This window comes from Staurois parvus, unplaced genomic scaffold, assembly GCF_062004578.1.
Source record: "Staurois parvus isolate SC_StPar_1 unplaced genomic scaffold, SC_StPar_1.0 ptg000525l, whole genome shotgun sequence".
In the NCBI taxonomy this organism is placed as follows: Eukaryota; Metazoa; Chordata; class Amphibia; order Anura; family Ranidae; genus Staurois; species Staurois parvus.
In genome coordinates, this window is record NW_028318321.1 from 7,386,889 (window position 1) to 7,644,736 (window position 257,848).

Sequence of the window (257,848 nt, forward strand, 5' to 3'; positions counted from 1 at the left end):
TAACCTCCTTGGTGGTATGATTCTTTCCAATTTTTTTGTGCTGAAAGCGGTACCATTTTTTTGCATGGAAATATGTAGTTTTATATTGTAGGCTGTAATTTTTAGGAATAACTCACTGAAATCTGTCCGAACAAGAGTCTAGTAAACATTCCGGATATGATAAAATTTGAAACATGAAATCATAAATTATAATTTAATAAATAATCATAAAAAATAATAATATAATAATAATAAATTTAATTCAATAATATAATCAAACCAAAAACACTGAAATTTGAAATACAGAGGCAAATTCGCACATCGCTGAGCAAAGTCACAAAATCGTTTTCAGTGTCTGATGACGAATTTCCCCACGAATCATCACTCAATTCTGCAAGTAGTTCTGATTTACTATCGCTGTTCTAAAACCGCTTTTGACGTAAAGGGACGCTTTTTGGACGCCATGGACTTTTCTCAGTTTCCAGGCAGAAAGAACATTCAAAATGCAGGCAGGGCACAGGACAAAGCACTAGGGACAAAATATATGTGAAATGCATTGAAACAGCAATGACAGCAAAAATTAAATTTTTTAAAAATTTCAAATTTCCTGCCGGTTCCGGCGCCCGTACGTCCCGACGTCACAGAGACCGAAACACAGAAGCCGGATGCCGGCATCGGCCGGAGGAGATGGCCGGGGACGCTGCAGGGGACACATCGTGGGAGCGAAGGACAAGGTAAGTGCTGCAGGGACCCCCAGAGCAGCGCCGCATAGTAAGCCCGAGTGTAGCTCGGGGTTACCGCTCTTGGTATAGAAATTTTACCCCGAGCTACACTCGGGTAAACCGCTAAGGAGGTTAAACAGTTATTCTTAAAAATGTCCAACATATGTATAGGAAGTATAAATTGCTTGAGATCATGTCAATAAAAAGATTTTTCTCTGCTGTTCATCTGGTTCTAAGAGGTGAACTCATTTAGACGGTCTCTAAGTTTTGTGACCATTAGTACATTCCTATTGTGTCTATTTGTGGACTGAGTGCTTTAGTAAATCTCTTCTCTGCCTAAAAGCAGTCAGTCATGGAAGCAACTTCGACCATTTGCAGACAAGGTGCTTTAGTAAATCAATGTTATGGCCTGCAAATAGTTCGGACCTCAATCCAATTGAAAATCTATGGTGGAAGTGAAAGAAAACGGTCCATGACAAGGCTCCAACCTTCAAAGCTGATCTGATAACTGCAATAAGAGAAAATTGGAGCCAGATTAATGAAGAATACTGTTTGTTGATCATTAAATCTATGCCTCAGAGAATGCAAGCTGTAATAAAAGCCAGCGGCGGTGCAACAAAGTACTAGAGGTGTACTGTAGTGGCTTTTCTTTTTCATGATTCCATAATATTTTCCTCAGAATTGAGTGATTCCATATTTTTCCTCTGCTTGATCTGCAAAAACAGTTGCAACTGACTACAGTTTTCTTTTTTTTTTAAGTGTTTCTTAAAGCCAGAAGGTTGGAATGTTAAATGAATATAGTTTTGAGGCATGTCTGTGATTATTTTTCTACACAATTAACCACTTCAAGTCCGGACACTTTTACCCCTTTCCTGCCCAGGCCAATTTTCAGCTTTCAGTGCTATCACACTTTGAATGACAATTGCGCGGTCATGCAACACTGTACCCATATGAATTTATTAGCATTTTTTTGAGACAGATAAAGCTTTATTTTGGTCGTATTTATTCACCACTGGGATTTTTATTTTTTTTGCTATATAAATGAAAAAGTCCAAAAAGTTTGAAAAAAAGTATTTTTCTTATAAAATTTTGCAAATAAATAATCTTTCTTCATAAATCTTGGCCAAAATGTATTCAGTTATCTTTTTAGCAAAAAAAAAAACCCAAATTAGTTTATAACCAAAAATTATATTTTTTCTAAATGTTTTTTACATTTTTATTTTATTTATATTATTTGTTTTTTTGTTTTGTTTGTTTTTTTTACACACTGTCACCCTAGCAGTACAGTGTCACCATAGTGACACTACTACTTGTGGGGGGTTATTAAATTTTTTTTTTTTACACTGATTGCTTTTACACCCATAAAGGCTGTAAAAGCAATCATTTCTCCTTCTCTCTGGCTGCATTCTTGCAGCCATTGAGAAATACTGTGTGAGCTGTGATTGGTCACAGTTTGTCACATGGTACAAAGCTGTTGTGAATAGCCTTGTACCATGTGACCTCTATGATCATTCACAGATTTCACACGTAGTAAGCAATGATGTCAGAAGTGACATCTTGCTTACTGTTCTGCATGTGATCACTGATTGGCCAATCAGTGATCGCATGATTGGGACCTCACACAGAGGTCCCGTACAACGATCAGTGTTCTACTGTGTCCGGAAAACACAGCGGGCACCGGATCGCGGTGCTGCGTGCTTCCAGGGAGCGCGCACAAGCAGGGGGCTGGGAGGACGTTTATAAATGGCCACCCACCCCTGTACTGCTCCTGTCCGGCCGGTTATACACATGGGTTGGACGGGAAGTAGCTAAACAATTGAATGAACATTTTCCAAGAGTGGTGATTCCATACTTTTTACCAAGGGTTGTAGAACAGGATGAGGGTAGACTCAGTGACCACAGTTGCAGGCAGGACATTCAAGCATGCCCCTGTTTACCTCCCCAGTGGGCAGTATTCAGCAGAGGTGATGGTGGCTGGAACCTCAGGGGGGCATAATATACATATGAATGCCACCGCTATTTACATATGAATGCCAGTTATTTCCATGTGGATGCTGACATGGTTTGCATGTGAGTCATGGCAATAGGGCAGAGCTAGGCAGCATAAGTGACAGCACTTCACAGTGAGATATCGGGACACAGCACGGGACGAAGACTTCAAGGGACAGGGGAATGTAAACTGGGACAGTATGGGGCAGCTGCTTTGGGCCCCACAACAATGACAGGGCCCAGGGCAGCTGCCCCTTTTGCCACTTTTCTTAAAGTTGGCCCTGGTTGACACCATTGTCTGGATTTTATTGTTATGTGTGTCTCCATTATCTTTGGTCATCAGGATGGAAGGTGATGAGAAATCCCGCTGTCACCTGAACAGGGTTAGAAGGGAAGTGTTCCAATAGGGGTTTCTGTTCCAGTGACAGTTGTGTAAGAGGGGAGTTTCCCTCATATTTTAGAAATTTCCTCTCCCTGTTGTGTCTCCAGGACAATAGTAAAAGGAAATCGCATAATGGGACACAACAACAAAAATACTCTTGGGGTTGTCAGCTTTGTTGATGGCAGGGGCTACAGTTCAGGCCCCCATATATCTCCTAAGGGGAGCATGCGTAACTTTTTATATATACTATATTGCCAAAAGTATTGGGACACCCCTCCAAATCATTGGATTCAGGTGTTCCAATCACCTTCATGGCCACAGGTGTATAAAATCAAGCATCTAGGCATGCAGACTGCTTCTACAAACATTTGTGAAAGAATGGGTCGCCCTCAGGAGCTCAGTGAATCCAAGAATTCTACCATGATAGGTTGCCACCTCTGCAATAAGTCCATCCATGAAATTTCCTTGCTACTAAATATTCCATAGTCAACTGTGAACAGTAGCAACTCAGCCAGGAAGTGGTAGGCCATGTAAAATGACAGAGCGGGGTCAGCACATGCTGAAGCACACAGTGCACAGAAGTCGCTAACTATCTGCAGAGTCAGTAGCTAAAGACCTCCAAACTTCAATTGGCCTTCAAATGAACACAGTTAACAGTACATAGAGAGCTTCATGGAGTGGGTTTCCATGGCCGAGCAGCTGCATCCAATTATTTTAATCTACATTCGCCAGCTTTATAACCCCACAATAATATACTGTATATGGGAAAAGAGCTCTTGCTACTGTATATCACCTTTATTTTAATCTCTGGAAACATTTCCATATTTATACAGGAACAGAAGGTGCATTTGTTACAAAAGCCTACATACCGTCATGGTCTTTCCTGTAATTCAGCTGTTGAGAAGGTAAGATGGAGGGTAGCAGTGGTCATTTGAAAGCATAGCTGTATAACATTTTGTATTCCACTTGGCATAGACAAGTGGTCGGCAAGCCGCGGCTCGCGAGCCACATGCGGCTCTGTACACATTTTAATGCGGCTCTTCTGTGTGCCTGGCGCCCGCTCCCCTCCCTCCTCTCGGGCGGCCGCCCCAAAAGTCAGGACTCTGCAGCTAGCCCACCAATGGGCAAACTACGGCCCGGTGGACCTTTTAATCCGGCCCACGGAGCGTGGCAAACATTGGCTGTCAGGATGTAGGCAGGGCAGCGTGACGAACTCCTCTCCTCTCACAGTCCGCCCTGAAGACCGGAACGGCGCGGGAACACGGCGAGAGGAACGCGCGGAGCAAAGGTAAGTGAATTGACACAATATGGGGAATGAATTACTATAGGGGGGATGAATTACTATAGGGGGGATTAATTACTATGGGGGATGAATTACTATGGGGGATGAATTACTATAGGGGGGATGAATTACTATGGGGGATGAATTACTATATGGGGGATGAATTACTATGGGGGATGAATTACTATATGGGGGATGAATTACTATGGGGGATGAATTACTATGGGGGATGAAATACTAGATGGGGGATGAATTACTATATGGGGGATGAATTACTATGGGGGATGAATTACTATATGGGGGATGAATTACTATGGGGGATGAATTACTATATGGGGGATGTATTTTCAGTTTTAAAAATGTGGCTCTCAAAATAAATTTCAATCGTGGTTTTGGCGAGATTTGGCTCAGTTGAAAAAAAAGGTTGCCCACCACTGGCATAGACCATGTAGTCTAAGGAATTAGGCTCCCTGACCAAAGTCACACAGGGTCCAGAATTTAGGCCTTTAATAAGTCTGGTAAAGGTTATGTTGACCTTCAAAACCGTTTATTTTCAAGCAATGGCTGCATTAGCAAGATCTTTACTGGTGGCTGTACGTGTAGAGATTTATGATTGAAGAGTATGATCAATTGTTCCTTCACCAGAGATCCACCAAAGATTTACTTCATCCTTATTTTTAGCAACAATAAAAAAGTATTTTAATCCACAGAGATTGCCACTATGTCATTTGAGTGTTTCTACTAATGGATACTGTAATGGGCAATATATATTTAATATTTGTCCTGCGAGATAGGTTCTGTATAGAATGATTTATCAAACATGCTTCCTATTATTAAAGGCTCAAGTTGTTTTTTACCATCATGCATTCTATGCATGAAGGTAAAAAAACCTCCTCTGTGCAGCATCAACCCCCCTAATACTCAGCTAAGCCCCCTCTCGATCCAGCAATGTGCACTGGAGTTTCAGCTATCCCAGGACTCCCTCGCCTCATTGACTGAGACAGAAGCAGGAGCCATTGGCTTCCGCTGCTGTCACTCATAGCCAATGAGCTAATGAGAGAGGGGGTGGGGCCAAGCTGAGGCTCAATGTGTGAATGGATACATGTTGCTGTATTGTCTCCCGTTATATTGTAAAGCGCTGAGCAAACTGTTGGTGCAATATAAATACTGTATAATAATAATAATAGAGCAGCGGCTGCCCCCATGGCGAGCTGTTTGCTGTGGGGGCACCTGAAAGGAGGGAGGGGCCAGGAGTGCTGGCGGGGGGACCTGAGAAAAGTATATCCGGGCTGCTCTGTGAAAAACCACTGCACACAGCAGGTAAGTATAGACATTTGTTATTTAAAAAAAAAAAAGCCTTTAGAACCATTTTAAAGGAGAACTTTAGATACCGTTCTTTAGCCAGGAACATACAGTCTATTCCTCATTAATAAAAAAAAGAAAAAACAATAAGCAGTGCAAATCACCACCTTAACTCAATAAATGAATTAAATGTTCATAAAAACTCAGAAAATTAAACAATATATAAAAATTTAATTTTTTTTTTTTAAATTGTGAAACAATTATATATATTATATACTAATTGTGATATAAGTGTCCCCAAAAACGTATATTATTCCTTCTTAAAATATCCAAATAAATATAATTAAATCCAAGAAAAAGTCCTTTCTCCCAAGTGACCAAAATAATGCTTCCACCATCCACCAGTGAAAAAACAACATCAACCGCACTCACCAGATGATGGTGAGTATTGCACCTTTTAGGAATATTTTGGGCTCCTAAACCCCCTTTAAGACCTTCAGGACTCCTTTCCACCATAGGATTAAGGGAACTCCTCCACTCGCTCCTGCCTTCTCCTCTCACCAACTCCACAGCAGTGCAGGGGAAAGAATATGTAATAGTGTGATACTGCTAGTACTCTGTGTATTAGTAAATAAACGTTGCCAGACCACTCACATTTCTCATGATCTTTAACCACTTGCCTACAGGGCACTTATACCCCCTTCCTGCCCAGGCCAATTTCCAGCTTTCAGCGCTGTCACACTTTGAATGAAAATTGTGTGGTCATGCAACACTGTACCCATATGAAATTTTTATCATTTTTTTGAGACAGATAGAGCTTTCTTTTGGTGGTATTTGGTGGTATTTAATCACCTCCGGGATTTTTATTTTTTCTTAAACAAACCAAAAACCACTGAAAATTTTGAAAAAAAAAGTTTTTTCTTAGTTTTTGTTATACAGTTTTGTAAATAAGTGATTTTTCTCCTTCACTGATGTGCGCTAATGAGGCTGCAGTGATGGGCACTGATAGGCTGCACTGATGGACACTGATAGGTGGCAGTGATGGGCACTGATGAGGAGGCACTAGTAGGTTGCACTGATGGGCACTGAAAGGCAGCACTGATACATGACACTGATAGGCAGCACTGACTGGCACTGATAGGCGGCACTGATAGGTGGCACTGATGGGTGACAATGTAAGGCAGCTCAGATGGGCACTATGTGGCATTGTTGTGCACTGGTATGCACTGATATGTGGCATTGGCACGTGGCACTGATGAGCACTGACTGCTGGCACTGATGGACACTGACAGGTGGCACTTCTGGGGCCACACTGATCATCAGGGCACACTGATTATCAGTGCCCTGATGATCAGTGTACATGTCCCCTCCGCGGAAAGCCGATTACTGGTTCTCCTCTCGAGCTGTCAGCGTGACAGCTGGTGAGGAGAGAAATGCCGATAACTGGCATTTCCGTGTTTACATGTGATTGGACACAGCTGATCACATGACCGAGCCGACATCTTCGGCTCTTTCCGTGATCCGAGATCCGCTCTGTCCGAGGGACACAGCGCACCGGCGATTGCCGCGCTGCGAGCTCCCTGAGCCGCGCATGCGCGGTGAGAATGGAAGGACATCATATGACGTCCTATCAGAACAAGAGAACCACCTTGCGCCCATCATTGTACTATATGACGGGCGGAAGGTGGTTAAAAGCATCAGTTTAATTGCCTCCATAAGCTAACACAGGTTCCACAGCTTCCACATGTCTGTAACAGAGACCTCACTGCCTGGTCCAACGAAAGGATGACAGGATACACCTCCAACAATTATCAAGATGGCTGCTTGGAACGCACCGCTTGGCGTGTGTTCCACTTACCCCAAATGACGCGGAACATCAGGATGGCAGACCGGAAGTGCGTCAACGCGTTTTGCCCCACCCACAGGGCGTTCTCTTAATTTTGGTTTAACTGACCTATGCACAGCAGCAATCTACAACCTTGGTGTACTTCTTTAGGGGTGTTCCTGTGCGCTGGGGCTTGTTGTACATTCCTCATTAATAATTATGCTAACAAAATTAGTGTGTGCTGTAAATAGTTTCCATCATTGTCCTGTTTCTTCTTTCTGGAGGCTGCCATTTTGCTGAAGCCCACAACCCGAGCAGTAGTAAATCTTTAGGCTGGCAGCAGATTGGTCTCTATATTTTTGTCACAGTGCCGAAAACTAAAGAGCAACTGAGCATGTGCATAGCAGGGTGAGACAGTGTGTTACTGGATTTTAAACAGCATAGACACTTATTTTTAATGTTTTACATAGCTATACCTGCAAAAGGGGCCAGACTAAAATGATTTAGCAGGGCTACATTTTCACTTTAACTCCAGTGAATGTGATGACAGTATTTACTCAGAACTTCTGTAGGTGTTTTATTACTGTTTCTATCGTGACCATATGAATTTTTGTTTAGCTTCAAAAATCCAAACTTCAAAGGTTTTTCTTATTTTTATACTCTATAATAAGAATAGAGATATGAAGGCTGGCACTGCTGACTTTGACCATTCTGCTCTGGGCTCTAAAGGACCTTGTCCTGGCTTTGGTTACCTGTTTTTTAGGCATCAATTCAATCTGGTCTGGTGACATCAAAGGAACTCTTTACCCTCTTCATCCTCTGGAGGTGGGTAGATCCTAAATGCTGTAGAGAGTATCACCAAATAATGATGGATCTGCTGTATTTCTCTGTGAGTGCAGAGCAGGCACAGTGGAGCCTTGATGCCCTGGGCTCAGAAGACGTAATCTAAAGGCTGCTGGGTCTCATTGGACCTGGAAGAAGAGCAATGCTGGATCAGGGAGTTGGAGGCAGCACTGGAGAGGTGGTAAGTATAGCAGTTAAGGTTGCAATTTTCTAATTTTAGGAGCTACTGGCAGGTCTATTATTGCGTTTTTGCCCAAGCTGGAATTGAGCTTTAGGCAAAGCTAAGGATGATAGAATCAAAGCATGCCCTTCAAAACAAGTTAATCATGACTGCGCTGATATTCCTGTCCTCAGGAAGAAAGCGAAAAGCCAAAAATACTCTGGCCTCTAGGTAGGGGAGCCATGTCATTCTCCAAAGTAATATGTGTATCTGGATCTCCCTCTTAGATTGTAAGCTCCAAGGAGCAGGACCCTCCTGACTCTCTTGTCTTGACCTGTATTGTCTCCCATTATATTGTAAAGCGCTGAACAAACTGTTGGCACTATATAAATCCTGTATAATAGTAATAAGGATAGACATTCACATTCAATGTTACTTTGGAGACTAGGGGACCTCCAACACTTACAGAGTAGATTAATGGGGGTTGTGCTTTCATCCTCATATATCTGAATGGAAGACTTTTATCAGCCAGTGATCCAAATGACTTACTTGCATTCTCTGGAAACACAAGTTCTGGGTCAATATTTTTTTTTTGTCCACAGGTTGTACATACATATTACTAACCTGACAGGTTCCCTTAAAACTAGATTTAGTGTAAGTGCCTGAATATGTCTTAATATGTGTTTCTTGTCATTGTTTGCATAGCATCACCAAAAAAGTAGGAGTTCATCAAGCTCTGCGACATGCACAAGTGCTTACAGGGAACAGTGAGCAGATCAGACTTATTATTCAGTTGCTGCTCCATTATCCAATCAGCAGTCTTCAGATGGGGAAGAGATTCCTTCATTGGAAGTGTAACATGGCATTGATTTATTGTTGGCCAAACCAGCAAGCAGTCCATGCTCCCTCAATGGCCAGTGATTGGGTAATGCTGTAGTAGTGGGTGAGCTCACCCTTTGGCAGTCTTCTTTCTGGTAAGTACCTATCAATGAGCATGAGTAATATGACAAATGTGACATGTCCCCTTCTTGGGTGAGGTGCATCAGTCACACAAATAGATGTACAGAATTACAAATCTCTAGGCAGAAAAACATACATAAATGTAGTCATTTTCTTGGCTTATTTTGCAGAGTATTTTCAGAGTTGTTTTTTCAATAAAGTAAAATGAGACTCTTCTGCTAAATGTATTGTCACTTTATTGTAAACAGCTACCACTCAGTACTCACATTATGTACATTTCAACAACAGTCCCACGCATCATTACAAAGAAAAGAAAAAATATAGAAACAATTCTGACATTGAAGTGAATCTGTCACAATTTTACAGCAGTGTCCTCAGGACTGAGTGTGACTTTGACCATGTCCATTCAGGAAGAGGCTTAAAAACAGTGTGCCTCTGTGGACATCCAATGTCCTTTGTGTACATTTACCAACAGTATTCTAGATCAAGGTAAGAGAACACCCTCACCTCCATGGAACTAGAATAAACTAGTATTCAAGAAAGCCTTGTGTTTTTTTTTTCTTCATGAAGTGAAAGTGTTTTAAGCCTAATCCTGAACAGTGAGCTTTACCCCACTGGGCACTGTGTAAAAAGGAAACGGATAAAGAAAAACTCCATTTTTATGGAGGAATAAATGTTTCCAATTTCCCATGTGGTGGGACACTTTCCTGTAGCTCAAAGTACTAGCTGAGTACTGAGGCCCTGGGCTTGTATACAAATACACTATGGATAATGCTAGTTAGAAAGCCTTCAACAGTATGTAATGTCACTGACACCTGTGTATTGCACATTTCATTGCTGTGTACCCCCTTCCACGAGCTCTTTGATGTCCTATTCATATGTGCATTGTTTCTTGCCTTCTTACCATTTCTGTAGTCAAATGTTATTCTTTAAAAAAAAAAAAGTATGCATTACCATATATATAACACTAGCCACTTGGCAATTTAATATTGAAAATGACCTTTGTGTTTTAATTTGCAGGCACCTGCATTTTTAAAAGCTGGTAAAATGTATTTTCCTTGTAACCATGGTAAAATGTCTACAGAATTACTAGATATCTCATCCTCATGTGACCGACTCAGTGGTTTAATGAGAAGTCTGTGCATAGCTTGCATTCAAATTGAGGGATTCCTTGACAGTCATTTCCACTGTAGTGAGATACTCTCAAAGACATGTTTGTGTAAAAGGATGTTGTGGCTGTAGTTACAGTGATAGTGAAAAGCAGACTCGCTCCAATTCTTGGATGTGATGGCTTGCTTTCTTCTATTTTCAGTTGGTGATCCAGCCAGTACATCTGTTGTTTTATAAATGAATACTTTTTTTGCAGTTACAGGGATAAGATAAAACATTTAACACTGGCAGAGGTGCTTACAATGATCATATTTTATTTATGGAAAACCTTTATCCCAAAAGAAAAAAAATAGTTTGTTGTAACTGCTTATAACATGTTAGCAGGAGTTTGCCTTTGTTACTGTATTTAAATCTGCTAGCACATCTAACCTCTCCCAGGCGGACAATGCTGTTGTCCAAATGTGCCTCTTGTGCTCATTCATCCATACTGAGCACATTCTAAGACGTGTGTTACTGTTCAGATTACAAGGCAAAAATGGGAGGGGTGGGAAGCCAAAAAAAATAAAACTAATGCAGCAATCGCATCTGATGATTGGTAAGCTGCAGTATATTACATTGTTGGGTTTAGGTTTAATACCGCTTTAATATAGCTCAAGCATTCTGAAATCTGTGTTACACAGCCACCTGAAGAAGGATTGGACATTGGCGCAAAAAAACCTTGTAAGCCAGTCCTGGGTAGTGACCACACCTCATGGAGGTGGCAGTATATCTTGAAGATTTCAGACTTGCCCCGCAGCTGACTCCAAGAAATATGAATTTCACTTATGTATCCTAATATTCAGTCTTAAAGGAGAATGATACAGGTTTGCCCCCTTATTACTTTGTTCAAGTCTATTTTTTTAGAGAATATATGCGCCATTATACAACCCAAGACAAAGCAAATAGAAGGGGCAATGCCCATAAAATATGCTGGAAGTACAAATCCTACAGGCAACAACACTTTCAGGGCACTGCCACATTCTAACCTCCCTCTAATAACTGCATTGCACTAAACACAGGCACAGCACAGAAGACTGAGAGGAACAGTTAAAGGTTTGATAATGGAATTGCAAGAAACAAGCAGACTGATGACAGTACCACCCTCTGAAGATTCACTGCTTACACATCACATTTGCCTTAATGTTTATTGATGCCTATGTACTTCATCAGAGAATGAGGCTAGATAGGGGGAACACCTTTTACTGACATGGATAAAGTCTGAAATTGGCACAGAAAAGCTGCTTCATTTGGATGATCAGTATAGGCATGGCCTCATCATAGACCAGAACAAGTATCTACAAGTGGATCATGCCTTGTAAAGGGACAGACAAGGGCATATTCCCCTGGTTTAATGCAGGAACATGGAGGTTCAACAACCAGACCGTAAGTTCCTGCCCAATTTGTCTTGTGAATCATTGCTCTAGAGCCACCATTTCAAATGTTCACTGGAGCTGAAGGTCAGTAAGAAGACAAGAAACACTTTAAATGGGTAATAGAATAGATGTGAACAAAAGAAGATTCAGTTATTGCTACAAGAAGTGATAGCTGATGTGCAAAAAAAAAAAAAAAATCCCTCCTATCGTGCAGATATAGCTGTAGCCTACAACAGATAAACCCAAACGAAGGGACAATTGGTAGCATGTACAGTACCATGCACTGGAGGTTTTTATTCCAAATGGAGTTCTTCTTAAACAAAGTGACAGACTCACTTTAAAAGGAACCTGTCAGAACCGAAATAAGGGAGCCATCATTTCTAGTGCTTGGTGGAGGTCGTTCTAGTCCACACTTCAATACGTGGGGAACCATGGATTTGGAACCAGCCTGTAGGAAAAGTGTCAGAACAATTGATATGCACAAAATTCCAGGCTAATGATTCATAGATGAGGATGACAACCCACAGTGTACACCAATGACAGCTCCCATACTTCCACCTGACAGCACCCCTTGACATTCAGACTGAGCACAGTGTATATGGTTGCAATAACGTGCGATAGGTAGTCTGGTATTGCTTAGAAGTCTGCAGCAATCGGCTTCACCTATGAAATTCATAGATATGCCCGGCCTCTCTCAGTTCCAATAATAGAAACAAGAAAATTGCATATAAAACACAAGTTGTTCAAACTGCATAAAGGAAACATCGAACACAACACGTGTATAGTACATTTCTCATCACACACAAACCACAGACTGGAAATAAGGCCATATTGTTCATGCATTCAATTTTCTAAGTCTAGATTGCTATGATTTCATGTAACAAAACGGATATAGAACATGTATCCAAGGTAAGGCTTCATCTTTCTTGTGGCCCCCTCACTTTTACTTAATCCAGCTGAAACTCACCATAGACAGGCAATGGACAAACATTCTCTTAAAATACCCTTTCATTATGTGCATTCGGAACAGATTTAAATCTGTTTCTGTAAGGATTAAATCTTCCAGCATGTCAAAAAAGTATATGTTAACATGAAAAGTTGAGAATTTACAGGGGATAGGATACAGGCCAAATCAGTCCCACTAACGTCTAGTAATGCACCCAATTAAAGTGCCTTTGGGACTCCCAAGATGCTCAAGATTCTGATTCCCACCACCTTTAGCTGTCCCCAATTCTGTATTTGTAGTACAGAAAGTGAAGGGCAGCACTTTTTTTTTTTTTTTTTTTTTTTTTTAACTGTCACTGCAAACATTTCAACCAGAAAACTCCACAGATACCAAAAACTCAAAAGGCTTAGGTCAATATTTTCAGTCTGATTGGCTGAAAAACAAAGAAATATTGCTCTATGGCCATCTTTTATTGATATCAGCTACAGAAGGATCACATGCCTACATCTACCATTCTAAACCATCTTCAGTGGTCCCTTTGAACCACATGACCCACCTTGGAGTTGCAGTCTTATGTTTACCTGTATTCAGGATGTTGTAACCATCAGTATCTGGTGAAAAATGTTAGGGATGTCTCTACTACCAAGAGTGTTTCCTAAGAAGCATGTCTCTGGGACCATTTATTATAAAGCGCTTATAGTTACTAATGCACTATTAATGCTCACTCCTAAATCTTGTTACTGAACTATAGATATTTGTGGACTAGCCACTAGAATAACTTCGAATGTATTATATCAGCACTTGGCAAGTAGTTATCAGCCAGTTCATGGCTTACAATGAGTGGAGCAAATGATAAATGCATGTAGTGCTGCAAACCAGTTTGCCACCATGTAGATATACAATCACGGATTTTACATAGAAGCAAAAAAATTATATCCTTGCTCCTGCAATAGACACTGATATACCTACCTCCCTCTCCTGCAGGCTGGCTGAAATTCCAAACTCCGCTCGGTTGAGTGGTACAGTTTCCGGAAAGAACTTTAGCAATGAACACTTCCAGAGATGTAGAATGCAGGCAATCCCCCAAGTGTGTGCTGTGGTTCCTTCCAACAACCTTTATGACACTACAGTACTCAGCAGTGAGGAGAGGTTGGTGGAAGGAACCATCAAGTTCAGCAGGGAACACAGATATTTAACAGTATTGAATGTTTAATTCAGTGTCAAATACTGAAGGCTTTATTGGAGGCTGTAGTGATTGAATGCAGAGGAGTTCAAACTTGCTGGCTACTGGAGAAGTACTGTAAATAGTGATTCCTACTGCAAGAGAAATGCTATTGATTGTTCTTGGAAAGCTTTAAACACAGACTCATACTGAATAGGATTATTTACACTATGTTCATGTGTAGCAAAGAAATATACTGCTATACTTCAGCTTTAAAATTATAATTTAAAATGGACTTTAAAAAACAAAAAACCACTAATCCAAAGCACATAACAATCCGGCTGATTTATAAGAAAGGGTCCCATTCACATAGTCTTCCATAAAACAAAAAGTCACTAAAATAGATAAATATTATGGTTGTCCCTGCAATAGAAGATGATGGGAAATCTTTCATTGTGGATAGCTGTTCGTGTGATGACTGTGTCAAAGGAAATTCCCCCTCAATTTGAAGAGATCCTTGCACTGCCTGTTGGGTCTCTCAAGCAGGGAAATTTCATCAAAGGGGCACAGACAGAGAAAAAAAAAAAAAGGGGAGAGAATGTATTGTTTACATTCCGATCTCTCCCCCGGCAGTGATACTCTGCGATCGCTGGGTGTCAGCAAGGAATCACTGGCTGGGACCCAGTGATCAACAGCTGAGTCCGGCAATGGCGGCGTGGGTACGGGGCGCATTCCCCTACCCGGAAATGCAAAATCAAATAACGTATATGCAAGTGATCTTGCGCAGCCCTGCAGCAGTACTTCTGCTATAGCGGACAGCGGTTAAACTGTAGAAAATTAAAGTTACACCCAAGCATATAACCCCCCCTCCAAAAAATAAACTTTTGTGCCCACCCCCACATGCACGAATGTAAACATGTGCACCAGGGGTGCCTATGCATGAAAATGTCGATTGCGATACACGTTACATATCGCTGTGCATGCCGGAGTGATAACAATATTAATGTATTCTGCTATATGTCTATGCTAAAAAAAAAAAAATAATCCCAATACGTGTAAATTAATTGGTTTACTTGAAATTTATAGTGTTTACAAATGGCGGTATGTACATTGGAATTTTTAATTTATTTTTACTAGTAATGGTAGCAATCAGCATTTTATAGCAGGACTGCGGCCGGCGTCCTGACACTGGGGGGGAACTGACTTATTTTCACGGACATCCCCAGTGACACCAATGCAGGGATTAGTGCTAATAAAAGGCACTGACACTGTACTAATGGCACTGGGAAGGAAGGGGTTAACATCTGGGGCCATCAAAGGGTTAGCCGACAGGGAAGAGAACTGTATTGTTTACATACAGTTCTCTCCTCCGTCGGCAATACTCGGTGATCACCAGGTGCCGGCGAGTTATCACCGGCCGGGACCCGTTGATTGACAGCCGAGGCCGCAAGTGGCACGTGCCCCTACCTGGAAATGCAAAATCACATATATATACACATGTGATTTTGCGCAGCCCTGCCACCCTGTAGCAGTATTTCTGCTATAGGGTGGTGGGAAAGCGGTAAACTGTAGAAAATTAAAGTTACACCCAAGCATATACCCCCCCAGGGGTGCCTATGCATGAAAATGTAGATTGTGATACACATCTTACATATCGCCACGAATGCCGGAGTGAGAGCAATATTTCTACCACCTGACTTCTTCCATATTGCCAAATGGATGACCTATAGGGGGCTTTTGTGTTTCCTAGACGTTTGCAGTAATATTGTGTGACATAAAAAATTGCAACTACCACCATTTTATTCTCTAGGGGGTTTGCTTTCAGAAAATGTTTTGGGTATTTATAAAAATCATTTTAGACCTGAAGATTGCATAAACGTGCGCAAAAAATGGCTCTGGCAGCAATGGGCTAAAACGGTACTATGCTCACCTCCCTTTCAGCTATATGACATTCATGAGTTCCCTTTTCCAACATCTTCATTCATTTTGATAGGCCAGTCCGTGATTATGAAACTTCCTTGCATACACAGTTCAGTGTAACAAAAAAAAAAAATTGAAAGAAGGTAAGAAGCCTTGATTGTAGAAGAGACATTGGAGGAGGTAGGGAATTAATAAACCACATCTGAGACAAGTTCTATCTCAACGGATATCATTGCTCAAAACAACTACTCGGCTTCTTTCAATCTTTCCTATACAATTTATAAAATAAAAATGTAAAATCCAACGGGCTGCACTCCAGTTGAGTCAAAGCTTTTTTTTATTTTTGTTTCTGATTCCCCCATAGTATGGCTCTTCTGCAACAGAAACACCTTCTTGCTCAAAATGTTTTGGAGAACAGCCATAGTTCAACTTTATCTAGAAATTTTGGGTAGAGCAACATTAATGTCTTGACTATCCAAGTTCTAGACATTTTCTGAAAAAAAAAAAATAAAATAAAAAAATGTATAGTTGCTCTTTGTTAGCAGTTTTTGCTCAGTAACCTATAAGTCTAAATGGCAACATGTTTTATCAAAGTGGAACAATAAAACAACGTGTACGTGTGTGTGTGTGTGTGTGTGTGTGTGTGTGTGTGTGTGTGTGTGTGTGTGTGTGTGTGTGTGTGTGTGTGTGTGTGTGTGTGTGTGTGTGTGTGTGTGTGTGTAAAAACCCGATACCCCCTCTGCTGTTCCCAAAGAATGCTTAAACAGTGATTTAGTGAAAGCTTGATTTGCATAGAGCTCACATTCCTACCAACTTGATTTAAAATGTAATATATGTCATACCCTTTTTATGGTTTATTTTAAAAACAAAAAAGCCAGCACCAATATTTAGTAAGATAGTGATACTCTTTGAGATAACTTTCAATCCCCCGTATTAAAAAGAGAATAGGGAAAGGTCTTCAAAAGAAAGTCAACCAGCTGATCTGACATGACAACTCAGAGCAAAGGGGGCGATATGGAGTAACTCATTACATCCAATCAGAAACCAGCTTTCAGCACCTGAGTGGAGTAGTGAGGGACGATTTCTGATTGAGTGATTTTGCTCATGGGACATTCTGTTTGTTTCTCTGTTTTCATGATTGAAACCCACAATGCAATCTGATTAGAACGTTTTTTTTTTCCTGGGAAGGTCTGAAAATAAAAATCTGATTGGTTGCTGCAGGCACCAAAAGACATATCCTCATTTCAGACATTGCAATAAACAAGCCTAAAACCTTAAAGCGGCATTTATCCCAAAAACAAAACATTATTCTGCAGCTTACTAATAGGTGTGGTGGCTGCACTAGATTAGCTTTTTGGGCTTATTTAAATGTCATTTTCACCTGGTAATCTACCCAGCGTGTGTTATTGTTCAATTTCCTCTAAAAGACCAAACTGTCCAGATAAAGTGTAAGAGGATTGAGAAAAACCACTTACCACTGACAGGGGAGGTTACAATACTCAGTATTTTTGTAAAAAAAAAAAAAACTTTACCCCAAAAAGAAAACTGTTAAACCGGCTATAGATGGATTTAATCTTGGCCAGTGCAGAAGGAACTGGCTGAGATTGGATCCATCTACAGGCAGGCTGATTGCATGAAAAAATCTGACAGGCTGGTTGTACTGAAGTTAATAGATTGACTTTAGTGCAATCACTGCCCGCAGCTATAGCCGCCTGCAGTGATCGTTGTGTTCTGCCAGCAGGGAAGGCTCCCCATCAGCAGAACACAATAGGGCAGTGGGAGGGATTCCCCCCATCAACACTCAATTTTCTTTCCTCCACCCATAGTAAAAGGAAAGAAAACTGCATAATCTATGGGCTGCTTTACATTCTGTGCCTAAACAGTTTTATCTGGAGCACATCTTTAGTTTGTTAGTCAAAATTAGTCAAGTCCATCTAAGCCTGCCAGTACAACCAACACTACTTTATCCCTAGATAGACAACGCTGCTGTCCAAAAGGTGTCCTTGTTGTTCATCCATCCAGACTAGAGACCTAATAAAGGAAAAAGGGCTTCAAAAAGTAAAACTAATGCAGCTACCACACACATTTGGATGTAATATCCTGAATGAATGGCATAGCCCTAAATTTATTGCTACAAATATGTTTGCGCAAAGTAATAAAGTGGTATTAGTTTTTAATACTATACACCTCATCTAACCTCAAATTGGATCTAATACAAAGTTTCTCTAATTTAAGTCAATCCAACTGGAGATGTCAGAACTGTAATGTCATGGAAACACAAAATGGAGGTGTGACATGGGATTGATGGGGCAGGGCCTCAAAAGCGAGCTGAATGACAGTCTCTCTGGCTCACAGTAGCTTGGCCTCTCTGCGTAGCAGGAATAGACAAAGATGTACCATAACATTTTTTTCCATGTATTTCTTCTTAAAAGCCTTATTTCCAGTGGTACAGTAGCTAGTAGGTTGGGTTCCATTGGTCCTTTATCAATGATGAGACATTTCCTCACAATTCGCTGGTCCTGCTATCTGCTACAGTCACTGCAAAGTCAAATGACAGTGTCACACTGCCCCCATTTTTTGCTTTGTTGCGGGGAACAAGAGACACAATGAAACCCCAGCCACTGCAGTGTCTGAAGAGAAGAATCTATCAGGTGATAGAACTCAACAGTGTTTAACCAAAACTGAAAAATAGATTTTGGGCAGATCTGTCATATAAAGTACAATAGATAAAATGCACTGATAAAAAGGGGACACTGAAGGTGTATTATCCAGTAAGGTGTTCGCGTATGGGGATTCCCAGGCAAACAGGACACTTGGCCCTACAGAAGAGAGGGGATGTCATTCATGTTGTACTGGAAAGGGATGGGAGATATAGTCAGGAGAATTACTTATGCACCAGAATAATTTGCACATTTACGGATTGATGAGAACCATGCCAAGATTGTGCCCAGATTGCTCAGTACTACTACTTAATTTTCTCTGGATAGAGATCTGAAAAAACAAAGTAACATGTGGCACCACATGCTGGTGAAATTTGGTATAGAAACATGCTTTTTGCACTGGGCTTTTAGCTTCCCAAACATTTAAAAGACAAGTTCAGGTGTACCTAAACTACTGCCAACACCCCGACTCCTGCCCTAAGCTAAACTGGACTAATCCAAGAGCTCTTTTGTTTACTTTTGTTGCGCCAATGTTGCTCGGCCTTTACGCTTTCACTGATTAATTCAGTGCTCGGCACACCTGCATACCGTGCCCCTATAGGCTAGAACAGGGATGTAATCAGAGGATCTCTAGTCTCACGTATATAGCCCTACTGAAGTCATTTTATTGCCAAGAATGTATGCGGGTAGGCTGTTAATCCAGTTTGACTTAAGAGGTGTGTGACAATAATGAGGTACAATGACCCCAAACTGTGGTAAGAGAATGAGGAAGTCATATTGCGCACAGTGGCAACATGGTCACATTGGACAGGGACACGCTTCATAAACCCCCAGCACTGGAACACAGAGACAATGACACGCTTCATAAAACCCCACACTTGAATGCAGCTCAGCTTAAGATATGAAGTAGAGAAAGATAAATGGAGAGCAGAGACATCGTGAATCCCAATAAAACAGTCTAAGCTAGAGGCAGAGCATGTCATAGACCTCCAGTAGCCAGATTTATTAATTTTTTTTAATGTAACACTTTAGATTTTCTAAGCAATACATGCATCACATCTAGTCTCTAACAAATTGTAATATTCTGTGCAATAATATATTGCTTGTTTGATTACTGAATCTCATCATCTGTAAATATAGATTTACTTAGAATAACAGGCATTGAGGGAATGTCCGCTGGAGCATAATAAAACACTTCAAAAACACCCCTTCAGTACACTCTTCAGACATTTGGTTAATTGCTAAGATAAATATTCTGTCTCTTCAGGGACCAAAAAAAGATGGCTGCATTTACAGCTCAGCGGCTCTTGCCTACCAATGAAGGAATTCAAAATGGCAATTACCAGAGCCAGTGAGTCTGATATATCAGATTGGACTTATTTGCATGAAACCAATGATCAGGTAACATTTCCAATGTTGATTTCACTTTTAATCATATTTTACTGTTCTTGCACCAAATGTGTTTTCTTTTCATTAAAAGATATTTTCTAAAATCTTTGAATTGAATTTTTTGAATGCTTTAATCTGAAATTAAACAAATCTTTGCCTCTAAGGGTTACCGTGTTTTTGAAATGGTTACATTCCTGCCTGGGTGTGGCAGCAAGTATGTCAGACATTTCTTAAAAGTCAGAACTGCAACAGCAGATGCTGAGGATGGTGAAGTTTTTATAAAACACGTAAGTAACCGTTCCCAGTGATGATCACTCAGACTGTTGTTGCTTAAATTGTTGTTTCACCCAGAGTGTAATTCGTCACACCGTGGCTTAGCATTAGTTTAAGTAAACCAGAACATGTCCATTAAACAACAAAAAGGACATGGATTCTGCTTGTTAGGGGGCTGTGAGAGAAGAAGGATCCTGGTCACACAGGGTATTTCCTTTTGTTATAACAACAAACTATCCATTACGCTATATAAACCAAGCTGTTCTATTCCAAATCAGAGGAGTTTATGTTGGTAATACCACCACCACTATGACATCAAAATGCAATGAATTCTGGGAAATGACAAAGAAACAGGTATTTCTAATTAAATAAAACAGCTTTATTTATAAAGTCTAAGTGGGCAACAAACCAGAGAAACCCTGAGACAACAGATGCAAAGTATGTCAGATTTAAAAATAAAATTAAAAATATGGAAAAAAGGATAATAAATAAAAGTTGGCTCTGTATATAGATTCAGCATGTCATAGGTTGAATTATAAAACAGCAATCTGATCTTTAAGATTACTAAAAGCTTGTGCAGCGTGGTCAAATTTATTAATTTCTGGTTAGAATACTTATCGCTATAAAGCTACCCCTGCTTCCCATTTTATACTATGGGTTTTAACGCTTTACAAATCTGTTCTGAATGTATATGGCCAAGGGATACTGCCTGATGCAGCTCGAGTAAGCCTTCACAGAGGGTGTAGCACAACTAGATACTCTAGTGGACTTCAGGAGATTAAGACAGCAATGAGTGACAGATAATTTCTTTTAGAGTGAACTCTTTTAGTCATTACTTATAAAAAAGACAAATATTGATACCTGGTGGGTACTTTTATGAATTCCTGTACATTTTCTGTACTTTGTCTTAAATGATGAAGGTTTGTAATGGGTGATGAGAATGTATGGAACAGAGTATTCACAATGTCTTATTACAGTTTATACAATTTAGACCCAACTAGGCCAGGTTGCAGCACATCCGCCGTTAAAGTATCACAAGTCCCAGCATGCTTACAGCGATTTGTGGCTTCTGAACAAGCAGAATGGCCATATGCTGATGATGTCTGAAAGCTTTAGCAAAGATAACCCTGCAACCAATCAGATTATAAGGAACACTGTCCAAGTACAGTTTAAACAACAGCACCCTAGACCATACTAGCTGATCTTGCGTGCCACTATCCTGTTTTGCACGTGACACAAGGGATGTGCGAATTCTTAATATGGACGCAATAGGCCATACAATAGCTACAAAAAAGTGAAAAAAATGGTGGCAGTTTTAATATTCCAGCTATGATATATCTTGTACAACTCAGCCTATGTTTGGATGAGTCAGAAGCACCTTAAGTCTACATGACTTTTATAATCTGATAATGTCATTCAGGTTTTGATGGTAAACCATCCACCCACAGACAATGCAGACTTTCACAGGATAATGTAAAGCAATACAAAATGTCTGCAGGTGGCCATTCTCCTTTTCAACCCTATGGTGTCCTTATCATGCAATGGAAAACAGCAGTGTTGAAGTACAAAAATTAGACTTTCTCCGCAATGTAAAGGTTAAGTCCACCAAAGACTGCCAACTCCCATTTCAATGGCCGTTGGCAAGATCATTAACCCTTAGGCTTCTTACTGCTCTTGGTGACTCCAGTGGCTACATTTCTGCCAAAGTTCCCGTCTGAAGCCTCCTCCAGCCAGCCCTTATGAGATGTCAAGTCTACACTAGACTGGCTGCCAAGGGTAGAGAAGGAGGGATTTACCCTTTAAACCAAATCCAATGAAATAGCGACATCTGCATAAGAAAAACATATCTACACTATACCTTTATCACAGGGACACCAGATAAAGAGTTACATCTGGCATGCCTTAATGAGAAGACCCCTAGCCCTAGCCACTGCAAGTCAATAGTTTATATATGCACACATTTTAAAAAAATCACTACGTTTCTTAATAGAACAGATGCAAGTCAGATTCCCCGTTTTACATGCCACAATAAAAAAATTAAGAGATTTTGACTAGAGTTTGTATTTGTTTCTATTGAAGGTCTTTTAGCAAAACTCTAATATATTCATCACAATTTTCACTCATTTCTAACCCCACTGGGAAACAGATGTGTCAGTAGGTTTCTGAATCTTGCTGATCTTACAAGGATCATAATTTTGCAGCCATGAAGTTGACGTGAGGCTTAACGAGAGGGAACAGAGGTAGACTCCTCTTGAATTCTGGCATGTTACTGATGACTTCAGGCTGAATGCAAACACAGAATCGCATATTAGTTACAAGACAGTCATGCACACACCATATAAAACATTTCTGATCTCATCGATGATTAATTAGCATTCATGTAAGCAGATAAACACCATTTAATATTTATTGAGCATTGCATTAAGAATTGCATTCAAAAGGTCTTTTGCCAGTCATTTAATGGAAAATGTTAAGACAATGCAGTGGGTGTCCGATACTAGCATAGACATACTATGGAAACTTGAATGAATCCTACTTTATAATTAACTTTGTAATGTCATTTCAGACAAAGAGCTTCTATATTAGAGAGCATCTCTATAGACTGAAGAAATGCAGCATTAGGTACACAGCTATCAGGGTACACAGAGTTTGGCAGTCTTCAAAATGTTATTAGTTTTAATCAAGTAAAGTATGAACAGTAGAAAAACCTCAATATGCCTATAAAACAGTGAGGCAATTTTCCAAAAGGGATACAATACCAGTTACAAAACAAGAATCATAACGGATTGGGATATCTGTGGACAAGACATTAACCGCAGACTCCCACTTTTGCAAAGTGGTGCGCTAATGTGTGCATTACTACACATTGTGGCACCATTTTGAATGGCAGGTCAATGCACCCAGACAACTTAGCCACTCCATTTACAGGAGCACGGCTCAGAAGCGAGCCTGCTCGAGTGCCCCCATAGCAAAGAAGCTTATGGTTGGGGGCAATAGGCAGGGGGAAGGACCCAAAAAGATGAGAATTGGGGCTGCTCTTTGCAAAACCATTGCACAGAGCAGGTAAGTATAACATGTTTTTTACTACAACATTTAAAACTTTTAAGTGACTGTAAAGTAGAAAAAAAAAAAATGCTTTTGCACAAAGCGGACCTGAACCTCCTCTTGAGCCTGTGAAAGCTGCTACAGACTGGCATAGCGGAGGATCGAGTGAGGACTCAGGTAAGTCTAAGGAAGGGGGGGGGGGGGGGGGGAGGTTGAGGGGGTAATACAGTTACCTAAACATTTTTTATCTTACTTTTAAAAATGTAAAAAAAAATAAATAAATGGTTGCATGAAAACAGTAAGTGATGAATATCTTATATTTCTTTTTCCAAAGCTCACTCAGCTCAGGCAGAAGACTCCTATCCTGTCTGTAGGCTACAGCTAAAACCCCCACACAGAGGGTTACTGTGGTCTGACATGGCTTCCATCCATAACTTCACAATCGCACTACAGTCAGAAAAGTTTGCACTCCCTGCCGATAGCAATGTTTTTGGGCCAACAAGGCATGCTCTTACACAGAGAACATTACCCTTAAGTTGCAGCCTCAAGATGGGGATAGGAGTTTTCTGCTATTTTGAAGAAAATTATGAAAAAAAGAAAAAAAAAAAAAAAAAAAAAAAAAAAAAAAAAAAAAAAAGTACAACTGGGCTTTAAAGTAGACCTGTTGATTACCTGAGGGAGGGGTGGTGCAGGTGCAAGGTTGACATCATTTTGACTTGGAAACTCCCCAACAACAGGACCTGGGCATAATAAAATAAAAGCAAGTTGGCACTTTAATTTATATCACTATGAAATAAAATAACCCACCATCCACTGGCCCCTGAACACTTCTCACTGAAAACAATTTACCCAGGAGATTCCCCACACTTCCCAAAACATTTGCATTTGTAACGGTCAAGGCAGTTAGGCAGTAGGGGGATAGGGATTGATAGGAAATCCTCAGGAAGAAGGACGAAAGCCACTGAAGGACAAAAGCCGCTGGAGTCTTTAAGAAAATTAAACCAGCATATGATTTGGTACCCAATAACGCAATCGCTTTTCTGGATGGAAAGCAAACAAAAAGGTGAAAAACCCATTGCTAATTTATGTAGGTGTGTGCTGAAGGGCTGCCCTCTTGCTTCACTGCATGCTTTTTGCATGTCCATGTCCCACCAAGCAGTAATCAGGTGAAGGGGCATGCTTGCCTCAGGTCAGTGGCTCACTAAGAAATAGAACATGGATCTGTACATCAAACCTGGAACATGCATCACAAATAATTAAGTCAAGCATTAGCAGCTCCCATATTTAAAATCGAACCCATTCTAGACGTAAATATAATAAAATATTTATATACTCACAAAACTATCTTTACAGGCATAAATTAAGCATAAAACGGGGTCTACTGGCTCTTCCACAGCCTGGATAACCAACGCAGAAGCAAGTGACAAGTTTCAAAAGATAAACGCTCTTCACCAGAGCTACTAGCTCTTATGAAGTAGGCCTACCCCTTGAAACACGTCAGCTTACTTGCTTTGTGCAATAAAGTACTGCAAAGATCTTCTACATTGGTTATCCAGGCTTTGGAAGCATAGAGAGACCCCGTCTTATGTTGTTTATGTCTGTGATGACAAAGTTTTGCGAGTATATAAATTGATCTTTAATAATAAATGGTGTTTGAGGTAATGCAGAAGGCTGGTATGCCCTTCTTGCCATTTTTTTGTCTAGAATCAACAATTCCCCCATCTGAAGAGGGCTGCAAAGCTGTGAGTGGTACCTTGGCACTGTACAAATTGACCAATCAATTATCACCTTAGCCTAAAGGCTTTTTCAGCTTCCAGTTAAGCTTTTTTAGTATAGTCTATAACACTTCAGCAATGTTTTTGGGATTGTCTAACCCATTCTAGTTAAAAGCAACGGTCAGCCCCCAAAAATAATCCTGATAAAGTTCTCTGCAACACATACTCTATGCTGCTTGTGTCTTCTACATTTGCTTCATTCCAGCGTTACAGCCTCAGTCAGACTTTTCAGCAACATTTCACAGACTGTCATAAGTGTTCGCCATTGATAATATTCTATCCTCCAAACCCTATATCACAGCTGTGATTTGTAGTGAAAGAATGGTTGGAAGCCACAGAAAAAGGTTAAATATTGCAAAGTGAGGAAGACTTGAATAGAATAAGAAGGTAGAAGACATGGGCCACCAGAACAGCGAGTATATTAGCTCTTCCATCACAGGGGACTATCATCTTGAATACTTTAGGCAAATTACATGGTCACTTTAACAGTATCTTTCTTCCACAGAGAGGGGACACATGTAGATTTTGCAGCTCACCATTTAATTTGCATTTCTTAACACCCACACTAGCAGACTGTGGCTGGCGACAAAACAGACCTGTCATAATGTATGTGTAGCCCCATTATTGATTAATGAGGCAAGAACGTTTGTGGTTAGTTCGGGTAGTTACAATTCACGACAAGGAAATCTCCTTGTGCCCATCAGTCTCATTATTTGCCCATTTAAGGCCAAGCTCCGCCTTGCCACAGCATGTTTTAATAATGAAGCAAGTCTACAAGAAGGAACTTACATGAATCCATCTCTCTGGCAAGCACATGAACGGAGACTTTATGTCTTCTTGGCGCTTCCAGTGCTAGCAAGCCCTGCAAAACACCTTAAATCAGATTCTGCGTATAATAAAACATTGCCAGACAATGCACCCTTAGTTTAATTAAAGCACGTATTATCAGCACAACTTTAACTTTATTACCAAATTTTACATCCAGCAGTTCTAAAGCAACTTAACAGTTTACCCCCTTTCAACAATGTGACCTTGAACTTTTCTTTTGCAAGACGACGACACGTATTTTGCTGGTAGCTAAGATTAGTCACAAAATTAATTCCCCAGCGCAAGCCCAATGCAAATCAGGTTGCCAGGAAACAAATCTCACAGCAGTTTCAGAATGCTGCTAACCAGCATTTTAGGGACAAAGAATAGAGCGTAAATATAGAACATCCATTACTAGATTTAAGCTTTTTTCAAACTGTGACGCATGTCTTGGCTGTCAGTGACCTGTCTAGAAATAATAAGTCTACAAGGAAATGATCATGATATACAAAGCCTATGCTTTACCAGCAGAAATATGAATTTGGAAATACAATTATATGAAGAATAGTGTGGTAAGTGGAATCTAACAGTAAATTCCATTTTAACAGCATAGCTTAAATTGCCCCTTCATGTTTGGCAATGTATAAAAACAAGAAAGGTGTTGTTTGTCTAGGGTAAAGTGCATGATCCTCTATGTATGCTGCCAATTTCTGGTTGGCATTGATGGAAAGCCAGATTGAGACAGCCTAGTCTACTAATCTCATGATACTAGTTTGTATAGACTTCATTCATTGGTCCTAAGCTGCACACTGCATCTGAGGACATACAAGACTTCAGAGGCAATAAGGAAAACATAACAGCAAGCTTTCTCATCATCCGCCAATAAACACATATGCCATCTCCAGAATACAATGTACACAGGAAAGCAGGCAATGTGTGGGCACTAGAACTTGATTTTTAAATGTGATCTTATTTACAGTTTTTGCTTTTCAAATGTTTGTATTTCAAAGTCTTTTAAATAATTCATGTCCTGTGGTATTTTCTATATTCACATGTGGAGTGACACGTCAGGGTGGAAATAGAACAGGCAAAGTCATCTGACAGTCAAAAGGCAGTGGAAATTTTTTTTGCAGTACTTTCACACTGTCAGTATTTGGGAATGGATCTGTCTGGCACTAGGTTTGTTCATCTACGACCACAGAGAACCACAACAATGACTTACACTTTAGCTACTTTTGGGACCCTTATTTTTAGTTGTTGCCCTGATATGGTCTACAGTTCCTCATAAGCTTATATAATTTTGGTTGTTTCTAGTGATCTGCTGCATCCTCAGGAGTATCACCCTTTATCACTTTGAAACAACTGCTAGCATTGTATTTGAGGGAATATTTACAGCTGAACTCTGGGCACAAAATATTTTGATATAAATATATTTCTCAATAGCTACAAAGGATATACAGTTAGGTTCATATATATTTGGACACAGGCACAATTTTAGTTTTTTCAGGTATTTACCAAAATATATTCAAGCTATAGTTATATAATGAATATGGGCTGACAGTGCACATTCTCAGGTTTAATGTGAGGGTATGTACATCCAAATTGGAGGAAGGGTTTAGGAATTACAGCTCTTAAGAGTAGTCATCCCCCCTTTTTCAAGGGACCAAAAGTAATTGGACAATTGAATCAAAAGCTGTTTCATGGCCAGGTGTGGGCTACTCCTTTGTTATTTCTTCATCAATTAAGCAGGTAAAAGATCTGGAGTTGATTCTAAGTGTGGTATTTGCATTTGGAATCTATTGCTGTGAACCTACATCATGCGTTCAAAGGAGCTGTCCATGCAAGTGATACAGGCCATTGTAAGGCTTCAAAAACAAATCCAGAGAGCAGCAACATTAGGAGTGGCCAAATCAACAGTTTGGTACATTCTGAGGAAAAAATAACGCATTGGTGAGCTCAGCAATATAAAAAAGGCATTGACATCCACGGAAGACAGCGGTGGTGGATAATCGCAGTATCCTCTCTATGGTAAAGAAAAACCCATTCACAACATCCAGACAAGTGAAGGACACTCTCCAGGAGGTGGTCGTGTCATTATCAATGTCTTCAATCAAGAGAAGACTTCACGAGAGCAAATACAGAGGGTTCACCACAAGGTGCAACCATTCATAAGCCTGAAGAATAGAAAAGCCAGATTAGACTTTGACAAAAAACATCCAAAGTATGCTTTCCAGAACTGGTCTGACTTTTTTAGACTGATGAAACTAAGATTAGTCTGTACCAGAATGACAGGAAGAAAAAATTGTGGAGAAGGCTTGCAACAGCTCATGATCCAAAGCACACAAGCACACATCATCTGTAAAACATGGTGGAGGCAGTGTGATGGCATGGACATGCATGGCTTCCAGTGACACTGGGTCATTGGCGTTTACTGATGATGTGACAGAAGACAGAAGCAGCCGGTAGTGGAATATTCTGCAATGGGCGAGTCAATCACCTGATCTCAACCCAACTGAGCATGCATTTCACTTTGTGAAGGCAAAAAGGCAGAAAGACCCACAAACAAATAACTAAAGACAGCTTCAGTTAGAGCCTGGCAAAGCATCAAAAAGGAGGAAACAGTCTTTGGTAATGTCCATGGGTTCCACACTTCAGGCAGTCATTGCCAGTAGAGGATTCTCATCCATTTTATAACTATAGCTTGAATATGTTTTGGTAAATACCTGAAAAATCTAAAATTGTGCCTGTGTCCAAATATATATGGACTTAACCGTAAGTTAACTTTACGTGCACAACATACCTTTGTAAACCCAGATACTATTTTGTAAAAGTAGCAGTGACATCATATCTGTGCTGTACATAGCCTGTGCAGTGAGAACTGTGGGAAGGACCCAGCAGGATCCAACTATTACAGTCTGCCTGTAGAAAACTACAGGAGGGGGCGGAGACAAGACCAGTCATCTGCACAAGGAGAAAGCAGCAGTGACCAGGTCTTTGAAACTTCTCTCTACAAGAGTCTCCTGTAATAAAGTGGCTTACAGCACAGATCTGGAAGAAAAATACAAACCACAGAGATTCAAGGAAAAATACGCTTGACTCTTGTAATGAGACAATATTTGTTTTGGAGTTCAGCTTTAAACAGGACAGCTAATGCACAACTATCAGCCTGGGAAAAAATCTGCACAACACAGCCCCTTCCTGGCTGCTCTGCTTAACAAGTGACGAGACCTCAGAGATATTTTCATTAGAATCAATACACCAAGCACAAGAAGAGTTCACAATACCTTGTAAAAGTTTATGATGTCATCCTTAGTCAGGGTTTTCAGATATGCCACTTCAACATTGTCTGCAATGAAACATAACCAGTTAATTATGATAGAAACAGCTTTCTATAGGGCGAATGTAGAATACAAGCGATTTAAGATATCACTGGAACATAAAAGAGCTTCTGATCTTCCTACTTAAAAAAAATAAGAGTTCTAAAAAATAAATAAATAAAAAAAACCTATCAAATAGAACAAAGCCACGCGGAAAGACACAAGGTTTGCCTTTAGACTAGAAATAATGAGTTTCCAAAACCCACTTCATATCCCCCCCACCTCCATCACATTCTGCCTGACCATGTTTTCTCCAAGCATTGCATTCTAGAAAGCCTGGTGGGCAGATAAATTGCTTTTGGCAATGTTATTTCTCAGTGTAGGACTGAGTGGTTTCACAGCAGATTATTTGGTGTCAGATAAGACAAGTATGTACTTTTTAGGTGTTTACAGGTATTAAAAGTTAGGGAATATTTAATGCTTTGCGATAGGTCTAGTGCGGGTGTCGGCAACCCGCGGCTCCAGAGCCGCATGCGGCTCTTTTTCATCTTTGCTGCGGCTCCGGAGCACACTGCCCACCAGGTGACAGGCAATAAGGTTTCAGCGTGGCAAACATTGGCTGTCAGGATGTAGGCGGGGCAGCGTGACGAACTCCTCTCCTCTCACAGTCCGCCCTGAAGACCGGAACGGCGCGGGAACATGGCGAGAAGAACGCGCGGAGCAAAGGTAAGTGAATTGACACAATATGGGGAATGAATTACTATAGGGGGGATGAATTACTATATGGGGGATGAATTACTATATGGGGGATGAATTACTATGGGGGATGAATTACTATATGGGGGATGTATTTTCAGTTTTAAAAATGTGGCTCTCAAAATAAAAAGTATGCATTTGGAGTGCTGTCGATCTTCGGCTCCACATATGTATGTGAACAGGTCTTCTCCAACATGAACTATATTAAAAACAAACATCGATCACGCCTCACAGATGACAGCTTGCAAGCCTGTGTGAAAATGAAGGTGACGTCTTACAGCCCTGATGTGCAGACACTGTGCACTGAGGTTCAGGAGAAAAAATCCCATTAACCAGATAAATTAAATATTTTAATTAGCTATTAATGTGCAAAAATATATTTTACATTGTTAAGTGAAAAAGTTCTTTTTTTCTTCAGATTGACAGCTAACTGCACGATCCTGTATATAGCATTAAGGTAAGAAACAATATATGCAGTGTCGGATTTGTTTTAAACGTTGCAATGGTTTTGCGGCTCCCGGTCTTTTTTTTCCCTTCGGAAACGGGTCCAAGTGGCTCTTTATGTCTTAAAGGTTGCAGACCCCTGGTCTAGTGTAATGGTTCAGGTTAAGTGTTAATGTTAGAAATTAAGTAATTGAGTAAATTTCGGTTACTGTTAAGGTTTAGTACAACTCACAGGAACTCATTTCAGGAATATGTTAAAGTGGCTGCAAAGCCTGAACATCTTTTAAATTTTTTACATTATTGCATTACCTGCATTAAGGCGAAAAATGTTTCAGTATGAGTATCTGGGCTTAGGCAAGTATAAGGGGGGGTGAGGGTAAGGGACAATCTTGATCCAGTGCTGTGCATGTCTGCAACAGCTCGCTCCTCTTCTCTCTGCTCTCACAGGCTTTGCTGAGAGAAGCGGGAGCTATTGGTTCCCATTGCTTACAGTCAAATCCAGTGATGAGGGAGTGGGGCCAAGCCTCTATGTCGGTGTCTATAGACTCAGGCAGTGCAGCTCCGGATCAAGCCCACAGGTGTGCCACAATGGGAAGCGGTTTTCTATGGTTGCACACCAAGAAGAAGGAGCCAGGATCACCGGTGGTGGACCCAGGAAGAGGAGGATCAGAGCTGCTCTGTACAATATCATAGCACAGAGGTAGAATGTGTGTAGTGTCATTTTTGTCTTTTAAAATAACAAATGCTTTAAAAGCCGAGGGTTAGAGGTCTCATCAGCACACCAAAATGCATCTAACTCAGTCGAGTCACATTTACTATATCAGTTATTCCATAGATGCAACTTGATTAAAGTGTTTGAAAAGGCTAAAGGCTTTTTACCTTCATGCATTTTATGCAAGAAGGTAAAAAACCTTCTGTGTGCTGATCCCCCCCACAGCTCCTCCCTTATACTCACCCGAGCCCCATCTCAATTCTGCGATGTGCACGGGAGCCTTGGCTGTACTGAGTCTCTCGCTCCTCATTGGCTGAATTACAGCAGCGGGAGCCCTTGGCAACCACTGCTGCCAATCACATCCAGTGAGCCAATGAGAAAAGAGTGGGGATGGGGCCAAGCTGTGGCTCTATGTGTCTTATTGACACAGAGCGGGCTTGGGGAGTGACCACGCACTAGTGCCCCCAAAGCAAGTGGCTTGCTATTGGGAGCACTGATCAAGGGAGAGGGGAGAGGAGCCAGGAGCGCCAGCGGGGTACCTGGGAAGAAGAGGATAGAAGCTGCTTTGTGCAAACCATTACGTAGAGCACGTAAGTATGGCATGTTTGTGATTAAAAAAAAAAAAAATCTTCAGAATCCTTTTAAGCTACCAGTTGCTGTGCTTAGCACACGGTTAAGAGTGCACCATCAGCATTTTTCATGGCTTTTAATGCTCTGGATATGGAGAATGTAAGGATTCAGTGATTGTCTTGCTTTCTGTCCTCGATACAAAAAGCAGACGCACACCGTCCAGTGTTGCCTCACCTCTGTCAAAGTGATACTGCTGAGAGATGATTTCCCCCCAATACTTTGCGCACTCAGCTGACAGTTTCTTTGGCTTGTCCAGTCGTCGCAGGGCCAGAGCCTGGACATGTTTCTGGAAAGCCTCATCAGACATCTCCTCCAGAGATTTCTCCATTGTCTTCAGGAAGGCCTCCACTCGGCTTTCTAAGTAGTGAGGTGGCTTCTCAGACTGTATGATAAATCTCAGGCCTTGGATACCATTTGCCCTTCGAGGGCCACTGAACACAATGTAACCTTCAAAAAGGACAAAGTATTACTTTCAGTATATAAAACGGGTCACAAACGCAGTTATTATTCCACTTAGATAGGCAAATTATCACAGTCTAGATACATTACAAAGAAAATAAGGCTACACAACAAACAACATGCATTAGTGGCTATATAGGTGCATTTAATACACCAAAGAGACAGATGGCGCACTTTGAAATAACTAAAGAAGTGAAAAATGGATGGGACCTCGTGGTATTTGCTGTTGTGGGTGGATGGAATTAAGAAGGTGCAGATCTCACATCACATTTACCTAAAGATATAAAAACACTAGTAGGTGAAATCAGCCTATTGACATCTAAGGAGAACAGACCATGCTGGGTAGACTGGCCTGTTGGACAGCTTTATAGTAGCCATGTACAGTTCCAAAAAACATCTTTTTTGATCAAGTGTTGTGAGCACTGCAAGAAGCTGTGTTATGTTCTCCGTGTCTAACCATATTGTTAAAACCTAGAAGACACTTGCTCAATTGCCAGGCCTCCACTACATTCTCCTCACCTAGCTGTTCCTTGGTGCGCAATGTGTTAAAGAAGGGCTCTGAGATAATCTGACAGAACAGCTCAAGAAACATATTCTCTGATGTGCTCTGCATGTTGGTCTGGTAATAGATCTCAATACCGCAATTGTTGTGAACTTCGTTCCGTTGCTGATATACGAACCATCCCTCTGTAAAACACAGAAAACCCATGTATTATAAAGCAACAGCAGTGGCAGACAACAAGCTACAGATGTCTGGCAAATCTGAGTCTTACTATCAGGGAGCTGTACTTCTCTGTATCGGACTAGCTGGCTCGGGAGAAGAGGCTTCGTGTGAGCATGCTCAATCAACGTGTCCTCCACCATTTGCATAATAGATAGTGCTGTCTGGGGGAAAGAGAAAAACAAAACAAAATTTGATTCACTTACAGTAGTGTTAACATTACCAGTTTTCTCTTTATACACAGGTCTAACCAAGGCTGGCAATAAACTACTCAATCCTACACCACTTAGGCAGCCAAAGGTGAAATTTGGAAGAGGAAGGTTTTCATGGGTACTGGAGAAGATTATGATTGCCTCAGTTAAGAAGCGCTACTCATCACACATCAAACTTGTTGAAAAATCTCTGTGCAACTAGGTCAATTTTTCCTTTGTTTTATGGGAAAGAAGATAGTAACCTCTGTGTACCACTTCAGTCTGTCAAGACAGTTTACTAGAAACAGATCTGCCTCAGGGGCATTTTAAGGGAGATATACAGTCAGGTCCATAAATATTGGGACATCGACACAATTCTAACATTTTTGGCTCTATTCACCACCACAATGGATTTGAAATGAAATGAACAAGATGTGTTTTAACTGCAGACTGTCAGCTTTAATTTGAGGGTATTTACATCCAAATCAGGTGAACGGTGTAGGAATTACAACAGTTTGCATATGTGCCGCCCATTTATTCAGGGACCAAAAGTAATGGGACAGAATAATAATAAATCAAACGTTCACTTTTTAATACTTGGTTGCAAATCCTTTGCAGTCAATTACAGCCTGAAGTCTGGAACGCATAGACATCACCAAACGCTGGGTTTCATCCCTGGTGATGCTCTGCTAGGCCTTTACTGCAATTGTCTTCAGTTCCTGCTTGTTCTTGGGGCATTTTCCCTTCAGTTTTGTCTTCAGCAAGTGAAACGCATGCTCAATCGGATTCAGGTCAGGTGATTGACTTGGCCATTGCATAACATTCCACTTCTTTCCCTTAAAAAACTCTTTGGTTGCTTTTGCAGTATGCTTTGGGTCATTGTCCACCTGCACTGTGAAGCGGCGTCCAATGAGTTCTGAAGCATTTGGCTGAATATGAGCAGATAATATTGCCCGAAACACTTCAGAATTCATCCTGCTGCTTTTGTCAGCAGTCACATCATCAATAAATACAAGAGAACCAGTTCCATTGGCAGCCATACATGCCCACGCCATGACACTACCACCACCATGCTTCACTGATGAGGTGGTATGCTTAGGATCATGAGCAGTTCCTTTCCTTCTCCATACTCTTCTCTTCCCATCACTCTGGTACAAGTTGATCTTGGTCTCATCTGTCCATAGGATGTTGTTCCAGAACTGTGAAGGCTTTTTTAGATGTCGTTTGGCAAACTCTAATCTGGCCTTCCTGTTTTTGAGGCACACCAATGGTTTACATCTTGTGGTGAACCCTATGTATTCACTCTGGTGAAGTCTTCTCTTGATTGTTGACTTTGACACACATACACCTACCTCCTGGAGAGTGTTCTTGATCTGGCCAACTGTGGTGAAGGGTGTTTTCTTCACCAGGGAAATAATTCTTCGGTCATCCACCACAGTTGTTTTCCGTGGTCTTCCGGGTCTTTTGGTGTTGCTGAGCTCACCGATGCGTTCCTTCTTTTTAAGAATGTTCCAAACAGTTGTTTTGGCCATGCCTAATGTTTTTGCTATCTCTCTGATGGGTTTGTTTTGTTTTTTTCAGCCTAATGATGGCTTGCTTCACTGATAGTGACAGCTCTTTGGATCTCATCTTGAGAGTTGACAGCAACAGATTCCAAATGCAAATAGCACACTTGAAATGAACTCTGGACCTTTTATCTGCTCATTGTAATTGGGATAATGAGGTAAAAACACACACCTGGCCATGGAACAGCTGAGAAGCCAATTGTCCCATTACTTTTGGTCCCTTAACAAGTGGGAGGCACATATGCAAACTGTTGTAATTCCTACACTGTTCACCTGATTTGGATGTAAATACCCTCAAATTAAAGCTGACAGTCTGCAGTTAAAGCACATCTTATTCGTTTCATTTCAAATCCATTGTGGTGGTGTATAGAGCCAAAAATGTTAGAATTGTGTAGATGTCCCAATATTTATGGACCTGACTGTATGACTGTCTACAACTAACTCAACACCAGGTCACAAGAATGATGCTCTGATCCACATGAGGCAATACTCAATGAGCCTGCCAAGTGGGCCAAAGAGTTTTCTTCTTCAGCCAGCTACTATAGTAAGCATTAAAAAAAATATCCCTAAAGCATTTGTAAAGCCCAACATTGAACTTCTCTTATTTTCTCACTTTTGGTCTGTTAACTATAGCACTGAATGCCATTTGTAATATCTGTTTGATAAGTGCAAACAAATACCTGTTGATCCTGCCAGCAATCCAGTGGGGACCTGTTCAATCTGCAGTCTTATCTCAAAAAATAACATAGGCTCTGTTCAGTTTTGTTTGTGAACGATATAAAACGTGATCTTTTGTCAGAGGTGAGGAGGGGGGGGAGAGCAATATTCTGTAGTTCCAATACACTACCTGATTTAGGGAGACAATACTGCTCCTCCATGTAGTATAGTGAATGAGTACAATCACCCTAAGCCAACAAGTGTGTTCCTGACAGGATTACCATGTGAAAATAAGGTAGGGTAGTAAAGTATAGACATGAGTCTCAATGTAAAAAAAAAAAGAAACCACTTACAAACACTTTTACACGTGAAGCCTATAGAGGCATAGCTTTATAGAGATTTGTGGAGTAAACTCTATGATTGCTTAATACAGATAATATAAAAAACCTTTTTCAGGATATTTCCATGGAGAAGAGCTTCTACATGTAGCCGGGAAAGTAGTTGAGGAATGAAAGCCTTCAGCCGGGGTAGTGTAACATCTAAAAAGAGAGACCGGGAATGAGGTTATTGACGATTGTTCTTTTCTAATGATACATAGCTGGGACAATCAATGTAATGCTGCTGCATGGAGGCAATTATTCCCTAAACAAAAGGAAGAAGTTAATATGAATAAAACAATAGATCATGTATGGTTCGAACAGTTACTGCTTGTATTGAAGACTCATTGCTTATTGCTAAGCCACTGGGGGTAGGGGGGATAGTGTGTAAAAATTGGTATATACACAGTAGTTCTATCTAATCAACTTATTTATCATAAGATTTGTAGTTATGGGCTGGCTCTGGGCTATGAATAAGTATACTTTGGGCAGAAGACTAAACAAAGAAAAAAACAAAAACACATGAAATATGGCAATACATTAAAGCAGAATTTTATTTTTTAAAGAAACCTTCATACTCACCTCTATGCTGCGGCAAAGGTGTGATGCTGCAGCTGTCCCTAGTCAACTCTAAGACCAAAAACTGAGTGATCACATGAACCCTGATCATGCAGTTCTACTTCTTGGGGCAGACATTAGCAACTGCCAATTACCTCTGATTAATAATTCTGCGATATGCCCTTATAGTGCTCACTGGAGTGCCGGGCTGGGAGGGCACAGCTGGATTTGAAACAGAACCATCTGCTAATCAGACAGCTGGGTGTATCTCTACAATATGGTCAGGATCCTTCCAGAATCTGGAGCAACTCCTCCATGTCAGCTGTCAGCGGTCTATAGCCTGTGGTTAGTTGACTCTGGCTCACATGAGTACAAAAGTACACTTTTGATGGTTCTCATATATGGATGAAATTGCCTAAAATGAAGTGCATTGGTAGCACCGATTATGATTTAGCAGGTGTCAAGCATTTTAACAGTTGTATCTTTAATAAGTAGATTCTCTTACTCTGATAAAGAGATAAAATGTTATATGACGGATATGCAAGGGTGGAGGCACATAATTGAACTTAAGGGTAATGCCACTTATTTTTCTTTCCTATCATGCTAACTCTGGGCAAACTACTGCTCAAAGTAACCAGATTCATTAGATTTATCTAGTACAGAATAGGAAAGGATGAATAACAAAAATATGAAAGGATGGTTACTATAAGCAACAGAGAATTCTTCCCTCAGAAAGGCTGACAAATCTAGCCCAATGTTTCTACAAGATAGGTTATTATACAACGGTTCTCACAGCACAGTAGACTGTCACTCCCTACACTATTAGTTTTTGCTGACTATCTAAGGGAAATCTACCATTTATGTTATCCGGTGTTTCAGCATCAGAACATTCTGATTGCAATGTTCTTCACTGCTATTACAGGACAAAAGCAAAAAAAAAACAAACAAAAAACTCCAGACAGAACTTTTGGAAACTGCATCGCATTATGTCACTTTCTCAATTAGAGTTTTACTTTACTTGTAGATGTATCTAATCTCCTTTTAAATGCCTAATAATTGAAAGATATCTATCCTATGCCCTACAGTAGACAGCTTTTTATGATAAGACATTTACTCCTGCATGGTACTTAAGTCCAAGGCAGACAAGCTGCTGCTTTATTTGTGTAACTGCTGTGTTTAACGGCAGACACTTCACTGATTTTGATGTCCTCTAAAACATCAGCAATAAACAAAACTGTGGTCTGCGAGTGAAATAAAAGACCATGATTAGGGGAGCGGTGGATAGGTATGAGTCTGCAGGGAGAAAAAAAAAATTCCTGGTACATATTTAATCTAATTTGTGAGAAAGGGCCAAGGACCAGTAAAAAAATAAAAATAAAATGGAGGCGGGAGCTGAATGGACTTCAATAAAAATATTTTACAGCAGAAACAAACATTTTCTTTTGTTTCGTCCAGGAATTCAGACACAGTCAGGACATTCAAAAGCATTTCAAATGAGGGATGGGCTATTAGCCATAGACAGACCCATGAAAATTTTTGGAACCGTGTGAAACTATGGAGTTTTGGAAGGATAATGCTAAAATCTGAATCAGGCAAGGTAAAGCAGGGGAGATGCCCCAACCAAGAGGACCCCACATAACCTGGAGCTTCAGACCAGGAAAGAGATGCCTATGAAAAAAATGACATTACCAGAAAAACCCAGAACCTGAACGAGGCTAAGAGAATCAACCAGCAATCCACCAAAAACAGGTGAAATACCACATTTTCCTGAAAGGGGGGGGGGAGAAAAACAGCAAGCTGAAAAAAAAGAAAAGGAAAAAAACAAAAATTAAAACTGGGATAGGAGAACAAATGCAGAGAGGGAACCTTGGAGACTCAAAACAAGTTTATAAGAAAGGATCAGTCAATCAACATGAAATCACCTACGCCTTATATTTGTAACCTTTAGGATTCAGGTAAAAGGAGGTTTCATGATGAGAAAAGGAGGTTGTCTACTCAGGCAACCAACCTCACAGCGAGTCCTCAATGGGATGCAAAAACCCTCACAGCATATATATAAAAAAAAACAAAAAACCGACAGATAAATGCTCCTTGAGACTGGTAGAAAAATCCAAAATGTACCAATCTCAAAACCATACTGATTGAAGGAGGTAAGTAGGAAGAGAAATGAAAACATACAGGGATAGACAGAAATGAGGATACACTGCAACCCAAGCTCCTGGATGTGAACAGCAGAAGGATGAGCAGGTACCCATTCATCTAAACACCTGGATGTGTCCCAGAGGTCTGACAATAAAATCATGCAAAAATTGGATCCACCCCAGTCCAGTGAAGCATCCTCAAGGGAGAGATAGGAATCATAGTCACACTACTAAGAACATTAACCTGATTAGGGACACAGAGGAAGGAATCTGCAAGAACTTCCTCAAAATACTCAGCCACAGGACGACAACCTTTCCTCACATTATTAAGTCCTGTGAAAGCCTCCAGGTTTACTTTATCTTCTACAGGGGTTACTTACAGCAGAATCGCAGTGTGTTGTCAATACATGGTCTGTCTTTAGTGTGGAGACTAGTTGAAGAGATCCAGAAGGTGAAGCTTTGTCTTCAAAGACTACAGTGTGGTCAAGAGTAGCACACTCCAGGACATCTAGTGTAGGAACCAGGCTGCTTGACCTGTCACAGGGAAAACTTCCAAATGTTCCAGGAAGATATGGTTCCACAGCACTTAAGTGATGTCCAACAGAGACAAAGTCAGAACACTGACAGAAGGGTCCCAGACTAAACCAAAATTGAAAACCCAGGTATGGATATGCACCAAACTGTGGTCCCCCCAGAGAGAGAGACCATTCCCATTTACCACAAGAGACTGATGGGTTATTTCATGGATTTCTTGGTCCAAAGAGATCTGAATGTCTCTTCTCAAAATCTAGACTCCTAAACACAGAGAGGGAGGCTGAAAAGAACTGAAAGTCAGGAAAGGGAGGCTATGTTGAAAGGGTACCCTAACAGATAGGGAAGTGATCAATGCTCAACAGGAAATGGACTTCAAAGCTGGCAGATATTGGGCCCTTCAAAAGGGTTCAGACTGCAAGAGTCCAGAAAGCTCGCCTTCTTTAGAGAAGGTTGTTTGAACGTTCCACAATGGGAATGTCAGGAATTGGCACTAGGTTGTACACAAGGTCCAGTGCTTTCACAAACAGGTACCTCCAGAGGAGACCAATGGGTCAGGTCCTTACTAGGGAAGAGAACAGAGGGAACTGGTCCCTGCTGACCTTGTAGGTCAGGGTATCCCATGGTAAAGGGGTAAAGTGGAGAAGCACCAAGTACCCTGGGGGGTTTAAACAGTATACAAGGATATAAAACATTTGACAAAAAACCACAAGTCCAGGTGAGATACTACACCTGAAGTCAAGAAATAGGGGGTCGCAGAGGTGTGGGGAACCCAGACAGACCTAGGAAGATACAGTGCTAAGTACAGTAACACCAGAAAAAAGGAAAAAAAAAAAAAAGGATGAGTGGCAGCAGAAAGATGCCAGGTACAATGGTTTCGCCTGTCAGCTACAGAGGGTGATCTGAGCACCCAGTCGCTGAGGAAGTAAACTAACCACAAATCCATTTGGATTTACATACAGCACACACACACACACACACACACACACACACACACACACACACACACACTAGAAGTGGAGCCACATCTTCATGCAAAAAAAAAAAAAAAAAAAAAAAAACTTATCACAAGGGTTAGTGGACCACTGGCTTTGAGTCTTATGGCTTCAGGGGGGGTTAGGCTCTGAATGCCCACATTTACTTACTATTGAAGTAGATGAAACAGAAGGTGATATTACTCTGACCCCCTCCTTTGTTGTGGCAAGAGCACATGCTGTTCATCTGTGGCATTGCTAAAAATGTCATAAGCAGGTCCAAAGAGGATGTCCCTCAAAGTGTAACCAAGTCGAGTCAAGATGCTCCTTGGGTGCCTTATTAGCATCCTAAGCACTGGGATCCAAGAATGGAATGTAACGGTCCATCAATGAGATCCATAAAGATGAACACACCTTCAACCCATTTGACTGTATGCCTGTTATGGTAGACTACTGGCGTGCCTTATGTTGGGAATGAACCAATTTATAAAATTTCCTCTGAAAAATGTTCTGACACATTCATCTGTAGCCCAGGAACCTTCAAAGGTGTAGCCAGTTCTCATAGAAGAATGGCCCAAATAACATGTGTAGCAGAAGTTCTTTTTAAATCTAGTTTAAAACTACCCACTATAAATCAGAAGCAAATGCAGAAGATTGTGGAGCCTCAAAAGAGTCTCTTCAGAGATGGTAGTAAGCCACAGGCTTGGTTTGATTAAGGGGCTCTGCAGAGTCCAAAACAAACTATGGAGATAGTGCCAGAGTGTGCATAGAACCTCTGCAGGCGAAGTGCCCTAGTATGTGAGCACAGGTATAAACTGAACTTTAGGGTGGACAAGGAGATCATTGTGGACATGGGGAAATCACAGATTCCAGATTATGCTCATCAATTCCTTCTAGGGATACCAGGAAAACACCCCTAGAACCACTAGGACATAGGTTGAAGTCACCCATGGATAGCAGTTCCTCAGTGTGTCTTAGACAAAAGATATGCTGCGTCCACACAGAGGTAATGCAACTAGGCCAAAATGTAATATATGGCCCCAGGAACTCAAAAACCTAGACAGCTGGTACTGATGAGGGTTTCAGTTGGCCAAAGGTGATCAATCACTGAAGTGTAAACAGAATTGAGATCCACACAGGATCAGCAGCAGCAAGATAAAGTTTTCTTCAGGCTGAATGATGGGAAAGCACTCGATCCCGTAGCCTTTAAACGTTTACTGTAGGGAGAGCGGTGGTGACGAAGTTTAAAACAGTGCCAAACGGTGTATGTAGTGAGGTAGCACCAGATGCTTAGCCAGGCTGGCCTTATTCACAAATTGAGTCTTCAGAAACTGGGTTGTTCCACAGATCTGAGCCTAAAAAGCGTTTCATGGCTCGCAGTACACTACGGTCTTCAAAGTACCAAAATGCAGAGCCCAGTGTCCATGGATCGCATTCCAGGCTAGCCCCACACCTCCGGTCCAACAGTGTATGGCCCCCTAATCTAGTGCTGCAGTAACGCTGATCATCATAGGACAAAATACCACAAAGTGAGGTGGTTAGTAAAAAAAAAAGTTAGAATTTTGAAGAAAAGGTGTCCAACCACCTGGAACACTATCAAAAAACATACATGCTGGATAAAAGGGGTTATATGGGGGCTGGCTTACAAATTTTGTTTGGAAGTAACCCAACCTCCTGTAGGCAGCAGTATAACCCCATTGTTTCTGAATGTCTGTGTCCTTCAAGGAATGAGAAAGAAAATACATTTACATTTTTTTTGCTATAAAGAAACATCAGAGAATTTTATAGAGAAAGATGGAGCAGCAGCCCTAAAATATGGTTCAGTACTAGTACATAAAGCAGTGATACACAAATGAGCATAATATTTCTATTCTGCATCAAATGACATGAGCAGAGTGTATGCTTCTAATCCACTGGCTGTGTGACCCAGTTTCCACGCTAGCGCTTTGTAATTTTCCAACACATGTCTTCACGCTCCACAGCTAATAGCTGTGCTTGTTCGGGTGCTGTTCAGAGATAAAGCTAGGCTCTCTGCAGAGCACAAAATATGATTTATGGGGCTGCTGGGAAGGCAAATGAAGTATTCTAGAACTGGAAAATGCTCTATTAGAACAGCGGTTACCCATCACCCCCAGCACAAACAAGCCGAAGAAATACAAAGACAAACGTTTTAAGGGGGGTAAAAAGGACTAAACTGCATTTATCTGCATGTGAAAGGACAATACAGCACATGCAAGTCCCACACAAATCAACAAATAAAACAGTGACATCTATCCCCGAGATCAAATCCTGAAAGTCCTTCTACTGGTAGTATGACCAAACAATGGCTGAATGAGGCTAAAGCCTTTATAAGATGTAAGCTAGGAGGTACAGCAAAGCTATGCTTCCAATTTAGGAATGCACCAAAAATCTGACTGAATTACTGCATACCTCTGTGAACAGTTGTACTGCCACTATCATCGGTCTTCTCTCCTGAATTTGGGACACATTTTGTACCTCCAGCTCTTGATATGGCCTCAGGTGCATCTGAGTGACCTCAGTGTGAGATCTCTGTGACTCCCCCTTGTGGAGGATCTGGTTTGGACGCTGGTTGGTGGTGATGGTGGACACACAAAGAAAAGTTTTTAATTTTTTTGGTGGTTGTAAAGACAAAAAACAATTGGATGAGTTTTCTTCAGCCATCTTTCTCTTCTTTCCACCATTTGAAGAGGGTGGCTGCATCTCCACAAAAAGCTTGCTTTTTTTTATTCAGCTGCCTTATACATGTTGCTCTTAGCCATATGTGCTACTTGTGAATATCTAATGTTTTTTTAATCTATTGTAATAAAAATTATGTTATACTTTTATATTTGTGAATGTTGCCTTCCCACTACATACTTGGGGAAAAATCTGTATAGAAACTGCATACCTCAAAGCAAAATGGTTTTAGATTAAGTCGGTAAGGTTAGAATCTTGTTCAGGTTTTTCATGTGGTCTGTGACCACACTTGTGAAATTTACCTATCATCTCCAGTGGAGATGGGACACAGGCAATAATAAATATATTTCTTTAAGATGACCGAGGGAAGGATTAGAACCTCATTTGTCTTGACCCTGTGAGATTTCACTCAACTTCCAGTCCCAGAGACAACACTTTTACCGAGACAGAGGTAGGGGGAAAGCTCCTAAACAGAAATATACATACTGCAATAAAAATATGGTACAGATTCTAACATTTTCCCAAGCTATCCAAACTAAAATCACCATGCTGGAGCTATCTTTGATGCAACAGTCCTGTCAACAAATGTATTGGGCAGATAATGCTGAAAACACCGCTACTGCAATGATGTCAAAAGGTAATCTACTGCAACCAGACTGATCAGGATTGTCACAGAAATTGCGTGCAACCTTTTGTCATAAGATGCTGTGCAAACTCCTCTTATGCGCTAGTGCAGTGATGGCGAACCCGTGGCACGCGTGCCACAGCCGGCACGCCGAGCCTTATCTGTGGGCACGCCAGGAGAATACTGTATTTTTCGCTCCATAAGATGCACTTTTTTCCCCAAAAAAGGGGGGAAAATGTCAGTGCGTCTTATGGAGCGAATATAGAGCGGCCGGTCCGGTATTTCCACCGCCGCCGTGTCAGAATACCGGGCCGGCCGCTCAGCTTTGCAGTGGGACCGTACCTGTCCCTCTATCCAGCGGCGCGCTGTCTTCCCGGCTTCTGTAGTGTGCGTGACAGCCGGGTCCCAAGTGCGCATGCGCAAGAAGCAGTGCTCTTTGTGAATGGTAAGGCGGTACCTGGGACACATGACAGATCCCAGAAGCGCGCGGCTGGATAAAGGAACAGGTAACATAAAAAAAAAACTCTGCGGAAGTAAGAGCGGGTACCTGTCAAATTCAGGTACCCGCTCCCCCTCCCTCCCCAAAGGTCAGCAGTCATCTGTACTGTCCGCAGTCTCTGGTCATCCCTGTACTGTGTCCGCAGTCTCTGGTCATCCCTGTACTGTGTCCGCAGTCTCTGGTCATCCCTGTACTGTGTCCGCAGTCTCTGGTCATCCCTGTACTGTGTCCGCAGTCTCTGGTCATCCCTGTACTGTGTCCGCAGTCTCTGGTCATCCCTGTACTGTGTCCGCAGTCTCTGGTCATCCCTGTACTGTGTCCGCAGTCTCTGGTCATCCCTGTACTGTGTCCGCAGTCTCTGGTCATCCCTGTACTGTGTCCGCAGTCTCTGGTCATCCCTGTACTGTGTCCGCAGTCTCTGGTCATCCCTGTGCTGTCCGCAGTCTCTGGTCATCCCTGTGCTGTCCGCAGTCTCTGGTCATCCCTGTACTGTGTCTGCAGTCTCTGGTCATCCCTGTACTGTGTCTGCAGTCTCTGGTCATCCCTGTACTGTGTCTGCAGTCTCTGGTCATCCCTGTACTGTGTCTGCAGTCTCTGGTCATCCCTGTACTGTGTCTGCAGTCTCTGGTCATCCCTGTACTGTGTCTGCAGTCTCTGGTCATCCCTGTACTGTGTCTGCAGTCTCTGGTCATCCCTGTACTGTGTCTGCAGTCTCTGGTCATCCCTGTACTGTGTCCGCAGTCTCTGGTCATCCCTGTACTGTGTCCGCAGTCTCTGGTCATCCCTGTACTGTGTCCGCAGTCTCTGGTCATCCCTGTACTGTGTCCGCAGTCTCTGGTCATCCCTGTACTGTGTCCGCAGTCTCTGGTCATCCCTGTGCTCTCCGCAGTCTCTGGTCATCCCTGTACTGTGTCCGCAGTCTCTGGTCATCCCTGTGCTCTCCGCAGTCTCTGGTCATCCCTGTGCTCTCCGCAGTCTCTGGTCATCCCTGTGCTCTCCGCAGTCTCTGGTCATCCCTGTGCTCTCCGCAGTCTCTGGTCATCCCTGTGCTCTCCGCAGTCTCTGGTCATCCCTGTGCTCTCCGCAGTCTCTGGTCATCCCTGTGCTCTCCGCAGTCTCTGGTCATCCCTGTGCTCTCCGCAGTCTCTGGTCATCCCTGTGCTCTCCGCAGTCTCTGGTCATCCCTGTGCTCTCCGCAGTCTCTGGTCATCCCTGTGCTCTCCGCAGTCTCTGGTCATCCCTGTGCTCTCCGCAGTCTCTGGTCATCCCTGTGCTCTCCGCAGTCTCTGGTCATCCCTGTGCTCTCCGCAGTCTCTGGTCATCCCTGTGCTCTCCGCAGTCTCTGGTCATCCCTGTGCTCTCCGCAGTCTCTGGTCATCCCTGTGCTCTCCGCAGTCTCTGGTCATCCCTGTGCTCTCCGCAGTCTCTGGTCATCCCTGTGCTGTCCGCAGTCTCTGGTCATCCCTGTGCTGTCCGCAGTCTCTGGTCATCCCTGTACTGTGTCCGCAGTCTCTGGTCATCCCTGTACTGTGTCCGCAGTCTCTGGTCATCCCTGTACTGTGTCCGCAGTCTCTGGTCATCCCTGTACTGTGTCCGCAGTCTCTGGTCATCCCTGTACTGTGTCCGCAGTCTCTGGTCATCCCTGTACTGTTAATTAGTTTGCACTACTGTACGAGTTGTTTTTTCTAAACCAAAAGCTCGATATTCAGGTTTCATTGCAGTGTTGGCACTTTGAAAGAAATAAGTTGGTTTTGGGTTGCAGTTTGGGCACTCGGGCTCAAAAAGGTTCGCTATCACTGCGCTAGTGTGTCTCAGCAAAAGGGGCAGAGGGCAACGAGAAAAGTAGTGCTTGGAAACCGGAAACATGTTGGCGGCATGCTTTTTCAGGCTCATATTTGGGGCCATTTCAAGAAGAGAATATCAGCCTGGTTGAAAATTTGAGCCACTGAGTGGATATGCTGTTGCCTCAAAGTCTATTTAAATACAATATTTTTGTGTTTGGACTGGAGTTGAACTTAAATGCCTTATATTAAATTAATCTACACACTGGTTTTTAAAAAGTTTATTAGATACTAGATACAAACTTGAAATAAACAAATCAAATTTTTCTATATTTTATAAGTGAATAGGGGCTGTTTGGAAGAACATAAAATGAATATTCAGCCTGTGTCCATTACTATAGACTTAAGATAAGATACTCACAAGGAATGTACACACTAAAATACCTGTAATAAAATGACAAACCAGGAGTAGAGATGAGCTTAAGATTCGGTCCAAAACACACAAACTGAACCCAAACATAATTTATAATATCAGTAGCAACACTGCTATTATACATATCAGCTTCCAGCAGTCAATGGTTATTAACGGCGCCAAAGGGTGCAGGCACCACTGACATTAACCAGTAATGTCACATGCCCTATTCACTTATGGGCAAAGCGGCAGGGTGGTGACATGGCCATGTTTGGTCAGGGATTTCAGCACATCCATGCCCCCCATGCAAGTAAACCTAATGACAGCTCTGGAGAAGGAAACCCATTTCATTTTAATACATATTTCAGTGCTATGAGTTAACGTACTCAGACACAAAAGCCTGTATTTCTCCTGTAAATAACTATATAAACGGAGGCTTAAAAGTGATGGGTATCGCTTAAAATACACAAGGTTTGCCCAATAACCAAAAAAGCCTGTAGAAAAACTAATGTGAACAAGGAATTCACAAGAAAAAGAAAGAGAACAATGTGATACACAAATTATCAAAATATGCTTTTATTAGTAAAATTGCAATATAAGAAAATCGAGTAAAGACTGCTGGCAGCCATCACCTCAATGTAAGATAATACAAAGATCAACCTTAAAACGGCTACACGCACCCAGTCCCGGTGGGGACACGGAGCACTAGGTTATCTCTGGGTGCTCAATCTCCACGTGTACTCTCCAGGAAGCAGGACCTGTTTACTGGAGGTCGTAACATGGCGGCTGCCTCCGGGACCCCGAGCATGGAACCGAGCAACTAAGGGAAGGTCATACTATCTCCATCTGACGGAGTAGGTGGTGAGTGATACCTTTACCCACACCTGGCAGATAACTGGACATATATACAGGCAGAGCTCTGCCATCGGTAGGTAGTCCTCACGGACTTCCTACTTGTGAAATAAAGTCACTGTACCGTGATGAATAGTGACATCTAGTTGGCAGCAAACTGCAACTTTGCCCACATTCTGCTGTTATTATGTTCATCTTTAAGGAACTGTATGCAATATTCATTGCCCTGTGTGGGCTTATTGGTCACCACCGCACATGATATTTGGAGGCTCTGTCTTCTAGTCTCAGGATTTGACTTACATACTATATCATCTAGATTGCATCACGTGCCTTATTTACCATTAATTTGATACAGGCATTCATATGTGGAATGTATCCAGTTATATGGTCATGTTCATTCTTTATTGTATATCTTCCCTAGTTGGGTTTCTATTTCTATGCCAGTTGAGGTTACACCTTTATTACCTTGATGACTGATCTTCAGCAATATTGCATTTTCTTCATGATATAAATACATGTATCCCCACCATGGTGGTACACTCTGTGTCTTTGCTGTATGAGCAAAAGACCTTTGAGTTGTTGTCTCTGCAGCATAGTACAATTATGGTCTAACCATGTCTCTTTTTTATTTTTTGTTTTAAGGTTGACCTTTGTATTCTTATATTGAGGTGATGGCTACCAGCAGTCTTTACTGCTAGATTTCTCCTGCACAACACTATAAAAAAAAAAAAAAAAAAAAAAAAAAAAATTATTTCAGACTTCTGTAGAAATCTTACCCTCTAGTGCGTCTCTTAGCTCATCTTTGGTCCAGGCCACTTCGGTCATCAGCACTCTCAGGTAATACATGGCATGCTGATGAGGCTGCTCTGCCCGGAAGTTGTTTAGAGACCGCATGTACTGCAAAACAGAATCCAACCCCATATAATTTTAAAACTTAAATTTCTACACAATCTTTTTCCTATATATTATTCTGAATTAGGGGGACAGGATATGTTAACACTGCACTGTAATTACATTTAATTCTAACAGGTCATTTGAATGGTGTAAACGTTTCAAAGATGACCATACATCCATCAGTGACGATCCTGGCTGTGGTGGTTCCCAGCCCACAAGCAGTCACTCCTGTGAACATTCAGTGCGTGAAACGCCTGATCCTGGATTACGACACATAACTTGTCGCGAAATTGCACAAGAGAAATCTTTCTATGGGAATGGTGAACACAATGATGACAAAGTGAAGCAGGCGGTCCTAGGATGGTTCAAACGTACTGACAAAATTTTCTATGCCAAAGCTTTCCAGGCATTAGTAAAACACTGGGATGAGTGTATAGCTGTAGCAGGGGAGTATGTCAAGAAATACAGTCAGGTCCATAAATATTGGGACATTGACACAATTCTAACATTTTTGGCTCTATACACCACCACAATGGATTTGAAATCAAACGAACAAGATGTGCTTTAACTGCAGACTGTCAGCTTTAATTTGAGGGTATTTACATCCAAATCATGTGAACGGTGTAGGAATTACAACAGTTTGCATATGTGCCTCCCACTTCTTAAGGGACCAAAAGTAATGGGACAATTGGCTTCTCAGCTGTTCCATGGCCAGGTGTGTGTTATTCCCTCATTATCCCAATTACAATGAGCAGATAAAAGTTCCAGAGTTCATTTCAAGTGTGCTGTTTGCATTTGGAATCTGTTGCTGTCAACTCTCAAGATGTGATCCAAAGAGCTGTCACTATCAGTGAAGCAAGCCATCATTAGGCTGAAAAAACAAAACAAACCCATCAGAGAGATAGCAAAAACATTAGGCGTGGCCAAAACAACTGTTTGGAACATCCTTAAAAAGAAGGAACGCACCGGTGAGCTCAGCAACACCAAAAGACCCAGAAGACCACGGAAAACAACTATGGTGGATGACCGAAGAATTCTTTCCCTGGTGAAGAAAACACCCTTCACAACAGTTGGCCAGATCAAGAACACACTCCAGGAGGTAGGTGTATGTGTGTCAACTCCCTACTCCCTAGCTGCCGTTGTGCAATATGCTGGGTGTCAGGTGCGCTCCCATAACCTTTTTAATGAAGGGTGGGGCTCCCCTCATGTTTATCTGCCCTTGTTTCTATCCATTTAAATGCATGTGCCTCCACTGTGAGGACTCTTTAGACTTGTAGAGTTAGGACCACAGATACTCAGGGTGCCGTGACGCGGCTCTGTGGCTTACGTAATGTATTTGCAAATGTGTGCTAACTAAACCCCTGTTTTTAAACGCATGTTTCCAGACAGGTTAATTTGGTTTTTGATAGTTGGCTAACTGGCTGACAGTTTGAACTGGCTTTTCTTATCCCCCTTTGTTGATAAGATATACATATCCTTGTTCCTTGCCAATAAAAGCCGATATTAGATTGGGGTAGGCTGGCAAGTTGAACTGGATAGTTCTACTTTTTTGGAAATTTCTCACGTAGTGACAGCCCATGTTCACTGTTTAAAAAGCCATTTATAGACCTGGGCAGGTGATCAGTTTTTTCTTTGTATGTGTGTCAAAGTCAACAATCAAGAGAAGACTTCACCAGAGTGAATACAGAGGGTTCACCACAAGATGTAAACCATTGGTGAGCCTCAAAAATAGGAAGGCCAGATTAGAGTTTACCAAACGACATCTAAAAAAGCCTTCACAGTTCTGGAACAACATCCTATGGACAGATGAGACCAAGATCAACTTGTACCAGAGTGATGGGGAAGAGAAGAGTATGGAGAAGGAAAGGAACTGCTCATGATCCTAAGCATACCACCTCATCAGTGAAGCATGGTGGTGGTAGTGTCATGGCGTGGGCATGTATGGCTGCCAATGGAACTGGTTCTCTTGTATTTATTGATGATGTGATTGCTGACAAAAGCAGCAGGATTAATTCTGAAGTGTTTCGGGCAATATTATCTGCTCATATTCAGCCAAATGCTTCACAACTCATTGGACGTGGCTTCACACTGCAGATGGACAATGACCCAAAGCATACTGCAAAAGCAACCAAAGAGTTTAAGGGAAAGAAGTGGAATGTCATGCAATGGCCAAGTCAATCACCTGACCTGAATCCGATTGAGCATGCATTTCACTTGCTGAAGACAAAACTGAAGGGAAAATGCCCCAAGAACAAGCAGGAACTGAAGACAGTTGCAATAGAGGCCTGACAGAGCATCACCAGGGATGAAACCCAGCGTCTGGTGATGTCTATGCGTTCCAGACTTCAGGCTGTAATTGACTGCAAAGGATTTGCAACCAAGTATTAAAAAGTGAAAGTTTGATTTATGATTATTATTCTGTCCCATTACGTTTGGTCCCTTAACAAGTGGGAGGCACATATGCAAACTGTTGTAATTCCTACACCGTTCACCTGATTTGGATGTATATACCCTCAAATTAAAGCTGACAGTCTGCAGTTAAAGCACATCTTGTTCGTTTCATTTCAAATCCATTGTGGTGGTGTATAGAGCCAAAAATGTTAGAATTGTGTCGATGTCCCAATATTTATGGACCTGACTGTAAATGCAGTTTCCACTCCTTGAAATTTGTTCATTTACTATATAAACTAAAAAGTTTGATTTGAACGCCCCTCGTATTTCATTGCATGACACATGAGCCAGTGAAAGGAACCTCAAAGCACAGCGGGACCAGGACACACTCAAAAATATGCTGGATGATTAAGATCTTTCAGCAACATTATCTTCAATACAAAGGAGTTTGTTGGTGTGAGCACCAGGACAGGTAACTCCTTGCTTGAAGAGAAACCTCAGACAGGGACAATGAAAAAAATGTACAATAAAAAGGGAGAAAATCATTCGCCACTATAAACTAAAAGTTGGAAATAACTTACCGCTTCCTTTATAATCTCAAATCGCCTTTCATCTATTTCAAAAGTGGCCATTTTTTCAATGATCTTCTTTAGTAAGATGTGCTGCTTGTCATTATAACCTTTTACAGAGAGCTGGAAAGCAAACCATTTATGTCAGTATATCAACAATAACTTGTCTCTAGTGTCTGATCTGTACATTCTAACATAAGTATTTCACCAGACATAACTATGAGCAGTTGTCAGGCTGAAGAAAGATAACACACACTCAATCTTTTGTGTCATACAGTCTAAACATACAATTCAAGTGCTATGCATAGGAGGCAGAGATTTTTTAAAAATGTAATGGATCCAGGAAAAATTATTTACAGGTTCTCACAGAACCAAACATGACTATGAGCCTTATTTGTCAAGAATGCTGAAAAAGAAAAGTGCCTGTATTGCCCACAGCAAATAATCAGCAATTTATTTTATAACTGCTCACAGAAACAAAAGAAACTCACATTGTGCAATACAGACGTTTCCTTGCAAATTACTCGACAAATTATTACTCAATCAGCCCATAAAATGTCTGCCTCGAATACGTGTGGACAGAAAGTATACTTTTAAAGTGATCCTGTTAACGATTTCTAGCATTAAAAAGTAAAAGCTCTGCCTAGGGTACTTGTTTTCTTTAAATGCACAAAAAGCAATTTTATTCTGCACCCCTCAGATCCTGGCTTTATTTTATTGCTGAGGGTTAGATTTCTTCAATTTCAGGTATAAAACATGCCCCTGGAGTCAAGCCACTACAGCCCACCATTCTCATGTACACTGTATTGCCAAAAGTATTGGGACACCTTCCAAATCATTGGATTCAGGTGTTCCAAACACATCCATGGCCACAGATGTATAAAATCAAGCACCTAGGAATGCAGACTACTTCTACAAACATTTGTGAAAGAATGGGTCGCTATCAGGAGCTCAGTGAATTCAAGCGTGGTACCGTAATAAGTTGCCACCTGTGCAATAAGTCCATCTGTGAAATTTCCTTGCTACTAAATATTCCACGGTGAACTGTTAGTGGTATTATAACAAAGTGGAAGCAACTGGGAACAACAGAAACTCAGCCACAAAGTTACAGACCACATAAAATGACAGAGCGGGGTCAGTGCACGCTGAAGCGCACAGCGCAGCACAGAAGTCGCCAACTGCCTGCAGGGTCAATAACTAAAGACCTCCAAACTTCATGTGGCCTTCAGATTAACACAACAACAGTGCGTACAGAGCTTCATGGATTGGGTTTCCATGGCCGACCAGCTGCATCCAAGCCTTACATTACCAAGTGTAATGCAAAGCGTCAGATGCAGTGGTGTAAAGCACGCCGCCACTGGGCTCTAGAACAGTGAAGACATTTTCTCTCGAGTGACGAATCACGCTTCTCTGTCTGGCAATCCGATGGACATATCTGGGTTTGGCGGTTGCCAGGAGAACAGGAGTTGCCCGACTGCATTGTGCCAAGTGTAAAGTTTAGTGGAGGGGGGATTATGGTGTGGGGTTATTTCTCAGGGGTTGGCCTTGGCCCCTTCGTTTCAGTGAAGGGAATTCTTAAGGCGTCAGCATACCAAGACATTTTGAACAATTTCATGCTCCCAACTTCGTGGGAACAGTTTAGGGATGGCCCCTTTCTGTTCCAGCATGACTGCACACCAGTGCACAAAGCAAGGTCCATAAAGACATGGATGAGCAAATTTGTGGTGGAGGAACTTGACTGGCCTGCACAGAATCCTGACCTCAACCTGACAGAACACCTTTGGGATGAATTAGAGCAGAGTCTGCGATCCAGACCTTCTTGTCCGACATCAGTGCCTGACCTCACAAATGCGCTTCTGTAAGAATGGTCAAACATTCCCCTAGACACACTCCTAAACCTTGTGAACAGCCTTCCCAGAAGAGTTGAAGCAGTTATAGCTGCTAAGGGTGGGCCAACTCCATATTGAACCCTACGGACTAAAGACTGGGATGCCATTAAAGTTCATGTGTGTGAGAATGCAGCGTTTCCAAAACTTTTGGCAATATAGTGTATAATGTGGATTTCATTATAGATGACGGTGACTAACAGAGCTTAAACAGGAGGTTACCTCAACATTTCGCATTCCTGATATGTGCCAGTTACACCATACACTTGTGTTGCTTCCTTTATACAAAATACCTGGTGTTCCTGCTAGTCCCAGTTTTCCTGTTTCAAATTGACCACGATAGGTATGAAAGCACATCCTTCCCATAGTTGTCAGTTTTCTGGCTATGTTGGGAGAACAGCCTGCCTGTCCTCCAATGGTTACACTTGTGCTGACATCCAGACCCCTGCCTCACAGCTACTCACTGGAAAAATCAGTGTACTGCTAGTTCTCTACCCCAAGCTCTCCAAACTCTTTATGCAGCTGAGAACAGAGAATATGGTGATAAAACAATGTGTGTGTGTATATATATATATATATATATTAATTAATAAATATTTATACAGTTCGTTTATTGGGTTTTTTTTATATATCTTTACACAAATATTTTGCCTTGCATTTCTATTTTTAACTAAATGGGCTGTTTTATAAGGTGAGGGTTTACATAAACTTTAAGCTATAGTGTCTAACAAACTTTAGACTGAACTGCAGGTAAGTTGTCAAATACACATCAAAATACATATATGGGAACCTTTGTACCCTGTTTAAAGGATTTGCAATTTTTCGCAGTCCAGCTAGATTATGCTGGCCAGAACATCAATGCACACTGAAGCAGCAGCAACATCCTGTAGCTTGGTCAAAGCAGGACATTGAAAAAGATGCAACAGATTAATGTTATCCCTCTGCTCTTACCTCCTGTCACCAATTTTATTAACACCCCCGCCTGGCTTCCAAAGCTGACCCTCCCATCATCTAGTCTGGGAGCTTCTGTAAAGGGAATTCATTTTTTTTGTCTTATCACCCTGGAGATAAATGTCAAATCAGGTTCAGAGGAGGATACAGAAGCAACTTCTCTAAATAAGGTAAAAGCAGGCAGAACTTTTATTTTTAGAACACTAAAAACAGTCAAACAGGTTCAAACAAAGTACTATAACTACTACATACATTACACATCATCACGAGTGCATTCTCATCACATACATGCAGCCATTACAGAGGCTTTAGGGCTTGTGTACATGGGCCTTTGAGATCAATTAAGGTTAGTTTAAGAGGTTTACGCAATGCTTTTATGCCTCCACATCCATAAGTAATGGCACAACAAAAAGGTATGGCAAATGCATCTCAAGAGCCAAAGTACACTAATCCTTAGTCTATTAAATTGGGTGGTCATAGTTCATAGGTTTCTAGTCATAAAACACACACAAAGCTAGTTTGAGGAAGAAACCTGCACACCAATTAGGAATATAGCTCTTTATTTAATAAAGCCATGAGTGATTGCAGTAATCCACAGCAGTCATTGTGCCCACTTTACACCGAAAAGCAAGGTAAACCCCATTGGTTTCTAGGACTTACTGCACACCACTATTCTTATTAAACAAGAAGGAATGTAACAATAAAAATAATGGAAAATCCACAGCTTCAAAAACATCTTTTGTTAGTAAAAGGAACTTGCAGTTTTTAGTAGCAGAATGTCCATGCACTAGCAAAATACATTTTTCCTGAATGCCCTTATTCTTGAGCAGGTCATTTACATAGATGTTAACCGATCCTCATTAGTAACCATACATGAGGGCATCAAAACAATCAGACCCTCTAGTGTTCATTCATCCCACACCGCCATCCACTTGGTAGTGACCTTGACAGAAACCCCCCAAAAAAGGAACATGCATTGAGACAGTTAACATTGCTTTAATATACAGAAACTGTAAGAATTTTCCAACATGGTGGATAGACATCCCTACTGTTACTAGGTGAAATATGTGTAATTGCATGTTCTATGATGAAAACAGGAGCTTAAAAGTGAACCTGTGGCCAGGCTATGGACATTAATATTCACAACAAGCAGTAAAACTGTGGAGCACATTGTCCTCAAAAGTGCACAGTAGAAGCACTAAAGCTGTTGTATAAGCCAGCTCAGATAGTCCTGCTCCCACCTCCCAGCCTTCAACCTGCTAATGGAAACACAGACAAGATTGCACAGCTGCTCAGAGAATAACTTGAATTACCTCAGTGCTTCTATTCTGAACTTTAAGAATGGATGCTCCACAGTGCATGCAGCTACAGAGGCCAGTGAGGGCCTGTTTTAAAGCTCGCTTGGCACGTGCTAAGAGAATGGAAATACTGGAACGTCCATAGCTATTCCAGAAGATCATTTAAGGACCCATCATTGTATTGCCTTCCATTTCTGGCCTTTATCTGGTAAAAAGTAGAGCATCTCCAAATGTGTCCCCCATGTTTCTCCCTGGCAGCCCTTCCCCTCCATGCACTGACGTGAAGTCAGTCAAAAGTACATTAAAAAGGCAGCAAGATCATAGTCAGAAAGCATACAGATCATACGGTAAGCATCTAATAGCTAACCGCAGTCTCAGTGAATTAGTAAAGCAAACAGAACAGAATTTAGTGAAGAGTAGAAGCAACACATGGCCAAAGGGGCTTACTAAATGAACTTTTAGCAACCAGATGTTTGATTGGCTATTCAAGATTACAATAGATTTGGGCACTCTGGAGCTAAAAAAAAAAAAAAAAAACTGGGGAAAAGGCCACCTGGCCATTCTGGGACAATTGACATTTCTTTTTTTCAATTTCTATAAATGAGATCCTCTATGGGATTTACAAAAAAAATATAAGCCCCTAAAGACAGAAGCACACAAATAGAAGAAGCACAGAGTTTTTGCTCATAGAACAGGTACATGGAAAAGCCAGGTAGACACCCCACACTGTTCTGTATATAAATATGCCTTTCCATGCCTTAACTGGAAGTCTAAGCTTCCATGTTACTCTTACTTACAAGAATTGCATTCATAGCTGATGCAATGCCATAGTTGACACCTGCGAGACGCGCTGCATATGTATACTCTTTTAAATCATCCTTCAATAACCTTAGAAACAGGTATGTCATGTTGCAATGGAGGGGGTCAGCATAAAGGTAACGACTAACAAGAAGGAAAAAAAACACAACAGGGAAAAATAAAAATATAAAAACAGATGAGAGGAAATTAAGCTTGATACTGCAAGCAATGATATGATGTGGATGGAGGACCTTGACAAAAAGAGTATGGATATGCAGCATCAGGGTTTTGGTTGTCTCTGGGATCAGACTATCTGAATGGAGATCAGTCTCCATTACATTTTTACATGTAAAAGGCTTTGTTGAGGCTGAACAAATACTACTTCTATAAAAATATAGAGATGGGAAAGAACATATTGGGTTCAGCTCTTCCCTGAAGAGGCAGGCTGTGCAGGGAGGAGGCAGTCAAAAGGGTCCAGTATCAGCCTTGGATTTGGGTACTTACATACATCCCATAGACGGTATTTTGGAGGTCATAGTTCAGGCCGGCTAGCTCTGCTGCATATGCATACTCGTTGAGAGAATCTTTAAGCAGTTCAATGTACAAATAGGCCATGTTACAATGCAAAGGATCCACATAAGCAAATGGGCTGAAAGAGAACATTAAAATTAAGTCTGGCTTCATTCATTTCTTGTCCAATTTCCTTTTCATTTTTAAATTTTGCAAAATGCAACCTACAGAACTAATTCCATAAGGATATTACCACAAGCAGCCTTTATCCTACTCAAAGGCTTTTGGGGTATATGAAGATGGGCAAGGGGAGTGTTAGGTTTAAATTGCCACTGCCCCTCAAAACCTAAGCATACAGCCAGAGCTCTAGAACATCCACAGTCCAATAACGGAATTGGGGCAACCTAAAGAAGAGTATCAAAGAATAAAAGGACAAGTATTTTAAAACCTCTTTAATATATCCAGGTAAATAAAGCAAGTTTTATGTGACTTTTCAATGCCTGATGTCTCCTGAAAATTCTACTTCAGTTCAACTTCTGCAAATCTGCCTGATGCAGTTTGTAGACAATTTAAAATACGTACACACATTTAAAAGGCAATAAAATCCACAATGGCTCCCTGAAACAGTGGTGTGACAAATCTAGCTCATCAATACTTACTTGGAGAAACACAATGATACAAGTCATGTAAATGTCCAAAATGGAATATGAAATTGCCTTTCAATTGTAATTTCACATTTAAATTTTTATTGTACCCTGCCCAAACATATTCAGCAATACATAAATATATAGGGTTAGTATTTCAGGGCAAATCGTATTGCTGTGTCACTGTTGGGAAGACTTTCTTTATTTCCTGGAGACTCGATTCAGATGGGACGGAAAAGTTAGCAGAGACCTTCCAAGTGGAAAAAGACAACAAAACCTTACAAGCATTCTAACTATTGTAAACTTTGTTACGTGTTTATAATATTCAAGACCAATTACAAGTTTATTTCAGTGATAGAATAAAGGTGATTAGTGCTGCACGTTAAAAACAAATCCTTATGGATTGGACGTCATTACAGGGGCCAATGGAGCCTTTAAGTAATAAGCCCAGATCTCTACTGGCAGTCGCAGGTGATGTTCTCATTGACACAGATGCAGACTGTCAGTAACCGGCAAGGAACCATATGAACAGTTGCAGACTCAGCCACAGAAGCACGTTTCAAGCCTCCATTTGAGATCTTGAAGAGTATCATTTTGCACTTCTGTGAAGAACTGTATATGTTGCACTTTATTTATATTGTGTTATTTAAAGTGGTTTTAAAGGTTCAGTTATTTTTTACCTTCAAGCAATCAATGCATGAAGTAAAAAAAAAACTGTGTGCAGCATCCCCCTGAACCCCCCCAATACTCTAAGCCCCTTCTGGATCCAGCGATGTGCGCTGGAGTTTCGCTATCCCGGGACTCCTCCTCATCAGCTGAGACACAAGCGGGAACCATTGGCTCCCACTTCTGTCAATCACAGCCAGTAAGCCAGTGAGAAGAGTGGGGGCGGGGCCAAGACACAGCTCCATGTTTGAAAGGACACACACAGCAGCGGGTGCCCCCATAGCAAGCTGCTTGATGTCGGGGCACCCGCCAGGAGGGAGGGGGCAGGAGAGCCTGCAGGGGACCTGAGAAAAGGAGGATCCAGGCTGTTCTGTGCAAAACCACTTCACACAGCAGGTGTACAGGCATGTCTGTTTTTTCTTTAAAAAAAAAAAGGAAAAAAAAGCCTTTTAAAATCACAGGACTCATTTATTCTTATTTTTATTTATACGATACATTTAAGATATTTGGTTTGCACAGTTGTGAAGAATTATATACTTCATACATTATTTATTTTGAAAGTGCAGCACTGATCACTTACTTTGGTTTGAACATATAAACTTTAGTGCAGTCTTCCTCAAGTGGGGTATCTTGAGTTTTCTTTAGGGGTGCCTTGGCAAAATGTCTAAAAATTGCCAAAAATTTGTATACAAGCCAGCGGGTGAAAAAAGCTTGCCTTTTAGTTACACAAAGCCAGAGGTGTTCATTGTGCACCATTACGACCTTCTAGCCACCGGAGTCCTAACAACCAATGAGATCAGGTTCCCCGCACAGCTTGTTGGACCCTCCCTTTCACACTCTGTCAGTGCTTGGTCATATTAGCTGAGTGATAGAGAAAAACTGAGGGAGAAGAGAAACATAGCAATACTAGTCCGTACCACAGTGCAAAAATGTATTTGCTTTGGAAGAGTAAACCACCGCTAACATTTCATGTCCAACGTATGTGGGTGTTGTTACATTTAAAACTATTAGAATAGTTTTTTTACATTTTACAATGGGGTGCCTCGAGACTGTCCATAATTTTAGAGCGTGTCTCGCCTGAAAAAAGGTTGAGAAACACTGCATTAGTGCTAGCAGTGCATTTAATTGTGATGTGCAAACCTACTATACTTTTGTTCCAATGAGATTGTTTGAAAAGCAGTTTGGTGCAATTTCAAATTCATTTTTTCTCATCACAACCAAAGATGGTTGTGAAAGTACTTCCATGTGCAGAAGCTGCCATACCAATATTCATATTCTCTACATTTACACTATTGCCGCATTATTGAATGACAATATAAAAACCAAAAAAAAAAAAAATTCCAGCACCCCCTGTCAACACCTTCTCAAGCAAAACCCCCAGAAAAATAACTTCTAGGTAACTTAAGGGCTTCAAGGAATCTATTGGAGACTTGGTAAATACTCTGGAAATACAACTGTACTTGCTGAATTTGACGCTCTTCATACTAGCAGTTTACAATGCCAGCAAGGTTTAGGACTTGAATGCCATAACATTTCCTTATTACACTTAAAAAAAAAATAAAATTGCACAATGCCAAATATCTAACTAAGCAGTAAAACAAATTCACGTTATTAAAGCTATATGCAGACTATAGCATAAAATCGTCAAACATAAGGCTTAAAACGATTCAGAGAAAAGAAAAATGTTAATTAAAAATAGATCAACCTTTATTAAACCTTGAATTGTGTGGATTATAGACCATAACAAACATAGTCCAGGGGAGTAAAAATGCACCATCAGCACTACGTGTTACTTAAGCCCAGCCATTATACATTATATAGCCTGCGTCAATCACCAACAGCACACATGTTTTAATCAACCTGTCAAATACTAGACACAGACAATACTATCACCCTGCAGACATCAAACTATAATGTAAGGAGCAATAAGTCAAACAGATGGAGAATTATATTTAAAAAGTGTATGTATGTATGTATGTATGTATGTATGTATATATGTATATATATATATATATATATATATATCCTAGATTGTAAGCTTGAAAGAGCAGGGCCCTCAATCCCCTCATGTTTTGCATTGTATTGGTATTGTTCTGTCACATGTTCTGTCCCCCTCTGTAATGTACAGCGCTGAGCGAACTATTGGCACTTTATAAATACTGTATAATTTTATTTATATATATATATATATATATATATATATATATATATATATATATATATATATACACATACACACACATACACATATATACACACACATACACACACACACACACACACACATATATATATATTTTTTAAATATATTTATTTAATGAATATCTTGCCTACACTTTTCATTTCATAATTACACCAGCAGCCCAACACTATTCACTCTGGCCAAAGCATCAAAAATAAACCGTTGCCGACTCTGTAATCTCATTTCCCCTACAAGGACATTATATTAACACTGGCTAAACAAGACCTACAAACCCAATGAAAGTCCAGAGTCTACAGTAGTAAACTAAGTAAAGGAAAACATCAATGAACAAACTGTTTTAGAACTAAAACAGACCAATCTAAAGTGAATTAAAAATACACACATTATTCCCTGACTGTAATTAGAATAATATTGTGAAATTGTCCTAAGAACATGTAATAGCAACATTCTGATCATATTAACCACTTGCCCTCCTGAGGATTTACCCCCCTTCCTGACCAGGCCATTTTTTGCGTTACAGCACTGCATTACTTTGACACTTGTCAACTGTTAACTGTGTGCTGTGTGTTTTACTGTGGGGCTGTGTGCTTCTGCTATAGGGTGGACGGAAGGAAGTTAAGGTTAATGTACTGGGATTCTTTTTAGTTTTTATACAAAAGGAACATCTTAAGAAGATATGACTTGTGTTTACAGCCATTCTTTTTTTCACCTTATCCTATATACCTTTAGGGAAATTTTTTTTTTTTTTAATTAAAATAAACTTATGATATTCACCATTGCACAGAGCAGTCCCGAATGTCCCCTTCTTGTCCCATGCTGGCATTCTCTGCTGCTCTTCTCTTTCTAGTGCCCTCGTATCATAGATTTGATTGGCAGCAGCAGCCAATGACTCCTGCTGCTGTCTCTGAGCTTGTAAGGAGAGAGGAGTGCAGCACTGGATCGAGATCGCGCTTAGATAAGTATTTGGGTGAGCTGGGGTGGAGCAGCTTTTAAAAGGTTTTTTTTTTTAACTTAATGCAGAAATGCATTAAGGTAAACAAAAAAAACCCCAAAAAACTTTATCCTATAGAACCACTTCTCCTACTGTTCTAGGTCAGTTGATTACCTGCAAGAGCTTGCAACACACAAATCTCTCTCTCTACTCCTCAGTTCGAACTCTCGGTCTCCTTATGCATCACTAACTTACTAAAAATGGACAAAGCAGGGTACAGAGATCCCTTAGATTTACAGTTTTATGGGGTAGTTATGGTTTCTTTTTTACCAACTGATTATATTAGCCTTAATATTTTTGGAACACTGTTGACCCAATGTGCGTCCTAGGCGGCGCTGTCATGGTTATTACAGTATTGTAAGCTTTTCTTGTTGTACCCCTTGCAGTACTTGCAAATATTACTGTGTGATATGTTCTCTACACCAATGTGTTTTGGTAAATAAAGAATTGGAAAAAAACGGACATAACAGTATGGACATCACTCCACCTCTTCATGTTTTCAGAAATGGAGGTTATATTATCTTCTCCCACCCGGCTTTTCCATCAAAATCAAAAGCACAACTATTAATCCCTACACTCATACCAGGGTGCTAAGTGTTATCATGGACTCAGACCTCTCCTTTAGGTCCCTCATTAATCCGTCCTGGTCTTGTCACTATAACCTTTTTAACAATTGCAAAATGTTCTCTTGCTAAACACCACCACAAAGCTACTAATTCATCTAAAAAGTGCACTTCTACTTTCCCCACCTTTATCACCTTTTGTAGCATTTGCCCCCTTCCCCCTAGAGTTTAAGCTCATGAGCCAGACCCTTTTAATCTTCTTGTATTAAAATTGTATTGCAAGTCTACTGTCTCCCTTTACTTTGTAAAGTACTAGGCAAACTGCTGACTCTATAGATTTCCTGTATAATAATCATCATTGAGATTGGTCTATCCTTAAACAGGTTTTTAATTAACGTTTTAACATTCCTATTAAACATTAGACGCTATAAGAAACCCTTTAATATGCTGACACAGATGATTTCCACTATCCTGCAGCGCTGGGATCAGGAGATGCTACTGACTGAAGCTTCACTACCTAGAGAGTCCCTGATGTACAATAAGAACAGCCAATAGTCTGTACATACATCCTCTGTCCTCATTCCAGGTCACCAACTCAAAGCAAGAAGAAAGAGGAAAGATTGAGCTCTTTGGGGAGCCAAAGAAGATCTGGTAGTGTCAGTTTCCTACTTTGGGGAAGCAATTTTCAGCGATTAACAAGCACTCAGTGGCATGGGTGGCCGAAGAGGGAAGTATTTTTTTCTCTTCTTTACAAGCATGTGCTTTGCTAGTATGGACCAATTGTGTATATACCATATCTGGCCAATGAACCTGGAAGTCACTGCTACTCTACGGATCTCTATTTACTTCTGGGTCCCTCACCCAAGTGACTGCCCTGCTGCATTCTGAATGAATGCAAAGTTTTCTCCAATTGGATATGGTGGAGCGGTGAGGCAGAGATGTCACAGTTTCCACCTTGTCGATTCAAAGATATCTTTGCATTCATTCAGACAAATGCAAAGCATACTTTGAATGGCGTCTATGCCGAGCAGCCAACCTCCTGTGTTCAAAATGCAGCAGAGCAGCCATAGAAGCAGTGGAAATCACTGGAGTAGCAGCGTTTGCAGTGATTTCCAGCTTTCAGGGGTATCAGCTAGGTATGGTATTGCAGGGGCATCAGCCAAGCTGGGGCAATGCAAAAACATTCTATGCTTGGTATCCATCTTTAATAATGTGACAGGTCTCTTTTAAATGTACATCAACCGAAATCAGTGGTATTATCGAATACAAAATAGCAAAATACAATAAACAAAGGGAAACTGTCAAAAGCAACATTTAATCCACAGAGCAAAAAGCTACAAAATGAAAGATTTCCAGCAAGAACTGCTTAACGGGTAATATATGAGCATTAGCGACTGCCGGAATTTAATTACAATCATAAATACAAGATAAACGGTCTATAGTAATGGTCAGCACAGATTATAAACATTTTACTGCAGATCAAGCAATAAAAAAAAAATATAAAGATAAACTGCTTGGTGTCAGCACATTAGATGACTTTGCCGATTATAACCTGCCACATAAATATTTGTGATGATCATCCAGGCTTGGAAAATAGGTGCTGAAAATTAGTACACAAATGCTGACACAGGTGTTTGCTCACAATGTAAATAACTTGTAATTGTGGCTGCATAAAAACTAATGATACAATTGCCGCTACATACCTGAAAAACTCAAAGTTGAGGCAGGCTTTAGGGAGGAAGAATTTATCGTCCTGCTTGAACCATAATTTGCTCATTGCAGTGTCCTACAAAACCAGAAATAAATATAAGGCACATAACTTTTCAATCCAAACCCCTGTGAGATGTTTAGCTTTCGAAAGGGCCTGGAAGGACAAGGGCCGCTATCTTGTTTTTATTGTGACTTGTACCCACATGAGGGAGATTTCAATCACTTCCCGTCCCAGTGACATCTTTCTGAAATGGGAGAAGTGTGGAGAAATCTCCCTACTGGGAAAAATGAAAAAAGACAGACATACAACACATCTCAACTCTTAAGTTTTTTATTTTGGCTTCTTCCTCAAGTCCCATGAAGTGGGGCAATTTTTACTAACATAGCAATATAATCAGTGAGGTTCCCTCTCCATCAATAAAGAAAGGCAGGAGCTGGGCTTGAAAGTAAAACTTTACCCATCTGATATTTTTGCTACGTCTCAATATAGTCTTCTAAAGAACTGCAGTCTACTTAAAAACCTAGAATACAGTTTCTGTTTAAGTCACTAAATGCATCCAGTTTCCCCTCTTTTCAATGCAATGGAATTAAAGTTTAATATGCTGCCCAGTAACGGACACCCATCAAAATAATGTGCCCAACATGTCCAATCATGCCAACTGACAGCACAGCTTACAAACAACAAAGCACAAAAACTGGCCTTGTATCATGGGAATAAGTGCATTCATCATGGCAGGGACTTTAAATAGCCATGACTGTGATATGGGCAAATGCTTGTACAGAGATACAAAAATTAAACGTAGACTTATGGATCATTTTAAAACCTTGTCCAAAGCCGTAACTCTTAGCAGGGCCCAGACTTAGTCTTGTTTTCTTCAGGGCTTTATTTATCCTAAAGGCACTTGTGGACCATTGTCTAAAGTGGCAAGGATACAGGTAGCAGAACCAAGCAAGTTCTTTCCACTCCGAGATATCTGTGTCCAAATAAATGTAGGGGAAAGAGGATGCAGGGGATCGTAAAAGGAGTCCGAGGCCACATTCCACATGCAGTTTTAGTACATTATTCTGATTCTTGGTATGCTGCAGGGTGCCCTGCTTGCTTTTTTGGGTGCTGTTTTTTACGTATTTATTTCAGGTACTTACGTTGTACGTATATGTTTTGGCTTATATAAAACAAAAAGCATCTTATCAAATGGCACAATTGCTAAAAAGATATACATGAAAAATGTACAGGTTTAAAAGTGGTACAATGTGAGGCCATAGGGCTCAAGGGTGTCTTTGGAATCATGTCACCTCCATATTTTAAGAGAACACAAATTCAAAACCGGTGATCGATTATTACAAAACACCAAAGATAAACTGCTACACAACTGCCCTCTATTCAGCCATATCGAATATACAGTTTCCTATCCTGTTCTACTCTGCGCTGCCCATAAATTCTTAGTTTGATCAAATGTTGTGAAAGAAGTCTAAAAAAAATCTCTTCGCACAAACTGCTAGCAGCAGGATCGCTAAAAAAGATTGCATGTGTGAACCTATGGAATGGCTCTCTCTGTAGCTGAATACAGGGAGATGTCTCTGTTAAGAACACTGCCAAAATGCAATCACTATCAATGGGAGAAACATTTTGCTGCCTTAGCCACAAAAGTAAGCAATTCCATGGGGACAAACTGACAGTCTCTTAAGTAATTCTGCCACTGGCAATTTCAACAAATTGTCATCTCCAGGATAGGTGGTGGCCGGCTAACTTGTTTGCCATTCGCCTGTCAATGCAAATCCCTTACAATCGCAACATATTATTATGCTTTACTACAGAAGCTGGGACAACAATAAACTTCAAACAATACAAATAGTTTTCATATATAAATGCATCAATACAAAGCAACCATTTATTACTTGAATCCACCTACCTTGATGAGGGCTGGGAATGGGGTGGCATCCTTCTCCATAGGGAAGATCTCAAAATGTGTGGGAATAAATTCATTTTTCATAGGGAGGTGAAATTTTCCATTTATTTCTGCTTTTTGCCATTTCTAAAAAGGGAAAAAATAAGGATTAGTTAACAAGTCATAATTGCAAAAACACATCGGCTCTTTTTTGGACACAGATTGGACAATGAACAATAAAATGAACCTGGACTATTGTTTGCAACAACAAAGCAGCCTAGGGCCATTTTTTGCTTAGGCACTTTATAAATAAGGCCCCATGTGTTTCACAAGCTACAGTGGTGATGAACTGTGACTGAAGAAAAGTGGATGCGCCTCAGTGTCAAAATGCACTGTTTCTACTCCCAGTGCAAGCTACATAGACAAAAACCAAAACCTGGTTAGTTACTGCTACATGCAAACTATTTTATTTTGCTTGTGATATGATGTCTGTCAGATGCAGAAATGACACAACTAATAATTGTTAATGATTACAGTAAATAAATTATTTTCATGTGTGGCAGCCTAGGGGACAGACAGGCAATGTACATGTGAAGGCCACCATTGACTGAAGAATGAGAACAGTCGTAGGAAGAAAAAAAGAAAAAAAAAAACGAAGTTATCCTCCAATTGCAAGTTACATTTTCAATGCAGAGTTCATATAAAAATATGTGATACACCAGTCTTATTTTAGAACATGGCCAAGAAGCAACGATGTGCTACTAGTAGCCCATAGCAACCAATCAGAATTCAGATTAGAAAGTACTTGTCATTTACATCAATGTATCCAAACTTTATATACTGGCAAGCGTACCTTTGAATTTCTTGACAGCCCCAGATCCTGGGAACATGCTATGTACAGCACCTAGACTTTCCATTTTATAAATTTAAATTCCAACAGACAGAGAGAACCCCTACAATTGCAGCAACAGGGCTCCTTACCTGGGTACCCAATTACAGAAAATTCGCCATCAGATTTAAAAAATGTAAGGGGAGTTACAGTGGACCTGAACTCAAAAGTAAAGGTTTGCTGTTCTACAGGGAACATCTAGGAGGTATAAATTGTGCTTACTCATTACCCAGAAAAATCTACCTTGTGTCTTGAATTCCTTCCTGTATATCTGCTGCGTGAGGTTACCTAACGTACTGCTGCCTCCCATTGCTAGTTTCAAGAGATTTGAGTTTGTGTTGCACAGCAGTGACCTCACAAAATCAATGTTCTTCTTACTGGAGGGGAACTGCAGTGCCAGATCTCCCCAATTCTGGTGGTGGTGGTGGAAGGGGTAATCTCTGACATAAGGAAGCACAGACTACTCTCCAAACAAAATGCCTGTCTGGAACAAGACAAGTTAGGTCAATCCTGGGGAAACTGTCATATGCAGGGAGCATATAAACAATAATATTGCTTTTCTCTCTGCTTGCCATTTTATGCACAGTTTAGGTCCTTTAAAGAGTAACTCCGCTTTTGTTGAGAAAAAAAAAAAAACCTTCCCCTCTGGGTGATTTATGTACATTGCAAGGATTTTAGCAACCTTTGTTGTAGATTCCTACCTTTTGTTATTTTGAAAAAAGATGCTCGTCTGTATCCATGTGGAAAGTGAATCTAATGGGAGTGGTTTCATAATTGTCAATCGGCTGCTGCACCTGTAGGACTCTAATGAGGAAAACTGAAGGGACTGCATCCCTTTTGACACGATTTCCTATAGGGAGTAACTCACCAAAAATGACAATTTTGGTTGCAGGGGATGCCTGAAATCTCACTTGTATCTAAGTTGCTGCAACTTTTCAGAAAATCAGTAAGCCAATCACACAAGCAGGAAATTATGTTTGGGGGGGGGGGGGGGGGTTGGATGCCATATTGCATTTTACATAAAATTACAGCACTGCAGACTGAAAAGGAAAGGTAATTTCTAATAACATCCAATTACAACATGAATTGTGTCATAATTGTATATACTATATTATTTTTAGTAATACTGTATTTTTTTTTCTCCCTTGAAAGTGGAGTTACGCTCTAACTCTATTGCATCTACCAAAAACTAGAATATCGTGTGTGTGTGTACACATACATACACACACAGTAGAAACCTACACAACCACCTAGCAGTTTGTTGATTTCTGACTTCACAAATCCAAACTAGTTTTTACTTTGCATCAGCTAATATCCACAGCTTGCGTTTTTGTATGCAATTGAATTTTCTTACATCAATAACCTCTGCAGGGATGCCCTCCTCCTTGTACTGTGTACCGTACCACTCTTCCGTCTTGTCAGTCTGGCTTGCAAAAGACTTGGATACAACTGCCACCCTGCAGAGCACAACATTAGTAGAATTATAGGAGCATGAACTTGGTGTTGTACTATATGCAAAATGGTTCACTACGACAAACACCATCTCTTAATGGCTAGACTACAGATTTGTAACTGCTGAAAAGGATATGATGGAGGTCCATGGGGGAGGCAAAAACACGAAAAAAGGTGAACATATGAAAGATTAGGAACAAAGTATAGTAGAAACAAGTTAAATAGTTGTTTATTAAATGTAGTATGTATTATTCATTTGTTTTGTGTATCCACAGCACCTCTGGCGTATTTTCCTAAAACGGTTGCTCTATGTTACTGGAATACAAGCTGCCATAAAACCAACTTCTTCTAATGAGGCTCCTAAAACGCAGGCTTATGATTCAGAAAGGTCATATCATTAATTTTAACAAACACCGCAATTCACAGCGGCACTTTTATAGAAAAATAGTCATTAGCACAAAATGTCAAAACTTACAGAAACTAATAACTAAAGCTAATGTTAAAAAAAAAAGACCAGCTCTTATTTGTAATTTTTCACCTCTGTCCGAAGGAGGAAAAAATTATATAAAATACCCAAATTTATTTATTAGATATTAGCAAATATGCCTTTTGACTTAGATGGTTTAAAAGATTAAAATAAAATCTCTCACCTAAAATGGATTCCAGTTGTTGCAATTACCCACTTGTATATTCAATGTGTTTCTCTACTCAACCTGAATATAAGCAGTACCACATCCCAATAATTAGGGATGCACCGAAATTTCAGCAGCCGACACATATCGGCGGAAAACAGCCCTATCAGCATTTTGCCGATATGAAAAATTTAGCCAATACAGGTGCCGATAATTGTAGCCCGAGGGGGAATGACTATTTGGTTTGGGGGGACACTGTGTACTGCAGAAGGAGGCGGTGGGGGGCAATGGAGAAAGGCAGGAGGTGATAAGCAGTGTATACAGTGAGGGAGCAGTGTATACAGAGACAGGCTTCCACACTTGCCAGTTTTTAAATGCAATTGCCAGCTTATTATTTTTTTTCCTTTCTTCACTTTATAGCTCTGAGAAGTTGTCATTTGCCCCGCCGCTAAAGTAGACAAAGGGGCGAGGTCATCCAGTGATTTTACCCAGTGACCTCGCCCGTTTACTTTATAGCTCCGCTGTCATTCACCCAGCAGCTAAAGTGAAGAAATGTACATATACACGTATTGGGATTTCTTTTTTTTAGCAAAGACATGTCCCAGAATACATTTTGGCCTAAATGTATGACGAAATTTGATTTTTTTATTTTACTGGACATGTTTAATAGCAAAAAGACCAAAATATTGTTTTTTTTCTCAAACTTGTCGGTCTTTTTTTGCTTATAGCGCAAAAAATAAGCGCACAGGCGATCAAATACCACCAAATGAAAGCTCAATTCATGGGAAAAAAGGAAGCAAATTTAATTTGGGTGCAGCGTTGCATGACCGCGCAATTGTCAGTTAAAGTAACGCAGCACCGTAACGCAAGAAATGGCCTGGTCATGAAGGGGTGTAAATCCTCAGGAGGGCAAGTGGTTAAAGAAAGTAAGCCATTTACGAGCTGCGCAAACTGTTGGTGCTATATAAATCCTGCATAATAATTTATAATGAAAGCTTTGTCATGGGAGAATTTAAAATGCATCTATAGCAGTGGTCTCCAAACTGCAGCCTGGGAAATAGATGTGGCGCTTTGCTTGCATTTATTTGGCACTTGGGATACTATTCCTCCCCTTGACATCAACGATGGGGCACCGTGCCTCTCCCTGACACCAACGATGGGACACCATTCCTCACAATCAGATACAAATCAATGGTGTACTATTCCTCCCACTGACACCAACAGGACACTATTTCTCCCCCTGATACCAACAATGGGGCACTACGTGGGGCACTTGTTTATTCCCTCTGACATTAAGTTTTTTCCACTCTGACTGGCCAGTCTGTTCCCCCTAAAGCACAGTAAAGTGGTTGTTTGCATAAAAAGTTCTGATCTACAATTTTTTTTACCTTTGGATAAGTGTGGGACAGTTCTCTGAGGTTTTTTTTTTTTCTTTTTTTTTGCTGAGTCTTGGAGGAATTTTCCTTTCAAAGGAGGTCCTTTCCCTTTCTATTACTGGTCTGTAAAGTTTTGAAAATACCTTCACCACCCTTCAGTCCTTGTGGAAATGGTCATCAGGATAAGGGGGATGATGTCACATTTCAAAATAAGAACTCCACAATAAGAAATAACCCCTCATCACTCTTCTAAAATAAAAAGTTTTGACTTTAGAGATACTTAACCTCCTTAGCGGTAATCCCGAGTGTAGCTCGGGGTAAAATTTCTATACCAAAAGAGGTAACCCCGAGCTACACTCGGGCTTACCATGCGTCGCTGCTCTGGGGGTCCCTGCAGCACTTACCATGTCCTTCGCTCCCGCGATGTGTCCCCTGCAGCGTCCCCGGTCATCTCCTCCGGCTGCTGCCGGCATCCGGCTTCTGTGTTCCGGTCCCTGTGATGTTGGGACATTCGGGCGCCGGAACCGGCGGGAAATTTGAAATTTTTAAAAAATGTCATTTTTGCTGCCATTGCTGTTTCAATGCATTTCACATATATTTTGTCCCTAGTGCTTTGTCCTGCTCCCTGCCTGCATTTTGAATGTTCTTTCTGCCTGGAAACTTAGAAAAGTCCATGGCGTCCAAAAAGCGTCCCTGTACGTCAAAAGTGGTTTTAGAGCAGCGATAGTAAATCAGAACCACTTGCAGAATTGAGTGATGATTCGTGGGGAAATTCGGCAGACACTGAAAACGATTTTGCGACTTTGCTCAGCGATGTGCGAATTTGCCTCTGTATTTAAAATTTCAGTGTTTTTGGTTTGATTATATTATTTAATTAAATTTATTATTATATTATTTTTTATGATTATTTATTAAATTATAATTTATGATTTCGTGTTTCAAATTTTATCATATCCGGAATGTTTAATAGACTCTTGTTCATACAGATTTCAGTGAGTTATTCCTAAAAATTACAGCCTACAATAAAAAACTACATATTTCCATGCAAAAAAATGGTACTGCTTTAAGCACAAAAAAAAAAAAAAAAAAAAAAAAAAAAAAAAATCGGAAAGAATCATACCGCCAAGGAGGTTAAGTAAAACGTTTCTGACCATTGGCGTGAACAAAGCTGCATAGTGTGAACAATTTGTTTTTTTCAGGTGCATTCAGGCTTTACAATTTTTCTGTTTAAGTCAATGGAAAGTTAGTTATGAGAAGACTGTTGTTGAAGCTTGAAAAGAAAAAAAAAAAAAAAGTCATTTTCAGGAGCTCTCTCTGTCTAACTACTCTATGTCTGAGGCCAAAAATGGCTCATTCTTCTTTAAAAGTAGCTTATGCACCTTTTTAAGCATCAGGTGCTCAAACTCTTAAACAGGCACAATTTAAAAGCATGTAATTTTAGTTGTAGAACATTTTGGAGCTTGGAGCTACAAGCTACCAAAACACTCAGTTGTAAATCAAGGCTAAAAGAAAAAAAATGTTATCAGGCTTTGTGCAAAGGATTACCTAATGCATACACTGCTGGCAATGACAGAACTGCTAGTTCCATGATTTTGTGGTCTAGTATGACAAGAATGAGTTTATTTTTCTTTTTGCATACCTAACAATTACACCACAATAAAGCTTTCCAGTACATGGCACAGTAGCATGGCTAGTTATAACAAAATGCTCAGCCCCATCTACTAAACAGGAGAACCATGCAATATGTTGCAGCACAGCTATTCTGCTAGCAATCCTATTTATTGTCATCTTTGGCCAAACAAAAATTAGCTTGGTGTAAACAAGTCATTAACATTTCAGCATGTGTTACTAGAACGCAGAGTAGCCATTAGAATGGCGTCCCCAGAAGCAACTACGCCATTATCAGTAAAAACAGGGCACATTTCCCTCTTCTTTTTGTCAAATAGAAAAGCATCAAGGTTAAGAACGTCAGGGAAGATGAGGAACAGAGCGTCTGTGTGTAAATGAGACACTTCTCAGCACAATTCTGCAGTGTGTCTCATCAGCATGCGGCCTGTGCCTCTACAGATGGCAGGCAGAACCCAATCCAAAATGACTTTACAGATATTAGTGCTCCTTCTGTCTCTGGGGCTGTTTTTCTGCAATCGTAAACACGCTTCTGCTTGCAGCAAGCAGAGGGGAGAGAATAAAACTCCATTTTATGGTGCAGGATGGAAATAACACAGCATATGGGCACTTAGTGCTGTCTTTTCAGCTGATGTTCGCTGCTTACTAAACAAATCTACAGAAAGAAGCATACAAAGCTGCAAGAGTACAGCATGGAGATGTAATCTTTGCGCAAGCCTTCTGGTAGGTTTAAAAATACACTGAAGGCAAATGGGAATAGTTTAGGCTGATACATGAAGCATTTCATTTCTTTCATCAAGGTAATTTGTAAACTGATCATAACAATCCAAAAACCAAGGTGCACAATGTAGAAACCCACAGCAACAAAATAGGATTTTACAGCAAATACAAAAAAACAATTTTATTTTTTGTCCATTGAAAGGGGCATGAATTCAGACACTGTTGTGACATCCATAAGCAGCCAAGCTGAGGGGGAGCAACAACTGCCAGAAATCCAACAAGACACAACAGGAAGACCGCTAGCAGCCCAAGAGCCACCTAAACTGCTGGAATGGAAACCCGATGAGGCCGAGCCCCCAACTTGAAGGGAGCCGACAAAGACCAAATTAAGAAACCAGAGAATCAACCAGATGCTCAAAGCCAGGAAAAGGATCACTGTTAGAGGGTGATAACTCCACACTGGAGGAACAAATTTCATCCAGAAAACAGATGTTAGAAAGGGAGTGGGGGGGGGGGGCATTTTTACCTTAATGTTGTGAATGCATTAAGGTAAAATTGTTTAGTGTATGGTACAAACTTGAGGATCAAGGGATGAGAGTTCCATGTCTAGCAGAGTCTCTGATCAGACAACTAATTTTGAAATGCAAGGTTGATTGAGCAGAATCCTAAATTAGCTATAACACAAATAATGCAATGACTCCTGAGACTGCAAAAAAGCTCAGGAATTTTGTCCACAGAGCTCAACGACTTAGGGCATAGGGAGCCAGTAAGCACCTGCAGAAGATCCACAAGAAACTTTACTGAAGACTGCTCAGACTAAACATGGTCCTGCAGAAGAAGAACGTGGCATGCAGGAGGGCATTGGTGGCTGTCGCAGGGTGTGCAAGGAATCCAAAAGGTTGGACGTGGCCTGCACGTTGCATCCTTGTGGGCACTCCCTGGGTATGTGTTGGGGATGGGGAGCATGGGCTCCGATGATTCATGACAGACCAGCTGATTGTCAGCCAGGGTGGACAGTAATCTGCCATTGATTGATCTCCCCTCTGATGAGGGATGTAGTGCTGTATCTCTCTCACCCTTCGTTCTGTTGGCTCCATTGTAGATGGAGGGGAATGAGGCACCTTATTTAGTGTTGCTTAGGGCAGCACAAAACCAAAATACACCACTGATCTGGAGGATGACCAGAAGAGGGCTGTAGTTAGCTGGCAGAGTCTGCTGAATGCAGAGACTAAGGAAGGTGGAGGACGATTGGGTGCTGTGGCTGCACAGAGAGGAAGCAAGATCTTTGGGAGGAGTTCTGTGCTCCACACTGCTGAGATAGGGGAGGGGGAACAGAGACGAGCCTCTTCACAGCTGCATGGAGAAGTGCAGGATCTGGCAAAGGAGCTCTGTCCTCTTTGCTGCCAATCGCTGAGACAATGTAGTGGCGGAAACGAGTCGGTGCCAATGCTGTAGGAGAGATGCAAGAGCCACTTGGGCAAGAGCCTGTGGGTCTTGTGTCTGACACATGTTCATTAAGGATAGGATAGGATAGGATAGGATAGGATAGGATAGGATAGAAGACCAAAACCCTAGTTGCCATGGTCCTCAAAATTCAGTAATGCGTAATTTCCAACCATCCAAGGGGTCACAGGCTCCGACCAGAAGGCAGCTAACAGAAGAGAATTTCCTGGATACAGTGGGCAGAGTCCTTACCAGCTTCCTAAAGGTGAGGCACCTCTGTACAAAATGGATTGTGTTACACATGTTATGTATTGCGGCGCATGCCAGAGTGAGAGCTATAATTCTAGGGCCATTATTTATGGTTACAAACAAATGAACATAAAACAGCTCAGTGGCGCTGTGAAAATGCATGTAATAAACTTTACAAATAAAATGTGAGCTTCAAGTCCATATGGAAACGTAGATATCAGTTGCACTGTGATATTCTTCTAATGCTCCCAAAACCAAAGCCACCACATGCTCAAACACCGTAGTCCCTTTTGCGTATGCACTCACTAAACCTACATGCCTTCCACTCTCATGATTGGCATGTATCACTTTTAAATCTCCAAATAAGGCATCAATATATCAGCTCCAACATCTCCGCCAATCTCCTTATTCCTCTCCACCACTTGAACAACCATGTAAAAGATAAGAGACAAACTCCAATGGTGTAGTACTAATAACACCTTTAATTAAAATGAATAGACAGCCACTCACAAGATAACCTCATAAAAACGTCTGTTGTATAGACTATAGTGGGATGAGAGTATAATGCTCTCACCACCGTTGGATCCCAAACAATGGCGCTCCTGTGTCACTTCTGGTTCAGACGTCACTTCTGGTCGCCTACAGCCTCACCCTAATGAGTTTCGTAACTTCTGACTTAGTCATAGGGATGGCTGCATGGTGCGGTGACACTCCTTATGTATCCATCCCACCGCTATCATTGGTCAATTGCGAACACTGGGCAAGCACAGTCAAAACCCACCCATTTAAGAGGATAGTCCACCATATTACCGGTGATTGTATACACAACCTCAAAAAATGGGGGAATACTCATAATGACCCATATATCAGCAGTGAGGGGTTACTAATGACAAGACCTCCCAATCCATCATTCTTAATCCATACATTAACGCAATGAACCTATACATCTTTAAAATTACATATATATGGATAAGTGATTTCCATTAGAACATAAAACAAAATAAAATCCTCATAAAATAGCCACAATAATAAAATTAAACTACATAATACGATACAATATGATATCATTTCATCTAGATAATACTCAACATGAAATTCCCCCAAATTACATATTAAAAATTACTGATAAAACAATTGATGTCCAGTTCAATGTTAAGGCCACCTGGTGTCAATGGAGTAGGTAGATCCACTTCGTTTCCCTCCTGGAGAGATCCCTCACCCTATTTGACCCCCTCCAGGATGGTAATCAACCTGCCTCTCGATAATGAAATCTAGAAAATTAACAAAAGGATTACTCCACTGGTAATCCAATCTTATATGGTTGGTATTGTTAAATTCAACCATAAACAGATGTAAACTATCCTCAGACCCTCCCCATATAAACATAAGGTCATCAATGAACCTCTTCTACAATAGTAATTCTGATTTCTGCTGGTTAAATATCTACCTATCCTCCCATTCTGCCATAAAAATATTAGCAAGGGTGGGTGCAAATTTAGCACCCATCGCTACACCTCACCTTTGGTTATAAAATACATTCCTATACCAAAAATAATTGTGTTTGAGGCAAAAATCCAAGGATCTTCTCAAAAACACAGTCTGGGGAATGTCATCTCTCTTACTTAAAGCCCAATTTAGAGCTAATAATGCATCATCATGATGGATTACAGTGTACGGTGATGCTACATCAGCTGTTACTAGAAATACTTCTGCCTTCCCCTGTAATTTAACTTCACTCAATAATTGAAGTACATTTTTGGTGTCCTTAAGATAAGCCTTCGTGTGTAACACACTAGTCTGAAGGAATTTATCAAAGTACTCCCCTAATCTAGCAGTCACTGATCCTATCCCATTACAAAAAGGATGTCCAGGAGGACATTGAGAATCCTTATGGATCTTTGTGTGGTGATTTTTGGACTCCTTAAAGAAAATAATATTCTCCAAAAGAAAATTATAAAGCTGGCTGTTATACAGTCAGGTCCATAAATATTGGGACATGGACACAATTCTAACATTTTTGGCTCTATACACCACAATGGATTTGAAATGAAACGAACAAGATGCGCTTTAACTGCAGACTGTCAGCTTTAATTTGAGGGTATTTACATTCAAATCAGGTGAACGGTGTAGGAATTACAACATGGGTATATACTAACACACCGAGGTCCATTTAATAAAAGTTGGATACTGCATATCACTCAACTGAAGATCATTAAGTCATAAGGATATACGAGATGGTTTGTTATTTGGGTAAAATATATAACAAAATAAAGATGCAGCAACACATGTGTCTACATCAGCAATAGGCAAACTTTTAATCCGGCCCGCGGAGCGTGGCAAACATTGCCTGTCTGGATATGTGTAGGCGGGGCAGCGTGAGGAGCGGGGCAGCGTGAGGCGGGGCAGCAGGGGAGCTAGGCTCCTCTCACAGTCCGCCCTGAAGACCGGAACGGCGCAGAACACGGCGAGAGGAACGCGCGGAGCAAAGGTAAGTGAATTGACACAGGGGGGACTTGGGGACTTAATATGGGGAATGAATTACTATATGGGGGGATGAATTACTATATGGGGGATGAATTACTATGCTTACTATGGGGGAATATTACTATACTTACTATGGATGACACATACACATCATTCATCTACTCTTGGTCCGGCCCCCGGGTCCAATATATGAACCCATTGCGGCCCTCAAGTCAAAAAGTTTGCCCACCCCTGGTCTACATCAAGATGTAGAGAGAGGTGACATATCACGTGATGGACTGGAATTACGCGTACAAGATCTAACTTAATACCATAACAAATTATGGAATTATTATACAGAGATCTGCCATTTTCAGGACAAAGATCAGACATCAAAACACAGCTCTCATATAAGGAATATGAGCCGCTAAATCAACGAATATATATATGGACCTCATTCAAAAGAGATATTGGGAAAAGTCATTTTCATACCTCAACAGCACACAAATTTTATCTATAGGGACATACTTCAGATAAAAGATGAGTCATCATTAACCACCTCCCGCCCATCATATAGTCCAATGATGGCGCAAGGTGGTTCTCTCGTTCTGAGAGGACGTCATATGATGTCCTCCCATTCTCACCGTGCATGCGTGGCTCAGGGAGCATGCAGCGCGGCGATCGGCGGTGCGCTGTATCCCTCAGACACAGCGGATCACCGATCACAGAAAGAGCCGAAGATGTCGGCTCGGTCATGTGACCAGCTGTGTCCAATCACAGCTGATCACACGTAAACACGGACAATATATATATTTAAAACTTACTAGAGCTTTTATCATATTTCATTGTATTGGTTAGAGTAATATTGCGCATATCTATATAATTTGCATGGTGTACGGAGATTAACTGGGTAATAATTGATCTAACTTTTTGGGTACTGATATACTGTGTACTAACATATTGGAAGTGTTTTGCTGTGCATTTTATCAGATATCCTTTCCTATTGCTCTTTGGCCGCGGGAATCGGAAATTATATTTTGAGCACTAATCATTGAATACTAACCCATCTAAAATGGCTTTTATATTGTGGTGATAGACATATATTGTGTTTGTATACCATAGAGGGTATTGTGATATATTTTTGATTGTGTGTAAGGAAATACTCATCACCAATAGTTTTGTTTGTATTAACCACTTGCCGCCCTGCCACTGTAGAAATACGGCGGCAGGGCGGCACGGGCAGGCAAAACCACGTTTTAAAACGTGCGTTTTGTAAACAGGTAGGGGGTGCGCGCGAGGCGCGCCGCCGCCCTACCTGTCCCGCCGATCACAGCCGCGGATGTCAGTCGCCGGGTCACAGCCGGTCCTCACCAGCTATCTCCCGGCGATCGGCGGCAATCAGTGACAGAGAGCACAGCTGCAGTAGCTGAGCTTTCTGTCACTTCCCTGACAGCTCGAGGACAAGCTGATCGGGACAGAAGAGTTTCGCTCTCCCGATCAGCCGTGTCCCTTGCAGTAGACACCCCCGCCCACTAGTAAAACACTCCCCCTCACAAAGATAACCCTTCCCTGCAAAATAAACTTAACCCCTTCCTCCCCAGTGCCATTAGTACAGTGTCAGTGTTTTTTTTTTTTTTGCACTGATCACTATTGGTGTCACTGGGGATGTCAGTGACCCCAAGTCAGTACCCCCCCAGTGTCAGAATGTCCGCCGCAGTCCCGCCATATTAGTATAAAAAAAACCCAAAAAAAACCAAAAACGAAATATCCCAGTATCTTTCCCGCCATTTGTAAACGCTATAACTTTCACGTAAACCAATTAATTTACACGTATTGGGTTTTTTTTTTAGCAAAGACATGTCGCAGAATGCATTTTGGCAGAAATTTATGACAATGTGAATTTTACGTTTTTTTTTTTTACTGGACATGATTTATAGCAAAAAGTCCAAAATATTGTTTTTTTTCCTCAAAATTGTCAGCCTATTTTTTTTTTTATAGTGCAAAAAATAAAAACCGCACAGGCAAACAAATACCACCGAAAGAAAGCTCAATTTGTGGGAAAAAAAGGATATAAATTTCATTTATGTACCGTATTGCATGACCGTGCACTTGTTCGTTAAACTAGCGCAGCGCTGTATAGCAAATAAATGGTGTAAATTGCAGTATCTATACCATAGTTTGTAGATGCTATAACTTCCACACAAAGCAATCAATATACACTTATTGGGATTTTGTTTACCAAAAACATGTAGCAGAATACATTTTGGCCTAAATTTATAACAAACTTTGAGTTTACTATATATTTTTTATAGCTGAAAGTAAAAAAATATTGTTTTTCTTCAAAATTTTTGGCCTTTTTTTGTTTATAGCGTGAAAAATAAAAAGCGCACAGGTGATCAAATACCACCGAAAGAAAGCTCTATTTGTGTGAAAAAAAGGACGTAAATTTCGTTTGGGTGCAGCATTGCATGACCGCGCAATTATCAGTTGAATTAGTGCAGCGCCGAGTAGCAAAAAGAGGCCTGGTCATTAAGGGGGGTAAATCCTCTGGAGGTCAAGTGGTTAATATATAAATATTTGTACATAAATTTACCAAAAATCGGCAAAATTTCTGTATATGGTAAGAAATCACATTGGTGAAAAGAACTCAAGGAAAATTATAGCGTGGTGACGAAATTAAGGTGTCCATATTATTGGATTATTAATTATTTGCCCTATTTAATGGCTAGAGGCTCTGCAATATATTGTTTAAAGGAACCGGACACCGCCAAATTTATTTAGAATTAATTATCTCTTAAACCACCACATTTGGCAGAGTTTAAATAACTGGTATTCTACACACACTTGGTATAAGATACTTCCTCTCCTTTTTTAGTAAGAACATAAGTCCTATACCCAAAATCAGCCAAAGACTTAAGTTCTTCCCTATACCCATGCCTAGGTATAGGGGAAAAGACCTCTGTGTTCCATTAGATGTATTGCAATACAAACTGCTGCGAGGTCACCGGAAATGGGAGCAACAGGGCTGCCTGACTGCTTTCACGTGACAGGCAGGAGCCTGCCTGTCAGTTTTATACACAATCCCGGTGGCTGCACTGGATTATGTATAAAACCCCCTGCTGTCAGGTCCATATGGTGTACGGACCTGGCAGCGAAAGGGTTAAAGGAGTAATTTACAACAGTGTGCCTTCTGGGTTCTCCAAGGGTGCCTTAGCAAAATGCCTAAAAAGTGTCCCAAATAGCCCAAAAATTGTCAACAAGCCAGTGAGTAGATCAAGCCTGCCTTTTTGATACATAACACCACAGGTTTTTATTGCGCAGTATTACGACCTCGAGCACTGTATGAACCCACCCACTAGCATTCTAACAACCGGTGTGGTCACTGGTGGATAAGGAGGACATTGGGCGCCTGCATTCTTGTTTGCTCTCCTCTGCCTATCTCCTCTGTTAGCACTGGTGTCACTTTAGCTGAGTAAGGGAGAGAAACTGAGGGAGAAGAGAAAAGCTGGATTACTAGTCAGTACCAATGCGCAAAGGTGTATTTGCTTTGTAAGAATAAATTACCTCTAATGTTGGGTGTCCTACATGTGTGGATGTTACTGCATTAAGACTATTAGATTTCTTTTTTCCATTTTAGAATGGGGTGCCTTGAGATTGTGCAGACATTTAGAGGGTGCCTTGACTAAAAAGTCAGGGCTCAAGGTGGATAACTTCTCGTACAAGTGATAGGTAGATCTTAGCGCTGAAAGCTGACATGACAAGAACGGGATGGTTTTTGCAGGTGCTAGGGCCTTTAAGGAGATGCTGTCTTCTAGTTTTCCTGAAGCTTACCCTCTTCACAAGAGGTTGGAGTACTGAAAGAAGGGAATGCCAGGAAAGAACATGAGGTTTAAAAAGGCTCTTAAAAAAAAAATAAATAAAAAGTATCAGATGCACATGATTCAGATCCCTGAGAGGGGAAGGGACAGTCTAGACTGGTTCCACAAGACCTAATGAGAAGGTGTATCTGGAGCGCAGTCTAGCTTCATAAGAGAACTTTAGCAACCTTTTCACTTTCGATGTGAGACTAGCAGCCAAAAAAAAAAACGGCCGATCGTTCGTCTGATATTCTCATCGTGCGTACGGGGCATTAGGCTGGCTATACACTATACAATTTTCTTTAGAAAATTGCTTTAGATGTACCAAAAACCATATAATATGAGGTCAAACCTAAACAACACTTTCAATTGTATCCAATTAGGCGGGCCCTTGCACTACACAGTTGATACACAGTAGTGTATGGCCAGCCTTAGAATATAGAGAGAATAAAAAAATCATGGACAGCCAAATGACTAACATTTTCAGAAAAGGATAACAATGGCATTTAACATACATCCCTTGGGAAGTTTGTTTTATTTTGCTCCATTTTACTTGCATTAAATGTTCTCAACCACTAGCAACATATCAGAAGGTTTAAACTGCATCTACAGGCTGTGTTCCCTGCGGAGGTCTATCTAAAAACTCTGAGATGGCTGTACCGTTTAATACTCACTTTCACCTTTGAATCTGTACATACTGTAGCTGCCTATCCACAGCAGCTCCTGCATAACACAGCTGTGTCAGCCTATACAGCTTTAGACATTTTTCTGTCCATTAAAAAAGAAAGCAAATTTGTGACAAAGGCATAAAATGCAGCGCTTCATACATCACTGGTTCACAGAATTTCTGTACCAGCTGGCGAGGAGCTGAACAAACATTCAATAACCAAACAGCTGAGGAGTTTGCAGGAGCTGTTTATCAAATGAGCACAGGAGTGAAATCCTCAGCCATTGGCTATACTTTCTGAAATCATTTTTCCAAACAGTGATCATTCCTCATTTGTCCTCTTCCTGTGCATATTCATCAGTGCATATTCTAAAGAAACATGCATCATTTTAAAGATACATTGACTGTGTTCTAATAAACGGTTGACTTATACGTTATCCTTATTTAGATGCTGCTCATGGTGCTCGCCTTGTAAAAATGCCAAATGCAATTAAGAGCGGATTACAGAACAAGAAATGTCAACCTTTTTTATATTAGGATGTCAGTTACGCCATTGCATAGGTTTGTCAATTGCCCATTCTCTATTGTTGTAGGTGCCCCAAAAATGCAAACCCCACAGTAACGCTGGCTATACACTGTTCAAATTTGGTCATTTTCCTGGAGAACCACCCAAAATTCGCTCATTGGATGGACCTGTTGTCTGCTTCCCACTTGACATCCCTGGAATGAAAAATCGAAGAAGCCAAGGCAGAAAATGGTTGGTCAAAAAGCAGCTGCATGACAAGGTTAGCTGACAAAATACAATAACTACAGTTGGAGATTTGTCCATTTGTGCCACATATCGTTAATGGAAGAAACTATCAGTTATTTCATGTATAACCTTAGAGACGATTTGCTATACCTCATATTCTGAGGACTGAAAGCACGCACCTTAGGGCTCGTTCACACTTGACTAATTTCTAACTCTTGCCAAAAGCCCCTATAGCGTTTAACAGGCGTTTGGGAAAAGTTAACATTCCTCAAATGCTCACCAAATGCCCTATGCGCCTACAATGAAGTTTAATGGTATTAACCACTTGAGCTCCAGAGGATTTACCCCTCTTAATGACCAGGCCTCTTTTTGCTACTCGGCGCTGCACTAATTCAACTGATAATTGCACGGTCATGCAATGCTGCACCCAAACGAAATTTAAGTCCTTTTTTTCACACAAATAGAGCTTTCGGTGTAATTTGATCACCTGTGCGCTTTTTATTTTTCACGCTATAAACAAAAAAAGGCCAAAAATTTTGAAGAAAAACAATATTTTTTATTTTCAGCTATAAAAAATATATAGTAAACTCAAAGTTGGTTATAAATTTAGGCCAAAATGTATTCTGCTACATGTTTTTGGTAAAAAAAAATCCCAATAAGTGTTGATTGATTGCTTTGTGTGGAAGTTATAGCGTCTACAAACTATGGTATAAATACTGCAATTTACACCATTTTTCTGCTATACAGAGCTGCGCTAGTTTAACGGACAATTGCGCGGTCATGCAATATGGTACATAAATGAAATTTACATCCTTTTTTTCCCCACAAATTGAGCTTTCTTTCGGTGGTATTTGATTGCCTGTGCGGTTATTATTTTTTGCGCTATAAAACAAAAAAAATAGGCTGACAATTTTGAGGAAAAAAAAAATATTTTGGACTTTTTGCTATAAAACATGTCCAGTAAAAAAAAAAAGCAAAAATCAAATTTAGTCATACATTTCTGCCAAAATGCATTCTGTGACATGTCTTTGCTAAAAAAAAAAAAAAAACCCAATACATGTAAATTAATTGGTTTACGTGAAAGTTATAGCGTTTACAAATGGCGGGAAAGATACTGGGATTTTTAGGTTTTTTTTTATACTAATTATGGCAGAGATCAGCGAATTATGGCGGCGATCAGGTACTTACGGCAGCGACCAGCGACTTATGGCGGGACTGTGGCGGACATTCTGACATTGGGGGTACTGACTTGGGGTCACCGACATCCCCAAAAACACTAATACAGTGGTCAGTGCAAAAAAAAAAAAAAAAACTGACACTGTACTAATGGCAATGGGGAGGAAGGGGTTAACTTTATTTTGCAGGGAAGGGTTATAGGAGTGAGGGGAGTGTTTTACTAGGGGGCGGGGGTGTGTACTGGGCAGAACAAGGCTGATCGAGAAAGAGAAACTTTTCTTTCTCGATCAGCTCATCCTCGAGCTGACAGGGAAGTGACAGACAGCACAGCTACTGCAGCTGTGCTGTCTGTCACTGTGTGCCGCCGATCGCCGGGACATAGCCGCTAAGGAGCGGCTGTGACCCGGCGACTGCCATCTGTGGCGGTGATCCGCGGGCTTTTAAAACGTGGTTTTGCCTGCGAGTGCCGCCCTGCCGCCGTATATGTACAGTGGCTGGGCGGCATGTAGTTAATGCTCCGCAAATGCATCAAAACAACCTGCCAGGTGTTTGAGGAGCAGCACCATAGACTTAAATGGGAGGCTTCAACTCCTCCTGACTGGACATGAGGCGTCAATTTTGCAGCGACGCTAATGCTTCAGTGTAAACAGTACTGTGTGCTGCCATGTATAGAATTTTCATAGGCATTTGAGGAGAGCTAAAACCACTTCCAAAACGCCTGTCTAACAAAGCTAGTGTGAACGTAGCCTTAAACACAGAGAACAGTACATTATGAGGACTAAAAGCACGCACCTTAAACACAGAGAACAGTACATTATGAGGACTAAAAGCACGCACCTTAAACACAGAGAACAGTGCATTAAATAATGATGGATTGGCAATAAACACTGTACCATGCCGGTGCTATTAAGGAGTCTAACCAAAAAATAAAAAGGCAGTGCCTGGTTTTCTTAAGCCACAAAAATGCTTCTCAGTGATAGGCATTTAACAGAAGAGAGTAACTACCCGATAAATCTAATAAGATTAGTTACCTATAATGGCATCAACCAAGTGGCTCCTGCCACCATTCCCTAGGACAAAAAAAAAAAATGTACAAACCACTGCCACTCAGTATTCCTGAGATGACACCACAACATTCACACCAGCGCCTGTGGTAGAATGCAGTAGCTGGTGTGTGGTTGGATAACAGTAGTGACAATGCACAGATTGTGGTGTACTGCACCGTTTACATTTCTTTTTTTAAACAAACTTTATTGACACGTCACAGTGCAAAGCAGTGGATTGTGTCGCATTGCACTGAAAAAGTACTGCAAGCAGTACTTTTCAGAGTACAGGTTCTACTGCACTCTCCCTTCGCATGTTCCTAACATTGATGAATCGATAGCTGCATTCATTTGAGTCTTTTATGTCTGCAATTTTACCTTAGTACATGGATAGTTTTAGTCTAGATAAAAATAACTTGATAATGAACATTTTGCAATGTACCAATAAAAATTATCACAAAGACCTTCAAAGCCAAATTACTTCATCAAACTACAACAATCACCATCAATCTGAAAAGAAGCACAGCTTGGCACAGAAATGTCCCCATTGGAATTGCCTGGGATGTTTAATTTTTTTCATTAGAAAACTGCAGTGATTGGCTTTTGGCAGAGAAATATTTAAAATCAACTGAAAAAAAGTTTCACACCATCCTCCATTTAATAAGCCTGCTAAGAGAGCAAAGGTTCTGGGCTTGTGCACAAGGCCACAAAAGGGGCTGCACAGCATGCAAGAGCATACAGAACCGGAGTAAAATCCGCCCTGGGAGCCACAGCTTCTACATACAGCCTCTCACAGAAATCAATTACAGGTTGGTTGTACGCAGGTCCAGGATTGGTTGTCAGTGCGCATTTATGCAAGTTGCAGCATATATCCACATCCTGTGATTGCTTTCTAGGGGCAGCTGTACAAAGGAGCTGTGGCTACAGGGGGAAAATTTTATGCAGGGACTGTACATTCTTGCACACTGTACACCCCCTTACGGTCATGTGCATTTTTGGTCTGTTCTTGTTTATAGCCCCTCCCTCCTAGATTGTAAGCTTGAAAGAGCAGGGCCCTCGATCCCCTCATGTTTTGCATTGTATTGGTATTGTTCTGTCACATGTTCTGTCCCCCTTTGTAATGTACAGCGCTGAGCGAACTATTGGCGCTTTATAAATACTGAATAATAATAATAATAATAATAATGTGCATGAGTACTTCAAAGAGGAGGGGTTTTTTTAACCACTCAGTGACCGCCCCATTTACATTTACTGCAGCAGGGTGGCTGCTGTGCGTTTGATCGCATATCAGGTACGTGATCAGTGATATTGGGTAGGGTAGTTACAGCACAAGCCGAACAGTGGGTCCTAGCTAATGACTGATTGCCAGGACCTGCCGATTGGCTCCATGATTCACAGAAGAGAGCTCCGTGCTGACAAACGAAACAGAGCTCTGCACACCAGTAGGCAAGCTGGCTTTTTTTATTTCCCAGGGGAAAAAAAAAAAAAAGGTCACTTAGTAAAAGCAGAACATATTACACATTTTTAGTCACACAGTTAATTCCTTGATCACCCTTAGATGTTAATCTTTCATAGCCAGTGTCATTAGTACAGTGAACAGTATTAGCACTGATCACTGTATTAGTGTCATTATTGATATCAGTATCAGTTACTGTACCCCCACAGCCAGATTGTCCGCCACACTAAGCTGCAGATCACAGCCATTACTTGTTTAAAAAAAATAAATACAAATTATATATATATATATATATATTATATACACATACATACATACACACACCATAGTTTGTAGATGCTATAACTTTCACGCAAACTAATATACACTTATTGCAATTTTTTTTTTAACCAGCTGCCGACCGCAGATAGCCAAATGACGGCTTCACTGCGGCCGGCCAGTTCTGAGTGGACGTCATATGACGTCCTCCCAGAACGCGCTCTCCTGCGCGCCCCAGGGGGCGCGCACCCGGCGATCTCCGTGATCGCTGTGTCCTACGGACACAGCTGATCACGTGATGTGGTAAAAGGCCAATCACAGCGGCCTTTTACCACCTGATCAGCGGTGTCCAATGACACGCTGATCAGAAGGAAATGCAAGTGCCGGTTCTTGGCTGCACTTTCCTCAAGCTGTCAGATCGTGAGGAAAGTACTGCCGAGAACCGGCAGTTGTCAGAGCGGGGATCGGCACCGATCATCAGGGCACTGATGATCAGTGCCCTGATGATCGGTGCCCAGCAGTGCCACCCGCAAGTTCCACCCAGCAGTGCGCCCACTAGCTCCGCCCACCCGTGCCCAGCAGTGCACCCACCTGTGCCCAGCAGTGCACCCACCTGTGCCCAGAAGTGCCACCTACATGTGCCCAGAAGTGCCACCCACCAGTGCCACCCACCTGTGCCCACCCACCAGTGCCACCCACCAGTGCAGCCCAGCAGTGCTGCCAGTCAGTGCCACCAGTCAGTGCCCAGGGGTTGTGCCAGTCAGTGCCGCCAGTCAGTGCCCAGCAGTGATGCCAGTCAGTGCCGTCTATCAGTACCCATCATCAGTGTCACCCATCAGTGCCGCCTATCAGTGCTGCATATTAGTGCCGCCTATCCGTGACCCCTAATTAGTGCTGTCTATCAGTGCCGCCTATCCGTGCCACCTCATTAGTACTGCCTATCAGTGCCCTTTAGTGCTGCCTATCAGTGCCCATCAGTGCCGCCTATCAGTGCCGCCTATCAGTGCCCATCAGTGCTGCCTCATCAACGCACATCAGTGAATGAGAAAAAATACCTGTTTGAAAAATTTTATAAAAGAAACAAATAAACTTTTTTTTTTTTCAAATTTTTTGCACTTTTTTTATTTATAGCGCAAAAAGTAAAGCGCCCAGTGGCGATTAAATACCACCAAAAGAAAGCTCTATTTGTGAGAAAAAAATGATCAAAATTTCATATAGGTACAATGTTGCATGACCGCGCAATTGTCAATCAAAGTGCGGCAGCACTGAAAGCTGAAAATTGGCCTGGTAAGGAAGGGGGTATAAGTGCCTGGTAGGCAAGTGGTTAATCAAATACATGTAGCAGAATACATTTTGGGTAATTTCATAAAGAATTTTTTTTTTTCCCCATAAGTTTTTTTTTTTTTTTACAAACTATTTGGCCATTTTTTGTTTATATAATAAAAAACCCAGTGGTAATAAAATACCACCAGAAGAAAGCTCTATTTGTGTGAAAAAAAATGACAGAATTTCATCTGTGTACAGTGCTGCATATGGCCATGCAATTGTCAGTTAAAGTAGTACAGAGCTGAATAGCAAAAATGGCCTTGTCATAAAACCTTCCAGAATGTGGTTAAACAGTTCCAAAGACCTTCTTTCACACCAATATTTACCAGAATATGTACAAAAGATGACAAACGTGAAATATTTTGGCAGAACTATCAGGAAACATTTTGCATACAGTAGTGACCTTACCTGACATTCTCTGGCGTAAGCTTATCAAGCACCATTTGTATTAAATCTGGCCTAAATTCCTCCAGTAGATACTCAGCTGCCAGAACCTCTTCTATGGGGTAATACTTTAACAAAAAAAAAAGTAAAGATTAAAAGATTAAAATGCTGCTAGTGAGGTTTGGGTTAGATTCTGTATTACAAATCTGTTTAAAGAAGATGTCTTATTAAAAAGAAGCCAAAAAATACCTGTCCTTCCAACCCCATGTCCAATCGTTGGAAACTCATGCAGGCTCCACCTCCGCAACATCTCCAAAATACGTACGTTCCTAACCCCGGAAACTACTAAACAACTCGTTCACTCCCTCATTATCTCACGTCTGGAGTACTGCAACTCCCTTCTCACCGGCCTACCCCAACACAGGCTATCCCCGCTTCAGTCTATCCTGAACTCAGCGGCCAGAAACATCCACTTTACCAACCACTCCGCTTCTGCCACCCCCCTCTGTCATTCCCTCCGCTGGCTTTTGATTGTCCAACGCATTAAATTCAAGATACTAACACTGACGTACAAAGCCATCCATAACGCTGCCCCAAACTACCTCACCGACCTGATACCCAAATACCACCCAACCCATATGCTTCACTCCTCACAAGACCTCCTACTTTCAGGCTCCCTGGTCTCCTCCTCCCACGCCCGACTGCAGGACTTCTCCAGGACTTCCCCCATCCTCTGGAACTCACTACCCCAATCCATCAGATTGCCACCTACCCTCCTCACCTTTAGGCGCACCCTGAAAACCCATCTCTTCAGGGAAGCCTACCCCACCCTCACTTAACAACCGATTCTCCTCCACTCCTCCTACCACTCCATCCCCACAGCCACTTCCTCCTGTACCACTATCCCCTCCCTCCTAGATTGTAAGCTCAAAAGAGCAGGGCCCTCAAACCCCTCGTGCATTGTTTTGTTACTGTATTGTCTCATGTCCTGTCCCCCACTATAATGTACAGCGCTGAGCAAACCTTCTGGCGCTATATAAATACTGTATAATAATAAATACCAAAAAGTTTTACTGGAAAAGTTGTTTAAAGCTGTATCCTACTAACTACCGAGCCTCGCTTTTTTTAATATACAATAGCCAAAAAGAAAGTGGTAATTCTAACTGCAAACTGTGCTTACGTGAATTTAAATTTAAAAGGATACACCTACACAACATGAAATACGCCATATTGAAATAAAGATTGAGCAGAATGCATTGTGCAAGAGTGACATTTTCACACAGTAAAAGCTGGTTTGTATGAAAAAAAAGATCTATATTTGGGACTTATGAACAGTAAGTTACATCTGAAAGGAAATTGTTAATCTTTTATTAGCAAGCAGCAGGATTAATTCTGAACAGGGAAATATTCTTGCAGCAAAACTGGCCATACACAATTACCCTCCAGTCACATGAAGCACGACTTTGAAATCGTGCGGCTTCACTGTAAAAAACAGATGGCTATGCAAATCACACCAAAAGTAGTACATGTACAACTTTAGAAGTCGATGCGGCACCGACCAAGTCGGAATGGCATCGATTTAACCGCTGTAATTGCGGACAATAGGGTGCGACTTGGCATACGATTTGCAAATCGCATGCCAAGACACACATGATGTGACCAGAGAGTAAAGGAGGAATCGCTCTACCAGGAAACAGCAAATAATGTATAAAACAACAACTTTTCAAGGCAATTCACTACCACTCTGCATGACACTACGGAAGTACTAAAAGTACACTAGAGGGCAGTGTTGACCATGAGACTGATCAAAGTAATTGTATTCTCTAGACTGGCTGGCATATCAAGCTACATTCACACCTGCATTTTGCCCAACCATATGCACATGCAAAAACCCCATTGGGAGGTCCTGTTGATTAGGTGCAGGAGATAGCCTATGTCTAGGGCCCATCACTCACAGGTGATTGCGGCATAGCAAATACATGCAAGTGACTGCAATTAGCTGAGAGAAGCCAGCAGCCTCCCATTGCTTTCAATGGGGCTGTCTCCTGTAGGTAAATGCCAAGCCCTCCAGATGGGGTTCTTGCTGTACACACTGTCCAGCCAAAACATGGGTGTGAATGGCCTAATATTTACCTGTGCAACTGACTTATGCCAAAGAATCTGAAAGTGTCAGATGCCTGATGCTCCTCTGTTTACTGTGGTTCCATTTGCCAGCCTCTATGTCACTGTCAGACAGTAGTGATATACAGGCCACCAGAGAGAAGTGTGAAGTAATGGACAAGGCACAAGGGTGTAGGGTACAGATGATTCTTTGACAGCTGTATGCTTTAGACAGTGAAGATAAGTGGCACTGCTAACAAGTATGAAATGTTTCAACAAGCAGCAAATTTTTTTTGTCTCATGTTGGTGGTGACAAAATTGCTTTAGGCTACGTTCACACTAGCCTACACAACATTTTACTATGCATGCTAGTGCAGTACTGGCTCCAGCAGGAAGCAGTGCAATCTGTATTTCAATGCATCCCACTACTTGCTTTTTTTTCCCTCAACTTTATTTGCAGTGCCACATAGTGATGATTCATCCATGTTGCTGCACAAGAGAATGGTATGTTGTGCTGTGATATGCAGTGCCTTCCAGTGTGCTGCAGAAAAATAAAGACAAGTTGCATTTTTCCACACTGAAACATACTTCACATCATACATGTGTTGCAGTGTGAACTGGGCACATCAGTGTCGAAAAACACAGGTCACTGCACACAATGTGAACAAGCCTTTAAGGATTAATGAACAGTGAGAAAAAAGACCCCACTTACTGGCATCAGGTAATACAAAAAAAACAAGGTGTGTTCTTTCTTCGCAATTTAAAATTAATGAAAAAATTGAACAAAAATGCAGTCAATGAAGACAGAACTGCACACTTGTTAGTAGCCAGTGAATGAGCATTTTAAAAAAAAAGGGACAGCAACTGCAGCCAGTGAGTTTTTCTAAACACTGGATTTCTTTAATGCCAACACAAACACCATGTATACATACTTACATGCAATAATCCAGCAAGCTTTGATGTGTACCCACGTGGAGGCTCCTTGTCTTTAAACCGAAAAGCAACAGCATTTAGGTCCTAAGAAAAAAAAATATATTTATTAATTACATAAATTCCTGGCTTTTTGATGCTTACAATACCTGCCCATTTTCACCCCGGCCCCCACCCCCTCAGAGTTTAGTGGTCCTGCAGAGTACAGTTCTCCCCATATAAATTGAGGTTGCAGTATGCATGCTGAACACAGCCCAGAAAGGCTGTTTTGTGCAACAGAAATGAAAAAGGCTAAAAACAGTGACAATGCTGGATTGAGGATAAAGAAGCATATAAGACCAGGTGGGCTGCATTTAAGAGGGTTGCTGCATTCATTAAAAGGACAACTTGTACCAAAAGGTTTATTTGTCCTTTATGGTTTCCTCTGCGCAGAGTAACCTTAACCTACAAAGTGCAGACCGGAAAGAATTAAGGTCCATTTAAAGTGTTACTAAACCCAGGACCCTGCATTCACTATATCTGGTCTCCCACATTACGCAAAACATGGAAATGCAATTATTTTAGTAAATATAAACTGCTAAATACCTTTCTCAGCAGTAGTTAGAGAAGTCTTGTAACTTCGATCAGTGTCCAGAAAAAGCGCTGGTTACAGCTTGTAGGAGGAGTTATGCATTCTCCTGTAGGAAGATGCAGGACCCCCTGACCTGTCTGGTCCTGTGCTGATCACATGCACTCTCCCAAGAAAAAAAAACACTCTGCAGCAATACACACTAAAGTGAGCACGTGCAGCTTGCCCCTGTGCCTCTGTTCTATCAGGAGAAATTTAGGAGACACAGGAAGAAGGAGAGGATCAGAGAAGACCGGATCAAACATCCTTTTTACACAATGTGGAGGATTAACTCCTTAGGTGCCACAGTGAGTATAACAAGCATATTTTACAGCACATACAGACTGATTTTACGGTTGTGGGTTTAATAACACTTTAAATAGCAGGGTGAGCAGTCACTAGAGACTGGTTGAATCAAATCACTGTATAGTGTTATATATACACCATGTCTATACTGAACCTTCCTTTTTGCTGTTTTTAGGGAATTGTAGTCAGTTTTGCCAAACTGAAACCAAAGTACCATACCTAAAATGCTGCTGTTACAGTATATCTACTGAAACACTTTTCCATCTATAATAAATAGTAATAGTTTTTTTTCTATAAAGAGGTGCATCACCAAAAGCCAAAGCAAACACTGACAATGTTTTCTAGGTCATATATCTCTAGGAACAGATTTGGACAGGTCACCAAGGACAAGGACAGTTGTGTCACAGTCCCCCCAACTGAGCCAAGAATGTCTCTAAAAACATTACAACATACAAATACCACAGTGACCTGCTGAAATAATCTTGCAAGTGAATCTGAGGGGAAAAACCGAGGGGAGATGCCAGTAATGTGTTTTGCTTTTAAAACTTGCATGTTCTGGGGTTTTCATCTTGATCCTAGCTACCCGTCTGATGGGTTCACTAACCTGGAACATGCATGCAGTTGTTAACTCTATTAGAACTCCACAAAAACTGACAGATGTTCTGTCATCCCAATAAAAAAAACAAACACTTTTTTTGGCTGGAGTAAATTCCAAAATGTTATAGTTCTCAAACAAACTGCAGTAGATTGGAATCCCCTGATGGGGACCTATGTTCTGGTGAAGGCTGTCAATGGTGGGATTCTGTCTCATCGCGGGACATATTTACTCTAACTTCTTATTGTGTCTTGTGAAATAAAGAGGGCATAAATCTTCCCAATGAGGAAATAAATAAAAGCCTGAGAGAGACTCAAATTTTTCACAGCTTTGTCTAAAACTGGGCCAGAGTTCCACTTTAAGATGTAAAAGAGCATGATATCACAAAAAATGGAATTTGCCTAGTCAAGTCACTGGCTTAATACTAGGGATGTACATTACTGATAACTAAAGGATAAAGGAGTCCTGGTGTGTAAAATCAGCGCTATGGTGAAGACAGGTACTACAAAAAGGTATATTATGTCCTGTGTGTCTATAAAAAGTAAAATTTTTCCTGTTTGACAGGACCCCAGAAAGTCAGAGGCAGACAAGATCAAAATACAGAAGGCAGTTCTCACCTTGCATTCCTGAAAGACCCATTCTTGGGGTCCTGATGATCTCAGCATATGCATGTACTGAAACATGTGCAAAATGATGTCTTCAACATGTACTGGAAAAAGGAGAAATAGTAACAGTCTCAATAAATGAAATACAAATAGAAAAGCGCTCAATCCAGATATATTTGAATAAAACATTTTTTTTAAATGTATGTTTAAATGCAGCTCAGAAAAGCATCTAAAATCATTCAGAAGAGATCCCGATTGGTTTTCCAATATCAGTTCTCACTTCCCTTCAAATCCATTCAACATTAAAAGTAGTTCGTACGGCTTAAGGTGGTAGTAAACTGCTAATTAAAAAAACAAAACAAAACAAAAAAAAAAAAACCACAACAACCACAGGCCTCCCTGCAGGGTAAAGTCATAATATACTAGTATACACCGCACACTAACACATTATGACAGATTTACCTGTGAAAATGGGTCCCCCCAGAGACGCCTTGTCACTGCTGACAGGGAATCCATCTTCTGGCTGCAGCTGCTTAATTGGCCGAGCCGTGATGACATCACTCCCGCGCATGTGCACGAGTCCCTGTTTATGGCACAGGGCTCTGAAGGGACAGAGGGGTAGGCAGTTCCTTCAGAGTGCGTGTGCCGATGACAGCTAATTATTATTATAGGCTCACCTGTAGGTACAAAGCAAAAAAAGGGAGTTTACTCAGTCACGTTTTTTTTTTTTTTTTTACTTTCATGCATTTTATGCATGAAGGTAAAAAACTTTTAGTATGGATTCCCCCCCTCAGTCTTCCTTAATACTTACCTGAGCCCAATCACTATCTAGCGTTGTGCATGAGAGCAGCAGCTCTCCAGGGTTTCTCCCTACCCATTGACCCCTGCTGTTGATGACAGCCAAAGAGGAGGGAGGAGGTGCGGGGTTGAGCCGTGCTCTGTGCGTCTTATAGACACACAGAGGCAGAACAGGAGTGAGCATGCACAAGTGCCCCCAGAGCAAGCAGCTTGTTCTGGGAGCACTCAGCACAGGGGAGGAACTAGGAGAGCTGGCGTGGGGACCAAAGAGGAGGAGGATCAGGGCTGCTCTGTGCAAAACCATTCAACAGAGCAGGTAAGTATAACATGTTAGTTATTTAAAAAAATAGGAACCTTTAGTATCACTAACACTAATTCCCCACATCAACTTCTGCAAACCCACCGCCTTCTTCCAATATTGTCCCAGCCCCCATAGTCAGCCCATGCTTACTTTTTTTGAAGGGACTATAACTGCAGTTTTTGAGAAACCATATATGAGTGAAGGTGTCTATATGCTTCAATCAGACTCTGTGCATAAAAATTTTAACTGAGGGTAAAATTATCACTTTTAATCAATTCTTCCAAAAGGTCAAACTGATAAGAAAGTCATCAAAAAAGGCAGCAAAATTTTTTGTCATTTACAATGGGATTGTAGAATGTGTAGCATGTGGCGTGCATTGAAAACATTTATAATTATCACTGTAAATTGCCTACAATCAATGTAAATCTACAAAGTTATATAGTTATTTGACAAAGGAAGAACACAGTCTGAAAAGGCCTCAAATGTATGAAAAAACCTTTACCAACTCTCCCAAACATACTGGTTATGAATAAGCTCACCCTTTAAAACAACAGATACTCACACAAGCCCTCTTCGGTCAGATCCACATTTACAATGAAGAACATGAATCCCTTGGCACCTTCCTTCTGGCCTCCAACCAAAGTGTTGACCCATCCTGTGCGCAAACAGAATTATCAGCATATGGCCAATACAGGCAATCAAGAGGAAGAGATATAAACATGACTGAAGAAGAGAATGATCAAAAAAAAAAAAAGATTACATAAAAGGAAAAAAAAAAAAAAATGCAACATTTTGTGTACATTTCTCTCTCATTTTTATCTTCCCTTCCTCACCTCATTATGTCTCTTGCTTTCCCTCTTAGGTCTTATTCTTTTTCACACCCTCTTTATCTAATGTGTTAATCATTCTATTTTCGCTCTTCAATTTATGACAACATTATGAGATCTCATCCAAACTGTCCACTCCATCCCTCACTCGTATAAGGACTTAGTATTTTGCCTATTCAATTATGTGCATCCATTGCAACTAAAGAGAGACGCTATAACATTAGCTGTTGTATGTGCAAACCCAGTGCCATGAAACTTGCATATACTTTAAACAAAAACTTACCTTTAGACTTCAGTTCAGAAAGAAGACTTCCAGGCCCTTCATGCCCAATGAGATGTCCGAGGTAGTGACCAGGATTGGATTTATAATATTTCTGGAGGTCAGGAATTGGGAATGTAACATAGAGGTTTCTGATATCCTTAATAGGCACGATTTTGTACATTTTCTACAAGATAAAAATGAATTGGAAAATTATATTTCCATTTAATAAAATGGAGCACAGCCTTTTTGCAAAGTGGGGGAAACAACATATCAGGTTTTGAATTTACCACAGTCTGTGCTCCTTGGACATTATATTTCATGACACTCTTGATCCAGCCATGGCAGCCAGCCCTCAGTTATTTAAGAAGCCGATTTACCATTCATTCAATTAGACAGTACATCAGGAGCAAAGTTACACTAACAGAATTACATAATAGGAATATATGCTATATAGCTCTAGCTGTGAAAATAAAAATTATGATTCCATTGCCCTGCGTTAAAAGAAATATGGGAATGTAAAAAAACAAAAAACACACACATTTACCTAGGTGGATGCTGCATCTGTTTCAATGCCACCTCCAAGACTGAGAACTGAGCGATTAAAGACTGCTGATCGCTCAGTTCTCAGTGAGAAGAAACTGGCACTCTGCTCTGTCCTGCCCCTCCAGTACTCACTGGAGTGCAGGGCTATGGAGGGGGCGTGCTGAGAGGCTGAGCCAGCTGCTGGTCAGGAATCTGGGTGGAACTTTAAAATTTGGATCTCTCAAGAGCCTGGACTAGCTCAGTGATGTCAGCCAACAGCAGATTTTAGCTTGCTGCTGACTGAAAACTGGTCACAGTTGTGCAGAAGGAAGTCCACTTCTGTGACCCACAGAAGTAGTGCCAAAAGAGCTTTGGTCCTACTTTTCCTTAAAAAAAAACCAAAAAAACCCCAAAACCCCCCCCCCAAAAAAAAAAAAAAAAAAAAAAACAAAAAAAAAAAAAAAAAAAAAAAAAAAAACACACCTCTCCCTGCAATACCCACCCTAATTAACCACTATCTGCCAGTACAGGGCATCAAAGACCCACCCCCTAAAGCTTTTTCACCCAACCATCCTTGACTCAATGCTGCAGGTAACAGAGCTACATGTCTGTATGTGTGCCATTTTCTACAGCATTCACAACCCACCGCCAAAGTAGGAACAGTTCATGTGCCATCACACTGCCAGTCTGAAGACCCATGAAAAAAAATGAATGTATAGAAGCCTTATAGACCTTTAAAATGACAAAGGGCATAGGGTGCTTCAAGGGAGCAGTTACCAACCTGGAGTTGGGCTTTTGAGCATACAGTAAATATTGAAGTATAGATTAGAGTCTGAATGAAAAGGATGAAGTGCAAGTTAATGGTTCATTTCAGAGGGTTAGAAAGAGTATTAAAGTGGTTGTAAACCTCTGACATGAAATATGTACAAAATATATCCCATTGTACTTGACTCAAACCAGAGCACGAAGTGTGATTTGTCTCTGCTGATTTCTTCCTCTGCTATCAGCATGAGTCACTTCTGGCAGGTTTTCCCTGACACCAAGAGGTAAAAAGGTGACAGGGGAGGGAGCTCCAGCACACAGAAAGTGACTGACAGCCTCAGCTCTATTCCTGTGTGCAGGGGGGTGTATCCCTTCCCTCAAATCAGCTCTCAGAGCTGTAACATCAGCTACCTGTCCCCTACTTTCTGAAAGCTCAGACAAGCGGTATACATTCTGGGCTTCGAACAGCTGTAGAGAAGAGAAGATTGCAGATAAACAAGTACAGCTTACGTAGGAGGATTTATTTAATCCTCTAATACCTTAGGCCAGTCACCTCACTGGGTATATGCAAGTGTTTACAACCACTTTAAGGATCAGGCAGAGGGAAATTTAAGTGTTGGGGAAAACAGGTATTGAAGTGTTAAGTGAGAACTTTGGTTAGTGTTAGGGACAGGGAGGACAGCTGTATTTAAACTTGCTTAAAAGTGAAAACTTTCAAGGCCAAAAATTAATTTACTGGACTAGACAGATGTAGGTGTATGCCGTATTGGTTAAATTGCACACATGAAATATTAAGAACAAATTCTCCATAAGCAAACAGTAAGCATCGGCCATATTGCTTCAGCTGTCAAACTGGGAGCAGCAGCAGCTGTTTGTAGAGCCACTGCAACCCAACTGACATGAATAGGGCTGCCTGCATGAGGACGCATGGCAGGCAACTCAGCCTTCTCCTGGGTATGGGCAACTTGGCTCTCTCATGGGTGTACGGTGTAGTAAACCAATGTATATGCAGCCTTAATGATGTAACACGTTCCAGCTATTGACCTGCTGCTTTAAATTGAAGTGTAATGAGTCATTACTGTGAAGAACCTTTTTTTTTTTTTTTTTTTTTTTTTTTGCAACTAGTACATTTACATTACTTGCTTGATGAATAAAGATTTCCAGATTCCTCAATTAGCTTGCCATGTACAATTTATGTAATGAATACTAAAAAACTATAAGGGTAAGCTACACTGAGATTCAAATAGCCATAACCATTGGTTTGAGCTACAGAAAACAGTAGTATTTTTGTTTTTTTTTTCCCTTACAGTTTTCTGTACAGTCTGTTATATACTGAATTTTCCTTTCCATCTTTAACACCATGATATTAGTGCCGAGTTATCTTACCTTGAGGTATTGCTGTGTGAAGGGATTTTCAGGAAACTCTGGGACAGGAACATTTTTATTCTTTACCTCTGCAAACAGCTTTACCAGCAAATCTGTCAATTCATCCAGAGTTTCTATGATACAAAGATAAAAAGGGCTATATTTAATTTTTACAAGACTACCAATGAATATTTGCTCGACAGTAATGTGTAATGACCTTGTGAAGACAAAAGCCTGGTCGAGAAAAAAAAAAAAAAAAATGGGGAAGGAGTTTTGTAACAAATGATACTCTTGTTAAAGAGTAAATGTGCACAGGACAATAGCGTAAAGGTGATATAAAACCTAACAATGAACTTCTCCTTTTTGCCCCCTCTGGTCCACTAAATATACCACCAAAAGGGTTTTGTTATATCTTGATTTTTCCAGAAATCTTGTAAGCAGACAACTTCCTGGGCTCTCCATTTGTGCACAAGGAGAGGGTAGGGAGACAGGGGGTGGAGGAGATTAGAAGAGGTCGCTTCTTTGCAACCCATCAGAAATGAAGAGGCAGGGCTGACGTGCTTAGAAAATCAGAATGGTGTTGTCACTTTAAAGAGAAGGGTAGAAGTATACTATATCAAAAAGAAGAACATTATCTGCGCTTAGGTGCAAATCAATGGATATACAGTAACTAACACAAACAAAGCCTGTGATGCGAAGCCCAAATACAAGTGTGGGGGGAAAAAAAAAAAAAAAAAAAAAAGGATGGAGGGTGTAGAGCTACAGATTAAAACCTTGTTGTGTCCAATGATACGCAGCATATATATTTGTTAACAAAAAGCATCTCAAGCATAAAAACGACACATAAAAATTACAAGGTATTAACATTCTGTAATAAACCAATGTAAAAAAAAAAAAATATTCAGCATGCACTTACATATTCAAATATCACTTTTGACGAAACGCATTGGGTGGGGCTGACTGCAGTGACGTCATCACACACTGATGTAAGATTGGATGAGTGGAACGGATAAGAGGCAGCCCATAAGAAGACTGTAGATTATATAAGCTGCATAGCCTTTTTGGCTTTTAAAATTTTGTGTTTAATTTTATATTTAATTTTTAAATGTAGTTTTACACTAGGAAAGTGCTTCTGGCCTTTTCTCTCCGAGTGTCACGGAGGTTGTGTGTCCTGAGCTGTGGTGATCCATTGGCTGAGGGGTGGCCTCATTAACCCTACATTTGCGGTATGACCATTTCTAACATAGATGGTCACGATTATCTGGTAAGTAGCTGATCATTCTTGTTTTCCCCCTTGGGTGAAACTATTAGAGCACTTGGTCTGCTGTTTGGTGCGATTACTAGAAGATTTACTTCTCTACAGGATTTCCTTTTTTTTGCACATGCAAATTTGGATATTTTCTATTCTCTTAAGGACTTTTTCTCTTACTTTTACTTTGCAGATTGCTTATAGGAATAAAACATGGGGAAATGTGCATATATTCCAGAGATGAATGAAATATTGTGTGCGTGTGCGCATAAATAAAAATTATTTTTATTATTTAATTCACACAACAAATTATTTTTCTGTCCTATAAGTTATCTTTTTTTTCAAGTTTTTTTAAATACTTTTAAATACCGTGTTCTCTTGCTGCTTTGTGTCCTAACTCTGCAGGGCTCTTTGTTGGCATAACTGAGAAAAGGCCACACCCCCTCATCACAACTGTCCTCACCCAGACTTATACTGCAGAGGAAGTGTTGGGTTGAGATAGACCAGGTATGTTATATTATCAAGTGCACTAGGTCATATTCTGTTGCAGAGTCATATTTAACAGAAAAAAGGAGGCAAAAACAGTGGTTCATACGCTGTCAGACTAAAAATCAATTTCTGTGACTAACTGGGCTAGCTTTACCGCTGATGGTGCAAAATATCTTATATAAAGAAAAAAAAAAATACAACTTGTGAGTTGCACAAATATATCTAAGGAATTATCTATTTAGCTGCAGTTTCTCTTTAAACAATGAACAACATGAAACACTTTCACTTCAAAGGAATGTGTCCCAGCAACAAAAACGTGTACATAACACTCTATAAAAAGCCTATTGCTATTTGATATCAAATTTCTTTTGGAATTGTACCAGATGCTAATAGAACTAGCACAACTGCTGCTATGTGTAGAAGAGCCATCATCAGACCCATCATTGAGCTTCAACTTCAAAATATGTAGGGGGCGGAGTATCCTGATTGACATTATGCATCACATTACATCTATGCATGAATTTACATATACAATAAAAAACAAAAAAACCACACAACTTCAGAGTGCTGCTTCAAGAACCTTGCAGCTGCAAGCTGCATCCGCAGAAGACTTTTCATCCACCTGGTAGAACTTTGAAAAAGTAATAACAGAGGACCAGGTTGAAGCCTTAAACATGGTGTCAAAATACCCAGGAAACATCCACTGATCTGGCAGAAAGTACAGGAGATTTGTCCTTGAGAGTGTAAACTCTAGCAATCTGATTTGTAGACCACCTTGCGAAGGACAAGGAAGCAGGGTATCCCTTGCAAGGTCCCAAGGAAAGGACAAACAGGGAATCCATATGTCTGATAGAAGCTTAGAAGCTGTAGCTGTAAGGCAAAATCTAATGGCTCTGTCAAGGCAATAAGGAGATATTTGCTTTGGAGCAAGGCAATCAGATGGAAGACAGATACCACCTTGATAAGAAACGATGGTCTTGGGCGAAAGACAGCTTTATCTTTGGGAAGTATGAGGGAAAAGCTCCTTACAAGAGGGACACCAACTCAGAGACATGTCTGACAAACATGAAACCAAAGCAAACAAAAAGGCCACCCTGCAGGAAAGGCTGTCTAAGGGAATAACCATGGTGGGTCCAAAAAATGGTTTCTGCCTTGTTTGGGTACAGGCACAACTATGCCAAGACAAAAGATGGTTCAGGGCATTCTGCAAATCTGACTGTTCTTGAACAGAGTCTGGTTGATCCGAGTGAAAGTGGTGAGGGGTAGAGTTTTTGAACACGATTTTGTACCCCCTTGAAACCACTGACTAAACCCAGCTCAATCATTCTGTGACTGTAGCAAACTGTAGCAGATGTCCTCTGCCTCTTAGGAGTGAGGGTGTCCCTATTCCAGGAAGAGGTCTTCGAGGAAGAGTTGGTGGGTTGTGAGGCCCAAGTCTTATGCTGAAAGGAAGAACTGAACTTGGGATTAGACGTTGAAGCTTGGGTAGCACAATTAGGTGCTCTATGTTTTGCAGAGGTAGAGGCACCTGAGGAGGGGGGTTTGGAATCGCCCACTGTGGGAGTAAATCTTTCCCTAATTTGACATCTTTTATGAATTGGTTAAGTGCCTCCCAAAACAGATTGCTTGCTTAAATAGGCATGTATGTGCGAGAAATTTCCTTTACAGGAGGCTTCACCTGTCTAAGCTTTTTGCCACAAGATTCTGCACATAAGAATTGAGATTAGGGCCATTCTGGAAATTTTTCTCATGACGTTTTAGGGCATGCACACAAAATAGCAGAGAAGGTAATTGCTGTAGTTGCTCTGTTAAAGCACAATCCTGGAAAAACAGGGTCATTATGGTTGATCATTGCCCTAGTCCAGTTAGCTGCAGTTTGACATAATGAAATTGTAGCAAGCACTAGTTGCAGGGCTGGGCCTGCAAAATTAAAGTGAGCCGTTAAAGAAAGACTTTCCCCTTTTCAAAAAATTACAAATATACAAATCTTTGGCTAAGATCAAGTGTAGTATCTGTTCTTATCAGTGTCCAGTAGGGGTGCTCCACCATCATTCCTGCTTGCAGGGATGTTTGGTTGTATAGTACTCCTGCTGGTTAATACAGGGCAGAACAGAAACCGAGGTGCCCACAGGCAGGCAGTTGGGGCCATGGAGTAATTCCCCCCAGGAACGCCAGAGGGGCCCAGTTCCTCCTGGTTTGAACAGATCTACCTTGTCTGGACAGGGGCCGGGGAGGCAGAGAGTCCGCGGAACAGTGCCCTCTGAGTGGTCGCCTCAGGGGTGCTCTTAGTAGCACATGGGGGATGGGATCCCACGTGTGAAACTTGCACATGGTCACTGATCCAAATTACTTTTTCTGCACTGAGCCTTTTAGGGCTAGGCCTTTTAGCTAAGTCCAGGGCAATTTTTATGCTACAGGCCTCAGGGCCTAGCCAGTGCACAATTGCACGGCCACTTTTTTATTTTTATTTATTTAATTTTTTTCTCCCACGGTTTGTCACTTTTCACTTATGTGTGTGTTTTTTTTCTCACGGATGGTAGGGTGTGGATCCTCGGGCCTACCCTGAAGTCTAGGGGGAGGATGTGTGGCCTTCCCTTGGGGCTGGCTTAGGCTAGCCACAAGGAAAGGGGTCTGCCAGGCCTTTTGGCTAGCTGGACCACATAGGAACCTTAGTCCCCGTCAGAAGCTTCGTGCCCCGGGGGATCAGGGTAGAGGTCCTACCACTTCGGGGGATGGACCAAGCACACCCCTAAGTGCACTTTTTTGTGTTGGTTTTGCACTAGCACATTTTTTGTTCACTTACGGGTTTTCGTTTTTCGCACTTCCGCGGAAAAAAAAAAAAAAAAAAAAAAAAAAGGATTGCCAAGACCCTCAAAGTGAGCTGCAGCACGGTGGCCAAGACCATACAGCGGTTTAACAGGACAGGTTCCACTCAGAACAGGCCTTGCCATGGTCGACCAAAGAAGTTGAGTGCACATGCTCAACGTCATATCCAGAGGTTGTCTTTGGGAAATAGACATATGAGTGCTGTCAGCATTGCTGCAGAGGTTGAAGGGGTAGGGTGGTGGGGGGGGTCAGCCTGTCAGTGCTCAGACCATACGCCGCACACTGCATCAAATTGGTCTGCATGGCTGTCGTCCCAGAAGGAAGCCTCTTTTAAAGATGATGCACAAGAAAGCCCGCAAATAGTTTGCTGAAGACAAGCAGACTAAGGACATGGATTACTGGAATCATGTCCTGTGGTCTGATGAGACCAAGATAAACTGATTTGGTTCAGATGGTGTCAAGCATGTGTGGTGGCAACCAGGTGAGGAGTACAAAGACAAGTGTGTCTTGCCTACAGTCAAGCATGTTGGTGGGAATGTCGGTCTGGGGCTGCATGATTGCTGCCGGCACTGGGGAGCTACAGTTCATTGTAGCGAACCATCAATGCCAACATGTATTGTGACATACTGAAGCAGAGCATGATCCCCTCCCTTCAGAGACTGGACCGCAGGGCAGTACTCCAATATGATAACGACCCCAAAACACACCTCAAAGACGACCACTGCCTTGCTAAAGAAGCTAAGGGTAAAAGGTGATGGACTGGCCAATCTAAACCCTATTGAGCATCTGTGGGGCATCCTCAAATGGAAGGTGGAGGAGCGCAAGGTCTCCAAAGGCAACCTGTGAAGCTCTGGTGAACTACATGCCCAAGAGGGTTAAGGCAGTGCTGGAAAATAATGGTGGCTACACAAAATATTAACACTTTGGGCACAATTTGGACATTTTCATTTAGGGGTGTACTCACTTTTGCTGCAAGCAGTTTAGACATTAATGGTTGTGTGTTGAGTTATTTTGAGGGGACAGCAAATTTACATGTTATACAAGCTGTACACTCACTACTTTACATTGTAGCAAAGTGTCATTTCTTCAGTGTTGTCACATGAAAAGATATAATAAAATATTTACAAAAATGTGAGGGGTGTACTCACTTCTGTGAGATACTGTATATACTGCTAATGAGAAAAGGTATTTAGCAGTCTATAGTTACTAAAATTGCATTTCCATGTTCTCCGTGAGACCAGATATAGTGAATGCAGGGTCCTGGGTTTAGTAACACTTTAAATAGTGTTTTTGGTTTGTGGTGCTCAGATGCAGCATAGTTCCGCTTTAAAGGAATGTTAGGGTCGGAAACGTTTCCAGTCCTGTTCTTCCACTAATCTCAGGTTACCTCAGTGCACATGCACTTTTCTACTCTTTGATTACAACAAGGTATAAACAAATTCCCCCTACTAAATAAGCATTACTAATTATATGGTTGTACTTCCTATACATTTGATGCTACCTACATGGGCAAGTTCTCCTGTCTTGTTTTGAACTAGGTAACCCACAACAACCAATCAAATCTTTGGTAAAAAATATATGGTTGGTTTATCCTGCACCGAGTCCTATTCCTTACTTTGGAACAGAAGATACATTTTAAAAAACAAACTCATAGCAAGTAGAGTGTTCTTTCTTCTGATAGAAAAAAAAAAAAATTCCTAGCATTTTTCTTTTTACACTGCCAGCTGCAAATGGGCAATATACACATTCAGCCTCTGTAAGAGTCAAGATTAGATTGATGTACAAGAGTTACATCATTGGTGGAAGACACTGGCTCCAGAAAAAAAAAAAAGGAGAAGATAACAGGAGCATTGGAACACGCAAACCTTGCATCTCTGGAGGAGGGAAAACTCAAAAAGGTAAGTTTGCCAACAGGTGCAATTATGCATAGATGCACATTATTGTAAATGCCACCACACCCTGAGTACACTAATGTTCAACTTCGGGCTTTTCAGTTCACTAGATTATCAAATTAAGAAACAAAAACCCTATGCTTTTATCACATTACACAACAGATTCTCTCTCTATCCATTCAGTCATATCCGACCCTTGGCGATTGCGTAGTTCATCACTTGTGACTTTTTCCATGAATTATTTTACAGGGTAGGTTGCCAGGTCTTTCCCCAACCCCTACCATGCAGGAAATCCTGCATGGCCAGGGATGAAACTAGGGCAATTTAGACAGTAGCCAATTAACCTACCAGCATGTCTTTGGAGTGTGGGAGGAAACCGGAGTACCTGGAGGAAACCCACGCAAGCACAGGGAGAACATGCAAACTCCATGCAGGAGGCGCCATGGTTGGTAATTGAACCCATGACCCATTTACTGCACGGCAGACGTGCTAATTACTAAGCCACTGTGCCGCCCGTACACTACAGATTATATTGCAATAAATACAGACCTCATAGAAACCTGTAAAGCAAATATGTATAAAAAGGAATCTCTTACCTCTGCCTAGCACACAAATAGACATGAGGTTTGATGAATAATTAGTAGAGTGAAACTTTAACAGTTCTTCACGGACATCCATTCCATCCTGTGTAGGCCGTGCTTCAAGAGTGAGCTTATTGCCTGGAAAGAAAGAAGTTATTTAAACTAAAACTGTACTATTATTGGGGTGATTTGTTTTCATATTAAATGTTGTAACATTTACATAAAATTTTATTCTGGTTACCCAACCCTATGACCTCAGATTTCAGGTATGGTAAAAAGAACAAATTATGCATCACTAACCTTTCTCTGGCAGCACATCAAGTGTTTATACTCAGTAGCTATGCAAACCTGTGTACAATGTATAGTTAAAAAGCAGCAGACTTAAAGGATAACTATATACAGTATTTAATACAGCAGGGCATGACAAATTTGCTTTGAATTTAGGAGCCAGCTAAAAAAGTTAGGAGCCTTTTTCCATACGGCTCAGCGCCTATTCTCCAGATTTATTTGGAAAAGTAGCTTCCCTACGATGAGTTTGTCTAAATTGTGCCAGCCGAAGAGTAAGGGAGGGATGGGAGTGCCAGACCTTGAAACTTATCATAGAGCCGGTCTACTCACTAGAATGGTGGATTGGCACATACATGCACAGATGAAGGATTGGGTTGGACTGGAACAGGGGATTGCGGATGGAGTTTTGGTGTCCATACCTTGGTTGCCCGCATCAGCTACTGATAGACGTTTGGTGAAACACCCGCTCATTGGAGCAGTCTTGTTAGGTTTTAGAAAGGTCTGTAGGGCTGGGAAGGTTTCATCTACACAGTCTGATGACTCCTGTTGCAGACAATCTGGCCTTCCCCCCGGGCCTACAGCCTTCCTTTTGTAAGATTTGCATTGACACCTCCCTGACCAGAGCTGGAGATTTCTTTCAAAAAGGTAAATTTCATTCAAGAGTGGGTTTAGCCCATAAAGATTCTCCACCACCCTTTCAATGGTGGTCTTACTTACAGATTAGACATTTTCTGCTGGGTTCATTATATTTTGAGATGTGTGGTAAGACCCTTACTTTTTTTGAGACACTTTGCCTGTCCAGGGAACCACGGAGGCACTTGATCTCTTTGATATACCTTAATTTGCAGCAGGAAGGGTCGAACAATGTGGTCGGACTCCTTGACAAATGGGAGAAAGAATTGGATATAACCTTGATTCCAGAGCATAGAGAGCAGGCTCTTAAGACGATACACAATGGCACAGTGAATGTATCGGTGCAGGAACATAATTTTAAAATCCTTACACGTTGGTACAGAACTCCTCACCTCTTGCACAAGATTTACCAGACTATTCCCGATTTCTGTTGGAGATGTCAGCAAGCATTGGGCTCGATACTCCATATATGATGGGAATGTCCTGTACTGAGTATATTCTGGCAGAGAGTGCATGATATAATTGTTCAGGTCACCTCCTATCAATTGGACTTTAATCCTCTTCAGTACTTGCTTCTCTGTTCGCCTTCGTTGGGTCGGAGGTACCATGGATCACTAGCTATGCACTTGATAGTGGCGGCGAGGATGTGCATTCCCCGCTATTGGAAAAAGACCTAAGTGCCCTCTCTGAGGGAATGGTTCTTGAGGATTGACAAGACAGAGGAGATGGAGGAGTTGATCGCCACGGCTCATGATAGATACTTGTCGTACTATAAAACTTTGGCTTGCTGGATACACTATAAACTTTATGAGGATTACCGCAAAATTTTTGTGGGATGAATAAATTTATGTACCCCTTTGAAGTCAGGTTCTCCTGGAGATAGGCAGCATCTTTCTTACCATGATGGACGGCTTGAATGGTCTGGATGGAATTCCCCGGGGTGGAGTTGATCCCTACTCCTCCAATGGGGATGTGGGAAGTGGATAACTTCCCCTTTGGTCCTGTTCCCCCCCCCCCCTTTTTTTTGTTAATTTTTTCCCTCTCTCTTTTTCCCCTTCTCTCTCTCTTTTGTTATCTTTCTATTGTTAGTTTTCTGGTTCGTCTTTCTACTCCATACTTGTTTATTTTTTTGTAGTATAGCTTGATGATCACATTGATGAATGCTGTCTTCCCTCCGCACTAGTTTCATTATTGGATATTTTGTTGCTCTCCAGTCTTTTGATATATCAGTTTTTATTGGTGTGTCATGTTGTTAGTAAAACCAAGTGCCTCATGTAACACAAGTAACCTGACGAATTTTCCATAATTAAACCCCACAGGTTCAATGCTTTTGTATTGTTTATGTCGGGAATAGTTGGGAACATGCTGTTCAAACATTTTTTATGTTGAGCCCTTGACTATATGTTTTGTTCAATTAGATATGTCCAGATGGTGCTAGAATGCCTTATGAGGGAATGATTATTTCTATTCCAATATAGTTTGTTCTTGATGCAATTATCCTTGATTGTGTGTTTTTCTATTGTTAGTAGTATGCAAGTCTTATTTTCAATAATAAAAATTGATTATGGAAAAAAAAAAAAAAAAAGTTAGGAGCCAAACTTCAGTACCCTATATTTTCTTTAGGTGACACTTTAAGTCCTCATGCACACTGGACGTTTTGAGAACGCTGGTAACGTTAGCTGTGTAAAGCCATGTTAAAAACGTGAGTTTTTCCGTGTTTTTTTTAGCACTTTTGCATTAGCATTTAGCTGTGATTAGCTTCGGTTTCCCGCGTTTTCTTGGACGAAAAAAATATAAAATTTTTTTGGTCAAAAAAACTCCAAAAAAACCGCCAGTTTTCAGCTATAGAGCATTTTTACAGCGAAAAAAACTCCTCTAAAAGACCCACCAATCCTGGGGTTTTTTTGCAGCCAAAAAATGTTGATTACAGTCTATGTCTGCATGGACACATAGGATAACATGCTAGTGGGTTTACTAGCTGTAGAAAAAAACCCCCAAAAAAACGGCAAAAGCCAGAAACAGCAGCTGTAAAAACGTCAAGTGTGCATGAGGGCTAAAAGTCCCTATAAGTCATCAGTTTAGTATTAGGGAGGAGGTCTGGTGCTAGAGTTATTGCTCTCATTCCGGTGTGTGCGGTGATATGTAAAGTGTGCCGCAATCGATTTTTTTTAATGCACCTACGCATTAAAGCATGCATTTACGTTTGTACGTGCATATATGTGGAGGTGAGAGGGCATCAAATTTTTGTTTCAGATTTATGTGCTTGGGTGTAACTTGAATTTTTTCTAATTAAAAACTTAATTTTTTTGTTACTCACCATAAAATCCCTTTCTCCGAGTTCATTGATGGACATAGCCTCTTCTTTATCCATTACCAAATAACGTTTTATAACTTTACAGTAGTACAACAGTAGGCAGAAAAAAAATAAATAAATAACTTGGCACCTCCTATGGGCAGTCCTTTCTGAGCATAAAACCCTTCTCTGCTATAGGCCTCCAGTCCATCACTAGGAGAAGGAGTGTCAAAGGAGAAACTCCATAGAGGGGTGGGCGCTGAACTCAGAGAAAGGGATTTTATAGGAGTAACAAAAAAAATACATTGCAGGCACAATGTGGGGTGGCGGTACCTCTCCCTCTGGACACTGAACTGTGGGTGGTCCCTCCTTCTGCAAAAGGGGGGCGCACCAACTGGACCGCACCTGGTCCAAACGCCCCCCTGCTTCCAGGCACAGCGCAATTCTCGGACCACTCCTGGAAGGGCTTCTGAGAGTCTCCCCACCGGAGGAAACACAGTTACGGAGGCTGGAGTGGGGAGGCCGTACTTTTATTTTGGGTGGAGGCATTTCCTCAGGTGGGGAGGAGCTGATGTCTCTCAAGGTGCTGTCCTGAAAGACGGGGAAGGGAAAAATTGGTTTGGGGACTAGAGGCCAGTTCACACCAGAACGATCTACGAGAAAAGAGCGCTCGACATGCATTTCCCGCATTGCAGGCGATTGCATTGCCCTTGCGATTTGCATGTAGGTGCCAATGCATTGTTAACAGCATCCCAAACACATCGCAAATGCAGTGTGTTTGAAGGCACCAAATTGTATTCAAATGAATGGGATGCAAAAATCACACTACATGTTTCCCTCAGTGCTAACCTCTGCACCCCAATCTGACCCTGCCCACCTTTGGACCCCAGAACCCTTCTGCTCACCTTAGTACCCCAGAACCCTTCTGCTCACCTTAGTACCCCAGAACCCTTCTGCTCACCTTAGTACCCCAGAACCCTTCTGCTCACCTTAGTACCCCTGAACCCCCCTCTCTTCTTGCCTTCATATCCCTGAACCCACCTTTCTGCTCGCCTTCACACCCCAAAAACCCCTTCTCTGCTCGCCTTCACACCCCAAACCCCTTCTCTGCTCGCCTTCACACCCCAAACCCCTTCTCTGCTCGCCTTCACACCCCAAACCCCTTCTCTGCTCGCCTTCACACCCCAAACCCCTTCTCTGCTCGCCTTCACACCCCAAACCCCCTCTCTGTTCTCGTTCGCGTCCACACCCCCTTTTCTGCTCGCCTCCACAAACCCCTTCTCTGCTCGCCTCCACACCACAAACCCCTTCTCTGCTCGCCTCCACACCACAAACCCCCTCTCTGTTCGCGCTCACCTCCACACCCCCTTCTCTGCTCACCTCCACACCCCCTTCTCTGCTCACCTCCACACCCCCTTCTCTGCTCACCTCCACACCCCCTTCTCTGCTCACCTCCACACCCCCTTCTCTGCTCACCTCCACACCCCCTTCTCTGCTCACCTCCACACCCCCTCAGCTTATGCTCATCAGATGACGTTTTCACTGAAACTGTATATGCTGTCATAACCTCTGATACTGTGCATCGCGACACAGCAAATAAACTGGCAACTTCAGTCACAGAGGCACCTACTAAATGGGCTCCAACAATTTTCCCCCTTTGAAGCCCAGTAAGCTCTGACATGACTCCGTATTACTATCAGCGCACACAGTAAATGATGAAAGTGAGGCTTACCACTTATTAGCTAGGTGTCTCATCACACAGCGGAAGCAAAAGAATGTTACATCACTTCCACTTTCAACGCGAAACGTTATTTTAAAATCTGCAAATCATGCAGTGTTTCCAATTTTTTGTCTAACCCGTGTATGTAATATTTATTAATCAAACAAATATAATTTTTACCTATTTATTTTTATACATTGCCAGCATGCCTTTTCTAATATGTCCAGCTCCATATCAGTATTCTGACAGTGGGACTCCTCTCCGATCAGCTTTTGTCGAACCAGGAGGACAAACACAGATCAGAATTTGGCCAGTCCTTGCTGAACCGGCTGATTTCTGATCTGTTTGTACCCAGTTTTACTACCCTGGGGCAACTGTGAACTTTTACAACCCAGAACTTGAAAACCTTCCCTAAAAGTGATAAATATCTGTTGCGGTTTTAAAATTTGCCCCTTTTAATTACAACCCTCTTAAAAACAAAAGATATGTGTATATACCCCTAATGCACAGCCTTCTAGGTAACCAAACTAATGTATCCACAAGAAGCTGCAGGAGATTAGGAGGAGAAAACAGAGAGAGGCCATTAGGATACTACCAACCTGTTCCAAATTTACTGAATGGATGTTTGGGGTTCCCAGTGACTTTCTCCAGCTGAGCAAGCCTCCAGGCATCATTCATCAGGTTCTTCTCATGTTCAGAATCCACAGCATTTACTTCACGATCCTTACAGTTCTCATCAAACAAAGGAGCCTGGAAAAACTGGGAAAACCTGTAGAGTAGGAATATAGATGTCAATATAATAACTAAGATTACTGTATCTAGTCAGCATTGAATTCCTGCAGAACAGCCAACATGCAAAAATTCACCAATTTTACTAAGGTTCAGTGGCAGCAAATTCTAAGGATAAAAGGTCTCTCCAAATGTATCTACTGTATAGCTAAAGAAATGGTCTCTCTTTCTAAAAGGAATCTCTGGAAACAGAGAAAGATCTGTGAACATGGAAAGTGATGATCTGATATACTTTCACTGGAGGTTTCTCAAGCTTTAAAGTGTTACTAAACTCAGGACCCTGCATTCACTATATCCGGTCTTCCACAATACATGGAAATGCAATTATTTTAGTAAATATAAACTGCTAAATACCTTTTCCCATCAGTATATAGCAGTCTTGTGACTTCTATCAGTGTCCAGCAAAGCACCTGTTAAAGCTTGCAGGAGTTTTCATTCTCCTCTGACTATCCTGTGAGGCTGCATAACCCTTGACCCTCAGTACAGAGCTTTAAAGTCACTCTGCACATGCTCAGACAATCAGCAGATGGATTGGAGACAGTAGAAAAAGGGGAAGGTCAGAGAAGACCAGATCAAGCAGCCTTTTCACACAATGCAGAGGATTAACCTCTTAGGTTATACAGTGAGTTTAACAAGCATGCTTTACTGCATATACAGACTGATTTTACTTTTGTGGGTTTAGTAACATGTTAAGGGTCAGTTCACCTATTACTGATATTTATCATTTCTCAAGTGTTTTCATGGAGTACAATGGTGAGAACTCCTCACAGGAGATTCCAATTTTTCTTCCAGCAAAGGAGTCTCATGTCTCGAGCTGTAATAGTAAAATAGGGAATCTTTTAGCCGCAACAAAAATCAGTGAGACTATATATTTCTGCATTAATGGATAGGTTCACCTTTTTGGGCAGAATTTCACTTTCCATAATAAATAGAAGCGTTTTCTGGCCCAGCCATCCCTGTAATGTCTGGCCCAGCCATCCCAGTGTGCTTACCTCTCACTTACCTTATCCACAAGAGGTTTAAAATATTGTCAGTTTTTTTGAATTTTTAAAATGATTTTTAGATTCTATTACTTCCTGCAGATCATCTCCCAATATTCAGTTCCTGTAGGCCATCTCCCAGAAGCCTTCAATTCCTTTCTTGTTGCATCACAGAAGAGGGTGTGATAGGGTGTGTTCACCACTCTGGACCACACCTCCCTCATTACAATACTACCTTTTACCCACTTTCTATACAATCTGACTGTACAATCTCCTTTAGATCTCCCATCAGCTATGTAGTACAAGGGCCTGTCTGATTTGATGCAAATTGAACTGATTGTTCAGGTGTGTCCTATTCCACGGTTCTGGTAAATCTAAAAGGAAATTGTACAGAGATTGTACAATCATATTGCACAGTGTTTGGCCATCTTTATACAAGAACATGGGAGGGAGCGGACGAAGACACTCAGTTGTCAGGCCCTGTTCACATCTCCATGTAGTCAAAACACCCAAAACAAAAGCAAATGTGAGTTTTCGAGTGTTTTCACTCGTCATGCATTGCGCTGCCCTACACGCAACAATTGCCCCAGACAAACTACAGAAGTTTTTCTGGTGCAGAACATGGTGTGTTACCTCAGTTTTTTGTGCGTTCGCTACACATGGGGTGCTTTCAACATGTAATGACAACACAAACACGATGCACATTTGCAGCGTGTTTCTGAGACACACGGCAAAGTACGCATTTCCTTTCATTCGGAAACACACAGATGTGAATGGAGCCTCAATGTTCTTGTGTAAACACACCAATTTCACTTTCAGGCCCCATTCACATCTTGGAGTAGGGGGAGTGCATGTTTTTTGGCTCGTTTTTGCAGAGACACACATAATGGGCTGCGCTATACATATCAAAGTAGCTTATAAGACATTTTGGTGCGATGTGGGTTGTTTTTTACTGCGAGTTTTGCTGCATTTGTCACTCGTCTTTTCACTTGGCAAAATGTGCGCTTGTTTGTGTTTGGTGTGTTAATTAATGGCACCAAAAGCGCAACTAGTTAATTTTAGGTGGATAAAGGTGGCCATACACTATACAATCTGATTGTACAATCTCCTTTAGCATTACCAAAACTATACCATAGGAGTACACACAATCTAGCCAATCACTCTGTATCCAATTAGGCAGGTCCTTGTACTACATAGTTGATGGAAGATCTAAAGGAAATTGTACAACCCAACTGTATACTGTATGGTGAGCTGTACAGAACTAAGGACACACGTCTCCAGTTTTTAATCCTACAGCTCTATCCACATAGCCCATTATCTGATCGCTCAGGACACTCTGCTAAATTAACGATTTATGCAAGATGAAATTAACATAGGAAAAAAAAAAAAAAAACCTGATGCCTGCATATTTAGTGAGCTATCCTACAGCTGATGAAATCCTTCCTACATACCAGCAAGTGGTAAAGCTTTCTATGAAATTCAGAAATTCAGCAAGGGCTAATGCAAGGCCCTGTTCTCAAAATCAAAGAAAGCTTTTATTTTTCTACAACAGAGGTACATCAATGGTGCATTGGTACATAAGGGGAGCTGGAATTTAGAAGAAAAAAAAAAGTGAATTTAGCCTTTAAAGGAAAAATTATGCAGGGTGAAGGATACCCCCCCCCCTTTCATAATTGACTTTCCAAGCAGGTACAGCTTGGAAGTTGGACGCAGCTTCTGCATTCATTATGACCTGTCAGATATTAAACTTTACAATGCATAAGGTGTTATTTGATTATTTTAATCAAAATGTCAATATTATTATATGAAGTGAATACTTGCTTAAGTAATTTGGGTTTTATATTACTATATTCGATTTCATATACATATATATTTTATCTATATTAATTTTTTTTAAACAATTAAGATATATATTGGTATATCTTATGGATATTATGTTTTCAACATTATAACTAGATTTAAATCTATGCAGCCTTATATCTCCAGCCAAACCATTTAGTCTGATAACTGTTATAGTTTGCACCGGAGTTGTTGTGCAATAATTTTTACTGCAGTATAAAATTATTTTCATTTCAATTGTCTGGGGAATTCTATTTTAAAATATGCCCAAAGAAAAATTTCAGCTTTAAGTCAATGGTTTAGCTGGGTATATATGACAAAGTAGACAAAATAGTGGAACATTGACCTCGGATAGATTTAAAGCTTATTGGATTGCCCTGTGTATGGTATTCTAAATCAATTCATGCCAAGGCACACGTTGAGCTTTGAATATATCTGGTTGTAGAGAAATCATATGACAACAGCTATGCAAATTGACCACATGTTGCTTTGTTACTCAGATTTTCCTACACTGCATTTTTAGATAGTCCTAATTCACTAATATTTGAAAATAATCGCTGGTTGGAATCTCTAACCATTATTTTAAATTCGATCATTGTACTGTTATTTTGATTGCTTTATTATTTATCATCACCTACTAATAGTTCATTACCATTTTTCACTGATTTTTATTATAAATAAATATTTCTTTTGCACACTGTTGCTTTTTATTTCGTCTTCAAATTAATCCGAATTCTTTATTTGCACTAACAGTTGATTTGTTAAAATTAGTAGGGAGTCTCCTTAATTCCATTTTATGATTTCATAAATTATATACGGATTATTTTCTCAGAGGTAAAGTTCTAACAAGTCCTTAGATACCATATCCTGCACCCAAGCATCGAAATTGCAGGTTGTCCAAGTGTTCGCTTTCCAGAGTGGGGGACATCTGGTAAACTTTGTGGAGGCACACTTTCATAAAGTGGAAGGTTTGTCTAAATATTTTGTAGACCGAGTGCCAGACCTTATGGGTGGACTGGGAGCTAGTTTGTAGGGTTTTGACGAGGAGGTTGAGGAATGAGGAAATGAAAAGATGTTTCTTAACATTCTGAGATGGAGAAGACTGTTCCTCAGGTTTCTCCAACTAAGGAAGATGGGAGCTCTCACCACCAATAGCATCCTTGATGCTAGTCGGTCCAAAAGAGACACTGTCCCTCAAACGCCATGAAATCAAAAAACTTCTTGCACAGAGGTGTGACCAGCAGCTCAGCCAAGAGATTCCCATACATACATGAAGCACATGCAAGAGTTGAGATGGGAGGATTCCAGAAGACTGGCACAACTGAAACTTAAAGCTACAGCAATCTGCTCCAGGCAATCAATAAATCAAGGGATCAGCCACTGCAATGGTTTGATCAAGTGATTTTGACCAATCAGTCATGGTTTGACAGAAGTAAAATCACAGCCTGGATCTGGTAAAAACTAGGACCTGCCAGAGAGAACAGGGCTGCAGAAAGGGCTTCTAACCGCCTATAGGTTGGGTCTTTAAGACTGGTGCCTCTTCTACTAAAATAGTAAAGCACCTTGTTAAGGTGGCACACTACTGAAATCCACAGTGGGAAGACTACTTTGGCCCAAAAGTCTCACAAAAAATAGGAAATTAATATGCGCCTGGGATGTTCTATTCTCTGTAGAGAAAGAGTTGGAAACGCAGGTGCAAAGGGAAAGCCTTTGCGGCCTTAAAGAGTTTTAAAGGACCCAGACTGGAGACAGCACTGGCACTAATTTTGGAATAAATTACATAAAACGGACTAAGCTTATGAGTCAAGAACTGGAGCAACTCAGAATCATAGTTTCTGCGGTTGATGGCTCAGATTTCTCAAAAGAGGATGCAGGAGCAGGCCTGTGCTTTCTGCTATCAGTAAGCAAATGTCTGGGTGCTTTTGGCCATAAAGTCTAGTGTGACTATAATAACCCCAGCCAAAAGGGCAGAGCATGTGCACAGCATTGTACACAAGGAGGAAAACTATATATATATATATATATATATATATATATATATATATATATATATAAATAATATTGGTGCATTTTAATGTATATAATCATCTCGTGGTTTTTATGGTAAAGTGTTACTAAACCCACAACAGTAAACACAGTCTGTACATGCAATAAAGTATGCTTGTTATACTCACTATGGAACCTACAGGTGTTAATCCTCCACATTGTGTAAAAAGGTTGTTTTGTCCAGTCTTCTCTGATCCTCCCCTTCTTTTACCATCCTCAATCCATCTGCCATAGTACAGAGCAGAATTGACAAGTCTGCACATGCTCGGTTTGGTGTGTATGCTAGAGGTTTTTGGAAGGGTTCATGTGATCAGCACAAGGCCAATCATCGCTGTCTGGACAGAGGGTAAGGGGTCATGCAGCCCCATAGGACAATCAAGGGAGAATGAAAACTCCTCCTACAAGATTAACTAGTGCTCGACCGGACACAGCCACAAGCCTGCTATACACTGCTGATGAGAAAAGGTACTTACTAAAATAATTGCATTTCCATGTTTGGTGTACTGTGGAAGATCAGACGATCTAATGAATGCAGGGTCCTGGGTTTAATAACACTTTAAGTATCTTACGTCCCTTTCACACGGGCGGACCCCTCAGTGGGGGGGGGGGGGATCTCTCCACTGATCCCCACTGAGCATGCGGATGACAGGTCCGTGTCCGCTCCGATAATGCAAACTACACCGACACAGCCCGCTGTCCTCTATGGGCCAACTGCCAACCCATCCGATCGACAGAAGGGGAATGGATCCCCATCCATCTTTTTGGCAGATCAGATGTCAGCGGGTATAAATGGACAGATCCATTTACACAAGGCGCTCCATAGAGGTTCCAATCGGGTCCACCTGAAAAACAGGCAGGGCCAATTGGAATGTCCATGTGAAAGGGGCCTTAGGCACAAATTGTTGATCCAAATCAAGAACAAGGCTGGTCAAATGCACAACCCAGACAGCCAACACACCTCAAAAATAAGTGCCAGACAAATAGGGCAAAGACTGGGAGATACACTATATTGCCAAAAGTATTAGGACACCCTTTCAAATCATTGGATTCAAGAGTCCCTATCATCTCCATGGCCACAGGTGTATAAAATCAAGCACCTAGGCATGCAGGCTGCTTCTACAAACATTTGTGAAAAAATGGGTTGCTCTCAGGAGCTCAATGAATTCAAGCGTGGTATCATGATAGGTTGCCACCTGTGCAATAAGTCCATCCGTGAAATTTCCTTGCTACTAAATATTCCATGGTCAACCGTTAGTGGTATTATAACAAAGTGGAAGCAACTGAGAACAACGGCAACTCAGCCACGAAGTGGTAGGCCATGTGAAATGACAGAGCGGGGTCATCGCATGCTGAAGCACACAGTGCCTGCTGTCTGCAGAGTCAATAGCTAAAGACCTCCAAACTTCATGCGGCCTTCAGATTAGCATAACAGTGTGCAGAGAGCTTCATAGAATGGGTTTCCATGGCCGAGTAGCTTCATCCAAGCCTTACATCACAAAGTGCAATGCAAAGCGTCAGATGCAGTGGTGTAAAGCATGCTGCCACTGGAGTCTAAAGCATTGGAGACCTGTTCTCTGGAGTAACAAATCACGCCTCTCTAACTGGCAATCCGATGGATGTGTCTGGGTTTTGTGGTTGCCAGGAGAACTGTACTTGCCGGACTGAATTGTGTCAAGTATAAAGTTTGGTGAAGAGGGGATTATGATGTGGAGTTGTTTTTCAGGGGTTTGGTTTGACCTCCTTAGTTCCAGCGAAGGGAACTATTAAGGTGTCAACATAATTTTGGCCAATTTCATGCTGCCAACTTTGTGGGAACAGTTTGAGGATGGCCCCTTCCTGTTCCAACATGACTGCATGCCAGTGCACAAAGCAAGGTCCATAAAAACATGGATGAAAGAGTTTGGGGAGGAGGAACTTGACTGTCCTGCACAGAGCCCTGACCTCAACCCAATAGAACACCTCTGGGATGAATTGGAGCAGAGACTGCAAGCCAGGCCTTCTCATCCGACATCAGTGCCTGACCTCACAAATGCACTTCTGGTAGAATGGTCAAACATTCCCATAGACACTGCTAAACCTTGTGGACAGCCTTCCCAGAAAGAGTTGAAGCTGTTATAGCTGCAAAGGGTGAGACAACTCAATATTGAACCTATGGACTAAGACTGGGATGCCATTAAAGTTCATGTGCGTGTAAAGGCAGGTGTCCCAATACCTTTGGCAATATAATGTAATCTCCAGAAACCACAACTAGTTACAAAAATGCCTACTGCAGTCCTGCTGTCATGGACCTAGAGCTACTGCTGCAAAGTTCAGAGACCTTCTGTTTAAATTTTATTAGCAACTTTATCGTGACAAGTTCTGCTGAAGCCATTTTAAGCATGAGTGTTTTAATAAACTAGTTTATTAAATATAATATTTGTAGGTGAACAGGTAAAAGATTCATACGTTTACAGTAAATATAGCAATGGGTCAGCAAGAATTTGCATTCGCTTACCTGTCTAGGGCTCCCTCAAGATGCTCATGAGACACGTCAAAATAGTAGTTTGTATGTTCTCCACTAGTAAAGGCATTGGCACTCCCTGCATGCTCGCTGAGGAACTGGGTATACTCATTTTCTTTGGGGTACTTCTCTGTACCCAAGAAAAGCATATGTTCACAAAAGTGGGCAAGACCTGGGATGTTTTCAGGATCAGACAAGTATCCTATCGAAGAAAAATATATAACAGTATGGATGCGGTTTATTTTTACAGTTCAAAGTTTAACTCCAAACAAAAAGCTAAATACAGAGTTAAAACCAATTCACATTGGAATTGCTTGTATTTTCGTATGTCCAGTGCTGAGATTTACACAGCTGTGGATAAATTACATTTTACTACTGAATTTAAGCAGTACAGTCTGGTTAGTTTCCTGCCTCCAGCCAGTGACTGGGCAATGAAAGAACAGATGAGTTCATCTTCTGCTCAATTGTCATAATCAGCACATAAGCATACAGAACACCTGACCGATTCCTAGTGCTGCCCCTTCCTTTTTCAGCTCAAGTTCTACTTTACAATATGCTGGAATTAAGTCAAATTCAGGTACTTACCCTAGTGGCATTTAAAAATGGATCTGGATTTTAAAGCAAACCTGTGTCTATCGCCCTATAAAAATGGACACCAATTCCTGTGCCTCAGCACTGGTTAAAGAGGCTGCTCATCACAGAGACATGACAGTGGGGAGGACCAGGAAGAAGGAACAGAGGCCAAAGCCTATGGTATCTTTTACATGTCCGGGACCATGTCAGAGAGCCTTAGCTTTTAAAGCAGATGCAAGCAACCTCGGAACCCCAGCTGTGGTGAGATTACAGATACCATCATGCCGCCTCTATCTCTGGGAGTCATTCCGGGGTCTCCAGAGTCTTGAAAGGACTTATGGGACTTGTTTCCACAACAGCTGAAGTGCGGAGGTTGCCCACCCCTCTTTTAAGAGAATCAGACAAGACACAATGGGAAAACATCTGAAGGAGCCTCTGTCCAAGACAGTGGCAGTTACATAGGTTTGCAACAGTGACAGTCACTTAAACAAAACAGTGCTAGGCTTTATTTCCAAGTCATTCATTTATTTAAATGACTGGTTGGTTTAACCTCTGCTGCCTTCTGCCAGTGTGTGTGTTTACAACCACCTGCATTGGTATATTTCAGAAAGCCAACTGACAGTTTTGCATACATTTGCCTCCAATATAAAAGAACACCTGCTACAGATTTTTCTTTTGTCTTTAAAAACAGACATAAACCAAGAACCAGTGCGGACTTACATTATCTCACGCTATATCACACTATAGCAAATTACTTCACAGGACATTAGTCTATTAACCTGTCTTATGCATTTGCCTTTTTTCTTTTTGGTATATCAAACATTGACTTCTTGGGAAGGACCTACTTAGTCCATTCCTTTTCCCTCCTATCCTCAGCTCTTCCTCAATTCTCTCTTCTTTTTGTCTGCTCCCCTCAATTCCTACGTCTTTTTCTTTTCCTTTATGATCTTGTATTCTTTTCTTTCTATTTAACCCATATACATGATAATCACCATTCCTTCATTAAACTGGCTATCAGTGAACAAAATGCAACGTGTCTCTATCCTCATATTTCTGGTTATGTTCTACTATACTTTTACACACTTCTCTCCCACTTTATTAGCCTACAAAGCAGACTTCCATTTCTACCGTCCTCACAAACATTGCACGGACGCTTTTACAGCTGCTATTAATATTCCTTCATTACATCTCAGGGACCTTGATAATATCAGTATTTAAGTATGTGAATCTCTTATTACCTGCTTTGGTCAAATTGTTGGATTTATTGATAATATTGTTACGTTGCCATGATATACCTTCGGAAGTTATTGTTGGCTGATGTTGTGTATACAATAAAACCCAATAAAAATTCTTAAAAAAACAAAACACAAAAAAAACGGACATGCAAGATCAGTTCAGAGATATGTCTGTTCAACAGCACTACGTCTGGCTAGCAAAAGGGAGTAACATGTCAACTCTAAATAGTGTATGGAAATATCGAGGCTGCGCTACCCAATGACTGGGGGGGGGGGGGGAACCAGACCCCTATACAATGATGAACAAAAAAAATTGGACGATGATGAATGACTGAGATAGGTGCAAAATATATAAGTACAAAAACTCGTGATACAATAAGTAATAAATATAGAAATATGAATAAAGCAAACATGGGAGAATAAATCAAATGACACATGGAAACTAATGGTGATCCAATCTGTAAAGAAAAAAAATCCAACAACCACACACGTATGTATATGTACACACACACACACACACACACACACACACACACACACATATACATATACACACACACACCACTGAGGTATATCACGATGGTGGCTGCCGTCCATAGCGGAAATGACGTCACCACGCTTCCGTCCTACAGGTTACGTCACAAACCACGTGACTTCCTCAGGACTTGGTATGTACCAGGCATTTCTGCCCCCCTCTATTTCTATCATTTATTTTGTTATTCAACAAATTTTATATTAAACAAATTTTATTTATTTTATCATAATTTGTGTGTGTAAGAACATGTAGAGGACACAGACATTGCTATTTAATTTACTTCCCTATATTTATAACATTGAAAGTTTGTAATACTAGATAGGACTTGGTTCAACATATCTATTAGCATTATAACACTAGGGGGCAGACATTTTTCTAGATGTCCATGTTAGCCATTTAATATATAGATTCATTTTAGGATATACGAACTCAGTTTGAGGTTTGTATTAGTACCGTTTTAGGTGCATTGTTCCACGGATTCAAAATAGTATAGGGTTTAAGAAAGGACAATAGTATTGAATTTGGATTGGTAATCCAGCAAGCAAAATGGAGAATATGGCCGCAGGATGAGGGTGGGATGTTGTATAAATAGAGTCCAGTGGCGTCCGACGCCTACTGCCTAGTCGACTGAATGACGAAACAAGTCAGGCAGATGTGACGTCAGATGCAACCGGGAGTACTGCGGCGGCCATTTTGGAATTGGCTGAATTAGGCTGTTTGTACCTCAGATTCATGTAAGCGCAATTTTATTACTAAATTTATTTTCCTAATACTGCTGCACTATGGGAATGTATGTTTAATCTTTCATGATCACTATGAGCATATGAAGAATTGGGGAGGAGATTGAGCACGTGGATTATAGATTTTGGAAAAGCAATTCACAAGACATTCAGGGTAAGGTGCATGCCTGAAGGGGAAGGGATTGTGCACATTGGATTTGTTTCGCACACAGGTGGTTGATTGAGCATGGTCACGTGTATTTGTGGATGTTATTCACAGTAAAAAGGAGTGAAATGCACTTTTTCACCCCAAGAGGGTAAGAGTATTTAGGGGATAAGTGGTGTACACTATTAATATTGAATTGTGAAAAGGTGTACATGTAGCACATTTGCATAAGCAATACTACACTATATTAGTTTTTTTTCTTTGGAGATACTTAATTGGAAGATCAAAAAGGAGAGTGAGACATTCTATGGCACACAACACATTGGTCAAAGAGATTCTGGTGAAAAGACAGGAGGATTGGAGTACGAAGGTTGTGCGCTCTTGTTTATAAGACTTGTTTACCCAGGGGGGGTATTGGACTGTCGGCTGCACTTTTGTTTTATGTTGTATTCTGTGGCGCTCATTATTATTCCAAACACATATTACTGCCACTTTGTGCACACCTAGTGTTTTGTTTTTTGAGTGATCCATATTTATTATTGGTTTACAAAAAAAAAAAAAATATAATAATATATATAATTTTTTTTTTTTTTTTTTTTTTTTTTACACACATTGGATCAGGATTAGTTTTCATGTGTCATGTAATTTATCTCCCATCCTCATTCCATGTTCACTTCATTCATATTTCTATATTATTTATTGCTCACTTATTATATCACGAGTTTGTGTTTATATGTTTTGCACCTATCTCTGTCATTCATCGTCGTCCAATTTTTTTGGTTCATCATTGCATAGGGTGTAGCAATTGTGCACACAGAGATGGACGCGGTCATCCATCTTGCTAAGGATCCTCCATCTTGTATCTCTCCCCCTACAATTCCCCCCTCCCTCTCTGTTGAGTGACACGTGGTCCCTGTGCTCTAGGGTTCAGAAGTGCACAGGCAATCAGGCACAGCGGGACAGCTCATGTTTATAAATCCCAAATTAGCTGGTGCCCGGGTGTCTGTTAGCTTCTCAATCTGAGATATCGCAAAACCATAAATCAGTCCTTCACTGAGTTTCAAAGATATTACAGCTAGTTGTAAAACAGACTCACATTTAAAAACCCACTTTTCCATATAATTTTATATCCAGAACTGGGAAATAATTACATAAAAAGCAAAAGCATATATTCGGTTAGCTCAGTTTAATGCAAGTCGTCTGAAATCTTACACCCCCTAGTTGAAATCTACAGGAGAGCAGAAAACGATATCTCCTTAACCGTCCCAAGCAGATATGTCATATTTAAGATCTAGACCAGGGGTGGGCAAAAGTTTTTGACTTGAGGGCCGCAATGGGTTCATATATTGGACCCGGGGGCTGGACCAAGAGTAGATGAATGATGTGTATGTGTCATCCATAGTAAGTATAGTAATATTCCCCCATAGTAAGCATAGTAATTAATCCCCCATATAGTAATTCATCCCCCATATAGTAATTCATCCCCCATATAAAGTCCCCAAGTCCCCCCCCTGTGTCAATTCACTTACCTTTGCTCCGCACGTTCCTCTCGCTGTGTTCCCACGCCGTTCCGGTGTAGCATGAAAATCTGTCTCCTATGAAGATCTGTCCCCCTCGACGTATCTGCGCATGTGCCAGTTTCAGGCATTAGCAGCCGATCGGCGATCTCCGGCACATGCGCAGATACGTCGAGGGGGACAGATCCTCATACGAGACAGATTTTCATGCTACACCGGTCTTCAGGGCGGACTGTAAGAGGAGCCTAGCTCCCCTCACGTTCTCCGCGGGCCGGATTAAAAGGTCCGCCGGGCCATATACGGCCCGCAGTTTGCCCATTGCTGATCTAGACGTTCAGCAGATGATTCTGCTTATTACTCTACTAGTGGCTAGGCTGCTACATGCACCTAGGGTAGGTTATTGATCATGATATAAACTGCAAGGGATTTTAGTTCTAGCTTGGGTCTCCGCCTAAACACCCGTCCCCAAATGAGGAGATTGGTTCTTTGTTTTAAGGAGACACCCTGCTGAGTTCCTAGAAAAAGACTTATGCTGGGAGGAGTGGAAGTTGAAGAAATCTCCCTTTTAACATCGGAACCAACTTGGGAGATAACACCCCTTTTGCTCTGAAACTTGATCTGCTTAACCCAGGACTTTTGGCAAGTACTTTACCTCTCTAAACTTCTGTTATCTCTTTGCTGTGTGTGTGTGTGTGTGTGTTACATCTTTTTCTGTAAATATTTTTATTGCACCCTTTTGAGCTTTTAGTAATAAATCTTACTTTCTGAAAGTGTTGAACTGTTTCTAAAGCTCTTTAATGCAAAACTAAGAATCCCTGTCTCTGAAGAGTGCTACTGTGTGTTTAAACTTCTGCATACATCTGTCTGCGGTGACATTGTGTATGCAGACGCTTATTCCAACATCATAGTGTTATTGCTAATATTGGCGAATTTCCTCTTTCTCTGTACAAAAAGGAGGTGGTGGCAGTGTGAAGGGTTAATTGCGCATTAGCTGGAAAATCTTTGTCCAGGGTGCAGCTGAGCGTGGTATTGTTGCACACGTGACAGCACGGTTTTAGATTGGCTAGTCCTTCGTTCATGAGTTTGTCAGAAGGGCTGGGAGTCTGGCGCCGCGATCGACACAAAGGGGTCTGTTCCCCCCAATCATTGTGTATGGCAGCATCAATATTTCCATACACTTTTTTGACACTATTGGTATTACAGGCAGGTGGTAGCAGCCGCCCGGTTCTATTTAGGTATTGGCAGCGCAGGAGGATTATTTTACTGGTTTGTCAAATCTAAATAGTTTACCTTTTTCAATGGCTGGTATGAGGGGGGGATAGACTGCCTCTCTACATCTCTGGAACGTTTATAGACCTTCTATACAAGAGTGTCTCAGGTCTTGAGTAGCTTATGAGGATTTATTGAGCAATATCAGTGACTCCAATGATGGAGAAATAATCCTCCCACTGACAGCAAATGATGTAAAACCATAATTCCTCCCTACCGACCACAGGTGCCATATCATTTTTTTTTACTCCCAGTGACTAACAAGTCCAACGTATTATTTACTCCCACTGATGCCAGTACATTTTCTACTCCTACTGGCCACAGTCCAGCCCTATAAAGTCTGAAGGACAGTAAACGGGCCCTTTGTTTTAAAAAAGTATAGAGACCCCTGAGCGACATGCTTCCAAAGTAAGGTCTCCACTGGGAAGCGCTCCCTACTGGAGCCCCCTTTAGGATGTGTGAATACAATGGTGTCTAACTATATCCAAAATAGTAGTAGGTGGATAGAACCTTTCAAAAGCCAGCATCTAATCAAAATAAGCGCACAAACCACTTAACCCTTTAACTGTGTAAAATATGTAACACTAATCTCTGCAAAAAAAAAAAACATAACATGTTGAACCTTTCACAATTCCACTGTGTGCCTAATTTCTCCAAATGAGTCGACAACCATTGCCTCTACTGCACTGAAATCACAAACACTGTTGACGTATCTACTGGACTACAGCAGCACCTCAAGAAGGCGAGGAGACAGAGAGGTGTTCTGCAGGGGAGAAGTGACAATGTATGGGATTTCAGTACAACAGAAGAAGCGTTGCCAGTTGACTATAGGAACCCACTAGAGTTCTGGTAGGATGTGTATGTCTTTTTCAAAATAATTGGAATTTTTACTTTTTTTTTTTGCCCAGGCATACATTACACTTCAAACAATGTACAATCATATAAAGACTGTAAAAGACCAATCAGAAAAAAAATTAATGCAGATTTGCTGAGAAATGCAGTTGTAATGCTGCCTGTGGGAGCCTCAAAATGATTTGACATACCAATGTAAACATCAAGAGCAGCTGAAGATTTGTCAGTTGTAGGATCGCTTATCAAGACTGCTTTTATTCCATTGGTTAATTCAACTCCCCGATATTCCCGCTTGTCTTCATGGGACTTGACAATGTCATTAGTGACTCGCTTGACCATAACAGAATTCATCTTGTTGAAGGTGTGTAATCTGTGAATAAATGTAGCTGGTAAATACAAGGCAAGGATAAAAAATATTATGAAATATTATTTCTGTGAATAAAAAACACGAAATATATCACCAACAGCAAAGCACTGGGGAAAACAAAATTGCAGTCTACAGTGCAGATGAAGGGACTGCTTTACACATAAGCTAGTTCTTTGTTAGGTTTCCAGCTAGCTCCATTGATTCAGAGTAAAAAAGCAGATCGAATGCTGCCAGCAGAAACTTGTTAGGGAGGGTTTTCCCTTCTTTTGAAAGTCACAGTACTACTACAATTGTATAAATAGCTGACATAGAAGCCATTGGTAAAAAGGTAGAGAAAGGGAAGTCAGAAAAGTAAAGTAGTTGTTCATAATGACCAGTCACATTCCTTGTTTACTTTCCCCAGACAATAAGGGATAAAAAAAAAAAAAAATGACTGGTTACTATAGACAAAATGTTTGTCTTTTAGTAAATAGCCCTTGCATTGCCTAGTGATCTTCTTTAGGTGACATAAAAAGGAAAAAATATAGATTCAGGGTTTACCCTACAGTATACCAGTAGCAACCCATCGATGAACCCTACAACATGCAAGATTATAACCAGGAAGAATTAAAAGGAAACAAAAACACACACAAATATGTTAGGAATGCAAGAATGAATTCAGACCTCTTTAGGTTGATAACTTTAATTTCCATCAAATGATGGGTCAAAGACACCCGAAAATCAAAGTGAGAAAATGATGCAGCAGGGTAGTCCATTTTGCTGAAATTTCATTGCAGCAACTCAAAATGGTACTCAGTAGTTTGTATGGCCCCCATGTGCTTGTATGCATGCCTGACAAAGTCGGGGCATGCTCCTAATGAGACAACGGATGGTGTCCTGGGGTATTTGCTCCCAGATCTAGACCAGGGCATCACTGTGCTCCTGGACAGTCTGAGGTGAAACCTGACGGCGTTGGATGGACTGAAACAGGATATGCCAGAGGTGTTTATTAGATTTAGGTCAGGAACTGCCTGCATACTCTTGCCCCATGAGGCCGGGCATTGTCGAGCACCAGAAGGAACCCAGGACCCACTGCACCAACGTAGGGTTTGACAATGGGTCCAAGGATTTCATCCCGATACCAAATAGCAGTCAGGGTTCCATTGTCTAGCCTATAGAGGTCTGGGCGTCCCTCCTTGGATATGCCTCCTAGGCAGGATAACGTTCTCCACAGCTTCTCCAGACCCTTTCACATCTGTCACGTGCTCAGGGTGAACCTGCTCTCATCTGTGAAAAGCACAGGGCACCAGTGGTGGACCTGCCAATTCTGGTATTCAAAGGCAAATGCCAATCGAGCTCTATGGTGCCGGGCAGTGAGCACAGGGCCTACTAGAGGTCGCTAGGCCCTCAGGCCATCCCCATGAAGTCTGGAGCTGATTGTATGGTCAGAGACATTCACACCAGTGGCCTGCTGGAGGTCATTTTGTAGGGCTCTGGCAGTGCTCATCCTGTTCCTCCTTACACAAAGGAGCAGACATTGGTCCTGCTGATGGGTTCAGGACCTTCTACGGCCCTGTCCAGCACTCCTAGAGTAACTGCCTGTCTCCTAGAATCTCCTCCATGCTCTTGAGACTGTGCTGGCAGACACAGCAAGCCTTCTGGCAATGGCACGTATTGATGTGCCATCCTGAAAGAGTTAGACTGCCTGTACAATCTCTGTAGGGTCCAGGTACCACCTCATACTACCAGTAGTTATATTGACCCTAGCCAAATTCAAAACTAGTCAGAAAAAAGGAGTAGAGAAATAAATGTCAGTGGCCTCCACCTGTAAAACCATTCCTGTTTTGGGGTTCATCTCATTGTTGCCCATCTAGTGCACCTGTTAATTTCATTAACACCAAAAGCACCTGAAGCAGATTAACCCCCTCTGCTACTTAACTAACCAGATCAATATCCCATGAGTTTGGTTGACTTGATGCTATACTCTGGTTAAAAAGTGTTCCTTTAGCCCCTTAATGTCCTACTTGTTACGAGTCTGCGACTCTACAAAATATTCCAGGGGCCTGATCTCCCCCCATCTTCCACTCCTCCAACTTTTAGGCATTCCCTTGTTCTCTCTAGGCCTCGAGTTCCCTGGCGCTTTCCAATGGTGGACCTCTCATAAATTCCACTCATTCCTCACTGGTCATTCCACTTACACCTGGGCGGAAATTATGGATAAATACCAGGCCCCCCATACTGAACTTTTTAGATTTCTACAGATTAAACATTGGCTGTCCTCAATGCTCGCTGACAAAATCCTGACAACCCAGTTGTCTCCGTTTGAACATATTTATCATCGGACGTCCTTTTCCCCTAAACTTATATCCACTCTCTACTTGCAGTTGAATACCCTCCAGAATCCCAATCATCACACTTACATTTCCAGGTGCGAAAGGGATCTTAAAAGCATGAGGGATGGAGGCTGCTGGTCATAAATTTGGACCACACTGACTCCTTGCTCTATTAATGTTCTCACTATTGAATCAGCCTTTAAAAAAACGGTCACGAGATGGTACCTGGTCCCATCCCGCTTGACACACTTTCATCCCTACGCTCCCAATACCTGTTTCAGGGGATGCTCTAATCCGGGAGATGTCCTCCATGTGTGGCAGATATGCCCTATGCTTGCTCGGTTCTGGACAAAAGTCTATAAAGCAGGGTTCTACCCAAAAGGGGATGTTACGCTTTAAAGATTGGTCCCCCGCTCCCCATTAAGGATTGGCACCTTTGAGGACAGGTACCCACTTCCGCTGCAATCAGATGTGGAAGTTGTCTTTTTACACTCCCTCCCCGTAGTCTTGTGGGACACATGACAGGGCCCAGAAGATGACGGGGCCATTCAGGAAGCGCAGCACTTCTTGCGCATGCGCAGTGGGCACCCAGCTGTGAAGCTGCAAGCTGTCACAGCCAGGTGCCCACACTGAAGATGCCGGCACCTGGAATACAGGACAGACGGTGAAACGGGCTGCGGCAGGGGCAACGCGGGATTATGGGACAGGTGAGTGGCTGTTTTTTTTAAAGTCAGCAGCTACAGTTTTTGTAGCTGCGGACTTATTTTTTTTTACAGAGTGAGTGGAACTCTGCTTTAAACTCCTACAATCATTATAAACCTGTCCCTTTCGAAAAGAACCGTGGCATGTCCTTCTGTTACATCTGAAACCGCTAGGCCTCACTAAATACCAAACTTAAACTGGCCACTTAGGTACTACTGGCAGCAAAACAAACCATAGCAAAAGCTTGGAAACAGCAGTTTACACCCTTACAGAAGTCAGCCACCACTTGGATTTCTTTTTCAAAAATGAAAAGCTTTCCAGCATCTTTTTAGATACACATGAGAAATTTTTCAAAATATGGACCCCATGGATCAAGCATGCCCATCCTACTATGTCAATAGCCAGTTATACTATGATATAAACACCGATACCCAGAGCCCAGGCTCAAGTACCTTTGATGTCCTCTCCCACCTATCTCTCCTCCTTTCCTTTTTTCTTTTTATTCTCTAGGCTCTTCCGAAGGGACTAATTGCAATTTGTTCTTATGCATTTTTTACTTTGTTTCTTGTATAATTCATTTTAAACATTGATGTCTCATTTACCAATACCCGATTCCTCAATCAAGGTGTATGGCTCCTTGTTATTACTAATGCTGTTCTTCTTTAGATGTAACAGTCAACACACCATTTTGATACACCATAAGCTAAGTTTTGGTTATGGTTTTTGTATATGATGTACAACCTGATAGGATTGTAAGCTATTGATCTTGTGCATCTGTTTGCAAACATGTCAACGATAACAACGTATACTTGGAAAATTTTTCAATAAACATTTATTGAAAGGAAAAAAATGTTCCTTTAAATTTCTCAAGCAGTGTGTGCGTATATATATTTATTTCAATTTTTTGGGAGTCAAACAGAAGCAATATTATAAAAATCGGAGATTATCACCATCATGCATTACACAATGGCAGTTATTTTCTAAAACTGGAGAGTGAAAAGTTTTTGCAACTCTGCATAGAAACCAATCAACTTATTGCCAAAGCTTAATTTAACTAGCTGATTATCGAAGCTGATTAGCTGCAAAGCACAGCTGCACCAGCTTCTGAGTTCTCTAGCTTATACAATAGTTTGCTGAAAACTTTCAGCATGGAAGTCATCCGCTTTTTTTTTTTTTTAAATAAAGGAATTGACTATAAGACCAAAATACCTCTGCCAGGATACACAGAGCTGTGCAGCTTACCACCAAAGCTGGACAGAGTGGACACCTGTCTACTCCACTGGAAGAGGGTTCCCATATGTCAGCAGCACACTATGAACTATGCAGCTCACCAAAGTGGACAGAGGGAAACCCATTTGCCAGCAAATTTTGTACAACAGGCCAGGAAAAGAGGCCAGAAAAAAAACGAATAGTAACCATAGGACACCTATAGGGCACCTAATTTTTTTTTTACATGGGTTGTATCAAAACAGCGATTTGCTAGGAGCATCTAGCCTTATAACGAGAATAAGTCAGACAAAAAAAAAAAAAAAAAAAAAAAAAAAAAAAAAACTTAGCATGCAAGTTAAAACACATAAAAATGAGGGGACGGACCTCCCAAAAAAAACTTAGAGAACTAAGAGGAGGATGTGAGTCTAGAAGGATGAGAAATGAAGAGGTATTGAGCAAATATGGTTATGAGAACATATTGGCAATATTGCACGTAGATGCATGATAGACCAAAACATGGAATCATTGACATAGAGGAAATTTATGGAACGGTGGGTGTGAAGAAGTTACACTGAGGTAAGTTAGTTGTTATTGTGATTCTAAGTCAGATATGAAAATGTTAATTTTAGCATGCTGTAAGCACTATCCCAGTGAGAGAAAGGGGGGGGGGGAAAGGGGGGGGGGGGAGATGGGTATCAAGGGAAGTAACTAAAGATATCGAAGTGGGATGACAGAGGGGGGTAGCATGTGTCTCTCACCCTCTCCGAAGTGTCGCACCCCCCCACACCATAGAAGACCATGAGGCGAAGGGGAAGGAGCACAACCAAATAGGCTCCCAACGCCCAATCCCATCCTCAGAGAGGAGTAGCCTGGAGAAAACAAACCAGGAATTTATATACGGGGGATCTCATAGTCACCTCATCTTTAGGTGTCTGTAGAAACAAAAAAGCGAATGCTTGCAAGTCTGAGGTCTGGATGAAATGCCACATGCCCACCCTAATGGAGCTACAGTAAGTGATACTTGGCTACAAACATTTAAAGTGTAAATACTCTTTTCTTACCATGTTACACCCAGTGTCAGCTCACGTTTCGAATCAGTTACACTCAAATTGTGAATATTGACTACTCCACTAGATAATAACCTAAAGTTGAAAAATTATTTTTTGATAAGCAACGTACAAAATGAACTCAGTTTACTGGAAACACCCTGTATATTCAACATATCTAATCTGTACTTATTGTATGTATTGCACAACTGAAATTAACAAAATACATATCTTCTACCATGACTTTGCTAACCAATAAACTACATAGACTGGTCAACAGAAAATAAAAAAAGTCTACTACAGTCCCCAAAGACTGTAGAGAATAGAATGTTCCTTAGATGTATACACAAAAGAATAACTATATCTCGATTGGCCTTGACTGATTGCTACAGGCAACAAAACTCTCCATTCATACAGCTGTCACAGGGCACAGCATGTACTATAGTTACCCCTTCCTGCAATTAAATACAAGTGAAAATAGTACTGCAGTGTCCTTGTACTTGCACAGAGAATAGACTACAAGTGCACTAAACAGAAAATTCACCCAAAAAATGATATACATCAATTAGATGTGAAGTCTGTTGGGCCAATTCATCCCATCTTTTCCAGCTGCAGAATCCCTCCCGTACTTTGGGCTTTTTTGTTCTGTGTTGTGGTGCGCTGAAACAAAAGTGTGTTGATTTAATGTTTTCAGGTGGTGTTCAAAATTACTGGCAACCCAACGTCAACCAATTAAAGTGGTTCTAAAAGGCTGAAGGTTTTTACCTTAATGTATTCTTTGCACTAGGGTTAAAAAACCTTCAGTATGCAGCTGCCCCCCAGGCCTCCCTTATACTTATCTGAGACGGATCTCTATTCAGCAAAGTGCACAAGAGCAGAGGTTCTCTTGACACTCTCTCCCTCCTCATTGGCTCAGACACAGTAGTGGCCATTGGCTCCCACTGCTATCAATCATAGCCAGTGAGGAGGGAGTGGGGGTATGGAAGCAGAGAACTGGCTCAGGAGCAAGCACACGAGTGCCCCCAAAACAAACAGCTTGATATGGGGCCTTTCAGTGGGGGACCCCAGAAGAGGATCGGTGCTGCACTGTGCAAAACCACTTAACATGAACAACCACTCTAACTCAAAATGAATAGCATCATGACTAAGCATCAAAGACAAGGCGATCTGCTTTATGTCCTATAGCCTAACTAACAGGGCACTCTTGATTACTCCTGTATTGAATTGTATTTAACTGTACTGTCTGCCCTCAAGTTGTAAAGTATTGTGCAAATTGTTGGCACTAAATAAATCCTGTTTAAAAATACTTATTTCAGTTCACATCAACGTGCTGCATTGGTGCACATGAGGACATGTGGCACTTTTGTGCAGCATATTGCGACTGGCTATAGGACATTGCAACATGATTCCACACAGAGTTAACTGGACTCTAAATTTTAATTAGGATTCATAAAATGCAAGCACTGCAATGTGTTGTACAACGAATCATTGCATATGTGTACAAAACGTACTGACTGGTGCGAATGAGCCCTTACGCTGCATTACTTCAACACAAACATGAATGTGCCTCGACTTTCATAAACAAAAGGATTTGGTCAGCCTTTCCTGGGATTCCCTAGCCTTACCACTCTGCAAAGATAGGCAGGTGACACCACTATACTCAAGGTACATCTTCCCGTGTCACCTCTTAGCCTCACCAGTATGCTCGACAGACAACCAGCATGATGTCTTGGTTAGCAAATGCTCCAAGAGTGGAAAAACTGTACCATGAAATAGGAGTCTTGGCTGTAGAATGTGACAGAGGAGTGTGAATGAGAACACTTGCTGAACAGAGCAATTCCACTGACAGATAAAGTTCTAAGACCATATGTATCACAGCTATGAATTTAGCCATAAGTTCCGCTTTAAGAGATTATTTGTCCTAAAATGAACATTGTATCATTTTGTTTGGAGTTATAATAAGAATAAAAATTATATATATATATATATATACACACACACACACACACACACACACACACACACACACACATAATATACATACATACACACATATACATACACACATATATATATATATATACACACACACACATATATATACATACACACACACACACATATATACATACAAACATATACATACACAAACAGGTCAACAAGTAACTTGGATTTTCTTAGCCTGCCCTGGTGGGATGGGAGGGGGTTTCGGCATTCTTTTGGAGACCATGGAAGATGTTATGTAGGATAAAGCTGTTCCCTGCTCCACCCCAAAAACAATAAGGTGAACATTCTGGGTGAGGCTGAATGAGCAATGATGCTTTCTAACCTCCCTTCTGTACAATTGCCTGTGACTGCATACACAGAGGCTGCTACGGAATCAAAGCAATAAGAGTCATTTCAGGGCATTTATTTCCCAGACCGCAATAATCATCCTAAGTGGAGAGAAACGCTCTGCAGCATAGTCTGGATAAATGCCAAAAACAAAGTTCAAGTCTAACAGTAACACCAGCATCTACCCTGGAGTATCGCATGATACTAGGAGAGCCCAGAGTCAACATGCAGTGTATCCACACGCAGGATCAGATGTTCAGCTTGGGTAATAAGGAGCAGGTAGCTAAAATTTAAACAACAGAAAATTAAAACAGCTAGGAAATTGCAGTTTATAGCAAGTATTTAACGGCACGACTGTTCCACTAAGAATATATATATTAGTGATAAATATAGAATCGTTACGACGTACTAAACTATAACATGAAGCCTAAAGGACCAGTTTTATCCCCGATAGAAATGTATTCCACCTGCACTTGCTCCAATAAGGACCTGTGTGGGATCTTGCAAATCTTAACAGCCGATGCATACAACATTTGTTAGCTTGGACAGGATCACATTTAAAATTGAACTCTGGGCACAAAAACTCATTTAAATGTATTCCTCAATAGCCACAAATGATACGTCTACTATTACTTTGTGTGCACTAAAGGGTTCTCTCAACGTACTTTTCCTTTGCAAAAGTTGAAGCGAGATCACAGTGGTGCAACCTGAGAGCTGTGGGAGGGATTCAGCAGGCTCCACCCACTATAGGCTGCCTCCAGAAAAATAGAAGGGGGGGCGGAGACAAGACCAGACGCCCCGCAAAAAAAAAAAAAAAAAAAAAAGAAGAGCAGCAACAATTGGGCTTTATTACAGGAACTTTCTGCACAAAGTTAAATACTGATTACTGTGCAGATCTGGAAGAAATACACAAAGGACACCAAGATGCAAGCAAATATACAAATATACACATGACTCTTTTAGTTAGGAAATATTTGCTTATCCCAGAGTGGAATTAAACTCTGTAGACTTGCAGAACAAAACAGTGGTTAAAGGCTTGTTCTAGCTGAAACAAATAAAGGGCCGGGATACCCCAACAGCCACGTCTGCTCTGTTTTTATTTTCAATAAGTAACAAACTGACATTTCATTCAACTTCATTCACTGTGAGGGGTTGTGATGCAGCGTATGGCTTTGCAAAACACTAAGCTGGGGATAAAAAGAAAATAAAAAATACTGTCTGTCCTGTTTGAACGCATGGTGTGAACTGTACACAGAATTTAAAGCCATATGCCTTGTCTATGCATTGGGCAGGCCGCACTAAGGCTCCATGCACACAGGGCGTTTCGATAACGCTGGTAACGTTAGCTGTGTAGAGTCATATTAAAAATGTGAGTTTTTCAGTGTTTAGTATTCTTTGCATTAGCATTTAGCAGCGTTTGTGGTTTTAGTAGGGGGGTTTCCCCCCCCCCCCCCCAATTCTTTTTTTTCTCAACAAAAGTCCAAAACCGCTGGTTTGCCGCGATTTACTGCGTTTTTCAGCGTTAGAGCTTTTGTACAGCTAAAAAACTCTGGAATCCCATTAGTTCTGTTTTTTTTTTCCAGTCAAAAAAGGATGACACAGTCTGTGTGCATGGACACATAGGATAACATGCTGGGGGGTTTACTAGCTGTAGGAAAAAAACATCAAAAGCCAAAAACAGCCGCTGAAAAAACATCCAGTGTGCATGAGAACTAAAACAGAGAATCGTGCAGGAAGCAAACCCCTGCTTGCACTACAGGAAAGTTATTCCTAAACACAGTTACTGTAGGCTCCTAATAGTCAATCACATAACAAAAAGTCGCAAATAAAGAAGGCAGCAAGAAGGAAGGTGTTTAGATCAACTTGATCATGACTTGTAATACTTCAAAAAGAATATTCCCAGTGACCATGAGTGATGCTTTCTGTATTTAGGTCTTGTTCACATGGGCGTACTACAGTGTACACCCGCATGAGGGCCGTGTTTGCCCAGACAGGTATGCACAGGTGCTCTGCGCATCCCTGTGTACACAGCCCCATTCATGTCAAATGAGACACAGCCATTGCTCCCAATCAAATAGCTGTGCAGGTGCACAGCCTTGAAGGTACGCTGCCCATGCAGACATCCCAATTGACGTGACTGGGAAGGCCTGCATGGAAAACCTGTGCATCCTGGTGCCCACACACAGGTGTAGGCTGTAGTAATCCCGTGTGAACCAGTCTTGAGGCTGTAATCAAACAAATTAGATGCATGAAACTGAGATCAGTTTTACTGAATAGCATGATCAGCTCACTAATCACATATGTCAACTGGACTGCAGCTATCAAATCTGATCACTAAAAGAAAATCACTAGAAAACACCAAAATACAACCAAAGTAAGCCACCCTATGCATGAAAATGTATTCAAATCATACAAATACAATAATAATAAAAAAAAAAAAAAAAAAAAGTACCTGGTATGTAAGCCTACACATGGAAAAGCATCACAACATGAAGCATTGCTGAGGATCAAATTACCTGGTATACACAGCTTTAGGTGCACACTATAGAGTGTAAAGAGAGGGAACCATATGCTTATACAGCTTGAATAAAGCATGTTACTCAGTGGAATCTGGTGGTTTATAGAAGGCTGCAGGTAGGCAAGTCTGAGAGGCTAGCTGAATTACAGTATGCCCTGCCAGCTGTGCAATGACATTTAATGAAATGAGTCATGTCACTGCCTTCCAATGCCCTTGGACAGAAATGAACAGATCACAAGATGCAACATCCTCTAAAGCAGTGGTCTCCAAAATGCGGCCCAGGGGCCAGATGTGGCCCTTTATTAGCCTTAATCTGGCCCTTGTGGCATGACTTAATCAACTGACATCAATGATGGGACACGATTCCTCCCACTGTGACGCCACCAATGGCACGATTCCTCCCACTGTGACGCCACCAATGGCACGATTCCTCCCACTGTGGCGCCACCAATGGAACAATGCCTCCCACTGTGACGCCACCAATGGCACGATGCCTCCCACTGTGACGCCACCAATGGCACTATTCCTCCCACTGACGCCACCAATGGCCCTATTCCTCCCACTGACACCATCAATGGCACTATTCCTCCCACTGACGCCATCAATGGCACGATTCCTCCCACTGGCGCCATCAATGGCATGATTCCCCCCCACTAAACGCCATCAATGGCACGATTCCTCCCACTGATGCCAACAGGGCGGCCTCCCATTGTAACCATTGATGTGACAGTTTATGCCCACTGATGCCAACATTTTCTGCTCCAACTGGCCACAGTCTGGCCCCCCTAAAGCCTGAAAGACTGTACACCGGCCCTTTGCTTTGAATGTTTGGAGACCCATATTCTAAAGGAAATACTAGAGAAATATGTGGAGGGCTATGCAGCCCTCCTCCTAAGGGCCTGTTCACACCAGGTGCATTGGGCCATGCATGTAAAGATACAGCAGTGTTATGACACATGGCATCATACCATCACTGCAGAAAATAGAACTTAAAGAGGTTATGGTCAATGCACTGTTTTCAGTATACTGGCACTGCTCCCAAAACAGAACATATCAGCAGCTGCTGGCGTGAACAAACCCCCCCAAAAATTGCCTGTCTTTCTTTGGCCTCGTTCACACAGACTCTTGAAACCCCTCTAGATTGCATCGTGAAGGGCAACTGATGTGACTAGGAGGCAATAAGTCGCCTCCTCACTGCCTGTTGTAACCCTGAAAGGCCGAACCATTACACCACATACAATCCACACATTGGAGGCACAGTCTCATTAACTTGAAAGTACTGCACTCTGACCATGACCGGGGGATTTAATTTTTGCATGTGTACAGCCCCGAGCAGCTGCATGATCTTCTTTAGGGAGGCGGGAAGAGAGAGAAGAAACTTTGGTTCAACCACCCATTTTGCTACTCAGGCCTCTGGCTCAGTGCAGTTGGTCACTGAACTGAAAAAGCATTCAGTAGGTGTCAGACTCAAAGAAGTGAATGTGATGGATCGTATGACCTGGCATTTGCAGGAGATCAACAACTGCAGTTTCCATATTCTCTCAGTACTGGTTACCTTACCACAACCTTGCCACTTGAACTAGTATCCAACAGTTCTGGGTGGTTCAAATACCTGGCCCCCTTCTATGCTGTAGTTCAAGCCAGCTGGAACATCACCATAGGACACAATAATGACATAGTTGCTGGTGGGAGGAAGTACAGACAGCAGAGGAAGGCCTGGTATCCAATCGGCCCAGGAATTTTAGACAATGCCCATAGCTCTTCAAGAGCATTACCTTTAAGCAAATAGTTGGTGAAAAATACAAATTAGCTGGAAAAAAACAGCCACGTACACAAAATATTAAAAAAAAAAAAAAAATACAGCTGGAGCTTAACTTTGGGAGGCTTGTCCGTTTTCAAGGGAATCACATCCCTTTGATATTTGTCTAGACTAGGGGTAGGCTACCTGCGGCTCTCCAGCTGTTGCAGGACTACAAGTTCCATCATGCCTCTACAAGTCATAGCTGTAATTGTCAGTTTTGTAATGTTGCAATGCCTCATGGGAAATTAGTTCCACAACAGCTAGAGAGCCGCAGGTTGCCTACCTCTGGTCTAGACTAATGTAAGATCATTTGAAATGATTATTGCTACACAATAATTTTATAGTATCAACCCTTTGTGCAGTGCTTTACATAACCAAGGAAGGCAGTACAGTTACATTCCAACTCAATACATGGGGGTAAAGAGTCCAGCTTGTGACGGCCTAAAATCTAAATAAAAAGGTATATTTAGTTTTGCATTTATTCAGTTTATCGGCATCATCCATTAATATTTAACTGAGACATATTGACATGGAATATCTGCAGGTGTAATGGAAGAAAAGATCGTACTGCAGTGTTTCATGGCAAGAAGGATTAGCATACATAACGCCAGAAGCACTGCTGGATCATGTCACCCAATATCTCAAAGGTCAGCTTACTCAGCATGGCAGTGTGCTGCCCTCACATTCACATGTTGTGATGTTGAGTCACAACTACTGATAACTTCCAATGTCAACAGGCTCAAATGGATTACACAGCAAATCCTTGTGTTTCATACTTCCTAATAAGAGTACCTTTACTACTTAAAAAAAAAAAAAACAAAAAAAAAAAACAAAAAACACAACTTATCTGAAATTTGAGTAATTAATTATTAAGGAATGTGTTTGGTTGTTATACTGATCCCATAGTCAGTAAAATGATATAGGACGATGGAGTTCTGGTGTTGCTAGTATACAGCAAAGAGGGGTAACAAGCATCTGTCATGCTCCCGATTAATGTATAAATATTTTACATACAGCAAAACAAACATGACCCAGGACTTTATGTATCTACGTTGTATAATATCGATCTACACTCACTGGCCACTTTATTAGGTACACCTTGTCAGTGCCAAGAAAATGCCCCCCCCACCCCACCCCACCATTACACCACCACTCTGAACACCACTGATACAAGGCAGGATTAATCCATGCTTCAATTTTTGTTACACCATATTCTGACCCTACCATCTGAATGTCACAGCAACCAGTCTGCCTATTCTCTGATATCAACAAGGCATTTTGATCCACACAACTGCAGCTCACTGGATATTTTCTCATTTTCTGACCATTCTCTGAAAGCCCTAGAGATGGTTGTGTGTGAAAATCCAAATTTTTTAAATACTCAGACCAGCCCGTCTGGCACCAACAACCATGCCACGGTCAAAGTCATCCAAATCCCCTTTACCCCCCCCCATTCTGATGCTCAGTTTGAACTTCAGCAAGTCATGTCACCATGTCTAGATGCCTAAATGCATTGAATTGCTGCCATGTGAATGGCTGATTAGCAATTTGTGTTACAAAGTAATTGAACAGGTGTACCTAATAAAGTGGCCGGTGAGTATCTCTCTATATAACAGTCTCATCTTATCAAAAACGCTTTTAAAAAGACAAGATAGCTAAAACAAAAGCCATACTGTATATAAACTATTCAGATCAAAATTTTTAAGCGTTACAATATTGAAACTCTATAAAACTAATAAGCAATACATTTATCAATAGTGCAACTACGTCCATGTACCGCATATGTGAGGTGGACTTTATTGCCAACACAAGTCCATGGTTTCTGTGCCGAGAGCATGCTCATAGGACAGTAGCATAGCTGTCAGACAGATCCCAATCTCCAGTAATGATTGGACCACCACGAGCCACGGGACCAGCTTTTTCGCTGGTGCAATGCTTTCCAGGCTCCTGCAGACAAAAATAATAAATGCACATATTTTTACCAGCAAAAAAATGTGCACTTATTATTTACTAAAAGGTGAACTTATCCTTTAACTTTCAGTGGGATTCCTGCGCTTCCTGCATGGCCCCGTCGTCTTCTGGGACCTGTCACGTGTCCCACAAGACTTTGTGTAGGAGGACAACGTCCATTCCCGATCGCCCAGGTGAACGCAGCGGGAACAGGTACCTCAAATTCGGGTACCCGTCCCCCCCAAAAGGTGTCAATCCTTAATGGGGGGTGGGGGACCAATCTTTAGAGCGGAACTTCTGGGTGGAACTCCACTTTAACAGTAACCATTATAATGCACGTTGATGTGTGAAGATGGTCAGTACAATGATCACTGCAACACACATTGAAAATGCAGGTAAGAAAGAGGACAAGCATACCTTTTTTTTTTCTTCTTATATCCACTCTTACCTTTTTTGCAGGGTTAGCTTATACTGACAAACCCAATGTATCCAGTGCTCTCCTGCTGCAATCAGTCCTTCCGCAGCCTCATGACTGGCCACCATCCGCTCCTCTACATCATGAACTTGCTGTCTATTCCAGGATCTTATAACTGGCCCTCAGTCATGTGTTAAGTCAACCCTCCAACTGCTGTGTATCCCTGATCCTGCAGGATCCTGGAATACCTGACAGGGATTCCCAAAGCCTGAAGGCGCAGGATACATCATTGTCACCTAGGCAAGAAGGGAGGCAGGGGGTGGACCAGAGTAAAATAAAAATGTAATTTAAAAATGTCTTTAACCCTTTACAACAGCAATACACATGTATGCAACAGTGTGGGGGGGGGGGGGGGGGGGGTGAGCCTTAATGCCCAGCCACCACAGTGTTTTGGAGTTTGCATCATTGGCACTGACAGCCTGTGGTCAATCACCAACATTTGGGAGTTAACAGGACAGCTAACAATAACATGCAGCCAACTGCAATATTGCACGATCTGGAGCCCCCCCTACTGTCCCAGGGACTCATGGCCCATTTGAAGCACCAGCTCAAATGCGATACGCAGCAGAGAGGAAAACTCAATGTTTGGAATGAATCCCATTCTGCTGTAACATACGTTGATGCAAACTGGCATGCATTTTGAAGAGCTTACGTTGTTCTTAGGCTGGGTTCACAGGTCTCCCGCTTTCTCTGTCATACAAATTTCTTGGTTTTATACACATTTTTACATTTGCTTCAATGAGCTAAAAAAATGCATTTAATAATGGACATGCCTCATTTTTAACAAAGCAGCACACAAATGTGAATGGCCTAATTGAAAAACTATGCATTTTCATGACCTGCGTTTTTACGCATTGCAAAATGCCCATAAAAGTGCAGTTGTGAACCAGGTCCTGAAGCTGAACTCCAGGAAATTGAAAAATATTTCCTGGTAGTGGAACTGCACTGCAGGAATTAAAGTGGAACTGAAGGCATTTTACAACAGACAGGCTGGCTATTATCGCAGAAGATGCATGCAGAGGGGTAGATTTACTAAAACTGGTGCAGCTGTGCATGGCAGCCAATCAAGTTCTAACTTCAGCTTGTACAATTAAAAGAGATGTAGAGCTTTTTTTTTTTCTTATTTATACTTACCTAGGTGGATGCAGCATCTGCCCCCCCCCCCCGTCTGACTGCTGAGTTCTCCTGTCCGCTCTGAGTGAAGAACAGTGACTATCAGACATCGCTGTCTGCTCTGCCCCTCCCCCGGCGCTTACTGGAGCGCTGGGCTATGGAGGGAGCAGCTGGCTCAGACTCTCAGCAGATCGCTGAGAGGCTGAGCCAGGTGCCGATCCAGACTCTGGGGTGGATCCCAACTTTAAAGTCAGGATCTTTCCGAATCCTGGACCTGCCTGGCTGAGTGACGTCAGCCATCGGCGGACTGGACGAACTGCACTCCTGTGATCCACAGGAGAAGTACAGCCAAAAGAGCTTTGGCTGTACTTATCCTTTAAGCTTTGACAAGACTGGAAGCTGATTGGTTTCTATGCAGCGCTCCCCAGATTTTTCACTCTTTAGTTTTAGTAAAACACCCCCAATGTCTTTTCTGCAATAAAATACACCTACCTTACCACTCGCACTCTTCTGTGGCAAGTAAACTGAGCTGTACAACTCAGTCACTGGCATTGTCCCTGTGACTCTTGCGCATAAGCAGGAATTGTCCCATCCTGCGGCGGCCAATGGAGATGCCTAAAGACCAGCACCCAGCGAGAAGATGTTGGTGCCGGCATGAGACCCGGACTGTTAGAAAGAAGTATAGCGTCTTTAGTTCCCCTTTAACTGCTCATTTAGGTCTAGAGGGGATGGAAAAGCAGAATTACTTACCCGACCTTCCAGGGAAAAAAACAAGAGCTGTTGGGACTTGTAGTTTTCCTTCACAGAACAGTGTGAATTATTATACAGTATTTATATAGCGCCAAAGGGTATGCTCAGCACTGTACAGTAGCAGGGGGGACAGAACATGAGACAAGACAGTAACAATACACTACACGAGGGGTTTGAGGGCCCTGCTCTTTCGAATAGATGTTTTTTTCAGATTGAGACAGCTGTCAATGAGCGAAGAACCCCCACAACCGGGGATCAGGGGGGACCAGTGCATTTGTAATATGTTACACCCTGAATATGGGTGTAACACATGAAAGGGATGATTTACACCTGAATTGGACAAGAACACAGTCTGCGTCACTGTGCGATTCGGTGCAGTGCACTTCTCAGCCCATTCACGTGGATCACCCCAAAAGTAGCATTTCAAACGCACTGTAACCCAATCACATGACGTTGCAGCACCGTGCTATCTGGTGCAGGCAAACACACTGAATTTGTGATTTGCTCTTTTGGTGTCATTAGGAATACATTGACACCGGCAGCAGATCGCACAGCCAGAGCATTTCAAATGCGCACAGAACGCTGCTTTCCTGCATCACGTTCTGTTGTGAATGGGCCCTAGTGACACCCTCATGCATCAACCACGGCACACTTTTGTACAGGCCACACTGTGTGGTGCCGCAGCATCAAGTGAACTGAAAGGGTCGAGGGTTTCTTTCCTCACGTTTCCCAGCTCACTGAGTGGACTGCCGTACCCGTGACATGGTGAACAAACCTGTATGTAAACAGACTCGATCCCAGGAAGCTTTCCCTGCAGTATCCGAGCATGTACTACAATACTAATATAGTACAGAGAAGACAGCCCCTCAATGACTGCCATTCCCCACCACATAGGCCCAGGACAATATGTCTGCTGGGAATGTCACCTCACACACACATAGGAAACGGCTGTCCTTCAGAAGCGAATTCCAGGGACAGAGGAGAAGCTCGGGCTGTCCCTGGAACATTCCACCCCAAACCAGACAGGCTGCTGACTCACGACTTTTGCAGAGTGTCGAGGCGCGGTGGAAGAACGTACCGGCCGGGTGTGGTGTGTCAGGGGAGGGAGATGGAGGGTGCACTTGTAGGCCGCGGTTCTCCCACCTTCTTACCCTGCTGAGACTGAGCGGAACCCCCACAGGCAGCTGGCGAGGCGGCGTGAGCCCTGCAACATGGCCCGGCACTGCAAACACTCGAGGAGGGAGCGGCCTATGGAAGTCCTCCCTCCCTTCCTGAACTAGGAAGCCCGCCTCCCAGACACCACACAGGCCCGGCCTCCACAACACTACTTCTACTAACCCTTTAGTCTCTGGAGTTTGCTGCAGTGCTAAATCAGCCCCAACCCTTTCCTGCCCAGCTGCCTCTGACACTTAGGAGGTACACGGATGTGCGCAGAAGGAAACTTCGCAGCCTGGGGCCTAAACTAGGCCGCATCTATTTTCCAACATTGAACCGTACCTGCTCGGCTATACTGAATGCCAGTGCTGGAAAGCGGTCTGTCTGCCTCCTCCTCCTACGCCTGAGTCTTTGATAAGAGGTAGAGAGGGGATGGAGCTTGAGAAACTGGTTGCTGATTAGTCATCCAGACATTCTGCATGAGCAATGACTTCAACGTGAACTGAGAGGAATGGAGATGTCATTGGTACCCCCCTTCATACAGTGCTAGATGCCTGGTGCTGTCAGGTTTCTTCTTTTTCACCAATTAGAAGTACATATGTACTATGTGAACATTGGATAAGAGCAGCTTTGATATTAAAATGTTGAATTTAAAATTATGAAAAATTAAAGACAAACTTTCAGAACCTGCCAAAATTGACACTTCTGGAAGTGTCACTCTAATACTCCCCTGGAAGTGTCACTCTCCTACTCCCCTGCAGCACAGTTTGGTTCCTCCCCTTCACCCTCACCTCATCACATGACACAGTACTGATGTAGGGACAGAGGATCGAACCACTGAGTGCAGCAGGGGACTACCATACAGTAATACCCAACCAGCCTGCAAGGGTTAGGTTCAGCAGGATCTACAGCCTGTATTATGGGTGGAATTGAGCTGAACTGAAAAAGAATGATGTCCATCAAGTTCAACCTCTCACAACGTTCATCCAGAGAATGGCAACTTTGCCCACTCTTGCCTTTATCAGAGAAATGTATTCCTTTATGACTCCAAGGACCATTTGGCTTACTTACCTGGAGAGGCTATTCTCAGCCTTCACTGATGATATCTTTGGATAATGTTGGTCACATGAAAAATGATCCTATTCCTTTATAAATTACATGATTGTGTTTTCCATTTGTACCCCTTTTAGTAAAGCATTTCAGCTTTACAGGCAGTCTACAGAAGTCTAGGCAACTGTTTTGGTCTTGCACAATAAGGCTCCATATACACGAGCCTAGCCTGACCGCCGGCCGTGGGAAAATGTGGTACCACGATTTTGACGCGTTTTCCCACAGTTGACGGTCAAAACGTTCCTATCCTAAATGCGATTCTTCCGCGTTCAGGAGAGGGAGGTTTAACCTCACCTAAACGTGGCACCTAGTAAACTCTGCTAAAAGCCTATGTGTACATGGACACATAAGCTTTTATGGAGTGGAGTTACGGAGCTTTGGCAAAAAAATGCCACAACGCCTAAACTCGAGTTTAGGAGCTGCTCGTGTCCATGAAGCCTAAAGTGTTAAGTTGGCTTGAGGTTACCTTTGTGAACAAGGCTGGAGCACTGCAGGGCTGCCAGATTCCTTGGGGTTGATTTACTAAAACTGGAGAGTGCAAAATCTAATGCAGCTGTACTGTACATACTGGCCAATCAGCTTCTAACTTCAGCTTGTTCAATTAAACTTTAGCAAAAAAACTGGAAGTTGATTGGTTTCTATGAAGAGCTACACCAGATTGTGCACTCGCCAGTTTTAGTAAATCAACCCCCTTGGGTCTGATCTGGGCTCTGTCCAACACTATTCACACAACTAGTAAAGGCCTAGGACAGCCATTCTCAACAAGAGTTCTTCCAGAGGTTACTAGAGGTTCCCTAAGCTGTGGCTGATGGACCTCCCATTTGATGGTGCCTGCATAGTTGTAGCGTTACCTCCATGTGGCAGAGCCAGCAGCAGGACACAATGATCTTTTAGCTGTCTGTTGGGGTGGCATTCTAACATTCACTGGAAGAGAGATATTTTCCCAATGTATCGGGCCATTTTCCCGCTGACTCCCAATGAGGGGTTTCTTCTAGGGTTCCCCAAGGCTGGAAAATTATTGCAAGGGTTCCTCTAGGATAAATAGGTTGAGAAAGGCTAACCTAGGATTTTAAAGGGCTTTGAAAAAGTGTTGGCAGAAGAAGAGTTTCATCAGCAATAGGAAAAGCAGCTGAAGAGCTGTCAAGGGACAAAACACACCTTTTTGTTATGTCTTGAACAGTATCCCAGAACACCAAGGCAAAGTCCAAATAGAAGCTGCCCTCCTCAGCTTACTCGACTTGGCAATGATGGGTTTTCAAAGTGGCAGAACAGATAGTGCCGTTGCAGAACCAGATGCAAAGTCACCAGAACTTCAAATAAAAGCATTTTGTGTGTTTATTGTGAAGGCAATTAAGGCATAAGAAACTGATGTTTCAGAGCCTCTCAAGGCAACATAGCTTTTTTTTTTTGTCCATTCTTGTGCATTGGCATCCCATTCAAAACAAATAGACTGCCTTAATACAATACAATTAAAGTCTCTTGTGTTTTTTTTTATATAACAAACATGTCATACTTACCTGCTCTGTGCAGTGCAGCCTGGATCCTCCTCTCCTCGGGTCCCCTGTCAGTTATCCTGCCCCTCCCTCCTGTTGGGTGCTCCCACAGCAAGCAGCTTGCTATGGAAGCACCCAAGCAGGAGCTCTCCCGAGCCGTGGCTCTGTGTGTCAGTTCATACACAGAGCTGTGAATTGGCTCGGCCCACCCCCTCTCCTGATTGGCCCACTGTCTGTGCTTGACAGCGGTGGGAGCCAATGGCTCCCGCTGCTGCCTCAGCCAATCAGGAGTGAGAGTCCCTGGAGAGCCAAGGCTATTGTGGACATCGCTGGATGGTAAAAACCCTGAAGCCTTTAGAACCACTTAAAATAACAAAATACAGGTCAATGCAATGCACAAAAAATGCAAAGTGTGAATGGGTCCTTAAGAATATCTAAACATGAAAAAAAAAACATATAATACGTACATAGCAGCTTACAGGTCACTAGGTGTGGTGGCTGCATTTGTTTTCTATTTTTAAGGCTAAGTACATTTTCTCAAAGTACAGAGAGCATCTGTTGGCTTTGCCCTGAATCTTGCATCTTGTCACTTCCTCTGGATTGAACTGAAATCAATGTGATTAGCATTCTCAGCTATCATCTATGAATCACAAAGCAACACTCCTCTATGTAAGAGAGATGGGAGGTGTTTGTAGTCCAGATGAGAAGTGCAGCCTAGGGTGAGGACTGTGCTCCTCTAGAGATACAGTGCAGTGAGTAAGCATTTTCACTCCAGGAGAGAATGGGTGCTATTGGCAGAATCACCAGGTAAAAAAAAAAAAGGAAAAATCCTGAAATAATATATAAAAATGCAGTTGCCATATCTAAGTGCTGTAAGCTGCAATATACTATACTTCACCTTTATTTGGTGTCATCCACCGTGGACACATTGGCCCCCCTCACTACACACAGAATTAGGCCCCGACCGATACAGCCCTGGCAAACAGACAATACAAATTGCCTCCAAAAACGTAACCGTGGTCTTGAGCATTTATGGCGTAAGACTAAGACCCAGCAAGACTTAAACCAATATAAATCTGCCCTTCAAAAATACAATTGCTGTCTCTACATGCCAAACAGACCTATTTTATCACTCTCATTAACATCCTCTCACCCAATCCTTGTCAACTCTTTTCTACCTTTACCTCTCTACTTCATTCTTCTTTACCTCCACCCAATAACTCACTCACTGGCCAGGAGATCGTTAATCTATTCAAAAATAAAATTGATACAATTTGTGATCAGATCTCCACTGTACAGATATATCCCTCACCCTACACTCATTGTCCACCTAAACAATCTATACTTCTTGTTTAACCCAGCTACTATAGAGGAGGTTGGTAAACTTTTTTCTAAAGCCCACCTATCCACCTGTCCCCTGGACCCTGTTCCCTTGCAAATACTACAGTCATCCTCTGGCTCTATCCTTCATACATTAACTCATATCTTCAATCTCTCCCTTTCTACTGGTATCTTCCCCAACTCTCTAAAACATACGCTAGTCACCCCCATACTTAAAAAGGCCCCACTGGACCTCACCAATCTTAGCTACCTAAGACCCATCTCCTTACTCCCTTTTGCCTCCAAACTCCTTGAACGTCTAGTCTACAACTGGCTGAGCTGCCACCTTATTGAGAATAACCTTCTCTATCCCCTTCAGCCTGGATTTCACCCACAACACTCCACTGCTCTCCTAAAACTCCCAAACGACTTACTAACTGCTAAAACCAATGGTCACTACTCTGTACTCTTACTCTTCGACCACTCCCTCCTCCTCAAAAAACTCTATTTAATTGGTCTCCATGACTGTTCTCTCCGGTGGTTCGAACCTTCCCTATCTCACCGCACCTTCAGTGTCACAACTCTGCTTCCTCCTCTCCTACTCCTTACTGTCTGGGTCCCCCAAGGTATTTGGACCTCTCCTATTCTTGATCTACACTTCTTCCTTGGGTCAGCCGATAGCTTCCCATGGTTTCCGATACCATTTCTATGCTGATGACACACAAATCTATCTCTCTACTCCTCAGCTCACCCCATCAATTACCACGTGTCACAGATTTACTAACAGACATATCAGACTGGATGTTATACCACTTCCTAAAGCTCAATCTATCCAAAACTGAGCTCATAATATTTCCTCCCCCACGTGCCTCTTCCCCTGATTTCTGGGTCAGGATCAATGGCACGAATATCTTATCAACCCATCATGGCATGCCAGGGTGCTAGGAGTAACCCTGGATTCTGAAATATCTTTTCAGGCCCACATCCAATCCCTGTCCAAATCATGCCTCCTCAACATCTCCAGAATACACCCCTTTTTTAACCAAATGATACCACAAAGCTCCTAATTCACTACCTGGTTATCTCTTGCCTCGACTACTGCAACTCATTGGCTTATCTTTATATAGGCTATCTCACCTCCAGTCCATCATGAATACTGCTGCAAGGCTCATCCCCCTTACCAACTGTTCAGTGTCTCCTACCCCTCTCTGCCAATCCCTCCACTGGCTCCCACTAGCCCAATAAATAAAGTTCAAAATACTAACAACAGCTTACAAAGCCATCCACAATTCTGCCCCCAGCTACACCACCGACCTAGTCTCAAAATATCAACCAAACCACGCTCTTCAATCTTTCTTCTGCTCTCTAGTTCCCATGTCCCCTCCTTCTATGCTCACCTCCAGGACTTCTTCCGAGCTTCTCCCATCCTATGGAACTCCCTACCCCAATCTGTCTGGCTATCTCCTAATCTATCTACCTTTGGACGATCCCTGAAAACCTCTCTCTTTAAAGAATCCTATCCTGCTTCTAAATTGTAAACTGCCTTTTATTTCCTCCATCAGTTCATTCCCCACAGCTATTACCTTTTGTATCACTCAACCCTTCCTCCTAGATTGTAAGTTCTAACGAGCAGGGCCCTCTGTTTCCTCTTGTACCAAATTCTATTGTAACTCTGTCTACCTTCATTTTGTAAAGCTCTGCGCAAACTGTTGGCGCTATATAAATTATTATTATTACATCGAGTTTATATAGCGCCAAAGGGTTTGCTCAGCACTGTACAATAGGGGGGGGACAATACATGGCACAGTACAACAATAACAAACAACGTACGAGGGGTAAGAGGGCCCTACTCTTTCGAGCTTACAATCTAGGAGGGAGGGGGTAATGGTACAGTAGGAAGTGGCTGAGGGTAATGAGGGGTGGGAGTAAAGAGGGAGAATGGCTGTTAGGTGAGGGTGGGGTAGGCTTCCCTGAAGAGATGGGTTTTGAGGGAGCGTCTGAATGTGAGGAGGGAAGGCGACAGTCTGATGGATTGGGGCAGTGAGTTCCAGAGGATGGGGGAGGACCTGGAGAAGTCTTGCAGTCGTGCATGGGAGGAGGAGACTAGGGAGCAGGATAGAAGGAGGTCCAGTGAGGAGCGAAGGGTACGGGTAGGGCGGTACTTGGGGATCAGGTTGGTGAGGTAGTCAGGGGCAGTGTTGTGAACGGCTTTGTAGGTCAGGGTTAGAAGTTTAAATTTGATGCGTTGGGCAATCGGGAGCCAGTGGAGGGAGAGGCAGAGGGGGGTGGCAGAGGTAGAGCGGGTGGTGAGGTGGATGAGTCTAGCTGCTGAGTTCAGGATGGTCTGGAGCGGGGAGAGCCTGCACTTGGGTAGGCTGGTGAGAAGAGAATTGCAGTAATCAAGGCGTAAGATGATGAGGGAGTGTACTAGAAGTTTGGTGGTGTCAGGGGTGAGGAAGGTACGTATCTTGGCAATGTTGCGGAGGCGGATCCTGCATGTGTTTGTAAGTGATTTGACATGCGGTTGGAAGGAGAGGTTCGAGTCAAGAATGACGCCAAGGACTTTGGCTTGCGGGGCGGGAATGATAGTGGAGTTGTTGGTGATGATGGATAGGATGGGGGGGTGTGGGAAGGTGGAAAGACGAGGAGCTCGGTTTTGGAGAGGTTGAGCTTGAGGAAATGTAACAACATCCAGTCTGAGATGTCGTTTAGGAGGTGAGTGATGCGAGCGGAGATAGTGGGGGTGAGGAGAGGGGTGGAGAGGTTCATTTGGGTGTCGTCAGCGATAAGGTGATAGTTGAAGCCGTGGGAGTGTATGAGTTTGCCCAGGGAGGAGGTGTAGATGGAGAAGAGGTCCAAGGACAGAGTCTTGTGGGACCCCAACAGAGAGGGGGAGGGAGGGGGAGGTGGCACCATTGTAGGTGATGCTGAAGGAGCGTCGGGATAGGTAGGATGAGAACCAAGAGAGAGCGGTATCTATGATGCCAAGGGAGAGTAGTTTATTAAGGAGGAGGGGGTGGTCAACTGTGTCGAAGGCCGCGGAGAGGTCCAGGAGAAGGAGGACAGAGTAGTCGCCCTTGGCTTTGGCGTTTAGTAGGTCATCCTCTATTATAATAATAATTATTTTTTGCATAGATACATTGTTCCAGCTTTGACCAATGTAAGTATGCATATTACAAGCCCTGTGGAAACAAAGCATCAAAGTAGTAGCTGCTGCTACTACTAAAGTGATACTCACTGTCATGTGGGTCTTGTGCTGAACAATTGCCCTACTGCAGAGTAATCACAGGAGGTTTCCCTCTCAGCATGAACTCAATGGATGAATTTACTCTGACCGAAGAGGACATCTCAGATTCCACCTCATCCACTTTGGTCATTCAGAGAACACCTTGCATTCATTAAGAAAAATGCAAGACATTCTCTAAAGCTGGCCATAGAAGGATCGAAATATGGATGGTTCAGCAGTAACCGGTTGAATTTTGATCCATCTGTTGCCATTTTCATTCATAAATGGGCTTGTTGGAAATTTATGATTCAATCAGTGCATGCAGCCAATCGGTTGTAGTGTGATCAGTAAATTCTGATGATGGCGTAGCCGTATACAGTAACAGCATACAGTCACACAGAGAATTCCTCCATCTGCTGTATGACCAGCTTAAATGGCACCCATGCAAGGCGAAAGACTGCTTGTGGTTACTATGCAGCAAAGCAGCCGCTCGGCATGGATCCTTGAGGACAGCAAGGATCACTGTAGTAGCATTGGCAGTTAATACAGTGATTCTCCATTTCCACAGGAATTATGGTATGGAAAATGTATACAAAGAAAAGTAGGCACTCGGAGGGCAACCATATTGAGATAGGATTCATAGACACAGGATCCATAAACACCCAAAATGCCAGGTGGATGCAGCCCTCCACAGATGGGGGAATCCAATGTGAAACTACAAAGAGAACAAACAGGAAGGTGCAAGCACCTAGTGGGCAACCAGCCTGCAATAATACTAGAAAGTATACTATACAACTGCTAAAAGCATGGAGATGCTCTTGGCAAGGCATCACTAACATCTTTGTGACCCTGGACAGTGTTAAAAGCAAAGCAACTCTTACAAATGCCAGCATTCCTGGCCCCTCCCTCCTGCTGAGTGTCCCCAGAGCAAGCTGCATGGTCTGGGGGCACTCATGTGTGCTCACTCCCAAGCTGCCTCTGTGGGGGTTACTTACAAAAACTGGAGAGTGCAAAATCTGGTGCAGCAATGCACAGAAACCGATCAGCTTCCAGGCTTTATTGCCAAAGCTTAACTGCACAAGCTGAAGTTAAAAGGTCCTGAGTTGGGGGATTTGAGGAGGAGTAGGTGACTCCCCCAGGTGCTTTCAAGTGCTTGTGATGGTGTCAGGGAACAGCAGAGGTCACCTCTGATACTCCGTTATGCGCACGGCGGCGGTTTGGAAGTTGCGAGCTGTTCCTTTCAAGGTGGGGCTGTTTTATGCTAAGGATTGGAGGTATCTTCTATTTCTGGTGCATGACAGCTGTGTATTTCCTTTGCCTGTGCCTGACGGTGGATAAGGCTCACCTGTTGGAGGAGTTTGTTACTACTGCTTTTAATGCTCATTCAATATGCGCTTCTGGTGAGTGCATTTTAAGGAACAATTTGTCACGGATTCACCTATCACTTGATATCATGATAATTTTTTGGACTTTTTTTATATATTTGTTTATTGGTCATTTTATCATATTGATTTTGTTCTGACTTACAACATTTGTTGATTTGGTCACTGCAGTCACGATACAGATATATTTGTCACCATTGCGCTACATTTTAGCGTTGCACTATATTTGCTCATTCACTTGTACTTCTATATTTGTCACCATAGCGCCGAAATAGACTGCTTCACCGTTATCATATATAACTTTTTTGCTTGTACACTCAATTCACCAATTATTCATTTTTTTCTAAGAACCCTAGAGCGTTAAGAATTATTTAACTGTCATATGTCGTGTTTACTAGTGCTGCACTTTTTACTTATCAGTTGTTCCTGAGGATATAGTGGGTTGTCCTTTTGTGCTAGCTGCTGTTCCTGCATATTCCTCCCTGTGCTCTCACTGACATTCTTTATTTTCCATGAAGTTAGAAGCTGATTGGCTAACATGCACAGCCGCACCAGATTCTGAGTGCACCAGTTGTAGTAAATTATTTATTTCAGGTACTTATATAGCGCCGTCAATTTACGCAGCACTTTACATATATATTGTACATTCACATCAGTCCCTAACCCTCAAGGGGCGTACAATCTAAGGTCCCCAACTCACATTCATATACAAGGGCCAATTTAGTGTGGGAGGAAACCGGAGTACCCAGAGGAAACTCATCTCCCCGTGTGTCTATAGGACACACAGAGCGATACTCAGCCCCCCCCCCTCCACTCACTTCAGTGAGGAAGGGAGAACTGTTGTTCCTGTGAATGGCGCTGAACTGCTCAGGTAAGTATTGGGGGGGAGCTGCACACTGAAGGATTTTTACTTTCAGGCTGTCACATCTGCATAAAATGGACTGAAAATGAACGGAAAACAAAATCTGGCTACCTTTGGTCAACAATACTACACCCAGAAAATAAAGCCATATGATCAATTCTGCAGATTATATTAGGTGACAAGGACTCCTGTCATTTAATAGAAAACATTAAGTAATATCACTTCTCTGATTGCTCCTTACAGGGTGTGAATATTTGTTATTGCAGTCGTGACATGATGATCTTGTGTATTGCCAAATTTCTTTTTATCTTTGCTTCTCTAATGAATATGTATAACTGCATAGCACATAAATATTCATTGGGAGGATTATGCCTATGAGCTATTCACAGTGAAAGTCTTTTCTGTAAGTGTCAAGATCTTAGGGCTTGGTTGACACAAGCAAAATACAACTAATAAAATTATAGTTCAAATGTGGCCGTTTAAAAACCTCACAAATGGCAAAAAAAAAAAACTTCTTCTCAGATGAGAAGAGATTAAACATTATCCTAAGGGCACAATAACCCCTTCCCACTATTGCCTCCCATCCTTTAAGAGGATCCAAATGCTGGGAGGTGAAGATGGGCATTCAGATTATGTGACTGCTGTGATTGGCTGTCACAGTGGTCACATGATCAGAAAGCTCCTGATCGCAAGTAAGCATTGGGAGCTTTCCGGTACATGTTCATTACTGTGCTGGGAGCACAGTAGTGTTTACACAGAAGAGCTCTTGATGTTAAAGCCCACCCGCCGAGAGGCTACATATATGCATATAGCCAGTGGGAAGTGCTTAAGTGCAGTGACTGACATTTTTCAACGCAGTCACCCCAAGAGCACATAGAAAACAATTGTTTTCTATGTGCCCAGTTCACACCATAATGCTGGTGTGATGTGCAGTGCAGTGCAGTGTAGAAAAATACAGACATGCGTACCAGAGCTCACTTGATGTCAGCTCTAGTCACCACACTTGAGCTCTGCTGCAGAAGGTAGACATAAATGAAATGTCCCTTTTAACATTTCAATAAAGTTTGCAAAAAAAAAAATGGTAAACCGTGCCTAGTGCTGTTATAATGCAAGGCACTGCTCCCCACCAGTGGCACACAATGGACAGCAGCCTGTGTGATTGGTCATCACAGTAATTGCAAGGTACAGAGCTGCACAGATTGGTTTTATACACTGTGCCAATAATCTGAGGCATCCAATGATGCTTCAGATCAAAGCCATTAATTGGTGCACTGGGTTACTCAGGGTGTTTTCTGCATCTCCTAATATAAATCAAACATTTACCACTCCCCTGTTTTTCAATGTACAGTGGTAGTAAAGTGGTTAAAGTGTTACTAAACTTACAACAGTAAAATCAGTCTGTATATGCGGTAAAGCATGCTTGTTATATTCACTGTGGAACCTAAGGGGTTAATCATCTACATTGTGTAAAAAGGATATTTGATCCTCTCTTCTCTGATCCTCCCCTTCTTCCAGTGTCTCCCTCTTATCTCCTGATCAGACATATTGTGTGGAGACATTGCACATGCTCAGTTTGGTGAGTATTGCTAGAGAGGTTCTTTTTTTTTCTTGGGAGAGTGCATGTGATCAGCACACGGCCAATCAACACTGCCCAGACAGAGATCAGGGGTTCTACATCCTCCTAGAGAAAAATCCTCCTACAAGCTTTAGCCAGTGCTCAGCTGAACACTGATAGAAATCACAAGACTGCTGTAACTGTTGATGAAAAAAAGGTATTTAGCAGTTTATATTTACTAAAATAATAGCATTTCCATGTTCTGTGTACTGTGGGAGACCAGATATAGTGAATGCAGGCTCCTGGGTTTACAAACACTTTAAGACTTCTTGCACACAACTGTACAGCATCAGATCTTGTGTAATTATTTTCCCTTCATGTGCTGCTGCTACGTACAGCTGCCCATTTAGATGAATTAAAATATGCTTCTGGATTCTCCCTTCTATGTATACTAGTGACCATTGTCACAAAGAAAAAAAGTGATAGGAAAAATACAATTTTAGAGCTGCCCCCAGAACAAGAGGTGAGGGGAAATCTTACAAAGCGGACACCTGTTCTGGGGGTTCTAAGTGGGAATTCCCCATACATTGGGAGATTTTTTCTAACTTCTTATTACATCTCTGGGACAGAAAGTGAAGGGAAATTTCTTCAATAGTATGTAGACAGCAAAAAAATAATCTGGAAGGGTTTTCAACCATCACAAAAAGAACATTGGGGAACTGGAGAAATTACAGAGAAGGGCAACAAAACTGATATGAGGCATGGAGGAGATCAGCTATGAGGAAAGATTAGAGGAACTGAATTTATTCTCTCTTGAGAAGAGGAGATTAAGGGGGGATATGATCAACATGTATAAATACATCAGAGGTTCATATAGTGAACTCGGTGTAGAGCTATTCACCCTGAGGTCATCACAGAGGACAAGGGGGCACGCTTTATGTCTGGAGGAAAAGAGATTTAATCTCCAAACATGGAAAGATTTCTTCACAGTGAGAGATGTGAAAATGTGTAATAGACTCCCTCAAGAGTTGGGTCTGGCCAGCTCAGTGGATTGTTTTAAAAAAGGCCTGGATTCTTTCTTAGATACACAGAATATAACTGGATACTAACATTTATAGGTAACGTTGATCCAGGGAATATCCGATTGCCTCTTGGGGATCAGGAAGGAAATTTTTCCCTGTGGGAGCAAATTTGTTCATGCTTTGCTGGGTTTTTTTTTGCCTTCCTCTGGATCAACTGTGGGTATAGGATTATAACTTTTTTTTTTTTTTTATTGGATGAACTGGATGGACTTTTGTCTTTTTATAGCCAGACTAACTATGTAACCTTATTATCCAAAACCAAAAAAAAAAAAAGTTTTGAAGTTTTAGCTATACATACACTTTAACCAGTTGTGAACACTGGGCGTGCTACACATCTCCAAAAAGAGTTATCGAAGTACACAGAGTGTGTATAGTCTCTTTCTGACCTGCTGCTGCCCTGTCCCCCTCGCTCTTTCAAAATGATACCCAGGAATTGCTGTGTAATAAATACAGCAGCTGTAGAAGCTACTCATTTTTTAGAAATCGCAAGGGTGAATGTCACCAGCACACTGAGGATCACCAATATGCGTCCAGACGTTTTAATGAACGATCACATAGTTACAGTAAGGCAATGTTTCGGAGTCTCCCAGGACCCCTTCATCAGGCATGCTCTAGTCAAGAGTATCAAGGGCGAACCTATTGATTGATCCGTCATGAAGCTTATTGTATCCATACCCTCGACACGACACAACCGAGGGGACTTAATATCTATATATTATATTTGTGCTTTTTGGATAGCAGATGAACTTTGGTTAGGATGATTCCTCACAATTGAAGTGTATAAAGGTCACATGAAGGGGTCCTGCAAGACTCTGAAACGTTGCCTTGCTGTAACTATGTGATCGTTCATTAAAACTTCTGCACCCATATTGGTGATCCTCGGTGTGCTGTGACATTTTCCCTTTCTGATTCTGTTTGGTTCCAGCCAACGGTCGCTGCAGCACCCACTTATACACACAGCCATTTTTAACGCAGGAACGTGTGAGTTTGGATTGTACACTTTAATATTTCAGAAACATCGCATGAGATAGAGTCAATTCATCAAAGTAAAATATCGAATGTGAGGTAAACACCGCACGTTTGTTAAAATAGTGAGATAAATACTGCAAAAAAAAAAAAATTAGATAAGCCAAGTCAATTCATTAACCGCTTGCCGACAGCCCTATAGCAGAAATACTGCTACAGGGCGGCAGAGGTGCGCAAAATCACACACACACACACACACACACACACGCGCGATTTTGCATGTCCGGGTAGGGGGCGTGCGTGCGTGAGCGCACTGCCATTCACGGCCGCGGCTGTCAATCACCGTGCCCCAGCCAGTAATTACTTGCCAGTGCCCGAAGATTTCTGAGTGTCTCCGACAGAGAGGAGAATTGTTTTGTTTACTAACAGTTCTCCTCTCTGTCAGCTCGAGCACACTGCTGTGGATGGTTTTGCACAGCACAGCCATCCACAGCAGTTGTGATTACAGTGAATCACACTGACACAGCCCCCTAGTAAAACACTCCCAGCACAGTTAACCCTTTGATCGCCCCAGATGTTAACCCATTCCTTCCCAGTGCCATTAGTACAGTGTCAGTGCTTTTTTTTTTGGCACTGATCACTGTATTGGTGTCACTGGGGATGTCAGTGACACCAAGTCAATTCCCCCCAGTTTCAGAATGTCTTCCACAGTTCCGCGGTCCTGCTATAAGTCGCTGATTGCCACCATTACTAGTACAAAAAAAAAAAAAAAATTCCAGTATCTATACCACCATTTGTAAATGCTATAATTTTCATGTAAACCAATTAATTTACACGTATTGAGATTTTTTTTTTTTTTTTAGCAAAGACATGTAGCAGAATACATTTTGGCCTACAGTTATGACAAAATTTGATTTTTTCATTTTTTTACTGGACATGTTTAATAGCAAAAAGTCAAAAATATTGTTTTTTTTCTCAAAATTGTCTGTCTTTTTTTTTATAGCACAAAAAAAAAACAAAACAAAAAAAAACAAAAAAAAAAAAACACACAGGTGATCAAATACCACCAAAAGAAAGCTCAGTTATTGGGAAAAAAGGAAATTTCATTTGGGTGCAGCGTTGCATGATCGCACAATTATCAGTCAAAATAATGCAGAGCTGTAACGCAAAAAATGGCCTGGTCAAGAAGGGGGGTAAATCCTCAGGAGGGCAAGTGGTTAAAAAATACACACATTCGTTATTTGGTACCAGGAGTTTGCTGGTTGTATTTTAGAAATGTACAAAATAACAATTTAAGGAACTCTGCACTGGCCAGAAAGTGAAAAGTATACAATGTATCAGTGCAAAAATGTTCTCCTCTGAGCTCAGGAATGAAAATAAATTGTAACATTTTGTCACAGGGAGATCATTTTGTGAATGAAAGCACACTTCAATGTTTTCATAGTTTCACAGTATTGTGTGCATTCTGGTACAGTGTTAGTCTGCAAAAAAAAAAAAAAAAAATGGTGAAAAAAACAACACCAAAAATAACGCAAAATTTAAGTGCTAAATATCGCAAAACATAAATATTTAGCGCTTTCGATAAATAACCCATTTTTTGTGAACTGACAACTTGAAATACCACGAGTTATTTTAACTCAAAAATTAATGTGGTATTTATCTTTTAGTGAATTGACCCCATTGTCACATTTGTATTTACTCTGTTTCATTTATCTGCAGTTCAAAGGGATGAGCTTCAATCTGCATCTGATGTCAGTTAAAGTGTATCTAAACCAAAAAGCAAACATGTATTGCATTGAAGTTTACCAATCCTAAATCAGAACTTTGTCAAAAATGGAAGTTCCACATTTTCTCCTCCTCCTCCATCCCCTTCTCTAACACTTTTTGGAGGTTTTTTTTTTTTTTTATTTTTTATTTTTTTTTTTTTTAGGGAGAGGGTACCTGTTGGCTTCCTCTTGGCTCATCTAAGTGATCCAAGTGGAAGTTTGGCCCACCCCCATCCTCCCTCCCCCCATGCATGCAACCACCTTGGACACGTCACAGGTCCCAGGAGGCTGCGGGTACATTCTCACAGCGCAGCGTGACTTACGCAGTTAGGTAGTCACAGCCGGCTTCCCACATCCAAGTTGGCAGAACTGGGGATACAAGGACCGGTGAAGAACCAGCTCGGGGAGGACAGGGCTGGATCCCTGTACTGCTAAGTGCTTGTTTATTAAAAATCAGCATCTACAGTATTTGTAGCTGCTAACTTTTCATTTTTCTCCCAGACCGAAGATCCTCTTTAAAGTAAAAAAGCTGAACACTAACTATTCTTAAAAAGGTGCTCTCTCCCCGCCTCCCCACCTCTTACGTATCCTGCCTACTTACCTATTTTTAGAGCTGTAAACTTTGAAACAAAAAAAAAACAAAAAAAAAACAAAAAAAAAAAAACTTTCCCTCTGCAGGGTAAAGGCATAATGTGCTAGTATGCATTCAGGGCTGGTGCTAGAGTGTTTTGTGGTGCCTAGACAAGCCAGCTACTTGCGCCCCCCCCCCCAAAAAAAAAAACTGACTGAGTCTAAGAGGAACACTGGAAGGAGTGGCAGTTCAGCTGCTACACCTGGCATCTTCCTTTGTCCTTTCTTCCTCCCTTCTGCCACCTCCCCCCTCAGCTGAAGGATCATTCCTGACATGGCGGTGTCCCACATGATCAATCAGCATCTGCTCCCCTCACCCCAACCATTTTCCACCCCCCTCCTCCTCCTGTCACCTCCATGACCAGCCACTCGCCTAGGCTTGGCTCACCTCTGATGGGTCCTGCCGGGGTTCGTAGTCCAGATTGTGGCTCTCACTGAGGACAGGTGGCCTCCAAGCACTACACCGGTTCCCTCTCATACACATCGGGCGCCGATCATCGTACTCACATAGGGTTAACCCTGCATCCAGAGCACACCCATTTATTGATTTGCTCCAGCTGTCTAGAAGAAGGCGGAGCCAGCACTGGACATGCCCTATTCGGTCACTAGCCGGCTCCCTGTTACAGCTGGAGGATTGTGTGTGCCAGTGTGTGTGCTGTAGATGTATGGACCGATCCTCTGATCATAGACTGCTGACCACCCGGGGTCCTGGGCTAATGTCATCACTTCCCATCCTATATATGTATGTATGTATATATATATATATGTACTAAATGGTCATGTGTGTGGACAGGCTGTGAGACAATTGTGCAGAGTAAAGATACCATCATTCCCTCATCATTGCCCGTTTATAAAAGGAGGAAAGGGGGACTCTGCAGAGAAATGAAGAATTCACACAAGAGGTGCATAGGCCAAACAGAGAGAATGCCGGCCTGTGCTGCACCCAGGTGCCCCTAGGTGGCAGAGTGCCCAAGGTGGCTGCCTAGTTTAACTAGTGGAAGCACTAGCCCTGTATGCATTGCATAATAGCACATTATGAAAGACTTACTTGGAAATTAAGCCGTCCAGTGGAGCGCTGTCACCACTGCAGAGGCTTCCATCTTCACCCAGTCTTCCTTCTGGATTTATGAGCTGTGGCCACTTGAATAGCCGAGTCATGATGCCATCACTCCCACACATGCCGGCGGGTGTCACGGCCATGGCACAGAGCTCTGAAGGAACATCATGGGTGTGCTGTTACTTAAAAGCACATGTGCCAGTGATGTAACCAGCTGCCAAACAAGCAAATATCTCCTAAACTAGGGGTGTCCAAACTATGGTCCTCCAGCTGTTGAAATACTACAAGTCCCATCATGCCTCTGCCTCTCGGTGTCTTGCCTGTGGATGTCAGAGTTTTGAAAGGCCTCATGGGACTTGCAGTTTCTCAACACTTGGAGGGCCATAGTTTGGACACCCCTGTCCTACAGGTAAGATTTAGTACAGGCTTACCTGTGGGTAAAAATCACTTTAGTCTGGTCCAGTCACACATTCCTACAACTCTGAGTACCCTGTGTCAGTGGGTGGAACATTGACAATGATTGGTTATGGGAGTCCATGGGTGACATCACCACTCCTCAGCCGTTGAGTGCTTCATGACACAGGGAAACTGGAGCTTCAGGATCTCATGACTGGTCTAGATTAGAAAAAGGTAAATACAAAGATCTTCTTTACACAGGGTACGCAGGCTAGGTAGGAGGTGGGGTAGGGAACATTTAAAAGATAGTTAATGCTGCCATGGATAGGCTCCGGGAAAGTACAATTACGGAAGATAAGTATTCAGTTTTTAATTTTCCTGGTGTCTCCATGGCAGTATACACAGGAAAAATAATTTGTTACATGGGAGAAAATACTGCCAAGAAGAAACTCTTTATTAAATGGAGTACTGGGCTTTTGTTCTTTCTTATTTTATTGAGTTATGATGTCCCTGGGGGATTGGATGGAGGCGTATGCTGCTATGAAGGCACCAAACAGAATAATTCCTGGAGTTCATCTTCCATGTTTTGTTCAGAGGTTTAGATATAAAAGCAAACTTCTTTTTTTTTTTCGCTTTGGATAGAGTGAAGAGGGAATGGAACAGCTTTTATGTTTTTATTGTTGTCTGTGCCCCATTAGAGAGATTCACCCTCTCTATTTGTCATAATTACCATTTTATCAGAGAGTGAAAAATAATCCCAAAATTCTGGGTTGTTACCAGGATAGAAGTAAAGGAAAAATCTTCCAATGGAGACACTAGATCTGGTGACTCTGATGTCAACCACAGATTCCCTTGCATGGAGGGATTTCCTCTTACTTCCTGTTTTAGCTATGAGACAGAAAGTGAAGGGAAATCTCTCCAATGGAACACAGATTGGTGAAAAAGGGTTATAACCCTCCCTTATGTTATCCAAAATGAAAAAAAAAAAGTTTTGCCTTTAGTACTACTTTAATTTCTTCGTATAACAGTGCTGGAGGATAGAAAACTGCAAAATATAAAATGGGGCAAGGAAAAAAAATGTATTATGTACTGTTAAAGTGATATTAAAGTGATTCTAAATGAAAAATTTAAAAAAATAGGTTATACTTACCTGCTCTTTGCAATGGTTTTGCACAGAGCAGCCCTGATCCTCTTCTTTTTGGGTTCCCCCGCTGGTGTTCCTGGCTCCCCTCTGCTGAGTGCCCCCAGTAGCAAGCCTCTTACTATGGGAAAACTTGAGCAGGCTCACACACAAGGTTTACACACAGAAGGATGCATTCACACACAAAGAATGCATTAAGGTAAAAAACCCTTGAGCCTTTAGAACCACTTTAAGCTCTCACTTTCAGAACCTAATTTAATCGCTTACAGAATATGCAGCTTATTTATCGTTTATTCATTGCCTATGTTCCATTCTAAGCTGGTGCCATGTTTATTTTCCCAGATTCCCTGTTTCAGAGTGGCTCCTTTCTCTTGCAGCATCCTATGGAGCCACCCTTGAATGCAGGGACCAGAGTTGTGTCCACCCACACTGTGTGCATCAATAGTAACACAAAGCCCCATAGCTTAGGATGACTCCTTTCTTCTGCCCCTCCCTTCTCCAAGCAAGCACACACACCAGAGACTGCACTGTCCACTGTTAAAGGATAAGTTCACCTTTGTGAGGGCTTTTAATTCTCAGAGAATAGGAGCAGGTACTCCCTGCTGCCAAATCACCCCTTGGTTCCACCCCCTTGCCACCTCCAAGCACTGTCCCTTTGTTTCAACCCCCAGCCACCTCCCAGTATTACCCCTTTCAGAGAATGCAGAACTAAGTATAATTTTGTGATTCTAAGTCATTTGTATGGTATTTGTTAATTATAACAAAAAACAGTAAAATAGTTCCCCCCCTGCAACAAAATACCCCAGAGGAACAATAGATCCACCCTTGCAACAATAGACCCCTGCCAGCAACAATAGATCTCCAAGCAGCCAGCATCACTAGATCCTCTAGCAGCCAACAACAATAGACCCCTTCCCCAACAACAGATCCCTCCCAGTAACAACTGACGCACCCACACACACACACTAGAAGACCCCTCCCTGCAATAGCTGATCTCCTACCAGAAACAACAGACCCCCCCCCAGAAACAGTAGATCCCCCAGAAGCCAGCATAAATAGCCCCTCCAGCACAACCTAACACCCCTTGCTATCACATACCTTAAGTGATGGAAGTGCTGAATCTGCGTTCCCGCTGAAAAAAAGCCCTGCCTTTGTGAACGTATTACTGTGCAACAGGTTCCCACTGCTGGAGCTGCTGCCCACTTTGCTGCATAGAGTGACAGCTAGTGGTGGATCTTCTCCCTCTGCTTGCTCTATTTAAAAAAACAAAACAAAACATAGCCATGCAGGGCTCCACCCACCGGGCCGCATCATTCATAGAATTCTGTGATTGTACAACTACAATTCCCAACAGCCTTTGCGGCTTTGGGCTTGTAGTTCTCAATGAACTACCACGGCACTGCTGAGCACTGTAGTAGTTCATTCTCTCTTCCTGTCAGTATGTATCTGCCTGCTCATTTATAGGTGGTTCGAGCACACAGATACATTGACAGGTCTGCAGGAGTCCTGCATGGCACCTGTGATCTGCTGATTGTGGGTGCAAGGCTTTCTAGGCTCCTAGTAAAAAATGATAAATGCACAGCGTTTTACCTGCAAAAATACATGCATTTATTTATTTATTTTTTTAAACGTGAAGTTATCCTTTAAAGCGGAGTTCCAGCTTAAAAGAAAAAAAAAAAAATCAGCAGCTACAAAAACTGTAGCTACTGACTTGTAAAATACAGACACTTACCTGTCCTTCGGTCCAGCGGTGTCCACACCGCCGCTGGTTTCACCGGGCATCTTCTCTCCCTGGCGCCGGCATTTTCAGTGTGGGCACCCAGCTATGACACCTTGTGGCTTCACAGCCGGGTGCCCACTGCCCATTTGTGAATTACCCCGTAGTATTCTGGGACCTGTCATGTGTCCCAGAAGACTATGGGGAGGGAGGACAACGTCCGCTTCTGATCGCCTAGGGCAGTGGTGGGCAACCTTTTTTTTCAACTGAGCCAAATCTCGCCAAAACCACGATTGAAATTTATTTTGAGAGCCACATTTTTAAAACTGAAAATACATCTCCCATATAGTAATTCATCCCCCATAGTAATTCATCCCCCATATAGTAATTCATCCCCCATAGAGTAATTCATCCCCCATATAGTAATTCATCCCCCATATAGCAATTCATCCCCCATATAGCAATTCATCCCCCATATAGCAATTCATCCCCCATAGTAATTCATCCCCCATAGTAATTCATCCCCCATATAGTAATTCATCCCCCATAGTAATTCATCCCCCATAGTAATTCATCCCCCCCATAGTAATTCATCTCCCATATAGTAATTCATCTCCCATATAGTAATTCATCTCCCATATAGTAATTCATCCCCCATATAGTAATTCATCCCCCATATAGTAATTCATCCCCCATATAGTAAGTCCCCCATATAGTAAGTCCCCCCCCATATAGTAAGTCCCCCATATAGTAAGTCCCCCCCCATATAGTAAGTCCCCCCATATAGTAAGTCCCCCATATAGTAATTCATCCCCCATATAGTAAGTCCCCCCTGTGTCGATTCACTTACCTTTGCTCCGCGCGTTCCTCTCGCCGTGCTTCCCGCGCCGTTCTGGTCTTCAGGGCGGACTGTGAGAGGAGAGGAGTTTGTCACGCTGCCCCGCCTACATCCTGGCTGCCCCGCCTACATCCTGACAGCTGCAGAGTCTTGACTTTTGGGGCGGCCGCCCGAGAGGAGGGAGGGGAGCGGGCGGCCGTCCGAGAGGAGGGAGGGGAGGGGAGGGGAGGGGGCGGCCGCCCTGCACACGCCCGTCCGAGAGGAGGGAGAGGAGGGAGGGGAGCGGGCGCCCGGCACACAGAAGAGCCGCATTTAAGCTTGTAAAGAGCCGCATGTGGCTCGCGAGCCGCGGCTTGCCGACCACTGGCCTAGGGCGATCACAGCGGAAGTGTTCCTGTCAAATTCGGGTACCCACTCCCCATTAAAGCGGAGTTCCACTCACCCTGTCAAAAAATAAAAGTCAGCAGCTACAAAAACTGGAGCTGCTGACTTTTAAAAAATAGCCACTTACCTGTCCATAGGTCCTACGGTGTGTCTCCTGCAGCCCGTTTCACTGGCCGTCCTGTATTCCAGGAGCCCATCATCTTCAGTGTGGGCATCCGGCTATGATAGCTTGTGGCTGCACAGCCGGGTACCCACTGCGCATGCGCAAGCAGTGCTGCACTTCATGAACGGTCCTGTAGTCTTCTGGGACCCGTCACGTGTCCCAAAAGACTACAGGGAGGACACCTTCCGCTTCAGATCGCCTAGGCCAGGGGTAGGCAACCTGTGGCTCTCTAGCTGTTGTGGAACTACATTTCCCATGAGGCATTGCAAAGATTACAGAACTGACAGCTACAGCTATGACTTGCAGAGGCATGATGGAACTTGTAGTCCTGCAGCTCTCAGGTTGCCTACCCCTGGCCTAGACTATTAGACCGGAAGTGGGAGCGGGTACCTGTCAAATTCAGGTACCCACTCCGCCCCCCCAAAGGTGCCAATCCTTAATAGGGTGAAGCTCCACTTTAAGGATTGGAAGACAAAGCATTAAAGTGAACCTTCCCCTTTTGGGTGGAACTCCGCTTTAACTCTTTCCTATGAAGACTAGAAGTTCAAGGAAGCAGCACTGAAAGAGTAGGAGTCAGTATTGAAATTCTATCATATAGTTCTCCAGAGAATGTTTATTTTATTGTCCTCAATATGTTCAGTTGAGAAATGTAGAGGGTCTAATACTACTTTAGGCTCTGTTCACATATAGGTGTTCTGAATCACGGGCGGGATCGGTGCAATTTAAAAACACGCTGCTAAAATGTCAAATTGCACATCAGCGCGCTCAGGTGCCATTCATTTCAATGGCACTTAAAAACACGGGGCGATTCTGCCACACAACAATCGCACCAACCATATCATGTGACGGCATGTCACCCAGATGTGAAGGGAACCTTACAGTAATGACACCCATGAGTTTCAGAAATCTGTCTCTGCTATGGAGGGAACTGATCACAACTGGAGCAGCTGTGCATTCTAATCAATCAGCTTTCAGTTTAGGAAAAGAAAGCTATCAGCTGGTTGGTTGCTGCACATCTGCTCTCCGTCCCCCTCTGTGTATCCACTCTACATAAGACGCCTGGACGACCACGAACGACATACCTCTCCATTGTGAGTAGCAGGAATATACAGCACAATAACAAACACAGCCCTACATGTGTCATCATTGGTCCCACCCCTCCCCTGCACAATCTGGAGTTTAAATGTGATCACATGCTTTCAGGTCCAACCAATCCGCAGCCATGTGTCAGCTGATCCGCCTAGGCCCGCCCTGCTGTCATAGTTCTGCCCAATAACAAACAAGGTTCCAGTGGAGTAGCCAATTATAGCTCACGGATGGTCCAGAAACGTGATTGGCTGTACCAATCGGAAGCGCAATTTTCAAATGTGCCGTGTGCAGAGAGCTGCTGGCTGCTGTGATCTGTACAACGTCCCCGGCTACCCAGGAGGCTCCGATCCTAGCACAGCGAGCCGAGAACACAGGTAAGGGCGGTCCATGGTACGATCACATACAGAGATTGCACCGGATCTACCGTGACTGCTGATGGCTTTTGAGGAGATTTTCTGTAAAATGTAACTAAGGGCAAACGTTGTTGGTGGGTGTGGTTTTTGTTTACCTCTGTTGTTCTGCCAGGACTTTACTGCTCTCTCAGTGGCGAGGGGTCCTCTGCCAGGACTTTACTGCTGTCCCAGTGGCGAGGGGTCCTCTGCCAGGACTTTACTGCTGTCCCAGTGGCGAGGGGTCCTCTGCCAGGACTTTACTGCTGTCCCAGTGGCGAGGGGTCCTCTGCCAGGACCTTACTGCTGTCCCAGTGGCGAGGGGTCCTCTGCCAGGACCTTACTGCTGTCCCAGTGGCGAGGGGTCCTCTGCCAGGACCTTACTGCTGTCCCAGTGGCGAGGGGTCCTCTGCCAGGACCGTACTGCTGTCCCAGTGGCGAGGGGTCCTCTGCCAGGACCGTACTGCTGTCCCAGTGGCGAGGGGTCCTCTGCCAGGACCGTACTGCTGTCCCAGTGGCGAGGGGTCCTCTGCCAGGACCGTACTGCTGTCCCAGTGGCGAGGGGTCCTCTGCCAGGACCGTACTGCTGTCCCAGTGGCGAGGGGCCCTCTGCCAGGACTTTAAATTTCATCATGGGACATGAAAAGCGGTAAAGTGGAACCTTGCTGGAAGTGGAGTCTGCCTCCCAGGTGACTCAGTGATTTCCCCCCTCCCCTCCAAAGCTGCCTCTATTATGGTGCCATGTATTACTGGTAGGGGTGCTTACAAGGGTCCAAGGATAACATCTTTCTCCCAAAAGGAATAAAATGGATGCTGTAGCTGCTTAATAAGTGTGATCTGGAGTCTGGCTTTGATATCATAGCAGTGGCAGATATGTATTGGTAGGGAAAATTCACTGCACACGTTCTGGTGCTGACATTCCTTCAGAATCCATGTTGCCTGTATGGTCGTATATTTTATTGTGTATCCGTGGCCAGGAATGACAAGTGAAAGTTGTACTTGGTGGGTACGTTGACCTCCAGGTGCCTCCATACTGGGTTGTGCTTCCTCTAGAGTTCCTTTATAACCCCAAGATACCAGAGAGCTCCGATACACACATAGAGTCCAGCCTCCATAGTCACCCATTCTAGCTCCCTTTCATGCCTCAATATGGACACATTGCAGATGGGTATAGCACAGGTATGGAGCCCACTTTGGCTGGCCTTTTCCTGTTGACTGTATACTGACCTATCTGATGGGTAAGCTCACTAACCAGAAGTGACTTGGGAAAGGGTGTGGCGGAGCTGACAACCATAAAACCTGGCTTCCATTTGGTGTTTGGGAATGCAGGACACTCTAGAAGAATAGCAGTGCAGCAGAGAGGACTTCTCTGTGGTCCCACATTTGGCCTCTTCTTCACCAGTGTCCCAGCAGCTCTGAAGGGAGACACTAGTGATGTAGTGAGGAAGTGGTTAGGTGCTGCTGGTTTCCCTGAAAGAGGCTTTTCTTGGTCTCCTTGGGTTCTGACTAGATAAAATGAATGTACAGTTAAAATAAGATGGCGACTGTACTCTTGGCCAACATCATGCAGGGGGTTCAAAGATGGCAATTGCTGTATGTGGACTTGGTAACAAAGACCTAGTTTAACATTTGGACTGATGCATTGGATAGCTAGTCAAGAGGTGGCATTTGCAGTTGAATAGCAGCAGGGCTGGTATCTCCAACATCTTTTTTTAATGTGTATGTGTGTGTGTGTGTGTGTGTGTGTGTGTGTATATATATATATATATATATATATATATAGTTTTTTTTATTTTGGTTAGCCTATCCATGATTTAGGGTGGCACAGTGGCTTAGTGGTTAGCACTTCTGCCTTGCAGTAATTGGGTCATGGGTTCAATTCCCAACCATAGCGCCTCCTGCATGGAGTTTTGCATGTTCTCCCTGTGTTTGCGTGGGTTTCCTCCGGGTACTCGATTTCCTCCCATATTCCAAAGACATGCTGGTAGGTTAATTAGCTCCTGTCTAAATTGTCCTAGTTTCATCCCTGGCCACGCGGGATTTCCTGCATGGTAGAGGTTGGGGAAAGTTCTGGCAACCTACCCTGTAAAATAATTGCTAAGAGAATTCATGGAAAAAGTCGCTTACGAGTGACGGTCCATGCAATCGCCAAAGGTCGGATACCACTGGATGGATGGATAGATCCATGATTTAACTTTTGCGACAAGGCAACAGGGCCCCTGTTGTGACCATCTAAAGGCTAAATGGAAAGCAGTGCTAGTGGATGACATGTCACATGTTTTAGTAATCAGAACAAGTAACCACATATAATTATAGTTCTAGTTGGCACATTTTACCAAGTTAGTTTTCGTCAGTCCACAGCTCCAGCATTCCTTTAATAGGGTCTGTATGCCACGGGGCCAAGAGGAACAGTGATCTTGTGACCACTGTGATTGTTCACATGATTGGGAGCCTTTCCTGTCAGCTACTCATCATTGGTGGGGACTGAGTGTTGTCTTTGACAGCTCAGTCCGTGTTCTGGGTGCGCACTTGCAGTACACGAACATTGGCTGCCCATTGATGCATATGTGGGCATTAAAACCCACCCTTTTGCTGCCGCACATGTGCTACGTGAGTGACAACGGGTTAAGATTTGGAGAGTGATGAGCGGTTGCAACCACTGTCAGGTTGTTTGTTTTGTTTTTTTGTTAGGGAAATGTACTCTTTGTCCTGATCAGCAAAATCACCAGGAGTAAACGTGAGGGTAAATGTAAAGTTTGAGTTGCTACCAGAACAGGAATAGAGTGTAAATATTCCAATGGGGACACTTGTTTCTGTGACAAGAGGGGGATATTCTTCACTTGGAAAGATATCATCTCACTTCCTGCTGAGCCTACAGAACAGGAGGTGAAGGTATATTTCTCTATCAAGACACAGATGGCAAAAATAAACTGTCAGGGCTTTTAGCCCTCTCCTATTGTATATAAACTGTAAAAGGTTTTGAGTTTAGATACACTTTAACCCCTTGACGCCAAGCGCATGCGTCTGGTCCTTGATGCCACAGTGCACTCTGTGCGCTCCCAGCACATATGTCCATGACTCACGGAAAGGTCCCAATCTCCCCTTTCGGTCAGGACCTTTTCTGATCATGTGACGGCGAATTACAGCGGTCACATGACCCTAAACCCCCTCCCGGCTTCTGAAACTCTTAAAGGGCTGGGACGTGCTGGCATGATGTGGTTAAAGAAGAAGGTAGGAGTTTGTAAAAAAACAAAAATCCATACATTCCTGTATGCTGCAGCTGTCTTACATCAGCTCTAAGCTGGAGAACTGAGTGATCACACTGATCATTTAGTTCTCTGTTTGCTCCAATTAGAGAGCAGTGATTGTCAGTTACCAATCTCTTCTCTGCTCCTCCAGAGCTCACTGGAGTGCCAGGCAAGGGAGGGAAAGGTGCAGCAGGCTCAGGCTTTCAGTTGTGCGGTGAGAGGAGGAACCAGCTGTCAATCGGGTAGCTGGATGGATGCTGACAACATGATTGGGATCCTTTCAGAGATTGGAGCTGCTCTGCTACTAACAGCGGGCTGTAGCCTGCTATTGGCTGACTCTGGGTCACAGGAGAGCAAAAGCAATTGCATTGCTGTGACCCTCAAGAAGAGTATGGGCAAAAAAGCTTTGGCTATACGTTCTCTTTTAAGGCCCCTTTCACATGGAGCAGGCTCTGTTTAGATCAGCAGGGGATCTGTCCGCTGACTTAGTTTAAGTGGTTGTCAAGGTCCAAGGTTTGTTACCTTTATGCATGAAGGTAAAAAAACCTTTTATGTGCACCAGCTCCCCCCAATACATACCTGAGCCCCATCTCAATCCAATCAGCTGTCTGGGGTCTCTCCCTCATTGGCAGAGACAGCAGCAGGAACCATTGGTATCCAGCTACTGTCAATCACAGCAAGTAAGCAAATGATGAGGGTGGGGGCCGGGCCAGGCCGAGCCATGCTCTGTGTCTCAAGGCAGGGCAGACACCCATGGCAAGCAGCATGCTGTTAGGGGCGCTTGGCAGGAGGGACTGGCCAGGAGCGCTGGCAGCAAACCTGAGAAAAGGATGATCTGGGCAGCTGTGTGCAAAGCCATTGCTCAGAGCAGGTACTTATAACATGTTTATTTAAAAAAAAAAAAAGTTAGCCTTTAAAGCAATTTCTAAAGGTTATTTTCCACAAAAACAAACATGTCTATACTGCTGTGCATGTTAAACATGTATATACGCTGCTGTGCTCAGTGGTTTTGCACAGGGCAGCCTGGATCCTCCTCTTCTCGGTCCCCCACAGGCTCTCCTGGCCCCTCCCTCCTGTCGGGTGCCCCCACAGCAAGCAGCTTGCTGTGTGCATTCACGCATGGAGCTGTGGCTTGGCCCCACCCCTTTCTCTCCTCATTGGCTGACTGGCTGTGATTGATAGCGGGAGCCAATGGCTCTCGCTTGCTGTTTTGGCCAATGAGGAGGCAGAGACCATGGGTCTGCCGTGGCTGTCATTCACATTGCTAGATCGCAATGAGGCTCATAGAATGCATGGAGATAAAAAACCTTCAGCGTTTACAACCACTTTAATGCTGAGCGGACACACCGAGCTCGCTCTGCGCTATGGGTGGCTGGACTCTGATGTCCATTTACAATTGACTGCCCTCCAATCCAATCTTCTTAAATGGAAGGGGATGGATCCCCTTCTGTATTTTTTGTGGACTTGATCAGATTGGAGGTAGACGGGTGTAGACAGACAGAAGTCCACTTACACCCTCCAGTCCATAGGGATACATGGACCACCTGATAAGTTTCGTCTCATAAATTGACAGGCGGACCTGATTGGACCCTTATGCGGGGTACATACAGGGATTTTTTTTTTTTTCGTTTAAGCTATTAAATGGGAAAAAAAGACTGAGAGGAGGCTGTACTAACTAAGTGTTGTTAGTGCAGCAATCTCCCTGCTGAGTTATTGTGTTCTGACAAGGAGACTGGGGACACCCTGATCAGTGCCCACAGCCATTGACTGCAAGCAGTGATTGGATGATGGTTTTCCACCATGCCCGCTCAATAAAACAATCGGTTTCTGTCGGACAGGCTGCTGTACTCACAGGCAGGATGATTGCCAGTTTTTGTTGAATCAGCCCATATTCTATACCTGTGGACCAGCTTTCAGTGTAAAAGGGGCCTAATAAACATTTGCATTTGGTGTTAAAAAGAAATCTAGCATCCAGCCTAGACAGTGAAATGTTACTTTTAATTGACTTTTATCACACAGGTAGTGACCCACCCTGGCTCGTCTGTTCTGCTGAACCTACTTTTTTTCTGCTTCATCAGATCTTTACCAGATTTCAAATGTGTGTTAGAGATAGATGTATATGTATTTCTATCTGCCTATTTAAACCGGCCATACACAGGTCGAATTCTGAAATAATTTATTTTTCGAAAATCTTTTCTAAGAATTTTCGTTCGAATTTCGCACCATTAATGGGACCACAGCAATGGCCGATTTTCGAGCGACCATTGAATTTGAGTGATCGGGCACGTTGGAAATTTTTTGAAAAACAAATTTCTAATTAATGATAGGAGAATCGTGCGAGAAATGTAATCAAAAAAGAAATGAGCATGAGCTGACCTGGAAAGAAAAGAAAATTCTAGGCCACAAAAATTCTTTTCTGTAGCAACATGAGGTGAAATTAAAGGCTTGGTTGGTCAAATTTCAAAAGCAATGGTGGCGCCATCGGGTTTCAAAATGCATGAAATTTCTGATTTTTCTAAAGAAAATTCATTTGGAATTTGACCCACGTATGGCCTGCATTAGTTACCTTGTATATACTGTACATAGTAAATTTAGCCTCAGACACTCAAGCATTGCAGGTTGGAACATTCCAAATGATACAAAATATTTTCTTGTTGCTCAAATACAATGTAATACTGGTGGTCTTTTAGTATTTATTTATTTTCTTCTTACAACCAGCACTAAACAGATTTGGATTGCTGTGATAATGAACTCCGATTTCTTTCCTATGTGATTGTTTTCATAAAGGTCAGAAATGGTGGATCTACTGTACAGCCATCACAGAGGCTTGGCTGTCAGTAGGATGAGTTTCTCCTTGGCTTCCTATATCTATGAGACTGAGGGGGTGAGATCTCCTTTGATCATGGCTCCAGCTGGACTCTTCTCTCTACTATGGAATCTCATTTTAAAGTGAAGAATTCAGCAAACCCTTCCTAGTGGTGGGAGGGATGGATCGGGGCGATTTCTATGTCTCCTAGAAAGGATCATCCTTCTACTATCATCTGGGCTGAAATATCATGAGTTAATAACCCAATAAAGCCTCTGCAGAGTCCATCGTGGGTGTAGAAGAGCCCTTTAGGACTTGGATGGGGCGCAGCACTGATGAGTGTCGGTGCCTGCACCCCATTCATCTACCTGTCACATCGAGGTACATAGATCCGATGGAGGACAGTCTGTGCTCTGTCATTGGCCAAATACACACTGGATCATTAGGGCTTGTCTGTGCTGGGGCAGGAGGTTTGGGGTTTGGCAACACCATTTGAAAATTTGACGCCAGATGGGCGCAAAACGGGTGCTCTCCGGTGCCTACTTTTCTTATTTGACTGATAGAATATCACCCCTTTTTATATTAGATATTCTTCCAGAAATCATCAGATCCCAAAGCAGATAAAAAAAAAAAATCATTCAGTAGTCTGCAGGGGAGGGAGGTTCGGGGTCCGTCAACGTGGATTGGAAATGTCGGCGCTAGATGGGTGCTAAACTGGCACTCCCTGGTGCCTACTTTTCCTAATGAGGAGGTGCTGGGATGGCAACTGATTTCTTTTATCTACAATACATTGTTCCAGTAAATGACAGTCTCCACAGAGCAGATATACCGGTCCAGTACAGGTCTGTGCGGGGGAAGGGGGTTTGGCAACACTATGTGAAAAGTCAGCTCCCCCCAAAAGGGGAAGTTCCATTTTAATGCTTTGTCCCCCCACTAAGGATAAGGATCGGCACCTTTGGGGAGTGGGTACTCAAATTTGACAGGTAACCGTTCCCACTTCTGCTGCGATTGCCCAAGGCGATCGGAAACTGTAGTCCAGTGAAACCAGCCATGGTGAGGACACCGCGGGATCGGGGGACAAGGTAAGTGACTGTATTTTAAAAGTCAGTAGCTGCAGTTTTTGTAGCTGCTGATTTTTTATTTTTTTTTTTATTTTATTATCTTTATTCAACTGGAACTCCGCTTTACGTTCTATTGGCAGCTGCACTGGAAAAAAGTACAGCCTGTAGTTCCCCATCAGGCTCCTCCCACTGTAAGTTCAGTATGACTTGTCTCATTGGCTGCTAGGATGTGGGCAGCCTTCATGCTAGCAATCAATGCTTTAAATGTAAAACGCATACAAATTAAAGTGAAACTACACTCCCAAAAGGAAGTTAGTTTTTCTGCTTTAACCCCCCCCCCCCCAAACCCTTCTTTCCCCAGGAAGCAGACTTGTGGGAGTTTTTTTCCCTTTCTGTCCATTTTAAATAAAACCTTTTAGGCCCACCTTCTGACACCTCCTGACACCATTTGAGCATGTGGCCAAAACGGCGTGCACCTGGTACTGCAGCCTCCTGGGATACTTGCAGGATAGGCACACCGTGGCCAGGAGTGGATCTGGCACATCTATGGAGCTGGCAGTCTACAAGCTGAAGAGGACCAATATGGTGGTGTGGGACCTGTGGCTCTGTGTGGCACCTGAACCGCAGATCACAGTGGGACAACTTTGGATTTGCAGGCTAGTGTGTGCTTTGAGGAGCACTGCAGGTAAGGTAAATAGGAGAAAAACCATGGGAGTGGGGGGAGTTTAGTACTGCTTTCATAAAGTAATGAACACATACTCCCCATACATGCCAACTTTAAGTTGGTCATTAAATACCACCTGTTTGGCGAGCACACACCCACAACCCAGAGCGTAAAAGAGAACTCCACCGTCAGAGTAAGTTATAATGAAAGTGTTACAGCCTTCTCCTCTACTTCTAGACTTAACCCCTTTCTTCCCACCCAGCATCCCTTTACAAAACTCTCAATGCCGCGGTAGTGGAAAAAGTCAGCCAGTTATGTAACCACCATGATTGGCTGTCACAGTGGTCATATAATTGGGAGCCAGGTCCGCCATCTACCTATCATATGTGGGGACCAAGAGCTGTCTGACAGCCTGGTCTCTGCACCAGGAGAACGTAGTGAGCAGAAACATCGGCCACCCAGCGATGTATAAGTGTGCAGCGTGCGTATTAAAGCCCACCCTTTTGCTGCCACATGTGTTGGCCAGTTGTAAAGAGTGTTGACTAGTATTTAACCCTTGCATTGTGGAAGCGACATCACAAAGGGTTTTTTTTTTTTTGCAGTTTTAGGACTCGTTTATATGTGCAGTGCCCTTTGAAGAGCAATTTGTTGGCTCCCTATTCAGAGGATAAACAAAGGATTTCCCAGCAACAACTACCAGCCAGCCTGCAAAACAACCAATCTGGCGCTGTCTAACCGTTTGCATTAAAAACAGAGGGTTTTGTTTGCACACACATGTGCAAGCCACAGTCCCATGTCAAGGGTCCTCTTTATGCTGTGGACCTAACTAAAATTTCCAAAGCCTCCAAAGTAGGAACACATGTATAAATGGATGGGTTAGGGGCAGGTGTGCCTGGAGGAGCCCATCCCTCCTTAGAGGTACAGGGACACACATGACTCCCAGCTATAGCAAAATGACAGCAAAAGCATCCAAGTGCATCCCTGCATCCAAGTTGGCCAACTGCACAAAAAATGGCAACCATCCCAACCTATAACCAGCCTTAGCAGTAAGGTGCACATGGAAGGGCAATGAACAATGCAAACAAAGAATTTCCCAGCAACGCTTACCAGCCAGCCTGCAAAACAACCAATTTGGCGCTGTCTGCCAGTTTTTTTTTGTACTATTCAGAGAGTGTTTGACAGGCGATGACATAATGTTGGATTTTTTTTTTTTGTAACAGAAACCTCACTACCTGATTTAACCCTGTAAATGCCACACTTGTGTGTGGAATTTGCAAGTGGCTGCGGCTTTGCCCCGTAGACTTGCGTTGGTCATGTTTGGCGGCAGTAAGGCCAGTCAAATGCATCCTGCTATTTAATTTTTGCTGTGGCATTGGTAAAATCCTGGATGTTTGCATGCCCAGGTTAAGGCGGGTGGTTGGGACGGTAAAAGCGTGGCTGAACCACCAGGTTTAACCACTCCTTAGCAGCACGTATGAACAAAGTCTCAATGTGCATAGGCTCAAGCACAGGCCACTTCCTAATACAGTATACTGAAATAAATGTATTCTCTTTAGTTCTAAATATAGTAAAGAAAATGTATACAATATTACTCTATATTCCATACCTCAATTCTGGCATTGGGTTAGATCTTTCTGAAAGATCACACAACACTCTGCCTCAGACTACTGTTTATACACCTCATGCCAGTATATGTTCTCCTGTTTACATTTCATAAAGGTCAACCATTTCAGGAATTGACTTGCTGGAAAATGCGTCCATTTAATAGAATACAAAGCTGGTGCTGGCATTGCTTCCCAGGGTGTTAATTAAATCTGCGTTTCTTTATTTGTAGACGAAAACCATGCAAAATGTCTTTTAGGTTGGGTACAAATATATTGCTGCAGACTGGTCCTTGCATTGCCCTTCTACACAATGGCTGTGCTTTACTGTTCTTGGCACAATACAAGTCTGGGTCTACTGGCCCACCAAAAACCATGCACCCTCCATGTGTCTCAGGGTCTTACATATTCCACAACAGCAATACTGAGCCTTCATATTCGAAAGTCCAATAATCTTGGCAAACAAAACACAGATGAACATTGTCATATGTCTGCACACGCTATGCTCCAGGCACATATAAAAGGCAAAAGTAAAGTTGGCTTTGTGTTCATTTGTACATAATGAAGTGTATTTTGTAAATGCAAACAGTATAAGTATCTGAATATAACTTGGTATCAGCCTCTTGCAGTCTACTGCATATTCCTGTAGAGTAGGCCTCAGAAAGGGGGGGTGGAAAAGTAGCAGATGACCCAGTCAGATGTGCTGCAGTACAAGAAGCCATGTTGATGGGAGAAGAGAGCAGGGTGACAGATCAACTAATCAGTGGACTGCTTCCCCTTTTACTGTCCAGTCACGAGGGGGGAAGGGGACCTTCAAGTGAAGGATAAATTTCAGCAGGGAAAGATCAAGGTCATCTTTACTTCTGGACAGTGCTACACTGTTTGGCAGAGCTGAGTAAACTTCAAAAATGGATGGGCAGTAATATTTAAAAAAAAAAAAAAAATTAAATAAAAAATTTTGGCAGGTGCAACCACTTTGGTATATTTCATTTATGTCCTTAGACTTTTTGTTAACAGTCAGAAAACTGATAATTGTCCAAAAACCACAATTTATTAATTCATTTTCCTCCCTGTGTTTTAGGTCACACGTGAGCGACAATGTCCTCCCAGCTTTCAGCCATGTACAGCAAGAAAGAAGAAAAAGGGAAGAATATCCAGGTTGTTGTGAGATGCAGGTATGTTATAGGAATCAATTGGATTCAATGTCATCAGCTAGGTTTCAGCTAAGGTTTGCCCTGAACTTGGTCATGTGACCATATTAAGACAATGATGTCATCAGGATCCTCGCTCCTTTGTTGCGTGCGGGGAGGGGAATTCCAGGTCTGCAGCTGATTACGCTGGCAGGCCGATGTCAAGGGACTGTTTCCTGCAGGAGTCGGGCTGAACCTTAGCGCATCATTCGTCATCACATGCACTGTCTAGTTTAAGAGTACCTCGAGCCTAAACGTTTACCAAAAAAAGTGAGTGATTTTACCATTTTCTTGGATCAGATTTTCCTTCCCTTTCTCTCATGATTAAAATTGTTTCAGACAGAAGTGAGGGAAAATCTGCAACAGGAACGCAGATGACAATAGAAAATCTGACAGTGGTTCCAGCCTCCCCTAATAAATAAATTTTTATATATATACCGGTATATATTCTCCTTTTAAGAGGTTTCTATTGGTGACATGGACCCCGATGAATATAACGCCCATACTCCTACATCTGAATAATGCTGCTATACTGCTGATTCCAAAATTCTGGAATCAACAAAACACCCCCACTGTACAAGACTGGTGTAAATAACGATATCTTGGCAAAGTTGACCATGATCAGAATGAAGAATTCTGGATCACCTGGTACCCTTGGTTAATGTTCCAATGTAACTGTATTATGCCCAAGAATTGATTTTATATGGGACATGAACCCATTATACACTCAAATGATTCCTCTCTTGAGGGCTGGTTCACAGTAGGATTTGCACAGGAACACCATCAAGCTCCTGTGTGATTCATGTGCGACTTGAGTGTAGTGCGTTTTCAGCCCATTCATTTGAATAGACTGAAATAGCACTGCACTGCACCAAAGTAGTGCATGCACTACTTTAACCGCTTCAAGTCCGGACACTTTCACCCCCTTCCTGTCCAGGCCAATTTTCAGCTTTTAGTGCTATCACACTTTGAATGACAAATGCGTGGTCATGCAATACTGTACCCATATGAATTTTTTTAGCATTTATTTGAGACCTAATTTTATTTTGGTGGTATTTATTCACCACTGGGATTTTAATTTTTTTGCTATATAAATGAAAAAGTCCAAATATTTTGAAAAAAAGTGTTACTTGTAAAATTTAGCAAATAATCTTTCTTCATAAATATTGGCCAAAATGCATTCATCTATCCTTTTTAGTAAAAAAAAAAAATAACCCAAATTAGTTTATAAGAAAAAATTACAATTTAAAAAACTTTTTTTTTTTACACTTTTTATATATATATATATATATATATATATATATATATATATATATATATATTTTAAACATACTCTCGCCCTAGCAGTACAGTGTCAACATAGTGCTACGTATGGGGGGTGCTGAAGATTTTTTTTTTTTTCTACACTGATTGCTTTTACACCCATACAGGCTGTAAAAGCAATCTTTTCTTCTTCTCTAACTGCATTGAGAAATACTGTGAGAGCTGTGATTGGTCACAGCTTGTCACATGGTACAAGGATGTTGTGAATAGCCTTGTACCCTGTGATCTCTGTGATCATTCTCAGATTTCACTAGTAGTAAGCAATTATGTCAGGAAGTGACATCTTGCTTACTACTATTCATGTGATCACTGAGGTCCCGTACAGTGATCAGTGTTCCGCTGTGTCCTCGGGACACAGCGGGCACCAGGTTGTGGTGCCGCGCGCTCCCAGGGAGCGTGTACAGGCAGAGAAGCGGGAGGACGTTTATAAACTCGAACCCCTCGTGTATTGTTTTGTTACTGTATTGTCTCGTACTGTCCCCCACTATAATGTACAGCGCTGAGCAAACCTTTTGGAGCTATATAAATACTGTATAATAATAATAAACAGCCAACCGCTCCTGCACTGCTCCCGTCCGACCGTTTATGTACATGGGCCGGACAGGAAGTGGTTAAAAAACTCACTGTAACCAGATCGCATCTACTTCTGTACCATGCGATCTGGTGCAGGAAAACTCGCTGTGTTTGCAAACCCACTTTAGGAGTGTCATTGGCATTGCACTGACACCTGCAGATGGCAAGATGCAGTTCAATTGGAACATGTGTGGAAAACGTACATGGAATATGGTTTTCCTGCACCACGTTCTGGAGGGAATGGGCCCTTGGGGATACTCCAGGGGCCCAAGAGAGCCTACATTTCCTGTCCCCTCTGCTTTCACTACTTTGTCACTGGCACAGGAACACAGTGACTCTCTATAATAGGGACACAACAGCAATATAAATGATTCTTGGGTAGTGTGGGGAAAAACTAGGGCTTTGCTTTTTATTAATGTGCATGTATTTGCTGGAAACATCCCTCATATTTCCGGCCCACAGACAGAAATAAAATCTGATAAAGGTTAAAAACGTTCCTTACTAAAGTTCTGTGTGTGGGATACACTTTATAGTAGTGAGCCAATTATGTGACTTCTAAATTAAAATAACGTGCTGTTAATCAGGAAAATAAAATGAGCACCTTTTTGTTTTCGCTCCTACAGACCATTCAATCAGTTGGAGCGGAAGGCCAACTCCCATTCTGTGCTGGAATTTGATGCTGTAAGAAAAGATGTGTCAGTGCGGACTGGAGGGATAAATGACAAACTGGGGAAAAAGAACTACACATTTGATATGGTAAGTGACTTCGGTGTTAAAGAATAGTAAGGAAGACCTGTATGTAACACACAGCAAAGCTAGTCAGTTTGTGGTCTGGAGCAAGGTAGACCAACATGCAGAGAGCTGAGGATATCACTAGTGTGCATTACTGTGCTGCACTGATGTCTCTTTGCATTGATAACAGAGACGTGTACTGACATCTGTGACAGTCAATTGGCCATGTTAGTTTTCATGTAATTTTACATTTGATGGCGCATCACTGATGTTTAAAATACATAAGGCTGCATTTTCCTGGGTGTTTAGCCAACATGTGTATCCCAGCGGCAGGCAGCAATTACCTGCAGACACACAAAGTGCATCCAGATATGATCACTGCAGGTAATTGCTGGCTGTGCATGCAGCCATGAGTAGCTAGGGCCACTGACAGCATGTTATTGTAGTGTATAGGCTCAGTGGCTGCAGCTATCTGCTTCTAATTTCTGCTACCAGGTTTGACAGCTGTGAGCAGAGATGTTATCCAAGTCTGGTCTCTGAGCAGTTATATCTCTCGCTCTCTGTGCCCCCTTCAATGTACCTATTTTGTGTACATTAGAGATTAAAAAGAATCTCCTAAATCATTGCTCTAATGGCTGGCTATTGTCAAATACAGTAATTTTCCCTTGTAGAGAATTAAAGTGATATTGAAGGCTTACATTGCATTTTTAAATATCAAATGCATCATACTTTCCTGCTGTTTGCAGTGGGTTTTGCACAGAGCAGCCCTGATCCTCCTCTTCTCGGGGTCCCCTGCCCATCCTTTCTGTTGGGTGCCCCCATAGCAAGCAACCTGACTCTCTCTCTCTCTCGTCCCGGGATAGCCAAACTCCAGTGCGCATCGCTGGATTGAGAGGGGGCTTAGGTGAGCATTATGGGGGGGGGGGAGCTGCTGCACAGAGGTTTTTTTTTTAACTTCATGCACAGAATGCATGAAGGGGAAAACCTTAAGCCTTCACAACCACTTTCACACTTTTTTTTTTTTTTTTTATGTGCACGTATACTCTGAGCTACATTCTCCCTCATGGAGAGAAGGGAAGGTTGAAGAGAAAAAGATCTTTTTTAGTCCTCATACACAAGAACTTTTTACCATCTCTCCTAGATGCTTTTGACAGAAAAAAACACGACACGTAACGCATTTAGGCACATTAATGTGCATCACTCGCTTAGGCGGTAATTCATTTAATTGACAATAATAATAATCTATTCCTTTCACTGTTCTACCAGTCTGAAACCAGTATGCACAGATGTCCATAAAATGTGAATAAAGCGTATTCTCGTCTTGGGAAGAGAGGGACAGGCAAAGTTTACTAGGGCTTTGGGTTATTCCAGATTACTTTTAGAGTGATTGTGACTCTGGCAAGGAACAGGCACACCAGGTTCACTGCTGCATATGTACAAAATAAGAAGGCTATTGATAGCATATTTGTGTATATAAAAATCTACACAGATAACTATAGAACCCAGTTTTCTTTTCTGCAGGTATTTGGTCCATCTGCAAAACAAATTGAAGTCTACAGGAGTGTTGTGTGTCCCATCCTGGATGAAGTTATAATGGGTTATAATTGCACCATTTTTGCGTGAGTGTCTTTTTTATCATATAGTTTTTGGGGTTTTTTTTGTTTTTTTTTCTTGCACTAACCCCCATATAAAATATTAATTTAATTGATAATAAAAAGTAGATAAGCCTGTGGCTGATGTATAATTCATGACCTCTTTTCTCTAGATATGGTCAAACTGGTACCGGTAAAACATTTACTATGGAAGGGGAAAGGTCCTCAGATGGGGAGTTTACATGGGAACAGGTATGTCCAGCATGCATGCTTGACTGGTTTTTAGTTGTACCCTAGAAAATATAATGGATGCTAATAATAAAATTCATAGTAAGATTTTATAGGTTGGTGTGGAGCATTACAAAAGTGGGTGTGATGAAAGATGACATTGAGATGAATGAGTTATTCTAACGCCATCAATCATGATAGTAATTTTTTTTTTCCTCTTCTAAAATGTGCTTTTTACCAACATGAATACCTGCCTAAGGATGTTATAGTTAGATAGATATAATTTTTTTTTTTTTTTTATCCACACCAAATTAACCTTTAGAGCTAAATTCCAGGAAAATGTAAAATTATCCCTTGCATTGGGTCTGCGCCCACACTGCAAGGGTTAATTGCTTGTTTTGTTTAGAGGAACACTTAGGTGATCCTCCACTCCACCACGCTCCGGTAGAGGACTGTCTTTCTGCATCAACATGCCCAATGCAGGGCTGTGGACCCAGCATTGGTCTTGAAGACATCCGGACACTAGAATACTGGAGCGTGCGGAGAAGACACTGTGGGGACCGATCTAGCAGTGAAAAAGAATAGAGAATCAGGTAAGTAAATCTTTTTTTTTTTTTTTTTTTTTGTTCCCCCTAGCCCTAAATGAGCAAATAACCCTTGCAGTGTGGGCACAGCCCCACTGCAATGGATAATTGTTTTTATTGGCCTGGAGTTGGGCTTGGACTGTTTCTCATAAACCATTATTTTATTACCATTTCAAATGGCTCCTATTCCCGATTTTCCCAGTAGTGACTTGTTGAAGGTTCGCATTCACCTGGCTGATCATAGTGTTAATTAAGTGATGTGATAATGTAACCTGTGCAGTTATCTTTGAGCTGACTTTTAAAGCTGTTTAAATAGCACTGTTTTAGCACTAGTAAAGGGGAAAACACTGCTTACAGAGCAGACAAAGCATCTTTTGCACCTTTTTGTGAATTCAGCCTTTAGAGAGATGAGCTATGTGGTTTGGTATCAATGTAACAACTTTGTGAATTGAATCTAATTTATGTAGTGTGCAATACAATGAGACCAATTTTTAGTTTTTGAATTTTTCCCTCTAGTGGTCTTTTTTAAAATATACAGTTGATCAATTCTAAGGCTACTTTCACACTGATCCGCAGCAAAAACACTTCTCAGAGGCGCTTTTCAGGGGGGTTTTTTTTCCTGTGGGTTTTTTCTTTTTTTCAGGTGTTTTCCATTTATTTCAATGGGAAGAGGTATTTTTGGGGCAGTGTTCTGTGAGAACTTCCTTTTAGCTGCCAGTCTGCAATGTATATTGTTATAAGTTGGTCATCTTTACTCTGGACAAAAGCCAAAATCTATTTGCTCTTGCCACTCTATCTTCATGTAATGCTTACGCATTGCATTTTCAGTATGCTGTTATACATATTAGAGTTTTTTCCTCCTCCCCAGGACCCTCTGGCAGGCATAATCCCTCGAACCCTTCATCAGATATTCGAGAAGCTTTCAGAGAACGGCACAGAGTTTTCAGTGAAGGTGTCTCTGCTGGAAATCTACAATGAGGAGCTTTTTGATCTTCTAAGCCCATCACCAGATGTTTCAGAAAGACTGCAGATGTTTGATGATCCCCGAAATAAGGTGACGTTATTATCAATGTACACATCAGAATTCATCCGACCCTGTGCTATTTGTTAGCATTTTGTGTATCAGTCTTTAAGGGTACTTATGACAAGTTCACAGGGTTCTTCTAACATGGCTGTGTCAGTCTCAGTCCCGGTCCTTGTAGAGTCCCTTGTATCATCTACCCAGGCTGTGTGTAGAACCTCAAATGTTTCCATTTCTACCATGTTAAAGATTATTGTTCAGGTGTTTAATGTCCCAATCTCTGCAGGCTTTAAAGATATGGCATTTGACAGCTGAAGGATGGGGGCAGGACTTGGTGTTGGGAAGGGGTAGGACCTAACCTCAACATATGGAGAAGCCGAGCTCCGTTGTTACATATTGTACCTAGGATCCAAAGGACATTGGAGGGATTGAGAAGAATGCTAGCACAGATACTGGCAGACGGCATACTGTTACCTAAGGCACTTTTAAGCCAGGTCTAACTAACACACTAACACTAAGGCCTCATGCACACTGACAATTATTTTAACTACTCTATAAGCCAGTAGCGTTTTGGCCAAAAAAAGCTTTGTTTGTAAAAGTGTGTACTGTGTTTAACGCCCAAATTCTTGACAGGGGTGAACGTGTGTAAAGTGTTACTAAACCCAGGACCCTGCATTCACTATATCTGGTCTCCCACAGAACATGGAAATGCAATTATTTTAGTAAATGTAAACTGCTAAATACCTTTTCTCATTAGCAGTTAGAGCAGTCTTGTGAGTTCTATCAGTGTCCAGCCCAGCACTAGCTAAAACTTGTAGGAGTTTTCTTTCTGCTCTAGGAGGATGCAAAACCCCTGACCTCTGTCTAACCAGTGCTGATTGGCCCTGTACTGATCACATGCACTCTCCCAAGAACAGGAAAAAAAACCTCTCTAGCAATACATACCAAACTGAGCATGTGCAACATGCCTACGGTTCAGTCTGTCTTATCAGGAGATAAGAGGTGGACGCTTGAAAAAAGGGAGGAACAGAGAACACAGGATCAAACAGCCTTTTTACATAATGCAGAGAATTAGCCCCTTAGGTACCACAGTGAGTATAACAAGCATGCTTTACTGCAAATACAAACTGATTTTACTGTTGTGGGTTTACTAACACTTTAATTTCATAAATTTAAATAATTTATTCTTGCCATTGAAATTAACGCTCAAGCGCTAAATGTGCCTAGAGTGTTCAAGCGTATCAAGAATTTTTTCAGCCAAAATGTTACTGCTCCAGGATGCCCTGGGAGTGGAGGTTTTTTTATGCCGCTAAAGTCTCCTGCCACAAAACACTGTTATAATCCTATGTGTGCATGAATAAGATAACGTGCAGTGGAGTTTGGAGGCAGTAAAAAGAAAAAAAAAAGACACCCAACGCCACTAGGAGCAGCTGTAAAAAAAGAAAAAAAAAGCCAGTGTGCATGAGACCTAAGGAACAAATATTTGGAATAATGACTTGGAAAAAATGCTGGTGGGTCCTTCTTTACAGTTTCATATATTTATTGGATTTGGTAAGAAGCTGTGCATGCAGGTGTTGTGTAATCCTTTGGAAGGTGTATCAGTGCGGAGTACCCTTTTATTGAAGGAAATCTGATGTACTGTGTATTGCAGAGAGGGGTTATAATCAAAGGACTGGAGGAAGTAACTGTACATAACAAAGATGAAGTTTATCACATCTTGGAGAGGGGCGCAGCCAAAAGGACCACTGCATCTACTCTGATGAATGCCTACTCCAGGTATGTTTGAGCATTTGTTAAAGCCCAAGTTCACCCCCTCTCATAGCTCCTAATCATGCATAGCTGCTATGCTGTCATTATTGTTGCAATTTTAAGATCTCTGGTGTTTTGGTTGCACTTTCATTTTGCAGAAAATTACATAGATATATTGTTTCCTTTTGCAGTCGTTCTCACTCTGTGTTTTCAATCACAATCCACATGAAAGAAACCACTGTTGATGGGGAAGAGCTGGTTAAAATTGGCAAGCTGAATTTGGTAAGCTCTGTTTTACTTTACTGTGTCTATATATTGACTTTCATCTTAATCAGATTCAGACACACATGGAAATGTTGGAGAGCCACTGAATCTGCTTCAATCTAGGTTTTTGTTTTTTTTGTTTCCAGTAGTGACAAGATTGCTTTATAGTATTCCTATCACCAACTTAAAAAATGGTAACATTACAGAATAATCAAATACTCAAATATATATATATATATAAATCATTTTACAGTGCTTTCCATAAACCACTTTAGTAACATGCAATGTGCCACTGAACATTTTCTATCAAGTGTAATAATTCAGAAAGAGCCAGTATAGCATAGCCTTCTCCTCTTCTATGAGTGTGCTGGCCCAGCTCTTGCATCCCTCCTCTGCACCCTACATAATCTCTTATGTAGCTGTCAGGGGAATACTATAGAGCAGTGATGGCGAACCTTTTTGAGCCCGAGTGCCCAAACTGCAACCCAAAACCAACTTATTTCTTTCAAAGTGCCAACACTGCAATGAAACCTGAATATCGAGCTTTTGGTTTAGAAAAAACAACTCGTACAGTAGTGCAAACTAATTAACAGTACAGGGATGACCAGAGACTGCGGACACAGTACAGGGATGACCAGAGACTGCGGACACAGTACAGGGATGACCAGAGACTGCAGACACAGTACAGGGATGACCAGAGACTGCGGACACAGTACAGGGATGACCAGAGACTGCGGACACAGTACAGGGATGACCAGAGACTGCGGACACAGTACAGGAGATGACCAGAGACTGCGGACACAGTACAGGGATGACCAGAGACTGCGGACACAGTACAGGGATGACCAGAGACTGCGGACACAGTACAGGGATGACCAGAGACTGCGGACACAGTACAGGGATGACCAGAGACTGCGGACACAGTACAGGAGATGACCAGAGACTGCAGACACAGTACAGGAGATGACCAGAGACTGCAGACACAGTACAGGAGATGACCAGAGACTGCAGACACAGTACAGGGGATGACCAGAGACTGCAGACACAGTACAGGGGATGACCAGAGACTGCAGACACAGTACAGGGGATGACCAGAGACTGCAGACACAGTACAGGGGATGACCAGAGACTGCAGACACAGTACAGGGGATGACCAGAGACTGCAGACACAGTACAGGGGATGACCAGAGACTGCAGACACAGTACAGGGGATGACCAGAGACTGCAGACACAGTACAGGGGATGACCAGAGACTGCGGACAGTACAGGGGATGACCAGAGACTGCGGACAGTACGGGGATGACCAGAGACTGCAGACAGTACAGGAGATGACCAGAGACTGCGGACACAGTACAGGAGATGACCAGAGACTGCGGACACAGTACAGGAGATGACCAGAGACTGCGGACACAGTACAGGAGATGACCAGAGACTGCGGACACAGTACAGGAGATGACCAGAGACTGCGGACACAGTACAGGGATGACCAGAGACTGCGGACAGTACAGGGATGACCAGAGACTGCGGACAGTACAGGAGATGACCAGAGACTGCGGAAAGCACAGGGATGACCAGAGACTGCAGACAGTACAGATGACTGCTGACCTTTGGGGAGGGAGGGGGAGCGGGTACCTGAATTTGACAGGTACCCGCTCTTACTTCCGCAGAGTTTTTTTTTTTATCTTACCTGTTCCTTTATCCAGCCGCGCGCTGTCTTCCCGGCTTCTGTAGTGTGGGCGCTCGTCGGACAGCCGGATGCCCAGTGCGCATGCGCGAGAAGCGCTGCGCTTTGTGATTGGTCCGGCGGCTTCTGGGATCTGTCATGTGTCCCAGGTACCGCCTTACCATTCACAAAGAGCACTGCTTCTTGCGCATGCGCACTTGGGACCCGGCTGTCACGCACACTACAGAAGCCGGGAAGACAGCGCGCCGCTGGATAGAGGGACAGGTACGGTCCCACTGCAGAGCTGAGCGGCCGGCCCGGTATTCTGACACGGCGATGGTGGAAATACCGGACCGGCCGCTCTATATTCGCTCCATAAGACGCACTGACATTTTCCCCCCTTTTTTGGGGGAAAAAAAGTGCGTCTTATGGAGCGAAAAATACGGTATTCTCCTGGCGTGCCCACAGATAAGGCTCGGCGTGCCGGCTGTAGCACGCGTGCCACGGGTTCGCCATCACTGCTATAGAGTGACAACATTGAGTGTATTGGGCCTGCTGACATCACAATCAAGTTGGCAGCATCCATCGTAGCCTCAAGGCTTTAGGATGCCTACATAAGGTTTTACACACATAATCTTATGGAAAGATTTTGGTGAAATGAACAATTTGGCAACAGGGTTTCATTAAGATTTGTGATGGTCTAAGCCCTTTCTATTTAGTTGAGGGAGAGCAGCAAGAATAATTAATGAAAAACGTGGTGTTACAAGTAAAAGAAAAGTATGGTCAAAGCTCTTTTGGCCATACTACTCAGGTGGGGCACAGTAGTTCTCTCCTCTGCTTGCTGCTGAGAGCCTTAGCCAGCCACTTCACCCTCCTGTCCTGCCCCATGCTCCAGTGAGTACTGGAGGAGAAGAGCACAGAGTGGGGACTGACCGTCCCCATTCTGTGCTCAGAGCAGACTTCAGAACTGAGCGATCAGCGGTCACGCAAAGGCTCTGTTCTCAGGTTTAGAGCTGGTGGGAGACAGCTTGCAGCATCGTATTGATGCTGCAGCATGAAGGTAAGGATGTATGTTTATGCATATTCTTTACGTAATATGAGCATAATATTCCAAAGTTTCTTTACAGGGACATGGTCATAAGAGATTAATGGAGGCTGCCATTACTGAACTTTTTAAGAATACTAGTCCCCTGTTTCAGCTACAGTGCTTTCTGAGTTGCTTACCCGGAACAAGTACAAAGATAAAGATAAAGGCACACTTTTATAATGCTCATTTACTACATGCTTGTTCTGAAAGTGACAGAAAAACATTACAATGTCACACAGCCAGGCATCTAGCATTTTCAGAAAGTAGCCTGCAATGGCAATCCCTCCCATGCTTCTCTAACGAAACAATCACTTTAAATTGCCATATCTAGGGAAGAAAAATCCATGATGGTGTTTCTGCCTGGAATTATAATTTTTTTTTTTTTTTTTTTTTTTTTTTTTTTTTTTACAGCATACAGTTTTTGTCTTTAGCACTACCTGTGCTTGTTGATATTATTAGGCAAACTTTGTTTACAATTTATACCCTATACCTTCTTTGTTTTTTTTTGGTTTTTTTTTGGGTTTTTTTCCTGTTGTACTTTGAGATCATCAAAGATCCCATCAGTTTTTTTTTTTTTTCTTTTCATTGCACTAGTGACTAGCTGTACAGGACATTGTTCAAGAAAAGTTGTAGCCTCTCTACTGTTATTCATTTATGGCGAGAAGTCCAGTATTTGTTGCACCTGCCAATGATATCCTGTATAAAACCAGAGGACCCTATTAATCCTGTTCTGTATAAATGTCTTTGCAGGTCGATTTGGCTGGAAGTGAGAACATTGGCCGCTCTGGGGCTGTAGACAAGAGAGCTCGTGAAGCTGGAAATATTAATCAGTCATTGCTGACTTTGGGCAGGGTGATTACAGCCCTGGTGGAGAGAGCTCCACATATCCCATACAGAGAGTCTAAACTCACAAGGATCCTACAGGACTCTCTGGGAGGAAGGACAAAAACATCTATCATTGCTACAGTCTCCCCAGCCTCTATTAACCTGGAGGTAATCATAGTTTGTCCATTCTAGACACACACACACACACACACACACACACACACACACACACACACACACACACACACACACACACACACACACACACACACCCTTTTCGCTTCTTCCCATCCTTTTTTGACTGTCACGTGACAGCTCTGGGGTACATTACTTTTTATACTGTGTTGTGTGTGTGGTTTTTTTTTTTTTTTTTACATAATTTATTCTTGCGCTACATAAACATTTTCTTCTATGTATTAATTGTACATTATTGCAGGAAACGGTGAGCACTTTGGAATATGCCAACCGAGCCAAGAATATTCTGAACAAGCCTGAAGTTAATCAGAAACTGACCAAGCGGGCGCTGATCAAGGTAAATGTCTCTGCCTTGTTGAAGTGTTGGGACCATCTGTGCCATGACAATTACTGTATTGATAGTATACATTTCTCTTCAGGAATACACAGAGGAGATTGAACGGTTAAAGAGGGACCTTGCTACGGCCAGAGAGAAGAATGGGGTCTACCTCTCCAGTGAAAACTATGAGTACGTTTTATTTTTTACAAGCATTTTAAAGAATGTTACCCCAACATTTCATATTCCCGATATGTGCCTGCTGTACCATTTACTTGTATGAAAAAGTATCCTGTTCTTTGTATTGCTTCCTTTTGTGTGAAGTCCCTGGTGTTCCTACCCATCCCTCAGCTTTCCCATTAAAACTGACCACACTAGGCAAGAGTACAGTGTGGTCCTTTTTATAGCTGTGCTGAGAACTGTGTGCTCTCCTCCTATGATCAGACTTCTGCCTATATGCTCCCCCCTGCTCAGCCATTCACTGGGAAGACCAGTGTGATGCTGTTTTTTCCTCCAGCTTTCTAAGCTCCTTATGCAGCTGAGAACAAAGGGTATGTGATCACTTATAAAAAAAAAAAAAAAAAAAAGAGGGGAAAAAAGGTATTTATAATATTTTTTTTTTGTACATGTACACACGTTTTTTGCCTTTTCATTTCTTTTTTTTTTTTTAAACTAAATAGGTTGTTTTTCAAGTGAGGGTTTACATATACTTTAACATTTGACTCACATACAGTCCAGGATTTTCTTTTAGAAAGGACTGTTCGTATGAATTTTTGAATGAGCTGGCTCAATAGGTGGCTTGCTCCTATTTAGTTCAGAAAAGCTGCTAGCATCAATGAAAGGGCCAGCAAACTGCAGGTCTGTAAAACTGGTGTCCTCAGTGCAGTTGTTTCATGTATAGCAATTCTGGTCACCCAACCCTTATGATGTGTCTCAGTGGTATGGACCCAATGCCAAATCGGCAGCAAAGTAATCTCTAGGTGGACACATTTTAATTGTAGAAATTTTTAAAGAGAAATGTAAAGTACTTGCAGTTGTAAATTGCCAAATGTATATCTGCAGGAGTTTCTAAAAGTTTGCATTTGAGATTCATGAGTTCAGTTTTGGATATATATATATCTATATCTATCTATCTGAGAATTTAAAGGCCAATGTTTATTTTATTTATTTTCTACACAGAGAGCTTCAAGTGAAGATTGGAAGTCAAGAAGAACAAATCACAGACTATATGGAGAAGATTGCCGTCATGGAGGAGGAGTTGAAGAGGGTACTGTCTCATATCTGCCTGCACAAATTTGTTTCCTGCCATTTAGAGTTAGCATGCTACTTTGACAAGCACATGTCATGAACTGGGACAATCCCTAAGAAGTATATCCTTAACGTAATTTTACCAAGAGAAGATTGATGGCTGCAATTTCTGACTTCTAATTACCTGGTTTCCATGCTGCCCCTCTCGCTTCAAAACCTTAAGGCACTGAGCTAAGATAAATGTTCTGACATTCCTGGCCTGCCTGCTTGTTCAAGGTTGGGAACTTCAAAAGGTCAGGATGTCCGCCATAGCACCTCCCATATTTGTCATGACTGGTTTGCTTCAAAGTGCCATTGTGGGCCTCCAGTACTTTTCAAAATTGACAATACATTCCTGACTTGAGGTTCTTCTCAGGGCTCTCTGATCGCTCTTACCTGCCGTAGATGTTGGCCAAGCACTCTTGAAGACGTCATCGTTACATCCGCACCAAATGTAAACTGGGCATTTCCATGAGCTTCCTTTTGAGCCAAAAACATGACACCCTGCCATATATACATTGATCAATTGCATGGATTCTGTAGCTTTAAAAAGATCATTGGTACTACTAGACAATGTGTATAAATATGTTAACCCCTCCCTATCCTCATTTCTACAATTAAATCCATGTGTATGGTGAAACGCAGTAGAGCAGAGGCGTGTGGTGGGGTGTCCATTTCCATTGGTATTTTAATAAAGCTACAGAAAACATCTGATTCACATAGTTGTTGCAGTTTTACGGTTCTTGGAAAGCAAACTATAACCTACATGTGTTCTAAATTACAGGATCTCTGCATTACAGGCTATGCAAGTAGCGGCCAATCTCTGCTAGATAACTGACATATCTTCTCCAGCCTCATCCACTTTTATACTGGCCAATCTCTAATAGGTTTTCTCACTAGCAGATAATAAATCATGACTATCTTATGGTTTTTCATCTTTAGTTTTTGGGTTTTTTGTTTTCTTCCATATTTAAATTTTTGCTTGTAATCATCAAATAACCTATAGCCTTTTTATTGGCTTTATGCTTTGGCAGGTGACTGAGCTGTTCACAGATAGTAGGAAGGAGTTGGAGGAGTGTAGCACAGTTCTGCAGTATAAGGAGAAGGAGCTGGAGGAAAGCCAGAAGAACCTGCAGGAATCTAGATTACGCCTGTCTGAGGAAGAGTTCATGGTGTCTGCTCTGGAGAGCACAGAGAAGAACCTTCATAACTCTGCTAACAAGGTATCACAGTGACCTACCACCTGCAATCAATTTTGCCATGCCCTGTCTTGCTACAATCTGTTATGTCTACAAAGCTCATCATTTTGGTCTTTTCTAAACTATGCAGCAAAACTCCTGACTGTTATAGGCAACTTCGTTACACATTTTTAATATAAGCCACACTGTATATTGGAGGTGTAATAGCCCTTTTACCATATGGAGGCTATCATTAATGGTCCTCAAAATGCTCACCACCTCTTATGTTTCAATACTTTGAGAGCCTGCCATGAAAAAACTTTTTACAGGTCACAGAAAGCAGCATCAGAAGTTCTGATCCGTGACCTTGTTAAATGGAGGAAATATTGAAGCAAGAGAATCAGCAAGACAAAATAATTGAAATAATATAAAGACAGCCAGGCGCCTAGTTTTTTTTTTTTTTTTGGTACTCTTTTAGAAGGAAAGGACTGCAAGGGTGTCCCATGTTTTCTAAGGACAGGTTTGCACACATGGTGTGTGCTTGGGTTCTATAGATGCTGATAAGTATACCATGTCTATTTTGTTATGAACTGGGCCTAATTTGAAACTGGTTTGAACCACTGATTTTAAAAACATTTGTTACATTGAGGGAATGCTTAAAGCTAGTTAAGAAGTGTAAATGCTTTGATAATGAGCCACAAACCAAAGGCAGATTTAATCATACAGAGCTAAATTGAGAGTACCATTGCGCACTTCATTTAGAGCAATAGGCTCAGGAGCATCATGCTTATTGTGGCTTTACTACCTAGTACTTGGCCACTGACTAGGTAAGACAAGGAATAGGAATTTTCAAACTGCATTGGCTGCTTGCTTTTTACAGTTTAGATTAGGGTTGCACAATTACCGAATTACCGATGCCAATATTTGTGCCGATACTAAGCATATGCGCCGATACCTAAAACCAATACCTTGCTGTGCGATTTCAGCTCATAGAAAACAAATAGACTCAAATTGCATTGCAAAGAATTGCATGTGATTTGAACAGGAATGCAGTGTGATTCCTGTCCGAATCACGTTTCCCTGCGATGCAATTTGAGCCATACAAAATGAATGCCTCAAATCGCACTGAACCCACAGGGAAAACACGTGATTTGGACAGAAATCGCACTGCTTTATTTGTCAAATCACTTGCAAATCTTTGCAGTGTGATCTGAGCCCATTCATTTTTGTATGGGCTCAAGTCACAGGACAATGGTATCTATGAGTAATGAGTACAAATATCAGAACTCGTATTCCGTGATTTAAAAAAAAAAAAAAGACCATTGCAACCCTAGTTTAGATAATGGGCAGTCATGTTGACTTCCAGAGCCTGAACCTTGAAAGACAGGTCTGCACGAACAGCTCCTATATTTTTTGTTTTCTAGAGCAAAGTTCTGACTTTTTTTATTCTTGTCATTTTCCTGCTGTATAACCTGCAAATTTGGATACGAGTCCTCTGGCACAGTGCTTCCATCTGTGCCAGTTAACATCCCTTGCTTCAAATAACTTTGTAAGCTCTTAGGATTTTGATACAAAAATGTTGTGACATTACTGTTCTGTTAGTCGATCCTGCTCAGGTGCTCACACACTGTAGTTAGTAGGAGACATTTTATTAGGTGCTGCTAGCTGCCATTAAACATGTGTCTGCTTAGAACTACAACCAAAGAGCCGCAATAACACAGTTGTACCAGTATCTAAGTAGTGAGACCCCTAGAGGCCATACACAGCATATAACATATTGCTACATCCTTTCTCTTTTAAATAAAAGAACAATGAAATACAACAAACACAAACTGGTGAAGTAGAACATAGCTATAAGTTAGATATAGTCCTTGAGGTGAGCCGGCTTTCTGATGGTTCTGCCAGCTCGCGTAACATATGAGGTTTCTTCACAGAAATCTTGGTGTTCTTCTGATTCTGGCAGTCTATTTTCTGGGACTGTCTCTCTCTGCCTAGAGACCTCCCTATGCTCCTCAGCAGTCCCTGTTTCTTTGTTGCTGGTATTCATAGTCTCATCGCTTTGAGTGTCCATATACTGTTCCCAGGGCCCTGTATCATCTGTTTTTCTCAGATGTCTCCGATTTCTCCTCCATCTTCTTCCTTCCTCTGTTATAATTTCATAGGACCGTGGTCCCAATTTCTGTACAACCTTCGCTTTTTTCCAGTGTTTGTCATATTTGCCTATTGGCTGAATCCGTACATTATCATTGCTCTGGAGAACAGGCAGGTCTTTTGCAGATTTATTATAATAGAAAGCTTGCCTATCTTGATTCTTCGTTAGTTTGGCTTTAACATTGCCCACAAGCTTTGGCTTTAGTAGTTGACCTGCAGTTGGTAGGAGACATTTTATTAGGTGCTCCTAGCTGCCATTAAACATGTGTCTGCTTAGAACTACAACCAAAGAGAGGCAATAACACAGTTGTTCCAGTATCTAAGTAGTGAGACCCCTAGAGGCCATACACAGCATATAACATATTGCTACAATTACATTTTAATCATGGAGTAGAGTCAGCTGGTTGATTAGGTTACATCAGGGGTGTCAAATTGGCGGCCCTCCAGCTGTTGCCAAACTACAAGTCCCATAATGCCTTTGCCTTTTGTGAGTCATGCTTGTAACTGTCATTCTTGCAATGCCTCATGGGACTTGTAGTTTGGCAACAACTAGAGGGCCGCCTGTTTGACACCCGTGGGTTACATGATGTCCTGGTTTGTAAATTCTGTTCAAACCTTTTCGGAGTTTAGGTATTTCCCAAGATCTCATGTGCTTGTGTGGATGTACTTGGGATTGTTTAAATTTTCTCTGGAAACTAAGACCATTACGTGGATCTCAAATATGGAACAATTGTTAGTGTCTGTGGCCAAAACTTTGTTTAATTTTTAGATAGAATAGGGAAGGGCTGTAATCTCTGCCAGGCTATTTTTTAGTTCCCTTTCCGATCCAGAGATGCAAAAAGAAGTTGGAGGAAGTCTCCCAAAGTGTTGTGGATGTCACCCTTACAGTGTCAGGAACAGGTGTCCCTATTGGGAGATTTCCCTCACCTCTTGTTCTTGCAACTACTCTAAAATGTTTTAGTTTCCCCTTTTTCTCAGTGATAGTGGGTACAAGTAAAGTAGTCAGTTTCCTTTGCGGGTACAGACAACTGTACAAAATGTAGCAGGGGGTCTATCTCTTCCCCATTCTATACACTTATAGTGTCTGTTGGGGGGAGGCGGCAGTAAGTTTGCCTACAGATACACTTGAAAGACTTGGCATTTTCCTAACATTACGCAGGGACATTCCAAGTAGCCATGCTACAATGTAACATTGTTAGTTGTCCAACCCCCAAATAAAACGAATAAAAAAATCTATACATGTACACAGGACTGAAAATTAAACTTATTGAGGCATTTATTTCTTCCTTGTTCTAGTTGTTGGTCACAGTCCAGGAAACCACTGAACATGTTTCTGGCCTCCATGCCAAACTGGATCGCAAAAAGGCCGTGGATCAATATAATGCTCTGGTCCATGAGAGCTTTGCGGAGCAGATGGATAAGAGATTTCATAGGATTCAAAAATCTGTGGAAGATTACAGTGTAAAGCATCAGGGGATGCAGGATTTCTATATCTGCTCTATAGGTAAGAATCTGCCCCTAGGTGTGGGGTTTTTTTTCCCAAGATTTCCTGCATATTTAAATGACAAAAAGTTGCTGAAAACAATTCTAGATGATAAATGGCATTAAACGTGTACAGAAAAGCCTTTAATTTTGTATTCATTTTTTTTTTTTTTCCTGGCAGATGCTCACTTGGCTGCGTTGTCTTCAGCGTCAAATGACACCACCTCTGCTGTGTCCACATCCTTTGCTACTATTGCTGAAACCGTGTCAAGACAAGTGAATCGGAGTACTGAAGAAATAATAAAGCAGGAGGGTCTGTCATCTCAAGCAAGGGATGATCTGCAAAAACGGATGGTGAGTAAAAAGCTTACTTGTGACCATGTGTTGCGGTTGTTTTTTTTTTTTTTTTTTTTTTTGGTTTTTTTTTTATATTTCTCTTCTTTTAAGCCCAGTCTTTTGTTTGCTTTTTCATTGTTGGGGAGATTCCCTTCATTTATTAACCGGAAGTTACAACAGAAAGCAAATCTCTCATAAGCGGTCACCAGAACAAGTGTCCATTTGGAAGATGTTCCATTCTGCTGACAATGCCAAAAAGTGCAGGTCAAATCTACCCCATGGGTACACTCTCTTCAATAAAAACTTGACAAACAATTCCCCTACTCATTGCCTATATATGTGTGACTACAATCTTTTGTAGTCAAGAAGGCGCAAAATACTGCTGGCCATGTTTATGTAAGATATACGTAGGTGAATTAATTTCTTCAGTCGGTTTCTGTTCACATGAAGCCAAACCTAGGTCCACATTGTGTTTACTAGAATAACTGATCTGTTGGTGTCTTCAATTGAAATGTCATTTATTACTGCCTCACTGAAGTCCTTTTTATACTTTTAATGTTCTTTCCCTGTCAGGCTGAACTGCGTTCCACACTTCAGAAAGCCCTCACAACAGATTTGTTGCCAGTTGTTACATCGGTTTTGAATCTCAATTCTCATTTAAGTCAATGCTTGCAAAACTTCTTTGGTGTTGCAGACAAGGTAAGTTCACTTCCATGTTTTGTTTAACCGCTAATACTGTAAGATTTGTTCCTTTTTACAATTTTCATAGACTGACTTTAAGACTGGGTTCACACTTATGCGTTGTGGCATGTCGCATGTGATTCTCACAGGAACCGCACCACATTCCTGTGCAAATCACATGCGAATTCTGTGCGGTGCGTTTTGAGCCATACATTTTGTATGGCTCAAATTGCACCAAAAAGGTGCAGGACCCTTTTTTTTTTTTTTGGTCCGCACTAGAATCTGATCGCATGGGTATTCACACCCATGCGATCAGATTCTGCACATTGCAATGCGTTTTGCAGACCGTTTTCAAGGGTGTTGTTAACATACACACCCACAGCGGTTCACATGAATGGGGTGTGATTTGTGATGCGGTGTGGAATTCGCACTGAAACCGCTGTGAATTCCACACCGCATCAGTGAGAACCCAGGCTAACAATCATCATTTGAGGAACTACTTGCCCCAAGATGTTTTCCGTGGCAATGTTTTTGTCTTTTCTGAAAATGCGATCAGTTCACTTTTTTATGCTTTACTAAACATTTGGAAGGTTTACTAAAACTGGAGCATGCAAGATCTGGTGCACAGACACCAATCAGCTTCCAGGTTTTATTGTGCAAGCTTAATTGAACAAGCTGAAGTTAGAAGCTGATTGGCTATCATGCAGAGCTGCAGCAGATTCTGAGTGCTCCAGTTTAGTAAATCTCCCCCAGAGAGCCCCATTATCCTCTGTAGAAGTTTAACCAGTTCCCTACTGCACTATAGCAGAAAGACGACTACAACACGTCTCTCCAGTTCTGGGAGGACGTCCATGGATGTCCTCCCACGTGTCAGTGAAGAAGAAAAATTACTTATTTGCAGTTTTATAACGAATTTTAAATGTTTTTTTAAGGGTTTTTTTTTTTTTAACAGTGGTGATTAAATACCACCAAAAGAGAGCGCATGCTAAAAATGTAATTTGGGTTCAGTGTTGCCTGACCGTGCAATTGTCATTCAAAATGTGAGAGCACTGAAATCTCAATTAGCCTGGGCAGGAAGGGGGTGAAAGTATTGATGTGGTTAAGAAAGCACACTGCACAAAAATGGCAAGGAAGTTTTGTATTGGGTTTCCATTTCATGCATTTCTGTGGCTTGCAGTTTAATAAATGTAGAATATAGCATTTTACATAAAATGCATGATTGTTTTCAGTGGCCGAGCATGGAAACTGGAAGCAAAAAGCGTGTGATTTTTAAAACTGCAAAAGTGGAAGTAGGCCCTAAATGTGACTTTCAGAAACCTATCTTGCCCCGGTTTTTGTAGCACACATTTGGACAATTCCACAGAGCATGCACACTGCTTTATGCTTCATTTTTGACTGTCTCACACAGAGTAGTTATTAATATGGCCTGTAAATTGGCCTGGTAGAGAGATCGACTTCTATTGACAGTAACCCACATCACCCATGCATTCATCTTACTCTAGCTCCTCTAAATTTGAAGTTGGCATAAATTTGCTGTGGGATACTGCAGGTCTTTCTCCCTTTATGGTGTGATTGAGCAACAATGTAAAGGATTGAAATTAATTTCATAGCACAAAACTATTTGTGCTGTAATCTTGTTGAGTGATGGTATGATTATCTTTTTTTCCTTTTTAGGTTGCTGCCCACAAAGAAGAAATGAAACAATTTTTCACTGATCATTCTATGATGCTGCACAAGTTGCGTCTGGATTCCACTTCAGCCCTCTCCAGTATTCAGTCTGAGTCTCAGCGTTTGAGAGAGGAGATCCAGGCTGCTCAGACAATGCATTCCGAGGTAAAGCACAGACACATCTTCTCTCCCATTTTTTTATCAAGTAAACACCATTGTGGCAATTAGGAGATCTGTGATGAATTAAAAATGTGACCTGTCATTGTTCATTTCCTCCTGAAAATGCTGGCTGCCTTGCTGTCATGTAGAATACATTGCTGCTTTATCAGAGTAAGGGTCCTTTCACACGGGCGTTCCATTCTCTCTCTCTTTTTTTTTTTTTTTTTTTCTTCTGTTCAGTCACATTTTTCAAAGAAAAAACTGATCAGTTTACATTCTGTTTTTTTTTTCTCTTTCATCCGTTTACATCTGTTTTACATTTGTTCTGTTTTTTTTTTTTTTAGCGGAAGAAAAATAGAGTTTTCTTCCGTTCAAAAAAACTGATGCTAACGGATGCGGACACTAACGGATGTAAAAAGATGTTTATCCGTTTACACCTGCAAGTCCAGAGAAATACATGGGGGTCCATTTTTCATCCGTAAGACAAATGAAAAACGGACAACGGAATGCCCATGTGAAAGGGGCACAAAGCTGGATTTCTATAGTGCTCAAAGTAAATCCTCTCCTTGTTTTTGCTGCTCCCTGTTTTTTAGAACTTTCTATCTTGCATTTATTTAATCTTCCTGAGTCTTATTTGTGTCAAATGAAGGTAGGTTGCAAATCAAATTTTTAGCCTTCATTTTTCCAAACAGTTTTTGAGATGAATGATCTGTAAGATTCTTTTAATTTGTGTTATTCAGGACAGTATGCACATTCCACTTGTACAAGTAAGAGGAGAGCTTTCATAGTCTGGATGTCTCATGTATAATCATGAGAAGAAAGGAAACTTTAGGCTGCTTTGATGTGGAACTCTATTTGATATCTTATTTATACTTTTTTTTTTTCTTTTCTGCAGGAAGTGAATAAGCTCATAAGTTCCATGCAAAATCAGTTGAACCTATTCACTCATACCTTCCAAGGACTTCTAAATAAAGAAGAGAGGCTACAAAGATCAACAGGCTTACTGTGGGAAGATATGGATAAGTAAGATTTTTAGTGGTGTTTACATACTTAAGTTGTTTTGGAGCTAATGAATATGTATGTGGGTAGGTGCAGCAGAGATCACCCAGATTCCAGTTGCAATAAACAGAACTGAAGAAGAAAGTTCAATGAGACAAACAGCCCAATGGGAAGGCACCCGACTGGGAACACTCATTCTGAGCTTTGTAGAGCTAAGTGGGTCTTGAGCATGCTGACAGCGTCTGTCCCAGAGGATGAAATGCAGCCTGGCTGGTCTGCACCTAAGCAGGAGGATTCCAGGAAGGATGGCTTGTCCCTACTTGTCTGGTCCCTCGCTCTACCACCAATCGCTTTCCCTGACAAATGGGTGACCTGTCCCTAACCTATTCACTCACAACAAATGCGCACCAAACCTGGAAGCCAGTGTATTAGACTCTGCCTGAACCAAGATAGCCACCAAAGTCACATGGGGTGGCAAGATCCAACTGGATTGCTTCCCCCGCTGATCTGGAAAAACCATAGAGGAACAGTTTCCTCCAATCTTTCTCTCCTCATACAATGCTGCTGCGGTTGAGCGCCACCTGCATTGGAGGAAGTAGACTGCACCTGCCTACATGTAAGGTACTTATTCAAGAAAACAAGGTCTGCCAGCTCACTGGGAAAAGAATGGCTGAATGTAAGATTGTAGCTTTTCTAAAATCAATTTTATTGGTGAGTTTAGTAAAGGAGTAAGTGGCATTGTGATGGCTTTTGTCTGGACATCAGTTTCCCTAGTGGAAAACATTACTGCTTATATCTGACCACCTGTGTTTTTACTTAACATAATGGTGACTTCTGTGAATCAAAATGAGTACTTGTAAGTTGTTTTTTTTTTTTTTTTCCTAACTTCTTACTGTGGAAACAATCCCAGGGCTGTAACTGTCATAGATCTGCTTTCATATGTTCATTTATCATTGTTCTTATTGCAGTGTTACATCTGAAGCCATTGAAAAAACGTCCTTCCACCACCATAAATTTGTGGACCAATGTTCAGACATAGAGGGTGAGATTCGGCAGCAGGCAGGATCAAACCTAAGCAGTGTAGAGGAGTCCAGCAGACAGTGTGAGAAGCTCAGCTCAAGTATTAATGCTATATCACATGAAACAGAGGAGTGGTGTGAGGTTACCACCAAGAAAATTGCTTCTGCCGCTGAACAACAAGAAGCCTATTTCCAGCTTTCCAAGATACAGCTCCAAAGTTTCCAAAAGGTAAATTTTTGTATCAAAACATGGAATATTTACTGGATGTATGTCCAAGAACTATGTTCAATCATATTTGACTTTGTCAGAAAACTTTATTTTAAATACGTGTGATTTAGTTATGCTTATTACTTCAGGTCAAAACTCTGCCCACCTTCCTATACCCTTTCCCTTTAAGTATTTCCAGTGCATAGAGTGCAGAAAGGAGAGGTTTGGCTTGGCCTAGAGGTCTGGCCCTTAGTTTGAGGAGAAAAAAAAATTGTAAGGCCTAATTTCTGCAGGCTTTTGTTCACTTCAGAATTACTTTTCTTCCCATAAAAGTTTATGGAAATGCAAAAGCATCTGAAACCAGGTCAACTGCACATGTCGGTGAATTCTGATTGCTCTCAGTGGATGTCAATAGCATACTGCATTTAGCAATCAAAGCTGTTGACACAATATGCAAGACCTGGAGCACACCGTACAGTGAGGCACACAAATATTCCTATATGTTCTCATGGTAAGGGCAAGCTAAGCATTTGGCTATTAAATGGTCATTCCTTTTTAATTGCTCAAAACTGGGTATTGTGCCAAAATAGAAATGTTCTTGTGATTTATAGGATGTGGGAAGCTTCTGTGAATCCTCCACAGAGCGTATTATGGGTATGGTGAACCAGCAGCGAATGTCAGAGGAGAAGGATTTATCAAAATTAGTGGAACGAGTTAATGATGACAAGCAGACAATTGTGGAGCAGAAGCTGGAACTCTGTGAACAAGCACAGGATGGCCTAAGTAAAGTTAACGCCTACCTTACACAAGAGCTCAGGAGTGATATTCCCACTGGTGAGACTATTAATTGTTCTAATTAAATTTTTTCACTATTTGAGAATTTAATGTTTTCTTTTATTTATTTTTCTTGACCTGCAGTTGTATCTGTGTATGCTTCTTTTTTTATCAACTGCTAGTTGGTTGCACTTGCTTTTTATGTAGAGACTATTGGTGGAATTAGTTGTAAACTCCAGGCAGATATAACAGACACAAGTTAATGCAGATATGTATAACTGTATAGCTCTGTATCAGCACTCGGACTGGGGAATGGAGGCGCAGGACTGGGAGCCAATGTGGCACTCAGATATGCCAATGGGAAATATGCTGTTGTAAAAATGTTGTTCGTATTTAGCCTGAATCCCTATGGTGCATCTATGCAGTAATGGATAATGACAGAATTTAGGACAGGGAGGAATGTCTGGAACACAAGCGGCTTGCTTAGCTCTGGTCCTCCAGCTGCAGCTACATGCTGGAGCCTCATGCACCAAGGCTAAACGCCCAGTATTCATCAGGCCTTAGACCGTTCTCTTCATAAGTGTCCCCATTTGGTAAATTTTTCCTGTTCTGGGGACAACTTCACTTTTCTCCTCGCCTTCAGTCCCAGGGAGAATACATACACAGCATTTACATCCTCACAGTTTTGATCCCTCATCACTCTAACCCAGTGGTTCTTAACCTGGGTTCGATCGAACCCCAGGGGTTCGGTGAGTCAGTCTCGCGGGTTCGGTGGAGGTGAAGACCCACACCCGCCTCATATGATTCGTGCAGTAAATATTCATTATTATGTTTTTGTTTTTGTGTGAAAATCATGTTTTAATGGTTTTGTTCTTTGTTTTTAACGGTTTTGTTCATTTTGTGCACCTATGTATAAATATATACCTAAATATATACCTATGTTTTGAATTTTAAAAATCATATTTTATTTTTCCAATTACGGTAAGAAGGGTTCTGTGAATGCGCATATGAAACTGGTGGGGTTCAGTACCTCCAACAAGGTTAAGAACCACTGCTCTAACCAAAGTCCTTTTTTTTTTTTTTTTTTTTTTTTTTTTTAATAATTAAACGTGCATTGATTATGATGGCACTGCTCAGTCAGTGCAATATTTTGTCTGTTATGACAAGAGGGTGGGCGCTTTGTCAGATGTGGTCTGGCCAATCATGGATCAAGGTACCTCCTGTCCTGTACACCTGCTATCATAGGCACCCATCCCTTTTTTTTTTTTTTTTTTTTTTTTTTAAATAATCGACAGTGTGCCATGAGAACAAAGCATTGTAAGGACTGGTCAGTGCCTCTGGAGTTGCAATGTATTTAGGAAAGTTCAAAAGCTTTATTTAGATGCCGTGCCAAAGACCACTAGTTTATTATGAGCTGGTTACTATCTGACTTCCAACATCTTACAAGAATTTTAAAAGACTGAGCAGTTTATGCACTGTTAACCAATTTCTGTGATTCCAGGCACAACACCCCAGAGAAAAGAATACCTTTACCCCTCTGTGCTCATAAAGACTGCACCCCGGGAGGTTCTACTGGAGCAGCACAGAAAGAAACATGATGAGATTCAGGCTGCAATCACCAGTGTGCTGTCCATAGCAGAGGAGCCTGTGGATCAGGTAAACAGCTATATAACTGCTAAGGGCCTCCTGTGCTGGTATTAATGACGTAAACTTTTCAGACTATTTACTAAACAAGTAGGAATATTTGGCCATGTTGACCAAGGATGACTACTATTACATGTATCTATTATCATACTGATGTAACTGGGTTAACTAACCCACTAACTTAAAACTTTAGACGAGGCCTATTTTTCACATTCTGTTGCTTTTTTTTTTTTTTCCCCTCTAAATGCCTGAAACGTTAATAAGGGTTGTGGAGATTTAAATGTTAAGCTAATAGGTTTTGCAGAAATCCCTCATTATCTTCAAACATTGTGTTTTTTTTTTTTTTTTTTTTTTTTATGTATAGTTAACCATATGTTGGGTACAAGAAAATATGCATAAAGGTTAATGCAATACATAAGTCATTGTAGCGTCACATAGCGAAACCCAACAATACACGTCAAAGACAGGAACTGGGATAGACAGAAAAATAACTCTCTTGTTAGATATATACAGTATCTTTCTTTTTTTTTTTTTTTTTTTTTTTTATTTACGGAGCGTCATTAAAGTAGATTTTGAGAGGGTAGAGAAGAGGAAACCGTTGTGGCAGAGGGGCACAGTTCAGTTGGCCTCAATCAGTGGTACATAGTAGATATGCTTTTAGTAATATCAAAAGCTAGAGGGATCCAAGAAAAAATGAGTGGAAAGGTGTCCAAACGAGGGTAAAGTTTAGAGAGCCAAGCCTATGGAAAAATAAAAACAGGAAAAATGTTTGCTCATTAATGTGCCTAGTATTGCTCTCATGAGTCAGTAGTTCATGAAATAAGGTGGAGGAACGAAGTATGATCAAGCATGACCATATTCTCATACAGTATGCGCATCTATGTGATTATTGTTGGTTTTTATCCACCTCTTGGAAGAGTCCCTCACCTTTCCCATGCATGGGGATCAGTGATATTTCCTTAAGTCATGTGATTGTTCTTGGGCATGTTTGGCTACTAGGGCTGGCCAGTGTCACCAGATATTCTTGCTGGCTGCAGAAGAGGAAGGAGCAGCAGGGAGTGCATGTAAAGGGAGTATAAGGGAGCCATTTGCAGAAACATTGTCACTTTGCCTTGCATAGGCAGCAAGATGGCAGGGTCTCTCAAAGATCTGAATTACTAATATGAAGTTAAAGCGGAATAGTGTGATCCTGCAGCTTCAGCTCAGGGAGCGCCTGACAATGACTTGGAGTTCTGGGACCTGTTAGCGCTCCCTCTTCTCCCCTGTAGCAGCTCCTTAATAAGACAGGGAAGCCAGAGCTGTGGGATCACGTGACTGGACCGATTAAAAATAAGTACACACTTTTTTTCTGCAGGTTAGACCGTAAAGGTGGAGGGGGAAGAACATTTTTTTTTTTTTTTTTTTTTTTTTTTTAAGAATAGTTAGACCTAACTAAACTGCATCTGTGTATGCTTTGAAACCTTCAGTCTTGTGAAGGAGTATCTTAATAATATCAAGTTTCATCCTATGGTTTGATAATTGAACACAGGTTCACTTTCTCACTTTTTTTCTAATTATATCTTTTTTTTTTTTTTTTTTTTCTTTTTTAGGATCAGGATTCCCTGGAAGAAGAGCTAGTAATTGTAAATGACAGCATAAGTGAGAAATCCATTGTAGATGTGAATGTTCTCTGCCAAGAAAATGGTGGTGTCCCCTTTTTCCAGGTAAAAACAAATTTTAATTCCTAGTAGCATTCCAAAGAGTCTGTCTAGACAAGAGATTTCAAGCCTTGATTGATACTGAGTCTTCAGTAGAGACTTGAAGCAATGCTCAAAGCTAGAGAGGAATCTGTATTACCATGATCCACAGAAAAAAAGGGGGCAGGCATGCTGGTGTACCCATCCAGAAAGTAATGTGTATGTAAATAGAACTCCGCTCTCCTGGTCAGCCTGTGTAACATACTGTAGAAGCTAGGAGCGGCCTCAGCCTACTTGTCTCTGACGCATTTCGGCTCATCCAATGAGACTTAGTCACAGGGTCCCCTATTATTACTAAGTCCTGGTAAGTGGGGTGGAACACGTCTTCGGCAGAGACACGTAGGCTGAGCCCGCTCCTTACTTTTGTTACACGAGCTGGTTGGTAGAGCGGTGTTCTTTCTATTTACGTGCACATTGATTGGCACTGGGTTTATATCTTCAAGGAATCTGCTGGAAAATTGTTTGCTTCCCATAGTGTAAATAGGTGGAAAGTCCAATAGTTGCAACATTCCTTCCCCCCCAGCTTAAAACTGCTACATCTAGTTTATGGGCCCAGGGACCTGGCTGTAGAGATAATGACCTCTCGCTGACTGATGTTGCTGAGAAATAGAAAGGCTGTTGACTGATATGACAATCCAGCATTGATCTGTGTATGGACCAATTGTCTAATACAGTGGTCTCCAAACTGTGGCCTGCAGGATGGATGTGGCCCTTCGCTTGCCTTTGTCTGGCCCAAGGGGCTTTTTTTCTTCCACTGATATGGAGCACTATTTCTCTACTGACACCAACGAGGGCACTATTCCTCCCACTGATACCAATAAAGGGTCATTGTTTACTCCCACTGATGCTGGGGAATTTGCTACTCCAGCTGGCCACAGTCTAGCCCCCTACAGCCTGAAGGACAGTTTAGAAAGATGGGAGAGCCCTGATTTAATGTACACTATAATAAGATTGTCCAATGAGATGTTCAAACATCGGTAATCTGTAGTCATCAACTGACAATCTTCTTTATCAAGCTGACTGCAGTTCGATGGAATCAGCACTTTGCACATCCTTATCACTCCTTTTGCTGTGATACTGATCATTTTAAATACAGGACTCCATGTAAACCTTTTTGTCTGGATTAATACTATAAACATTTGTGCTAGAACACAGTGAAACTTATATTTAAAGCAAATTAAAGTCGTTCTATCTTTTGACTTTAAACAGATCCCATCTCATCACTTGTACCTTTGTCGGCTAAGGCTCATATTCAACACTTGAGACTGCCATTGTCTGATTCCTCAGTGCTGCTATTTTAGGGCATTCCTCTAGTATCAAACAATGTACCAACACTAATGGTCCTGGGTTGCATGGAGTTTGTAGATCGATCACACATTTACCAGAATAACTGACTAGTCGACTGTCAGTGCAGAAGCATATATCATGTGTATGATTGTAGTAAGGACATTGGACTGTAAACTCCTTCCGTGTCAGCGACTGGTGTGAAAGACTCAGTACACTAAAGTGCTGTAGAATATATTGGTGCTATAGGAGTAAAAATAAAAAGCTGACATTTTTTTTTGCCCCTCATTTTGTAAAATAGCAAAAGAAAGGACAGAAGAAAGAAAAAGAGAACAAAGCAAACGGAAGCATTTTGGAAAGAACCAAAGTGTCAGAAGATGGAGAACCGGTTCTCCTGAGATCCAAACTTCCCTTGAGGATCCAGAACTGAGAAATGGGACTTTCTGTGTAAATAGTGTATGACTTTTCAATATATATATATATATATTTCAGTCTGTATGTAGTTTTATGTGCGGGTATTTTAGGTCTATGTTTATATAACTGTCTGTTTTTTTTTAATATGTTTTAACATTAAACCTACCAAACTCATTCAATTTTGGCAGCTCAAACAGTTCAGCAATAAATAATTGTATTCTTAATTAAATAGAAAGTCTGGCTTCTATCTTGGGTATTCCTTACTACCTACATTTTTGTATGTTTAAAGGCTAACTCCACCTTTTTAGACCATATTTCATGTTGCGCCTTTAGGCATGATCAGCATGCACAGCCCCTCCATTTACAAGATTGCATTTTTTTTCTCCCCTCTGGCTCTTGTTAGATTTGAAATCAGGGAGACTGTGAGTGGCTCTGCCCACACAACTGCATAATTTATTCACAGAAATCTTGTAGTCAATGCATTGTAGTCCATTGATGCTTCCTCCAGCTCTGTAGCAGAGCTGGAAGAGTCTGCAGGAGCCAGAGCATTGCACCTGTGATCTGCTGATTGCAGTTGTAGTGCTTTGCAGGCTCAAATGCAAACCAATCAATGCACCTTTTTTGGCTTTTTGCAAAATTGGCGCATTCATTATTTTTTGCAAAAGTTACAATCCTCCTTTTTAAATACAGCACCTGAGGTGAAAACTTACATACTTGTAGCATTTAGGTGCACACTCAAACCAAAACTGAAAATGTTGATGGCTTTTGCATTGGACAATGCACCTTGCACATGTTGGTCAGTGTTACATCCTACTATTTGCAGGATGGAGGGGAGGAAGATGTAATAAGCATCTGAAAAGTAAGTATTGTTTTACAAAACAGAGGAGGTGATGTATGGAAAACTCTTAATTGGGGTTTTTGGCATAATTCAGTAAAGGTAAACAAAGACTTTAAGTCAAGGGTGCTCAACCCATGGTCCGCAGAGCTGTCTGATGTGGCCTGCAACCTCAAACCTAATATGATTCTTAATTAATGAAACATGTACAAAACAGACCAGGGAAGCATGCCTGGGGTCGGCAACCCATTTCTTACAATCTGGGCTTTCAGACCCACCATGCCAGAGCATCAAAATGCATGAAGCAGTTCCCGGCAAGGGGAGAGCAGGCAGCCATGGAGGGAGCAGAGCAGGAGCTGCATAAACTGATGCTTCCTCTGGAGCGCTGACTCCTGCCCCAGGCATAGTGATACCAAGTGCCCTCCGCCTATTCTCCCTTCTGGAAGTCTGGAGAGCAATGCCAGCAGCAGCTGCAAGAAGAAAAGAAGAGGACTTCAGATCAGTGTATTAAATGGCATACATTGGGAATAATCACTTCTAGCAATGGACATATTGGCATCTATGAAAGGGTTAACTATAAGGCTGCTTTTACATTGATGCACTGTGGTTTACCTGCACTTTTGGTGCAGCGCTGTGCACCTGTGGCTTTCCTGCAGGTTAGCTGCACTGAGCCATAGATACATATTTTACAGTGTATCCCGTGGGTTTTGTGCACTTTCTGAAAGCGCACCAAAAACTGCGTTCAAGATATAATGGAAGTCTATGGCAAAACACAGAGGGCCCCCAGTGCAGATAAACTGCAGCGCATCAGTGTGAAAGCAGCCTTCTAGGGAGCTCAGTAAGGGCTTGTTTACATTTGTGGTTTGGGGAGGTAAAACCCCATAGTTGAGACATATTTTTACCATACACCCCAAACCATTGGTGTAGGGTCAGGGCTCACAATGGCAACCTTGCCCCGTGCCTGTGTGACATGACCTGCCTGGTACAACACACACACTTTTGTAACTTCACCTTGTTCAATTAGGCTTTGGCAATAAAATATGAAAGCTGATTGGTTTCTATGCATAGTTCCACCAAATTTTGCACTCTTCAGTTTTGATAAATAACTCCCATGGAGTCCTTTTATAAAAAGTAATCAAAGTCGGTGTTCACGCTAGAATCGTCTACACTTTTTTTGTGGTTGTGTTTAAACAGCCATTGAGGACTGGTCCCACAGAAAATGATCCTGATTGTATAAAATCTTCATATATTATTAAAAAAAAAAATTCTAAATTATGAATCATTTCATTGTGCCCCAGACTGGTTACTATATCGCTTAAGTGGCCCTCGCTCTTCAAAAGGTTGAGCACCCCTGCTTTAAATCATTAACTTGGAACAAGTCTATAGATCTTGAGTTCTGACTTCATTGGCTGTAGGTTTGATCCAGTGTATAGGTTTGGTTTTGCAGCCATTTTCAGGCAATAAACTATGGCCGGCAGGTTTCTCTTATTACAGGTAATCTGGAGAATCTATTGGTGCAGTTAGTGTCTGACAACAGTAGCTATTTAATGCATGAATTAGTGCCTGCAGGTGATCAAAAAATATATATTACATAATATCAATAAATATAAAAAAATATATATTTGTGTTGGGTTTCTTCCCAATCTGATTTTTAATTTCATCTGGTTTATCATACTTTAGCTGATAATCTTTAATAGCGCTGGGCAAATTATACACTGATTTTCAGTTTTTGTGAAACGTTCAATTATGCCTTTTTGAAAATGGCATGCTAGTTCTGGAATATCAAAGCCAAATGTATTCTCATTTTAAAAAATTAACTCAAGGTAGATGTTCTGAAACAAATTATTCAGGTATATACACTGCTCAGAAAAATTTATAGAAACCCTTTTTAATCCGTGTATAGCATAAAGTCAATTAATCTCCTGGGATATTGATCTGGTCAGTTAAGTAGCAGAGGGGGTTGTTATTCATTTTCAGCTGCTTTGGTGTTAATGAAAATTAACAGGCGCACTAGATGGGCAACAATGAGATGACCCCCAAAACAGAAATGGTTTTACAAGTGGAGGCCACAGACATTTTTTTTCCCTACTCATCTTTTCTGACTTTTTTACTAGTTTTCCATTTGGTTAAGGTCAGTGTCACTACTGGTAGCATGAGGTGATACTTGGACCCTACAGAGGTTGCACAGGCAGTCCAACTCCTCCAGGATGGCACATCAATATGTGCCATTGCCAGACAGACTCAAGAGCATAGAGGAGATTCCAGGAGACAGGCAGTTACTCTAGGAGAGCTGGACAGGGCCTTAGAAGGTCCTTAACCCATCAGCAGAACCGGTATCTGCTCCTTTGTGCAAGGAGGAACAGGATGAGCACCGCCAGAGCCCTACAAAATGACCTCTATCAGGCCATGTGAATGTCTGACCAAACAATCAGAAACAGACTTCATTAGGGTGGCCTGAGCAGCACTTTACCCGAGGACCTATGTTGCCCATGACTGGCATCTTTTGACTCCTTGTCTGGTTTTTATGACCTTTTTAGGCTTGTGAGTATGCATTTGTTTTTTTAGAATAAATTTCTTACTATCATGGTAATGCACAAGGAGAGTGTGCCCTGTTTTGTTCTTTTCTGTTAGTATCAAGATTCCCCAATCTATCAAGGGTGACACCTCAGCAAGTGCTGGATTCCATATTTTTGAGTGCAGCAAGAAAGATTTGAGTGCTGGTTACTGTTGGAGACAATGGCACTCTGACTGCCATTAGGAATCAGGATGAAATCCTTGGACCCATTGTCAGACTCTACGCTGGTGCAGTGGGTCCTGGCTTTCTCGTGGTGCACGACAATGCCCGGCCCTCATGTGTATGAGTATGCACGCAGTTCCTGGAGGATGAAGGAATTGATACCATTGAATGGCCCCCACGCTCGCCTGACCTAAATCCAATAGAACACCTCTGGGATATCATGTTTCGGACCATCCGACGCCGCCAGGTTGCACCTCAGACTGTCCAGGAGCTCAGTGATGCCCTGGTCCAGATCTGGGAGGAAATACTACAGGACAGCATCCGTCGTCTCATTAGGAGCATGACCCCGACATTCTCAGGCATGCATACAAGCACGTGGGGGCCATTCAAACTACTGAGTACCATTTTGAGTTACTGCAATGAAGTTTTAGCAAAATGGACTAGTCTGCTGCATCATTTTTTCACTTGGGGGTGTCTTTGAATTCAGTCCTCTGTAGGTTGATAATTTTCATTTCCATCAAACGATGGGGTATCCTTACATTCCTAACACATTGCCCAGTCCATATCAGTATAGAGATCCAGCATTATATTTTTCCTCATTTGAGATCTAATGTGTTTTCAAAGTGTTCCTTTAAATTTTTTTGAACAGTGCATTAATAAACATAAATAAGCATGTTTTGCAAAGCAGCTAGTAACGACTAGAATTTGGCTTACAATCCCCTGTACAGCAAAGCTCAGACTGGGAGAGGGAGAAGTAGCACAAGGAGCCAATCAGCTGTCCAGTGCACATGTGCTATTAAAGAGCTGGTGAAGAGAGTAGAGAAGAGCCTGTGGCTTCTTTCACTGCTCTAACAGATGGGTAAAAACAAGAACACCCTGCATTTATTAGTGTATCAAGTCAAGTCTTTCTTCTTTCCTTTCGGCTTGGCTGTATGTAAATTTTGACAGTAAAAACAGCTTCCATATATAGATTTAAACAATTTATACCATGTGTTGTGGTGCACCCAAAAATGGTGAACGGTGCATTTGCTGGTCCATTGTGGTGTGTTGGCAATCTTTAAATTAAATATGCTGCCTTAACACATTGGACCAGAAGTCCTCATGCACACTGGACGTTTTTGCAGCGGCTGTTTTTGGCTTTTGGTGTTTATTTTCTATAGCCAATAAACTCCCCAGCATGTTATCCTATGTGTCCATGCACACATAGGCTGTAATCAGTGTTTTTTGGCTGAAAAAACCCCCAGTGGGTTTCTAGAGGAATTTTTTTAGCTGTAAAAATGCTCTAAGGGCTCGTTCACACTTGGCTGTTTTACCAACGCTTGCCAAACGCCCGTATAGCGTTTGGCAAGCATTGGTCTGGCGTTTGCGGAGCGTTTTTTAACGCTCGGCAAACGCAGCATGCGCGGTTTAGCGGAAGTTGCTAGGCATTTGTCGAGCGTTAAAAACGCCCCACAAACGCCTATAATGAAGTTTGAATGGTGTTACCGCTCCGCAAACGCCCCGCAAACGCACCGCAAATGCCGGCCGGGCGTTTGCGGAGCGGCACCATAGACTAGAATAGGAGGCTTCAACGCCTCCTGACTCGACCAGAGGCGTCCATTTTGCCACGCCGCGACGCTACCGCTCCCGTTAGAACAGCACTATGTGCTGCAATGGGCAGAATTGGCAGAGGCGTTTGGGAAGCAGTAAAAACGCTTCCCAAACGCCTCTCTGCCGCCTGCACACAATGCTAGTGTGAACGTAGCCTAATGCTGAAAAACGCAGTAAAACATGGCAAACCGGCGGTTTTGGACTTTCTTTGAGCAAAAAAAAATTTTTTTTATTGTAAAAAAACACTGAATAACTTTACACAGCTAACGCTACCAGCGTTATTAAACTGCCCCGTGTGGATGGAGCCAAAAGATCATCATCTTGTTCTACCCAAAGCTGCATCTTCTAGTAACTAAAGAATTTTGTTCCCCCAGATTTATTACATATACAGACGGCCAGTAGGTGGCAGTGTCTTGTTCTTTAACTATTATGCTTCTCTGTCAATGATTTGTTCATTTAATTGGGCAATTAACACTTTCTTCATTGTGTTAGTGTAACTTCAGTATAATGACAAACATTATTTACCTAAAGAGTGGTGAAATGAGAGGCTTTTCACAGGTGTAAACTCGCTTGTTCTAGAGAAGTTTGTTTAAGTAGATTAAAATAGGGTTGGTTATTTACTTGTTATTTCAACACATAAAGCACAAATTTGCCCCGAATTAAAAAATTTGCATCCGGAAGAATTTTTCATTGCAAAACAGGCAACAGTGAGTATTGAAGGGTTTAGTTTACTTTAGGGACTATGATTGTATGCATGGATGGAAAGTATACAGTAACTTTGTATGTTGCCTGCCTTTATATGATCTATATGTAAATATGGAGTTAAATACAAATTGTTCACCAAAAGTTACAATTGCAGGGACTTTTACAAGCAATGACACTGATAGGAGTTGTTTGAGTAGTTATAGCAACAGGGTTTTTTTTTTTTTTTTTTTTAAGATTTAAACTATATGAACAGAAAGTGACTGCTGGAGATCACTCTTCTCTGTCTGAATGACCGATCCAGAAAACTAATCACTGTTGGTTTTTATGTTGACTGGATGCTCAGCTGTCTGTAGTGTAGGGCTCTTTTCATATGGGAGGCCAAGGAAAGATAAAAACAGGCGGTTAATCCACATATTTACTGCCCATCTACAAGTAGACATGGAGCCAGTTGGGTGAGTACACCCTGCTGCAGTTTTGCATAGCGCTGCAGCAATTTTAACACCGCTACATGCTGCTTTTGACAGGTGCTAACACCTGTCAAGCTCTCCCATGTCAGAGAATGGGACTGCACCACAAATCTCAGTGCAGTCCTGCAATGCAAAATCACAATTTGGCAGTAAAAAAAAAAAAGAGGCATCAGGAGGTGTCAGAATTGCTCTCTGAACACCTGTACTCCTCCTTTCACCATCCTCTGAAAATCTCCTCCACTTTTCAGAGGGTCAGTAAACCTCTGCTAGTGTGAAAGCCTAAAGGAATCCCCCGCTGCTTGGAAGTTTAGTAATATGTAAAACTATGGGTAAAATCAGAAACTGTAAATATTGTAAGATGTATTCTATCAATAGTAATAAAGTGGAACTAAACTGAGAGTCAAACATTGAGCAGCTAGGCTCTTTACTTTCAAAGAGATGAGCTACAGTGAGCTGTGCATGTTAGAAAAGCAAACCACTTTCCTTTTATCAACATTTCCTTTTTTCATTATTGCCATGACCTCTGCTGAGAAGAAGTGGGGTTGGTCTGTCCTGAGAGCACTGCATAGACAACTTGAGTGTAATGTGTTGAGGTCATGGGTCATCGGCAGAACACTCTACAAGTCCAGGGCCATGGTACACCCATCTGGTGAAGCCCTATTGCTGAAGACTCCTTGAAGTGGAGCTACACTGAATCTGAGCAACACAAACCAAAAACACTATTTGTTTCATTTTCAAATGCAAAGCAAACTTCTTCATCTATGTCTCCATGCTTTGTTTTGCTGGGAAATCACTTTGAAATCACCCCCTAGTATTTCTGGCCATGCCCATCTTGAGTAAGGGCAGATGATACTTCCTGGAATCCCTCTGCCCTTAGTTCAGGCAGGAGGGTGTGCTTAGTTCAGAAAACCCCTCCCCCTCCTGAAGACTCCTGGATGGTATGACATCGTTTGCCTAGTAGGAGACAGCCTGCTTCTCATTCCACTATCACAAGGTGAATTCTATAGCTCATCATTCAAGCAAGATCAAGGTTCCTTGTCAAAGCATACTCCTCTAGTTAGTACTTTGTGGGCCCTTCAGCATCAAGCATCTATTTCTAAAGCTGGCCATACACTGTAAGAATTTCAGCCAGTTCTTGATGAACTAGCCTAAATGTATTCAGTGGGTAGCCCTGTCTCCCACCTGACATCCCTCAATTGAAAAATTGAAGGAGCCTGGTGGAAAATTATTGGATGAACAACAGCTGCAATCAATCAATCAGCAGGGTCAGCTGTCACAATACAATGGTTACAGTGGGAGATTTCTCATTTGTGCTGTGTAGCATGGATGGAGGAATGGGTAAGATATTTCTAAGCCGCCTGCAGACTGAAATGGTATGAATATACACTCACTGGCCACTTTATTGAGTACACCTTGCTAGTACTGGGTTGGACCCCCTTTTGACTTCAGAACTGCCTTAATTCATTGTGGCAAAGATTCAACAAGGTGTTGAAAATATTCCTTAGAGAGTTTGGACCATATTGACATGAGTTACTGTTGTCTTTCTATCATCTCTAACCAGTCTGCCATTCTCCTCTGACATCAACAAGGCATTTTTGTCCACACAGCTGCCATTCACTGAATATTTTCTCTTTTTCGGACCATTCTCTGTAAATCCTACAGATGGTTGTGCGTGAAAATCCCAGCAGATCAGCAGTTTTTGAAATACTCAGAGCAGCCCGTCTGGCACCAACAACCATGCCACGTTCAAAGTCACTTAAATCACCTTTCTTCCCCATTCTGATGCTCAGTTTGAACATCAGCAAGTCGTCTTCACCACATCTACATGCCTAAATGCATTGAGTTGCTGCCATGTGATTGGCTGATTAGCAATGTGTGTTACCAAGCAATTGAACAGGTGTACCTAATAAAGTGGCCGGTGAGTGTATATGCGTATGGTCAACTTTAGATCTGCAAGGCTGCCACCTATTTTTCTGTTCTTGTGTTCATTAAGTTTTACCAGGTGGATGTTCAGGCTTCAGCTGATCCCAGTTTTGGTCATAAGGTTTTTTTAGGTGGCTTTGTGGGCTCTGTTGAGCCACCCCTTTTAACCTGTTTTTTTTTTCGTGGGGCAGTTAGCTTTTGTTTGCTCTTATGGCCACTTCTGAGTTGTATTGCTTTTGGATCTCTATGTTTCCCTAAACACTACCATGAATGAATCCTGTGCCCCTTCATCAGGCATCACTTCCCTGATTAAGGGGCCCTGCTTGGCTCTGAAATATTGCAAATATCATATGACCATGAAATAAAGCTTTGGCCCCTTAGGAGAATATTTAATGAGCTGGTAACATATTGTTTGCTTTGTATGTCTACGGTTCCCAGCAGGTGGTCACTGCAGAACATGCCAACACTGCACCATTTTCAGGAACGTGTGCATTGGGAATATTGTGATTGGACCTGTGTCCTATAATGTACAATTAAGAAATGAGGATTTTCGGCTTATCATACATTTCTTTCCTTGAAGTACATTTTGGGACACTGGTCCTTCCCCCTCTCTTTCTCTTTTCTTATGATCCATTACTGCTATTGCTTCCTAGCAAAAATGAGACATGCTGGGAGTGGGAGCGGTTAATCTGGGCTGTTCTTACAGCTTTGTTTTGCCCGTCTGTCCAATATCCCTAAGGCAGCAGCATAACCCACGGTACCTGAAGATTTGTCCCATGTCCCGTAATATTCTCAAAGCAAAAGAATTTACGGTAAGTCAAAAATACAAATTTTTCTCAGTGTTCCCAGTTGCAACATTGCCCATCACGTCCAGGAGCGGACTGACAACTCATGGGGCCCCCGGGCAATAGGCGATCATGGGGCCCCTGTGTCCTTGCCCACACCCAAAAAAGCCTATAAAAAGGTACCAGGGGCATTTAATGGGGCACCCTACTGACCCCGGGCCCTCGGGCAGTGCCCAAGTGCTCGAATGGTCAGTCCGCCCCTGATCACGTCCTGTTCTGGTGATGACAGTGAGAGGAAACTCTGACAGATGGCAATAAAAGCAAACCAGTAATGTATTGAACTTTTACTGTCTAGTCTGCAAATTGTGTTCTTGGAGATAACAAGGCGTCTGGCATAAAGTATAAATTCTGGTATTTTAATGTTTTATTTAGACTTCTGAATGTTGCAGTGACAACAGCAATCAATATACAGTCAGTGCATGTGTGGGTGGACGAGGCCGCATTGCAATCAAATTTCCTAGCACACCTACTTGATGTCTAAATGGATGTTTTTCAGCGGGGGGGGGGGGGTCATTTTCATCCCATGCAACGTTTCTGTTATCAGGTGGTTGACTCTGAAATGACTTGATCTGGAAGATAGTTCTGCTTGTAAGTACCTTTGGAATTTAGAATAATGACTTGAATAAAGGCAAAAAGCAATAAATAAAGTTCAGTGACCCATTTGACCAATCCAAAATCATCTCTCACTCATTTGTCTGCAGTTAGCTGAAACATTATGCTTGGTATAAAGTGCACTTTGCATGTCATGATTGTTTCTGCCATGCTTGGTTGAATATAACTGTATTTCCCAACCCTTTACCTTTCAGTTCTACTTCTAATGAGAAAATTGTACTACTTGTTCCCATTTCTTGAAAATAAAATCCTCACTTTCATTTGAGAGTTTGTCTTTTTTTTAAACTGCAAACAGTTTTTCAGTTGGTGACTTTTCTCAGTTGTCAGTAAGCCATTAACCACTCCCCTCATTTCCATCTCTGATTTTGCTTTAGTGATCCTACAACTACTTAAAGGACAAGTTCATCTTTTGACCAAAAATAATAAATGCACATTTTTTGCAGGTAAAAAAATGTGCATTTATTGTTTTTGGTTGCAAGAACCTGGAAAGCATTAAACCAGGCGTCAGCAGATCGCTGGTGCTAGGCAGGTCTCCTGCAGATCTGTCAGTATATCTGCTTGCCTGTACACCGCTGACAATGCTACTACTATAAGTGAGTGCTGCAGCGACCGTCGGCTGGATCCAAACAGAATCAGAAAGGGAGAATGTAACCAGCACACCGAGGATCACCAATATGGGTCCAGAAGTTTTAATGAACGATCACATAGTTACAGCAAGTCAACGTTTCGGAGTGTTGCAGGACTCCTTCATCAGGCATGTGACCTTTATACATCTGTTATCCAAAAAGCACAAATATAATGAATTGATATTAAGTCCCCTCGGTTGTGTTGTGTTGAGGGTATGGATCCAATAAGCTTCACGACGGAGGATCAATCAATAGGTTCACTCTTGATACTCTTGACTAGAGCATGCCTGATGAAGGGGTCCTGGGAGACTCCAAGGCGTTCCCTTCTGTAACTATGTGATCATTCCGTTACCGCTTCCCCGCCTCCCTATAGCAGATATACTGTTACAGGGTGGCAGGGGTGCGCAAAATAACGTATATATACGTGACTTTTAATTTCCGGATAGGGGGCGCGTGAGAGGCACTCCCTGCACACAGTTAACCCTTTGATTGACCCTCATGTTAACCCCTTCCTGCCCAATGCCATTAGCACAGTGTCAGTGCTTTTTTTTAGCACTGATCACTGTATTGGTGTCACTGGGAATGTCAGTGACACCAAGTCAGTTCCCCCCAGTGTCAGAATGTCTGCCGCAGTCCCACAGTCCTGGTATAAGTTGCTGATCGCCGCCACTACTATTACAAAATAAAATTCCAGTATCTATACCGCCATTTGTAAATGCTATAACTTTCACGTAAACCAATTAATTTACACGTATTGGGATTTTTTTAGCGAAGACATGTAGCAGAATACATTTTGGCCTAAATTTATGACTACATTTAATTTTTTAGTTTTTTTAACTGCACGTGTTTAATAGCAAAAAGTCCAAAATATAATTTTTTTCTCAAAATTGTTGGTCTTTTTTTTTTTTAAAGTGCAAAAAATAAGAAATGCACAGGCAATCAAATACCACCGAAGAAAGCTCAATTCGTGGGAAAAAAAGGATGTAAATTTCATCTGGGTGCAGCGTTGCATTACCGCACAATTGTCAGTTAAAGTAATTCAGCGTCATAACGCAAAAAATGGCCTGGTCAGGAAAGGGGGAGGGGGGGTGGGTAAATCCTCAGGAGGGCAAGTGGCTAAAACTTTTGGACCTATTGGTGATCCTCAGTGTGCTGGTGACATTCTCCCTTGTAGTTCATTCATTCACAGAACTCTGTGAATGAATGATGCGGTCATGTGGGCAGAGCCCCGCACAGCCACTCACTATTCAAAAAGTGACAGCTTATACTGCTGTCACAAGCAGGGGGAGGGGAGGGGAAGGGGAAATGGGCAGAGGCTGCAGCATTGGGAACATGTTACATGTTCCACCCTAAAAACAGGTGTTGGTGTTCTCAAAGGTGAACTTATCTGTCAGGGCTCCCGGGTATGACCAGAGGTGTGTGACTGACGCAGGGAAACGCAGACTTCAGATATGTTATAAACAATGTAATATATTAACACTAACCATACAAACATAAACTCAGTGCAATACTAAAACATAACACAGTGCAAACAAACCAACCAACCACCCACAGATAACAGTACATACAATGCAAGCGTCGTCAGGCAGGCCGGGTCAATATCAGTCGGGCAGGTAGGTACAGGGGGAGCAAGCGGAGAATGGTCGGGGTCACAGGCCAGGTTCAGCAGGTAGCGGGCAGCGTGGTACAGAGGGTCAGGCAGAGGAGAATGGTCAGACAAGCCAGGGATCAGAGCAGGGTCAGCAGAGAATCAGACAGGAACAGAGAGCAGGAACAGGATACAGGACCCAAGAGAAACACAACACCAAGGCCGAGTCTGCAGGTCTGAATGTCCCTTAAATACACCAGTATAATTAGTTCCAGGTGTTTGACTGGCTGCAAGGTTGAGTCTCTGATTGCTGGGAGCACCCGCTGGCCAGCCCTGGTACTGCAGCTCATAAGGCAGCTGAGTCCCACTATTGCTGGCCAGTCCATTCCTGACATTATCCTTTAAGCTCCGGAAGATTTTATCCCCTTCAAGACCAGGCCATTTGTTGCTATTCAGCACTGCGCTAATTTAATTGGTAATTGTGCGGTCATGCAACACTGTATCCAAATGAAATTTATATGATTAATTTTTTAACACACAAATAGAGCTTACTTTTGGTGGTATTTGATCACCACTGGGATTTAAATTTTATTATAAAAACTAATAAAATGGAGAAAAATTTAAGAAAAAAAAGTATTTTTACTTTCGGCTATAAAACATATCCAATAAAAATGTAAAAAAATCTAATTTCTTCATTAATTTAGGCCAAAATGTATTCTGCTACATGTCTTTGATAGAAAAAAATCCCAATAAGCATATATTAACTGGTTTGCGTGAAAGTTATATTGTCTACAAACTATTTTATATATACTGGAATTTTTTTTATACTAGTAATGGTGGTGATCAGCGAAATATAGTGGAACTGTAATAGGCCGGTGGGCAATCTGACACTAATTGACACCTTGTGGGCACTGACTAAATGACACGTGGGCACTGACATCTCCAGTGACACTAATACAGTGATCAGTGCTAATATACACTGTCACTGTACTAATGACATTGGCTGGGAAGGGGTTAACATCTAGGAGCAATCAAAGGGCTAACTTTGTGCCTGACAAGTGTAATGTGTGCTGCTTTCACTGAACATTGTTACTGTTTTTACACCCTGCTTTGCAGGGAGAAAAAGAACATGCACATTGCTTCACTCATAAAGAGCATTGTGGTGTTTACCTACACAAGGTTCTCTTCTGTCATTCTCTCAGCCGATCAGGAGGTCCCGGCCATAAATCATTGGCTGGGACCCCCTGATTGGCTTGTGCTGTAGCAAATGACAGCATACACATGCACCCCCTACCCAGAAATGCCAGATCACATGCATGTATTGTACGTGATTCTGCGCAGCGGGGCCGTTCTGCCACAGTAAATCTGTGGTAGCCTGTCTATAACTGGTTAAAGAGTATTCAAACAAAACTGGAAAGTAGTGTGGTGGCACCATTAGTTTTCTCTTTTCAGGTTTTTTTCTGGTGATCCTTCCAGTAACACACATTGTACACCCCATTAACACCCATCATACCATAAGAACATACACTATATTGCCAAAAGTATTGGGACGCCTGCCTTAAAAAATGCACATGAACTTTAATGGCATCCCAGTCTTAGTCCGTAGGTTTCAATATTGAGTTGGCCCACCCTTTGCAGCTATAGCAGCTTCAACTCTTTCTGGGAAGGCCGTCCACAAGGTTTAGGAGTGTGTCTATGGGAATGTTTGACCATACTTCCAGAAGCGCATTTGTGAGGTCAGGCACTGATGTCGGATGAGAAGGCCTGGATTGCAGTCTCCGCACTAATTCATCTCAAAGGTGTTCTATCGGGTTGAGGTCAGGACTGTGTGCAGGCCAGTCAAGTTCCTCCACCCCAAACTTGCTCATCCATGTCTTTATGGACCTTGCTTTGTGCACTGGTGCGCAGTCATGTTGGAATAGGAAGGGGCCATCCCCAAACTGTTCCCACAAAGTTGAGAGCATGAAATTGTCCAAAATCTCTTGGTATGCTGACGCCTTAAGATTTCCCTTCACTGGATCTAAGGGGCCAAGCCCAACCTCTGAGAAACAACCCCACACCATAATTCCCCCCCCCCCCACCAAACTTTACACTTGGTTAAATGCAGTCAGACAAGTACCGTTCTCCAGGCAACCGCCAAACCCAGACAAGTCAATCGGATTGCCAGACACAGAAGTATGATTCATCACTCCAGAAAACACATCTCCATTGCTCTAGAATTCAGTGGCGGCGTGCTTTACACCGCTGCATCCGATGCTTTGCATTGCACTTGATGATGTAAGGTTTGGATGCAGCTGCTCGGCCATGGAAACCCATTCTATGCAGTTCTCTACACACTGTTGTGGTGCTAATCTGAAGGCCACATGAAGTTTGGAGGTCTTTAGCTATTGACTCTGCAGACAGTTGGAGACTTCTGTGCACTGTGTACTTCAGCATGCGCTGACCCCGCTCTGTCATTTTATGTGGCCTACCACTTTGTGGTTGAGTTGCTGTTGTTCCCAGTTGCTTCTACTTTGTTATAATACCACTAACAGTTGACCGTAGAATATTTAGTAGCAAGGAAATTTCACAGATGGGCTTATTACACAGGTGACAACCTATCACATTACCATGTTTGAATTCACTGAGCTCCTGAGAGCGACCCATTCTTTCACAAATGTTTGTAGAAGCAGTCTGCATGCCTAGGTGCTTGATTTTATACACCTGTGGCCATTGAGGTGATTGGAACATCTAAATCCAATGATTTGGAGGGGTGTCCCAATACTTTTGGCAATATAGAGTACCTAAATAATAAAATAAACACGCAACAAGATTTTTGGAAAAGTTTTAGCCGCCTTTATTAGGTTTAAATCAGTTTTAAATTATGAAATGAACTTTAACCTTTAATACTATATTTAATCTGTTAACCATTAGCAGACCAACATGCTTAGTCACCAAGACTCAAGCAGCAATATCTTATACCAACCAAATAACAGTGTAACAACCACTGTCCACCCACAAAGTGGGAGACATTACCCCACATAAAGGTGGACCGCGACAAGGGAAAAATTAACAAAGGGGAGGGAGGGTGGGAGAGAAGGTTGAAAGATCCAGAAGGAAGGCTGAGGAAAATCCAGAGGTGAGTCCAGCTGACAAACCTGAGGTAAATGCTGACTCCACCCAGTGAGGATTTCAGTGAAAAGTTGCACTCGTTGGCTATGTTTCCCACCTAAAGATTTGTCACCAATCCAGGGGCGGACTGACAACTCATGGGGCCCCCAGGCAATAGGGGATCATGGGGCCCCTGTGTCCTTGCCCAAACTCAAAAAAGCCTATGAAAAAGGTACAAGGGGCATCACATGGGGCCCCCTACTGACCCCGGGCTCTTGGGCAGTGCCAAATGGTCAGTCTGCCCCTGCACCAATCCAGTGCTCAGCAGCTGAGGTAAATCTTCCTAGCAACAGCAGGCGGCTTGTTACCTGAAACACAAAGCAGAAAGAACCAGCAAAGCAGCCATAGAGAGACATGGAATTACCAATCATCATAGCCCTCTATTAAGAGTGAAATATATTAAAGAAAACAATTGGGGGATATGGGGGACAATCTCGTGGGGTCACTTCTCTTTTTTTTCTTTCGTGGACCTGACATTGTGTCCTAGGGTGACAACGCTCACTAGCTGGGAACTTGCTGGAATTGACCCAGCAATAACGGAATGTAGCTCCGGTTGCTGGGTCATTACCAGATTGCATACATCTCCAGAATGTCTATTCCAGGGGTGTAAACAAAGTGCAGTATGTGTGATGCCATTTTTCTGAGTAACAAATGCTGCACACTGCCAGTAAATGTCAGAAAATACCGGCTGCCAGTAAAGGAGGAGGAATTATGTCTGTGGATCGGGTTGGGGTGATCTACTCCTGGGGTAGAAACAAACATCACCAGTAGGAGTTGGGGACACAGGGAACTGAGGATGTCACCAGACTAAGTGTTTGATTGCGTATGTATGTTGCATCACTATGTGTGTTCTGTGTTGTGTTCATGTATGTTGTATGGAGTTTGTATGTATGTACATAGGTGGTACCACTGTGCTATACAATGGATATAAAAAGTCTACACTCTCCTGTTAAAATGTCAGGTTTCTGTGATGTAAAAAAATGAGACAAAGATAAATCATTTCAGAACTTTTTCCACCTTTAATGTAACCTATAAACTGTACACCTCAATTGAACAACAAACTGAAATCTTTTAGATGGAGGGTAGTAAAATAAAAAACAAAAATAATATGGTTGCATAAGTGTGCACACCCTTAAACTAATACTTTGTTAAAACACCTTTTGATGTGATTCCAGCACTCAGTCTTTTTGGGGATGAGTCTATCAGCATGGTACATCTTGACTTGGCAATATTTGCCCACTCTTCCTTGCAAAAACACTCCAAATCTGTCAGATTGCGAGGGCATCTCCTATGCACAGATCACCCCACAGATTTTCGATCGGATTCAGGTCTGGGCTCTGGCTGGGCCATTCCAAAACTTTAATCTTCTTCTGGTGAAGCCATTCCTTTGTTGATTTGGATGTATGCTTCAGGTCGTTGTCATGCTGAAAGATGAAGTTCCTCTTCATGTTCAGCTTTCTAGCAGAAGCCTGAAGGTTTTGTGCCAATATTGACTGGTATTTGGAACTGTTCATAATTCCCTCTGCCTCAACTAAGGCCCCAGTTCCAGCTGAAGAAAAACAGCCCAAAAGCATGATGCTGCCACCACCATGCTTCACTGTAGGTATGGTGTTCTTTTGGTGATGTGCAGTGCTGTTTTTGCGCCAGACATATCTTTTGGAATTATGGCCAAAAAGTTCAACCTTGGTTGACCATAACACATTTTCCTACATGCTTTTGGGAGACTTCAGATGTGTTTTTGCAAAATTTAGCCAGGCTTGGATGTTTTCCTTCGTAAGAAAAGGCTTCCATCTTGCCGCTCTACCCCATAGCCCAGACATATGAATACAGGAGATTGTTGTCACATGTACCACACAGCCAGTACTTGCCAGATATTCCTGCAGCTCCTTTAATGTTGCTGTTGGCCTCTTGGCAGCCTCCCAGACCAGCTTTCTTCTCGTCTTTTCATCAATTTTGGAGGGACGTCCAGTTCTTGGTAATGTCACTATTGCACCATATTTTCTCCACTTGATGACGGTCTTCATTGTGTTCCATGGTATATCTAATGCCTTGGAAATTCTTTTGTACCCTTCTCCTGACTGATAACTTTTAACAATGAGATCCCTCTGATGCTTTGGAAGCTCTCTGCGGACCATGGCTTTTGCTGTAGGATGCGACTATGAAAATGTCAGGAAAGACCTACTGTACTAGAACAGCTTAACTTTATTTATGGTTAATCAGAGGCGCTTTAAATGATGGAAGGTATGTACTGACTCCTATTTAACATGATTTTGAATGTGATTGCTTCATTCTGAACACAGCTACATCCCCAGTTATGAGAGGGTGTGCACAATTATGCAACCACATTATTTTATTTTTTTATGTTTACTCCCCCCCCTAAAAGATTTCAGTTTGTTTTTCAACTGAATTGTACAGTTTATAGGTCACATTAAAGGTGGAAAAAGTTCTGAAATTATTTATCTTTGTCTAATTTTTTTACATCACATAAACCTGACATTTTAACAGGGGTGTGTAGACTTTTTATAATTACTGTATATAAAAGGCAGGGAATGAAAATAATCACAGGAGGCTGTACATAATTGTGATTCCTAAACCATGTACTGTACATTGCACACACCTGACCCCTGCACTATGTATGTTACATTTGACTCCTGCACTCTCTATGTAGGCTGAAGCTTTAAGCCCCTTCCATTGTTATTGCAATTTTGCTGCACCCACTATTCGTGCGTAGCTCTATAAGCTCCACCCCTACTTCGCCCCCATTTTCAGGAAATCAGATTTTGTAAAAGTTCCCAAGCATACTCAATTTACTGTATCTATGGGGTGATGTCACCCTAAGACAGGAAATGTTTTGGGTTTACAAAGCAGCTCCCCCTCTCCTCTTCTGTAAAACATAAGAGAAGGTGTTCTGTAGTCCACAGAGAGAACTGTGAACAATGCAGCTCAGACAGCATGCACAAGAAGGTATCCATTTCTGGCAAGATTTTGTGATTTGCAGATTTATGGTGCACTTATCAAACAGATAGAATAAAACAGATTTAATGGTATATTTAACAGACCCAAAAGGGGCAAATATTAGGGTTGTTAGAGTTTATATACACATTAACTTTTGGTAACCGGACACATTTGCCAGTCGAGGAAGCAATGTATTGTAAGATGTCATTTCACATTTGAACATTTCTAACAAGGTGGAAGCAGCTTGTACAAAGCATGGGCACAATATATTACGAATGTTGCACATCCATCCCTGGGCCTTCATTCTTTGATGTGCATGTGTGATACATAAACTTACATCGTGGTTTATAATTGTGTACATTAAAATTCAATAAAGTCATTTCCAAACCGACATCCCTTCATGACAATGGTAAACTCTGCCTATCATAAACGGGTCCATACTTCAATTATTTTAATACATTGTAGGTTTACCTAAAGGTAACTTGAATTGTTTGTGAATTTTAGAGTACGTAAATCCTAAGGGCCCATTTACATTTTTGTTGTGTGTTGTGTCAGTGGTGTTGCTTCATGTGTTGCATTAAGGAAGCCTAATAAAATGAATGGGCTGCCAACCTGGGTTATGTGCATTACTATGCGTTGCAGTAAGGCACACATTACTGCAATGTGGAAATGTTAGAGCTGCACCCAAATGAAATTTACGTCCTTTTTTTCCCCACAAATTGAGCTTTCTTTCGGTGGTATTTGATCACCTGTGCATTTTTAATTTTTTGCGCTATAAAAAAAAAGTCAGACAATTTTGAGAAAAAAACAATATTTTGACTTTTTGCCATTAAACATGTCCAGTAAAAAAATTTAAAAAATCAAATTTCGTCATAAATTTAGGCCAAAATGTATTCTGCTACATGTCTTTGCTATAAAAAAAATCCCCATACGTCTGAATTAATTGTTTTACGTGAAAATTATAGCATTTACAAATGGCGGTATACATACTGGGATTTTTTTTTTCAATTTATTTTTACTAGTAATGGAGGCGATCAGCGACTTATAGCGGGACTGCAGGACTGTGGCGGGCATTCTGACACTGGGGGGGGAACTGACTTGGTGTCACTGACATCCCCAGTGACACCAATACAGTGATCAGTGCTAATAAAAAGCTCTGACACTGTACTAATGGCACTGGCCAGGAAGGTGTTAACATCTGGGGCAATCAAAGGGTTAACTGTGTGCTGTTTTACTTGTGTTTGTGTCCGTGTGCTTCACTGTACGCACACAGCTTTGCAAAGCAGTGTCAATGAGCTGACAGGGAGAACTGTTTTGTTTACAAAGGAGTTCTCCTCCCCGTCGGAGATGCTTGGCAATCACCGGGCGCTGGCGAGTAATCACCTACCGGGACCCAGTGATTTACACCCGCGGATGTGCCCCCTACCCGGAAATGCAAAATCATGTTTATATACATGATTTTGCACACCCATGCCACCCTGTAGCAGTATTTCTGCTATAGGATGGTCAGGAAGCGGTTACATACCCCTATCTCCCAAACACAGGCTTCACATTTAGGGCCCATTTACACAATTACAGTGCATTAATTTGTGTTTTGCTGCCAGTCAACTTGCATTGAGTTAAGGTACCCAGTTTAAAATGAATAGGCCGCCAGCACATCGAAATGACCCAAAAATGGTGTATGGACCATTTCTGGCAGCACATTGCTCTGCCTGGAAGGTGCATTAGAGTGTCATCCAAAATGAAAGGCGCTGCATTGCACCAACGCATGTAACATATTTCTGCACATTACCGCAATGCAATAGTGAGAATGGGCCCTTAGTAAATCCAACACATATATAAAACTATAGGAAGTTTACAGAACATGGATACAATTCATCTGGAGAATGTCTGTGGTGTTCTTATGAAAAGTAGAGTACAATTGGAGTTGTCCTTCAAATCCATCTAAATAACAATCTGTACTATTAGCAGTCCTGCTGTCCCACATCTTTTCTTCAACGTGCAGAATAATCACAGCTTTGTTCTTAGTTTACGCAGCAGTTGTGAGTATTGTAAAGCTGGACTAACTTAAATGTGCTTTGTTTGCCAGACAAATGCAATTTGTTGGCCTGTGTGAGGATCACTTTCCACATAAATCTCAATTTATATTTAAGGCCAAATCTCGTTTTTTTTATGTCCCGCTCAATCATGAACATGTGGGGATAGCGCTGTTTATAATCGTACATAAAATCCTGAGCACCTTAATGTAAACATTGCCTTGATTAAAATCATAAACAGCATTGTATGGAACAAACCACCTATTTTATTGCAATGAGGACCATGCTGTTTTACCAGAGCAAATAAAAGTGGAGCCAGAGGGAGCCATTGGAGTAGAACTTGGATCAGGCTTATCCCACACTACAGTGCTTGTGATCTGGGCTTATGGAGAACGCTTGACTGTACAATAAAAAAAATGGTCAAAAAAGGTATTTATTTATTATTTATTACATTTCTTCTTATAACTCTATCATTTATATACTGCGCATTGGCATCAGTTCCTGCCCTCGAGGAAGTTACAAACTAAGGTCTCTACCTCACATGCACACATACAAGGGCCAATTTAGACTGGATCCAATTCACCCTTCCCTATTTTACTCAAAATGAAAAAAAAAAGTTTGACTAAATTTAGTGTGCATATACATATACTTTATATATAGTGTATATCAGGGGCGGACTGATAACTCATGGGGCCCCCTGGCAATAGAGGATCATGGGGCCCCTGTGTCCTTGCCCAAACTCAAAAAAGCCTATGAAAAAGGTACCAGGGGCATCTCATGGGGCCCCCTACTGACCCTGGGTCCTCAGGCAGTGCCCGAGTTTCCAAATGGTCAGTCCGCCCCTGGTGTATATATTGCTTTTTCTAGGAATAGTACTTAAAAACAGTAATTAACGTGTCCCTTGTGCTTGCGGCTGCATTGTTAGTTGAAATCTCCCATCCTCTTTCTCCATACTTTCATACCCCCCCTCCCCCCATGGTAATATTCTAGTGCTACTCTATGAATGGAGGATGAACAGTTAAATTAATGTATTACTAACCCCACAACAGTAAAATCAGTCTGTACAGTATATGCTGTAAAGCATGGTTGTTATACTCAATGTGGAACGATGAGGGCTGCTCAGCTCTGAGGAAGGAGGTTGCCCTCGAAACGCATCAGCCTTGCCCTGGTCCTTGAGCATTTAGGGTCATTGGGTTCTATCAAATATTGTACCAAGTGGCTGTAACCTGATATGCGATGTGTTACATATTGTTTGTATGATTTTATTCATATTTTAATAATGTTTTCGTGGCTTAATGCGTTAGGCCGGTGCACTCTATGTTTGTCTCTCTGTAGTCATATCTGGACTACCCCAGTCATTTATGAGAGCGGCAAGGCTTGGTCTATCTGTTGGTCCTTTCATGAAACACACATACACGTGGAGATTTATATAGGAATACTGTCTCTACTCCTCCACACTCAAGTGCAGGAGATTTTGACATTTTCATTTAGGTCTAGGCACCTGTGTGAATGTGAGTGCATGTGTTTGGTCATGTGCTGCACAGTGTGTGCATGGATGTATGTGAATTCCCATAGTCAGTATTGGTGCCAGGTGGCCTGATATAGGATTGCTGTAACTCAGTGTCAGTGCTGACTATGTATGTTCTTCCAGTTCTGATCTGTATCCTGCACATGATTCCTGCTAATGACTTAGCTCTTCCTGACCTGATTTCATATCCTGCTCTGTATTGCTACCTACTAGTGCTTGACCTTGGCTTCATGCATGACCTTCAGCTTGTGATTTTTTACTGCGCTGCCTGCCTGCTTATTGCTGACCTCAGCTTACTCTGCGACTCTGCTACTGTCTCTGATTCCATAACATTCAATCATCTAGTACCAGTTCTGGACTTCTATGGAACTAGCTATACATATTGCTGTCACCTGCCTGCTGGGATCACTAATGGACTCTTTCACCCAGTACCTGCAGCCCAACCTTAGTTCCATTTTAACATTAGCTAGTTTCCATCATGGTTCTGATGATTCCTTGACTGACACTATTGGCCGTGTGCTCTGCTGGATTTTTTTGGTAGGCATCTCAGTACAAGGTTCTGCAATCAATATTTTTAGGCACTCATGTTTCTCTTGTCCCTGAGCACATCTGTTACACTTCTAGGGGTGCCTGGGCAGGAGATACAAGAGAGTCCACCCCAGGGGCGGACTGACAACTCATGGGGCCCCCGGGCAATAGGAGATCATCGGGCCCCTGTGTCCTTGCCCAAACTCAAAAAAGCCTATGAAAAAGGTACCAGGGGCATCCTACTGACCCTGGGCCCTCGGGCAGTGCCCGAGTTTCCAAATGGTCAGTCCGCCCCTGGTCCACCCTCGTCATTTCAGTTTCCTATAAGGTACATGACTTGTACCTTATAGGAAATGCATTGGGCTGAGCTCCAGGAGTATGCTTGCTTAGGTAAGTGAGCTTGCAGTAGGGGATGTCAACAAGTAACTCACATCTGGTAAGACAGTTAGGTTAGGACTGTAAACAAGGCATATTTAGGAGTGGCCTGTTCCTAACAAAACCGCTAGGTAAGCTTTCATAGGGGTCAGCATGTTTTTGTAATAAGGAGAACATAAAGTAAAAAAAATCATGTTCAGCAGAATTTTCCTTTTTTGTTGTATAGGACAACTACTTTGAAGCAGATCAGCAAAATAGCTTCCTCTGCAATAAAAAAAAAATTTAAAAGGTCCAGGGGCCAAAATAAGAGTGCAGACTGAAAATTACATGACCCATATCAGGCAGTAATATTTTTTTTTTTATGTTGTTTTCTAATGTTTTAATTAAACTTTGTTTTACCTTTATGTAGAAGTCTTGGCCAATAATATCTGGCATGTATATATAAAACAGTTTGGGTTACAATCCACTGTCATGTAGCACCCCTTGTGAGGATCACTAAACTGGCTGACTTTGTTTGATTCACTAGGCAGTGCAATATATCTGGCATGATCAAAAAAAAAAACTCAAAGTCAAATTAAACAGCCCCATTGGTTGCTGCCAATCCAATTATTGCTAGCTGTTTTTCCTTAGTTTTATTGGATGCTTTTGATTGCTTTTCTGTTTACAGGAGATATTCATTGCTTTATAAAACAGTGCATTATTCCCTATGATAAGGATAATTAAATTGAGATGGCTTCTATAAAGCCCAGAGCAAACACAAGCTCAGCCAATGGGTAATCTATTAAGTGAGTTCAGCAGGCGATTTTATTTGTGGTGAGGAAATCAATATCCTGTTGTTTTTCAATCAGGAAATGCAATGGAAATCCTATAACTTATTTCCCCCCAACAGTGTTCCTTGTGTTTAGTAAGCATTGGCGTGAGGGTCAGAGAATACAATCATAGATAGAATTGTTTCTGAGCATCCAGGTACGTTTGTGTCGCAGGTGTCCCCAGATAAACCAGCAGACACCAAGATAGCTGAAAACTTCATATTGATCTGGAAGTTCCAAGGGGACGCCAGTTACAACATGATAACTGATACAATGGAGTTGTTCACTTAGTACATTTTGTTCACTTAGGAAAGTAAACGCTCAGTGCCAGATTTAGAGGGAAAAAAACTTCTGCCCAGGTGTTTTTTATTTTGATTAATAGTTTTTTTTTTTAGGAAAACCTACAATCAAACCAGTAAAGTTACAATGCAGTGGCATGGGTTACAATTGGATGGAGAGCCAGCATGTCCTTAGACATATCCTTAAAAACATATCCTTAAAAAAGTTGCCAACTAGTAGCTTGTTCAGTTCATACAGTCAGGCCACAGGGTGGAAGGGAGCACAGTGAGGGTATCAATCAAAAACACGTAATGGTAGATTCACTATAAAGAGTGCACGAAATGTGAAGTTGATGAAGGGGTCCTGCGAGACTCCGAAATGTTGCCTTGCTGTAACTATGTGATCGTTCATTAAAACGTTTGGACCCATATTGGTGATCCTCGGTGTGTTGGCGACATTTTCCCTTGCCTCCTCACTGCTTTTCATGCTTGGATCGCTTTTCAGAGGTACTGCAAATGTGAAAGAACCATTCCTGTTTTTTTTTTTTGTTTAAAACAAGAGAAAAAACCTCTGGCTTACCTCCTACCCACCACAAACTACCCTCTTGTGGGTCACATTACCCCTTGCTGTGGGCTGGTGTGAGAATTGAGTTTGAAAGCTCACTCTAAAAAGTTCATGCAAAATGAATGATATTAAATAAGGTTCATGTTGTTTACCCAATCATGTACCTGGGAAATAAGAAAAATAGGATTTTGCTTTAACGTTTTTGGTTGATTTAAGTGAACTCAGCTTCTCCTTTACTAAGCTCATTGACCATTCACTTTGCAAAGTAAACAATTGCTACCTCATCAATAAACCCAATTGCACCATTGGGAGCCTCTGCATTGTCTACCTGCACCCTATCACCTGCACTGCCCCCGTCTGGCACACCTGCTGTCATTACAGCCTAATCTGAAACAGCTATTACACTGAATTTATCTGCAGGGGGGCAATAAGAAATCCATTTATGTTAATAGATTGAGAGGCGGATACACTGATAGAAAAACATTGCAGTCCTCAGACTGGATGGTTAGTTAATCTTTTAGTCATTATTGCGCATTGAGAAGTATTTCCCAATTCATTACATTGTGTGATAAGGGTTCTAACTGTGACAAGACACTAATAAAATGCAACAGGTGTCATTTGTACAGACTGATGTAATTGCTTTTAGTGATTGTATTAGGAATGTGTGATCTTTCTGGCAGTATTTGTCACATATTCACAGTGAAGCTTCAGACATGAATTGAATAGATTGCAGGGAAGGTTAATTTATTTCTGCCCAGCATTGACTGTGGTCATCCATATTGGTGGTAGTTGGTTTGGCCCATCCTAGGAATGAGGAACTATTTGAAAGTGCTCACTTTTATGCAGAGGAGATAAAACAGCAATTAAAGTGCAAAATCAATACTCTTGAAAGCAACGGCGCCAGCAGACAAAGTGGTCGTTTTGTCAAACATCAACAAAGATGAAGAGACATGATGGAGAGGTGAAAGGGGGAGTTGATGGAAATGAAACTAATAAAGAAAAATGAGGAGTATTTATATAGTAAATGGAACTTGTAAAAACCAAGAATTTGGGGCTTCCATTGCTGTATTTTTGAAGGTGTGAGCTCTGGGACAATAAAGAAGTCATAAATATCTTAAATCGGATCTCCAGTCGTTTTTGTAAAAATTGAAAGTCAGCAGCTACAAAAAAAATTTTAAATGCTGACTTTTAATAAACAGACCTGTCCCCAGATCCAGCAGTGTGCTCACCCGAGGAGGCGCAGATACCATCTTCAGTCTCCTACGCTGGCATCTTAGCAGGTGGCACCTGGCTGTGACAGCTTGCGGCTTCACAGCCGGGTGCCCACCGCACATGTACAGGCAGCGCTGCTCACTGTGATTGGTCCCACAGTTTTCTAGGACCTGTGCCTGTGTCCCAGAAGACTGCAGGGAGGACGGGGAGAATGAGCACTTCTGTAGAAGTGGGAGCAGTTACCTGTCAAAATCAATCAAATCCCCCTTTCCCAAAAAGATCGCCAAATGTGAAAGAGGAGGGGAAGAGGAAGCCTTAAAGCGGAACTTCCCCTTTTGGGTGGAAGTTGGCCATACACTAGTAGAATTTAATTTGATAAAGTTTGGTTTTTGGAAGGTTCAGTTGATCTTCTAATTCGTATTGGAGTCAAACTGGCAATCAATTTTAACTGTATGATAAGAAATTTCAAAGGAGCAGAATGGACAATTATTGTTGAAGGGACAAAGTGCTAACCGTGAATATGAAAAAATCTTATATAATGTGATGTGCATGTTCTAAGCACAAAAGAACCCTTTTTAATAAGCCTGGAAATCCATTCAGGTACCAGGTCTGGATGAAATTTTAAGAGCCTTTGAACCAAAATAGCTGAAGCAAGATCAAGTGCTCAATTTTTCAGAATTTTCATATGAACATTCTACTGGTTTATGGCCAGTTTTAGTTTTGCTATCCAGTAATTCTAGGCATAGATGGTTCAATGTTGGGCTGATTCTTGCCAAATCAACCAAAATTCAAGCCATGAGTGGCCCTGCAAGCACCACCCCGATCGATAAACATCAATTTGAAAATTGACTGAGCTGGGGAGAAAATTAAATCCAAGCAGATGTAGTCACTGTTCAGGTATTTACACAGCAGTAGGTGCAGGGGCTGCTTGAATACAATAGCCAGCAGTGGAGATTCTTCCATCCACTCTGTTAGCATGGATGGGGGAGAATATCGATTTATTTTCTTTTGATCAGCTCCTGGGCTGAACAAAAGAAAATCAAGCTGTGTACCTTAGGTCATTTACCTGCCAGAAATGTGCATATCAGGTTTCCATATACCTCACTGGCTGCATACTTTTCCTGGGTGCATAGTAAGTAACTTACCAGGCAGTGTAGCCTAAGTATGACTATTCCAGAACTCGCAGCTTAAAAAGTCAACAGTAAGAGCTCTCATGTTTCCATTTTCCTATAAAGGAAAACTGAGGACAGGAAATGCGGGCAGTATCTGGGGCTGTCATTCTGCTGTGGTTTCTAATCAAAAAATATATAGATCAGGTTTAAATGCAGGCAATGTAAATACCTAATCTGCCTTATCAGCCATTAGGAGCATGCTGATTGCAGGAGAGAACAGAGTGATATAAAGATGGGTTGCTGTTGCTCATTTACTATGCAGTCACAGTCTGGAAACAGAGAGGTGACCACATTTTTTTGTTTATCTGCACCAGAGAAAAGTCAGGTCACCTGGTTAGCTGTCCAGTCTTAGGCTGGGAGGTAGAACAACTCATACATGTATTTTATAAGGACTGGAGTAGCAAGGTATCCCTTACTGCTTGTTGCCCCAGACAGGTTCAGCCTCTAATGGGTGGAAGTCCTTCCTATACAGCCTCTAAAAGAGCTTTATGGTTGGAGCCCCATTCTGGTGGTTTGGAGGGCATAGTTCAGCCTCTCCTGGGTGAAAATCCTTCTTGTACAGCAGTGGTTCTCAACCTTCCTAATGCCGTGACCCTTTAATACAGTTCCTCATGTTGTGGTGACCCACAACCATAAAATTATTTACCCAGTAATTATAATTCATGAGTGTCGTTTTACCTCCAATACTGCTGCTTTCAACACAGTAGCTGCTTTTAACAGAGTATCTGCTTTCAACACAGCAGCTGCTTTCTACACAGTAGCTGCTCTTTACACATCGGAAATATGTGTTTTCTGATGGTCTTAGGGGACCCCTGTGAAAGGGTCGTTCGACCCCCAAAGGGGTCGCGACCCACAGGTTGAGAACCACTGTTGTACAGCCTCTATATGCGCTATATTATTATTCCCTCCTAGCTTGTAAGCTTGAAAGAGCAGGGCCCTCGATCCCCTCATGTTTTGCATTGTATTGGTATTGTTCTGTCACATGTTCTGTCCCCCTTTGTAATGTACAGCGCTGAGCGAACTATTGGCGCTTTATAAATACTGTATAATAATAATAATAATAATTATTATTATACAGGATTTATATAGCACCAACAGATTGCTCAGCGCTTTACAATATATTGTTTGAGCCCTATTCTGGTGATGCAGCCCTCTAAACAAGCTTTGATGCAGTATTTTCCCTTTGCTTTTCCATTTACTTTTCCCTTCTTTCTTTTTGTCAGTGCTTTCCTGCGCCTGTCTGTATTGTAAGAGTATACCATTTCCAAGATGGCTGCATCAGTGCAAGTACACTCTGAGCATTGATACAGGAAGTAATGCGGCCACTGTGGGCTTGCCCTTTTTCCAGAATGCACTGGGAGCTGAGACTGTGAGCTGAGCATGCTCAGATGCTGATATCATCACTTACAGCTAGGGGTGCCAGATTTAAATGGTTTTAAAGTGTTACTAAACTCACAACACTAAAATCGGTCTGTATCAGGGGCAGACTGACAACTCATGGGGCCCTCGGGCAATAGGGGATCATGGGGCCCCTGTGTCCTTGCCCAAACTCAAAAAAGCCTATGAAAAAGGTACCAAGGGCATCTCATGGGGCCCCCTACTGACCCCGGGCCCTTGGGCAGTGCCGAGTTTCCAAATGGTAAGCACCTTCAAATGGACAGTGTTGACCAATCAGATGCCATCTAGCCCGAACTGTCATTGCTGTAAGAAGAGGAAAGAAGCAACAGGGTTTTCAAATCCCCGTTGTCTCTCCTGTCCTACCACTGACACTAAGCATAGGATGCCTGCAGGGAGGTTTACCGCACCGCTCCTGTGTGCACCCATGCTTGTCATAGCCCGGGTTCACACAGGAACAGTGGGGAAACTGCATGTGATTTGGACAGGAATCACATTCCCGGTCAAATCACATGCTAATCTTTGCGGTGCAATTTGCGGCCATTAACGCAAATCGCACCGCAAAGTATCGCTAAAGTATCGGAAGTATTTTCATGAGTATGAGTACTCATGAAAATACTCGGTATCGGCATCGGTGCATCCCTACTTGTCACTATTGCCTGTTACCAGATTCAGCATGTTACTTGCCACTGTAGTGTGCTACCAGATACAGCTTGTCATTGATGCAGCCTGCTACGAGATGCAGCTTGTCATTGATGCAGCCTGCTACCAGATACAGCTTGTCATTGATGCAGCCTGCTACGAGATGCAGCTTGTCATTGATGCAGCCTGCTACCAGATGCAGCTTGTCGTTGATGCAGCCTGCTACCAGATGCAGCTTGTCGTTGATGCAGCCTGCTACCAGATGCAGCTTGTCATTGATGCAGCCTGCTACCAGATACAGCTTGTCGTTGATGCAGCCTGCTACCAGATGCAGCTTGTCATTGATGCAGCCTGCTACCAGATGCAGCTTGTCATTGATGCGGCCTGCTACCAGATGCAGCTTGTCATTGATGCAGCCTGCTACCAGATGCAGCTTGTCATTGATACAGCCTGCTACCAGATGCAGCTTGTCATTGATGTAGCCTGCTACCAGATGCAGCTTGTCATTGATGCAGCCTGCTACCATATACAGCTTGTCATTGATGCAGCCTGCTACCAGATGCAGCTTGTCATTGATGCAGCCTGCTACCAGATGCAGCTTGTCATTGATGCAGCCTACTACCAGATGCAGCTTGTCATTGATGCAGCCTGCTACCAGATGCAGCTTGTCATTGATGCAGCCTGCTACCATATACAGCTTGTCATTGATGCAGCCTGCTACCAGATGCAGCTTGTCATTGATGCAGCCTACTACCAGATGCAGCTTGTCATTGATGCAGCCTGCTACCAGATGCAGCTTGTCATTGATGCAGCCTGCTACCATATACAGCTTGTCATTGATGCATCCTGCTACCAGATGCAGCTTGTCATTGATGCGGCCTGCTACCAGATGCAGCTTGTCATTGATGCAGCCTGCTACCAGATGCAGCTTGTCATTGATGCGGCCTGCTACCAGATGCAGCTTGTCATTGATGCAGCCTGCTACCATATACAGCTTGTCATTGATGCAGCCTGCTACCAGATGCAGCTTGTCATTGATGCAGCCTGCTACCAGATGCAGCTTGTCATTGATGCAGCATGCTACCAGATGCAGCTTGTCATTGATGCAGCCTGCTACCAGATGCAGCTTGTTATTGATGCAGCCTGCTACCAGATGCAGCTTGTCATTGATACAGCCTGCTACCAGATGCAGCTTGTCATTGATGCAGCCTGCTACCAGATGCAGCTTGTCACTTTTCTGCCACCAAATACAGCTTGTCACTATCTTGCCACTGGATGCAGTTACCCTCTGTAGCCTGCCACTACAGCCACTAGCAGATGCAGCTTGCCACTTTTTAAGAACTAAAGGCCAATTTAATTAGTTTTTCTGACAGTAGTGAAAGAACTTACAGTTGCAGCCTCTCCCAAGCGATACGGAGTCTGGCATTCAGCAGCAAGGAAACCGACACATGCACAGGTAATATTAATAGGGTTCCCACCTATGAGATGTGAGAAAGTGGACCCAGCAGTGGTGCTGTGGGGTGGGCGGTGAGAGGCAATGATCTCTTCTGTCTGCTTAGCCACCCCAGCTCCTTCAGTGCAGCCTAGTCAGCCCGGATGCAAACAGGGCAAGGACCGGCACCAATTCACGACCTGGGGGTTGGGGATCCCTGCTCTAAAGGACAAGACAAGTTGCCATCTAGGAGCAGACATCCTAGGCAATGTTAATCAAGGTCATCATCTCACCTCTTATTGTCATTGTTCCCTGTATTACAAAACATCACAGGTTACTAGCCCTAATAGTTGCCATGTTTGAAGTGTAAAGCCATTGCCTGACAAGCTAGTATGTCAAGTCTGCTTGGAGGAAGCAGCAACAGACAAAAAAGTGGATGTCAGGGAAGAAGCGGGTTTAATTAAAGAATCAGCCAAGGATTCGACACATGAAGCCTCTACTCAGTTGTGGGCTGAATTGCCTAGCACTTCCAACCAGAGTGAACAGATGGCACCCGAATAGGAAAGTTCTTCGGAGGACGAAGACATTAAGGGGGGCACAGGCTTTGTCTGTTGCCTAATGGAGCCCTCTACAAGGGCAGTTAAGGTGGTAATTGCCAGGGGTGAGGTAAGCTCCAAAAGCTTAGAAAGTACTTCTCAAATCTCAAGAGAGATTTGGTTTAATTTCCCTTCTTTAGGAAACTGGAGGAGTTAATTCAGGAAGAATGGCAGGAGCTAGAGGAAAAGGTCAATCTGCTGTTGTAGTCACTGATGGTGAATGCATTATTATAGCGACTGGCAAGACATATCACCTTGCGGTACACTCTAGAACAAAAATTAGATCTAGAGCTAAATGAATCCTTTGTAGCATCTGGAGGTGTCTGCAGACCAGCAATGAATTTTGCAGTCGTAGGCAGAGTGATATCAAGTTGAATGGCTAACATTTAAAAAAAACTAAACAATTCTGAAAGAAGTGGAGAGAGACAAGGTGGTAACAGCTTTGTTAGAGCTGAAATTGGCAGGAAGCTTTGTGACGAAGGCGCCAGTAGACGTCATTAGACGTTCTAGAAAAGCGATGCTGTCCACGGTCACGGTAAGGAGTGTATTAAAGCTGAGGCCATGGCTGGTGGATCCCACCTCAAGTCAAACTGGTGAAAGATACCAGACAATAGTTCCAATTTACTTGGGAGTAGACTTGATACAACCAATTCTATTTGACCAGTAGCAGGTCAAGGCTCATACCATCTGATAAAATCAACAGAATCAAAAAGGTCCAGCTTACAGGTGGCAACTTGTCACCTTTAAGTGTGCACTTATCCAGGGGGTACCTTTGGGAGTCAGATTGAAGATCTTCACACACATCTCGATGAAAAATATTCAGTATAATTGGATCATAATGTCTATATCTGTGTGATACTGGTGGAAGCCCATCTTACTATCACTTCCAGCATGCCAGGCTACCGCTTTTGCCATAAAAGCTAAAAATTCTGGTTCAGTATGTGGCTGACTTAATTAAAAAATGAGCAATAGTGAAGGTTCCAAATGCCCAGAGGAGAAGAGGATTCTGCTCACATCTGTTCCCAGTGAAAGAAAAATCAGGAGATCTGTGCCCAGTGCTAATCTTGAAAAAACTCAACAAGCACATAAAGTTGGAGTCGCCCGAGATGGAGAACTGCGGATCAATTCTATTATCAATAAATCTGGGAGATTGGATGCTCTCCGTAGGTTGATCAGACATCTACTTACACATCCCAACCTATCCTGTCCCACTACTAGTTTTGGTGCACTCCCTTTGATTTGTCCTCCTCCCCCAGGACATTCACAAAGGTCCTACTGTCTGCCATAACAAACGGGCTTGAGAATAAACCACTATTTGAATGTCATCCTTCTTCTAGCCAGCGATCGGGTGATGGTTATCCAGCACCGGGACATTTTTCTACACATTCTACAAAAGTTTAGGTAGCTAATCAATTTGGAAGAAGAGCTTCCTCTGCCCCACCCAAAGAATGATGTTCTTGGGGGCAGTTTTGGATACCCAAAAAATTCTGCAGAACTTCCACGAGGGAAGATCCATCCTCTGTTAGAGAACATCAAATGTGCTTTAGAAGCGAAGTCTCTTGCAACAGAACAGTGCTTGAGTATGCATGGGTCTTCTTAATTGACCAACTGTTTCCAAATGGAACATTATCACTTCAGATGCCAGCCAGAATGCATTTCAAGGAGCAGGTTGCTCAAGGTTTTTCATCTCACAAGGCATAACAACTGAGAGCAGTGTTCAAGCCTCTTCTGACATTCATTCCTTTGAGGAATGAAGGAACAAGAGTTGTACTTTTCCTAGACAACAAAATGGTAGCTGCATACATACATAGGTAGTGGGGTACGAGGACTCAAACCCTGACGTTGGGAGCGTGACTGTTAGCTGATAGAGCTCAGATTCATTGAGAAGACCCAAGGGCAGTCTGTGTGCCAATAACTGAAAGTCAGTTGGCAGACTCAATGAGCCGCTCCTTCTGATCAAACAATGAAAGGTGTTCATGAGTTTCCCCCCCCCTCCCAGGTGGAGCTATTATTATTATTTTATTATTATTATTATTATTATTATTATTATTATACAGTATTTATAAAGCGCCAATAGTTCGCTCAGCGCTGTACATTACAAAGGGGGACAGAACAATACCAATACAATGCAAAACATGAGGGAATTGAGGGCCCTGCTCTTTCGAGCTTACAATCTAGGAGGGAGGGGATGGTGGCACAGGAGGAGAAAGCTGTGGGGGATGGAGTGGTGGGAAGAGTGGAGGAGGTCGGCAAATTAGCAGGGGGTGGGGTAGGCTTCCCTGAAGAGGTGGGTTTTCAGGGTGTGCCTAAAGGAGAGGACAGTAGGTGATAATCTGATGGGTTGGGGCAGGGAGTTCCAGAGGATGGGTGACACCCTGGAGAAGTCCTGGAGGCGGGCGTGGGAGGAGGAGACCAGGGAACTAGAGAGAAGGAGGTCTTGTGAGGAGCAGAGTGTGCGTGCTCGGCGGTACTTGGATATTAGGCCAGTGATGTAGTTCGGGGCAGTATGGTGGACAGCTTTGTACGTCAGTGTTAGGATTTAGAATTTGATCCGTTGCGCAATCGGAAGCCAGTGGAGGGATTGGCAGAAGGGGGTGGCGGAAACGGAGCGGTTGGAAAGGTGAATGAGACTGGCAGCCGTATTCAGGATCGACTGAAGCGGGGATAGCCAGCGGCGAGGCAGACCAGGGAGGAGGGAGTTGCAGTAGTCAAGTCGTGATATGATGAGGGAGTGGATGAGCTGTTTAGTGGTTTCTGGGGTTAGGAACGTGCGTATTTTGGTGATGTTGCGGAGGTGGAGTCTGCACGAGTTTGTTAAAGATTGGACTTGGGGCTGGAAGGATAGGTTGGAGTCCAGAATGACACCAAGTACTCTAGCCTGCGGGGCGGGTTTGATGGTGGCGTTGTTGGACGTGATGGAGAAGTCAATGGGGGGTGGTGTCCGGGCTGGGGGGAAGACAAGAAACTCGGTTTTGGAGAGGTTCAGTTTAAGGAAGTGGAGCGACATCCAGTCTGATATGTCACTCAGTAGGTGTGTGATTCGGGCGGAGACCGAGGGGATGAGGTGGGGGGTTGAGAGATAGATTTGTGTGTCGTCGGCATAGAGGTGGTAGTTTAAGCCGTGAGAGTGTATGAGTTGGCCAAGGGAGGAGGTGTAGATGGAGAAGAGAAGGGGCCCGAGGACGGAGCCTTGAGGGACCCCAACAGAGAGGGGGAGTGAGGGGGAGGTGGTAGCATTATAGGTAACACTGAAAGAGCGTTGTGACAGGTAGGATGAGAGCCAGGAGAGAGCAGAATCTCTGAGGCTGAGGGAGTGTAGTTTTTTAAGGAGGAGGGGGTGGTCGACTATGTCGAAGGCCGCAGAGAGGTCGAGGAGTAGGAGCACTGAATAGTGGCCATTAGCTTTGGCGGTTAGCAGGTCGTTGGAGAGTTTGAGTAAGGCAGTTTCGGGGGAGTGTAGGGGACGGAAGCCGGATTGTAGGGGATCGAGGAGGTTGTTGTCGTTGAGGTGAGAGCATAGGTGGGTGTAGACTAGGCGCTCGAGGAGTTTAGATGTAAATGGGAGCAGGGAGATGGGTCTGAGGTTGTTCGGGTCATTGGGGTCCAGGGAGGGCTTTTTAAGTATGGGGGTGATATGTGCATGTTTCAGAGGGGAGGGGAAAGTGCTGGAGGAGAGGGAGAGATTGAAGATGTGGGTGAGGGAGCGTAGGATGGAGGGGGAGGGAGGTCGTAGGAGTTGTGAGGGGATAGGGTCAAGGGGGCAGGTGGTGAGGCGGGCATCAGAGAGGATCTTGGAGGCTTCCTTGATGGTAGTAAGGTCAAAGATGCGGAGTGTTGGGGGAGCTTCAGTATGAGGAATGTAGGGTGGGGTGGAAATGGAGGTCAGAGCAGTGGTGGGGTCGTGGGTGAGGGGTAATATATTTCTATGGCACTGTCTTAATCAGTGCGATTTGAAGTAGTGGGATTTCAAAAATAGTTTGTGCACTACTTTTTTCTGATTTCATTGCGATTTGCATTGGCGTCTGTTAAAAAGAAGTTGCAAGACACAGTGAAATTGGAGGTACAAATCACACTGATCTGCAACTTTGAAATCACGCTACTTCAAGTGAAGTAGCGCAGTTTTAGAGTTGCATTCCGTATAAACCAGGACTAATGAAGAGTGTCCCATGTGTTGGTGACGCTGCATTAGGTGAAACTATATTCTTTGTTCATCCCAGAGCTCCAAGCTTCCATTCCTGAGGCTTAAAGCGGAGTTCCACCCAAAAGGGGAAGTTCCGCTTTAAAGATTGGTCCACTGCTCCCCATTAAGGATTGGCACCTTTGGGGAGGCGGAAGTTGTCCTTCTACCAGGGGCGCACTGACCATTCGAGCACTCGGGCACTGCCCGAGGCCCTGGGGTCAGTAGGGGCCCCATGAAATGCCCCTGGTACCTTTTTATAGGCTTTTTTTGAGTTTGGGCAAGGACATAGGGGCCCCATGATCCCCTATTGCCCAGGGACCCCATGACTGTCAGTCCACCCCTGCCTTTTACCCTCCCTTCCCGAAGTCTTGTGGGACATGTGACAGGTCCCAGAAGACGACGGGGCCATTCAGGAAGCGCAGCGCTATTCGCGCATGCGCAGTGGGCACCTGGCTGTGAAGCCGCAAGCTGTCACAGCCAGGTGCCCACAGTGAAGATGCTGGCACCAGGAATACAGGACGGCTGGTGAAACAGGTGCGGCAGGGGCACCAAGGGATCGTGGGACAGGTGAGTGGCTGTTTTTTAGAAGTCAGCAGCTACAGTTTTTTTACTTTTATTTTTTTACAGAGTGAGTGGAACTCTGCTTTAAGCAAGCCATAGATGTTGCAATTTTATTTCCTGCAACCAATTGCTAACTGTGTTTATGGGGGAATCCCTCCGACAGTGCTATTGTGTTCTGCCAGCTGGGAGCCTTCCCTGTCAACAGAACACAATGATCACTGCTGATGGCTATAGTCGCTGGCAGTAATCGCATGGTCGGTCTCTGATGAACCATCCGAGATTCGATTCATCTATGGCCGGCTTTAAGTTCAGCAGGGATCAGTCGAATTCTGATCCATGTATGAGCTAGCTGGTTGTATACAAGACAAACTATCAGTCGTATTGTGTACAACCGCCATGTTGGGTTTTTAAATGATTAGTGTTGCCGGCTACAGTTGGCAACACTGATCGTTGTATTCTGCAAGAATACAAATAGCACATCGGGGAGGATTCTCCCATCCACGCATTCGATGAATGATAAATTGGCTGTTTTTTTTCCCCATCTTACCGGTTGAATTAAAAAAAAATGGAATAATGTATGGGCTGACTTACGGTTCCTGTGGTAATACAGTGAGGATAGTGGGTCACTCTCTTTACACCCTCTTCTCCTCTTGTCCATTTACAAAACATTTTATATACTTTTCATGACATTCATCCACCCCTTATCCACCCTTATCCATTCACAGATTGCCTAGTATTCTATGAAAATAATACAAGATGTTTTGTGAATGGATGAGGGGAGAGGAAGGTGGAAAGTTAACTACCCCCTATCATCTCTATGTATCAATTTTAACTCTCCCTTTTGAATGCCTCTTACCTACCAAATGACTGATCCTATAAAGCCGCTAGCATTTATGCCCTCCCCCATGTACAGTGCAGGACCATTGAAGGATGAGGGCCCATCCACAATGTGGTAGTGCTGGTGTAATGCCCCTCTAGTTAGCCAGGGGGAGCTATCTAGGTTTTTTAGTTAGAAGCTGGATAACAGCCTGGTATGAGCCAGCCAGGTTACTCTGGGTCAGGGCCGAGGGCTCTGCAGGTCCGTTCCCTGATACCTCCCTCTGCTCTAGAAGCTTGAGAAGTTTCTAGAAGGCAGTGGGTGGGGTGAGGAGGGGCTGATCTGCATACTTAAGGGTTCTAGACCAATCCCCAAGCAGGAGGCTTGGCATGGGGTTAGGACAGCCCTTAAGTATGAGAGAGCCTAATCAGGTAGTGGTTAGTGTCCAGTGGAAGATGGAGTGAGAAGGCTGGAGTGTGGAGCCTGGGCGGACTCAGGAGAAAGGCCTACCTGCACACAGGAGCTGGAGAGGAGGATCTCCCAGCCTCACTGTGCCCTGAGAGAGGACTACCTGTGGAGCAGGGAAGGAGCCAGCCCAGCGTAAAGCCTGAAGGCAGCCACCAACCCACAAGCTTACAGGAGATGACCTTGTGAGTAATCCGGCACCCCCTGGGCCAGATAAGGAAAGAGGGCAGTCAGGTGGCAAACCGAACTAGCTCCTCAACTGGGACTTTTTTACTAAAGTGGCAGCTTATAGATTCCCTTGCCCAAGGATTCCCTTTGGCAGCTGTGTGAAGAGGATAATTCATCTGGGGCCTTAGGAGTTACACCAGAAAGCTGGAGTGCTCTTAGAGAAGAGACATTATTTTAGTCCAGAGACTTGTACATAGTTACTGGGAAGTTTTCCTCGCAGTTCAGTTTGTTGGGTATCCCTCAGCCCTATCAAAGTTCAATATCCCTTAATAAAACTGCAAAAACAAGCCTAAGGACTGGTTACTGGTTTCACTTTGCAAGTGTGTAGAAAGAAAATGGCTGTGCAGAACTATAGGAGGTGTATGACCCTGACCCCATTCTGGCAGTAGATGACCAATACCTGATGAGACAGGAAAATCTCATATGCGCATGTTTGACGCACTTCTGGTGAGTGCGCATTCTTTATATTATATCCACTGTGTGGCATACTGGACCCTCGCCCCCACGCACTCTATTAGGATCTACTGGATCCCCATGTGGGCAATTTATCAGCTATTTGGGACATTTATCCACTTCACCACAGTGTGATTGACAATTTTGCACTATTTTGCATTTGATTATATTGCTACCATACACTCTATGTTTTATGTTTTTATTCCATTTTGTCTAATTTTTATACATATCTAGCGCTGCACCTTTATTTATTGAGAACTATAGGAGGACCCAAAAACTTGGTGACTCCTAAGGGGGTAGTGCTACACTTGAAGTAGTTGGCTGTCACGGGAGAAAGTAATAAGGTAAGTATGACTTAGAGCCTTATTATAGGAGGCAGGAGCTACTAACAGGGACATCTACAAGCAAGAGCCCAGCTTTCAGCATGTACAACAGGAGTGTGTACAGCAAGCTTTTATAAGGCATTTAAAAATCTGTCAGCCAACTTTGAGCAGCTCTGAGTTGAAGGGTGCTTGGCAGGCTTCAGAATGGTTGCAGTTTGCTGAGAGATGTGAAAATGCCTGAAAAAAAGGCTTGCTGTGCACACTGCTTCTCTACAAGCTGCAATCTGTATACACAGTCCTAAAATACCTGCACACTGTAGTCAAGGTGAATTTTCTATATAGATAAATCTGTTTATAGCAGCAGGTCAGCACCTGTATACAATATCTCCATAGTTATCTAACTCAGAGTGTGACATCATCCCCACCAGTATTTTCTCCTCAGGAGCTTTTACAAATATCTTCTTCACTTTGCTCAACTTTACATAGAAAAGGAAATTTGTTACGTTGAGCCTTCTAAAGAAATGATGAAACTTATTTTTGTCTTAAAGTGTTACTAAACCCAGGACCCTGCATCCACTATAACTGGTCTCCCACAGTACACACAATATGGAAATGCAATTATTTTAGTAAATATAAACTGCTAAATACCTTTTCTCCTCAGCAGTTAGAGCAGTCTTGTGACTTCAGCAGAGCACTGGTTAAAGCTTGCAGGAGGAATTTTCTTTCTGCTTTAGGAGGATGCAGAACCCCTGACCTCTGTCTGGACAGTGCCGATTGGCCCTGTGCTGATCACATGCACTCTCCCAAGAAAAAAAAAAAATCTCTTGCAATACACACCAAACTGAGCATGTGCATGTGGCTACAGATTCAGTCTGTCTTATCATGTGGACATTTGAACAAGAGGAGGGGCAGAGAAAACAGGATCAAACGGCCTTTTTACAAAATGCAGAGGATTAACCCCTTAGGTTCCACAGTGAGTATAACAAGCATGATTTACTGCAGATACAGACTGATTTTACTGTTGTGGGTTTAGTAACACTTTATGCATGGGGTATGGGGGGTGGTAACCTCATTTATCCAGGCTGTAAAATTGGCTTTTTTATATGAAAAGAATATGCAGGCTGCAATTGCCGACCTTTCCTGCTGAGAATGGCCTGTCATCCTGATTCAATGGCTTCAATACTTGGGATGAACCAGTCTGCCAGGATTCGGTTTGCAAATCTCAGCTAGTTTTGAGAACATCGCAGTGAACCCTATTAATGTCTCTTGGGGGCAAATCATATTTTTCAGTTCTGGCCATTCACAGAGCTACTGTCAAACAAACGGCATTGGGAAGTCAGGCACTGCCATGGGGGGTATGTACTAGTGCCAAAGTTAAAAGCACAGTATAGCTCAGTAGCAGGGGCGGACTGACCATTCGAGCACGAGGGTCCGGGATCAGTAGGGGACACCATGAAATGCTCCTGGTACCTTTTATAGGCTTTTTTGGGTGTGCTTTAAGTGTTCGCAAGGACACAGGGGCCCTATGATCCTCTATTGCTGGGGGGCCCCATGAGTTGTCAGTCCGCCCCTGCTCAGTAGAGCACATTATAGCACAGATTAGAACAGTATAGCATAGTATAGAACGTCATTACAGAATGTTCCTTATTTCTGGGTGAACCTGAAACATTTTCAGGCCAAAAAGTTGTAAACCCTGAAAACCCCAAGAATCCACAGCAAGTCCATGGTAGCAGGTAACTTCCATCTCATCCCTATTTAATACTTTGTGAAGCACTAATACACGTATAAAGATCTGGAGTTCTTACAGGCTCCTTTCACACTGCTCCAGTACGGTTTCCCCATAGCAAGGGTGCAGCACAGTGTACACGTGGGTTTGGTGTGGGTTGCCCACAATTTCCCATAGATTTCAATTAGATTGCACATTTTTGGTGTGTCTTCAGAAAATGCACCAAAACCGCCCAAACTAATAGAAGTCTATGGGAAAGTGCGGGTAACCCACACGAAAACCATGGGTAAGTTGCACTGCACCTGTGCTGTGGGGACAGCGCCCTAAGTTGTCTACCCAGATTGCAGTTATCTATGTAGACAATTTCCCATAGACTTAAATTAGATTGCACATTTTTTAGTGCATTTTCTGAAAGCTCACCAAAGATACAGAAGGCAGGACTTTTGGTGTGTTTTCATAAAATGAACCAAAACCGCCCACTCTAATAGAAGTCTATGGGAAAGTGTGGGTAGCCAGTCTGTGGGAGCTAGAATTATTGTGGGTTGGTAGGGGATCAGATACTTATTTTACTTACTGAACTGCAACCCAATTTATAATACTTGTACCATGTTTTTTTCTGGATTTTTGGTTGAAATCTGTCTCTATCATTTAAAATACACCTATGATAAAAATTATAGACCCTTCATTTCTTTGTAAGTGGGCAAACTTACAAAATCTGCAGAGGATCAAATAATTATTTTGCCCACTGTAACCTAAATCAGAAAAACAACACATTATGGCCAGTAGATGGAGCTGATGATTGAAGGAAAAAAAAATACTTTTTTGGTATGATTGTTAGCTCCATCAAGTGGCCAAATGGCTGCTTTTTCCTTATGCATGCTATTTCTATGAATGAAGAACACCTGACCTGGGGAGAAAACAGCCTAGTAAAAATCAATTTTGCCAGCAATTGCACACAGTGGAAGTAAATGTAGTTTTGCAGGGTGAATAGCTATGTGAATACCATCCCTCATTAAAGGCCTACGAACGACTGCTACAAGTCCAGAGTCCTAGTAGACATACTAGAACCCAACACCAACAACTGTGAATTTTTTGTGTCTACACCCCTTGAAATTATATGTATATGGATTATATGGATAGTAGCACTTTGTCAATATTTGTGGGTAAAGTCCTTTAAAAGTCAGTGTGTGTGTATGTGTGTGAGTGTCTATACAAACAGTTAGGTCAATATATATTTGGACACAGGCACAATTTTAGTTTTTTTCAGGTATTTACCAAAACATACATCCAAATTGGAAGAAGGGTTTAGGAATTACAGCTCTTAAGAGTAGCCACCTCCCCCCCCCTTTTTTTTTCTAGGGACCAAAAGTAATTGGACAATTTAATATAATTATAAATAAAATGTTTGTTTTTAATATTTTTCTGGAACCCATAGACATTACCAAAGAGTTTCCTCATTTCTGATGCTTTGCCAGGCTCTAACTGCAGCTGTCTCCAGTTGTTTTTTGTTTATGGGTCTTTTTGCCTTTAGTTTTGCCTTCAGCAAGTGAAATTCATTCTCAATTGGGTTGAGATCAGGTGATTGACTCGGCCATGGCAGAATATTCCACATTTTTCATTCAAAAGCTCCTGGGTTGCTTTTGCAGTGTGTTTTGGATCATTGTCCATCTGTACTGTGAAGAGCCGTCCAATCAACTTTGCTGCATTTCACTGAATCTGGTCTGACAGTATATCTCTAAACACTGCAGATTTCATACGGCTGCTTCTGTCTTCTGTCACATCATCAATAAACACGAATGACCCAATGCCACTGGAAGCCATGCATGCCCATGCCAGCACTCTGCCTCCACCATGCTTTACAGATGATGCTGTGTGCTTTGGATCATGAGCCATTGTTCAATTTTCCATTTGTTTTCCTTCAGAAGCTCCTGGGTTGCTTTTGCAGTGTGTTTTGGATCATTGTCCATCTGTACTGTGAAGCGCCGTCCAATCACCTTTGCTGCATTTGGCTGAATCTGGGCTGACAGTATATCTCTAAACACAGAACAATTTATCCGGCTGCTTCTGTCACATCATCAATAAACACCAATGACCCAGTGCCACTGGAAGGCATACATGTTCATTCCATCACACTGCCTCCACCATGGTTTACAGATGACTTTGTGTGCTTGGGATCATGAGCTGTTCCAAGCCTTCTCCACACTTTTTTCATCCTATCATTCTGGTACAGATTAATCTTAGTTTCATCCATCCAAAGAATGCTTTTCCAGAACTGGTCTGGCTTTTTTAGATGTTTTTTGGCAAAGTTTAATCTGGCTTTTCTATTCTTCAGGCTTATGAATGGTTTGCACCTTGTGGTGAACCCTCTGTATTTGCTCTCGTGAAGTCTTCTCTTGATTGTAGACTTTGACAATGATACGCGCACCTCCTGGAGAGTGTCCTTCACTTGTCTGGATGTTGTGAATGGGTTTTTCTTTACCATAGAGAGGATCCTGCGATCATCCACAACTGTTGTCTTCCGTGGACGTCCAGGTCTTTTTATGTTGCTGAGCTCATCAGTGTGTTCTTTCCTCTGAATGTACCAAACTGTTGATTTGGCCACTCCTAATGTTGCTGATATCTCTCTGATGGATTTGTTTTGTTTTTGAAGCCTTACAATGGCCTGTTTCACTTGCATGGACAGCTCCTTTAAATGCATGATGTAGGTTCATAGCAATAGATTCCAAATGCAAATACCACACTTAGAATCAACTCCAGACCTTTTACCTGCTTAATTGATGAAGAAATAACAAAGGAGTAGCCCACACCTGGCCATGAAACAGCTTTTGATTCAATTGTCCAATTACTTTTGGTCCTTTGAAAAAGAGGGGATGGCTACTGTTAAGAGCTGTAATTCCTAAACCCTTCCTCCAATTTGGATGTACATACCCTCAAATTAAACCTGAGAGTGTGCACTTTCAGCCCATATTCATTATATAACTATAGCTTGAATATGTTTTGGTCAGTACCTGAAAAATCTAAAATTGTGCCTGTGTTCAAATATGTATGGACCTAACTGTATATATACAGTGTGTATATATATATATATATATATATATATATATATATATATATATATATATATATATATATTTATATAGGTCCTAGGGTTTAGGGGTATTTTTGGAATCCACATGCAGGGCACCCTCCTGTAGGAAATAAGTTTACACCCTTTTGGTTGAGGCAGCAAGTACTAGTTTACCTCCATATGGAACTCGCTCCTTGAAGCATGAAATGAATGGATGTTTATTGTTGTGTAAAAAGGCGGACAATAAAAGCCTCACACCTCTTTAATGTATTCCCACTTTCAATCCACCACGTCGGTAGGATAAAAAATAATTTCAAATAGCCATAAAATGCATCTAATTCACTCAATAAAAAATGTCACCAACAGAAGTGGGGGGGAGGGCGTTTTAACAATTTCCTTTGTTGCACTTCTTTACAATAGGAAGTGCAAATAAGTTTTGTCCTAAAAGACCTCTATTTAATCCAAAAAAATAATTAAAATTTCATGAATTTTACTGGCTCCAGTATCCAGCAGAGTGAAAATATTGGAAGTCCCTCACCCTCTATATAAAAAGGGCACAACTGCTGCACTTTATTAGTTGTGACTGTGAACACAGCAGAATGGGAAAAAAAATCAAACTGAGAAAAGTGAAAAATACAAAGCCCAGTCTGGCTGTAAACATAATACAATTAACCATAAAACCAGCTCTAGCAATATTAAAACAATATTTAGTTCAATAACTGTGACATTGCATGCATATAGGTTTTATGGCTTTCCAGATAGAGAGAAGGGAGCGCTGGGGTCTCACAACCCACTTGAAAGCAGGTGTTAGCCAGCGCTGCAAAATTAAACGCTTCATTCTCGTTGTTGGACGGATTATGCAGCAAGGCTGGAATGTAACAACTGGCCTATTAAACTTTCCAGTTAAAGCCTTACAGCCTGCACAGTGGAGAAGGAAAAACCATCGCTGACTGTCTATGGAAAAGAAGACTTCACTCTGGACTCGGTCCCACTAAACTGGCCTCCTATAGGCCACAGAGTTGGGAGACGCACAGTAGAAACGCACCTGCAACAGGAATTTTAAAGATGAACACCAAACTTACCTTCAGGTTTGCACAATTGTACAGGCTCCTCTCCTCTACTGAAATTGCTTTCACTGCACACTTTGAGCTCCTCACAGTGTGTATTAGAAGCTGCAGCAAGTCATTTAGAGTGACCTTCATTTCATGGCTAGAGGACATCCAGCATATAGCTTTTTCTTCTCTAGTCTGACTGTCCCTGGCCTGCCCCTTTCAATCATGGAGTCTAAGGCTGGACATACACCATACAATTTTCTGTCCAATTTCTGCCCAATTTTCTTTAGATTTACCTTCAACTGTGTAGTGCAAGGGCCTGCCTACTTGGATACAATTGAAAGTGTTGTTTAGGGTTGAGCTCATATTATATGGTTTTTGGTAAATCTAAAGCAATTTTCTAAAGAAAATTGTATAGTGTATAGCTAGCCTAAATATCACATGTAGGCTTTACTAGGGAAGGTCTGCATGCCATTCCCAAGACTGACATTCACCCGTCAGGATATTTTGATATTTTGGATACCTCCTCCCAAGATCCAGACCACTGCTAACATCAGGGCTGATGGCTCTTAGGAGGAGTGCTTAGGCAGGGTACTGTGATGTCTTCAAGAAGCTATGCACAACACCCTTCAGACCTCTCCAACCAGTTCCTAAAGTGAATGTAAAGCTTTTTTTTTATTTATTAACCACTGGCTGCTCACCCACAGTACTTTTACTGTGAGCAGGTGGCACAGCAAGGCATGGCAACATACCAGTCCGTTGGTAAGCACATGCGCACTGACAGGCCCCTGGGGCATGCAGCGGCATGATCCTGTAACTGCTGTGTCCAATGAACACAGTGGATCATGACGCTTGGAACCCTGCCTCTGTGATCGGCCAGGGTTTCATGTGATTGCAATGACAAATCATAGCAATCACATGATTGCAATGTAAACAAAATAGTCATGAATGGTCTCCATTCATAACTGCCTGCTTACTGTAGTAAAGTTGTGATTGGCCCACAGCTATCACATGGTAAATAACACCATGTACCACATGATTAGCTGTATCCAGTCACAGCACGTCAAAAGAAAGTAAGCTAGCATGAATGTGACCAGTGTAAAAAAAAATCCCTAACCACCCCCCATCCTTAGAGTACTACAGTGTCACTATGGTAACACAGAACTGCTCTGATGACAGCATGTACAAAAATAGTAAAAAAGAAAAAATGTTTTACAAATGTACTACAAAATTATTATTATTATATATTTTTTTTTTACATACTGTTACCATTCAGTATCCCTGATCACCGCCAAACCATATGATGGTGCTGTACTGGTGACAGTATGTAAAAAAATAATTGTGGAAAAAAACCCTCAAAATTTTAGTTTCTTCATATTCCAAAAAATTGTGACAAAAAATTACAACTTCAAAAAATATGCTATACCTTGGACTGTCATCTTTACAAAAAGGGGTCATTTGGGGGGTATTGTACTATCCTGACATTTTAACGGCCTCCATAAATGAGACAGGCCATCAGTACATCAGGATTGATCAATATACAGTATAACATAACTTTCATACAGAATAAATATTATACACTGATTTGGGTTATTTTTTATTTTTATTTTGGGTATTTTTTCGTTTATATAGTAAAAAATAGGAATCCATTGATGATCAAATGCCACCAAAAGAAAGCTGTATTTGTTTAAAAAAAATACTAACAATTTAATTTGGGTACAGTGTTGCATGACCAATGAATTGCCAGTTAAAATAGCACAGTGCTGAATAGCCCTGGTCATGAAGTGGATAAAACCTTCCAGAGGGCAGTTGGTTTATATAATAAACATGTTATACCTACCTGTTCTCTGCAATGTTATGCAGAGTGGCCCACAACCTCCTGTTCTTAGATCACCACCATAGGAAGCTGCTCTTTATGGGGGTGCACTTGCTCCTGAGCAGGGCTGTGTGCATCTATAGACACACGTAGTGTGGCCCAAAATCTCCCCCTGCTCCCTTCTCACAGGATTTGATGGAGCGCAACAGGAGCCAATGGCTCTCACTGCGAGGAGGGGAAGAGAGAGGAGAAAAGAACTGAAGTTGAGACCGCGCTGGATCAAGATTGGGCTCAGGTAAGTATTAAGGTAGGTGAGGGGGCAATACAATCAATGGGACATTTGTTTTACCTAATGCAGGCATATATTAAGGTAAAAATGTCCTGCTTTTAGCTTTAACTCAAAGAAGTATCATTTATTGCTCTCAACCTCCTACAAATTGATTTCTTTTTTTTTTTATGCTGCTGTGATCTGTTAGAGGGTGGTTGTGTTCATTCTCCATGGGCCCACTGCATGTAGGAATGTAGCCACCCTCTCTTGCTCACTCCTAAGGTGGACTAGGGACTATGGACTATGGGATCTGTAATGTGCATAGAGCAGTGCACATGACTGCAACTAATGTGGATTGTTTGTTCCAAACAAATGGAAGTGTGGGGGAAATGAGTTGTTTGGGAGTTCATGGAGGACAGTACAAGGAGAGAGATAAACACAACAAGAAACAATTTCTTGAAAAATGAATTACGGGACCATTAAGTAGTGGATATGTAATCGATTATTTTTGTGGAATATGAATATTGTTTAGTGTCACTTTAAGTAGCGGAATGTGTGTTTTATTACAGTGACATTTTTGGAATGGTTGATGGGAGTGTGTGTGACCTGAGGATAGTCATCTCTATTCTAAATTAAACTGATTAGCCAGAGAATGACGACAGTTCAGCGTCCCCAGAATTCATGATTAAGAAGTAGTGATGAAAAGTGTTGCCAAATCAGTGAAAGTATGCAATTCTATCACAGTAGAAACCATCTCAGTGTATAGGAGTCATCCAGAAGATGCTTCCACTTTTCCCTAAAAACATATGGGTTTTGCAGCTTTGTTCTGGCATTGTAAGGCGACATGTACAATGGGCACATTCGCCCGTACAGCAGGAATTCAATATAGCTCTAGTTCACTTAAAGCAGTATTAAACTGAAAAGCAAACATTTGTTATATTGCAGCTTCCCAATTCTTAGATGTGATGGCTGCATTTGTTTCCTTTTTTAGGCTTTCTTTCTTCTACATCTGGTGAGTAATCCAGCAACTCTGCAGTTTTTCAGAAGTTCAAGCTTTCCAGCAGAATGTAGCAGTTTACATTTATTTATTTATTACAGGTACTCATATAGCGCTGTCAATTTATGCAGCGCTTTACATATATACTGTACATTCACATCAGTCCCTACCCCTCAAGGGGCATACAATCCAAGGTCCCTAACTTACATTCATACATACACATACTAGGGCCTATTTAGACAGGAGCCAATTAACCTACCAGCATGTCTTTGGAGTGTGGGAAGAAACCGGAGTACCCGGAGAAAACCCACGCAGGCACAGGGAGAACATGCAAACTCCAGGCAGGTGGTGCCGTGGTTGGGATTCGAAGCCATAACCCTAGTACTGCCAGGCGGAAGTGCTAACCATTTAGCCACTGTGCTGCCCCACACGGATGAGGCCATCCTTTTACCGCTAGTAGGGGTGATTAAAATGATCAGCTTTTTATTTATTCATGCAAAACCTTTATCCCAAAAGGAAAAAAAAAATGCTGTACCTGATTATAAAGTGTGAGCTGGAGTTTGGCTTCCATTTGTTATCATATTCAAATCTGCATTTACCACTCCCATCCCTCCCAAACTGACAATTCTGCTCTCTTCCGTGTCCTGTGCTCATTCCTTCAGAGTGGTGTCTCACTAAGGCTCCAGAAATTCTGAAGGACCCTCTGCACACTGGTATATACCCTTTCAAGCAAACTATGCAACAAATAGGGATATTTGGTTCACACATATTGCAATACATGTTTAAGCTGGCCAACTGCGTCAAAGTAATCCCTCTATGGCCAGTCCTACTCTGCCCTGCCTATGCAAGTGCTACTGTGGACACAATGCTAGCATAGGGGAAAAGGCTCCATTCACACTTGTGCGACTTCAGAATCGTGCGATTTTCACAGCGACTTTACAGTGACTTTTATGTGACTTTAATGCGACCTTGGATGAGTGTGACTGTGGCTTTGACCAAGGATAATTGTTTCTGCTGTACAAAGTCACCCAGAAGTTGTACAACATTCAGGTGCTACTTTCATGTGACTTTTGAGGGTTTACATTGAAGTCTATGGCCCTCGAGAATGAAAGTCGGACCAAAGTAGTGCAGGAACTACTTTGAAGTCCCTGCAGCTTGAAGTCACACATATATGCATGGTACCCATTGGGAAACATGGGGGGGGTGACTTGTAATGCGACTTTGGACCTCAAAGTCGCTTGACAACACGCATAGGTGTGAATGGAGCCTTGTGCAGGAGGTGTGTTACTGGCCAGACTATCATGTGAAAATAGAAGGAAAAAGCTTACAAAAAAGAGACCTGATGCAGCCACATCTAATGATTGGTAAGCTGCAATATATTACATGTTTGGTTTTGGGTTTACCACTTTGAAAACTACCTGTGTCTAATTCAGGGAGGTATTTTCCACACAGGGCTGACTCACCAACCCCACTTAGCTGTCAGCAGGGAGATTCCCCCTTCTGAAAGCTAAATTAAAACAAAAGGGCCAGGATACAGCTGATGCCATTACCCAAACAGGGGCAATGCCCAAGTGGGCGAAGCCTGATGGGGAACTGAGAGACTAGTTCTCCATTAGGTCGGCTTCACTTTTGATTGACAGGCAGTGGGAAGATTTGAAAGAAAGCTGATATTAGACTTAAAGTGGTTGTAAACCCTTACATGCTGTATACCCAGTGAAGTGACAGAGATGAAACAAATTCTCCTACATATGTTGTACCTGTTTATCTGAAGTATTCTCTTCTCTTTAAAGTGCAGAATTTATAAAACTATAAAGCTTGTCTGAGCTTTCAGAAAAAAAGAGGGTGGAGAGATGAAATTAAAGGCTGCAGGGCTCAGTGAGGAGAGCTCTGAGAGTTGATTGGTGGAAAGGGATACACCCCCTGCACACAGCACACAGGACAAAGCTGAGGCTGGTAATCACAGGCTGTGTGCTCAAGGTCCCTCCTCTGTCACCTATTTTCTGGTGTTAGTAAAACAGCATACAGAAATTTCATTTAGTGCTTTGGATTGAGCCTATACTGTACACACTATAGAGGGATGGACATTGCTCATATTTTATGTCTGATATTTACAACCTCTTTAATAGTGACTATAGATCTGCCCACTTCCGTATGCTTTTAATCAAAAGTGAAGTGGACCTGATGGGAAACTAATCTCTCAGTTCCCCATCAGACTTCACCCAGCGTGAGGCAAAAAAACCCTCAGCCATGCGTCTGTCAGTGTGGTGGGCACAGTGGTGGGATAGGGAGGGAGGGAATGCACTGAGGAAGGAACGTGCAGTGTGGAGCAGACATGGACAAATTCATGTACTTGTCTGTGACAGGTACAGGGGTGGACTGACCATTTGGAAACTCGGGCACTGCCGCACTAAAAATCGGCCGATATTCACGCCGTTAGTGGGGCCAGCCTGTCGGCCATTTTTCGCGGATCTTCTCATCTATTTTTTATCGGTCATGCTGGAAAATCCACGAATTTTCACAAAAATGTTCCCGTCTGAAATTCTATACATGTATGGCCAGCATTTACAGCATGGGTTGCTAGGAAGAAGGCTGCTTGCGCCCTAGCAACCAATCAGACAGGGCACACTGAACTGACAGTGGGCGGAGCCTGATGGGAAACTGTGAGTGACTAGTTCCCTATAGGTCCACTTTGCCTGTGATTGACAGTGAATGCTAGTGAGGGTATCTTTTGTTGCTATTCAGTCCAATAGCGGTTTGGGGGTCCACCAGCTGCTCTGGGATTTGTAGTGCTTTCATAAATGGCTATTATTTTTGTAAAGAATGTTTAGTAGAGTTAAGAAAATTGGCGATAATCCAACAAAGTTTAATACATTTCCAGTAAGAAACGTAGGCTCTGCAAGCGCCAGAAGTCGAATACATGTTGCCCCTGCAAGGACACCTACTGAATGATCTTTTTATCTGCAAATCTCTCATACTTGTCCGTTTTTGTGAAGGATATTTATAGCAAAACATATGCTGTCCCACCAAAGTCTAGCGCCTGCTCAATAAAAAAAAAAGAAAGAAAAGGTAGGCGCCTGCCAGCACCTGTTCAGCGCCTAGCTTGCGCCTAATTTTCATGAACAGGTTGCCGGCCCTCCGTCCAATGTAGGAACAGGGGCTACCCGTTATAGCAACTCTGGGATCTGTAGACTATTATTTCATGGAAGAATATTCGATTGGAAAAATGCGATATTCTACCAAAGTCTAGCAGTTGCCGCCGCTGCTCAAGTGTTGCCCGAACCCAAACCCGAACCCCGGTCCTCTGCACTATTTTGTAGCTGCTCTGCGATGTGTAGAGCTTTCAGATATGATCATTATTTTTTTAGAATAATGTATAAAGATAAGAGATCAGGCTCTATTCCACCACCTCCTCAGGAAGAAAACTAGGTGCCAGTTTAGCGCCCATCTAGCGCCGACTTTTTTAATCCATGTCGACGGACCCCGAACCCCCTTCCCCTGCAGAGACACGTAGTAAATAATTCTATATCTGTTCTGGAATGTGCAGAGCTTTCATGACTACTATTGTTAGGAAGAATATCTAATAAATGCAAGAAAAGGGGTGATGTTCCCTCAAAGTTTAACCCCTGCCAGTAAGAAAAGTGGGCGCTGCAGGTTACTTTTCAAATATATGTTGCCGGACCTCCATTCTCTGCAAAGACAAGTCGAATGATCTCTCTGCTCCGGGGTCTGTAGAACTCTAATATATACATGGGCATTTTATGGAAGATCCATTTTTTTGGATATCTCATGCCAAACCCCAACCTCCAACATATACTGTACAATTTTTTTTATGTGGGATCTGTGGAGTTTTCATACATGGCTATTATTTTTTGGAATAATTTATAGTAGTAGATATAAAATCACAAGTGCTATCCCAGCCACCATCCAGCACCACCTCTTGTATAGGAAAAGTAGGCGCTTCGGAGCGCCAGTTTAGCGCCCATCTGGCTCCTACCTTTAACTACTTGTTGACAGACCCCGAATCTCCTTCCCTGCTGAACAATTCTCAGATCTGATCTGGGGGCTGTAGAGCTCTCATACAATGCTATCAGCTTTTCGAAAAATATCTTCCTGTTTGTTGTATACCTGCCTAGTATTTACCGAATATTAGACCTATAGATAGTAACTCTCGTTCACTACTGTCCCATGATTATTGCAGATATTGAACGTCTAGAAATAAACTCAGACATCAGTTGTTCACAGATAATTCCTTCACCGGGGCTTAAGCTGGCCATGCATGGATAGAAAATCGTTTGAAAAAAACGTTCAGTTAGCTCTATCGTTCGACTTTCGAAATGTTAGTGGGCTCGTTTTGATTCCCGAAATGCAAAGATTCCGTCATGTAGGAATTTCGTTGTGTAATCAAATGATTTTATAAACATTAGTAGTAGAATTGATCGTAAACAGTTGAAAACAATGTACAGGGCATGTGAAAATGTTTCCCTAACATTACCTAACCTAAACAACACTTTCAATTGTATCCAATTAGGCAGGCCCTTGCACTGCATGTTGAAGGTAAATCTATTGGAAATTGGGCAAAAATTGGACAGAAAATTGTATAGTGTATGGCCAGCCTTAGTATAAATTCATTATGGCCAGACAAGCACAGACATGGTAAGAGCATTTGTCCTGACATATAATATCGCTTCAATATCAGACACATACTGAAATTATATATACTACGTAAGTGAAATTATATACAATACATAGATACAGAAATTATATATGTAATACATATGACTATAGTGAATTTATATATAATAAATATGAATATAGATAATGAAGTTATATAAAATACATTTGAACACAGTGAAAGTTTATATAATACATAAGAATACAAGTAGTGACGCTATATAAAATACATTTGAACACAGTGAAATGGTATGTAATACATATGAATAATAGTACATTTATATATAATAAATATGAATAAAGATAGTGAAGTTATATATAATACAGACGAACACAGCGAGTAGAATGATATATAATACATGTGAACAAATAAATATAGTACATATGAATATAAATAGAGATATGATATGTAATACATATGAATATAGATAGTGAAGTTATATAAATACATTTGAACACAGTCAGAGTATATATAATACATATGAATACAGGTAGTGACGTTATATAAAATTCATTTGAACACAGTGAAATGATATGTAATACATATGAAAACAGATAATGAAAGTAGATATAACACAGAGGAATACAGTGAAATTATATATAATACATACAGCGCTGAGCGAACTATTGGCGCTTTATAAATACTGTATAATAATATAATAATAATATGAATATAGATAGATGTTGAATCTAGATATCAAACATGAATATAGATAGATATATATTATAACACACATACACACAGATATTGAAATTAGAGATAATATATAGATATTGAAATTAGATGTAATAAATGTAAGTATGCAGATACTGAAATGAGAGATTACACAATGTGAACATAGACACTGATATCAGATAGAATACATATGAATGTAGATATAGATACTGATGTAATATGTTTGACAGATAGATGCTGAATATGTATAATACACAAGAATGCTATATGGAGATACTGAAGATGATACAACATGAACATAAATACGATAGATAGATAGATAGATAGATAGATAGATAGATAGATAGATAGATAGATAGATAGATTTAGAGAATATTTGTTACCAATAGCTATGACTTTTGGCCAATTTGACAAACAACATTATTATTTTAGTTTTCTGAAGTTTGCTATGATAAATATTGGGTAGAAACGTGAGTTTTATTTATCTGCTGATCCTTAGACTTTTCATTACATCTCCATAAATGACAAAAGAATTGCACTACGCGTTGCTATATGAAGGTGCTATCATTAGGCGATGCATGCTTGCCATCACAATGCACCCAGTTGTGCAGTTAGTTATTGTAGTGGGACAGTTATTAAACCACGTGACCAGGCCAGTCTACCATCCGTGTGCCCCCCTGCAGCCTGCTCATCGCCTCCCTTTGCTAATACAATCACAATCGGGCCTGATATGTATCATACAAAGGGCTGTAAGCAGCTTTCCTTCAGCCACCAGGGTGTCTCATTTTAATTAATTATCTCAGAGTGTGCTAATGTCCTGTCATCATCACTTAACGAGCACTGCTGATTGCCTTTATTACAGCAGGATGTGTTTTCAGATAAGACCCCATCACATGGAGGAAGAAGGGGGCAGCAGACATGAACCCCCACATCCAATTATCCATTTCCCAGTCTGTGCCATTCTATCATATTCTGTTATAAATATGACCTCTGCCATCTACTACAGAGTTAACTGACAACAATTCGAATAAATGTATTTTCTTATTTCCTTGATCTTTTCCTTTTATTTATCTACAAAATGAAAACCAAAAGCTTTTATCTTCTACCTATAAAGATCTTTAGCACTGCAAGTGGTTTATAGGCCTTTCTAATCTGAGGTATAGAACTGCAAGTAACAGCAAAACTGTTATTGTGAGTGTAATGCTGCTTCCAGGCCATGGCAGAACATTACATATCTGTCATTTATATGGCTTTTCATGTTTCTCATTTATATGGCTTTGCTGTACAGTTACTGTGTGTGACCAGATTTTAGTATTGATGGCTGCAAATAACAGGAAGGTAGAAATAATGCATTATATATATATATATATATATATATATATATATATATATATAACAATTTGCTATTAAATGACGACCAGTGGATATAGTACCTGATCATATTAGACTTCTACCCATTACATAGTACCTGATCATATTAGACTTCTACCCATTGGACTGAGACAGCTATCCTCCTTTTTGTAAACCCAATACAAATTTAAAAAAGAAGCTCAATAAATCATACTCCTTTTATAGAAGAAACGTGCATTAATTACTGAAGACTGAAATCCAATTTGCAAGACTTTTTAGGGAGAATATTCATCAATATTTTAACCCAAGATTCAACCAACTTTCATCCAAGATTCACCCAACTTTCTCCCAAGGTTTATACATTTTTAAATAAAGTAATTGTGATAAAATGTCATTGTAGGAGATGAGTATAAAACCTAACCTAAAGTATATCACCATTCAGGTACACATACCGTATGACACAACTTACATTTCTACTAAATACAGAGCTTAGCATACTTTCAGAACCAGCTCATTTTTTAGGAAGTCAGGCTTTGTCATATGTAACATGCTCATTAAAACAATTAAATAATAGTATTATGGTAATGATGAATATGATGATGATAATAATATAATCATAGTAATACTACTGCTGCTACTACTACTGGTGCTACCACTAATAATAAAATAATAATGATAATATAATCATACTACTACTACTAATATAATCATGGTAATACTACTACTGCTACTACTACTGCTATTACTAATAATAATAATATAATCATACTACTACTACTAATATAATAATGGTAATACTACTACTGCTACTACTACTGCTATTACTAATAATACTAATAATATAATCATACTACTACTACTAATATAATAATGGTAATGATACTACTACTACTACTGCTATTACTAATAATAATAATAATAATAATATAATCATACTACTACTAATATATTCATGGTAATACTACTACTGCTACTACTACTACTGCTGCTACCACTAATAATGAAATAATAATAAT

At 42.0% G+C, this 257,848-nt stretch overlaps 2 protein-coding genes across 6 annotated transcripts; one reads left to right on the forward strand and one right to left on the reverse strand.

Annotated features, from left to right (window-relative positions):
* Positions 1 to 20,673: 20,673 nt before the first annotated feature.
* IDE (insulin degrading enzyme) lies at positions 20,674 to 141,765 on the reverse strand. 5 transcript variants are annotated; one of them, XM_089690298.1, is made up of 25 exons: positions 141,616 to 141,765; positions 123,733 to 123,911; positions 116,670 to 116,877; positions 109,121 to 109,290; positions 103,603 to 103,725; positions 96,572 to 96,684; positions 93,923 to 94,085; positions 93,375 to 93,467; positions 91,726 to 91,817; positions 89,607 to 89,687; positions 86,595 to 86,698; positions 67,046 to 67,148; positions 64,827 to 64,949; positions 62,910 to 62,992; positions 56,134 to 56,278; positions 50,709 to 50,819; positions 47,619 to 47,739; positions 35,843 to 35,934; positions 33,035 to 33,146; positions 32,781 to 32,948; positions 31,977 to 32,249; positions 29,228 to 29,289; positions 25,926 to 25,998; positions 24,034 to 24,101; positions 20,674 to 22,599 (listed from the first exon to the last, which is right to left on the reverse strand). In XM_089690298.1, exons 2-25 carry the CDS (start codon positions 123,890 to 123,892, stop codon positions 22,504 to 22,506), a joined length of 2,937 nt encoding a protein of 978 aa, XP_089546424.1. In that variant the 5' UTR covers positions 123,893 to 123,911; positions 141,616 to 141,765; the 3' UTR covers positions 20,674 to 22,503. The 5 variants fall into 5 exon arrangements, with proteins under 5 accessions (XP_089546424.1, XP_089546422.1, XP_089546421.1 ...); XM_089690296.1 differs by lacking the exons at positions 56,134 to 56,278; positions 141,616 to 141,765 and adding exons at positions 55,629 to 55,773; positions 141,270 to 141,409; XM_089690295.1 differs by lacking the exon at positions 141,616 to 141,765 and adding an exon at positions 141,270 to 141,409.
* Positions 141,766 to 163,704: 21,939 nt separating this feature from the next.
* KIF11 (kinesin family member 11) lies at positions 163,705 to 203,816 on the forward strand. The gene is made up of 23 exons (XM_089690300.1): positions 163,705 to 163,824; positions 174,301 to 174,394; positions 176,929 to 177,061; positions 178,559 to 178,656; positions 178,803 to 178,881; positions 180,310 to 180,495; positions 182,114 to 182,238; positions 182,403 to 182,493; positions 185,976 to 186,218; positions 186,487 to 186,582; positions 186,665 to 186,753; positions 187,741 to 187,828; positions 188,883 to 189,071; positions 192,474 to 192,681; positions 192,841 to 193,013; positions 193,569 to 193,694; positions 195,351 to 195,509; positions 196,399 to 196,526; positions 197,471 to 197,750; positions 198,341 to 198,563; positions 200,005 to 200,159; positions 201,737 to 201,850; positions 203,469 to 203,816. The coding sequence occupies exons 2-23, from the start codon at positions 174,318 to 174,320 to the stop codon at positions 203,595 to 203,597; spliced, it is 3,189 nt and encodes a 1,062-aa protein (XP_089546426.1). The 5' UTR covers positions 163,705 to 163,824; positions 174,301 to 174,317; the 3' UTR covers positions 203,598 to 203,816.
* Positions 203,817 to 257,848: the final 54,032 nt, after the last annotated feature.

What these genes read in the sequence shown, in the direction of transcription:
- IDE (XM_089690296.1), bottom strand. Translation starts at nt 141,331, where the DNA reads ATGTTGCAGGGCTCACGCCGCCTCGCCAGCTGCCTGTGGGGGTTCCGC. An exon ending in CAGCTATGAATGCAATTCTT is followed by an intron (nt 50,820 to 55,628) that starts GTAAGTAAGAGT and finishes TTTGCTTTCCAG; the next exon opens with CTCTCTGTAAAAGGTTATAA. An exon ending in TGCCAGAGAGATGGATTCAT is followed by an intron (nt 24,102 to 25,925) that starts GTAAGTTCCTTC and finishes TATTATGCCCAG; the next exon opens with GTCCTGTTGTTGGGGAGTTT.
- KIF11 (XM_089690300.1), top strand. Translation starts at nt 174,318, where the DNA reads ATGTCCTCCCAGCTTTCAGCCATGTACAGCAAGAAAGAAGAAAAAGGG. An exon ending in TATAATTGCACCATTTTTGC is followed by an intron (nt 178,657 to 178,802) that starts GTGAGTGTCTTT and finishes TCTTTTCTCTAG; the next exon opens with ATATGGTCAAACTGGTACCG. An exon ending in TCTTTGGTGTTGCAGACAAG is followed by an intron (nt 193,695 to 195,350) that starts GTAAGTTCACTT and finishes TTTCCTTTTTAG; the next exon opens with GTTGCTGCCCACAAAGAAGA.